The sequence below is a fragment of the Dermochelys coriacea genome, chromosome 5, assembly GCF_009764565.3.
Source record: "Dermochelys coriacea isolate rDerCor1 chromosome 5, rDerCor1.pri.v4, whole genome shotgun sequence".
NCBI lineage: Eukaryota > Metazoa > Chordata > Testudines > Dermochelyidae > Dermochelys > Dermochelys coriacea.
The window spans coordinates 76,804,066-77,092,423 of record NC_050072.1 but is presented as its reverse complement, the minus strand read 5'-3'; the positions used below and the strand labels follow the sequence as shown (position 1 = coordinate 77,092,423).

Genomic DNA, 288,358 nt, shown 5'->3' with positions numbered 1-288,358 from the left:
CATGGTGTTTTTCTAACTCCTGACTACAAGAGTGTGCAAGCACTTATGGCACAAATACTTAAATGTGAATTAAAATTTTATTTTCTTGCACATTCATTTGATAAAAATTAATTCTACACATGACGATAAAAAGCAAACAGGTCTAAGATCTGAGCAAGCCTGAGGTGAATTCATCTCCAGCTTCCCTGAGGCAACTGCTGAGTTTGATTCTCCTCCTCTATGTTTTACCTTCTCTTTGTTGCTGAAATATATGCAATATTTAAAATAAACTATCATAAAAATATATTAAAAACAAAATACTGGGAAATGCCATCTAGAAATTGCGATTCACTGAAATAGCCACTGGATAAAGCATCACTCATTCAAGAAGTGATTTCCACCTACAAACAGCATTCCACAACTGGCTACAGGTACTTGGGAAAGGGATATGTTCCTTCCTCTGAGGTATCAGAGGCAGGACAGTGAATCTGATGGATGAATAGTTTAATCTAGATTAAAGAAAATCATATCTTGCTGATTATTTATTTGGCCTTTCTGACATATAGGACTAGATTATCGTTTTAAGCCACAGTCCATGATGGGAAGAGAGTGCAGAAGCATGCCACCTCAGCAGCACCCTCTAGAGATACTGTACCTGAAGCACTCACCATGTTCCAGGAGCACTAGTGAAGAAACTGTTACAATCTTTCAAGTAAAAAGAAAAGGAGTACTAGTGGCACCTTAGAGACTAACAAATTTATTTGAGCATAAGCTTTCGTGAGCTACAGCTCACTTCATCGGATGTATGCAGTGGAAAATACAGTAGGGAGATTTATATACACAGAGAACATGAAACAATGGGTGTTACCATACACCCTGTAACAAGAGTGATCAGGTAAGGTGAGCTATTACCAGCAGGGGAGGGGGGGAAATAAACATGGGGAAATAGTTTTACTTTGTGTAATGACACATCCACTCCCAGTCTTTATTCAAGCCTAAGCTAATTGTATCCAGTTTGCAAATTAATTCCAATTCAGCAGTCTCTCATTGGAGTCTGTTTTTGAAGTTTTTTTGTTGAAGAATTGCCACTTTTAGGTCTGTAATCGAGTGCAAGTCATCCCAGCTCAGCATGGCATCTCCCCTTCCTGGCCACTTTGTGCATAGCCAGAGTACAAGGACCAATTTATGCTTGACTCCGGTGAAAGGGTGAAATTTGAGAGGAAAAAACTCTTTGCTCTTTCTACCCTCAGCTTTTACACCCACACAGAACTAAGTGGAGCACTCTGTTTAGAAATACATTCTTAATAGACGGTATATACTATATGGCACAATTGTTGTTTCATTTCTCTTTTCTTTCAGGATTTTACTTTTTCTTTTTTTAAATTAGGTATTGCATTTTCATAATTCATTGTGCTAAAGGCAATCATCAAGAAACTAATGCTATTTGTTCTGTCCATTATTGAGAGCTATGATGATTATCATCACTTAACTATTACATGTAGTAAATATGATAATGTAATGTGTTTCCGTAATATATTCTAGTAAAAGTAGGAAAAGGTGGGAGGCAAGAACAAGCTGATATTTGACCCTATACAAGAATCTCATTATGCTGAATATGATAGAACTAGTCAAGTGTACAAGGGAAATATATTTTTAAGAATAAAAGATGCTTTAAAAGGAAATATACAGAATTATGGATAACAAACAGAAAAAAATTTGAGTTCCAAATGTAATTCCCTCCTCCCCCCAAGAGTACACTTTTTTTAAAAAAATGTTTATTTGAATTTCCTGGGGTGGGAGGAGTCATTATCTTGTGAATGACATTCACATCTGATTGATTTTATCAGTTTGGGTCAGTAATGGACAACCCTCATGTTTGGAGGCACGTGAATTTCTACTGCACTGTTTTAATTTTGTGTCAGAGGCAGGACCTCCTTTGATTCTTACAAAAGGCAATATGGTGTCTGATCCACTATGTTGTCAATTTGCTCATGCAAAAGATATAAATATGTCTGCAATGATATTCCATTTAACCTTTGCACTGATTGCTTTGCAAACAAAACAGTCAGCCTTTATTTCTCAGTCAGTTGCTATAGCTGTCTGCAGACTCATTCACAGCACCAAAAGAATAGTAATTTTAGTATATTTGTTGCATTCAGTATGCAAACAATCCTGCTTCACTAAATAAAATAATTTAGTACAAGATTCTCCCATTTCAATGTCTGAATAAACCTTTACTTACAATATCAAACTTTAACAGCCCGAGTACCCAGAAATATACTGTAAACAATCTGAAAATCTTGCTTTTGAATAAATATAAACACTACTCTCTCAATAGCCTGAATGTCAAAACAATGATTATTATTCAAAATTTGTTTTGAAAGCTCCTCATTTTCTCAAGAGAGAAATACTCCAAAGAGTTTATATTCAGAAACATCTTTTGGAATATTATATGATATAAAGAATGAAAATTACACTAACCAATAATTATTACTGATTTGGCAATTAGCAACTTAAGTCAGTAATTGCATTGCAACACAGTTCTGGTATAGAAATATTAGGTGCAATACTGAATAGGCTGAAAGGGCCAAATCCCAATTTCTTTAATCAACATTTAGTCAGTTCATACTAGGCAAGCACCCATTGAACTCAATGGGCATTAGCCTAACCCCAAACTGAGTAAAAACAGAATAAGGACTGGAGGATTGGGCTAATAAAGCAGAAACAAATGCTACTCACAAGCCTTAACAGGTAGGGGAACTTGATGGGCCAGTGGCAAAGGGAGACAGCCCCAATAGCAGGGAGACACTTGCTGAAGGATACCAGTTAGCTCTCCCCTTCCCCTTGGAGTCTCTGGAATCTATTGGCCAGTTGGGGCAAGAGGGTGTTGATTGACCAGCATCCCCCAGTTCTAGGAATTTAATGTGGAAGAAGGGCCACGTGAAACCTCTTTCAGCTCCATTCCAGCAACCTCACCCTACCCACCCTGAACTAGGATGGGAATCCAGCCTAACAGATGCTGTGGATCTAGCTGATCGCCCGTTTGGGAGTCAGGAAGGAATATTTTTCACCCATAGGGACAATTGGCAGAGGGCCAGGGAGTTTTTTCCATCTTCGTCACAGCGGGATATATAGGAACGTGTTCAATGCCTAACTGAGGTACCTGGTTGAGTTGTTAATTCATGACAACTTGCAGCCGGTTTCCAGTGCAATTAAAAGGAAAAAAATAAACCATTTCCAGAGGTAAAAGACTTGGAATTTTGCTGATGGGCCCCATCCTTCTGCACCATGGTTCCTTTGGGGGATTGTTATGGTCAGAGTGAGCTGAATACTGGGGGATAATCTGAGGAAAGCCTATTCTGATTTATGGTTTATGTGGCAGGAGCCCTGAAACCCTGCCACACACTGGAACCAATTAAGTGCCTGGTACGGGTGATGGGCTCCCATGTGCTTCAGTTTAATAAAAGTTGCAGCCTCCCCCTTAAAACCATGCAGGCATTTGCATGCAGGTTTGATCTGATTAGTTCACCTTCATTCTGTCTAACGGCAATGACGAGTCTGATTCATTTTCCTTGTGGTTTAAAGCACAGAAAACTAGTTTTCCTCACTGCACAAAAATATGAATCACACAGAAATGGGCTCCTGTCTACATTTACCACTCTGCAGTAATTCAGGTGTTTCCAGACACAGAAGACAATCTGCTGTTGGCCTATGAATAAGGCTGCTATTTTCCTACTTGCACTGCTGAGATATGATTTATTTCAGTGTGACCTTTGGAGACAGGCTTGACTCATAGCATTAAAGTTTGATCAGCTCAAGGTCATTTAAAAACATTGTTTAAAAATATTGTAAAATACACAGAAGAAATACACTGATCTATTTAGATATGAATTCCTACTCAGTTGAGCAATTCATGGCTCATAGAGAATCACGTAGAACAGGGGTGGGCAAATTTTTTGGCCTGAGGGCTACATCAGGGTTCCGAAACTGTATGGAGGGTCGGGTAGGGAAGGCTGTGCCTCCCCAAACAGCCTGGCCCCCGCCCCCATCCGTCCCCTCCCACTTCCCACCCCCTGACTGCCCCCCTCAGAACCGCAAACACATCTAACCCCTCCACTCCTTGTCCCCTGACCACCCCCACCCAGGACCCTGCCCCTAACCGCCCCCCAGGACCCCACCCCCCCATCCAACTCCCCCTGCTTCCTGTTCCCTGACTGCCCCAACCCCTATCCAAACCCCACCCCTCGACAAGCCCCCCCAGGACTCCAACGTCTATCCAACTGCCCCCTGCTCCCTGGAACCTCCTGCCCCTTATCCAACCCCCCTACTCCCCACCCGCTTACCATGCCGCTCAGAGCACCAGGACTGGCAGCCATGCTGCCTGGCCGGAGCCAGCCATGCCACCGCGCAGTCTAGAGCACTGGGGCAGGCCGGCGGCTCTTGTAGCTGCACTGCCCGGCAGGAGCTCACAGACCCATCACTCAGAGCACTGGCAGGACAGTGAGCTGAGGCTGCCTGGAGGGGGACAGCAGGGGAGGGGCCAGGGGCTAGCCTCCCCGGCCAGGAGCTCAAGGGCTGGGCAGGACAGTCCTGCAGCCCACGGGCCATAGTTTGCCCACCTCTGATATAGAAGAAGAATAATCTTTCTGTAGAATTTTTTAGCCAACCTAGAGAATTCTATAGCAGAGATATAAGCCTCTACTAAACTCTATAGCCTGGCATAAAAATTATATGAAAAGGATAGTGGGAGTAGGTGCAGTTCAGGACCTAACCCATAATTTTTTTCTACTTAACACAGCAATTGTCTTTTTCACCTACTCTCACTTGCTTTTTACTCTTCATATATGCTTACTCATCCTTTCTTCCCGTTTATCATACTCACACTTTTGCTATTCCTCTTATGCACTCTTTTTGCACCTATTGCATGCTCTCTCTCTCTCTCTCTCTCTCTCTCACACACACACACACACGTCTACACTCCCTTGACAGTCCTGCTTCCATGCCCTTCTTCTTGTCCTCAAAAGGTGCTGGCTCCCCACTTTCTTCAAGTCCCTTGATTACAATTACTTTAACAGTTCTTGGATGCTACCGGGGGTGGGGGGAAAGGGAAGTAGGTATTAATACTTTCTCAGGCTTAGCAGGGCTTTGGGAAAGTACTACCAGAGTGAACATTATATAAAATGGTGCTGTTCACAAAAGCAGTAGCAGCTGATACCAACCTTTCAAGAATCTGTTTGTGTCTCTCTCTCTCTCACACTGCCCCCTGGCATGGACCCAGCTCAGAGAGATAGACAGAAAGACAGACTGGGGTATGGGCTAATGCTGGCTGGATCACGACAAGCAATTCCTTAAGCTAGGATTAAACTCTTCTTCTCACTTGGCACACATCAAGGCCATTAACAAATCTTGCTGCTGCTTCTTCCCTAACATTTCTAATATGTACCCTTTACTGTCCATAGGGCTAAAAGCTCACCAAACCCTTTTCATCTTCTGGCTGGATTACTTCAGGTTCTTCCTCTCTGGCCTCCCCTCCTACTCGAATACATAAAAGCCATAGTTGCTAAAGTCATCCTCCTTGCCCATCCTATCACCCTTTCCCCCTTTGGCATTACATCTAGTTCAAAATTATTGTCCTCACTTTAGAAGCCCTTGCCAACATATCTACTCTTAAAAGTGTACCCCATCAATTGCTGTTCCCTGGGTTTTGACAACAATCCCAGGTTCAAGAAATGATTCATCTCATCCTCCCCAAACCATTTGTGCTTTCTTCCATCCTGGCTATTACTCATGGAGTACCCTCTACAAACTGATTTTCTCAGCCACTACTCTTCTCCCTTCAAACCCTTCCTTCAGGCACACTTCTGCCTACAGCAAATCTACTAGTTTGAGAGGCAGTTTAGTTATATGGTGATATACTTTTAGTTGATTTGGAAACCCTTGTGTTGTGTATGTACCTGGCTTCTGCCTGTTTGCTCTTATTACTGTTACCGCCATTCTTTCCCATTGTTTCTTAAATTCATCTGTTGCACCTTATCTTGAACTGAATTGTAAATACCGGGCGTGGGGGGGAGCAATTGTGTCTATGTTTGTACAGCACCTTGTTCCAGAGGTCTAATCTTTAGTAAGTCTTTCAGGCACAAACACATTACAAATAATGAAGAAGAAGAAACATGACACCAGATTCTGGTTTTGTATTTCCATGAGAACGATTGTTAAACTGAACTCAAAATTCTGCATGACTATTCCATCTTTACAGCAATGTTATGATTCATCTGCCTGTTCTCTTTTGGTCCTTCTTAAATGACCTACAGTGGCCACTAGTGCATTCATGAACAGTATATCACCTCCCTGTGGTGAATCACCATTCAGGATTTGGTCTTTAGAATGACTCAGACTTAATTTTATAAGATGCTAAAACAACATACATTGTACACTTTAACTATATTATACTTCAAACTCTTCAGCTGGTACATGGAATATTTTATATATTTGTTCCTGCACAAAGGAAACAATTGGGCAAACCTGACACATCAGAGAGTTGCCCTAACTTTATCATACACATTACCATATGGCAATAGCCTAATTCATGTTTAAAATAATAATATGAATGTTGCCCATGCAGATATTTCAAGCATATCTAGCTATTTGTAGGAATAAAATACAGTTGCTTTTTAGGCAGAACTCCAAGAACAGAAGCAAGTATTAATGATAAGAAAATATAGTTATGAAGCAAACCACATCCTAATGTTTATTCAGTTAAGAATTATCAGTCACAATATAACATCAGAGTAAGTTTCACTTCAGGACTCCATAATTCATTGATTACATCCAGTATTGTGAGCACATGCTTAACCGAGATAAAAGGTTCAATGTTTCTAAAGTATGTTTGCTTTGTTAAAGTCTGAAAATGTTAAATTAAGTGTCAAGTTCATACCATTGAGGTATCAAAGAAGATTTTAGAGGAAAGTGAAAAGAAGTTGTGCTACCAATGCACTACTAATGAACATTTTTAAAAAATTGCATCTTATAATGCACCTATTTTATTTCCACTATATACTGTATAATATTATGGTCATCTTAACTGGGTGTAATATCATTATAAAAGAGATATTCAACTTTATCTCTTATTTACAATGCAAAAAAAATCAGAAAAAAATCATTTTAAATTGGAGTGAATATTTTGCTAACTATTCGGTAACAACAATAGTAGACTTGTAGACTTTTCAAAAATAGGAGCCTAACATGAGGCTACTAAATCATTAGTTAGGCACTTACCAGTTTAACTGTCATAATGATTAGGGTTGGCTGATAAGAGATGACCCAGAAAGGTTGCTTATAAGGTAAAAGGAAAAGACACATTTATTATCAAAGAAAAATATAACAATAAGACAACAAAGAATTTTACATTTCTCCCAAACAGGCTTTTACAGCTCACCGAGGGCTTGAGGACACCCACAGCTTTTATATGCTCCTGCAATTGTGACACAACCTCTCCCTGAGCTCCTGATAGCCATTTTTAATCTCCTGCTCAGCTTTTATAAGCAATAGGTCACATGACCTCAGCTTGCTGGGAGCTGTTCCTTCTCCAATTGAGCCCATTTCAATTAGATTCTGCTGCACATAATCACTGCTGTTGCCTCCCCTCAGGAACTCTAGCTGTTTTGGTAGGGAGGAGGAGTGTAAAGGTGGATAAAAAAAATATAACAACAAAGAAAAAATACATTAAAAAACTTTTTTTTCTGCTCTGGGGACAAAAATCAAGATGTGGCAGCAATTTAGAGAAGGAAAGAAAAGAAGTGACCAACTAGACATTCACACACATTTATACCAGAAGAGATTCCCAGAGTAGACGGAACTACCATTAAAAGGAAAAATACCAACTCAGGGGTCTTAAAATTGGAGAGCTCTTACCCTCAGACTACAGAGTTCTGCATTCTGGGCTCCCAAAAGAGAGAGACTGATAAGAATCCCCATTCCTGCTATGAAATACACTGAGAGCTCTTTCTCCCTACACCTCATATAAATCCAAAATAACTTAACCTATTTGTCTAACTTGTTGCCTCTGCTACCACCCAATAGTCTTTGACTCCTAAGGCATTCCACCTGAAACCTAGCCATTCTGACGTACTGGGCCAATGCCTTCAACTTTTGCTGTTGTAGTTACATTCATTGCAGATGGAGTGTTACATAATGAATACAACTATAACAGATTGAATAAATACTGCTCTATGAAAATAGCACTATTATAACCAAGGCCTCAACTATAATAGATATCTGAGCACTACCCATGTATATCTGGGTACCAGACAAAAACCACTGGTTACACATTTTTATATAAAGCAGACAAAGGATGGCATGATTTTAAAAGTCTGGGTGCTTAGCATTTTCTGAAAATCAGGCCCATTTAAGGTATCTCAAGTTGCTTACCAAAAATGGAGGCACCCATAACCACTAGTTGCTTTTGAGACCCGTGGCAACAGTTTTACCCTGCTGACTTGGGGGGGGGGGATTAGCAGTAATCAAATGGTGTAGAAAGTTGAGCATGTTTCTCTCTGAGTTTCTTGCATCACAGAATCATAAAAACGTAGGGCTGAAAGGACTTCAAGAGGCAGGACCATGACAACAGGTATTTGTCTAACCGGTTCTTTAAAAACCCCAATGATGGGGACTCCACACTCTCTCTTGGTAGCCTGTTTCAGTACTGAACTATCCTTATAGTTAAAACATTTTTCCTAATATCTAATCTAAATCTCCCTTACTGCAGATTAAGTCCATTATTTCTTGTCTGACCTTTAGTGGACATGGAGACCTATTGATTGCCATCTTCTTAATAACAGCCCTTCAGGTATTTGAAGATTTACCAGTTCCCCTCTCTGTCTTCTTTTTTCAAGACTAAACAGGCCCAGCTTTTTTTTAACCTTTCCTCATAGGTCCGATTTTCTAGCCTTTTGTCATTTCTGTTGCTCTTCTCTGGACTCTATTCAATTTGTCCATGTCTTTTTTAAAGTATAGCTCCAAAACTGGACACAGTACTCCAGCTGACATACATACCCTCACTTTTCTTTCTCTGAGCATATCACTGGCACAAGAGACAATCTACCTATATCTTCAGTAATTTGTGTTAAGACTGGGCAATCAATTATAGCATACTGGATTTTGTGAATTAGAGAACAAAAAGAAAACAAGGGCATCATATAATGCACTTTTTCAAGGATAGCTAAATTTTAATTTAGTTTTTTATGATAACACTTCATACTAGATAAGCAAATGATCTGCAGGATATTTCAAGCAACATATAATGACCTGAAACTACAGCTTTTTTTCTTTTAAATCTTTACTGCCATGTAAAGAAAGGCCATTGGCTTCTATGTGCAAATTATGGAGTGTGTGGTTTAGCAAATGCAAGTTAGCAAGGCTTTAATACATTTAATAGCTTTGAGATCAAGAGGTTAAGAATCTATCTTTGATTTTCATTATCTGATTACCACTAACAATTACATATCCTCATGTTAAGGCATTGACACTACAATGTTAATACATGTTAATGCCTTGTACTTCATCTATGCATTCAACCTACTTGCTTTAATGAAATGCAGATGAAGCACCATGCCTCTATGGTGATGTATAATTAAAAATAATAAAAATGGATAATAGAGTACTGACATGTGCTTGATGAATACAGCAGTGCAAGTCACATGCAAATATACTGTACAATTCATTTAGGCCTTCAAAAGTATCTGGAAAGAATTGTAAGTAAGTGTTCTATATACAGCTGATGTACATCAATGTCTCTGCACAGCAAGCTAGAGTATTAACAAGTAACTAGTATTCAAATCCAAATCAGTAAACAGTTTAAAAAATTTGATAGACCATCATACTCAACCATGAGTATGCATAATTTATTGTCAACCCACAATGTAATGTTTTATAACACCATGATATTTCAACATAAGACAGGCGTATACAATCATCTTGAGATTGCTAGAGGCCATGTTCCAACACAGTAAGTCATTCAGTATGGAGTTATGTATCACGCCTTTCTTTTCAAGAAGATGGAATGAAATATAGAAAATTAAAACACACCTTGAACATTATTGCTACAACATACATTTTCAAATGTATTTATGTCCATAGTCACAATGCTATCTAGATAGATGTGACACAGAAAAATATTACTCATTCCTTATTGTTAGAATGTAGATTTTCACCTTTATACACTGGCAATGTAATAACACTACAAAATTGGAGTCTCATTTAAAATGGCAATTTTAGGCAACCTCTTTTGAAAATACTTCTGTGTACCTACATATATATTTACAGAGACAGAAGGACACACACACACACTCAGGGACCCAGAAACTGTAATCATGGGTGCAGTATATGAAGCTATGTATCTTAATTACTTACATGACCTCCACTTCTGTAGTATCTGAACACTCCACAATCTTTAATGCATTTATCCGCACAATACCCCATGATGTAGGGAAGTACTATTATCTCCATTTTACAGATGAGGAACTTAGATACAGAGGCCTAGATCATCCAGGGTATTTAGGCACCTAACAGCCATTGAAATGTGAGTTAGGCACCTAAATATCTTTGAGGATCTGGGTCTAAGTCAGAGGTGGGCAAACTATGGCCCACAGGCCACATCTGGCCCGCGGGACCCTCCTGCCCAGCCCCTGAGCTCCTGGCCTGGGAGGCTAGTCCCCAGCCCCTCCCCTGCTGTTCCCCCTCTCACGGAGCCTCAGCTCACTGCACTGCTGGCACAATGCTCTGGGTGGCAGCACAGCTGCAGAGGCACAGCCTGACCCAGTGCTCTGTGCTGCGCAGTGGCGTGGCTGGCTCCCCTGTGCTCTGGGCGATGCAGCTGTAGCGCCACCAGCCACCAGTGCTCCAGGCAGCGTGGTAAGGGGGCAGGGAGCGGGGGGGTTGGATAGAGGACAGAGGAATTCGGGTGGTGGTGGTCAGGGGGCTGGAGTGTGGATAGGGGTTGGGGAGGTGGGGAACAGGGGAGTTCTATGGAGCAGCGGGGGGCAGTCAGGGGCAAGGGTTCTGGGGGCAGTCAGGGAGGAGGGGTGGTTGGATGGGGCAGGGGTCTCAGGGAGCAGTCAGGAATGAGAGGAGGGTTGGATGGGGCAGCTGGGGGCAGTCAGGGGCAGGGAGTCGGGGGCAGTCAGGGGACAGGGAGGGGTGAATGGGGCAGGGATCCTGGGGGGGACCCATCAGGGGATAAGGTGGGTTGGATGGAGGTGGGGGACTGGCGACGCCTCGCTGTTTGGGGAGGCACAGGCTCCCCTAACTGGCCCTCCATAAAATTTCAGAAACCCAATGTGGCCCTCAGGCCAAAAATTTTGCTCGCCCCTGGTCTAAGCAATTTGCCCAATGTCATATAAATAATCTATGATGAAGCATGGGAGACTTGAGTTCAGTCCAAAGTCATGGGCTAGCACCCTAAGCACTGGACCATCTGACTTCAACCTGAATAGAACAGAAGACAAATTGACAAATTTATCTCAGCCTGAATTGCACAGAAGACAAATTGACAAATGTATGTCAACGCAAGTTACGTCGTTGCGTAAATTAAGTCTCTGCAGTTAGTACATCACCCAGAGACATTATAAATTATTTTATATATATAATATCCCCTTTGGGAGCATATAATGTGATATAAAGTAAAACATGCCATCAATTCTATGATTAATAAGGTATAATCAATGACCCACTTCCTGTGGGAATTATGGGGTTTTTTTAAACTTTCTTCTGACTGTAGCATGATTCTAGAAGCTATGTCCTGGTTAAACAATTAATTGTTTTCTTCTCTAAAGACAGATTAACTAATTAGATCTAAGGTAACGGTCATTCTTAAGTGCTCCCTTCATTGTCCTGTGAGAAGATAATGATTAAGGGTATGCCACACAGTTGACATTGGCTCTTACCTGGACTTTAGTCCAAATCCCCCTACCATCCACACAGAAAAATCTTTGACTGGGTTTGAAGGTGTTTTAAGTCCAAGCTAGACTATCCGGCTGGGAGCGTAGTTAGAATCCAGGCTCCACATTCACTCAGGCTGGAACCCACCCATTTTGCAGTGAAGACACTGGCAAAAATTATTGAAGAGCTGATAAACCCTTCCCATAGTTCTCCCTGAAGGATAGACTTCTGCAATTGACACTGTAGACTGAAAAAGAATCATAGAGCCTGAAGAACCATGGGATGTGCCCGACAACACACATAGGCAAGTGCAGACAGCGGTGACAGAGTGACACAGTAAGACTTTGCAGTGTGGCCATTCACACCTCTTGCCTAGGCTAATCCAGGTGCTCAGATATGGTGCTGATCATCTAGGTTAACTGTGCAGTGAAGATATACCCTTAACTCTTTTTGAGCTAAATTAGATTAAGTGAGCCCAGGAACCAACTCTCCAGAAATAGAAGTGACTGGATTTATCCTTGACTTTCTGTTTAAAAAGTTTCCTGGGCAAGAAAACAATGGGAATATGAGCATCTGAGTTTTACTCATATAGCACTTCACATTTACCTCTGTAGTCATACAGCCATACAGTAAACCACCCATGCTTTACTGTTCAAATATAGGAAATAAGAGAATCAGAGCTTCCACAAAATATTTCCAATAAACTAAACATCTCCCATATCCTGGGCAGATGAAATGACAGTAAAAAATGCTATTAACCCATTCATGCTGAGGTACTAGGAACTATTGAATAGGAAGTATGATTCTTTCTAAAAGAATTTGCCCCTAGATTTGAACCTACCCAAGATGGATTTTAATATACTATTATGTCAAAAATAATACACACAAGACAGATCTTTTTACATTTTCAAATTAAAGGAAATTGTCCCCTTATGAAAATACTTATGCAACATATACTTCCAATTGTTATATTTTAACTTACTTTTTCTTCTTCATAACTGCAGGTTATTGTAAGCATTAAGCTACTGTGGTTGTTTCAATATAAAAATGGAGATTCTAACAAAACAGCGAACCAAACATGATATATGCTATAGAATAGGAATGTATAAAAAAACTGGGATGATTTGGGCACTCTCACATATTATGGAGGGTTATTTGCTGAATACTTGTGCAGACAGTTATTCAATCCTGCCAAACTGATGAAGGAAGGGGTGAAAAAAGAAATAATATGTAATCAAGACAGTCTGAAGAAAGTCCTGCATTTTTGTTCAATTTACTGTATGATCAAGAGCTATTTAAAACAATACATTAATTCATGGACATGACTACCTCTTTAAAAGGCTTGTTGAACGTGACATGTGCATTGAATTATAAATCTTGGTTTCTCATTCAAATATCATAATGACATGACTGTTACTTTCAGGGGGGAAAATTACCATTCTTCTTCTGGTCCTGGAAGAACAGCAAGGAGAATATTTAATCATGGATCAAAAGTGAAGTAAAATATATCAGCTAGTTACATGGTTTAAAATAATGAGATATGTATATAAGGCAGAAAGCAATATCTAGAGTATGTCCCTTGATTAAAATGCTTGGTTTATCTCCTGGATAACAGCCATCAGGATGGGATTTGCTTCTCCAGCTCTCATTACAGATTTTTCTTTCTGGTGAGAAATACTTCATTATTAATCACTCTAAAGATGTTTCCTGGAATGGTCCCATAATCATAATCTTGGTCCCATCCAGATGAGCTAAATTGCTACCGTGAGAATCAACGCTCTTTCCCATCACTCAGATCATGTTGCTCATAGTTGCATTCAGTCTAACACCTTCGACCCCCTGCCTAAAACTACTCCTGCTTACATCTCTGCTCCCATTTCTTCCTATTTCCCCTTTCCTCTTCATGAAAGCCTTCCCCTTGTTTCCCTCTCCCAATCCCATCTTTTTGCATTTCCCCTCTACTCCCACAATTGTACTTATTCTTGGGACCTTGTTACTGTTGGCATACACCAAGGATGTGATCCAAAATCTCTGTAGTCAATGAAAAGACTCCAATTGACTTCAACAGGCTTTGGACCAGGCTTCAAACATCTGCTTTCTCTTCACCAAAAATCTGTTGAAAACATTCTTCTTTCAGGAAACCTTTCATCAAGAGATATCTCAGAAATAAAAGGATACATGAAAGTGTATCTTGTAAAGTGTCAGGGACATAATCTATGATCAATAAGTAAAAATTATAATATAATAATATGCAAGATGTGGCCCTAGGAAAGATTAACTGTACATGATTTTTCAAGAATTATTTTAATTTTAGGTTAGATTTTTTTTCCTCACAGACTTTACCTCACAATGGAGTATGGGATTCCGGTCCTTAGGATAAAAAAATAACTGTGGTAATGGTGTGATATCTCTTAGCAAATTTTGACTTTTTCATTACTTTTCTGTTTATTGTATGATATACAGTAATGCAGCCATAAACTTAAATTCTAACAGTAAGCCGGAGCCCTGGAGTAGTGCTGAGCCATGCCATTCTACTGGGACATGTCTCCTGGAACTCCCAAGACAGCACACCAACCTTGAGGAGAATGCAGCTGACATTCTACTGTAGCTGGCCAGTCAGAGAAGTTGAGGCCATTATTATTTTGATCATTTATACTATGGTAGCACTCAAAGGCTCCAATCAGAACTAGAGTCTTATTGTGCTATGCACTGTAAAAAGTGCTGAAGTGATGGTACTGGCCCTACTCCTTCCTGCCCCTTTCAGGATAACTAACAATCTAGACAGAAGCAGTCCTTGTTCTCATAGGAGTGCAACAGTTGCTTTGACTTGTGTGTGTTCTGAGAGTTCAACTCATAATAAAGATTGGCTAAAGATATAATTGTTTAAATAATCATAAATGTAAATCCTTTGTTTCTATTCTAGATGAAGTAGAAGTTTACTACTTTCTGTATTTATTGCATAGGAGAAAATGAGTCATAGCTTATTCTTTAAAATACTGTTACTTGAAGTGCTGCATCCTAATTGCAGTACTTAAAACAATCTCAAGCAATTTGTGGCCTATAATTTTATTACTGCCTTGCTAGCTCTTCTAAATTGAGAAGTATCAATTTGCAAAACTGCTGGTGTTTTCCATATGACTCTGGTTGTTAAATGTTTAACATTGTGTAGTCCATTACAAATAATGTTAATGATATGGGCAAATATATAATAAATTATTGGGATGCATGCTGTATTCCCTTTCAAAGTTTAACTGCTCAATAGGGCTAAGCAATTATTTTTAAAAAGGATTCACAAACAGCCATTCAAGCAAAAAAAAATGAATTTCATTGCTTGTGAAAGGTGTTGGATCAGCGGCCCGGGAATCTGAGACCTTTTAGCCATGTGACAACTATGGCACAGCCAATGGCTAACATACTTGCCCATCAGAATGCATGAGCCCTTTTATCAAAGGATCAACTCTCCAAATTGGGATTGGGAAGCAGTATTTGGCTTCTCTTGAGTTTGCCAACAAAGGCCCCAGTCAGTACAAGTTGTTTGGTGATTTTTAAGACATGGGCACTTGCCCACAAGAAGCTAGATTGACACCAACAGCTCATTTCACATAAGCTATTCGACAACTGTCAGATGGTGATAACATTGGCAACCTCAGATTTATTTCAACTGGTGACCTAAAGATGAAAAGTTCTGTGTCAGTCCACTGAGAAATCCAGTTCTTCAAATTGATTTTTTTAATGTGTGAAATATTTTGGATCATATTGTTGCCCCTTTTCAACCCAAGTAGCTAGTGAAAGTTCAAGGCCCTGGGGATGTTCCAGCTCAAAGCAGAAATTGATGGAGTCCTGTATTTTCTTTGATGCAGTCTTGTTTATTTACAAGGAATGTACATTTTCCTTTTCTGAATGTACAAGGAACCAAGAACTAAAGAAGCCTCTTTAGCCAACAGACCCAAAAGCACACTCTCTAACTTTTCCCATGGTCACACTGTGTTCACAAGCTACTGCTTCGCTTTCTTTTTATTTTGCCTGCTTCAGGGATGTCCCACAATCCTGGGATCTCTGGGGCATCTCTTTAACTGTCTTAAAAGAAAGTCAGGTGCCAGCAAAAGAGTTTGTTTCTGTTCTTTGGCTGCCTTATGAAGATTGGAGAAGCCGTTTGGGAGCACTAGCAGTTCAAAAGGGTCTATGTCCTGCTGGGGAAGTGGCCATGTGTCAACCTACAAAGACACTCAGGAGGGAGAAGTGTACTAATCAGCACCCTAAAGATATGAAAATGTGAGGGAATTCCAAGGGAAAGAGGCTATGAGAAGAGCAATAAGTTAGGTTCAAGAATATTTCCTGAAATGTGCCAAGCCCCTGGATATAACAGAACTTCAAGTCACTTTGGTTTCAGGGTTCTATAAGAAGCTACAACAGTTGTGGGTTTTTGTTAAGAAATGTATATTTTTCTTAAAATTCAATTATAAGCAGATAAAATTTAAAATACAAATACCAAAATACCAAAGAAACCACTGTATCCTATTATAAGAATTCATTATTCTGCCTCCTAAAGTTTTCCTCTTCACAAAGAGAGATGAGATCTTGCCAGACAAATTTAACTGTTTTTAATAGAATAACAAAATTAGTGTTTGAAAGGAATGCAGTAAATGTAATATATTTAGATCTTAGTAAAGTAATTAACACCATGTATCACAATATCTTATTTGAGAAATAATTCAGTTTGGCTTGGAATACTAGTGTGATGAAGTATCTGTATCAATTACATAATTTTGATAGGTATCCAAAATGTGATTTATGTGCTTGACTTCTAAATATGTGTTAGATTCACAAAGGGGGCTGTGGAGGCCCTAGAGCAGCAGTGTCCAATATGTTCGCCACTAGCCACATGTGGCTAATAGGCTATTGAATTGTGGCTAATGCATGTGGCTTTTTGATAATGTGGCTAATAAGAACAATTCAGAACCACAAATGTGGCTAGCAGTGTGGCTAGCATCGAATTTCTATTGGACACCACTGCCCTAGAGGCTCAATCAGTGTCAATACTCTCGCCCACTGTGAGGAAACAAAACGTTGGGTCAGTGATTAAAATCTATTAAGACAGAATTGATCTAACACCCAAACAGTAGAGCAGCCATCATGGGAGTTTCCTCTTTGACAGCTTGTATTAGAGTATAGGATAGGGTGACCAGATGTTCTGATAACATCAGGACTGTTCCAATATTTAGTTGTTTGTCCCGTGTCCTGAGCAATACAGTCGGGATGCCATTTGTCCCAATATTTTGGCATGGGGATGGAATGGACTGGTCAGCTCTTGCTTGGGGTCCTGCCAGTGTGTACCTGGGGGAGCTCCTGGGAAGTGGTCTTCAGGTCCCTCTGGCTCCTAGGGTTGATGCAGCCAGGGTGGTCTCCGCACTGCACCCACCACAAGCACCTGCTCCATCACAGCCAACGGGAGCTGCGGGGGCAGGTCTTGTGGGCACAGGCAGCATGCAGACTCCCCTGGCTGACCCGACCCTAGGAGTCAGAAGGACTTGCTGGCCACTTCCCAGGAGCTGCCCCAGGTAAGCGCTGCCGGGACCCCAGCCCCGCCCCGGCAGGTCCCTCTGGTTTCTAGGGTAAGGGGCAGCCAGGGGAGTGGTTCCCAGTCAATGGGAGCTGCAGAGCTGGTGCTAGTGGCGGGCACAGCACATGGAGACTCCCTTGGCCGCCCAGACCCTAGAAGCCAGAAGGACCTGTCAGGCACTTCCCAGGAACCTCCCCAGGTAAGCACCGCTGGGAACCCGTACCTCCTCCCTCTGCCCCAGCCCTTAGGTGTGGAGGTGAGCAGCAGGCAGACCAACCAGAGGCACACAGGTCTGCCTGGCCCTATGCTGCCAGCATGTCCCTTCCTGTTGGAGGCAGACCCATGCTGTGCCACACAGCTCCCCCACCCAGTGCCCCCTGGACCCGCTATGCCCAGCGTCCACCCACACAACCTTTCCACCACAAATGCAGAGTGCCCTGGACACCACCACCCCTGCCCAGTGCCCCGCCCACAACCCCATGACAACTGCCCAGTACCCCATACAGAACCCCCCATTCCCTAGTTCCCCAGCACACACAGATCTCCCCCTCCCCCACTATCCAGTGCCCTTCCCTACAGCCCCACCGCCAATCATGCAAGTAGAAATTATTTCTTGCCAGTACTTCACTCATGGGAAGGAAACAAGGGTTGACCTCCTTCCCCACCCCCAGCCCAGGGCCTCTATGCTCTCCCCGTCCCCTCCAAAACCCCCATTTGTAAATACAAACATCAACATGCTTAACTACTCACTTTCCCTCCAAATATATAGTATCCAGTCTGTTTACATGGAATATGGGAGTTGGGTGAGGATCCATTTCAGCATATGTAGGATTTATTAAAAGACAAATTTTAAGTAGAACTGTACCCTAAACTGCTTTATGGTATTGTACCCAAACGTTGCACTTCAATGGGGGATTCAACTTCCTTTATAGGAAAAGACTCCTGAAACTCTTACCAGTCCACAAAAGTGGTCCATAGTCATGCAAATAGTCCCATTGTCTTCAATGGGATTGATCAAATTATTAAGGGTTTACAGGATTAGGTTGCAAGTTTGTAAATTGTTCTGGATGAAACAGACAATGCCTGAGCTGTCAGATCAGAAGGAGCTTCATTCAAATAAAGGCGGGCAGATGTGTGATAAGTCTTAGTTCCATTGCTAAGCTGAGGAACATAAGAACATAAAAACAGCCATACTGGGTCAGACCAAAGGTCCATCAAGACCAGTATCCTGTCCTCTGACAGTGGCCAATGGCAGGTGCCCCAAAGGGAATGAACAGACAGGTTATCATCAAGTGATCCATGCCCTGTCACCCAATCTCAGCTTCTGGCAAAGAGAGGCTAGGGACATCATTCCTGCCCATCCTGGCTAATAGCCATTGACAGGCCTATCTTCCATGAATCTATCTGGCTCCCTTTTGAACTCCTTTATAGTATTGGCCTTCACAACACCCTCTGGCAAGGAGTTCCAGAGGTTGACAGTGCGTTGCGTGAAAAAATACTTTCTTGTGTTTATTTTAAACCTGCTACCTATTAAGTTCATTTGGTGGCCCCTTGTTCTTGTATTATGGAAGGCGTAAATAACACTTCCTTATTTACTTTCTCTATATCACTCATGATTTTATAGACCTCTATCATATCTCCCCTTAGTCGCCTCTTTTCCAAGCTGAAAAGTCCCAGTTTTATTAATCTCTCCTCATATGGAAACCGTTCTATACCCCTAATCATTTTTGTTGCCCTTTTCTCAACCATTTCCAATTCCAGTACATCTTTTTTGAGACCACATCTGCATGGGTGTACCATGGATTTATATAGAGGCAATATGATATTTTCTGTCTTATAATCTATCCCTTTCTTGATGATTCCCAACATTCTGTTCACTTTTTTGACTGCTGCTAAACATTGAGTGGATGATTTCAGAGAACTATCCACAATGACTCCAAGATCTCTTTCTTAAGTGGTAACAGCTAATTGAGACCCCATCATTGTATATGTATAGTTATATTTTCCAATGTGAATTACTTTGCATTTATCAACATTGAATTAAATCTGCCATTTTGTTGCCCAGTCACCCAGTTTTGTGAGATCCTTTTGTAGCTCTTTGCAGTCTGTCTGGAACTTAACTATCTTGAGTAGTTTTGTATCATCTGCAAATGTTGCCATCTCACTGTTTATCCGTTTTTCCAGATCATTTATGAATATGTTAAATAGGACTGGGCCCAGTACAGATTCCTGGGGGACACCACTATTTACCTCTCTCCATTCTGAAAACTGACCACTTATTCCTACCCTTTGTTTCCTATCTTTTAACCAGTTACCAATCCATGAGAGAACCTTTCCTCTTATCCCATGACTGCTTATTTTGCTTAAGAGGCTTTCGTGAGGGACCTTGTCAAAGGCTTTCTGAAAATCTAAATACACTATATCCACAGGTTCTCCTTTGTCCGCATGCTTGTTGACCTCCTCAAAGAATTCTAGTAGATTGGTGAGGCATGATTTCTCTTTACAAAAACCATGTTGAGTATTTCTTAACAAATTATGTTTATCTCCATGTCTGACAATTTTGTTCTTTACGATAGTTTCAACCAATTTGTCCAGTACTGAAGTGAGGCCTGTACTTACTGGCCTGTAGTTGCCAGTGTCACCTCTGGAGCCCTTTTTAAAAATTGGTGTCACATTAGCTATCCTCCAGTCATTTGGTACAGAAGTTGATTTAAATGATAGGTTACAGATGATAGTTAGCAGTCCTGCAGTTTCACATTTGAATTCCTTCAGAACTCTTGGGTGAATACCATCAGGTCCTGGAGACTTATTACTGCTTAGTTTATCAATTTTTTCCAAACCTCCTCTAATGACATCTCAATTTGGGACAGTTCCTCAGATCTGTCACCCAAAAAGAATAGCTCAGGTTTGGGAATCTCCCTCACATCCTCAACCATGAAGACTGATGCAAAGAATTAATTTCTCTGCAATGGCCTTATCGTCTTTAAGTACTCCTTTAGCATCTCGATCGTCCAGTGGCCCCAATGATTGTTTAGCAGGCTTTCTGATGTATTTAAAAAAAATTTTGCTTTTACTTTTGGAGTCTTTGGCTGGATGTTCTTCAAATTCTTTTTTGGTCTTTCTAATTATATTTTTACACTTCATCTGCCAGAGTTTATACTCTTTTCTATTTTCCTCATTAGGATTTATCTTCCACTTTTTAAAGGATGCCTTTTTGCCTCTAACTGCTTCTTTTACTTTGTTGTTTAAACACGGTGGCTCTTTTTTGGTTCTCTTACTATGAGGAATATATTTTCAGTAAAGTTCTTGGCAGATTCCGGACGCAGCTGGTTTAAGGCCATCAGTGTCCAACATTATAATCTTCACTTATAGTTCTCTCACCCACAAAGCTGGAAAATGAGGCATTTGTTTTCTTTGTTTTGCTGCTCCAGTTCCAGTTAACAAAATGCATGTTAGACTAGTTTGGCTGCAAAGAAGAATTCGATGTACACTGGAGACAACACCTGATTCTTGTCACGCTGCAGAACTGGGCTGACATCAGAATCCAAACATCCTCTGGTCAGTGCAAGCAGAGGAATTTCTCTAATGATTTGGACTTGATATGATGCAGTATGAATGGCACGGATAACTCAGACCAACGAGGAGAAACAGAATCAAAAACACTGTTTAAACACCTTCCATCCCTACCCCCATCCCTCCCCTCTTGAGGATGCCTGACCAATCTAACAGCACAATACATATGCTAACAAACTTAAACAAAGCCTTTGTTTACATTTATTAGCTTATGTATTGTACTGTTAAAGCCATATAAAGAATGAATGCCCTCCCTAGCCATATTCTGCTCCTTTAAGGAGCAGAGCGCAGCTCCACCCTACCCTTCCGGTACCCCATACTCGCTAAAAATTTCTTGCTGGTACTACTACTGGAGGGTACCACCCTACTTACACACCTGCCCACCACCACAACTACACAGTGCTCCACACAGACCCCCATTGCCCATCACGCTGACACACCCAGATCTCCCCAACTGCCCAGCATCCTACCAGAGACCTCCCAGAAGCACTGTCCCTCAGACCTTGCCCCCTCCCTTGACCGCACTCAATGGTCCTGCTGGGAGGTGAGGCGAGTGTCAGCTGGGCTCAGCCCACAGCATGGCTGGGGCCAGTCGCGGGACGGGAATCACTCTGGCCCCTTGGGAGCAGCGCGATCAGCCAGGCCAGGGCCTGCTCCCACCCCAGCCAGACTCCCTCAAGACCCACTTGCCTGGAGGGGCCCAGCCAAGCCTCCCCACACTGACCTCCCCCCCATGCACTGGCCGAGACTAGCACCACTTCTGCACCAGTCCCAGACAACTCGGCTCTGGGGAGGCAGGCGGGCCCCCAGGTTGCAAGCATCAGACACTGTCCAGAACTGGAACTACACTGGGGTCCAGCCAGGGCATGGGGTGGAGAGGAGCCAAACAAAACCACCACTGATTGCATGCCATGCAGGAGGCAGGCTGTTCTGTATGGATCCGGATTCACCACCTCTCTGAGGACACACTCAGCGACCACCACGCCTGATTGCCTCACACATATACCCACGCCCTGATGTGCTGGGATGGATGGACAGTTCCGGGAAGGAGCCCCAGCCTACTCCGCTGACTTCATAGTGACACCAGCCTATGTCCAAGGGAAGAAATAGGTCAGGGAGGAATAAAGTCAGGGGGGCGGAGTGGGGAGGGAAGAGAGCTCCAAGAGGAGACAGTGTGAAAAGCACAGAGCCCCTGAACAGAAGCGGGGATTCCCAGGGGTTCAGAAAGCAGGAAATGGAGCCCAGGAAGGGGAGCCCTGAGGGGCCGCTGGAGCCCATGAATGTAGGGGGCTGGAGCCCACAAAAATGGGACTCCACATGGAGCACTGAACAGGGGAGATGGAGCCCATTGGTGTGAGGGCCACTGGAGCCCATGAAGCAGGGGATGGAGCCCATGGGTGGCAGGGTCCGTGTGGTGCTGGCTGTGTGAGGCAGCTGAGGGAGAGGGGCAGCACTCCCCACACATAGACTGCTGCTGGGTCCGAAGCTCCCAGGTTCATGACGCTGCTGCCTTTTGCCAGCAGAGTCTCATTTGCTCCAGGAGGGGGGAGGCTGACTGCTGGGTGCACATTTGAACCTCGACCCCTCCTCAGCGTGCACCCCCACACTGCCGCCAAGGGCCTTGCGCAGGCACCTGGGAGTGCACACGCACCGGGAGTGTAGCAGAGAGTGCTCAGGCTGCTGCAGGGGCAGGAGTGGGCTCTGCACTGAGTGTCCCAGCCTGCTGTGAATCAAGTGGATGGGGGGGCAGAGAGGAGCTGGCAGGTGGGGCCGGGGCAGAGAAGAGCCAGTGGGCTTGGTGGGGTCTGGGGGCACAGCACAAGTGGAGTGGGCCATGCCAGGGCCCCTTCTGAGTGTGGCCCCGGCGCCACTAGTCGCCATTGTAAACCTGGAAAGAGCTGCCCTTTCCTTGAGGCTGGGAACAAGAGTCATGCTTCAATTCAGCTGTCACCTGCCAGTTCTTTGTGACCAGCATTGTGCTGGATCCAAACCTGCTCTCGGTGAGCGAGCTTTGGGATCCAACTGGTCTAAAGTGAACTGAAGTCGCCCATTTATTTTAAGGGGTAGGGGCAGCACCCCCAGAAAGCTCTGCTGTCCAGAAGACTCAATCTGCAGCGACAACAGAGAGGAAAACCCAACCCAGGCAATTAAGCCCAGGCAGCTGCTGAACCCCAGCCCAGCTGGAATGTTCCAATGGCTCTCAGCATCCAGGGCCATCTTGATCAGCTCTGATGATGATGTAATGGGGCAGCGGCCCCATTCCAATGCCAGATTGGGCTACAGCAGGCTAGAGTGGCTGCGCAAGGCAGCAGCCAATCAGGAGGGCCTGTTAGAGAGCCAATCAGGGCTGAGCAGAAGGCAGCCAATCAGGGCCAGGCTAGGCCCTATATAAAGGCTGCCCAAGCGAGAGGCAGTGAGTTTCTCCCAGACCTTCAAAGGGGAAGGTCTGTCCCCTGAGTGAGGACACCGACACCGACACCGACACCGACACCGACACCGACACCGACACCGACACCAGCACCAGCACCAGCACCAGCACCAGCACAGTACTGGGCAGGTGCGGGGAGCAGAAGGAACTCCAGCCCCGGTACCTGCCAGGCTGCAGGCCCTGAGGAAAGGGCCTAGCTGGTGCAAAGGGGCCAAAGGGGAAATGGCCCAGGGAGAGAGAGGGAGAAAGGGAAAGAAGGAGGGCAGGCAGGAAGGCTGCTGCCGAAAGGTCCCTGGGTCAGGACCCAGAGTAGAGGATGGGCCTGGGTCCCCCCACTTTGCCCTTGTAATACACCTGATCCCTGAGAGATGGTAGTACTGAATTCCTGAATGTGACAAAGCTGGTGTCATACGTGCTCAGTATACCCAGTAAGCAATGCATACACAGAGCATATATTTTCAATCATGAAAGGTGCATGGACTGATGTCTGGAATCAAAGCAGCATAAACTTGGTACGGTATGAAACCCTTGTCAAAATGAATTTCCAGATGAGTTGCAAGGACTTCTACAGCTTTGTGATTGCCCAGAAGCAAGTCATGACTATGGCAAAGTTATCCAAGGAGCACTAGACTTCTGGCACATCTGAGAGGTATGCAAACTGTGAAGTTGATTTATTGGCTGAATAAAAAAACCCGCCCTTTACTCCTGTTTGTCTTGTGTACAAATAAATCTGTAGGTTTAAATATGGATTACAACTAAATCTACAATTTTGTCAGGGAGGGCACAGCAGTCACTGATTCTGGACCTCCCTAATGTAGTTTGCTTCAGCTGTCAGCAGCCAAAGCTGAAAGCATGACTGTAGGCCTCCCCTCCGTGACTGCAGCTGGGGCTGGAGCCAGGGCTAGAACAAGGACCTTTCGCTCCCCTGCCCTGAAACTGGAACTGCAACCAGGATCCTGTGCCCTGTCCCATGGCAGCAGCTGGATCTGGGATTATGCACCCCTACCCCGAGGCTTCAGCCGAGGGCTGGAGGCGGGGCCCTGTGCCTCTGACCCGTAGCTTCTGCTGGGGGCTGGTGCTGAGGCTGTGAGCCCTTGCCCCGTGATTTGTGGCAGGGGCCATACACCACCCTCGCAGCTTCCTAGGGCTGTGCTCACCTCTACCCCATGTCGGGGCTGTGCACCTGTGGCTGCCACACCCATCCCATGTGTCTTGATATTTTACTCTTGCAAACTGGTCGTCCTAGTATTGGATGCTGCAGCCAAATGGGAGGAATGAGTCTTGGCCTCAGGGATTAGAGCCACAAAAAGATTTAGGTGCTTAACTGCCACTTTAAGCATCTAAATCCAAACTTTAGATCCCTGAAACCCCATCTTATCTGCCATGTAACCCTGTAGACACCTAAAGTCCTGAAGCACCTAATTTTCCACTAATAAAGTCTCCTTAGCACTTACATTTCTGCTGGTCAGCATGCTCAAAGTCTCCTCCGTCCTGACTCCCAGATCCTAGCTCATGCCTAAGCCTAGAAGAAACCTCAAATTAGGCACTGGGCTAGACAAAGTGAGAATGACTCTACAGAGCAGCGCTTAGGGCAAGCTCCAGTACAATGATTAAGTAGTTTATACAAAGGGAAATAGGTTTAATAGAAGAAACAGACACCAGCCACAGAATACACTCAGTCATTAGGATACTCAGCTGGGACATAAGGACCTGAGTTCAAATCCCTACTTCACATCAGGCTGAGTGGGGACCTGACCCTAACCTGACCTTGGCCTCCCACATCCTGGGTGAGATCTCTAGTCACTGGGCAATGTCATGAGGGCAGCAGCACCACCACTGCCATTCTTTTTTGCAAGAAAGGACAGGCTGATCTCGCCTAGGCACCCTACCTCCATCAAAAGATTCACACCTCTGAATCCCAAGCAGAGGGAAGCACCTCCTGTTAGGCACCTAGTTCTCTTTGTGGGGTAGAGCTTCTACCATGCCCTTCTCCTTGGTATTTCCTGTTGGCTCACTTAAGCAACTCCCCATTCAGCTTGCTGGCTTTTGTGAATCCCATTCTTAGGACAAGTCTACACTACAAAATTCAGTCGACATACAGCCACTGCAGTAACTGAATTAGTTTTAAACATCCACACTATACTTCTTGTGTCACCAGGAGCACTTACACCGATTTAACTGCCAGTGTGGGGCATTGTGGGACAGTTTCTGAAAGGCAGCAACAGTCAATGTAAATAACGTAGTGTCTACATTGACATTGCATTGACCTAACTACATTGACTTAAGCACTATGCCTCTGTGAGGTGGAGTTATTAAGTCAGTGTAGTGGGCAAGTAACATCAGTGAAAGCTATGTTTTAGTGTAGACACGTACAGAGTTAGGTTGACTTAATTCTGTAGTATAGACCAGAGTCTGGGTACTTAACTATGGGCTCTGGATTCCACTGGGTGACAGGGCACCTAAAAGTTAGGTATTGTAACACTGAATCTAAGTTCCCTTTGTGGATCCACTCCCAGAAGATTTCTAACCTGGGCCCTGAATCAAAGAAAATAATTGAGCAACATGATAATGAATTCCTTCTAGAGTGGGAGACCTCTCTTCAGCTTAACACACATGGGGGAGAAGAAGAGCAGCAATACATGCTGTCTGTTATGCCAGAGACGGACACAGAAGAATCTTGCTTTCTAGGAAAATGTGAGTTGGTTCATTTCTGTTCCTGTAATTTAAGAAAAAAATCCTATCTAATTTAGTTTGTAATGAAGCATAAGATTAAATGAGGCTAAATATGTACATTGGCAATGTGTTGCTTTAAAATCCCTTTTTCTTTAACGCTTTATTCCAACTGCTAAATAAAAACACTTGGGTTTAAAAAGGCTGTTGGTCACTCACGCCAGCCAGAGGTTTCCAGAGGGAGGATCAGACAAACACTCAAACAAAATTAAGCCTGCACAGTAATAAGTAGTTGGTACAGATGGGGTAGTACAACTGGGTACTGGTCTAAGAATGGGAGAATTGCGAAATTCTACCCTGATGGAGGGAAGGTCTAGGCCCAAGATCTCAGGTGAATGCACTCAGAGATCAGAAAAGGGACAGAGGTGCAGCCAGCCCTATAATCATTGTCCTGTAGATTCAAAGAAAGCTGAAGGAGCGTAGAAAAAAACTAATGGTAAATACCAACGTATTGAATTGTGAGGAGCTGTTTAAATGAGATATCAGCAGATCCAGTTTTAGGTCTAGTTTCAATTAATATCTTCATTGACAGATTGACTAGGGAGTGAACAGCTCATGAATGAAACATGCAGATTTCACTGAAGCTTGAGGAGCTGCAAATACAAGCAAAGATGAGAAATAATACAAAAGATCTAAAAAGCTTGGTGATATGAGCAATGTAGTGTCACCAACAATCATTTCAATAAATATATATGCACATTCATAGTTAGAGGTAGCTAGGACATAGTTAAATTGTTTGAAAGCTTTCTTTAATAATTTGTTTAAATGAGGGAGGTGTGTAGTGCAGTCAACAATCCATTGCTTAGTCCATGACAGAATACAAGCAGCCACTATATGCTGACATTGTGCATCACAGGCTGTGTTCACCCACATGTGAGGATAAGAAGCCAAGGAGCTGAAATGTCTCTCTGTCTCCAGCATCCTAACTAAAGAATAAAGAGTTTATTGCAACTGAGTCCTGCTTCTTTTCTACTATGAGTAGAGCTAGTAGAAAATTTTCTGATGGAACAGTTTTCTATGGAAACGGCTGTGTCTAAGAAATTGAACCATAACAGCAGGAATGCATCAACTTCATGTAAATTTTTGCAGCAAATCACTGAAACATTTTATATTTCAACCTTTATGTTATAATTATAAATTAAGGCTATGTTAATATTATAATATCATTATAAAAGTCAAAATGATAATGTCAAAGTGAAAGTTTTTGACATGATCAAAATCAAATGTTTTGATAAGGTCAAAACAAAACATTTCTCAAAAAATTCTTAGATTTTGACTTTTCATCCCAGTTTGTGAGGAAACCGAATTTTGAAATCTTGGTATTTTCTGAGAGACGGAAATTCCATTTTCCAAACATGTCTACCCTTTTAAACACTAAAGGAAGAAAACAGTGAAACAAGATTCTTCCTGGATGGCAAATTACAGAAAAATGGCCAGTGTAATTTAAGCTGCACCCACATAGGCATCTTGTCATGGAGCAGGGATGTAATAGCCACTTTTCCACACAACTGTGGTATAGCTTCTATTTGAGCCCAGACATCCTTATGGATGTTCATGTGAAAGTGGCTGCCTTTCCACTCATTGCATACAGGAAACCAGAAGGTTTCTGAGCAACATTTAGTACTGCCTGAGGTTGTACTGATTTTGTGTGAAGCTCCAGTGTAAAGTGCAATATTCTCCTCTGACTCCTTTTATTTGGGAGCAGCTGAGTGCAAGGGAAGTAATGGCTCCCATGGACTGACAGAAAGTCAGAGGTGTCTGACATCAGTGTATAGGCAAGGGCCTCTGCCCAGATGGCCTGGTCTCCACTGACTCCTGTGAGATCTGCAGCTTCTGGGCACTGAACCCCCTGCCCATTTCTCACGGGGAAAAAACAGTCTCATAGAATAATTTACTGGAAACTCTGAAAGAAGGATCAAGCTGAGTTTCTGGTCCCCTGTACGGGTTTTTACAAAGGGGAACTATTGGGCAGGGAACAGTAAGGGGAAATTTTAATGTCACATGAAGATGTGGGCATGAAATGTTATGCCTGAGAGAGAGAGAATGTGGCCATTCTTGGATAATCCAGTCATTATCAACTCGTGTCAACAAGACTACTTCATATTAGTGTTGTATATAATTTAAATGAAAAGACATGGCTGTTGGATACAATGACATTTTAATAGGGTTAATATGTGAAGGAACCATGATGAAATCATAGCTATCAGTTTATGTGAGAAATAAAACCCAAATATTAACAGGGCTGTAACCTTACTAAACCAATAGTGTTCTATGCATATGTATAAAATACATAACCATAACATGTAAAAACCTTTTAAATTTGCACTTAGACTGAAATATGGTATAAAAACTCTTAAGAAAGTAAGTCTTTTCAAGCGAATATAAGTTATATTCCTGTCTGTTTTCTGCAAATCATGTCATAAAGATGTGAATTCAGTCTGTTTTTCAAGTCTGTCTATACTAAAACTGCTTCTGTAATATCAAAATTTGTTTACAAAACAAATTATTAAACAGTTATTTGTAACTGAAACCAAAAAAAGAAAATCTGTAGCCACTATATAATAGATCCAAGTGCAAATCCTCAGTCATATTAAATGCAGAATAAACCTAGAGACTATTGTCTCATTTGGAAAATAAAATAAATTCGTTTGGGTTTTAACCTCAAAATGTAGTATTCACAAGTTTATTAAACCTTTCCATATTGATCTCCTAAATACCAGTCATCAGTAAATGCACCTAACTTTGAATCAGTAAAGTGATGTTTGTCAAAATTGCTCCAGTTTCATGGAAGCTTCTAAAATTCTAATTCTGGCAAACAACATATATACTGTTCCATTAAACATTACACCCAGTTCCAGCTGAAATGCTGTGTTCCATTCTAGACACTTCATGACCAAGAAGATGTAAACAACTGGAGAGAGATCAGAGAAGAGTAAAAATTAAGACGTTGGAGGGATTGACTTATAATTAACAAATAAGACAGATACACAATAATTATCTACACACATTTGAAGAGTATAAACACTGAGATTAAAAGAAACTATTTAAACAAGGTTAGGGAATAAAATAGGAGCAACAGGATGAAATTAAGGTTAAACATCAGCAAATATTTCCTTCATTTAGCTCTTATTAGTGAACCCAACAGAAGAGATGCAGGCCTTACCACTAGAGACTTTTAAAGCAAAGCTGGAGAAAGCAATGCGGAGAATATCTGGTAAGGAACATAACCTGCATTGGCAAGGAATGGATTTGATAATCTCACAGATAATCTGTAACTTTGATTTCACCTCTAATTACTGACTCTGTAAAATGCCAAAATAATTAAATGTTAATAACTGACATGATACTTTCCCATGGTTTGTTCTACTGGTTTATGTAGTATTTCATCATATGACAATACAGACCTCTGAGAATCTAAGTCACAGTCAGAGAGATAATGTGTAAATCATGAAAGATTTGGAATTCTCTCCTGCTGTCTTCAAGAGCAATCAAAGACAGGCAGGCCCAGAGTACACTCTCACAGATAAGATTTGTCAGTTCCCAGTTTTTTCCCCACAGAATTTGTTAAAATAAGTAATGGGATTCAGGAGTGAAAACTCACAAAGTATTAGTAAAGATAACAAAATGGCCAGGCTGCAATTTGGCAGTAAATCTATAGTCTCCCAGCATCTATGCTCTCATTTCAAAAACTTTAGCATATTTCTGATTACAGAGTTGTTCATTTGTTAAATCTCTGTATAAATCAGTCAAGACATTCAGTTATCACAAATGGGGTAGATATGTAATTTTATGATATTCAAATCATTTTGCTTGAACTATCTAAATTTATTATCTTCTTTGAGGGCTTCTATATATTCCCATTTGTGGAATATGGCACCTCTGGTGTGAAGCTGTGGAATTGCCTTCTAAAGTGGTGTCTGCTGGGGAGGGACGGGGGAGGTGCACAAACACACTCTCATTTTCATGTGAAGATGATGTTATTGCCACAATCCATATAAGGAAGTGCACCTGCACCCAACTGCCTCTGTTCCTTCATTACTGCCACAGAAAACAAATCAAATTCAGCCTCATCATGTCCTCAGATCCTTCTCTGGCTTTTATATAAAAGATATTGTAAATAACTGTATGTACTGTAGAACCTCAGAGTTAAGAACACTTCAGGAATGGAGGTTGTTCATAACTCTGAACAAAATGTTATGGCTCTTCTTTCAAAAGTTTACAACTGAGTATTGACTTAATACAGCTTTGAAACTTTACTATGCAGAAGAAAAATGCTGCTTTTAACCATCTTAATTTAAATGAAATGAGCATAGAAAGAGTTTCCTTACCTTGTCAAATCTTTTTTTTAAAACTTTCCCTTTTTTTAGTAGTTTACATTTAACACAGTACTGTATTGTATTTGCCTTTTTTTTTAATCTCCGCTGCTGCTTGACTGTATACTTCCAGTTCTAAATGAAGTATGTGGTTGACTGGTCGGTTTGTAACTCTGGTGTTCGTAACTCTGAGGTTCTAATATAGTGGTAAGTGTTGGGTATAGGTAATAGCCCAAGTTAGCTGCTTCCATACCCTGGAGCCCCCAGGTACCCTGACTGGAACTAAGTGGGGATCTGAGCCCTGTAAGGCATTCAAAAGATGCACCTCCTGTCCTTCAATCATACCAGGTACCCATATCCAGTGCCTCATACACTTAGTAGAATCCTATCCAGGCACCCAATGAGTGGTTTGCCATTCTTTCACACCCTCAGTTAGGAGAGAGGCATCTCAGACTACAGGTTTCATAAACTCAGGTTCATAACATGCTGCTTGCCTCCAGGCTGAGACCCTTACAAGCTATATCTATTATATCTACTTGTTCTCCATACAGCTACAGTTTACATTCCTTTGTACACTTTCCTTTTTGTAAAGATCAGTCCTTTGGTTTTAGCAATGGAGAACTTGAAACCCTATGCATTTTCCCAGTCTGAGGTCTCTCGTAACACTTTGTTGATTCTGTTTTCTGACACCTCAATATTCCTGCTCCTAACCCACAATATAAAGACATCTGAACAGAGTGACACCTACCCTGGCACTTATTTTTGGAAGATTATTTATCTTAATATGAAATAAGGTTGGGCGGATAAACACTTCCCCATGGTGTACCATTTTTAATATTATATATGTTTGACATAACTTTCCCAGCTCCGACTTGCATGGTCCTTTTACTGAAAAATTCTCTACTCTGCCCATATATTCTTCCCATTATCCCTAGAGCACCTACTTTGTCAATAAGCCTTCCCTCCATAGCCTATCATATGCCTTTTCAATATCTAGAAAGACGGCTATCATGAAACCTCATGCCTTGTACTTTTTTGTATTTCAGTTTCTAATTTAGCAGATCAATGGTGCATCTTCCTCTCCTAAAACCACTCTGTACCTTAGCTATAATGCCATTGTCTTTCAAATAGACAACCAATCTTTCATTTACCACTCTCTCCATAATTTTATCCAGACAGGACATGAGGGCAATTGGTCTACAGCAGCGTTTCTCAAACTGGGGTCCGCCGATTCCTGGGGGGTCCCTGCAGGTACACCAGGGTGTCCACGGGCCACACTGATGAAACTCCTCCTCCTTTCTCCTTCCCTCAACTCCTCTCCCTTCCTCTATCTTCCAGAAGCTACAGAAGCCAAACCGGGAGATTTTAGACTCTACAGGCCTCCACTCTTGTGGATAGTTTGCCTGGTTCGTACTAGAATTTCTACTGCATGTTTCCACCCTACTGGTTTCACTCCTTTTCCACATATAGTGATATATAATTCCAAGAGAACCCTCAAACTGCTTTCAGAGTGATATTTAAACTTTATGTTACAAATATTATTTTTACCTGGAGATGTATTCTTGCTGGTATCAATAGCTTTCTCAAGTTCTCACCTACAAAGCCATTCATTCAGTACAGTATATTTGTGTTTACCCTAACTACATAGTAGATCATGATTCTCTCTAATGAACTGTCTTCTAAGCTGATGGAAAACTTAATTTTGGTTTTCATCATTATTCAACCATCAACATTTCTAGTAAAGCTTCCACTTTCACATTATAAGAACTTCTAACAATGTTGTCATTCCCAATAAGACCTGGGATGCAGCTACTGTTAGTCTTAATTCCATTCATTCTTCTACTCTGTTGGTATATTTCTGATGTCTTCATATATCTTCGTTTACCTGCCCACAATATTTCCTCCAACTCTCTATTTGATTTTTTTATAATTCTTTGTGCTATTGCCTTTCTTCTTTTATACATCATTAGATCTTCACTATTCATTGTATGTTTTGCTTTTTTATATAGGCTTTGTTCCTTTCTTTAACTGCCATTTTGCACTCCTCGTTCCATCATGGAAGTGAGTTTTTATGTTTTGGGGTATTTCAATATCCTGGTATGGCTACAGAACCTGCTATTATGAATCCCTTTATTACACTATCATTAAAATTCTCTATGTCACCACTCACACGATTATTCACAAATTCAGTACATTTTAAATAGCTCCCAATTAGTAGAATCCTATCTAATCCTAATTAGCTTTCTTAAAATTCCAGATGGGTAATTTTCCATTACCTTCAACCTTACCTTGCCCTTTCGAAGTATTACATGTAGGGAAATGTTTCAGAGTAGCAACCGAGTTAGTCTGTATCCACAAAAACAAAAGGAGTATCGCTTCCCCTTCCTTCTTCCTTATATATTTCCCAGTTGCTTTTACTTGCAATATCTGCTGTTATTAATTCCCAGATATAAGCAGGAAAAACTACCATCTGCTGCATTAAATCTAGTTGGTGTGGCATCATTTTTTCATCAATGAACTTTTCAAAGCATGCACCATTTCTATCAGTTGTCATACTTCCCCAAAATTTGTTATGACTGTTTAGGTCACCGCATATAATATATGGTCTTTTAGCATTCTTCACTATTTCTTATAGCTCTGAACTTCCTAATTTCCCACATGGATTTTGGATATTTTAAATCCTGAAAGAAATATTTCTCTTCTGCATTGGGATCTCAACAGCATTATATTCTAGGCTTATTTCTTCATTCTCTACTGCTATGTAGTTTAATCTTTCCCTTATGAAAGTACAAATGCCTCCTCCTCTTCCTAGTTTTTGGTCTTGCCTAAAGGCAATATAACCTGGAATTTTTAAAGCGAGTTTTTCAACCAGCCATGTTTCCTGGATACATGTGGTTTAGCTTTAATTTCCAGGATATTTTCTTTCAGTTCTTGACCATGTGGTAACAGATTATGCGCATTCCAACAGAAGATTGAGATCCCTATACTAGTCATATTTCACCATTAACTTCATTCAGAATTGAATGATTATGATCCATTGACAAGTTGCTAATATATAAGTAGGAAGCTGCTCTTCCTATAATTTTCATTTTTTTCTGATTTTTCCCAGTTTGTGATGTACAATTTATCACTTTTATCATAAATGCAGGTTTCAGAGTAGCAGCCGTGTTAGTCTGTATTCACAAAAAGAAAAGGAGTACTTGTGGCACCTTAGAGACTAACAAATTTATTAGAGCATAAGCTTTCGTGAGCTACAGTTCACTTCATCGGATGCATTTGGTGGAAAATACAGAGGGGAGATTGATATACACACACAGAGAACTCATGTAAGAGAACATGAGTTCTCTGTGTGTGTATATCAATCTCCCCTCTGTATTTTCCACCAAATGCATCCGATGAAGTGAGCTGTAGCTCACGAAAGCTTATGCTCTAATAAATTTGTTAGTCTCTAAGGTGCCACAAGTACTCCTTTTCTTTTATCATAAATGCAATAACCCTTTCTTTTTCCATCAGCAGTATACAATCGTCTATTCCTTCTGCTGTGTTTATCATATTCTGTATAGAATGAGGCTGTCTGCAGTCCCCCTTTTCTTGTGCCGATTGTCTCTTCCTTCTCTACCTGATGCTTTAAAAGTCCCCTTACAGCAGGGGTGGGGAACCTATAGCCTATGGGCCGTATTTAGCCTGCTGCTTCATTTTATCCGGCCCATGGCAAATCTGCATGCCGTGGGCCAGAAGCCCTTCCCACATCATAACTCCCTCCCAGACCTCGCACCCCCACCTCAATCCCCTGCCCAAGCCCTGAGCCCCCTCCCACACCACAACTCCTCATCCCCACACCACAGCCCGCACTCCCAGCTGAAGCCTTAACCTCCTCCTGCACCCCAACCCTCTGCCCCACCCCACAGGGCTGTGTCTGGCCCACGACTGATTTTTTTCTGTGGGTTAGTGGCCCCTTATAGAAAAGAGGTTCCCCACCCCAGCTTTACAGTTTCCACAAAAGGTATGTTAACCGTTTTTGTCTTTTGTATCGCTTTAGATTGCCTTGCCTACAATACATGCTCTATATGCCTGAGTGTGATTGCTGTTACATTTGACCTCTGACCCTTCTATACAGTTTTCATAGGAATGCTCATCCCATTAACCACATCTTGTTTTCCTTTTACAAACAGCTCCTATATGCCCACACCATTGGCACTTATAACACATCAAGGGAGGGGGACTATATGGCTTGGTTCTGAATATGTGAAACTCTAATGTTACTTTCTCTGGTAGAATCCCTCCCTTAAATATAATCAGTAGAGCCAATGATGGTTTGCTTTCTCCTCCTCATTTTCTATTTAGTCACTTACTAACACTTTGTCTTCTCCTGTGATTTTGGTTATCTCATCATTGGTCAGCTTTAATGGAACTCCATATATTACCCCCTTTATTTCAGTCAAATACTTTGGTAGCTGGCAAATCATTTTAACTTTCCCTAGCATTTTATTTTTTTGGAGTTTATCAGCTTGCTCTTTGTTTTTACATTCAACTAAAAGCTCACCATCTCACAGCCTCCTAGCTCTTACAATATCCCTATACTTTTTAATCCAGTCAGATATTTTCACAGGGTTAATATCACCTAATCTTATTTCCTTGACTAGAGAATCTTACAATTATAACCTTTTGGTTTATTTCCTCTCTCAGTTCTTCTTTTCTGCTGATATTGTCATCTGCTTCTACACTTTTTTCCTACTTTGTATCCATTCTTTCTCTCTAATAGACACATCTGCAATTGCCAGAGTGACTTCATTTCAGGTCAGAGAATCTTCCATCTCCCTCCAAACCAGTTTCCCAGCACCAGCCCCTTCTGTTCTACGCTTGCTGGCTGTATAGAAGCACAGCCTATCACTACTCAGTTGAGCTTCGTTATCTTCCAGCCTTTCAATCCCTGGCTCTCCCTAATTGACCTAATTTAACCTGCTCTGCCTTGTGTGAGGAGGACACCCCATCACAGAGGGGAAACCTGATCAAAGTAACATGCTAGGACAACAATCTCTGCTGCATTATTCTGAATGGATATGAGTGGGGCAAGACAGTATTTGTCAAGACCAGAGAAAAGGATGTTGCACTAATGGAGACACAAGGAGATAAGAAACTGAATGAAAGTTTTCGCTGTACGGATGAATAGGGAAGGCAATATGTTAGAGAGAAAGAATCAGCAAAATTTAGACAAAGCCTGGATCTGAGGGCCTAGAGAGAGTTCCAAGTCAAAAATGATGCCCAGGTTACAGGTCTGAGTGACAGGCAAATTCACACTGTAGCTGTACACCTGGCAGAGGAGGAGAATGTGGAGGCTATCTTCTGCAGTTCCAGTGCTAAAGGAATCCCTCCCAGTAGATACAGGGCTTTTAGGGCCCTTTGGCACCACTCCAGCCCTGTTATATGGTGGAAAGGGCCCTGCGCAGGGATGAGGATCTCACACTTAAAATTTACCTCTGAAAGGGAAGGAGAATGAAAATGTGAAAAATGAGAGTGGAGAAAAATAAAACTGAAAATTCAAGAATGATTCTACAAACATAAATTACTGACTATAGATCCTTTAACAGGCTTACTAGGGCTACAAGCCTTCTACTATCAGGGCTCTCATATTATCAAACAAACTGATTGAAGTTATGCTACTCCCTCCCATTTTCTCTTTGCTAAATATTTATTGCTTCCTACAATGAAGAAATTCTCCCACGAAAAAATGACAGCATCTTACAGAGTAAAAAAAAAAAAAAAGTCACTTCTATGCTATTAAAAAAAATAGTACAAGATCAAAATCCCCTGTGTCACTGCAGTGTTTAGGTCCATTACTGTAGAACACTGTGGAGGGTTTTCTTTGCTATCAGAGTTGTAACTAATTATAACAACTGAGAAGTCTCCTTAAGAGAACTGCAATGCCCTCTTGGAAAAGGAACATTAGCTAGTGATGTTTTTGGCTGCTGGAGTTCTGACTTACTGTCAGAGTAAACAGATCTGTGTTAATTGTGCAGTGAAAGATAAAGGATGAGTACCCTAGGAATCTCCCAGTTATTATTAAAAATACATTAGGTCTTTCCCCTCAAATGTCTCTTAAGGCCTCATTCGAAGTTGCCACAAACCAGCAGCTCCATGTGCATCTTTAATGCTAGTGAAACTTATTTAATTGGAAATGAGCATGGCCAGCCAAGGAAAAGAAGATCATACCTCTATTTTACCCTTTTAAACCTTGCTTTGAACTTCTTTGAAAAATCTGGATGGGGAGGAAGATGTAATTATGAAGTCCCGGATGTGCACAGAAATTGCAGCATACATAACTTCTTTCAGTATTTCCTCATGTTCTTGACAACATAGAGGTCCAAATATAATAAAGAGCCATTTAGTATGCAAAGGTCATGTTGATATATTTTCACTTGTCTTGTTTTATTTGCATTTCAGTATGTGTTATTGAGATGACTGAATATTTTTCCTTTTAATATCTATTTCCTTTGTATCCATATTATATCCATAAATATTATTGCATTACATAATGAAGATTTCAATCAGCCAATTAAGACCTGAACCTTTTCCAACCTATTTTAGGCTCTGCAAGCAGCATATGAAAATTAAAAAATATATATGTAAAGGTTCTTAGTTCCAGTACCCAGTGGCACTCTGGCCCAAAGCACCACTGAAGGTAAAATCAAGCATTGCAATCGTAGCCCTGTGCTGGAGCATGCTCGGTTACTCTGTAGGAATGATGCATGTGCAATTTAGTCACACATATGAGCTGTGAAGGGATGGAGCATGCTCAGTTACTCTGTGGGGATGGAGCATGTGCAGTCCTCTTAGCATTAGCATGAATTTTGAATTCAGTACTTGATTATAATATTCAAAGTTCACATTAACTATTACATAAGTCAACCAGTCAGAGAAGAGGAAATACTATGCAAGTTATTTAGGTGAAACACCTAAAGATTACAAATTGTGAACATTGGCAGTTCAGCCATCAGCTAATAATTCTTGCTCTGCAGGTTGTTTACAAATAACTAAAAATCATATTGAATTACATTATTTGTGAAAGTTACCATCTGATCAGACAGAAAAAAGAAACAAATATGAATGGCAAATTATTTTTCAGCTGAGCTAAATAGTTTCAAAAGAAAAATCTGTTTGCAATTCCACTGCACAACTGATTAGAGATAGTTTATTTTAGTGCTGAGGGGTTATCCAAATGAGTACTGCCCCCTTAATGAGGGTAGCAGGTCATATCGTTGCTTTAGTGTTAGAAAAGAGAAAACTGGGTAATCCATATGATTTTTACTTTACTGACTAACTGGGAAATCCATCTGATTCCTTCGCTCAGCCATTTGTTACAAAATTATAGTTTTTTCCCAATTTCCAAGTCTGGGTTACCCCAGATGGGGGCTTTTGCATGATGGTGAAGATGAAATTTTTGAAATGCTTGTGTGAATAATTTCAGCCTATGGCTGACACTTGACCAGTTCACTGTGAATATTCCTTCAAGTCAATATCCAAGCTGTATGACAAGTCCCTCAAGTCAAATGGTATTAATTTTGTTCCAATTGTAGGACTTAACAAACTACTTCCACCTGAAACTAATTTTACTAAACTACAAAATTAATTTTGCTTCATGATGACTCAAATCTCAGCTATCAGCCTAAAATTCACAGTTTCCTATCTAACACTGTTATTACCTCAAGACTGGAATACTGTAATTCCCCCTACCTCTAGCTGAAGATTAAAGCTAACAAAAACTCCAGCTCTCATAACAGCTGGAAGCCTAAATTGAGTAAGAAAGACCACTGCTATCTTATAACACCAGATTCACAGATCCTAAGGTCAGAAGGGACCATGCTGATCATCTAGTCTGACCTCCTGCACAGCGCAGGCCACAGAATCTCACCCACCCTCTCCTATGAAAAACCTCACCTATGTCTGAGCTATTGAAGTCCTCAAATCATGGTTTAAATACTTCAAGGAGCAGAGAAGCATCCCTCAAGTCACCCATGCCCCATGCTACAGAGGAAGGCAAAAAACCTCCAGGGCCTCTCCAATCTGCCCTGGAGGAAAATTCCTTCCCGACCCTAAATATGGCGATCAGCTAAACCCTGAGCATATGGGCAAGATTCACCAGCCAGATACTACAGAAAATTCTTTCCTGGGTAACTCAGATCCCATCCATCTAATATCCCATCTCAGGGGATTAGTCCTATTTACCCTGAATATTTAAAGATCAATTACTTACCAAAATCACATTATCCCATCATACCATCTCTTCCATAAACTTATCGAGTAGAATCTTAAAACCAGATAGATCTTTTGCCCCCACTGCTTCCCTTGGAAGGCTATTCCAAAACTTCACTCCTCTGATGGTTAGAAACCTTTGTCTAATTTCAAGTCTAAACTTCCTGGTGGCCAGTTTATACCCATTTGTTCTTGTGTCCACGTTGGTGCTGAGCTTAAATAATTCCTCTCCCTCTCCTGTATTTATCCCTCTGATTATCCCTGTATTTATAGAGAGCAATCATATCTCCCCTCAACCTTCTTTTAGTTAGGCTAAACAAGCCAAGCTCCTTAAGTCTCCTTTCATAAGACAAGTTTTCCATTCCTCGGATCATCCTAGTAGCCCTTCTCTGTACCTGCTCCAGTTTGAATTCATCCTTTTTAAACATGGGAGACCGGAACTGCACAAAGTATTCTAGGTGAGGTCTCACCAGTGCCTTGTATAATGGTACTAAAACCTCCTTATCCCTACTGGAAATGCCTCTCCTGATGCATCCCAAAACCGCATTAGCTTTTTTCACAGCCGTATCACATTGGCAGCTCATAGTCATCCTATGATCAACCAATACTCCAAGGTCCTTCTCCTCTTCTGTTACTTCTAATTGATGCGTCCCCACTATAACTAAAATTCTTGTTATTAATCCCTAAATGCATAACCTTACACTTCTCACTATTAAATTTCATCCTATTACTATTACTCCAGTTTACAAGGTCATCCAAATCTTCCTGTATAATATCCCGATCCTTCTCTGAATTGGCAATACCTCCCAGCTTTGTATCATCTGCAAACTTGATTAGCACACTCCCACTTTTTGTGCCAAGGTCAGTAATAAAAAGATTAAATAAGATTGGTCCCCAAACCAATCCCTGAGGAACTCCACTGGTAACCTCCCTCCAGCCTGACAGTTCTCCTTTCAGTAGGACCCGTTGCAGTCTCCCCTTTAACCAATTCCTTATCCACCTTTTGATGTTCATATTGATCCCCATCTTCTCCAATTTAACTAATAATTCCCCATGTGGCACGGTATCAAATGCCGTACTGAAATCTAGGTAAATTAGATCTACTGCGTTTCCTTTATCTAAAAAATCTGTTACTTTCTCAAAGAAGGAGATTAGGTTGGTTTAGCACGATTTACCTTTTGTAAAACCATGTTGTATTTTGTCCCATTTACCATTGACTTCAATGTCCTTAATTAATTTCTCCTTCAAAATTTTTTCCAGGACCTTGCATACTACAGATGTCAAACTAACTGGCCTGTAGTTACCCGGATTACTTTTTTTCCCTTTCTTAAAAATAGGAACTATATTAGCAATTCTCCAATCATTCGGTACTACTCCTGAGTTTACAGATCCATTAAAAATTCTTGCTAATGGGCTTGCAATTTCAGGTGCCAATTCCTTTAATATTCTTGGATGAAGATTATCTGGGCCCCCTGATTTAGTCCCATTAAGCTGTTTCAGTTTTGCTTCTACCTCAGATATGGCAATATCTACCTCCATATCCTCATTCCTATTTGTCATGCTACCATTATCCCTAAGATCCTCTTTAGCCCTATTAAAGACTGAGGCAAAGTATTTGTTTAGATATTGGGCCATGCCTAGATTATCTTTAACCTCCACTCCATCCTCAGTGTTTAGCGGCCCCACTTCTTCTTTCTTAGTTTTCTTCTTATTTATATGGCAGTAGAACTTTTACTATTGGTTTTAATTCCCCTTGCAAGGTCCAACTCGACTCGACTTTTAGCCTGTCTCACTTTATCCCTACATGTTCTGACCTCAATTAGGTATCTTTCCTTGCTGATCCCTCCCATCTTCCACTCCCTGTATGCTTTCTGCTTCTTCTTAATCACCTCTCTAAGATGCTTGCTCATCCAGCTTGGTCTACAACTCCTTCCTATGAATTTTTTCCCCTTTCTTGGGATACAAGCTTCCGATAGCTTCTGCAGCTTTGATTTAAAGTAATCCCAGGCCTCCTCTACCTTTAGATCCATAAGTTCTTAAGTCCAATCCACTTCCCTAACTAATTTCCTTAATTTTTGAAAGTCAGCCCTTTTGAAATCAAAAACTCTAGTTGCAGATTTATTTTTGTTAATCCTTCCGTTCAGTTTGAACTGAATTAGCTCATGATCACTTGAGCCAAGATTGTTCCCTACAACCATTTCTTCTAGAGGTCCTCGCTACTCACCAAAATTAAATCTAAAATGGCATCCCATAGTCGGTTCAGAAACTACTTGATGAAGGTTTCAGAGTAGCAGCCGTGTTAGTCTGTATTTGCAAAAAGAAAAGGAGTACCGGTGGCACCTTAGAGACTAACAAATTTATTAGAGCATAAGCTTTCGTGAGCTACAGCTCACTTCATCGGATGCATTGGTAAAGGAATCCATCAGCTATCGCATCTAGGAAAATCTGAGCCCTATTATTATTATTACTAGTACTGGTCCTCCAGTCTATATCTGGGAAGTTAAAGTCTCCCATGATCACGCAGTTTCCATTAGTATTTACTTTATTAAAAACATTAAAAAGGGCTCTATCCATATCCATATTAGATCCCGGAGGTCTATAGCCCACCCTAAGCACTATCGTAGGAGAGGCTTTACTAGTTGTCTTCCCACCAGTGCTCTGTGCCCTCAACTCCCTGTCCATTTGCTTTAGTAATAAACAGTACTAATATCTAACTCTTGTGTAGTGCTTCTCATCAGCAACTCTCAAAGAACTTTAGGGTCAAATTCAAGGCACTGGTCTTAATAGTAAGGTAATGACTAATTAGCTATTAAAATATATTTAAACATTTAAATATATTCACACATTTAAACTGAGCTAATGGGTATTCTAGGGTAGGTGTCTGTCAATCTCTTCCATTGAAGCTGTTACACTTTGCATAAATAATTAAATATTCATTAGGCCAGAGAGAGAGAATGACTCTAGAGACCAGTGGTCAGCACAGTCACCTAGGATGTGGGACACTCAGGTGCAAGTCCCTTTTCTCCAATGAATATTCAAACAGCTTTAACAGGACAGACTAAGAGACACATGACCTGGAAAATGCAATAGTCTGGTGGTCAGGACACTCATCTGGGATGTGGGAGATCTAGTTTTAAATTCCTGCTCAAAATCAGGCAGAGATTTGAAAACAGATCTCCCACAACCCAATGAGTGATTTACCCATTGAGCTATCAGGTATACTGTGACAGACAGACAGACGGACACACACAGTATTCAATCAGGCTGTCTTTTGTGCAGGTTGGGCAAACGTTGAGCATGCCTAACAGATTGGACTTGCAGGCAAGTTACACAGGGAAAAGCCTAGTTTGAGAAGCCCACCAGGGCATAGGCATAAGTGGGGGCTCCAACCAGCTCGATAACAGGGAGGTGGCACCAAGACTTTGTGCATACCCATGAGTTAGGCACCTGTAGGGGTAGTGGCAGCTAAACTGTGAGTTTGTGAATTTCGGTAGCACCCGAATGTTGGACTTAGATGCCTAAAGAGGCCATTGGGAACCTATATACCTTTGAGAATCTATTCTTATGGACTGGAAAATATATCAGCCTCATGTAATACAAGTATGTTATCCTGCTTTTTTTTCAAATACTGAACAGGAATATTTATTGAACACTAATGCCTATTCTGCATTATTATTAACAATGTTACCATCTCCTTGTAATAATGGGTCTATAAAAGGAATCCTACACTGGGATTCTAGATGTATTGACTATGTGTTATGAGAGTTAATCATCACTGTTAAAAATCTGTAGTAGGTGCACTTATAAAGTCTATTCCCATTTTAGATATATTACTGATTCCCTATATTTAAAATAGGAAATATGAGTACAAGAAATACTATCTCTAAAATCAGAATGGATTTTTTTAGTTCGCCCACCATTCATATGGCAAGAGATAATGGCCTAAATTGTTCTAAAATAACATTGTGCATTTCCTTCCTGCATAAAGTTAATAATATCACAAGAATCTAACAACCCTTTTATTCCACTGGTTACTTAAAGCATATAACTGTATTGTTTTTTAATAAAAGAGCTCATTTTTATTTCTTCTAAAAATGCTAGGGGATATAAATTTGGCTTTGTATTATTTGTATGCTGAATACTCTGTCATGTTAATGAATCTGCTGAGTTTTCATTCTTATATAATAATGATATCTTGAAAGAATATAAATATTACAACATCAATAAACATTGTGTAATTGCTGTTATTAAAGAAATTGTATATGTATATTTTTAATTTTTTGGTGGGGAGTAGGCAGGGGTGAGGGCTGAGCATTAAAGCCTCTTATAGCTCTGCTAACATGAAATGACAATCTTTCATAATCCTGCCTAAATGTAAATTCTTCAGTCTGTTAAAGACTAAAAGCTTCATCTGTATAAAAATTACAAAAATACATCACACTTTAATTGGCAGAACAGCTATACTGTAAAGGAGATGTGGCTTATTCGGAGCTCTCTCCCTAGCTAGACTGAGATTGCCAACAAAGTTTCAATTATTTCTCTCTATTAATCCCACAATCACCCATTACTATCACTATATATCACATCAGAAAGTACTCCCTGCTGTAAATCATTCTGATTTTTAAAAAGGAAATACTACCACCTCGCTGTCCTCTCCCATCCTTTTCCCCTTCTCCTCCAAAAAACTGGCAATAGGTTCATTGTAACAATTACTACTCTGCATGACCATACATTCAATATTAAATCATTAATTGTTAAATTGTGAAATATGGAAAATTTATCCATTCATTAACCAATAAAAACAACAGGCCAGATTCTCAGTTGGTATAAATCTGTGTAGTTTCACTGACTGCAATAAAGCTATATTGATTTAAACGAGATGAGGTTCTGACCCATTACCTTTTCCATTGGAACTCCCCTGACTGGAGTGTAGACCTGAGAGCAAGAGAGACATCATTAAAAAAGAAAAATCAATATAAGAAACATGGAAATAATAAGACCAATGATAAAGCAAAGTATTTCAACTATAAAGTTTCTGATCGATGTCCATACCATTACCGTTCCATTGTTAGACTGTTGCCTAGCTACTATGCCTTTTAATGTGTAAAAACCTACACATGCTTAACTTGAAGCATTGAACACAAACGAGTTTAGAGTAGTCTCAGACTTAAAGTTAACCATGCCCTGCACAGGGTCAGAGATCAGAGATTCTTAGCAACTTAAAGAGGACTCATCTTCCCACATAAGGGCCTGGCATGCTTCTGGTGCCTTCTAAACAAATAATAATTATTATAGGCTCCTGTCAACCTATTCATCTGGATATATGTTTAACTAATTAGCAAAAAAAAAGTAAGTAAAACTATGTTTCTAATATGCACCAATTTTTGGTTATCTATTTGCATATTTCTGATAATTATCACAAATGGTATAATTTAAAGCACGCTATTGATTGGCGCATTCAAAATAGTAGTGGCTACCAGAGTTTTTCTATGGATGTTGTCACAGCATTTGATGGTTTTTTTTCATAATGTTAATAGAAAAAACATATTTTATTAATAATAATAATTTGTGTTACCAATTAAAATGGAACTGTGTGTTTGGAGGTATGAAGTTTGCCATTTGTTAAAATAAAAGAAATATTTGTAGAATCGTAGAAAAGTAGGGCTGGAGAGTATCTCATTTCTACATTTCCCTAGTTTGCTTTATGAGATTATGTTAAAAATTTTACTACTACCTCGTTAATTATTCCCCATTTTTTAGTTGTACATTTGATTTTTACTTCCTAAGTGAAGTACTCTGCACTTGTCTTTATTGAATTTCACCTTGTTGATTTCAGAACAACTCTCCAATTTGTCAAGGTCATTTTGAATTCTAATCATGTCCGCCAAAGGGCTTGCAACCCCTTTCAGGTTGGTGTCATCCGCAAATTTTCGAAGCATACTCTTCACTCCATTATCCAAGTCACTAATGAAAATATTAACTAGTACCTGACCCCCTGTGGGATACCACTAGAGATGTCCTCCCAGAATGACAGCAAACCATTGATAACTACTCTTTGAGCATGGTCTTTCAACCAATTGTGCTCCCACATTACAGTAATTTCATTTAGACCACATTTCCCTAGCTTGTTTATGAGCATGTCGTGTGGGACTGTGTCAAAAGCCTTACTAAAATCAAGATATATCACATCTACTGCTTTCCCACTATCCACTAGGCCAGTAACCCTGTCATAGAAGGAAATTAGGTTGGTTTGCCATGATTTGTTCTTAACAATTTGATGCTGGCTATGCCTTATAGCTCAATTATCCGCTAGGTGCTTTCATACTGATTGTTTAATAATTTGTTCCACTGTCGTTCCAAATACTGAAGTTAGGCTGACTAGTCCATAATTCCCTGGGTCCTCTTTGTTCCCCTTTTCATAGATATGTACTACATATCCTCTGGGACCTCACCCATCCTCCATGAGTTCTTGAAGTTAATTGCTGATGGTGCTGCTTCAGCTAGTTCCTTAAGTTCTATTGCTAAGTGTAACTCATTTTGTGCCTTAACATTTCTGATTATGTCCCTGCATGCTTGTGCTATTCTTTTGTACTTCTCCCTAGCAATTTGTCCATGCTTTCACTTTTTGTAAGATTCCTTTTTGATTTTATGAAGTAACAGGATTTTTTGAAATATTTACAGTAAAATACAAAATACCAGAAACCTCTCTAATTGCCATGTTCATAGAAATGCAATATTTTAATATGAAAGTTTTCACACATGAGAAGTTCACTGTGGGGATTTTTTCAACACCTGGAAGCCCCCTTTAATTTCAAGACATCTTTTCATGATGCATTTTTGAGTGTCAAGTGGGTTAGGATTGCTAGAGCACTTTCCTGATAGCTGTGCCAAGCCCACATGGCCAGAAAGATTAGCCTGTGAATAAATTGGAAAACCACTTATGTGCAGATGATGGCAGGACTTGTCCATAATTCATAGTTCATAACAAAAGAAAAAGAGCTTCTTAGGGATTTAGCAAGAGCCCTCACCAAAAATCAATACCAACCAGATAACCTGGTCTGTAAGGTGCAGTATCTAAGCTAGGTCATTAGAACTTTTAAAGGTGGATATTAAACATCATCAAAGAGTCTTTATATCCTTAATGACTAATCTCAGAGAATTCAAGAAGTCCACAAAACCCTATTGTACGTGTATGTAACTGGAGAAAACTGATTTGGAAAAAGGAGGTGGCTGGCCTAGATCAATGGAGGTGTGTCTAGACATGCAAGCTGACCAAGCTGCAGGGACTTGATAAAACAATCTGTAGATAGAGTAAATACTTGCATTCCAGGAAGCAAGTGATGTTGCCAGTCTAACCAAAGAGTGGTCAGAGAAGGAATTCCTTGCAAAACATACAAGATATTCACTTTTCACGGTTTTCCTCTGTGGTGGTTTACAGAATATTAGTAGCCATGGGCCAGCTTTGATGGTGGCTACAGCAGCATCTGTTCTCATGCTACACTATGCATGTGTTGCTTTGAAAAAAATCACACAACAACAAAAGTACTTGGGAGAAATCATACAAGAGTGGCCGACCAGCTCCTCTCTCCCTCTCAGGTTTGTCATCAGTCAGTCAAAATGTGAAGCCAATGGCAATTTTTGGCCACAGTGACAGATTCATACATGATCTCAACATAGTAGTGAGGGAGTTCCCCAGGTCACTAAAAACATTAAGAGTGTGTTTACCAGAGATGTGCAGGAACTGGATTTTCCATTCTATGAAAAATTTTGCATCTCTGAATTTTCTTTCGTTCCAAATCTGAATGAAGAACGTCAGAAATCTGACATTTCCTGAAATTCCATTTTGGAGGGACCCAAAAAGGGATTTTTTTCAAAAATTATGGTCAGGGAGCCAACCAAGTGGCTGGGCAGCTCAGAGAGCCCACCCACTCGTCAGAGGAGCTGCTAGGGAGCTGGAAAACCCAAGGAGCCAGCCAGACATACTAACAGGTCAGCTATCCCTTCTCCAGATTTCCATCAAATCAGCATTTTCCAATGGAAAGTTGTTCCGCTGGAAAATTTTCAGACAGCTCTAATGTTTACCATGGCCCATAAGAAGGATATTTCAGTCACTCCTATCTGGCAGCAGCATCGTCGAAAGGACAGCTAGTGCAGAGTCATTTTCCCTCCCCCAGATAATGCATGTTATAAAATATATTCTTTGCTGCACCAGCTGGAGTGGCTGTTTAAACACACAGAGCAAAGGAACCTAGCGCACTACACCCACATACAAATCTATGGCTGTTTGATGATTCCACAAAACTGTTTAAAATGGATGATGTTCTTATCATAATGATAATGCTCACTTTGCTGTTGGAGAATAGACATCTCTCTACTCCATCAGGATGAGCTGGAAGTTGATGATATAAATACTATCACTGATATGCAGCAGAGTAATCAACAAATCAAGGGCATGCTGTGATTTCCCCATATTTTTATCTAAAAACACCCTGCCCACTTTCTTGCCTGCAGGACAGAAGGATCCATAGTCAGTGCAAACATAGGTTGATTGACATAGTGCCTGACTCAAGCTCTTTGATACTATATTGATGTCGCTATAAAAGTACCATTTTAGAGATGATTAATTACTGATTTGGATTCCTACAACAGCAGTATCTATGCCTATGTTAGAGATCCACCCAATCATGCTGCTTGTGGCAGTGTTGTACATCTACATCTACATCTACATCTATCCAGATTTATTTTCTTCATTTGCCTTCTAATTTTAACAGAAAATATTAATATAAGGCATATTTTGGTTTCAAAAAACCCCAAATTACCCTCTGCTTGGAAGTTGTACATTTATGCTATCTCAAAAATAGATCTTTATTTTGATTACAGTCATTTTAAAGATGCTGTTTTCATTTTTAAATAAAAAGCTTGGGTGTATTAAATACTTATAAACATCCCAGATGTCAAAATAAGTTCATTCTAAGAAGATAAATATTTAAAAAGGGATGTCAGACCTTTCTGTTTTGCTGGATAACAAAGACAAATAGCCAAGTGTGTGTTACATTGACCATGAATACTGAAAAATAAGATAATTGACAGATGAAAGTATGTTTTTCAGAAGTGTGAGATATTAGTCCCATAGTAAACAAACAAACACAATTCAGCTGGATGACATAAAGAGGGCCCAGTCCTATAGTCCTTACTCAGACAAAACTTCCATTGTAGTCAATTGGTATTTTGCATAAGCAAGTACTGAACAAAGACTGAAGGACTGTCCAGATCAATAGGAATTTTGTTAAAACATTTTTAAATATTTACACTATATACCCATACATTTTATTTTGATTTTAAGCATTTAAAAGGTTACCTGAATAAACATGGTTGACATTAGGCCCAAGAAATTGAAAACTAAGATCAAAGTCCAACTCCAGACAATATTGGATGCTAGAAGAAAGTAAACAAGAAAGGATATGGCCAGATCCAAATCTTTCTGTAACACTAATGGATAATGAACAATGGAATTCTTGCAGATAAATATTTTTCATGCATTATGTACAAGTTAAATTAACTAAATTAAAAGTCTTTAAAAATCTATAGAGATTTGTTTGAAAAGATATGGAAAAGCCATAAGGTAAATTTCAATAAACAGAATTAAAACTCCGAGCCTCTGATATTCCACTATATGTTTTATTAAGAACTGTCCATGAAAGAATGGGGTCATTATGCACGTTATAAAATACAGTGAACTGCAGGCTAAAGTAGTCTTTTACCAAAGTGAAATCCCCTTAAGCCTTGTTAAGGAATGCATTTTGGTGACACTTGCAGTGCTACTGGGTCAAATCCTGAACTTGAGCTTTACCCCAGCTGCATAGTCCAGATAGGCTCTGCAAATATGGAGTCCTCCATGTAGTATTCTACATAGTCACCAAACCTCTCCCAGATCCCACGCTGTGGAGTTCAATATTCTCCTCACTGAATGGAATATGTGATAATCTGGGTACTTATTCCAGTGTTTCTAGAAGGTCACAGTGAGAAGGATTGTGTCCTTCTCAGGTGAATCACATTTAGAGAGAGGATTAATGTGTTAATGGTTTGAAGGCAGCTCCTAGTAGACAGCTCAAAAATTAAGCTCTTAGTTGAGGGAAGGAAGCAACCCATCTAGCAAAGATGCCCCAAATGTTCAAATCAGGGATGGACAAAACAGTCCCCACTTAGCCACCAAACCCCTACTTCTATGCATCACATATTTTATTTTTAAGTTACTCACTCTGGGACCCTGGATCCCATTCCTGCCTCACTTCTCATATAGCTTCACAAGATTACCACTGCTTTAAAGCTGCAATAATTTGTAAAATCTCTGTTCAAGGGAAAGAAGCATGGGGATTATTATCCACTACATAAATAAGCCTACCAAAATACACATGCAACTAGGTACATAATATGTTCTCAGACATGAATAAAGAATTTACATTCAATATCACATGTAAGCATTATATTTACGACCCCCCAGTCACATTCAATCTAGCATTTTTTTAAAAATGTATACCAAATCTATGTTTAAATGACATTAAAATTGCAAAGCAAACAAAATAATCCAGGATGTCTCTATATACCATTTAGAAGGTAAATCAAGTAGGTCATAAACCTCATCTCCTGAAAGACCTCCAAACACCTCCACCCTACTTTTTGTTTCTTACCATTGCCCATATCCACCTAAAATTCTAACAATATCTAACTTTTCCAAATACCTACTGCATTTGGGGGGTATTTTTCACTTTCGTATATCCTATTATGTTGCAGAATGATTTAGTATGAGAAGCAAAGAGAGAGATGAAAGATAGAAATAAAGTATTAAACAACAATCTCCTTGTTATCCTTGCTTAATCATGCTCATTTTAGCTCTACTTACTCCAGATAGAAAGGAAAACTGTAGGTTACTTAAATTGCCAATCTTCTGCTACCATGGCCACAGTTTAGTATTATTATTCTGAATAACAAAACCTATTAGGAGTAAAGATGGAACTGATAGATGTAGGAAAAAACCCTACTATTTAGTCATTCACACATCATAGTATTCAACTGCAGAAAAATCCTACATGCACAATTGCCTCAGTCTTTCTAGGCATTTTAAAGTTCAGACTCATTTCAAGGCCAAGTAAGTGGGCAGGCTGTGCTTCTTACACCAAATATGTCCATTGGGAAAAAAAAGATAGTGTGACCTCTGCACCTTGAGAAGCATGAAAAGGTCCAGGAAAAGCAATAACTCCCAGTTCACATTTTACCCAGTGTTTTCATATAACTTCTTCTAGTTAAAACTGGACTTCAACTTCAGTTAATCTGGGGGTGGATTTTTAAAAGATTCAGGCAACTGAAAATGCAAATAGACACCAAGAGAGATTTTCAAAAGCACCTGCACACTTAAGTTGAATTTAAATCAACAGGAGTTAAGTGTCCAGGCACTTTGGAAAAGCCCACTATATGCCTATCTGCATCTTTAAGAACATAAATACCTTCACAAATCTGGCCTCAATTTCCTTAGTAAGAACCCACAGTTCTTATTCAGAGAGGAAAATGAAAGCAGCAGCATATGGGAAAGAGAAAATAGACTAGAAGTTAGGCAGACCAGAAACCCATTAAGGTCAGTGTCTGACAACTATCAAAATATCTTTTATTGGACCAACTTCTGCTGGTGAGAGACAAACTCTCGAGCTACACAGAGTTTAAGCTATCTGTTTGAACAGATAGTTTAAGCTCTGTGTAACTCAAAAGCTTGTCTCTCACCAACAGAAGTTGGGCCAATAAAAGATATTACCTCACCCACCTTGTCTCTCTAAGAGCCTGGTATCAACACCGCTACAACACCACTGCATACAACTATCAAAATGTCATCTTTGGAACTTGCTCTCATAAAGCTTCACATTTCTGCTTCTGTGCATATCAACTGAGACACAGTGGCTGCTATTACTCACCGATTCCAAATAGTAGTCGCCGAGATATAGCAGTTAATTTTTTATTCCAAGTAATGATTGAACTACAATATCTCAGATGCCGTTTCGTTGATGGCAACCATTATACCTGGGCATATATGGCTGCTGTGTGTCAAACTACCAGTGGAATCTGAGTTGAAGGCACACCCAGTCCCTGGAGCCATATCCCAATACAATGATGATCTCGGGGCAGAGAGGAACGAACACAGTGGTTCCTGTGGACCCTGCTAGCAGTGCAGAGCACATGGTCAGAAGCCTTAAACTGTGTTGATCCCTGTCTATGGTTTTCAATCTATTGGGGCTGTTGGCTGCTTATGTAATTTACATTCTGCCTTCATGTTGGTCTAACTGATGCCAGCAGACAGGCCAAGCACACAGCATGTCCAAGATCAGAGTGTAAAAGTGAACTTTACACAGCCCTTACAACCTCCATACTTCACTTGTCTATTCTCTGCTTGAAGCTGAAAATCTGTCTCTTTATATATAGGTGGGTGGGGAGTTGAGATAAGATAACTATTGGGTGGTTGGATTGGATTGTGTTGTGTGAATGGGGATTACTGAGTGTGGGGAGGCTAAAAGGGGACAAGCGAGGGCATAAGGGAAAATTACTGGGGGCTAATTTAGTCTGCCAGGTATGAACAAAGAATAATTCAGTTGAAAAATCAATGGAGTTTTACTGTTATAAAGTCAGTGAGAAATCAGAATCAGTCCCTTATTTTTAAAATTCTTCTGAGTCAAAAAAGTAGGATTGCAAATAATGTTGAACAATTTGGTTTCGCAAATTTTTGAATAATAGGAAAAATTCAGATTCACTTTTAGAGACTGATTTTTCAGGCTAGTGTCATTCAACAGACATTTGGTACCCACTACATTGTTGGCACAAGTAATTGCAGGAGCAAATTTGTACCGGCAATTATACTTTTGTTCTAATTAATGTCACTGAAATAGCCAATCTCCTAAAATGCAGGAACAATCAGGTAGACAGACATGTCGGTGACATAAATTTGGCCTTCAGGGCATGCTGCAGAAAACATCAATTTCATAGGGCCTCTGGGGAATGCTGAAGGCATGGGACTCTGGATAGAGTTTAAGGGGTTTTGCTGCTGTGCTTACTAGCTGGTATGCTGTTTTAAAAAATTCTAATGGTCTGGCTGAATGAACTTTTTTTAAATTACAATCATAGGCCAAGATACTGCACCAAGTTAGACCCAGGTGTATAGACAGTCCTTCATGGAGTCCCATTGCTCCTGGATAATCCAAAGCATAATGCTTCACAGAATCCTGGCCATAGTATTTACAGATGATATTATATTCTATAACAACAGTGATTCAGCCACTGTCACACTACAAGCTAGCAACAGTGACCAAGTAAACATTGTGACTGGAGTTGCACACATAATGGAGGCAGCTGGCTGGCAGCTGCTACTGATATTTTAAGCACATACTGTCTGCCATTAGATGCCTGAAGCAAGCAAATAGGTCCCACAACCACCCAACCTGTTGATGAATTAACATGTAATTGGCCCTACCAAAAAATTAAGGAGCATTGTAGAATAACTAATAAATCCCTGTAGGCTACATATTGCAATCACTGCACATTAAATAACATGCTAGTCTGCTGTAAAAGAGATGGAAAACACTATATAAGATAGAGCAATTACAGCTGTAGATGTAGCTCTCTGCCTAATTCAGTGACTGCTGCATACTAAACGCTGACCGACACACAACTGAGTGCAAACTAACTACATTAATGTGGCAAGCATAAAAGACCAATAGAAGTCATTGCTGAGTGGCACAGAAACCTTCACTGACCATGAGACTCAGTTGCATTGCACTAACTTGATTTTTTTTAAGTTGAAATACATATTGTGAAATATCAGTGCAGTAATACTCTAAAAGAAATTGAGTGCTGACAACACAAAACATATTCCAACCACATTCAGCAGCAGTAATTGTAATGATAATAGTTCCATTATAATTTTAAAAAATAAATATTCCACACAACAACCTTAGACCCACTATCTCACAAGACAGAGTTCTTTGTCCCAGTATTCAGCACTGCATCCATTCCCTGTTCACTGAAATCCCAATCCCAGAGGCCGAGCCTGCACTATTAGGTGCCCTTTTAAATATGGATTACAGCGTCGTCATGTGAATCCATGTGTCTAGTTAATATGCATGGATGTAATGGGTAGTAGTAATGCTCACTCTGTTATATTGTAAAATGGTTGAATGTTAGGCTGTCCCATTTATAACAACAAGGCTGTTCTCATAAAAAAAAACCTGGCAAAATTGAAGCTGATAGGTTCCCAGGGTTCACTGAAATGCCCAACCACTCCCTATTTCTGTGTTTTCTAAAAATGTTGACTATATCATTTTTAACAAGTCTCTGAAGCACAATATCATTACATGGGCAACTGTGGAGTGTGATGAAGTATAGCCCTTGGCATTTTCTATTTACCAAGATTCTATTATAGCCAATGAATCTGACAGAAATCCATACACAAGTTATTTATGCAGGAATATAAATACTGCAATGCTAACGTTAGAGTACAGCCTGAATGGATTCACACAGTTCACATTTGCAGCACTGGATCACAAAATGAGACACGGGGAATATGACAAGTACTTGTAGTCTGTGTTGGATGGTTTTGGATATCAACACTGCCTATTTAACCATGATTTCATGCTTCTTTGAGCAGAGTACCTGACAGCATCTATGTCATATTATAAGTATGAAGATTGCTCGTGTCAAGCATGGGTAATTTGTTTACCTTTATAGGAGCACAGTTTAATTTTTCAATGACCATTCCTGCTACTTGTCCACATTACCATGTTATTTATATCTAAGGGCTTCTCTGGATAGGCCTAGTTGCCCCAGCTTTCTTGTTGACACGGGTATTCTAATATTAGTGGGAGTCACCAGATGGCACTACTATCCATAGGGTTATAATAGTTCTATTTACATCAAGGTATAAAAAGTTAACCAGTGAAGAAATGCTACTTTTTAAACTTCTTTTTACTTTATTTATTTAAGTTGAAAATATCACTAGTTTATCACTAAAATATCATTGCTCTGCCTTAGTGTCTCTCTCTACCTGACTGATTCCTTAGGTACAGAGCCACTGCCTACATGCTACAACTACATGAACATACAAAACATTAGAAGGTACTAAAACATTGCATGATCTCAGAAACCTTCTCATTGTAAAGGAGGAACTAAGAAAAAAATCATCAGAATTATGGGGTTTGCTGGAGTTCAGCTACCCAGAATAAATTGGGAAAGCATGATTTTTTTTATTTTTTTTTATGAACATTGGAAGAAATTCAAACAGCAGGGGCCTCATTTTAAGGGTCCACTAAAATAGAAAAAGGCAAAAGAAAAATGCTGTTATTTGCTAAGCTGGGTTGAGGAGAAAGTTAGAAACATTTATAGTATATAAATGGACATGTCAATAAGAGAAGAAATGGCACATTACAATAGGTCTGATCTACACTTAAAATGCACTGTTGTAGCACCTAATGTAGACACTATCTAGTCAAGGCAATGGATTCTCCCATTGGCTTAGGTAATCCACCTCTTCAAGAGATGACGGCTAGATTGACAGAATTCTTCTATCGACCTAGCAGGGATTTAGGTCGACTTAACTACACCGCACAAGGGTGTGGCTTTTTCAAACCCCTGACCAAAATAGTTAAACGATATAGTGTTTTTGTGTAAACCAGGCCTACGTCTGTTATTACAGTGTAAATTACACCTGACTCCAGAGGTTACTGTTACAACATTTTTTATATACACACACACACACACACACACACACACACCACTTTCAAGGCACTTTACAATTCTGTCCCTCCCTACTGATCATTTTTATCACACTGTAATATTGTAGGTATTTTTGTTGTGCTTACTGCCATCTAGCGGCCAATGTGAGCCCTGGTCTACACGGGAGGTGGGGGGGGGGGAATCGATCTAAGTTACACAACTTCAGCTACGTGAATAACATAACTGAAGTCGACACACTTAGATCCACTTACCATGGTGTCTTCACCACAGTGAGTCAACTGCTGCCACGCCCCCATCGACTCCATCTGAGCGTCTCACGGCAGTGGAGTACAGGAGTCAACAGGAAAGCGCTTGGGGGTGATTTATCACGTCTAGACTAGACACGATAAATTGATCCCCGCTGGATTGATCGCTGCCCGCTGATCCAGTGGGTAGTGTAGACATACCGTGAGAATACCTGTTTATTGTTAGAAGCCCTAAGACTGTACTGAGTATGCTCTAGCAGAGGGTGGGAAGGGTGTGGAAGTTTTTTCTAAGATGGGGGCTGATTAGTTATCTATGCAAACGTACCAAAATAAAAGATGTTTTTCAATATTAATCTGTTTTGAGTCTCCATATACTATATTGGTGATGAGGATACACTGAAAAACAACCACTAGCGAGTTCTGCACCATGTGTAAGTGACCATCTTTTTTATTGAAAAGAAAAATGGCTGCAAATGGAAAAATGAAAGCGTATGATGCAGAGCGGGAGGACTGGATTCAGTACTCCAAGGGAGACTCTCAGTTCTTCATTGCAAATTATATAGAGGATGATAACAAGAACTGTGCTATTTAATTGAGAATTTGTGAAGAAAAGAGCAATGATTTATTTCTAAGTTTGGTGGTGCTGGATAAGTCCAGTCCAAATCCTTTGATAAGCTGGTTAAAGTAGTTAAGCACCATCGTAACCCTGCACCATCTGAGACTGTGCAGCATTTTAAATTTAACAGTTCCTCCCACCAACCTGGAACGTCTGTGGCAGTTTATGTCGCAGAACTGTACCATCTGTCAGAGCATTGTCATTCTGGAGATGCAGTTTGGCATTTAACGTAAGATAGACTTGTCTATGGTACCAGTGATGAAAGAATTCAGAGACGTCTGTTGGCAGAGTCCTCCTTAGATTTAAAAAAAAAATAAAATAAAATAATGCTCTGGAAACAGCACAAGGCATGGACATAGCTGAACAGCATGTTTGGATGTACAGGGAAGCACTAAGCAGCATGTAGATAGCTAAACAGTTGCAAGCATGATGCACAAATTGTCCAGCATTCCACACAAAGCACATAAATCTTTAATTACCTCCTTAAGAACATATAAAATTGCTTTAGAAGTAGGGAGAAACCTGACCATAACTACTGACCATACAAGGATACAGGATGCTGGGTTTGCTGGAAGTGACGTCATCTCGCAAGAGTGTGCCTTAAAAACAGATACATGCAAGGGGAAATGTGGAACACAAGACAGAGGTTTATCATATTGCAGAGGAAGAGGAGCCAGAAGCAGAGGAATCGGTGTATAATATGTTTAATAGTAACAGCAAAAACCAAAAAGAGGAGCCACGGCAAGTGGATATTACAATTAATAAACAAAGAGACTGATATAGGAGCTTCTTTGTCTATAATCAGTGTGATTACTTATCACCAGTTCCGGCCAAAAGAGAATACACCACAGCTGGGAGCAGCAAATGTAGCGTTACTTACATATACAGGAGAACAAGTTCCAGTGAGAGGCATTGTCAGTGTGGACCAGGACCAGAAGCTATGCTTATCTTTAGTAGTACTGAAGGGGAAAGATAAGCTCATGAGATAAGTTTTGATACTTTAACCAATCTTAACTGGGCAGACATCAATCATTTCCATACACCAAGCACAGAAACACTTTTCTTCTTCTTCCTTCTCTCTTCTTTTTCTTCTTCTAGAAGACAGAGCTGTTCAGGGATGTTCTTGATACTCTGAAAGGGGTCAGTTCCAGAATTTGCATGGATCCAAATGCTAAATCATGTTTCTTTAAGCCAAATCCAGTACCCTATGCCATGTGACATAAGATAGACCAAGAACTGGACAGACTACAGGCAGCTGATATTATTGAGCCTATCAATATTTTCAGACTGGTCTGCTCCTATTGTCCCAGTGTTGAAAACAGGAGTGAGGATACATGGGGACTACAAGGTCAACCACATGGCCAAGTTAGATGCATGTCCACCCCCCACAAGAGAAGACATGTACTTTACCATATCAGCAGGGGGAACCTTCACAAAAATCAATCAGTTTAATTAAAGGATACCTTCAAATTGCTCTGGACAATAAATCTAAAATGTAATGATCAATAATCCCAAAGGGTTGTTTCATTATAACTGCCACCCATTCAGAGTGTCACCAGCTCCAGGTGTTGACAATTCCAAAGTATAAAAATTTGATTAAGATGTTTTAAAAAAAGTGAACGGTACAGAGTTTAAGCATTGAAGTTTGTGGTTATCAGGGAATAATGTACAGATTATCAAGGGGTGCAAAGTTCAATGTAAGATCGGATGGCGTAAGGAATACATAATCTGCAATATCCCCAATTGGAGGTAAAAGATTAATGGGTCAAAGTACAGACATTGAGATATGAGGGTATGTTGTTTATAATTGCTATGTTCAGGTGTGGAGTATAATGTCTGGATCCAATGATGAGGATGGATTGACTCTCATTTGGTGAGATTTAACTTCAGAGTTAAACGTTCAGAGTCTATGATTCCGTTCATATAGTCCAATGGACAAGGTCTCTTGGTCTCTTTCTCGTAGTCAATGCACGATGTTGCTCCGGCTCATGCATCCTGGTAGTGTCGGTAGCTGGTGATGTGTTCAGTGTAAGTGTCCCTGGACCATCATATGGTGTCTGAGACCATGAGGCACCGCATGAGCCGTGCATTGCATCAACCGATCCCGCAGGTCCTCAGCATATGCTTGTTGCAGGGGTCCCAGGCGCCCAGGACTCCGACGATCAGGGCGTCCATCTGCACTTCGTAGCCCTTCGCTCTCAGGGTGTCAGACAGGGGAGCATACTTTTCCAGCTTACGAGCTAAGGCTTCGTGAAAGGCCGGGGTTCTGTTCTCAAAGGAGACCATGATGTCAATGAGGATGATCTTTTTCTGGGCCTCGTCAGGGACGACGACGTCAGGTCGCAGCTGGCTGTCAGTACCGGGGCTGGCGCAGTTCATGGTGATCTCCCCCAGGCGTGGTGTGATGGCTTTCACCAGGCGGTTCTGGATGGCGTTGTGGCACAGCTTCCAGGCTCTGGAGTGGGGGCTTGCAGCTACATAGGACATGGGGCAGGGTCTCGTTGGAGTAGCCACACTTCCTGCAATGCTTGTCTCGGTTCCTGTGGCAGACGGCTCCGTTAAGTGGGACGCAGTTGAACCGGGCATGGTGGATGAACCGCCAGTCAGCGAAATGGGTGAAGCCACCCCTGGCGAGGAAGTGGTTGCTGGCATCCCACTTGCTGGTGAACTCGAAGGCTTTATCCTGTTCTGGTTTACGCTTCAGGGTTTCCATGTACGAGTGGACAGCAGCCTTCACAGTCCTCTCCAGCATGCCCCTGGCGCTCAGGGTGACAATGGTGTTGTCGGATCTGATCTGCGGCACCAGAACTCCCAGCTCATGGTGCTCCTTGCACCACTCCTGGCAGCAGCCAACACTCTTCCCCAGGCGACACGTGGCTTTGTGAGCGCGGGACCATAGTGAAGCGACATTGCCCCAGTCCCATCCAAATTTGCCATCCAGGGAGCTGCTCAAGAAGGTGGCGATGTTTTGGTTGGAGAGGTTTATCACGTCACACAGGGTGTTTGCTACAATGTTCCTTACCGTGGCATCGGGACAAGTCAGCAGGTGGAAGTGGGTTTTTTTACCCACAAATAAAATCTTATCCCCAAATAAATCTGTTAGTCTTTAAGGTGCCACCGGACTCCTCGTTGTTTTGTGGATACAGACTAACATGACTACTTTTCAGATAAAAAGAAAGACTCAGAGACCCCCCCCCATTGTTGTCTCAAGTGCAGAGAATGGTTACAAGCAGTTGGACAGAGAGGGTAAGCAGAGCTCTCCAAATGGAGTCTCAGTGTCCAAGACAAGTGATTATTATTAAGGTCCTGGATGATCATACTTCCAGTCAGTAGGCCAGTGGAGCTAAACTTTTTACATGAAGCACATTCTGGCATTGTACACATGAATGGGTTTGCAAGCAGTTATGTGTGGTAGTCAGGAATGAATCAGGAGATCAAAACTGATGTGCAACACTGTGTGGTTTGCCAATCCAGACACCACGCTCCACCAAAAGTTCCTTTGCACCCACTGGAGTGGCCTCAACAACCATGGCGAGGCTTCATGTAGATTAGGTTGGCTCATGTTTTTAATAATTGATGCTCATTCACAAAATGGATTGAGGCACACATAACGCCCTCCTCTTCAGCCCAGGCTACAACTGATAAACTTCAATGTACATTTTTCACTTTTGGATTGCCTGAGACAGTAGTGAGGGACAATGGTACTCAGTTCACTGGTGCTGTATTTCAAGAATCAATGAAATAAAATAGCATAAAACACATTAGAATGGTGCCCTTTGCTCCCTTCTTCAAATGGCCTAGCCGAGCAGGCAGTGCAAATCATAAGAAGTTGGAATATGGTAGCATGGAAGCCAAACTGGCCAGGCTTCTTTTCTAGTATAGCGTGATAACACAAGCCACAACAGGAAAGTCATCTGCAGAACTCTTAATGGGAAGGAAACTAAGAACTCATCTAGACTCCCTACACCACGATAAAACTGCTAAGATGAAGAAAAAGCAAGACAGCACAAATTTCATATTATGATGTTTGAATGTCACCAAGAACATTAGGTGTAAGTAATACAGTATAGGCTCTTAATTTTCACAATGGTCCTCACTGGTTATCAGGTCGCCTCATAGCACAGACAAGACCACTTTCTTGGATGATTGAGTTACCAGATGGGAGGCAAATTCACTGACATCACAATCTAGTTCGTTTGCATTGCTATGAGGGGTTACTGTAGAGAATTCTCATTTGGATAGAGATATCAGGTGTTATGGAGTCATTACACTACCCAGTTGCTACATCCCAAAATAGTGAGATGGCTGAGGACCCCATACCAACCACTATAGCAGCCTTGGAAGGTAAGCCTGAAGAGATGGTGGTATGATTAGAAAGCCCTTTTGCACCAGCTACTGATCAAGGACCACAGGTGTCTTCACTGTTAGTCCAAAAGATCTCCTAAACCTAGAGGCAGACTGGATTTGTGGTAGTAGGACAATTGCGCTAGAGAGGGCAGAAAAATCCCTTGTAATTGCTTGAGGATTAGAATGTTTTGTTTTGTTTTTTATTATGAGTTTGGTTTTAAGTTTGTTACAACTAATAATGTAAAGGGGAGGACTGTAATGTTGTAGGTATTTATGTTATGTTTATTGTCATCTGGTAGCCAATATGAGAATACCTATTAACTGTTAGAAGCCCTATCACTGTACTGAGCATGCTCCAGCAGGATCAAAGGGGTTGTAGTGGCAGAGGGTTGCAAGGAAGTTTGTCCAAGAAGAAGGTTGATTAGTTGTCCATATGAATGTGTACCAGAATAAAAGATCTCCTTTCTCAGTTCTAATCTGTTTTGGGCCTACTACACTATACTACACTCACTATTTAGTGTCAGAAAATAGATTTTCCTTCTGAAAAGATGAGTGTGTTCTGCTACAGTACATCCAGGAAAAGACCAGCAAGCTTCCTGACTTTGGGATACTTGGAGTTTTCCACACATAATGCACCAAAACTTTCACTGGTGTGAACTTGTGCTGCTCCATTGAACCACATCAATTTATACCAGCTGACATTCTCACCTTCAGTATTGCAGGCAATCAGTGCTGGCAACCTGAGGTCCCTTGATACGATCACTGAAAGCAGCTATTGGTGGTGAACCATCATTACAGTCATTCCTCAGAGTTGCTGAAGACAAACATTCCTGAACCATCCATGCATGTGCAGTCAGCACACACACACAAACAAAATAGCGCACCAGAGAAGTAAAGGCTCTTTGTGGTAAGTAGCATTTTAGTAGTACATTATTAATTCCATCAGTAAGTGAAAGTTATTTTAGCCTCATGCTGTTTCATTTTGTGTCTAAGATCTCTGAGGTGTCGTGAATGCAACACACAAACAGTATATCAGATGCCTAGCCTGCATATCTACTTTCAAGGTAGTAGCCTAGTGTATTAATTCCATCTGCAAAATTGTGGGATCATACACAGACCAAAGGCAATGAAGAGCTTAATTTACCTACCTACCTTATGTATGGAGAATGAGACAGAGAGACACTGGATTCAAAGTTTTTCAAACTTTAGTACCTGCAAACCCATGAGAATGGGTTCTTAAAAAACCACCATATAAACACCCCTTTAAAGCCACTTCCAGCCAAAATTGGAAGGATTTGCACAGCTTTACCCTTGGGCACTCAAGGAAGTTCCAAGCATGATTATATTACCCCATTTCCAGTTGCACTGGAAAGAGGAAACAATTAACTCATAAATAATTTCATGTCACAGATGTGATCTGAATATGTTTTAAACTATGCTAAACTACATGAAAGAAAACAGGCCCCTCAGTGCAAACAATTTAACCGTAACAGGCTAGCCAGAAGGTGTGCACACTTAGTGAGATGTCAGTGACAAAGTATATCATTTATGTGTTAAAGTAGTACACATTCTCCCACTTGCTTTCAAGGCTGCTGCTACCAGATGGGCAAAACCAGTTGCATATCTTCCACACTAACGTCTACCCAGTATTTTTATTTATTTAGTGTGATAATCTAAGTTCTGTTCTGCTCATGCTTCAGACATAAAAGAAATATTGCCGAAGACAGTGAAGCATCAGTTTACCGATTAAATGCTACTTCAAAATAAATGGATATTTAACTATTTTATTTGGTAGCTGGAATTAAGTGGAGTTTATAGCCCTGATCCTCAGAGAGAGTTTGTCTTTCTCCCGGCAGAATTGTTCTTAAACCACTTGTCCATAGGTTCTCCATATTATGCTAGTAAAATATTTTACTTTGAATTGTCTTATCTCAGAACTATCAAAAGCTCCTAAAATTTTCTATTCAAGATGAAACTCAAAAGCAATATCTACACTGCAACTGGGGGTGTGATTTGCAGCTCATATAGATGTACCCACACTAGCTTTAATGTAGCTAGCTCACTAAAACTTGCAGGAAGGATAGTGCTGCACGGGCTGCACAAGTGAGTACATACCAGGGATGGGGAGTCAGGCAGGCTTGTGCAGCCAGCACTGAAGCCCACATTGCTACATCCTCGCTACTCTTTTCAGCAAGCTAACTATATTAAAGTCAGTGTACATGGGTGGCAGGTATCATAGGCAGGAGTAGGCTGTGCCTTCCCAAACAGCCTAGTGAGGCCCTGCCCACACTCCGCCCTCAGGCCAGACCCCCACCTGTGGTTCCCAGAGTGCTCTGCCTTGGCTGGCCCAGGCTGGCTGGCCTGCCTCCCGCAAAAAGTCGGATGGCTGATGCTGCGTCCAAGTCACCTGGAGCCACAGGGCCGGGAGCACTGTCGCCTGGCGCACCAGGGCTGGGGCCGGGGGCCGCAATGGAGGTGCTCTGGGCTCATGCAGGGGAGGGGGGAAAAGAAGTGGGGGCAGATGGGGAGGGACGGGGTCTTGGGCACAAGAGGAGGGGCGGAGGCTAGCCTCCCCCAATGGCCAGGTCGCCCATGCTAGTGTAGATATATCACAAATACATACAAATCACACCTCTGGCTATGGTGCAAACATGCCTTAAGATCCGGCATAGGAGCTGCCAGCTTTGTATTTCAAACATCTCTTGTGTTGCCCAAGCTATAAAGTTTTTTATTTCAGTTTTTGTACTAATCAACGACGTACTGTATGAAGATGTTGTCATTGTACTGAAGAGTTCTGCTAACATAATAAAATAAAAGGCAACCATTTATTCCTGAAAACTTCTCTGCAGTTCCATCCACTCATGCTGTCAATTAAAACTTAATTTTACTGTCAATCCAACACCAAATTCATAGCAGAAGAGTCTTCCGACTTCAGATTCATGGCATAACAAAATTTCTGAGTGACACCTTAACAAAGGAAACATTCTGGTACACATCTTTTGTCTTTTTAAAGATGACACTGCATGGATATTTGTGCAAGGATATTTAAAATTTTGCTTTTTAATATGGTGCCCAAAAATGCAGTTAACTATTGACTTTGGACTAGATCTCTGTAGCTGAGCCGCTGTTCAGTGTACAGTCTGGGTATAGAGAGAAAGGTAACTCTATGCCATGATTCAGCGCCCTGATACTTACTACAACTGGGGTGAAACCAGCCCTTAGTGTACCTTAGACCAGTCTTCCCCTAAATTACACCATCTAGTGCAGCCTCCCTGGGAACCGCTCTAAGTAAATCATACTCTGGCTCTGTCCGCAGCTCTCCCAGGAACTTTCCCATATGCCTGGGGTTCCCACTTAGGGAATTCTGCCTACAATCCCCAGCTGCCCTGTTTGGGAACAAAGATCTATCCTTTGTGCTGCCAGTATGGGGCAAGCCAGAGATCAGGTTTTGGCCCTTTTTATCAGAGTCTTACCTGGTTTTTGCAAATATACAACAGAAAATAGATTATCCAAGTTATTTTATAGATCAGTCAAGTAGAATCCGATAACAAACCATAAAATACAGCTTCAGTTTGGAAATACCATGAGACACTTAAAACTGAATTTCTTCTTCCATATTTATTGCACTTAATTCCCTGCCCTTGCAGAGGCCTTGGGCTGTGATGCCACTCTGTCCCTCTTATTCTCTACCTGTGGCACCTAATAGTTTAGTCTCCTGTGGGCTTATTTTGGTCACTGTGTATTGAGTATGAGTGGTGGGTGTTGACAGTGGCCTGTGCTATACAGGAGGTCAAACTATTTAATCTGGTGGTCCCTTCTGGCCTTAAACTCTATGACTATTACTTTGTAAAATATATAAAATAAAATTACTATTTTATGTATTTATTAATCAAACATGTTAAACACATTTTAATTTTCTTGAAAGTAGTCTAAGAATTTATATAGCCAAAGAGCCAACTCAACCTCAATTAGTTGCAAAGAGAAAGTATCAGTAACAATATTTGTGTATTTTTTAAACTGATATTGTCAACTGCGGTAATTGTAGATAAACTTTGTTCACTAAGGACACAATCCTGCACCACAGAAATCAATGGTGAAACTACTACTGACTTTAGTGGTGTAGGATCAGACCTCAATACTGTATTAGACTGTCAAAGTTAATACTTAATATCGTAAAAGCATAGTTCATTAACGGTATCATTTTTAAAGTGCTTAAGTGACTTAAGAGTAAGGTTGCTAGGTGTCCAGTTTTTGACCGGAACGTCCAGTTGAAAAGTGATCCTGGCAGCTTCAGTCAGCATTGCTAAGTAATTTTTAACTTGTTCTTTCTCTATTTTAGTCTCAGAGCCGCTCTCATTTTCACTGGTATTCACTATGTCAGATGTCCAATTGCTACTAACCTTTTTGGTGAAAACAAACAAAAAAATCAATTAGCACTTCCGCCTTTTCCATATTTTCTGTTTTTCTCTCTCCCCCTTCAATGAGTAACAGGCCTAACCTGTCCTTGGTCTTCCTCTTGCTTCTAATGTAGTTGTAGAATGTTTTCTTGTTATCCTTCATATGTCTAGCTAGTTTAATCTCATTTTGTGCTTTGGCCTTTCTAATTTTCTCCCTACATACTTGTTTGTATTCATCCTTTGTAATTTGACCTGTTTCCACTTTTTGTAGGACTCTTTTTTGAGTTTCAGATCATTGAAGATCTCCATATTAAGCTGGGCTGTCTCTTGCCATACTTCCTATCTTTCTTATGCAGTGGGATAGTTTGCTCTTGTACCCTTAATAATGTCTGTTTGAAAAACTTCCAATTCTGTCAAACTGTTTTTCCCCTTAGTCTTGCTTCCCATGAGATCTTACCTACCAGCTCCCTGAATTTGTTAAAGTCTGACTTCTTGAAATCCATTTTCTTTATTCTGCTGTTTGCCCTGTGACCATTCCTTAGACTCATGAATTCTACCATTTCATGGTGTCAAGTATCAGGGGTAGCTGTGTTCCATTTCATGATCACTTTCACCCAAGCTGCCTTCCACTTTCAAATTCTCAATTAGTTCCTCCCTATTTGTCAAAATCAAATCTAGAACAGCCTCTTCCCTGGTAGCTATCTCCACCTTTTGAAATAAAAAATTGTCTCCAATGCATTTCAAAAACTTGTTGGATAATCTGTGCCCTGCTGTATTATTTTCCCAATAGATTTCTGTGTAGTTGAAAAAAGAAAAGGAGTACTTGTGGCACCTTAGAGACTAACAAATTTATTAGAGCATAAGCTTTCGTGAGCTAAGCTCACTTCATCGGATGCATTTGGTGGAAAAAACAGAGGAGAGATTTATATACACACACACAGAGAACATGAAACAATGGGTTTATCATACACACTGTAAAGAGAGTGATCACTTAAGATAAGCCATCACCAACAGCAGGGGGGGGAAAGAAGGAAAACCTTCATGGTGACAAGCAGGTAGGCTAATTCCAGCAGTTAACAAGAATATCAGAAGAACAGTGGGGGGTGGGGTGGGAGGGAGAAATACCATGGGGAAATAGTTTTACTTTGTGTAATGACTCATCCATTCCCAGTCTCTATTCAGCCTAAGTTAATTGTATCCAGTTTGCAAATTAATTCCAATTCAGCAGTCTCTCGTTGGAGTCTGTTTTTGAAGCTTTTCTGTTGAAGTATAGCCACTCTTAGGTCTGTGATCGAGTGACCAGAGAGATTGAAGTGTTCTCCAACTGGTTTTTGAATGTTATCATTCTTGACGTCTGATTTGTGTCCATTCATTCTTTTACGTAGAGACTGTCCAGTTTGGCCAATGTACATGGCAGAGGGGCATTGCTGGCACATGATGGCATATATCACATTGGTAGATGCGCAGGTGAACGAGCCTCTGATAGTGTGGCTGATGTGATTAGGCCCTATGATGGTATCACCTGAATAGATATGTGGACAGAGTTGGCAACGGGCTTTGTTGCAAGGATAGGTTCCTGGGTTAGTGGTTCTGTTGTGTGGTGTGTGGTTGCTGGTGAGTATTAGCTTCAGATTGGGGGGCTGTCTGTAAGCAAGGACTGGTCTGTCTCCCAAGATCTGAGAGAGCGATGGCTCGTCCTTCAGGATAGGTTGTAGATCCTTGATGATGCGTTGAAGAGGTTTTAGTTGGGGTCTGAAGGTGATGGCTAGTGGCGTTCTGTTGTTTTCTTTGTTGGGCATGTCCTGTAGTAGGTGACTTCTGGGTACTCTTCTGGCTCTGTCAATCTGTTTCTTCACTTCAGCAGGTGGGTAGTGTAGTTGTAGGAATGCATGATAGAGATCTTGTAGGTGTGTGTCTCTGTCTGAGGGGTTGGAGCAAATGCGGTTATATCGTAGCGCTTGGCTATAGACAATGGATCGAGTGGTATGATCTGGATGAAAGCTAGAGGCATGTAGGTAGGAATAGCGGTCAGTAGGTTTCCGATATAGGGTGGTGTTTATGTGACCATCGCTTATTAGCACCGTAGTGTCCAGGAAGTGGATCTCTTGTGTGGACTGGTCCAGGCTGAGGTTGATGGTGGGATGGAAATTGTTGAAATCATGGTGGAATTCCTCAAGAGCTTCTTTTCCATGGGTCCAGATTATGAAGATGTCATCAATGTAGCGCAAGTAGAGTAGGGGCATTAGGGGACGAGAGCTGAGGAAGCGTTGTTCTAAGTCAGCCATAAAAATGTTGGCATACTGTGGGGCCATGCGGGTACCCATCGCGGTGCCGCTGATTTGAAGGTATACATTGTCACCAAATGTGTAGTTGAAGTCCCTCGTCACCACCAAGTCCTATGCTTTGCATGATTTTGTTAGTAGTTTAAAAAAAAAAAGCCTCATCCATTTTTGTGAATAAATGGGTATTTGTATCAAGCTAAAACATGCACACAAAATCATCTGATGAAGAAACTGATTTCTTGAACCAATCCAATGGGCAGAGGGAAATTCATTCAGAGATGACAGAGGTTGTTGAGAAAGGATGTTTTGGAGTTGGGAGGAGGCTGTTGGCTCTGCATTGCTTTGGTGAACACTCCTGTTGATCGGCAGAGAAAAACATTCCACAAGAAGTGCCTGTATTTTGATCTAAAGAGTACAGATTAGCATTTACCACTCATTAACCTTCCCAGTCTAAGGGATTTTCTCCACAGGATAAATAAATGTGACAATGAGACAGCAGAAACATTCTTTGTCAAAATAGCTAGGGACTCTATACCCTGAAGTGGTAATGAAATTTGTTTGATTCAATAAGTTACTAAAAATAGTTGCACAAGATGGTTTCCAAATGTTTACTCAAAAGCAGAGTGAATGACATAGAAATAAACATGTATGAACAAAAAAAGCCTTTACGTCTTGGAAAAACAACTAAAATTAGAGGTAAAATATGAACAAATCCACTGAGCTCAAGCTCAACCTCAGAAAAAATTATTTTAGATTGAGTTTTGGGAACATAAACCATTGGTGTTTTCTGATGAGAAATGTAAATGACTGTAAAAAAATGCCTTTAAAAGGCATTATCATCTGGAACCCTGCTCATTGCAAACAGAATGTTACATAAAATCTGAAATCAAAGAGTCTTTCTCTGGCTCATATGTCTTTAGTAGAGAGAAATCATTTCCCCTGACACAAGTACACTGATGTAATTGACAAATTACCCACTTGGTATATGTTATTATGTGTGTAATTTTGGGTCTCATGTAATTTCATCTGTAACAAAACAATGAAAACTACATTATAAGTATTATTGTAACTGGGTGGCAGGTTCTGGGACATTGTAGGATAATGCCGAGCTCCTTCGCTGACTATCTAAGTTCGGGTGCTAGAAACCCTACAGAATGATGCAAAGAAATTTTGTCTCACTGGCACATCTCATCAGCTCCAACTGAGAGCTAAGAGGGTGTCTATCTGAGGCACTGGAAGCTATGGGATGGGACAGAACAGGCTCCTCAGTGAAAACGCTTGGAATTCTAGAGCTCAGGTGAGTATGCTTTGGCTGGCATTTATGCTTTATTGTTACTTGAGTTACCAAGAAAACCAAATGGCAAGAAGTATCAGAGGGTAGCCGTGTTAATGTATATCCACAAAAACAACAAGGAATCTGGTGGCACCTTAAAGACACAGATTTATTGGGCATAAGCTTTCGTGGGTAAAACACCACTTCTTAATATGCATGGAATGAAAATTACAGATTCAGGCATTATATAATGACACATGAAGGGAAGGGAATTACCTCACAAGTGGAGAACCAGTGTTGACAGGGCCAATTTCGATCAGGGTGGATGTAGTCTACACCCAATAATAGATGAGGAGGTGTCAATTCCAGGAGAGGCAAAACTGCTTTTGTAGTGAGCCAGCCACTCCCAGTCCCTATTCAAGCCCAAATTAATGGTGTTAAATTTGCAAATGAACTTTAGTTCTGCTGTTTCTCTTTGAAGTCTGTTTCTGAAGTTTTTCTGTTCAAGTATAGATACTTTCAAATCTGTTATAGAATCTCCAGGAAGACTGAAGTGTTCTCCTACTGGCTTTTGTATGTTACCATTCCTGATGTCTGATTTGTGTCCATTTATTCTTTTACGTAGGGACTGTCCGGTCCGCAAGAAGACAGCTAATTTGGACTATATGGGTGTGCGTATATTCTGTTCATATCAATGCCACCTGATCATATCAAATTCCATAAAATTTTCCTTAATGAAGGTAGATCATGGCACCTTCAAAAGCTCCTGACTGCCTCCTCTGAGCCTTGGATCTTCCTGGATGCCATTTTTCACAAGTTAGAATCCTTTCTCCAGCTGCTGGGTTTGATTTAGCCACCCCCCAAATTTTAGCATTTGTCACCATTTTACTTCATACATGGCCCATTAGATTTTTCAATGTTGTAATGGTGCCCATTAATAAAAGTAGTAATAAAAAATTAAAAATAGGAACAGGTTCTCTGCAGATCATTCTGAATATATAAGCCATACATAAGTTATGTACTAAATATAAAAGATATAAGCCTACTAATGATGAGTAACTAAATCAGGGACAAAAAAGACAACAGACACAACCCAATATTCCTAAACTGGAAATTTTGACTTGTGCACATAGCTGGCCTATGTAACTGTAAAATCTCACTCATCCCCTCATCCTCTCTCTCACCTCCTACCATTTGTCACACTTACTTTTCATGTCTTGTCTTAAATTAGACTGTAAGCAACTCTCAATAGGGACTGCATCTCAAAGTGCTGAGTATCAAGTACAATGGGTCCCCACATTGGAACAATACATTTCATAGTCAGAACTCTTATCCAGGCCTCTGGCCTCTCTTGGCTTTAATGCCTAAACCTTGTCCTTTTCAGGACCAATTAAAAAGCTAGTGCACAACATTTTAATTTCTACACTGGCTCCCCTCCCTCTTCATCACACTACACAGGAGCTTCCGCCTCGGAGTTTCAAGGCCCATCCAATCTATATCCTCTATTATGTTATCTCATTGTCTACTGCTTTTGCTCCATCATTTCCAGTCTTTATTGACAATTAGTCTGTTTATCTCACAAGTACCTCTGTGCTTTTTCACGTCACACATTATACGTAGGATGCCTGTCGTGATAAATATTTGAAAGCCACTACACCAGTGGTTCTCAAACTTTTGTACTGGTGACCCCTTTCACATAGCAGGCCTCTGAATTTGACCCCCCTATAAATTAAAAACGCTTTTTTATATATTTAATACCATTATAAATGCTGGAGGCAAAGCGGGATTTGGGGTGGAGGCTGACAGCTCATGACCCCCCATGCAATATCCTCATGATCCCTGAGAGGTCCAGACCCCCAATTTGAGAACCCCTGCACTAAACTATTCTTTCAAACCCTCCTGAACACTCACTTCTATCATGATGCCTGTGAAATACTGCCAGATCATAATTGGTGAGCAGGTGATGAGCTAAAACAATAGTTAGCATTCAAAACATTTTTTTAAAAAACAGCAAAAAACCCCCACCCCGTTACAACAATTTATGCATATCATTGCTGTATATAAAACTATGTTTGTATTATTACTACCTCATTCTCCATGTCCTTACTCCAGTTGTTCCATCCAGCTGTTGCATCTTGTATTAAACTAAGTTTGTAAACAGTCTTGGGGCAGAGATTGGTTTTAGAAATAACCACATATGACAGAAGCACAGCATGTCATTTACTGAACCTCTGGAAGGTACTTATATACCACTGATGGGTGCAGTACAGTACCCTGAATAGAGAAGAATACAATAGAATTTTACTACAGTCAAACACCCCCTAAAGACCATTTCTAATATACCCTATCTTAAGTAGTCACTTTAAAATATCTTTTGTATATTTTATTTGAATTTTAATTAAAGACCTCATCTAGTAAGCAAGTTTTTTTGTTGATCCCTTGGGTGTTCCTGTAACACAAATTTCTCTGCATCATTCAAAAATATATTCCATTTTTATGTTCTCAAAAGTCCATGTTAACAGCAATGTAGTCATGGAAACACATTGTAATCCTTATTTTAAAAAGAGACAAACCTACCACAATTCTTAATTGAGAGCCTAAATATCTGTTGTAGAGGGGATTTATACAACCTCCCAATGGCAACTGCAAATAACTCATACCTACCAAAACATGTCAACAAGACAGCCAACTAGAGATGAGTCAACTGTCTCCTGATCATATTTGCATTTTGTGACATTCCTGAATGACAACACACCAGCTGTCAAAAATGTAATGTACTTTACACCTCCCATATTTTCACATACAAAAAACTTTGAAGCACTCAGTAGCTCAGCAACTGAAACAATGCTGCAGATTAGGTCAAATGTGATAAATGTCTAGGAGTTTTACGTGACTAGTAAATGAGGCTAAACTGCATTGGTATCTAAATTGCTAACTGGTTGATTGCACAGTAATGAGTATAAGAAAGATACACTCTTCTGTGCATGAACATACAATGAACCAACAAACAGAGGAAACTTCTGAAGACAAAGTTAAACGTGGCATAGTTCCATTTGAAGTCAATGGAGTTGTATCTGTTTACACCAGCGCTTAATTTGGACCAGTATCTTTATATTAAACTAATAGAGTATTAGAGAAATAGGAATTCTAAGACAGTAATTATATAAAATAAATGGCAATTTTTAAGGCTTGGATAAACAGATTCAGATGGCATAAAAAAAAAAACAATTCAAACTTGTACCTAAATCTTAAATAAAGCCTGAATTGGACCGTATTTTCCATTTTACAGTTGGATTGTATGCTTCCATTTTGCAATTAAAAACGCTAGATGAGCAGAGGAGACTATTCACGCAAGAGAATTGTATGTATTTATCAGACCAGTGTACTAACACTATTACTTTATGGATTGGAAGTAGCTGCATTAAATGAAATAAAATAAAAGGCTGGAGGCAGGAGAGGTGAGAGTGTTTCAAAAGATGGATGCTATAAAGTGAACGATTTTTAAATCAAATGAAGAAGAAAGAATGAGAGCAGGATGTGAAATCAGGGTACAGGACTGACTCCAAGAAAAGATTATGATGGTGGGGACACTGCAAAAGACAAACAGATGATAGGACGCCAAAGAAAATAATGCAAATGACACCTAGTCTGTGGTTGGCCTGACTTTGGTTGTGATTCATTGTACATAGAAACATGACCAAGCTGAGCTTAATGAAGGAACAAGCTATGGACAGGAATGAATAGTAATACTTTACTTGCTCCTTATTTCTGCAGAGATACTTTGGGAAGAAAGAGAGAAATTTTGGGCCAAATACTGCAAGCATTCCATTAATGGAAGTCCCACAGTAGGGACTGTGAGTTCATGAGCAGAGAGATTGCAGAATCCAGTCTATTATTCTTCACACCCTACATATTCTAATACAATGCTTGAACCAGGCTATAGTATAAATATCCTCATCTCCAAACAAAAAGGTTAACAAGGCATAAATTTTTAAGAATTAACCACTGGAACAATTTACCAACAGTCATGGTAAATTCCTGATCACCAGCAATTTTTAAAACAAGATTGGATGTTTGTCTAAAAGATACGCTCTAGGAGGTCACAGGGGTCCCTTCTGGCTTTGGAATTTAGGATAATGTTTTGTTTTTACACAAAATAAGATGTTTTGATTTTATACCCAAGAATACAAAATACATAATTTTCAATTTTTTAGGATTATTTTTACTGCATTGAATTTATTTTTCACAGACACTTCATTCACTCAATGCAAAGTGCATTCTGATACTCTGACTCAAGGAAGTGTTTTATGAAGTTTCTATTCATATATTATTATTTTCTAATACATTTCACACTGACCACACAAACAATTCTAACTAGAGATGTGCTAATTATCCGAGGATACATTTTCAACTTTTTTATTTAGAGAAGAGGCGGGGGAGAGAATCTGTTTGTCACTGTATGATGTAAAAAGAAAAGGAGTATTTGTGGCACCTTAGAGACTAACAAATTTATTTGAGCATAACATTTTGTGAGCTACAGCTACAGCTCACTTCATCGGATGCATCTGATGAAGTGAGCTGTAGCTCACAAAAGGTTATGCTCAAATAAATTTGTTAGTCTCTAAGGTGCCACAAGTATTCCTTTTCTTTTTGCGAAAACAGACTAACACGGCTGCTACTCTGAAAACTGTATGATGTATAAGCAAGGCCTAACTAGGTTTTTTTCCCTTGAAGATATCAGTAATATCTGCCTGTGGGGAAGGGTTAATGCAAAAATGAATATTCTGCCTCGGCTCCTCTATATTCTAAGCAGCCTACCTGTAGGTAAATCCACCTTAATTTAGAAAATTTAATAACATTATTAGAGTCTTTAATAACACCCACAACTATTACTTCAAAAATTCCTGCTCCTTATAGCCTGGGGCAAGTTTCAACCCCCAGACCTACAAAATTACTATTATGCTTTTATAATGTCAAAGACAAAACATTGGTTCCAGCATGCTAACATCCATATACCCACATGGTTGGAAAATGAATGCCTATTAATGCATCTAATTCCACCTGCAGGTCTGGTTGGTTCCTTGTTTGTCCAATGGAGAAAAATAAGATTCCTACAATGGTGGCTGCACAAAGTGTTTGGGCTATCTCATCTAAGAGGCACCAATTTCCTCCTCACCACCATGCCAAAGCACCTATCTGGGGTAGCCCAGACTTATAAATTGGAAAAACAACAACAACTATAATTTAGAAGAACTGGCTAAGCAAGCACATCATATGGTTCTCCCATTTAATTAAGGAAGAAGGTTTTTCTCTTTTCTAACACTAAAGCTACAAATATGACCTGCCCGCTCTTAGCAGAATGGCAGTACTTACAACTAAAACACTTGTTAATGTACGAATTAGTTTAGCTGATCACATATTTGGGGTCGGGAAGGAATTTTGCCTTCCTCTGTAGCATGGGGCATGGGTCACTTGCTGGAGGATTCTCTGCTCCTTGAAGTCTTTAAACCACGATTTGAGGACTTCAATAGCTCAGACATGGATGAGAGGTTTTTTCTGCAGGAGTGGGTGGGTGAGATTCTGTGGCCTGCGTTGTGCAGGAGGTTGGACTAGATGATCATAATGGTCCCTTCTGATCTTAGTATCTATGAATCTAGGAATTCGTCTGGATACCCTAGAATTGCCAGAGACCCCAGAGCTTCTGGAAACCTTGGAAATGATCCATAAACTCCCCAGGCCCACATCCACTCTGTATGCTTTACTGATGAAGAGAAATTCCATTGGTCTGGAGTTCTTTGTGAAGGCATGGGAAGGGAATGTTATCAGAGAGCTTTAAAAAGTACCAATGGCAGAGTGTATTACAGAATGTTCAAAATGCTTCTGTGGATCTCAGGCTAAACTTGTGCAGCAAAAGATTCTATTCAAAATGTATCGGATGCCACAGAGGTTGTACAAGACGAGATCCTTTTCCTCTGATATTTGTTGGCGCTGCAATAAAGAAATCTGAATCCTGATGTATATGCTATGGGATTGCCCTACAGTCAGGCAGTTGTGGAAAGAGGTGGACACTAGAATGAAAACACTGCTTGGCTTCAGCAACCAAATCTCAGCTGAAAATTAATTCTTAGGTTATGTATCTACTACATTGGGTTTAATGTCACCACAAAGACTTTGGTTCTTGAGGGCCACAATGATTACCAAGCACATGATTTTACAAAAATGGAGGAGTAGGCTTATGCCCAGAATACAGCAGTGGTATTCAAACCTTTCTGAGTTAACAGCAAAGGTAAAAATAGCTTAACACAGAGACAGTTGGATGCCATTTCTTCATACATTTGGCTAAAGAATGCTAAAATAGCTCAAATCATGCTAGACTTCCATTCCACCTGACCTCTCTTCTCTTCCCCTCCCTCTTTCTGCACCCTGCCTGCTCCCCTCTCCCCATCTCTTTCACTTTTTTTGCCTATTTATGGTTTTGTTCTGGGTCATTTATGTAATTGCATAATTTTATTGGATATGCTCTGAAATGTCTGGTGTTTGGTAACATATGCAAGCTATAAATCATTCATCTTTTGTATTTGTTATTGATTGTTTCTTTATCAGAATAAACAAATGATCAATTTCACAGGCTATGAATCTCAAAATGAGTTGCTATGCATTGCTGGTGAAATGGTAAGGAAGTTCATAGCTGAGGAAGTGCACAATGTTGGGTTTTACTGTTTGATTATTGATAGACTGTCTTTAAACCAAGAGCAACTTTTTATTTATCTTAGTTATAATGAAAGTTTGAATGTAAATGAGTGGTTAGATGTAAGGACTGCTCTGAGTTCTAATATATCAATGAAATTTAGAAATGCATTATGGCAAGAGTAGAATTTGGAATTGCTGATGTGCAAATAGTTGTTCAAGCTTATGATTGTGCCACATCCTACAAATGGGGTACAGTAACTCCTCACTTAAAGTCATCCCGGTTAACGTTGTTTCATTGTTACATTGCTGATCAATTTGGGAACATGCTCATTTAAAGTTGCGCAATGCTCACAGATACAGTAACCCTGCTGCCTTTATAACGTTGTTTGGCAGCTGCCTGCTTTGTCCACTGCTTGCAGCCCGTTGGAGCTAGCTGGTGGGGGCTTGGAACCAGGGTGGACCCGTACCCCGCTAAGTTCCCTCTGCAGCAGCTGCACAGCAGGCTATCAATTGCCGGCAGTTCAGCTGTCCCTCCCTGCACTGCTGTGTGCTGCTCCTGCCCTCTGCCTTGGAGTTGCTCCCAGGAGTCTCCTGCTTGCTGTGTGGGGAGGAAGAGGGGTGCTAATGTGAGGGTGTCCCCCTCCCCCCTGCTCCTGCTCCCTTCTCCTTTACCCCATCCAGCCGTCTCCACAGAGCAGCAGGGGACAGGACAGGGTTCAGGATGGAGGGAGCTTGCTGGCAGCATCTGTTGTCTCAACTTGCTGATCCACTTTAAAAGGCAATGTACCTAGAGTGGGGTCAGCGTACTTAAACTGGCAATGCAGTCTCTCTCTCTCTCTCACTCACAGACACACACTGTGTGTGTGTCTGTCTCTTTCTGCCATGCTGTTTCCCCGCCCTCCATTCGTGCTGCCTTGTAGAGTGTGAGGCTACATCAACAACAATGTGTTAACCCATGAGGGCTCAGCCGCGTGCTACTTCATCATTTAGCAGTAAGGCATTCCCTGGGAAATATCCCATCCTCTTCCACCCTCTGATTCCACCACCTCAACCAAGCTACACAATCAACATTGCTATGTACAGTATTACATTGTTTAAAACTTATACTCTGTATATGTGTGCATGTGTGTGTATATAAATATAAATTATAGTCTTTTGTCTGGTGAAAAAAATTTCCCTGGATTCTAACCCCCGCTATTTACATTAATTCTTATGGAGAAATTGGATTCGCTTAACATTGTTTCACTTAAAGTAGAATTTTTCAGGCACATTACTACAACGTTAAGTGAGGAGTTACTGTACAAGGAAGACAAGGAACAACCTTGCAGCCACTTACAACATTTTATGGCATATAAACTTGTCTGGTCTTTTGCATACTTCCAAAATACAACTGTCACATGATTTTTCAGAATCCACCATAACACTTTATTGTTATTTCTTTATGTCTTCAAAGCATGCACTTTGCCACAGTATTCTGACTTATCTTGAAGCAAAGCTGTCTCTCTCACTCTCTCCAATTCCCATTGGATAGCTTTCCTCCTCACCATGTTTGTACTGAAGACCTGAGCCTTACATCCATACTTCTTTCCTGCCACTTGCACCCTGCCCAATGCTTTTCCTTTAACCAGTTTGCACTCACTAGTCCCTTCTTATTTTCCCATTTAAGTTAATGTGTGGCAGATGATTCTTAATCAATGTCAAGTTTCTTAAGTGCCTAAATGACTTAAGAGCCTAAGCCCCATTAACAAAAGTGACTGTAGGCAGTAAGTATCCTAATATTCATACAAAGACAGTGGGAGTTAGAGTTCTAGGTCACTTTGACACTTTTTGAAAATTTATTCCTTGTGACATTTAAGCCAAGATTTTCCCAAACTGAGTGCCTATATTTAGGCTCCTAAATCCTTTCAACACCTAAAATTTTCAAAGACACTGAGCACCCAACAACTTCCACTGGCTTCTAACTTTGGGAATTTTTTTTTGAAAGTCTTAGAGCTTGTCTACCTTACCCGCTGGATTCACGGGCAGCAATTGATTCAGCGGGAGTTGATTTATCGTGTCTAGCCTAGAAGCAATAAATCAACCTCCGAACGCTCTCCCATCAACTCCGGTACTCCACATGGGCCAGAGGCACAGGCGGACTCGACGGGAGAGCGTCAGCCATTGACTTACCACAGTGAAGACACCACGGTAAGAAGATCTAAGTACATCGACTTCAGCTATGTTATTCACGTAGCTGAAGTTGCATAATTTAGATCGACCCCCCCTTCCACTCTCTGTAGTGCAGATCAGGCCTTAATCTTATTGTTGTATAGCCTGAGGTTTTATATCATAAACTGTCCTGCAGTTTCCAAACAGAATTTTAACAAGCTGAAAAAAGTTTGAAATCTAATGACATATATAATACTGAGACTCAGACATATTTTTATTATGCCAATTTTTCTTCTGCCAAAATGAAATTTTTACCAGCTGCTAGGTTTAGAAAGTACACAAGCCCTTCACCAAAGCACGACGTGAATTGCTGGCCGAAAATTCAGTGTTTCCAGGCTGTGGGCATTACCCACAATTTAACCCATCTGTCACCTCAGAAAATAATAGGTATTCCACAGTCAAAACAGAGCTGAATATAAAAAAACAGCCTGGCTCCAGCCCACATGTTCCCCATGTGATCAGTTTCACAAAGAGACCATAGCAATGGAAGCAGGCTGCATAATAGAAGTCACAGTAAACTTTTTCTTTGTTGAAGATGTCCATAAGACCCAATTACTGAAATCCAAACAACCAACATGGCTTTCGTCACTGCAGTATCACACTTTCCTTCCATGATCACATAGGTGCTGGACTAGAGATTCTGGGGGTGTGGCAGCACTCCTCAGCTTGAAGTGGTTTCCATTATAGATAGCAGGGGATGGCCAAACGTGGCTCATGAGCCACATGCCACTCTTTTACCGTTAAAGTGTGACTCACGGAGCCCCCCATTCTCCAACTACCAGACTGAGGTGGGAGCTCAGGACCTCTGCCTTGCAGCAGGGTGGTGAGGTAAGGGATTCTTCCAGCAGGGAGTGGTGTTCTCGGTGCTTCAGCCCTGTGGGTCACACCTGCCAGGGCTTGGGGCTTCAGCAGGAGTGGGGCTGAAGCCCTGGAGCCCCGTCAGGCATCTCTTGTGGGGCTGAAGCCCCGAATCCCAGCAGGCATGCCCCGGCTCCTCAAACTTATGAAGATTGTTGTATGTGGTTCAGAGGGCCAGTAAGTTTGGCCACCCCTGACCTACAGGGTTTACATTTTGGTTTAACGGCTTCCTCAGCACCCCCACCTATACAAATTGTTCCAGCACCATTGCATGATTAACCCGGAATTTGAGCAAGCTACTCTTCCAGTACGTCATGAGCACAGATGAATATCTGCAAACTCATCACGGATACAGTAAACCCTGCTGCCTCACCTATCTACAACAGGCAAAATTCAATGGAATTGGGAGTATCTTTTATACTATAGGCTATAAGCTACTATTATCTTTGGTCAATACCTCCTCTGGTTCCCACCTACCCCTACTTGTCATTGGTTACATTAAGTCTAGGGGATCTGCTCCTGGCAATTAGCCAAATTAGCATTTTATAAATCCAGGATACAGAAAGACAGCAGGCAAGGAGGTATTCTGAGTGTTGGGTTCAGTTCTGACTCAGAGCAGGAGTGCTTGAACCTATGTTTCCCATATCCCAGGTGGAGTGCTACCTACCCCACTGCACCATTAGCTATGCTAGAGTTGCTTTCTCTTCCCCCTCCCCCCTCCCACCATTTCCTTCCTGCACCTGAGAAACCTTCCTCATGAAAAAATGTTTAGTCAAAAAATTCCCAACCAGCAATAATCATAATATCCTAGAATTAATGAGAGACTTAATTGGTTAAGTGCTCTGAGATTACTGGATGAATCATAGAATATCAGGGTTGGAAGGGACCTCAGGAGGTCATCTAGTCCAACCCCCTGCTCAAAGCAGGACCAATCCCCATCTAAATCATCCCAGTCAGGGCTTTGTCAAGCCTGACTTGAAACTTCTAAGGAAGGAGATTCCACCACCTCCCTAGGCTAACCCATTCTAGGGCTTCACCAATCTCCTAGTGAAAAAGTTTTTCCCTAACATCCAACCCTAAACCTCCCCCACTGCAACTTGAGACCATTACTCCTTGTTCTGTCATTTGCTACCACTGAGAACAGTCTAGATTCCATTCCTCTTTGGAACCACCCCTTTCAGGTAATGAAAGCATCTATCAAATCCCACCTCATTCTTCTCTTCTGCAGAACTAACCAATCCCAGTTCCTCAGCCTCTCCTCATAAGTCATGTGCTCCAGCCCCGCTACATCATTTTTGTTGCCCTCATTGGATTCTTTCCAATTTTTTCCACATCATTCTTGTAGTGTGGGGCCCCAAAACTGGACACAGTACTCCAGATGAGGCTCACTAATGTTGAATAGAGGGGAATGATCACGTCCCTTGATCTGCTGGCAATGCCCCTACTTATAAAGTCCAAAACACCGTTAGCCTTTTTGGCAACACGGGCACACTGTTGACTCATATCCAGCTTCTCATCCACTGTAAACCCCCAAGTCCTTTTCTGTTAGTACTGCTGCCTCACCATTTGGTCCCTAGTCTGTAACAATGCATGGGATTTTTCCGTCCTAAGTGCAGGACTCTGCACTTGTCCTTGTTGAACCTCATCCGATTTCTTTTGGCCCAATCCTTCAATTTGTTCTAGGTCCCTCTGTATCCTATCCCTACCCTCTAGCGTATCTACCACTTCTCTCAGTTTAGGGGTCATCTGCCAAATTTGCTGAGGGTGCGTCCACACCATTCTCTCCATCATTAATGAAGATATTGAACAAAACCGGCCCCAGGACTGATCCTTGGGGCACTCTGCTTGATACCAGCTGCCAACTAGACATGGAGCCAATGATCACTACCCGTTGAGCCCGACAATCTAGTCAATTTTCTATCCACCTTATAGTCCGTTCATCCAGCCCATACTACTTTAACTTGCTGGCAAGAATACTGTGGGAGACCATATCAAAAGCTTTGCTAAAGTCAAGGAACAACATGTCCACTGCTTTCCCCTAATCCACAGAGCCAGTTATCTCATCATAGAAGGCAATTAGATTAGTCAGGCATGACTTGCCCTTGGTGACTCCCATGCTGACTGTCCCTGATCACTTTCCTCTCCTCTAAGTGCTTCAGAATTGATTCCTTGAGGACCTGCTCCATGATTTTTCCAGGGATCTGAGGTGAGGCATAACTGGCCTGTGGTTCCTCAGATTCTTCTTCTTCTCTTTTTTAAAGATGGGAACTACATTAGCCTTTTTCCAGTCTTCCTGGACCTCCCCTGATCGCCCATGAGTTCTTCAAAGATAATGGCAATGGCTCTGCCAATCCCCTCCACCACCTCCTTTAGCACCCTTGAATGCAGTGCATCACAGCCCCCATGGACTTGTGCTCATCCAGCTTTTCTAAATAGTCCCCAACCCACTTCTTTTCTCCAAAGAGGGCTGGTCCCACTTCCTCCCCATGCTGTGCTGCCCAGTGCAGCAGTCTGGGAGCGACCTTGCTTCATGAAGGCAGAGGCCAAAAAAAGCATGAGTACATTAGCTTTTTCCACATCCTCTGTCACTAGGTTGCCTCCTCATTCAGTAAGGGGACCACATTTTCCTTGGTTTCTTCTTGTTGCTACCATACCTGGAGAGACAAACTCTTTCTGTTACTCTTAACATCTCTTGCTAGCTGTAACTCCAAGTGTGATTTGGCCTTCCTGATTTCACTCCTGCATGCCCCTGACTTGAGCAATAATTTTATACTCTTCCCTGGTCATCTGTCCAATCTTTCACTCTTGTAAAGTTTCTTTTTGTTTAAGATCAGCAAGGATTTCACAGTTAAGCCAGCTGGTTGCCTGCCATATTTACTATTCTTTCTACACATCGGCGATGGTTTGTCTCCTGCAACATCAATAAGGATTCTATAAAATACAGCCAGCTCTCCTGGACTCCTTCCCTTCTCATGTTATTCTCCCAGGGGATCCTGCCCATCCCAGTTCCCTGAAGGAGTCAAAGTCTGCTTTTTTGAAGTCCAGGGTCATTTCTTCTTGTGTCAGGATCCTGAACTTGACCATCTCATGGTCACTGCCTGTCCCAGGTTCCCATCCACTTTTGCTTCCCCTCCTAATTCTTCTCGGTTTGTGAGCAGCAGATGAAGAAGACCTCTGCCTGCCCCTAGTGGTTCACTCCAGCACTTGCACAGGAAATTGTCCCCTACAATTCCAAAAATTTCCTGGATTCTCTGTGCACTGTTGTATTGCTCTCCCAGCAGGATACCAGGGTGATTGACATCTCCATGAGAACCAGGGGCCTGTGATCTGGAAACTTCTGTTAGTTTCGGAAGAAGCCTCATCCACCTGGTCGGGTGGCTAAAGCAGACTCCACCACGACATCACCCTTGTTGCTCACAGTTCTAAAACTTAATCCAGAGACTCTCAGTTTTTCTGAAGTTAATACCGAAGGCTCTGAGCAGTCATACTGCTCTCTTACACAATACAATGCAACCTCCCCTAGGCATCTTTCTGCCCTGCCTGTCCTTAGCTATAAAGGCAGGTTTACATCCCTCCTGACCATACTCTAGTCATGTGAGGTTTATCCCAGCCAAGTCTCTAGGTATTCTCCAATCACATCATAATTCCTTGGCAGCTGTGCATGGACTTCCCGAGTTCTCCCTGCCTTGTTTCCAGGCTTCCTTGCATTTGTGTATAGGGCACTTAAGATACCTCGCTGATCATCCCTGGCTTTCTCAGTATGAGGCAGGACGTCCTGCCCCTCTTGGCTCCTCCTGGTTGTGGCTTCCACTCTCAGTATCCCACTTCCCCACTTAGCCTCAGGGCTTTGGTCTCCTTCCCCTAGTGAACCTTAGTTTAAAGCCCTCCTCACTAGTTACCCAGCCTGCTTGCGAAGATGCTCTTACCCTCTCTTTTGTTAGGTGGAGCCCGTCTCTGGCCTAGCACTTCTCCTTCTTGAACACCATTCTACGGTCAAAGAATCCAAAGCCTTCTCTCCGACACCATCTGCATAGCCATTTGTTGACTTCCACAATCTGATAATCTCTACCCGGGTCTTTTCCTTCCACAGGGAGGACGGACGAGAACATACTTGCATCTCAAACTCCTTTATCCTTCTTCCCAGAGCCACGTAGTCTGCAGTGATCTGCTCAAGGTCATTCTTGGCAATATCATTGGTGCCCATGTGGAGAAGCAGGAAGGGGTAGCGATCCAAGGGCTTGATGAGTCTTGGCAGTCTCTCCGTCATATCCTGAATCCTAGCTCCTGGCAAGCAGCAGACTTCTTGGTTTTCCCAGTCAGGGCAGCCGATAGATGACTCAGTCCCCCTGAGAAGAGAGTCCCCGACCACCACCACCCACCTCCCTCTCTTGGGAGCAGTGGTTGTGGAACCTCCATCCCTAGGATAGTGCACCTCATGCCTTCCGATCGGTGGAATCTTCTTCTCTCCTTCCCTCAGATATATCTCTAGTCCCTCTCCACATTAGTACCCGTGGAGAGAACATGAAAACGGTTGCTCACCTGTATCTGCATTGCTGGTACATGGACGCTCCTTACTGAAGTTTTGGCATAAAGATAAATAGAAAGTGTGCTATGAAACTGAATGGAATATGTAGGACCATTAGGAATGTATGGCCAATAAAAGCTAATGCAAGTTGAGTGCCAGACCAAAGAACAATGTGTTTAACTGGTATAGAGCTGTTTATAGTTTAGTACTCACTCCCAATGAGATTTCTGATCTTTTAGAAAGCAGTTCTATATTCTTAAGTTACTAGTTGAAAGTGAAAACAATGCAAAGAGACAAATGTATATGAACCTGGAAATGTTGAAAGACCGTTTCACAGATTCAATACCAAAAGGGACCACTCCAATCATCTAGTTTGACCTCCTGTATCAAAAAGGTGAGTTGAGATGCAGAGTGTACTGCTGTGGCTGTTTAAAATAGTCACAGGCAACGTGTGGCACAGATTTTAGTGTATACCATCATAGATACATGTACAAAGAGCACTAAAAACTTCCAAAAAGTATTCCTACCCTACTTCTAACTTTAATTATCTATTCTTCCAAACGGTAAGAAAATGCACTGAATTAAAGGAATAAATTCATACTGATGGACTATGTCCCCAAAATATCATAGACAAATTAGGTCACCATGCACACCCACAGTGTTCCCATTTACAATACTGAGTAAAGCACACTGATTCTGACAGCTGTCTGTCTCTGAAAAAAGCACCTAAAAAGGCCTGCAGTATATTTTAATCCACAGCAGTAGGTGTACTATTTTGTGCTGATCAGGTAACTCTCTTAGTTTAGATAAGGAAATAGCTAATTAAGTTATGCAGGCCCGTCATATGAGTGGTTGAAGAAAGAAGTGATTAGATCTTCAGTAGCCCACTGGTATATTTAATTGTATATATCTGGAATATGACATTACTTAAGACTTCAGAAATAAAGGAGAGGAGAGTCTCTAATTATTCAGACATACTATTTACCCTGAAAGAGGGTAAAAATGTAAAAAAGTTGATTTCTTTTTACGTCTCCATTCATACCAAGTTGACTCTCCCAAATTCACTGTATTGATTTGGGTTGACTACCATTGCTAAAACTGTCAAAACTGCTGTGGGATGTTAGTTGTTCTCCACACACACACCCACACACACACACACACACACCCATTACAATAATTGAGGGAGACTGTAATTAGGCACTGCTTTAGCCCTAAAAGGCTATGAAAGTTTTTTCAGGAAAAACATGAATGAAAAATTTGAAAATTACTTGTCATTTAAAAGAACCTCCTTTTTACCCAGTATAATTAAATGTCTTCTTTAATACATCTGCTTCTAGAATGTTAAACAAGCTTCCAGAACTATGTCCAAAAATTTACATTCACCCCATTGGGTAAAATTTTTACCTACTTGCATAAATTGTGTACTGCAATTACCCAGTTTCTAAAAATACATGTGAGCTTTGTGCATGCAGATAAACATACAAGATGCACGGGTATAAATCTAAGGCACATTTTAAAATTTACCCTCTATAACTCTTGGGGTATGTCTTCACTCCAGAGTTAGCGCAGGTAATCAGCACCCAGGTCTGAGCACCCAGGTTAGCAGAGTACAGGTGTGAGCAGCCATACTGCAAAGCCCTATCCAAGTTACTCTGTCTTTGCTGGTGCAGCGTTCACCAGTGTTGTTGCTAGGACTCTTGGGGCATGTCCAATGGTGGTTCATGCTGTAGTCAGCTGAGCTGCTCTCGATTCTTTCCTTGTGAATTGTCGAGAACTTGGTTGTCCTTCTGGGAACACAAGAAGAGGGGAGGGATCGTGGGAAGGTATTAGAGAGCCATCAACACTTGGGTGATTTAGACTTGTCTTCACTACAAGTAGTAGAATAGTTACCAGCCTGAGGGAAGGTGGAGCCTGGGCTCTAACCCACACCCCCAAACCAAGCCAGCTATCCCAGTTTAAAAGCAACACTAATGTGGGTGATAAGTTTGGGTGTGTGTGGATGATGGAGATGTTTAAGGAGCAATACCCAGGTAAGAGTTTGGTGCTAATTGGGCAGGTGAAGACATACCCTGGGGGAAGAGACCTTAGCCACATTTGCAGTCCTTAATGGAGAAAAATTCCTTTTGAAGTCTGAAAAACTCAGTTAAGTACCATTGAAATTTGATCTTTTGTCTATATTTGTTTGTAAAACACAAACACACCTATGGCTTCAGCTCTGGGCTGTATTCCACAAGCTTAGGAAATATTTTCCTTTCTATGATATTTATTGCTAGTGCCCCGAGTGTGTCAAAAATCAATTATATGTCATTCTACACACACTTTTGGAGACAGTACTCCACGTGCACTGAAGTTAAATTCATCTCAACATTTTAGAAATGCATGCCTAGAGCCAAAACAATATTGAGAGATTATATGTTGAATGAGAATTACATCCAGTTTATGTAAAGTGTCAATGGTACACTGGGAGATAGTCGCTAGAAAACAGTTATAAGAAAATTCAGTTCACATTTGTGCAAAACATTTTAAAACCTTAATTCACCAAATAAAAATAGGATTTTCTCTGGACCACCAAATATACATCTGTGACCCAGGGACCCAAATTTTCAGGTTTCACCCCAAACCATGATATACTCAAACTCTTTAAAATAGATGACAATATTTTTTTCTTGATGCCAAAGTGTATTTTTTTCTCCAAAATAGAAAATGGCCAAATAGATTTTGCTCATAGGTCAGCTTTTCTAACCCTTTTATTGTTTAGTTGCTCTGTTCTGGACTCTCCAATTTATCCACATCTCTCAAAGCATGGCACCAAGAACTGGATACAGTATTCCAGCTGAGGTCTCACCAATGCCAAGCAGAGGGGGACAATTACCTCCCATGTCTTATACTTCTGGTAATACATGGCAGAATGATGTTAGCCTTTTTCATAACTATGTCATAGTTTTACTAATATTCAATTTGTGATTCATTATAACCCTCAAATCCTCTTCAGCAGTACTACTGCCTACCCAATATTCCCCATATTGTATTTGTGCATTTGATTTTTTCCTTTTTAAGTGAAGTACTTCACATTTGTCCTTTATTGAATTTCACTTTGTTGAATTTCAGATCTAGTCTACAATCTGTCAAGGTGGTTTTTGAATTTAATCAAGTCCTCCAAAGTGCCAGCAACATCTCCCAACATGGAGTCATCTGCAAATTTTGTAAGCACACTGGCCACTCCATTATCCAAATCATTAACGAAAGTACTGAATCGATATCAGGCCCAGAAAGACCTGTGTGGGACTGCACTTGATACATCCCCCCAGTTTGACAGTAAACCATTGACAACTACTTTGACTACAGTTTTTCAACCAGCTGTGTACCCACCTCATTGTAACTTCATTTAGACCACATTTCCCTAATTTGTCTAGAAGATTGTCAAGTGGGACTGTGTCAAAAACCTTACTAAAATCAAGATACATCACATCTGTAGCTTCTCCCACATCCAATACACAAGTAACCCTGTCAAAGAAAGAAATTAGGTTAGTTTGGCATGATTTCTTCTTGACAAATCCATGTTGGCTATTACTTATAACCCTTCTATCCTCTAGGTGCTTACAAACGATTGTTTAATAATTTCCCAGTATGTTTCCAAGTACAGAAGTTAGGCTGGCTGATCTCTAATTGTGTGGGTCCTCTTTGTTCCCCTTTTTCAAGATAGCTACTACATTTTCCCTTTTCCAGTCCTCTGGGACCTTACCTGTCCACCATGAATTCTCAAAAATAATTGCTAATGGTTCCAAGACTGCTTCAGCTAATTCCTTAAGTGCCCTAGAATGAATTACATCAGGCTCTGCCAACTTGAATGCATCCAATCTATCTACATATTCTTTAACCAGTTATTTCACTATTCATGCTTGTGTTCCTTCCCCTTTATTATTCATATTAATTGTGTTAAGTATCTGATCACAATTCACCTTTTTAGTAAAAAAAAGCAAAAAGCTGAAGCAAAATAGGCATTAAACACCTCAGCCTTCTTGATATCATCAGTTATTAGCTCTTCTTCTGTGCTAAACAGTGGACCTACATTGTCGTTTATCTTTCTGCTAAGGCATTGAAAGAACTTCTTCTTATTGCCTTTTGTGTGCTTTACCCTTTCTGATTTTGTCCCTACAAGATTGTGTTATCTTTTGTATTCATCCTTAGGAATTTGTCCAGTTTTTCACTTTTGTAGGATTCTTTTTTAATTTTCAAGTCATTAAAGAGCTTCTGCGGAGTCATAATGGCCTCTTAATTATTCTTCCTATCTTTCCTTATGATCAAGATAGAGACAATATTAAAGACATAACAGTAAACTGAGAAACTACCACACAAGAGATCCAATTCCTGGACACTACGGTGCTAATAAGCGATGGTCACAAACACCACCCTATACCGGAAACCTACTGACTGCTATTCCAACCTACATGTCTCCAGCTTTCATCCAGACCACACCACACGATCCATTGTCTACAGCAAAGCTCTACGATACAACCGCATTTGCTCCAACCCCCTAAGACAGAGACAAACACCTACAAGATCTCTATCAAGCATTCTTACAACTACAATACCCACCTGCTGAAGTGAAGAAACAGATTGACAGAGCCAGAAGAGTACCCAGAAGTCACCTACTACAGGACAGGCCCAACAAAGAAAATAACAGAACGCCACTAGCCATCACCTTCAGTCCCCAACTAAAACCTCTCTAACGCATCTACAATCTATCCTGAAGGACGACCCATCACTCTCTCAGATCTTGGGAGACAGGCCAGTCCTTGCTTACAGACAGCCCCCCAACCTGAAGCAAATACTCACCAGCAACCACACACCACACAACAAAACCACTAACCCAAGAACCTATCCTTGCAACAAAGCCCATTGCCAACTGTGTCCACATATCTATTCATGGGACACCATCATAGGGCCTAATCACATCAGCCACACTATCAGAGTCTCGTTCACCTGCACATCTACCAATGTGATATATGCCATCATGTTCCATGTACATTGGCCAAATTGGACAGTCTCTATGTAAAAGAATAAACGGAAACAAATCAGATGTCAAGAATTATAACATTCAAAAACCAGTCAGAGAACACTTCAATCTCTTTGGTCACTCGATTACAGACCTAAAAGTGGCTATTCTTCAACAAAAAAAACTTCAAAAATAGACTCCACCAAGAGACTGCTGAACTGGAATTAATTTGCAAACTGGATACAATTAACTTAGGCTTGAATAAAGACTGGGAGTGGATGTGTCTTTACACAAAGTAAAACTATTTCCCCATGTTTATTCCCCCACCCCACCTCGCTGTTCCTCACACGTTCTTGTCAACTGCTGGAAATGGCCCACCTTGATTATCACTACAAAAAGGTTCCCCCCCCACCCCAGCTCTCCTGTTGGTAATAGCTTACCTTACCTGATCACTTTTGTTAGTGTGTGTGTGGTAACACCCATTATTTCATGTTCTCTGTGTATATAAATCTCCACACTGTATTTTCCATTGCATGCATCCGATGAAGGGAGCTGTAGCTCACAAAAGCTTATGTTCAAATAAATTTGTTAGTTTCTAAGGTGCCACAAGTACTCCTTTTCTTTCTGTGGATACAGACTAACACGGCTATTACTCTGAAACCCGAGAAACTACCATCTCCCCTGAATTCCCTTTTCCCTTAGATTTTCTTCTCCTGGGACCTTACATACCAATTCTCTGAGTTTGTTAAGGTCTGCTTTTTGAAGTCCATTATCTTATTCTGCTGCTCTCGCTCCTTACTTTTCCTCACCCAAATTGTCTTCAACCTTCAGATTTGCAAACAATTCCTCCCTGTTAGTCAAAATCAAGTCTAAAATAGCTGTCCCGCTGCTTATTTTCTCCTCCTTCTGAAACAAGAAGTTGTCCCCAGTACAGTCTAAGAATATATTGGAGATTTTGTGATTTGCTGTATTACTTTTCCAACAGATGTCTGGGTACTTAAAGTTCCCCATTACAACCAAAACTTGTGTTTTGGATATTTCTGTTGTTATTTATCCTAGAAATGCCTCATCCACCTCCTTCTCCTGATTTTGCAGTCTGTAGTAGATCCTGGTCATGAAATCAACCCTGTTTTTTCCTCTTTCTTCTTCACTCAAAGACTCCAACTAGTTTGCCTCTTACCTCCTTCTGGACCTCAGAACAAGTTTATATATAATTGGTATATAATATACAACACTTCCTCCCTTTTTTCCTGCCTGGTCTTCCTAAACAAGCTATACCCTTCTATACCATTATGCTAGTCATGATATTTAGTCTCAGTGATGTCAATTAAATCATAATTTAGCCTGTAAAATTTAGGAAAGATGGAAATTTTAGGCTGTTCTCAGGACGAGTGCTTCTGGTGGAACCAGAATAAAGATTTTCTATATTATGCTTAAAAGTCAATATTCATTTACCTTATTACAGACATCCAGATAATGTTCAGTATGTGATGGTTGTCAAGCATAATGAGTTCTGGGTATATATAATAGAATCAGAGAATATCAGGGTTGGAAGGGACCTCAGGAGGTTTCTTAGTCCAAGCACCTGCTCAAAGCTGGACCAATCCCCAATTTTTGCCTCAGATCCCTAAAGGGCCCCCTCAGGGATTGAACTCACAACCCTGGGCTTAGCAGGCCAATGCTTAAACCACTGAGCTATCCCTCCCCTCAAATCCTAGGGTGATAGCCTAACCACTGGACCATCCTTCCTCTCTTTTTTTAAATACCATAATTAAATATTTCTGAAGACTAACATAACACAAGGAAAAAGACTGTGTAAGGCATCAAGTCTTTATCCTAGGGAAATCCAAGTCTGACTTATGTGACAATCATCTTAATTTCAATTGAATCTATTTGGTGGATAAATTGCCAAATATTGTAGCTGTAGAGAGCAAAAGGCCAAAGCCTTAAGTCTGAAGTGAGTCCTTTTTGGCTACAAATGCAAGTAATATGTCCTACATCGAGGGGGAGGATTATTTTCCCTGGCTCAGTGAAAAAATCCAATTAATTTCTGAGGCATTAATCATATATAGGTGCATCATAAATGAAATGCTGTAGGGTGTTCTTCTATTCTGAAAGCTGATGCTAAAAATTCAATTGACAGTTTTATTAGTTTTTTATTTCCATAGCAAATGTGCTCAAGTTCACAAATAAAAAGATGCATTTCTAACTTGCATCCCTAAAAACTCAACCTAGGCTGTGACAGCCAAGCTGACTTCTTTCCACCTCAGATATCACCATCCAGTAATGCAGCCTAAACTAGGCCATCAGCATTACTATGTGCTCACTATGCCTTCAATGACATATGAGCAGCCTCGTTGTCTTCAATGGGTTTGCACATGCAATGTTGTTGTAGCCAGATTGGTTCCAGGATATTAGAGACACAAGGTGGGTGAGGTAACATCTTTTATTGGACCAACTTCTGTTGGTGAGAGAGACAAGATTTTGAGCTTACCCAGAGCTCTTCTTCAGGTCTGGGTATTGTACATCACCTACCCTGTCCTTCTAAGGGGCTTGTTGTTGATGGGAAAGAGTCTTGTGGCACCTTATAGACTAACAGACGTATTGGAGCATAAGTTCTCGTGAGTGAATACCCACTTTGTCGGATGAATGCTCCAATACGTCTGTTAGTCTATAAGGTGCCACAGGACTCTTTGCCGCTTTTACAGATCCAGACTAACACAGCTACCCTTCTGATACTAAGTTGTTGATGATACCCAAGATAGACTAGAATTTAGCTCATTCTCCCTCAACTGTGTTGGCTCCTCTTTGCTAACCAGAATAAAAAGTGGTAAATCTTGTTTTTATAACTACAGTCACCAGATATGTTTCTGAATACACAAAAGAAATAGCTCTGTTGCATAAGATGTCTTTTTATATCTTCACTTTTCTGAGTAGAGCCACATTTTAAGATTACAGTACAATTTTAAGGGTTCTTATTAAATTAAGTGAAATGAAGCTGATTAACCTGATTACCAATTCCAAGTAGAGAAACAATTACTCAAATATTTAGATAGTTATTCAAACCAATCTTTTTAGTGTTTATAATAATAAATGGCCTCTTGCATCTTTGCTTATTACACAACAATGAAAATTACACAGACACAGTTGGATTCAGATGACTGTATTTACTAACTATATACAAGCATGCAAGGCTGTAACAGCACTACATAACTAATCTGGCCTCAGTTTCTCTTCCCTCAGGTTGGATCACCTGACCTTCCAACCTAATGTGATTGCTGCAGTGGCTTGCAGTCATTTGGCCCTCCAGCTAAGTCACGAGAGAAAAATGCAACCATTTTGCAAAATCTGTGTCCAAAAAACCACAGTGTCTTCACCCCAGTCTTAAGCTGAGCCCAGCCTCACTTTCCTGAGGGTCTGTCTTCTCTCCTCAGACCCTACGGGACTCCTTTGAGTCTCTCTCTCTGCTCTCTATTGAGTGGCAATTCCCAGAACTTCCTTTCTGGAGTCCACCTCCATGCTCCACAAGCTCTTGTCATATCTCCATCCCAAAATACTCATGGCTGTTCTGTGTTTTAGAAATGAACCAGAACATGGTGAGCACCATTAGAGAGATAACAAGCTAGTTAAAGGCAAAAACTACTGGGAATAATTAACATTACTCAGCTTTTGTCTGTCTTTTTCGGTAGAGTTCAAACATCTTAGACACAATGTAAACTCTGTCAGTGCACAGCAGACAATCTTGGTTTAAAAAGCCACTTTAGGACTCCCACTCTGGGAGGTGGAGGTGAAGCCATAAGGAGTAAGGCCTCCATAGCAGCTCCTATAACATCAGTCCTTCCATGTCCCTTTGTGTGGGACAAGGCTAGGCAAAAAGTTGTGTGTGTGGGAGTGGAGTAAACCTGTGTTTCAGTGATTCCCATCTGCTGGAACAGTCCTTGAGGACTACTGGAAACTGGCTGACTATTCCAGGAACCAGACAAATGGAGAGCAGACCCCAGGATTCAAGAGCTACAAACATGGCCAGCTTAATCCCACCTTGGTACTCCTTATCCTCAGCTGTGCTGAGCTTTGCAAATGGACAACTGAGGATCTACCTGGCATTCTCAGTTTAGCAGATTGGCAGAAATAAATACACAGCCTGGGAAAAGTTCATCATCTTTCACCAACATGACAGAGATAGAAGAAAAGCAGCTGTATGTATGATCTTTTTTTATACACGGGGGGGGAATCAAATGAGCATTTGGAACTGTCAAAATGACTGTAGCTGGGAGAGTGACAGTCATCTGATTCACTGACAAAGTCCATCCATTATTGTAAATTTAAAGGAGGTTTTATAATTAACTGCCTCTCAGACTCATGTGGAATCCTTGCAAAGTGCTTTCATATCTGACAGCTACCATTGCTAAGTGATAGGAACATGCTGATACTAGAGAATGGTGATAAGATGAAAAAAATCTTTAAAAATGACTTTAAATTATTACCAAACTTGGCATCCAGAAGTGTTGCGGTCATTAATGGTCCTTTAAATGCTTTCATTACCAGCGTCCCTTTGGAGGGTTTTGTGAAGCTGGTGAAGATTTTCATAGATGGCCACCTCCAGGAAGTCCAACCATGGGGTGGCAGTACAAAATAGGCACGCTTCCTTCTGCCACCATACTCACACATGGCCAGAAGTGGGTGTTACTGACCAGGAATAACTAAAGCAACTAGAGCAGGGGTGGGCAAACTTTTTGGCCTGAGGGCCACATTGGGGTTCCAAAACTGTATGGAGGGCCAAGTAGAGAAGGCTGTGCCCCCCCCAAACAGCCTGGCCCCTTCCCCCATCCGCCTCCTCCCACTTCCCACCCCGACTGCCCCCCTCAGAAACCTGAACCCATCCAACCCCCCCACTCCTTGTCCTCTGACCGCCCCCTCCCAGGTCCCCACCCTCTATCCAACCCCCTCTGCTCCCTGTCCCCTCACTGCCCCAACCCCTATCCACACCCCCGCCCCCGGACAGGCCTCATGGGACTCCCAGGCCTATCCAACGCCCCCTGTTCCCTGACTGCCTCCCAGAACTCCCTACCCAGGGCCGGCTCCAGGCACCAGCTTTCCAAGCAGGTGCTTGGGGCGGCATTCAGAATGGAGTGGCAGTCCGTGTCCTGCGGTGGCAATTCTGCAGCTTTTAGGCAGCACCTCCACCACTCTTCTGGAGTGGAGGCAATTTGGCGGTGACTGCTTGGGGCAGCAAAATTGGTAGAGTCGCCCCTGTCCCTACCTCTTATCCAACCCCCCTCACCCCCTGCTCCTCACCCCCTTACCATGCCGCTCAGAGCACCAGGACTGGCAGATGCGCCGCATGGTGGAGCCAGCCATGCCGGCGCTAAGTCTAGAGCACCAAAGAGCGCTGGTGGCATGGCAAGCTGAGGCTGCGGGGGGAGGGAAGAGATCAGGGGTGGGGCCAGGGGCTAGCCTCCCCAGCCAGGAGCTCAAGGGCCAGCAGGATGGTCTCACAGTTCAGATGTGGCCTGCAGGCTGTAGTTTGCCCAACTCTGAACTAGAGGATATACTGTTTTAGTGCATAGAGCCTGAAGCTCCCCGCAGAACTTAAAGATACCCCAACAAGTGGAATCATTTATTGCCCTTCCTTGGGGTAGGGGGCATGAATCCCCTGAGAAAAAGAGGGCTTGATTGCCACTTGAAAGTGCTATTTTCACCTCCGTTAAACAGCAGAAATTATTAGGCCCTAAATCTAGAACATACAGTTTTCCAGTGGGTTCTAAATTTGGCCAAACCACTTGTTCTCTAAGTAACAGCTAAGGTTTTTTAACTGACACCAAGGAATTTAGTTAAGAAAAATGCTTTTCATGGTACATGTTCACGACAGATGATACGTGTTGGGAACTTGGAAAAATTCTAGTATTGGTGCTTTGAAAATTATTATATATTATAAACAAACAAGAGTGTATCATAATCTCTGCAAATCTCTAAGAGACAAGACCTCCTCCAGAAACCACAAAATGCAAGTATGTCACTGCAGTCACACACCTTGAGGGTATTTCTCTGTTATAAAATAGCTATTTTAATGTTTTAGTAAATAAATTCCTTTTAGTCGTATGGTCTCAATTCATTTTACAGTTCGGACTCTTCATTAGACAAATAAACTGCTTCCTTAATCTAGGCCATTTTATAAACCCTGCTAGAATCAACACTATATCCCATCATATATCTTATATATGTATACATTAAATAGTCTGTCTATTCCAAATTAGATCTATAATGTGAATGTGAGGGAAAAGAGCTGAATTGTTCACAATTTATGGTCTATAAACTATAGTAATTTAACTGTCAGGCCTTTGTGTGAGAAAGGCCATTCTATTAAAAATGAAACATCCACCATTCTTTTTCTTATCTGTGAATGCCATCAAAGACTCTAAATAACCACTGATACTGCAATTCATTATCTATGCATGAAGGAAAGTAGGCTCAAACCATCTGAACTCATTCCACCTATAACCTTAATTTTTTTCCAACATTTTAGAGTAATCTTTATTATGCAAAAAGATTCAATTTGCAAACTAGGCTTTGCTGTTAAAACCTAATAAGAATATATTTTTCCTTTATATTTATATATTCCAGAAATTCCACTTCACAGATAAATAGAAATTGTGTGTTTGCTTGGCATTGATTTAGTCTAGCCTTTGCAAGAATTTTCATAAGCCCGGATGTTCCTTAATTTATTCCAATAAATGTCTCAACAAGCTTCAAAAATCACTCAATTATTTGCATGTTTTACCTCCACCTATTAGAATTCCTGCCAAATTCCAAATTAATTCAGTTCACCAGTTTTATGCTCCACAGTTGAACAATAGCAGAATATTGTCTAAATGCTAATTTGATGTTTGTTCAGGCACTTCATATAGCCTCCATCTCCCAAGAGTTTGACATTTTAATAAATCCTTTAAAAAATGCATCTTTGCCATGTTTTACCATTTGCCTATGAAAATAAATTAAGAAACTTTTTCTGCCTCTAGCTCTTTTTAAAAAAAAAAAATTAGCTAGGTGAAAAGCATTCTTTCTGGAGGAATAAATGGCTTCATTGTATGGAAAAAACTGTAAAGGTCAAGAATAAGAATATCCCATGACAATACAGGAAGATTCTTAAGAAACTATGGCAACATCTATTCAGTAGACGTTTATTTCCCTATTATTTGAGCAATTGCTCAGAGCAGCAAGGTAAAATTCCCACTACTATGTGTTTCAGTATTTTGCAATGAAACAAATTATGCATACTGCAAATCTGAGTCCCATTTGTTTAGTATCTGAACTTCAAATACAAACTGTTTAATCAAATTAAATCAAAATAAGTGCATCTTTTTTTTCCCCATTATTAAAACAGTGAAACCATTTTGGAAGTTCAGCCATAACATACAAATGAGAAAGTATTTCCAACTTCCTGTGGTTCTATACAAACATAAATGTCAATGCCCATCTAAACAAAATAATTCAGATAAAAGAAAACAAGCATCATTGCAAAATGTCAGTGCAAACCTTCTGGTTAAGCATGTTGGGGAAAACCATTTTTCAGACGAAGAAAAGAGAGAGTAAGGCACTTTGGGATGGAAAGAGATAAAAGTGGTAGAGAGGGTGACAGACTTAGGAAGTGAAACAAAGAAAGAAAATAATAAAACCTGTTTAGTGACATACAGCAGTGGTCTTGGCATTAGACTTTGAAAATATCAACTATGACTAAGCAACAACATAAATTTTTTTAATAGTGAACACTGTTAAGAATGATAGACCTCAGAGCTCCAATGGGAAATTTCCCACTGCAGAAATGACACATCACTGTATGTAATTATTAATTATAAGAACTGGTAGAAGTATTCAGTATTTTTCTTATGAAGGACACAGGTTATCTATTTTTCATAATACTCAGTGTTACACACTTGGGAAAAAATCAAGTACAAACAATTAAAGGAGGCACTACTGGCAGAAGGTTTGAAATACAGATGAGAATTTCCTTTCATGACCATCTTATCACAAAGGTCAAGCTCTTACCCTTAAAATTCTCCAAGAAAAGCAGAAAACCCAATTAAATCTGAATATGGATTCTGAAAATCTAGAGAAATGGTACAGCTATCACAAACCACAAAATACATTTTACTTGAGGACATCAAAGCGATTTATTAAGCCCCCAGTGGAAACATATGAAAGAGGCAGCAGACACAAGCATTGGGACCATATCCTGAGTAATCCGAAAAGGTACAGAGTCTTGAAGTTAGAGGCCTTAATCCTGAAATGACCTCTAAGTGGATGAACCAGTTGCACCTCTGTTCAGTTCCACTTGAAGTCAATAGGGTCCCCCAAGGACACAAGGGTTTTGCCAACACAGAGTTACAGGAGCAGATTTAGAACACTATCCAGAGACTCAGTACTGTTAAGGTATTACCTTCTGTCTATTGATTTGTGTACATTATCTCAATATATTAATAGTTAAAGGATGTCTAAGGATGCATGTTTATTGTTAATACCATGAAGTTACAAAATATAATACACACCATTTCTAAAAGCAATAATATAAAAACAGTTTTGTTTCAATTGTTCATTGCCTCATAACATGCCTTTATAATACTTTTTTTCAGTAGGGAAGGAATAGATAATAGCTTGTCAAATTATTGTAACTGATTAAATAGAAGGGAAAAGGTCTTGAAACCCGTTTGTGTGTGAGAGAGATTTGAGAGTGGTCAAGATGCAAATTGTAACTATGTCAGTGTGAGCACTGAAGAACCCAACATATTCATCCCTCTCTTCTCTTCATCTGTGTTCAAATGTTGTACATAGTGTGACAAAGCTCTGTCCTTGCTTCCGTGGGTCCCACGTTTCCTGGTGCATTTCGTTAGCCTCAGAGGCTCACTGTGACCCTCCACATAACCCTCCTTTCTCTAGACACAAAGGTCACAGTCTACTGAGCCATTTTCATCATAAGCCAGCGAGGGAGGAGTGGAGAAGTTATCCTTCCTTGCACGGTCTCTGTTGTTTCCCAGTCTCAGTGATTAATCAGGGGCAAAGGTGTGGGGGGGAGCCCGGGCCCACCCTCTACTCCGGGCTCCAGCCCAGGGACCCTAATAGTATCAGCTATGGTAGCTGACCTTTTAGAAACATGACATGTACAATTCCCTGGGCTACTTCCCCCACAGCAGCCCTCACTTCCTCAAGCTCCACTTCACCCTTAGGCAGGGCCTCCTTCCTTGTGCTTGGTATGGTGTGTAGTACTCAGACTCTCCAACAGTACAGCTTCTTCCCACAGCTCCTGACATGCACACTCACCTGACTAACTGGGAGGCTTTTAACTAGTTTCAGCCAGCCCCTGATTGGCTTCAGGTGTCCCAATCAACCTAGCCTTCTCCCTGCCTTCTGGAAAGTTCTTAATTGGCCCCAGGTGTCTTAATTGACCTGGAGCAGCTGCCATTTCCCTTAACCTGGTACCAGGGATTTGTTTAGCTTGGAGCGAATCTCTCTCTCCCTCCCACTGCTCTTGGACCATCGGGCCCGGGGTGCTTTGTTCGATCCTGCATCCGTCTCCTTCGGGAGATGGATCGCGGCTCCCGCTTCTTCTATGCCCTGGAGAAAAAGAGGGGGGCTAAAAAACATGTCATCTGCCTACTGGCAGAAGATGGCACCACCCTCACGGATCCGGTGGAGATGTGCGGAAAGGCGAGAGCCTTCTACGCAAGCCTTTTCTCCCCGGATCCGACCGATCCTAACGCTTGCAGAGGGCTCTGGACGGAGCTCCCGATGGTCAGCGTGGGCGACCAAGACTGGCTAGAGCTGCCTCTCACTCTGCTGAGTTCTCAGAAGCCCTTCATCACATGCCCACCAATAAATCTCCGGGCATGGACGGGCTGACCGTGGAGTTCTACCGCATGTTCTGGAACCTCCTGGGCCCAGACCTAGTCACCGTCTGGGCTGAGTCTTTGCAGAGCGGGGTCCTCCCTCTTTCGTGCAGGTGAGCCATGCTGGCCTTAATGCCGAAGAAGGGGGACCTCCGTGATTTACAAAATTGGCATCCCGTCTCGCTCCTCAGCACGGACTACAAAGTCATGGCAAAAGCCATCTCGCTGCGGCTAGAGTCCGTGCTGGCGGACGTGGTCCACCCAGACCAGACCTACACCGTCCCGGGCCGCAGCATCTTCGACAACATATCTGGTCCGGGACCTATTGGAACTTGGGTGTAGGGATGGTCTGTCGTTCGCCCTCCTGTCCTTAGATCAGGAGAAGGCATTCGACAGGGTGGATCACGGCTAAAATCTCCTGAGCATTTTTCTCCGGGTGTTGTACGCCTCCGCAGAGTGTTTAGTCAGGCTCAACTGGACCCTGACCGAACCGGTCAGCTTCGGGCAAGGAGTACGGCAGGGGTGCCCCCTCTCAGGCCAGCTGTACACTCTGGCGATCGAGCCCTTCCTCTGTCTCCTCTGAAGGAGGTTGACAGGGTTGGTGCTGTGGGAGCCGGAGCTGCGGCTGGTCCTGTCGGCGTACGCTGATGACGTGCTCCTCATGGTCCAGGACCCGGGCGACTTGGCGTGGGTGGAGGCTTGCCAGGCCATCTATTCGGCAGCCTCCTCTGCGCGGGTCAACTGGGTCAAGAGCTCTGGCTTGGTGGTACGGGACTGGCGGCAGGCGAGCTCCCTCCCACCCGCACTTCAGGCCATCTGGTGGAGCACGGGTCCGCTGCTCTATCTGGGCGTTTACCTTTCTGCCACGCATCCCTCTCGGCCAGAGAACTGGCAGAATTTAGAGGGCGGGGTGATAAAGCGGCTCCGGAAATGGACAGGACTACTCCGGTGCCTCTCCCTTCGAGGGAGAGCGCTAGTGCTTAATCAACTAGTCCTGTCCGTGCTCTGGTACCGGCTCAACACCCTGGTCCCAGCCCCGGGTTTCCTGGCCAACCTCTGGACATCGATTCTGGAGTTCTTTTGGTCAGGACTGCACTGGGTCCCTGCAGGGGTTCTCCATCAACCTCTGGAGGAGGGAGGGCAGGGCCTAAAATGTCTGCTCACTCACGTCCATGTCTTCCGCCTCCAGACCCTGCAGAGGCTCCTTTATGGTGCAGGTAGTCTGGCGTGGAGCATACTGGCACACGCCTTCCTGCGCCGCTTCCGAGGGCTCCGATATGACCGGCAGCTCCTTTATCTCCATCCGAGAGGTCTTCCGCGAGACCTCTCCGGGCTGCCAGTCTTCTACCAGCCTCCTCCGGACCTGGAAACTCTTGACAATGACCAGGTCTGTGGCGGCCACCGAGGGGGCAGATCTCCTCGCGGAGCCCCTGCTACACAGCCCCCAGCTCCGTGTGCAGGTGGCGGAGTCCCGCTCGGTGCGCCAGAGGTTGGTCCTGGCAGAAGTCACAAGAGTCGGAGACCTCCTGGACTATGACCGGGGAGACTGTCTGGATCCCCTAACCTTCGCTCAGCGCATGGGGCTTTCCAGACCTTGTACTCCCCGGTGCATACTTCAGGAGGTGAAGGCCGCTTTGCTGCCCGCTGCTCGGGTTTATCTCGACCAGGTCCTGCAAGAGGGCACGCCCCGCCCACCTGCTACCCCAGGCCCGCCGGACCTTTTAATTGGACCCCTGCCCCGTGGACCCAACCGACCCCTTCACCCCTTCACTAGAAGCCGGCTGCACAAGATGCAGCCGGTCTGCTTTCAAACCGCGCCAAGAAAACATCTCTACACGCTCGTGCTCCACACCCTTCACGCCTGCACCCTCGTGTCCCACCCCGATACAAAATGGCGGGACCTCCTGCCACCTTTGGAGGGTGAGGAGCCCCAGTGGGCCAGCCTATATTCCACCTTAGTCCCAAGCCCCGCCGGGGATGTCAGTTGGCGGCTCCTTCATGGAGCCATGAGCACGGACGTGTACTTGGCGCGGTTCACTTCAATCCCAGACACCTGCCCCTTTTGCGGTGTGAGGGATACCCTGGCACATGTATACCTGGAGTGTGCCAGGCTGCAGCCCCTATTCCGGCTCCTCACCAATATTTTATTACGTTTTTGGTTGCACTTCTCCCCTCACCTTCTCATTTATGCACTCCCTATCCGTGGCCCCACAAAGTCATGGAATCTCCTGGTCAACCTCCTCCTGGCCCTAGCTAAAATGGCCATCTACAAAACCAGAGTGAGGAGGTTGGCCGATGGAGCCTCCTGTGACTGTGAGGCCTATTTCCGATTCTCGGTCCGTTCACGTATCCGGGCAGAGTTCCTCTGGGCAGCGTCCTCTGACTCCCTTGTCGCCTTTGAGGAGCAGTGGGCACTGTCCGGGGTTCTCTGCTCAGTGTCCCCGTCCGGTTCCCTTCGTTTGACCCTTTGACCGCACTCCTATCCCTGTTATTTTATTAATTGTCCCCCGGAATTTTTTGGGCATCTAGGTCCTGTGGATCCCCCTTTTAGGCTGGGGGGGATCCTTTAGCGGTGGACTGGCTTTGCCCACCCACTTCCCGGATCCCAATAAGACTGCTCTTCCATAGCCTTCGAGCTTGGAGGGAGATGGGAAGCTGCTACTCCTGCTGCTAGGCCCTAAGCTCTCCCTGCTGCTCTAGCTGCTCCCCTGGCTGGGCCAGACACCCCCTCTCCCGTTCTCTGCTACCTGGTTGCTGAACCCCCCACTCTCGGGTGCTGCTGCTGCTCCAACTGCAGCCCCGAGGCGAGGGGGGGCTGCTAGCCCACTCCCCAGAGAGGAGTGAGGGACCCCAGCCACTCCTATTGTGGACACCATCACCACCACCATCTGAGAGGGGTCCTTTCTGCCCGCCTGGACCACCATCTGGAGTTCCTGGAGCTGCTGCTGCTGTGGAGTCTGTTGCCTGGAGCTGCTGAAGCCCTGAGGAGGAGAAGAGGGCCATCTACCAGTGGGGGAGCCCCTAGAGACTTTGCAGACCACCGTGGAGGGGGCCCTAAGACTGAGTAATTTTCAAACTGTGCTCTTGTGGTGGGGGTTTTGACTGTGTTTGTAGGGACACAGGGGGTGTGGCGTGGAGCTGCCCCCCGATCCATCTGTGTGTCCCCCCAACCCCCACCACTACTACCACCACCGCTGCCCCCTCCACCACCCCCACTGGCTGTATACCATCTGCCTCAGATCCTGTCTCTGGACTCAGCTGCTTGCTTGGCTTACCACGCCCTATTTCCACCCTTTGGGCCAGAAGCAGCAGCCAGCTTAAAAAAGACTTGTGCAAGCGCACGTGGGCACATGTGCCCCCCCGGACTGCCTACCCCCCAGCTTTGCCTTTTACTACCTGCCCCATTTGCCACTTGTAGCTTTGCCCCCCTTTTGCCCCAGCCCCCCTTACTAGCTTCAGTTTGTTTGCCTTCCCCGCCCATTTCCTCCTGTCCCTGTTATTTTATTAGTTGTCCCCTGGAATTGTTTGGGTATCTAGGTCCTATGGATCCCCCTTTTAGGCTGGGGGGGATCCTTTAGCAGTGGACGGGCTTCGCCCGCCCACTTCCCGGATCCCAATAAGATTACTTTTCTGTAGCCATCTGGCCTTGCCCCGTCACAATAGGTGTCTTCCCAGCACTGGCTGTCAGAGAAGCAGGTCCTTAAAGGGAACACATGCAAAGAAATTAAGATTGCTGAACAGGAGAGATCTACTGGGTCAGCTTCATTTTCTGAAGGGATCTCAATTTCTCTCTCTTTTGGTCCAATCCTAAGGGACTTCAAAGTCTCTAAGATTTTTGCCTAGGATAGTTTGGATCCATAGCTTGCTCCTGCAGCTTATCAGGGTTTAGGATCACCATTGCACACTTCTGATCCACTTTGATGATGGCTATCTTATAGTTATGCTCTCTGGGGCTGGGGCTCAAGAGTACACTACAGTTATCACAAATTACAAAGCAATTCATGTCAAGAAGTCTGGATAGATCGCAAAAGATTCCAGCTCTGAATATTTCTGCTGTCTTCCAAGAATGTACTATTTATCCTCCTATGATGTAATAAACTTTAAGTTTTATTCTTTGCAAATGTATCCTCTTTGGGATTTTTTTGAGTCTCATTCATTTTCTTGCATGTTCAAGGCTTCAATTTTAATATATGATGCAAAGTCTGCAGCCTCGTGCAATATTTCTCATCTCTAAGATTTGAAGATTATTGCTATTTATCCAAATCTCATTTATATTTTGGGATCTGGTAGCACTATACCAGTATCTACCCCAGAATAAAGAAACAATTTAGTTTCACATATCTGTTTATGAGACAGACTATTTTTTATTAAGTTTAGATCAGAACAACAAGCATGGGGTGGATCTATCTAGTATTAAACTCATTTTCCTAATTTTAATCACATGTGGGATTAATTTGGCTTCATCACATTTTATCTAAACCTCCAGGGGGAAATATTTTTTTATTATTATTATTTTTGCTTTGTTTCCATTTCAATATAGAATACAGTGTGCCAGAAGATGGGAAATGATTTGTTATTAAGCTAGGAAAAATTCACAAAAATAAATCACACAAAACATCACTGTCAGAAATTACATCTAACAAGAAACATGTGGATTTTATGATTCAAACATGATTCTAACATCTGACCTCTTTAGATCACTTTGTGTATTTTTGTAGGGATCTACATTCTTTATACAATGTGTTTTTCACTGGGGTTATCGATACTAGGCCATCTAAAAATTTCTCTTCATAGCCAAAGCCTCTCCTTGGACAAAAGAAAAATAAGTGGTCAGCTTCTTTCCTATTATAGATAGAGGGAAATTGCAAACAAACAGCAAAATAATTAGCTCTGCAAAGACACAACAAAGTCAAGAAGAGCCATATATCCATCCTTTATCATTAGCACAAAAGGGTAAATTTTCCTCAGTTCTTGGCTTGAAAGAAAGGTAATGAGCATGCCAATTATTTCCTTCGGTTATACAGACCAATATGAAGATGTATTGCTGTTTTCAGACATTAAGGTGAGCAGAACTGCCCAGAATTTTTATGCTCAAGCTGCCTTCTTAAGTCCAGTTTCTTTGCTGCCAGAAGAATCCAAATTGAGTGAAGAAATGCTGTATAATCACAGGTGAGAAATTTCAGTCCATATCCCAAAGAATATATATCAAGTTTTGATACCAGTTTAGAGATGGTATAGTAAACAACTTGCATATTAAGTAAATTTGCAATGATAAGAACCCTTTTAATTGCATGGTAGTCATATATTTGCATTTTGAAGGAGCACTTGAGGTTATTTCAGATTAAAGCAAATAGACTAAATTGCAAGACATTCATAAGAGATTACATAAATCTGAAAAATTAAAGCCATTTATAGATGAGTTGGCATAAACTAAACTAGCTCTCTATGTATGGACTATTCATATTGTTTTTCTAGGCCAGTTTTCATATTCAGATATACAGTACAGTAATTTTAAAATGTTTCCAATAAATGCTTATTTACATATTCAGAATGGTATTTAATTTGGAAACAGCTTTGTGGGGGATTTTTTTAATGTTAGTTAATGGATTCAACTTTTCTATGGATTTTAAAATTCGATTTAGCAAACAGTGACTCAGAGGTTCAAGGTTCCAATCTTATAGTGCTTCTGAAGTCAACAATTCAAACTTTTGGTTGCTTGTAATACTGTATTAGACCATTTCATGAATTCCAAACATTAAATTGAATGCCCAGTAGCAAATTTTAAATGGACTTTCACAATGTAGATTAGTTCATCCAATGTAAACACCAGACCGTAACAATACAAAGTTCTGAGATTTGGTGTCAAGAAACGTCAAAATAACCACTTTTTCAGAATTAATGTGAGTTGAAAATTGGGCACTGATAAACTGACTTGAAAAATACAAGCTGCTGCACTGATTTGAACATTATCTGTGTAGTGAGGCTTCTTCTACTCTAAGTAGACTTTCAAAAGACACACTGATGGGAGGATACTTAGGATGCTTAAGAACCAGTGAATGAGTAGAAGCCAGGTAGTTTGTTCCCAGTAAACCCAAGGATTATATTTGTGATTTATCTGGGGTTCAATAAACTATAAAATGACAATGGCTTCTGTTTTTCAGATGCTTTCTTATATCTTGGGGAGGGGGAGGGGGAGATAGAATGCGCGCAGATGAACCAGTGGCAGAAACAGCTGTAACAAGAAAGGTAAAACAGTTCTCTCTCCAATCCTTAGATCTTTTGGTGATTTTTTGGTAATATAAATTTCTCATGCCCACTCTGATGGAGATTTCTCCATTGCATCAATAGCAAGAATAAAAGGTCTTGACTCTTGAATTCTGCATCCAAAATAGTGGCCACAGGGTATTTGGCATCCTGATGGGATCCCAGATGGATTTACAGATAAGCCCATGAATCAGTGGATTTTATTACTCAAAATAAAATGAATTAACTCCTCTGTATAGCTACTTTAAAACATGCAGATAGCTGAAAAGATTGAGACTATGAGAAGAGTATTTGTCTTTTGCCAGTCATCCATACGAAATATAGAAGTAACAGGGTCACCTCAAATGCTTACCTGAAGTGTATCCAAAGATCACTGGGCTAGAACCTGGCCTGGAAATCTTGATAGGATATGCTTTTCGCTAAATTTCTGGTATGGGTATGCCTGTTTTTGGCCAGGCTGGAAACTTCAATTATTTTTTCTTCTTGATGTCAATTTTAGTCCATTTGTTGCTTTCTCTTATGTCATTCCCTTTCTGCATAGGTTTCTCTTTCTAGTAACTGCCTTGTCTCCTTTTACTTGTTTTCACCTTCTCTCTTCCTCCCTCTTCCCTTTCTGATTACGTGACTCTTCTCCCATCGTCATTTTGCTTCAGTCTCTAGCTGTTCTGCTCTTGCTCACTGTTCCTTCTGTTCTCTTTTTCATTGGCAGGCAGCTTAGAGGACAGCACTGGAAATATCACAAGCAGGTATTTCCCCCCATTATGTTCCATCCAGAATGTCAGCATAAAAAAGTTTTCTATTATTTTTCACAAGTAGGAGAAGACCACCACCAAATACTGATATACTGCAATCAGTCTATTTTTAACAGACTGCAGACTTAGTGGGCTGGGAGACATTTTAATCAACATTGTTCATTCCCTCTAGTCCTGGCTGTACTGACAATGAACAAAGTATTACAACAGGCTCAACAACAGACTTTCTGCTCAGCATATTAATATCCTTGGATTAGGAACCATTCTTGTGTTTCAGTGTTTTCGAGATATCCTTGGATCACAGTTTTATCTATGTAGTTTGGATGCCAAAAATAGAGCTGGTTGAATTAGTCAATATAAATATTTTATCCAGTGAATGTTGCCTTCTGTTCATTCTCAACAAGCCCATAAACAGCTCATAGTTGTATGACTTTGATCATTATTCACAATTGTTCAACCAGTAGACCGTGTGAACAAATTTAGTCTATGGTTTGTTGGTGAACCTGTCACACCATGAGTATTCTTTATTCATTGTTAGCTATTCACATCAGTCACTTAAGTTAAATCATATTATTATTTCTGTTCCTTGGTAGAATGACTTAAGTTGATAAACAGGCAGAATCCCCTTTTCTGTTCACATATGATCCAAAAACATGTGTAATTGTTCAGCAAATCTATTGAGCAAATAATAAAGTGGAGGTTTTCAACATGGCCATGAAAGTACTTCCTGAGTAAACAGGCTCATGAACATTTATTTACAAAGCTTATGTTTACAGGAACATTCTTTCCAGTAAACAACTTACATACTTGAACAAGAATGTAAAAAGGCTTCTAAATCAATTAAAATCATCTTGTTTTAGTCACATGAATACTTTTTTCCTGTCTTCACCCTATTCCACAAAAACATGACAATTTTTTTCTGATAATACCATGTTTCCCGTTGTGGGGATACCCACAGACTGCTGGCATTAGGCAGCATCTCATGAAGATCATGCTGGTCATCTCATGCAGATCACTTTGCACACAGAAAAAAATAAAGATATGGCTACAAGCACAATTATAAATGAACTCAACTTTTATATCCAAAATGGCACTAGGACTCCTGGTTTATTTTTATATATAAATCTACTATTGTACACACCAATCATCTAGTCTAACTTGTTTATGTTTTTCCTCTCTCTAGTTGTTAATAAAATAAAAATAGTTGTCAAGAAGTGTTGGGTAATAAGATTGACTCAGCTTTGTAGCTTTGTGCCATCTCCTACATTAACAGTACACTTGGAATGCCCTCCCCAAATTGCTCCTACTTGCTCTTGCTTCAGACTTCTCAAGAGCTACTTCTTCCTTGACATGTACAAATAGGATAGCTGGAGGAGCAGCCAGATATAATGGAGGTGTTTTTATTCATTATTTTAAAGGCAGTGTATGTAAAATGTGTAGAGACAAATCTGCAGCTGATGTAAATCACCACAGCTCCATGGAGTGAAGAGAGCTGTGCCAATTGACACCAGCTGAAGATCTGATCCTTATATTAAATATTTTATAATTGACTTTACAATTCTCCCACATTTTCAAAAGGAATGTTTGATCTTTTAATTTAAAAATAGATAGGATAAAAATATAACTGTGTATGTACTTAGTGTCTGTGTAAATGTACATTCATTTTTCATCTGCTACATTCTTTCATTCATTGATATTTTGTGGTAATGAATTCCAAAGGGAATTACACAATACGTTAAATGTATTTCCATTTATCAGTTTTGCCTTTCAGTTTCATTGAAAGTGCTTTACATGCCAGTATCGGAGATAAATACATCAGATTATGGAATGTATTTATGGACAGGTAGAAGAGTTTTGCTTCTCTTAAAGGAAAATCTAGGATTCAAGCAGCAAGAACATCCCATACAATTTCAGTTAAAAAGTGCAAAAATCATGGTACCATAAATGAGTCAAATATCATCGGCAATGCAATATTCTGAACATGTAATTGGTTTCAGTCAGCTAAATCTGATTTTGTGGTTACCTTTTTTTCTGACTAAGAATAAAACTCTGGAATAGCACACCACACACACACCTCATTTGAAATGATGAAATGAAGAAATGCTTCATACATTATTATCACTGCCACCTGTAAATGTCCACTCACACAATCGATTGTTTAGTAAACAGCATGAAACAAACTATAATCCTTTAGCTGTCCTATGCAATATACTGTAAAACATCTGCAGTCATCTAGGACTTCAGAGTTTTCACTGAAATGCAACCATGGCTATTTCGAACCTCATGGTAATAGTGAGGATTGAATTTAGAGCCTCCTATTACAAAACACAGACTCCGACCACTTGTGAGATTGGCTTGAGACCTTCCTAACTAAGAAACTGCCTCTCTCCCCAGTCATACTATCCTGGTTGTAATCAGCAGCTATAGTCTCCCAGCTAAATTCTCCTCTATCTAACAGAGGAGGGTGGATGGTAGAGCATTCTTTGCAAGGGGGCTCTAGAACAAGCTCTCCCATTGGCCACATAGGTCAGTTATCCTTCTGGGAACACTGCAAGGCATATTTATTTGCATGGGCTTCTGTGGAGGGTTGACAGGGTTTCACGGTGGAGTAGACCTAGACCGAAAAGATGGTTTTTGTGTCTTTTGTTGGGGTGAGAGTCTATCTAAATTTCTTTATTCTGTGCAGTTAGCAGTATAATGATAATTTAAATTACCCCAACAAGAAAATAACTAACTTTAAAAATGAACATTTTAAAATCTTTTGGTAATCAAGATTTTAAATCACTAAGTAATAAAGAATCATAAAGATAAAAAACACCAAGTTATATTGACTAATTTCAGTTGTTAAATGAAGGATAGGATGACATTTTAGATTTTTATCAGTAATTTTGTTTGGGTTTAAAGAACAGTGAGATGACTGCCTTTTAGAATCCTTGTTAGGTTCAGATAAATTAATAAATGGTGACCGGATAACTAAAATATGCAATTTTTACAGTTATTTTTCAAGATTTGCAGGTTTCTCCTTGACTCATCAGCCCAAATGATGGGTATACATTGATTTTGCCACCTTGCAGCTATAATAATAAAAAATAATAAAACAACAATAACGTAAGGCCATTAACAGAGTGGATAATACACACTGCATCCACTGTATCTTAAAAAGGACCTAATTAATGTTAGTGATTTTCACTCATAATACCATTAAGGTTACCATAGCAGCACTTTTTTGTAAATTAGAATACATTTTGGCTAATGGCTACTACATGTTAACCCTAATTTAGTACAGAACAGTTTATAATTGGGTGCATTTTGTACAGACATCACAAAATAACCCACAATTACCCAATTTTTCAGAAAGCATTTACAGGACACATTTATAGAATATGGTCAGTTAAATACGCTCCTGTCAGGAGAAAAAACGGATTACTATTATACTTTCCATAAAGTCTTCCTGAGTGAGGTGAAAAAATATTTTTATGTGTATTTTTATGATAGCTCTTCAATTGCTCAATAAACACATTTAAAAATAGCTACATTATTGTATCTCCTCCTGAGAGCCTTGATTTCCCATAAACAGCATGTGCTACAGTTACTACTGGATTTGTGCAGAATTATCATATGACAAAAGTAATAGTTCAACAAAATTTTGGGAACAGTTTTGGCCAAACGGGCTGAAGTTCACCTAGTAGGACATTACTGTGGCTTCTGCCTATGCCAAGCATACTTTTGACCTTTGATTCCTCCTTCTATAAAGCTTTTATACACGCTCTGCCTCTCCACCTACCCAAAACATCCATCCTAATCCAGCACATTTCACTGTTGGGCTAGCAACTAGTCTTCTGGCCTTCCTGATGAACTGAATTCTTTGCTGCTTGGCTGTTTGCTCTGGGATTGGGAAAAAGAGAGGAGAGCCACAGAGCCACCTTCCCCAAGAATTTTGCCCTTTTAAAGTTTTACATTTCCCTAATCCATAATTTCTGTATAAATGCCAATTCCTACTTTACTCTGTAGTCCTGAAATTTACTGACTATGGTGAGCAATCGTCTCATCTTCAACAAAGAATTTCTGTAGCATCAGATAAAAGCTTCTTTTCACCATCTCTTGTTAAGGCTATTCTCTGGAACAGAGTGAAGGTCAAGCCACATAAAACAACACCAGCTGAGCACTTACCCTGATTCCTTAGTGTCCAGACATAATGGTGTGAAGAATAACAGAAATGAGTGCAAAAGCAGAAAGGGAGCACCTCCAGAGAATAGAATGCAAGGCTGCACAGACTGGCCTGAGTTAACACAGCAGCTATCATTGGATGCAAGCTTTCACAAATTCACACACACATATATATATAGAAATCCAAAGTATGAAATTATCACATTGAATAAAACATTACTAACAAATTACATTACTAACATTGCAAACAAAGCTAAGTGCAGTTCAAACAAATGCAATACTTTGTATGTCAAAATGAATGACAAATAGTACCTGATAGTACATAATAAAAATATTATACTAAGGAACACAATCTAAGAGAGCTCAAAACCAGTTGGCCTCTGAATTTCTGAGTAAAAATCTAAATGAAACCATAAAAAGGTTCTTAGAATATTTTACAGTAACTCCTCACTTAAAGTCATCCCGGTTAACACTGTTTTGTTGGTGATCAATTAGGGAACATGCTCGTTTAAAGTTGCACAATGCTCCCTTATAACATTGTTTGGCAGCCACCTGCTTTGTCCACTGCTTGCAGAAAGAGCAGCCCATTGCAGCTAGCTGGTGGGGGCTTGGAACCAGGGTGGACCCACAGCCCCCGTATCAGCTCCCCGCTCCCCTAAGTTCCTTGTGTGGCAGCCACCCAGCAGGCTATCAATTGCTGGCAGTTCAGCTGTCCCTCCCCCCCTGCCATGTGCTGCTCCTGCCCTCTGCCTTGGAGTTGCTCCCAGGAGCCTCCTGCTTACTGCGGGGGGTGGGGGAGAAAGAGTGGTGCTAGTGTCAGGCTGTTCCTCTCCCCTCCACTACTCCATGCTCCATGCTCCTTTACCCCATCCGGCCACCTCCACAGAGCAGCAGGGTACAGGACAGGGCTCAGGACAGAGGGAGCTTGCTGGCAGCATCTGCTGTCTCAACTTGCTAATCAATTTAAAACGGCAATGTTTCAGAGTAGCAGCTGTGTTAGTCTGTATCCGCAAAAAGAACAAGCGTACTTGTGGCACCTTAGAGATTAACAAATTTATTTGAGCATAAGCTTTCATGGGCTACAGCCCACTTCATCAGATGCATAAAATGGAACATATAGTAAGAAGATATATTATATATGTATATATGTACATACATACATAACAGAGAACATGAAAAGTAAGTAAGAGGCTAATTAATTAAGATGAGCTATTATCAACAGGAGAAAAAAAACTTCTGTAGTGATAATCAAGATGGCCCATTTAGACAGTTGACGGGAAGGTGTGAGGATACTTAACATGGGGAAATAGATTCAATATGTGTAATGACCCAGCCACTCCCAGTCTCTATTCAAACCCAAGTTAATGGTATCTAGTTTGCATATTAATTCAAGCTCAGCAGTTTCTCATTGGAGTCTGTTTTTGAAGCTTTTCTATTGCAAAATTGCCACTTAAGTCTGTTACTGAGTGACCAGAGAGGTTGAAGTGTTCTCCTACCGGTTTTTGATTCCTGATGTCAGATTTGTGTCCATTTATTCTTTTGCATAAAGACTGTCTGGTTTGGCCAATGTACATGGCAGAGGGGCACTGCTGGCACATGATGGCATATATTACATTGGTAGATGTGCAGGTGCACGAACCTCTGATGGCGTGGCTAATGTGATTAGGTCCTATGATGGTGTCACTTGAACAAATATATGGACAGAGTTGGCATCAGGCTTTGTTGCAAGGATAGGTTCTTGGGTCAGTGTTTTTGTTGTGTGATGTGTGGTTGCTGGAGAGTATTTGCTTCAGGTTGGGAGGTGCATGAGTAAGATTACTTGCTTATGTATAATGTTTGCAAGACTAGACAGAAAATCAGCAGTGAAATAGAAAAGACCATTCAAGTTGGTCAAGAAATAATTTTTTAGAGACAAAGCAAAAGGTAGCAAAGAGATTACACAGAGATGAGCTTGATACCAATTTAACAAACAGTCATGGCTGACGGACACTTCAACCTCATTGCAGCTAATCTTAGCAAGAAAGTCCACTTGCAGTAAATCTTGATGTTCCTATTGTGAGCCAATAAATGCAAATAAGAATACTTGGCTGCAGACCAAGTTTTATTCATAACAGATTCAGGGCAAGACAAAACAAAAAGATGCTATAAACTGCTTTTAGGATCAGAGAGCTAATTGTTTCTGAAGATATACCAGTCTGCCATTGATCAAAACCTAAAAACAGACTCTCTAATAAGCTTGAGTAGTAAAGAAACATTTGATTACAGTTGGATATTTTCCTCCACTTTCATCTATAAAAAAACCCAGATGAGGAAAATCAAAATCTCCTGAGTTGAGACATAGATGACATTTATATTGTACATACACTGTGGTATTTGTTAAGGTTTTACAGTTATGAAACTTAAAGTCTGAAAAGGTAGGTTTTTACTGAATGTCTGATTAACAAGATGATAGAGAACCACATTCTGAAATCCTTTGAACACGCTTAAAATATCACGGATCCCAAATTATGCAAAGGAAAACTGAATCCTGTTAGGTTCAAGTTCAGAGCTGTTCCGTTTTGTTCATCATAGCAATCTGAAAGTTCAGATGAGAAGAAGCTCTACTCACCATGTGACTAGACTGTGAAATATGGATATTGGAAGGGAGCCAGTACATGGGCAAACTGGTGAGTAGAAAAACACTGCAGGGTTCCTCTTCAACTTTTAGACATTTTATTGTTCTTTAATTTGGCTTTGGGTAGCTTTCTTGATGGGGGAGAAGCAGCAGAAAGGTCAGGCTTTTTTCTACAACACTGGCATTCTAACAAGCATACACACTGTAGTCAGACACATAACTTGTTTTTTCTTTGTGGCCATAGAGCTATTTCATGTATTATCACATAGATGAGCATTTTCAAACTGTTTAAAGAAAACTTTCAGTTGATATACTATTGTTAAATTGAGCTAAATGAGATTAAATTTGTTATCTGGTATTGTGAATGTACAACAATCTGTGTAAAACAGGTAGGAAGGCAAAGCTACCTTACATTGTATAGGAAGATATGAACTATTGCACCTCATTTCTGCTTTGTTTCAATTCATGCTCCATTACATGCAATACTGAAGGGAACATATTACAATGTGATTATTGTAATGGGCAGTGATGGAACACTGCATGAAATGTCAGATATGAGAGAGAAACTATATACACTGCAGTGGAAAATTTCAAGGCCATACACTAGGAGAAAGGCTAAAGGAATAATCTCATTGGCTAGATAAATGCCACCACATTCTCCCTTCATGTTCCCCAGCAATCTCCTATCCCACACGTACTCAGTTTCCCTCTTTTGCCCCTCGGTGTTTCTTCCCATTTATCTTGTCTTTTTTAGCCCCATTTCACTGCTTCTGTAGTCTCGGTCTGCCTTTTCCGATACAGATGCCTGCACACCTCTCAATCTTCCTTCCTCTTTGTTTATTTTGACCACTGTAGTTTGGTTTTATTTCAGCAAAGTATTTCAAAGCACAATAGCAAGTGTGCTATAAATTTTATAAAAGATAGTTGTAACGTGAAACCCTATTACAGCTTTCTGTTATTAAATCTTCAATGGGAGTGGGGAGAGATTGTGATTTTCAAGGTTCCTTGGTGATTTTATAATCATTGTGTATGCATTATACCAACTAAACTACACCTACTGATGCTTTATAGCTCAAAACTGATCACCAAAAGATGACAACAAAAGACATTTTTCAATCTTACAAAATTCACACAAGTTCTAAGAGTTCAGTCATTCCGCTCTTTATACAAATGTGGCTTGAACGTTTGAAACACAGCACTGTTACTTATGGGAAATGCTAGAACAGAGATGTCTTGTGGTTGTAATTAGCATAAGCCATTTTGGGGCCTGATTTAGACTTATCTTACTCCAATTTTATAGTGTTAGTTATAACATTGATTTACACCAGCCTCAATTAAATCATAATGAGGCCCCAATTTTTTGCAAGAATCAATACCTCTCTCAAATACTCTATAGTAAGAGATGATGAAAGAGAAGCTCAGATGGTTTGAGATGTCACCAGATATTTTTATATTCTTTCAGTTTCCATATCTGATCACGTAAGAAAGAAATCTTTAAAAAAAAAAATAAAACAGAAAGTGGAGGGATATTGTGCAGTACAGGAGTGTTGGGGCCGTGGTATTCTTAACTGTTTCCGTTGTTTTCACTTAAATCATTAAATCAATGTCCTCTTACTGAAATTCATTGTTCATGGAGAAGAATATACCACAAGATGCCTGAAATTAAATCTAAAACTTCTGTTTCTATTTTAATTAAACTGAAATCTATACTGAAATCTAATTCTTCTACACATATTTTAAGAGCAGTTACTTCTGCATAGTCCTAATTTTTAGCGCCATTGTCCACTCACCCAGGTGAATGTGCCCTCTTCTGAACCCAAAACACCCTAAAGAAATACCCCCTCTTTCTGAGAGGTTCAACAGAGATTTATCATGTTAAAACTGATAGTTCAGATTTCATTAACCACACTGGATACAGAAGTAGACAAAACTGGCAAGACGGAATAAGCTAAAAGTGAAAGTCACCTTTATGGACAAACAGCTATGGGGTTTTGGGGAAGTCAGATGAATACATTTAATTCAAAGATAGATCACTGTTTTAACCAAAAGAGAATTATCTTAAATCTACAAGACTGCTTTAGTGTGCTTTCAAAAGAGAACTGGAAAATAGAACATTGTGATCTTTAGGAGGCAGACGTTAATAGATAAATAAATTAATTTGTTAAACATTTATGAGCATCATTATCACTTATGTAAGACATTCCATCTGAAGATTTCAAAATGTTTGAAACAAACAGCCAAATTGTGAACCCCTTACTCAGACTGGGTAGATGGAAGTGTGTGTATAATTGCTCACCAAAGTGAGAGGTTTGCAATCTGACCCTGTTTAAACTTCCCACCACTCCTGTGAAACTGAGATGGTTAGTATTATTCCTACTTTAGGGCAGGGGAAACTGAGGCATAGAGACATTATATGCTTTGCCTAAGGTCACACAGTCTCAATGTCAGAGGCATGACTAGCACCAATGTGTCCTCACTCTCTGTGTGAACAGCTGCTGATATTGCATTACACAAGTCAACTTTTTTTTTACCACCTTTAGTTATGGGGATCAAAAGTAAAATCAGATCCATACTAAACACTATTATAATTTACCCAATAATAGAAAGGATGATCTCCAAAACATACTAGAAAAAGAATCTGTGAACACTGCATGAAAGAGGTCTTGACTGTGCTTTATAAAATGTGAGAAAGATGTGTGAAGCCATGTATGAAAAAACTATCATTATCTGAAAGAGTGACCTGATCGTAACAAAGTGCAGCGGCTCATGCCATTGACACATATGTTATTGGACTGTGGTACTAAAGGACTATATTTCAGAGTAGCAGCTGTGTTAGTCTGTATCCATAAAAAGAAAAGGAGTCTCTAAGGTGCCACGAGTACTAACAAATTTATTAGAGCATAAGCTTTCGTGAGCTACAGCTCATTTCATCAGATGCAACTGGATGCATCTGATGAAGTGAGCTGTAGCTCACGAAAGCTTATTCTCTAATAAATTTGTTAGTCTCTAAGGTGCCACAAGTACTCCTTTTCTTTTTAAGGACTATACTGTATCCTGGAGGTTACTAAGTTTGCAGCAACAGCGGTGGATAAGAATTACCGTTTGCTGACTTGGAGGATACCAAAGGTTATTTTGTAGCCCTGTAAGCAGTTGGAGATCTATGAAAAAGGCCAGGCACAAATTAGGAAGTATGCACCTTCACTGCCAGGATTTGTAAAATTATTTCCTTTCTTGTGAAGTCCACAAATTCCAGTTTTCCACGGCAGGGGAAGACTGTGAAGCAGGGGAAATACATGGTGCCTAAGCTAATCCTTTTTTGCCTCCATGAAATTTCACCACAGTCATTTTGAAAAAGAAAACAATAGATTAGATCAGCTTTAGCCAGGACACACTCTGGTTTTTCATATCCATGATGAAGTTTGATAGTGGTTTGACTACACAAGAAGAAACGAAGTCAGAACACACACACTGATTTTTTTTAAAATAAATCTTATGAAGTAGTCTTTAAAAGGGCTTTAGAGAAGATAATACTTTATGAAGACAAGACAATCATCTTGTTACCACTACTTCAAGACCTAAAATATGATGACGAGGTAGAATCAAAATGATAAAAAAAACTGCGAGCACTAGCATCTAAGACATAATTGGTAAGGAAATAGAAAACAAAATTAAACACTGTACTTGGAACACGAACAGTTTGTGGAATTATTTTCCTCCTTCCCTATGACAATTATTTTCAGACAAAACAGAGGCTCCACATTAATCATAAAGCAAAGAGAACAGTAGTCAAGAAAACTAATTATGCAATGGGATGGGTGCAGAATGGCTTAATCTACAAATTAGAGGAGTCAAAAGCAGCTGAAGAGCACCAACTTGGACTACAAATAATATGGACAACTGTGAAGGCTAGGAGAGTCCAAAGGTTATGCCAGGGAGCGCTGACTTTCCAGTGCAAACATGACAGAAGATAAAGAGTTATTACTGGCATCAGTCCAATTAAAAGCAGCATTTGAACTAAATGGAGTAAGTGTAATGGCCGTACTGTTAGGAGCAAAAACTATACATGTCTTCATGCAAACTCCAGAAGCTTAAACCTTAAAATAACATACTATATTTGGGTTGTCAAGGAATCCACTTATAGTAACTGGTAACTCAGACACATTTAGACTATATACATCAATGAGATTGGGTGGTCTCTGGCTTCATAATATGCAGGAAAGCTAGATCAGGTTGCCAGAAAGAAGGGTTGCAGTCTCTAAAAAAGAAATCATACTCAAATGGATTTTCCTCAGGGAAGATAATCTAGGAGTGGAAACTATTTGGTTACAATTCCAAATGAACAAAATCATTTGTATGCATGTAGAAGCACAATGCAGGGACCTAATACTAACTAGTAGAATAGTATTTTGAAGCATTCCCCAGGTCAGGAATCATGTAGAATGCTTCCATAATAGCTGACCATTACCCACATGTAATATCTATCTGCTACTCAGGCCAAAACAACTGACATTCACAGTAATGTTCACATCATGTTTTAGCAAAAAGAAAAGGAGTACTTGTGGCACCTTAGAGACTAACAAATTTATTAGAGCATAAGCTTTCGTGAGCTACAGCTCACTTCATCGGATGCATTTGGTGGAAAAAATTTGGTTTTTTTTCCACCAAATGCATCCGATGAAGTGAGCTGTAGCTCACGAAAGCTTATGCTCTAATAAATTTGTTAGTCTCTAAGGTGCCACAAGTACTCCTTTTCTTTTTGCGAATACAGACTAACACGGCTGCTACTCTGAAACCTGTGATCATGTTTTAGCTATCTCAGCCCATTTAACTCTTTCAAGGTGGAAGGGAGGTCCACACTCACTGTGCTGCAGTACTACAAGAACTGGACTACACGGGATTCAGATGGAAGCCAGCTCAAACTTAGGCTGCTGTTGCAGCAAGATGCACTGAATTCACAGTTTACTGTACTACAGACAGAAAAGTCCCTCTTTTTCACACCTTGGGAGCAACTAAAAAGATCAGCAGGAAAAGCAAAACAGGGGTATCTATGAGCCCTCATGAGAGCCCTGTAGCCCTATAAAAAGGAACATAGGTTTGTACAGTCTTGAAAACCCCTGGTCTGACCTATACTAAAGAAATACTGCTCTAACATTTAATGATGGTTAAAATAGACTTAATATTGGGAACATTCCCTGATTTGTAGGCACATTCACCATTCTTCCTCCTCACTTTCCTTAACCATAACTGATAAAACATTTATACAGGCTGTTTGGTGAATACCTTTTAACTTTAAAAAGGATATGTTTGCAAAATACAGGCAGAGAAGCTGATCAATGCACCAATAGGAAAAGCATGGTGGCTCACTCTCCTCACCAGTAACTACACTTGGACAGAATGGTAGCTCGTGTGAGCTTCTACTAATGAAAATGTGAATGTTGGGTCTCTAGTGATAAGGGCTAGGAAAAGCAGAGAGAGAAAAACATGGTTAAAAGGCAGCTACCAAGAGAGAAAAAAAGCAGCATGAAATTTAATGACTGGCTATATGGGTGGAGGAAAGCAGTGAAGAATTACTCCTAATGAAAAATACTTCCACTCAATTGTATACATTGCTCATAGCAACAGTTTAGTTTATTGATTAAAGCAACGTTAACTAACATTAAATGAAGGGGGTTAGGTTGATGAATTTCTCTAATAGTTTTAATAGAAAGGAAATCTTTTATATATTTGTTCTTTAAATAATAAAACATATACATTTGTTGTCTTCAATGTATATTTTATTGCCCTTGTTATCTTTGTAAAGCTCCATACTTCTCCACTCAGTGCCATGTTGACCAATATACTGAAAGTAATTAAACTGTTTTCAACCAAAACATGATTTTTCTAATGCAGCTTCAATTTTATTGCAACTTCTAAATAACTGGGGTTTTTTGATTGCGTACCCAAAAACTGAGTAGGGACTTGGATCTACAATTTTCCACTTTTTCAAAAACGTAAATACTCAGATAGCCATAACCCACAATTTATAAGATGCAAATAAACAATATACCTGAACAACTGGAATTTTATATCTTGTTTTATGTAACCTTTTTTGAAAAACACAACAAACAATTACCCTTTGAAAAGAACCAGTGTAACTTACCCCAGTACAAACTCATAGAAGCTCATCCAGCCCCAATCTGCTTTCATTACAGAGCCTCCTCTGACTCTTCTCTATAATAAATGTTATGGTGGTCTGGGAGCAAATCAGTTATCACAGGGAGCTGTTGCCATGCAAACCAGAGCAGTAGTGTTTCTCTCATGTACACAACTAAATTGAAAGGGAAGAAGTAATGAGTGGCTGATTATTCCTGATGTCACAATGTTAATAGTCAGGCAACAGCAGGGGCAGCCACCGGAGGGGGGGGGGGGGGGAAGAGAGAGAAATCAGTGTCCTGGTTTTCCAAAATTTCCTAAATAACCAAAAACATACAAACACAAAATACATGTTGGAGATGATTACACACACATACTAATTAGTGGCTGAAATTTGATTCAAATTCCCTTACAGCAAGTTAACAAAGAAGGGTTCGGGGGGGGGGCGTGAGACTCAGATACAGACCCTGTAAAACAGAACATTCTGGTGCAATGTTAACTCTGGGCTCACTACTGCAAGACCATAATAATATCAACTTTATTATTCACCTTTCTTAGACAACTATTAATTCTGACTACAGCAGACACAAATACAGAAGTATTTTATTGGTGAAGTGTTTGAGAGTGGAATAACCTGTCCCCAGGCACCCAATCCTGCCACACTTTCTCATATGAGTAGTCTTATTGAAGTCAGTGGGAAGATTTAGGGGAGTAATGACTTCGTGAATGAAGTTATAGTACTGTGTCATGTTTGGTGAACCTGTAGGTACATGAGGTACATAGTTATGTTACTATTTTGTATTATTATTTTAAACATGAGGTCTTAGCTGTTCTGTTTGATGAAATAAATTTACTCGGTCATAATTCAGTACAAAAATACATAAATAATGTTCTTGGTTTTAATGAGTTAATTATGGCCTCATTTTCTGTGCGAGTATGGTAGATTCTGCTTATTAGCAACTCCTCTGTTGCCAGAAAAAAGTTTCCATTATCCAGCAGTTACTAATAAGCAGAAGGCAGGTTTGCAGGGCTACAGCCAGATGCTGGAGCTTTCTACAGGGAGCTGGAGCACTGGGGACCAAGGGAACTGCACAGGACCTTTCCCTGAGAGGTGGAAGGGTCCCAGAGCTCAGGCTGCAGCCCAAGTCCAAACATTTACACAGTAATTAAACAGCCCTGCACCCCAATCCTGAATCAACTGGCACAGGCCAGCCATGAATGTCTAATTGCACTGTAGACATACCATGACAGGCTAGCTGCACTGCCCTGGAACTGCCTAGTTAATTCCTGCACCTGATTGGTTGCAGGACCAGCAGCCTGATTTATAAGCCCAGCAGAAACAACAGAGTAGGGCTGGACTTGGTGTGGCTAAGGCTGGCAGCTAAGGGCTGGGCAAGGCGAGGAACAATTTTCTGATTCCCAAATGGAGTCATTCTGGAAACTGAAGGGTCTATTAGAGAGGGAGAATGGAAACAAACGGCACAGGGGGACTAGAAGCAGAATCAGATGACTATGATCAGTGATGAGATGCCAAAATCTTAACAACGGGTTCCCTCCTCACCCCACGAGGGGGTCGTTGCCCACCCCCGTCCCCGGGACTCCTGCCCCATCCAACCCCCCCGCATTTCTTGATGCCCCCCCAGAACCCCTATCCCACTCACCCCCCTTCCCTGTCCCCTGACTGCCCCCAGAACTGGGCAGGAGGGTCTTGTGGGCCACCGTAGTGGGTGTCCACCCCACCCCTAAGAGCCAGGGAAACCTGCCGGGGGGTGAGGCCGGGAGTCCCAGAGGTGCTTACCTGGGGCAGCTCCCAGGAAGCATCCGGCAGGTCCCTCTGGCTCCTAGGGGTGGGGTAGCATAGCTGGGCGGGGAGCAGGGGGAGTGGCTGCTCCACCCGCTGATCACATCAAAAGTGGCGCCTTAGGCGCTGACTCCATGGGTGCTCCAGCCCTGGAGCACCCAAGGGGAAAATTTGGTGGGTGCAGAGCACCCACCGGCAGCTCCCCACCCCACACCCAGCCCCAGCTCACCTCACCTCCGCTCCGCCTCCCACCCTGAATGCGCCTCCCCACTCTGCTTCTCCGCCCACCCCCCCCCCAGCTTCCCGTAAATCAGCTGTTCGGCAGGAAGCAGCTTCCTGCTCAGGCCAAGGGAGGCAGAGGTGAGCTGGGGCAGGGAGCGGTTCCCCTGCACTCCCCCCTGTTACCTGCTGCGGCATGGGCGGACCTCCTCGTCCCCCGCCCGCCCCAGCTCACCTCCGCCTCCCTGGGCCTGAGTGCGAAGCCGCGGCCTACTTCTCAGCCCGCACCAGCTTCCGACGCGAACAGCTGATTCACGGAAAGCCGGGGGGGGGCGGAGAAGCAGGATGGGGCGGTGAGTTCAGGGGAGGAGGCGGAGGCGGAGCGGAGGTGAGCTGGGGCCGGGGATGGGGCGGGGAGCTGCCGGTGGGTGCTCTGCACCCACCAAATTTTCCCCTTGGGTGCTCCAGGGCTGGAGCACCCATGGAGTCGGCACCTAAGGCACCACTTTTGGCTGGTTAAATTTAGAAGTCCTTTTAGAACTGGTTGTCCCTCACAGAACAACCAGTTCTAAAAGGGCTTCTAAATTTAACAACCGGCTCCAGCTCACCACTGATGATGACGATATCAGCAAAAAAAGCAAAACTGAGGAAGGAAATAAACCAAAAGGTTATAATTGTAAGATCCCTAGTCAAAGAAATAAGGTCAGGTGATATTAACCCTGTGAAAGTAGTTGACTGGACTGATAAATGTATAGGGGACACTCTAAGAGTTAGATGGCTGCAAGGCAGTGGTCTTTTAGTTGAACATGAAAACAAAGAGCAAGCTGATAAACTGCTAAAACCTAAAATACTAGGGAAAGTTAAAATAATTTTCTGCTTCCAAAGTACTTGACCGAAATAAAGGCGGCAATATATGAAGTGCCATTAGAGCTGACCAATGATGAGACAACCAAAAGCATATGAGAAGATGGAAGTACCAAAGAATATGAGGATTGTTGGGAATTTGATAGGCAAACTGTAGTGCATGATGTTAGACCTCCATGCGCTGTTCATGTTAAAATGTGGGTGCTGGAGTGAAACACAAGGAAAAGATGAAGTCAAAACTTTTAGTCATGGGAAAATTAGTTATGGATGAAAAATCGCATGTTCAAATGTAGCTTTAGATTTATTTTATAAACTTAAGGGTAAAAAAAGAGACAGTGGGTATGAAAAATGAAGTGTACCGGCATATAGATGAAAAAATAAAGTTGGTTTTGTTAAATATATACTAATGGGTCCAAATAAGAAAAAAAAAAGAGTGGGGACAGTATCCTGTGTACCAAATTTCAGAATTAGTACATCTAAAATAATATTGGATTATATAGCTGTCATGATGGCCGAACTAGAAGCAATAACACAAGCAATAAATTGGATCTGGGATGTGTGCCCAGCAGCAACAGTCATTTTTTTCAGATTCAATCTCAGGCCTTATGGTGATAAAAAAGAGCGTCTCAGAACGCAGAAGTCATTTAATCAATGAAATTATATGTGTAATAACTGCTAGCACAGATCCATTAGCTTGGATTCCAGTGCATATTGGGATAACAGGGAATGGAATGGTGGACAAAGCAGATAAAAACACGGTAAGGAATACAAGGGTTAAGAAAGAAATACCCTTGAACAAACAGGAATTCAAAAGTCTAGTACAGAAAAATTTTCAAAGTGAATGGCAAAAATCGGGATTAATGAAAAAAGGGGAGGAAGATTTTTTGAACTGTGTGCGGAGCTGAGGAGAATGATGTACATTGAGGTCTGAAAAGGACTAATGTTGTGCTTTTCTTTAGCGTACACTAACTGGCCATTGTGGCTTAAACAATAATCTTTTTCAACTAAATAGATACAAAGATGGACTCTGTATTCTCTGTAAGGTGGAAGAAACAGCTGATCACCTTTTATGAGTAGGTGAGGGCTTTGAAAAAAAGGAAACTTTTTGAGGTTTTTTTAAAAAGGTACATTGTTATTTAGTAAAAATACTGGGGAAATGGATTATTATTAAAAAGGCATTGTTACGTTACCTGAAAGACACAGAGCAGAGCTAAGTACTAAGGAATTATATAGTTGGTAATGGCTGTAGTTTATTCAGTCAAGTCTGCTTTGCCATAAAAAGAGATAAAATAAGAGAGAAAAAACTAAGAGCATACTTTGCTCCCTGCACATGCCTGTGGAGTCTCTGTCTGTCTGTGTTCCCTTCACTCCTAGCCCTGTTGCAGCCTAAACCCTGCCTTGCACCCAGCCATATTCCTGCCTTGCTTGACTCCAGGTAACCCAGTTCTGACCGTCGGCTCTGATCTCTGGCTTTGGCTTGACCCTTAGCTCTGGCATTTGGACTCCTGCTGCGACCAGTAGGCCAGCCTCCTGCTCTGACTAGCGAGCCTGCCTACGGCCCAGTCCCCTGACGGCTTCAGGCTATTAACTGGAAGTTGTCAATATCCAGTTGCTATTAAGCAGAATCTACTGTAATTCAGTTTTGACTTCAGTTCAGATCTTGGCTCCTGGTAAGACCTAATGGCATTTCAGGTAAGCACAAATATAAACAAAGAATACGTTAACCATATAATCATTTTTTGTACAAGTCACTGGTTTCCTTTCAAAGTACTGTAGTTTCAGAACTATTCTGTATCCGTTGTATCAGGATAATGCCACTCAACAGTAGGACCCAGTCATTAAATTTCCACAGCATGGTTTATGTATAAAACAGCCAATTAAAGGAAAGCAGCATCTGAACTACAAATATGCATGCAAAGATGATTCAGAATATCCCCAGTTAAAATTCAAAAAATATAGGACTTATTAATTAATGAAAGTTATACCATATGTTATGAAAATGTTCAATAGGCAAGAAATTCTAGAGAAGGAGAGGATGATTGCATGTTTCATTTCTCCTCCATAAGATATGAATTCATGGTGAATGCTATCATTTAAGAGAGCAATTATTTCCAGCTATAGAACTTTTTGAATGAGTCTAGTGAGATGCCAGCATAAATGAGAATTTAATGGGTTTCCACCTGCAGCAGCTGTGCAGTTGAAGAGCCTCGGACAGCTGTGAATATAACAGTTGATCCAGTCAGTGTCCATTTGCAGAATGGCTTCCATCATGCTGATTAAAGCCATAAGGGCCTTCATAGGAAAGTGTTTAGTTTTGTGCAAGAAACTGGTATTAATTATATAAATGTATTGAGAATGTTTGCCCTCCTAATTGTTGTAAATGATGGAAAAGTAAAGCAACTACTCATAATCATGTCTGATAGCCAATGCTGTACGCGCATCCACTGGGAGTGACAGCTTTCTGAAATGACACAGCAATTCTCTAACTGCTAGCTGGAGATGTTGAATAAGAGGTGGCATGGAACCAAACTAATTTAATCACCACCACTATGCTCAGAATAAAGTGAACCCACTGGTTGTCCTGGATATATTTTGATTTTTCTCTGCTAATAGCTTCCAGTATGTGTACTCTTTTATGCCATGAGAAATTGATTCTGGTACTTTGTACATACACAATTGACTGAGGAATTATTCTAAAATCACAAAATAAGAATATATGGCTGGGGGGGGGCGCCCCTGAAAAGTATCCTGTGGTGTGAGAGACTGAATGTTAAAGAATCCCAAAAGAGTACCAAAAAAAATCAAGAGCTGTGGTTTTGGGTTTTTTTTTTAATTACCTGAGTTAGCTTTGAGCAGCTTGCTTAATTCAGTACGGTTCTAGTTTAGATGCATCATAAATACCACACTAAATTCCACTGCACATGTTTTTAAATCCTTTCAGTTTCTAATAACACCTGTCCTTCTGTTTTTTTGAACAATTGCCATTGCCTCTTCACTGCTTCCCAAGATTTTAACATTCCTAAATGTTTTTTGTTTTTTTTTGTTTTTTACAGAGTTGCAGATTGTGTGAGATAAGTGGCCATTCTCATCCTGTGCAATGTCTTCATTCTTTGACATGCACTTTGTAATCATAAGAATGTATTTTATTATATCATCATTAGGGCTGTCATATGATTAAAAAAATTAGTCACAATTAATCGCACTGTTAAACAATAATAGAATACCATTTATTTAAATATTTTGGGTGTTTTCTAAATTTTCAAATATATTGATTTCAATTACAACAATACAAAGTGTACAGTGTTCACTTTATATTTATTTTTGATTACAAGTATTTGCACTGTAAGAAAACAAAAGAAATAATATTTTTAAATTCACCTAATACAAGTATTGTAATGCAATCTCTTTATCATGGAAGTTGAACTTACAGATGTAGAATTATGTAGAATTACATGTAGAATTAATTATGTAGAATTACAAAAATACTGCAATCAAAAATAAAAAAACGTAAAATTTTTGAGCCTTCAAGTCCACTCAGTCTTACTTTTTGTTCAAACAAAGAAGTTTGCTTACATTTGCAGGAGATAATGCTGCCCACTTCTTGTTTACAATGTCACCTGAAAGTGAGAACAGGCATTCTCATGGCACTGTTGTAGCCGGCATCGCAAGATATTTACGTGCCAGATCCGCTAAAGATTCATATGTCCTTTCATGCTTCAACCACCATTCCAGGGGACATACGTCCAGGCTGATGATGGGGTCTGCTCAATAACAATCCAAAGCAGTGAGGACCAATACATATTCATTTTCATCATCTGAGTCAGATGCCACCAGCAGAAGGTTGATTTTCTTTTTTGGTGGTTTGGGTTCTGTAATTTCTGCATCAGAGTGTTGCTCTTTTAAGACTTCTGAAACCATTCTCCACCCCTCGTCCCTCTCAGATTTTGGAATGCACTTCAGATTCTTAAACTTTGGGTTGAGTGCTGTAGCTCTCTTTAAAAATATCACATTGGTACCTTCTTTGTGTTTTGTCAAATCTGCAGTGAAAATGTTCTTAAAATGAACAACATGTTCTGGGCATCATCATCCGAGACTGCTATAACATGAAATATATGGCAGAATGCAGGTAAAACAGAGCAAGGGACATACAATTCTCTCCCAAGGACTTCAGTCACAAATTTAATTAACGCATTATTTTTTTTTAATAAGCATCATCAGCATGGAAGCATGTCTTTGGAATGGTGGCCGAAGCATGAAGGGGCATACAAATGTTTAGCATATCTGGCATGTAAATATCTTGCAATGCCGGCTACAAAAGTGCCATGCAAATGCCTGTTCTCACTTTCTGGTGACATTGTAAACAAGAAGTGGGTAGCATTATCTCCTGTAAGTGTAAACAAACTTGTTGGTCTTAGCAATTGGCTGAACAAGAAGTAGGACTAAGTAGACTTTTATGCTCTGAAGTTTTACATTGTTTTGTTTTTGAGTGCAGTTATGTAACAAAAAAACTACATTTGTAAGTTGCATGACCAGGATTGCACTATAGTACTTTTATGAGGTTAACTGAAAAATACTATCTCTTGTATCATTTTTACAGTGCAAATATTTGTAATAAAAATAATATATACTTTGATGTCAATTATAACACAGAATACAATATATATGAACATGAAGAAAAACATCCAAAATATTTAATAATTTCAATTGGTATTCAATTGTTTAACAGTGCGATTAAAACTGCGATTAATCGTGATTAATTTTCTTGAGTTAATCGCGTGAGTTAACTGCGATTAGTCGACAGCCCTAATTATCATTTAACATTTATGTGGTGGGAGAGCCTAAATTGTTCCAGCATCCCTTGACTTCTCCATAGTTAGGCATGTACTTATGGATCACCAGGAACGTTTCATTGAAATTAACATTGGCTGGTCAGAAGTATGTGATGGTCACTTCTAAGGAATATTGGACTTGTCCAAAAGAGACAATAGAACACTTTTCCTAGACTGGCACATTCACATTGATGGCATTAAAATGCCAGTAAAGATTCTGGGGGGTCTCAGCCTTTCCTTTGTTTTCCTGGTTCATGAAACCGTATAGTAGACACCAGCAAGGAAAGATTTAACTACAGCCTGAGTAGGCGCAGAATGACTATTGTATGCATTTGGTAATTGAAAGGATACTGGCAATGCTTCAGCACTAGGATAGATCTCAGCAAGGTAAATATTCCCGTTGCTACTTGTTTTCATAATATTTGTGAAGCAAAAGGGAAAATGTTCCTGGCAGAGTGAAGGGGTGAAGTGGTCAGACTGTCTGCTACTTTCGAACAGCCAGACACAAAGGCAATCTCAGGAGCTCATCAAGGAGCGAAGAAAGGCTTAAAAGGACTATTTTAACACTGTGCCATAATAGTGCAGTATCTTGCTTTTGTGTACTTCTTTGGGAACTTGACTTGAATATGGATTTTAGCTCCTTTTATGAATTTGGTGGGAGGAGTGATGATTTGGGCTGCTACATTTCTCTTTTGTTAGACCCAGTAAATAGATCTTGATTTTTTTGAAAACAAAATTGTATTGAGTGGTAATGAAAAACAAACTAATTACCCACAAGCTGAGACTTATCAGCATTTATTAAACCGTCCCTATACTTATTTAAAAAAAAACAAAGAGCAATGTACTTGCTGATTGATCTTGCATAAATCACAAGTCAGTGAATATTTAGTCATAACCGTTCTCCTTGTTTTTCACTGGCGTGGGATGGTAAGGATAAGACAGAAGTCTATTCTTACACCTTGCTGGGGAAAAGGGGTGCTGTACATTCCTGTGAACACTGAATGGTCGATGGAGCGCAATGGCTGCTGGGAAGAGGTTTGGGGCACTTTGCTCCATAATACTGTGCAAAATCTGTTTGTATTGCTTGAGGAGCTACATAATGTCATCATGCACATCTCAGTGCACTTCTAAGTCCTTCTGCCATTCCTCAAGCATGTGGTCCTTCCAATCCTGGTCACTCAGCCTTCTCTCCAGCATGAGGTCCCTCCAAGCCCTATTCTCCAGGTCAGCAGTCTCTGAGAACTGGAGAAGTTCTGAAAACATGTCTTTCTTCTCCTGATCAAGGTCAGTCTTTCAGCAGGTGTTGAGGGGGCAGCTCTCTAGGATCCCCCAGTTAAGGACACTGATAAACAAAAACACAGAGGTATTGGAAAGGAAAAGGAAAATATAAGTCTCAAAACTCGCTAAATTTTTTCCCATAAAGATCTTTCTAAAAATATGCATAGAGTCAGACTTGCTTTGGGACAGCCTGCTTTGGGACCACTCTACAGCTCCAGATATGGTGAATAGCATGGGACTGCTGCTGAAATCCTTTAGCCATGGGGTTAGGGTTGCCAACTTTCTACTCTCACAAAACTGAACACGCTTGCCCCACCCTCTGCCTCACCCCTCCTCCAAGGCCCTGCCCCTTCTCTTCTGTTGGGCATGCAGGCTCCAGAAATAAGGAGTTCAGGGTGCAGGAAGGGGCTCCAGGCTGGGGCAGGGAGTTGGGGTGCAGAGGGATGAGGACTCTGATGTGGGGCCAGGGATGAGGGATTTCGAGTGCAGGAGGGGGCTCCAGGATGGGGCAGCAGTTGGGGTGCAGGGGGGAGTGATGGCTCTGTCTGGGGGTGCAGACTCTGGGGTGGGGCTGGGAATGAGGGTTTTGAGGTGCAAAAGGATGCTCTAGGTGGGACTGAGAGGGGTTGGGGTGCTGCGGGGAGCTAGGGCTCTGGATGGGGTGCAGGAGGGTGCTCTGGGCTGGGTTTGGGATGCAGGAGGGTGCTCTGGGATGGGATCGAGGGGTTCAGAGGACAGGAGGGTGATCAGGGCTGGGGCAGAAGGTTCCTTCCCTTTCCTCAGTGGGAGTCTTGCCAGCCCTCCAGGATTGGCCTGGACTCTCCAGGAATTAAAGATTAATTTTGTGATGAAATCTCCAGGAATACATCGAACCAAAATTGGCAACCCTACTCAATGGGCTTGTCTCTATGCTCATCTGGGTGTTGGTTAGGTATATCCAGTATTGAAGAGCTCCTCGCTCCCCATGGTCTGTATCTCCCTCCTTAACAAGCTCATTGTTGCTGAAGCATGGGAGTTTCTTTCCATCCATTCTGTGGTTCTTGATGGGGACACCACTACCACCTCAAATGTGACAGTGGGTACATCACAAGTATGGTATGGAACTCACCATAGAAACAGCAGGTCTGTGGGATGGTCAGATTTTCTGTCAGAGTCCCTCACCTACTGTAATGACTACTGCAGCTCCTCCCCCTTTACCTAGCATTGCTTCTAGTCCCTGTCATAACCTACCCTCCTCTGTAATGTCTATACAGACACCTTTGTTCCTGTGGTTGTCTCACAGGAGAGCTTGTACTGCCCTTTTCCCCCACAGGCCAAGAAAATCCAGGACTTTTTTTCCTGGTCCAGGCAAGCGCACAAAGTTTAATTGCAGCTTTACATTTGTACTGAGCCATGCCTCTCAGCTCACAGAGGTAGGTTAATAGGTGTACTCGCAAAGTCAGGCTCCCAGGAAAAAGGGCATTTTCAAAACACTGGGGATTTTATGGGGGGGGGGGCAAGCTTCCAGTCATGGTTATCCCTGTAGTGGAGTTTAAAATTGTGACCTGAGTGGATGCTGTCATCGGCACAGGGTATTGTGGGATTGTTGCTGGAGGAGTGTTTTTAACAGCACAGATAATGCAGCACCTACACTTGCATTTTGCTATCAGAAATATGTTGGCAGAGGACTTATATCACTCAAGGAGGTGGTTTTATTTTGGTGACAGAAATTCTGGATTTTACCTGCTGGAATTAAATTTGAATGTGGACACATGCAAATCTGTGCCCCCAACAGGCAAATTTTGCTGGCAAAACCTGATTACATAGACCTGGCCTAAGACATTTCTCAAGACCTACAGCAAAGCAGCAAGGTCTGAAGAAATAAGCACAGGCTTGGACGGAAGGAAGTCCTGAGTTCTACTTCAAGCCCTGCAACTGCCTCTGGGTGACCTTAAGCAAAGTCACTTTACTACTTTGCCTCAGTTTACTCTTCTGCTACCTCACAAGGATTGTATGGTTTAATTAGCTAATATTTGTATATAACTTAAACTGTAAAATGCTTAGTATTATTGCTGCTGCTACATGAAACACTAGAATTATTTCCAACTCATGAGAAGATAATTACTTGTTTTAGTACAAAGCAAATTGGCACATACACACAATGCACTCATATTCTGGGACGATCCTATTATGTAGCTCCAATCTACAATTAGACTGACTTTGTGTACATAGAATTTGTACTGCCAACACTTCAACCGAGATAAGAGACCACAAGTTTGCCACAATATTTTTAGTGACCTGGACTAATCTGAATAATAGTCAATAGGCATAATTTATATGCTGGACTAGGTGTTATGCTTTACCTGCATGCTCTAAATGATTTAAATGATAGTTACATGTTCCAGAGTATTATGGCAGAGCTAATTGTTTTTTCCCCATCACTGCTTAATCATATTTCACTGTTATAGTTCCATGAGACTCAGATCAGTGACAGTGATGGTGGAGTGCTTTTCTACCACTGATTTTTAACAACGACTATTTTCATCTCTATTTCATCACTATTTAAATCTATTAATAGATTTTTTTTAAGACCAGAAAGGACCATTGTGATCATCTAAGTTGACCTCTTGTGTAACAAAGTATTACAAAATGTAATGCGTCATTCCAGCCAGTGAATGAGTCAGCAGAAAACAAGTCCATCAGCAAAGGTTTCTTCCTCAACTGTTCATATTTCATAGGAAAATAAAGGACGCTATTGTGAAAGGGGTCCAATCCAAGCCCCCAGCCTTTGTGAGTGGATTCTAATTCCCCTAAGTTATTTTCACCCTTCTACCTCCCAAATAGCCACCTGTGCACTGGGAGCAAACCCTTTGTTTACAAGGGACCAGATCGTAGCCCTTTACTATGTCACAGGCAGGTTTACTTGGTGATGGCCTCTTGAGGTCCCTTTCAGCCCTACTTTTCTATGATTCAGTTATTTTTCATACAAATAAATGACATAACTATGGTATGTTAATACTGAAGGGGTGAAGTTGTGGTTTCTGTGCTAAAACAGGAGCAGAGAAATATTGGCTACTTCACGTACAGAGGTGGGTCTATACACCTCTGAAGGATCAAACTCTACAAATAAAGCTTGCAAATCTAGTCATCTCTGTATTGGTATGCACAGAAGAATGTTTATATGGTTTACAGAGTCATTTTGTAAGTTTGGTTAGACAATACCTGTAGACTAAGATTCATAGCATTCAGTACAGAAAAAAAATCTATAAATATAAAATTACAGGATATTAACACAGAATTTAGAAGCTCTAAGGCAATTAACACAAAGCTTACGAAGGCCCAGCAAATATCAAGTGGTTATAAAATTCATAGGGAACTTACTAAGAATTATTGCAAAAAAAAAAAAAAAAGATTAAATGAGGCAGATGCACCAGCTTTCATTTGGGATCAGTGTGTGAAGGATTTAGCCCAAGTCATATTTGAGATAGGTGTGAGCAAAAACCTTTGCAACTATGGAGCTGCTCCATAACAGCATGGTAACATTAAGAGAGAGATATTAAGAAGTAGAGACAGGGAAGAAAAGATGCATCTTCAGATTAGATTTAAACGCATCGTTGATGTAGTGGAGGAATATAGGAAGGCTGTTCTGTTAGGCACTACAGAGGAAAAGAGGGTGGTTACAAAAATGTTGAGACTTGGAGACGGGACAGAGAAGAGGACAATGCTAGACATCTCTGTGGTGGAGGATCATAGAGAGACAAAGTCAATAAGATAGACTGGGCCAAGTTTTAAAACAAAGGTCAGTTTTGCCGTGGATCCTGGCATAAATGAAAGCACAAAGCAAATATCAGATATAGAATGCTCTAACAGGCCTCACCAAATGCCATTGGAAATCAGCCTTCATTACGATGCCGTCTCCATCAGATGAGGCCATCATGGTTCAGGGCTTGCTCTCACTTTGCAGAGAGAATTACACATTAAAAGGTGAAGTGAATGGATGTGTGTAAAATGCTGTGTTTTTTCTTATCTGAATTTAATTACACTATCCATAGACCCATGGGCCCGGAGAATTTAATAAAACTGAAGGAAGAAGGAAAACTTGCTGAGCAGAGAAGCTTACATTGCCCTATTTGGCACACCGATGGCCAGGAACTTCATTTTGCCTCACTTCTGATTTCCACTGGGATTTAAAACACTAATCTGGTTTTAAAATATTATCCTGTAAGTAAGAAGATGAATGCACTTTTTCTGTTTTTGATTTTCTCCTTTATATAAAGGAATGGAAATACATTAATAAAGTGCTAACAGAGTAGTTGACAATCCAAACCTATATGCAAATCAGATTCATAACCAAGATTAACATGACAAAGAAAGATGCAGCCCTAGTGGCTTCTAAAATATTCAGTTGAAAGGAGGTCGGGACATGGAAAATAACTGCAGTGCATTCTGAAATGAGTCAGCTTCTTTCAGGATTTGAATGCAGTACTTTATGAGAGAAAAAAAAATGTCTCGGCTGAGTATGAAAAGGCTGCCACACAAAAGTTTCAAAATTATAGGCTGAAATAAAAAGAATATATCAAACGGTAAAAAATATGTGCCTATCTGGTAAATTTATTGTTATTATTGTGCATGAAAATGCTTTGTACCTACCTTCAAAAGACAGATGGCAAAACTTAACTGTTGGTTTGGTTTTTCCCCAATTCTGCTATATAGTTAGCTATGGAAATTGTAGTCTTCTTAGTAACAGTGATTATAGCAAAAGAGAAGTAGATAACTGTACAATATTTTAAACTTCTTTTGACTGTTTCGATTTGCTCAGTTTCCTCCATTAATTAAATGTGTGTAACAGTAGCTGCAGTAAGCAGTCACTATTAACTCTTGTCACATGATAGGTAAGGATTATAAAACACAGATACCCTCTGTGTCATACGACTGTGCCAGAAAATAAAGATTATTCTCGCCACCGTTCATGTGCATCATACCCTTATTAAAGTATATATTTAAGTATATGATCCCTATGCTTTTTTCATCTTTTTCATTTAAATGTAAATTTTGGCTACCAAAAGCAGATGTAACACATGTGAGATTAAAGATGCTTGTTCTAGACCTCTGGAGGCAATGCACTTTCAATGACTTTAAAAGCAGTTTTGTATTTCTTGGATTTTTCTCCTTATCATGATTAGAGGGGGGAAAAGCATAGGTTATTATTTAAAAGGTTGCATCCAGCTTCACAGCTGATCCAAGACTAACACAGACTTTGAGCTGAAAATACTCCAGCACATCAAAGTGGTACATCATCAGCTCCTGCTGGCCAAAGAAAGAAATGTTTTTAAAGGGCAATGTTAAATGCTCACATCACTCCTTCAGAGGTTACTGGCCTAGCGCCTCTGAAACAAGTAAAGAATGAGAATGCAATATTTGCAGTGTTCAATTTAGGAGTGGTGTAATAAGTGCTTATGCCAATCACCCTTTTTTCACTGCTCCTGCTTGAAAAATTAAAAAAAAAGGGAGATAAAGCTCAAACGTACTCTGGAGATTAGAGGTTGATGGGAGATAGTCTGACATACCTATAATTAGATATTTTTTATACCTTAATATCAAGGAGTTTTCAAAACAAAGACAGAGGATCAAATATTTGGGCAAAACTCTCCCAACACAACCTTTTCATTCTGTTAAGGAACATGGTTTATTCATGCCTTAGAACAGCTTTTTCCTCACTTCCACTCATAGTGCAACAACTTACTGCTATCTCTACAGGATGGTTATTTTCCAAAAGACTTTCCCTTTTGGAGAGAAAAAAAACCTGTGCTGAATGATATTAACTAGATGAGAAAGGAGGTCTTGAATGGAGGGAATGAAAACTCTGCAGCCTCTAAGATAAGTTTTACCTACAAATTCTCCCTTTACTTATACATTTAAAAGAAAATGGTGAGGGAGCCTGCACATTGACACCGAAGTATCCAGGCTACAAAAAAGGAGAAACAATAGCACTTCAATATTTTTTTTCAACCTTATATTTAGGAATTTCTTATCAAAAGGGCTCACCTATAGATCAGTTGAATTCAATGGGAGCTGTGGGGGCCAACCATTTTAATATGTAAGAGATTGTATGAGACTTTACTTCTAAGTGAAGCAAATGAATGCTGAGAATTGTCTAGCGCAGTTAGTATAAGGTATCCTGTAATGCATTTTTGCAACTGGGTCTACCATGTAATTTACTATTTTTTTGCTAATTGTTTACACTGATATGATCAAACCTATTATGATGTTAAATGATAGTGAAATTAATATTGATCTCTTTAAAGCCACCAACAAAATAGAAATTATCTTTGTATTTCCTAAATAAATGCTAGATTATAAGTAGGCAATTTAGTACCTAATATTTACACAAAATTAATAGGTAAGTAGTAATGTGAAAAAAAAGGTCAGTGAGATTTCACTAGGGTTGCCAGGTGTCTGTTTTTTTACTGCAATGCCCAGTCGAAAAGGGACCCCAGCAGCTCTGGTTGGCACTGCCAACCAAGCCATTAAAAGTACAAGCAGCAGCGCAGCAGGGGCCCGGGGCTAAGGCAGGCTGCCTGCCTGCCTGCCCTGACTCCTTGTGACTCCTGGAAGTGACTGCCAGGTCCCTGTGGCCCCTAGGTGCATGGGTGATGGCCAGAGAGGCTCCACACGCAGCCCCGCCCTGAAAGCCAGCTCTGCAGCTCCCATTGGCCGGGAACCATGACCAATGGGAGCTGCAGGGGCAGCACCTGTGGGCACAATGGCAGCACACAGAGCCTCCCTTACAGCTCATGTGCCTACGAGCTTCAGGGACCTGGCAGCTGCTTCCTGGGAGCTGTGGTAAGCGCTGCTGAAACCCTGCACCTGCTCCCGCATCCCACCCCCTGCACCAGCCTGGAGTCCGGCCCCCCCTGCACCCAAACTCCCTCCTGGAAGCCACACCCCCACACTGCCTCCAAACCCCTGGTCCTGCACTGAGCCCCCTCCTGCACCCCAAGCCCCTCATCCCTGTCCCCACTCAGAGGCCACATCCCCAGCCCAGAGCCTATACGCCCCCTGCACCTTAACACCCTGCCCCAGCCCGGAGCCCTCTCCCACACCCCAAACCCCTCATCCATGGCCCCACCCCAGAGCCCACACCCCCAGCCAGAGCCCCAATCCGCTGCCCCAGCCCAGTGAAAATGAGTGAGTGGTGGAGAGTGAGCAATGGAGGGAGGGGGGATGGATCAAGTGGGGGTGGGGCTTTGGAGAAGGGGCAGGACCTCAGGGAAAGGGGGGGAGTGTTCAGTTTTGTGCCATTAGAAAGTTGGCAACCCTAGATTTCCCATGGCTATTTCTGAATGCTCTTTGCCACTTTTCTGATACATAAGGCTGTTTTTTGAAAGATGTGTATATACAGAAGGGCTGTTCTCAGCATGGTGGAAAAACAGTTACAAAATCGGAGAGAGCTTCATTATAGAATAAACAACTAAGCCCAGATGACTGAAGGAACCTTGCCTTGAAACACAATTTTCCCTTTTTTCTTAAAAGTAGCTTCCAGAATCAGTGACAGGCCCCCCAAAAATATTCTTCATCTTTGGAGCTGTTCAAAAACAGGAACCCAGAGTTGGATCCAAATTTGCAAGTTGCACCCATCTTTATAATGGAATAGGCCAGCTCAAATCCCCAGAGCTACCCACCATCAAACTTTTAAAAGGTAGGAATCCATACTGAGTTCTGATTTTTGCATGGTCAGTTTCTTACTCTCCAAAAGGAGAAGGATGTCCAATGGTTAGGGCACTAGTCTAGGACTTGGGAGACCTAGTCCAATTGCCTTCTCCACCAGATTTCACATGTGACCTTGGACAAGTCACATAGTCTCTCTGTGCCTCAGTTTCCCATCTGTAAAATGGGGATAATAATCCTTCTCTATCTCACAGAGATGGTGTGAGGATAAATATGTTAAAGATTGCAAAATATTCAGATATTATGATAATGGGAACCACATAAAAATTATCTTTCTATCTATGTTAAGACTTATTCAAAGAATGAAGCAGCTGTAAAGTAGCAGCATTTTCAAATTACAAAGAAGAAATGCCAACAATCAGTGAGTACAATTGTGAGAAATTATCACCACCTGTTGGCAAAATCATAGAACTAAAAATGACTTGCTAATTTAAACAGTACCAAACAAGAGCAGGATGGAAGTGACTAAAAAATATTCTGTTTTTCATCATTCCAAGCTTAGGTGTGTCTACTTGTGAATTTTTGGTTAAATTTTCTGATTTGCTGAGTTTTTAAATAAAAAAAACATAGTATGTAAAATACTGGAAAAAGCTAGGTGTTTTCATACACAGACCAGATTATGCTCCAGCAGACAGTGATTCTGCTATGGTATTAATCTTAACCTTCTGAAGTGATTATGGTCAATCACTCTATGGTTTTGCTTGCTTATTTCACTATTTGATTCTGTCTGAATTTTTAATTCAGTAAAAACTTTGAAGAAGCTCATTATCAGGGCTCCATAAAATGACTGGTGAGGATTACTTCAGTTATTTTGTAACAGTACTGGAGATCAGGGAAAGTAATTGCATTCATAACAGAATACCCAGACAGAGAAAAACAAGATTTGATGAACAGAGGTCACACCTTTAAAAATGTTTAGTTTCCCTGGTAGCTAAATAATATTGCTAAAGCATTCTATCTGAGTGATTTGTACTGCTGCCTAAAGTATCTGAGCATCTTCCATAATAATTAGATTGGCAGTCTAGTAGGTCTCTAGGAGCTTCAGAAGTCTGTGGGTCCTCTCTCATTTTGGATTATAAAATGCTGTTTGTGCTAAGTTTTTCTGGGGAAATAAGGGGAATAGTGCGATGCAAGTCTGGCTATGGTGGAAAGTCTTTATTAACAGCGTGATGAACTGGGGCTCTGTCTGTACATCTTTTGAACTGTGGTAGACATTGTGAAATTGTATATAAAAAACTGCTGTATCATGAGTGCCTAAGTGTATTTGGCTCCAACATTGCTGACAGGTCCTGTAGTAAGGACACACCAAAGAGGGATAATGGGGAATATTTAAGGTTAACAATGATACTTTAACCACACTAAAGTTATGCTAAAAAGCATTTGCACCCTTGGAAAACCAATATTATCTTACCCTTCTGGAAAAAGGGTAAAAGGTAGGAGCAGTGGAAAGTCACCCAAAGGAGAGAATAAAAGAAGCCAGGGAGATTTAAACAGTGAGCCACACAGGAAGAGAGGGAGATAGAAAGAGAAAGCATGGGGCAGAGAGAGCAAGGTCACACAAGCTGGGAAAAGAGCTCTATGAGGGAGAAACCACACAGATATAACAACCCATAGAAGGCAGGTGACACCGTGCCTGCCTGCCATCCATGACACAGATGGTCCCTAGGGACTGTCATGGGAAGGTGAGCTAGAGTGGGGAAGAGTATGTAGTATTTATTGTTTTATATGATCCGTATTCTCCTATACTTTACATGATTAAGTAAAAGAGCAAATTGTTTTAGACTCTGGGCAAAGTCTCTTTATATATGTATTAATTGCTTCCCAACTACTGCATGAGAAAGTTAAACCATTAAACCAGAAGCTTCACACCTTTGGTACAGAGGTCCAGGACAAGGTCTGTTTAACTAACCAGGGTATCTTGGGGGGTCAGAGCTGGTTGTGGGTATCTAAAGAAATTAGTTGAAGTTACATTTATGAAAAAGGGGAGCAGACAGATTCAGTGCCCAGAAAATGTGCCAAATACACCCAGGGAAGAAAACAGTGCTACAGTTTGGTCAGGCTCCAGATACATCCCCTCACAGCAGTCTGGGAAGTGGCTAGAAAGGAATAGCCTGGCCAAATCTGAGAGACAAAGCAAGTTGGCATTCCCTACAAACTCCTTACATTAAATACAGGGTAGCATAGGGCCATGGTTCCCAAATTTTTTAGTACTGCAGCTCCCTTAAAGATATTTTAAAACTGTGTGGCTCCCCACAACCAAATATTTACTGACTCAGAACACTAGTTTCAAGAGTTCAGGCCCTAGTGTTTGCATGATATCGCAACTTTATTCAATTATATACTTTTTAAAAATTATATAATCTGATCTAATCTGGGTTTTTAAAACTATAATTTGAAAATATGGATTTTTTTCTGGTGTGTTCAGCCACAATCTAAGATTTGGGTGAGAAGAATAAGCCTGTTTTGAACTGCATAGTTACACAATGTTGGTTGAATCTGTGATAGGGCCAGATATAAGTTATTTTCCATGATTAAATCATTTCTATGTCTTTTTTTTACAGAAATCATTGCTGAAAACTGCCCTCTCAGTGGAAGAAAATGGAAGCAGTACTTTCATAGCTTCATCAATGAATGCTTTATACTCTCCTTTAACAAAAATTCAAAATTCCTAGTTTATTAGAAACCTGGTTTTCAGCATGTGATCACTTGACAATTTTAAGAGATTTTTCTGAGGCGAGATACTTACAGTTGGAATGAAGTCAGCTGTTACCAAGAATAGGCTTTAAATCCAATCAGTTGGAGTCATTAATGTTCAACTCCAGGAAAATACTAAGAAAAATGGAAATACAATCCAGGCATATTTGCTTTTTAATAGTATTTTGATTGCTTTAACTCTGTTCTTTTAAAAAGTCTGGTAACACTTGAAACATCTCAGTAACTCCCTTTTCAATGTAGTATCTCCAAAGACAAAGTTTCTTCCTGAATTCCCCCCTTTTCTCTTTTATATCTAATGTATTTGTATTCCTACTTTAAAGTGTTAGGTTCAGTGCATTGAATTTGCCAAATATGTCTACCAAGTAGCTAATGTCGTCAAGATTAAATTTCAGAAAGTGATTATATACAGTACTGTATTAAGATATATTTTCATATTAAATATTGTAAAGATTATACTTAAGGATTCTGATTTTTTTGTTTTAAACAATAAGTACTTGGAAAACTCTGGATACAAAAAAATAAAATCAATATTGATCCAATAAACACCAGAAATAGTTGTATCTATGGTTATGTTTACACAGGGATTAAAAAAACCCACAGTTAGCCCAGGTCAACTGACTCAGGCTCCAGGGTTGAAAAATTGCTATGTAGACATTCAGGCATGGGCTGGAGCCTCACCCCCTGGGACCCTCCAAGGGCACGGCAGGAGCCTAAGCCAGAACATCTACTGAGCAATTTTTAACCTTACAGCCCGAGCCCCACAAGTCCAAGCCAGTTGGCCCAAGGCCAGCTGCGGCTATGCTTCAGGGCTTTTATCCCCATGTAGATGTACTCTGAGTTGATCTACACAGAGCACACTACAGAAGTGGGATTTCTAAAACTCACTAACGTTGCAAATGAATTGGTCCACGTAGACTCTGAGGGTGCGCACTAAAGGTTCCCTAGTGCACTCTAACGCAGTGCTATTTGAAACAGTACTACATTAAAGCACACTAGGGAACATTACAAAGAGAGTGCTCATTAAATCCTGATTTTTGGGCATCTAAATAGAACTCAAAAATTGCTAAGAATAACCACACCCCCAATGAAATTAATAAGCCTGAAAAACGGAATCCCTAGTTATACTTCAGAGTTTACTGGATACCACTTTTCATTTATAGATTCCAAAACTTTAAATTTTTCTTTTTAAATACGTAATGATATAGTCACTCCCATTCTACACACGTGGGAATCTGAGGAAGCAAGAGGTAACATAAGTTATCCAGAGTCTCACAAGTCAGTGACTGAGCCAGGAGTAGAACCCAGGGTTCCTGGCACTCATGCCAGTGCCCTACCCACTGGGCTAGCTTCCCTACCACATCCAAATATTTATCAGGGATTAGCTCCCACACAGCTAAATAGAAGAACTGGGGTTATTTAATTTGACTGTCTCACCATCATACCAGACTCTCAGATTATCACGTCTCTTTGTGTAAATGTGTATCTGATTTCATTTCTGCATTAATCATCGAAAGAGGAATCTACAGTCTCATGTCATACAGTATGCACAAAGTTAATTTAGTGTTTAATTAATTCCTCTTTACATAACAATGCTTGTTAATCTAATTAGAATTTCAAACTACGTATATATTTGCATACTTATTCATGATCAAAAAGAAAATAGGAGGTTTTTAGGTGCCTCGTTTCTTCGACTCAATTAAAAAGTGAAGATACAATTGTTGTGATGCTGAACATACTGAACCTTATTTATCACACTGAATATATTAATTACTCATAATTTTCATGTCCCATCTTTATGTGAGTAGAATTTAACTACAAACTAGTTACCTTGTAGCATAAACTCTTAACATCTTCACACTTCCTATTTTAGCAGTTCTCAAACAGTGGTCTGTAGAGCACTGATGGGTTCATACAGTCTCACGACATTGCCTCTCCTTCTGGCCTCCAACTGGTAAATCATCTTAAAAGAAGCTAAAAACACATTAACTTTACTAATTTTATTTTTCCATATAAGCAAGTATTGTGGTTGCCCCAGGGAATCATTAATCTGCTCGGAGATTCCACATGCTACAGAAGCCAGAAAATATTGGAGGTGAACCCAGGCCTGTGTGGCTGGTGTGAAGCTGAAGGTTTTGGTTTTGTAGAACATTGAGCCATATTCCAGTAGGAGAAGGGGCTGTACAAATGGGATGACCTGCATCTCATACGGAGGCAGACTAATCTTCTTGGTTGGAGACTATCTAGAATCATAGAACCATAGGGGTTAGAAGGGACCACAAGGGTCATCTAGCCTAACCCCCTGCCAAGATGCAGGATTTGTTGTGTCCAAACCATCCAAGATAAATGACTATCCAGCCTCCTTTTGAAAACCTCCGGTGAAGAAGCTTCCATGACCACCTGAGGCAGTCTGTTCAATTGGCCTGTTCTTATAGTTAGGAAGTTTTTCCTGAGATTTAATCTGAATCTGCTATGCTGTAGTTTGAACCCATTGCTTTTTGTCCTGCCCTCTATGGCAAAAGAGAATAACTTTTCTCCATCTTTTTTGGGGGGCAGCCTTTCAAGTATCTGAAGACCCACCTTAATCTCCTCCTTTCCAAACTAAATGTACCCTGTTCCTTCAGCCTTTGCTCGTATGGCTTGCATTCCATCCCTTTGATCATCTTTGTCGCTTGCCTCTGGATCCTTTCCAGTTTCTCTACATACTTTCTATACACTGGTGACCAGAATTGGACACGGTACTCCAGCTGAGGCCTAAGCAGCACCAAAGTACAGCGGTATTATCAACTCCCGTGACTTGCATGCTATGCCTCTGTAATGCAACCTAAAATTGCATTTGCTTTTTTTGCAACAGCATCACATAGCTGATTCACGTTGCAGCTGTGATCCACCACCACTCCCAAATCCTTCTCAGCAGTGTTGCTGCCACACCAGTTTTCCCCCATTCTGTGTGCATTTGGTTTTTCTTTCCTAAGTGTAGCACCTTACATTTGCCTTTGTTGAATTTAATTTCATTGTCTATAGCCTAGTTCTCCAATGTTTCAAGATCCCTCTGAATTTTAGCTCTATCCTCCAAAGTACTGGCAACTCCCCCTAGCTTTGTGTCATCTGCAGACTTGATCAGTATGATCTCTATACCTACAACCAGGTCATTAATAAAAGGTATTAAACAAAACGGGACCCAGAACAGATCCCCACTTCTGACCTCTCTCCAATCATTGCATTAAATAAATACTCTTTGTTTGCTGTTGTTTAACCAATTATGTATCCACTTAATGATAGTTCTGTCGAGCCCGGATTTCTCCAGCTTACTTATCAGAATATCATGTGGGATTGTGTTTTTGTTTTTAATAAATCCCAAGGTTGGATAATTTCATGCCAACATGAATAGATTATTTAATCTTAGTCTAACACCAAAGACTTCAAAACAGTCTCAAAAGCTTCTTAAAGACCTTGATTCATCATGGAGTAGCTCACTTACCTCAGCATACTTTTTATAACTGGTGGCACAGCACACTATTCTTTCAAAGCTTCACAAACAGAGAGAAGCTCTTTAAATCTAGCTATACATTTTATTAGAACATTCTGATTCTAAAGCAATCTGATGGCACACTGCTTTATGATGGCTATTAAGTGTAAGATGAGTTGTACCTTCTTGTATTTAAAAGCATGAAATATTGAACTAAATTTTGTTGAGTCTTTCCAACCTTCACTATAAAGTGTTCCTTTGAATATTTTGAGCCCTGCACTTTTAAGAATCTTGCAGCCTAACTTGATAAAAATGTTTGTACTGACACTGACTAGGAATTCCCATAAATTGCATTGAAAATTCTTGTAATAATCTCAGCCATGGTTGGGAAACATCAAAACACCAGAATCTGATCACTGTGTTCATCATCAATTAGTTACTTACCAAAGGACACCAGAACTTTCAAGTGCAGGTTAAATAATCAGCCACTTTAACTGCTTTTGGAAACCAGTGTAGAAAATTAAATAAAAACATTTGGAGTTTTAAATTGGCAAGAGCTAGGATTAAAATAATAAGCAATGTCGCACTGAAAAATGGGACTGGAAGTGAAGAATACTGATACAGCTGGTGAATCTAAGCAAGCTAACCTATCTACGTAAGCCAGAGGTTGATAAAGATACTGAGAGTATGTTGACACTGCAATGTAAGCTCAGACTCTGACTCCAGCTCAAGCCCAAACTCCCCTTCCATCTTCACACAAATCTGTTTGACTCAGGACAGTAAATCCTCAGGACCCAAGCCCTAGAACCCAGCATAGGGAACTGGGTCTGAGCCCAACTCCCATGGGGACTCGGGTCAAAACTGTATCATTTTGAAGCATGGACACAACTTGGACCTAGATCCCAAGACTCATGTCCTGAGAGTCGGCCCAAACTATCCCACAATCCCATGGGCCAGAGTTACTTGGCCTTTCTACCCCAGCACTAGCCAATCGACTTCCAGGAAACAGAAGCAACCTGCCAGGTTCAAGTACAGCTGCTCAGCATTTAACCCTCCCATTTTATTCTGACTGCTGAACTGCAAACAGAATGAGCCATCTCCTGCATATACTACGGCCAGTGACAAGAAGTTATCCTTTGCCAAACATGCTGTTATCTAGTCTTGGAACCCCAGTTAGGTTTTGGTAAATCTCTGGTGCAAGGCAAGCAAGAGATTTATGACCATGCATACCATGCTGGCAGTATTGGGGTTCACCAAAATGGTGACCAGAGCAGGAAACAGAGTGAGTGGATCAAAAGTGACTACAGGAAAGCTGAGAATGAGAACTGCACCTCTGACAACTCCCTGTCATCCTGCCCCTTTTATGAGACCTTTGACCAAGTGCTGGATTCTGCACTGAGCCCCCAGCAGTTCACAATAGACTGATCAGCTGGGATAGATCTTCTGATCCCTCATTCTAGCATAGCACTAGAAGGGAGCCAGCAGCTGCCAGATCAGGCTAGTGAAGTGAATCTTGTGCTCACACTGGCTTTGCTGACAGAGCAGCCACACCATGTCTTGAGTCCATACTTAATAGAGCTGCTTGATGATGCCCCACAGGGGCAGCCCACTGTGGAACCAGCAGCAGAAACAGAAGGGGAAGAAGTAACTTCAGAGCCTGGTAAATGATTGGCTCCATGTCTGTTGTTCTTAAACAAATAGGAGGAATTTTTGGTTTATGACCCAATGCAAATTTTATTACAAGCCATGGGTAGCAGCATGTGTCTGCTAATGGAGGAATGCATGCCATATCTTGTTGTCACCCCCCAACATACACACATGCTACCACATGGAATTCAAAATGGAGACCAGGAACTGCAAACAACAGGTAAACAAGTATTTACAATTACATTTTTACCATAAATTCACACCTTCTTACAAACAATGTGCTGGAGCGTTAGAAGTAAGAATCTTATATTGCCTTCCCTTTTAGTACATAGCATCACACAAATCGACCACCCCACAGTGTAGCAAACAGTAAACTGCACAGGAGGGAGAGGAAAACAAAGCACAAGGATGACTAGTTCATTGTCTGAAATAGGGCAGGGAGGCGTATATGCAGTCTAGAAGTGCGCCGGGGAAGAGAGGGTGAGATGTGCAGTTTTTTGAGAGTCTTATCTCGAGTGTTTGCATGTAGTTAGGGCCCTTCATTTTCACTATTTATTTTATTTAATTTTTCTCGGGAATGTATCAGTGTTTATTACCACAACAAAAACAGGTCAAAATTAGTGCAAAAAAAACTATTAATAATTTTTCAGGGTAAATATCAGGGTTTGTTTTGGTGGATGGAAAGACGGGGGGAAATGTATTCAATAGATTAATGCTTCGAATTCTGTTAATCAATGTGGTTTGCTGCAAACTAAAACAGAACTCAAAACACCATGCCACCTCTGAATTTAAGAAAACAATACATCTCTAAACCCCTAATTAAACTTTTCATTTGAATAGTTTACTGTTATAGACTTAGAATGATTAGCCTGTAAATATTTACATTTAATAATTGGGCCACACCATTTGTAGTGCATACACTCAACTTTATCCTTTTCTCCTCTTTTTATTTTTTAAAACTTTCAAATACTTCCTTTCAGAGTAGCAGCCGTGTTAGTCTGTATTCGCAAAAAGAAAAGGAGTACTTGTGGCACCTTAGAGACTAAAATTTATTAGAGCATAAGCTTTCATCCGATGAAGTGAGCTGTAGCTCATGAAAGCTTATGCTCTAATAAATTTGTTAGTCTCTAAGGTGCCACAAGTACTCCTTTTCTTTTTGCAAATACTTCCTTGTGTTCTGAATCATATTCTGATACAGATTTTCATTTTCTTCCCATTTTAGTGTGACGAATCTTTAAACTGTTACTTGCTAACAGCTTGAAATGTGTATGTGATTGGTTTGAGATTCATCAGTACATTCAGATGCGCACACACTTCAGAGCTAGCTTGCATGCATGCCTGTTTGTTCATTGTGTGTATCTTCTAGACTAATACATAGCCTTACTTCAACAGGCAGCTTTGCATATACACACAGACTAATGTATTATTGTAATACATATAACTCATGCAATATATTATATTTTCCTAATAAAACAAGTTATTTTTTATATATTTGAATGATACAAAAGTAGGGTGAAAATCAGAAAAAAAATGAATAATACTTTTTGTAAAACCCTCGAATTTTTCGGTAAAAATCAGTTTAAACTGAAAATGAAGGGGCTTACATATAGTCCATAGACAGATGTAGTCAGAACAGAACAGGCTGTATCGTAAGCATAGAGAGGCAGTAATACACATGGATGCTAGCACAGAATCCTGTTGATGCCCCTGAATTTTGACCTCATCACAAGTGCTGATAGCTGCAAACTTTTCCCATAGTAGGAACTCCAGCCAGATAGTCAGTCACACTTGGGAAAGGACATATTTCCCAGGGCTTCTCTATATGACACCAGGCACCACTATCACTGCACCACATCATATAATGTGTATTTTGAAGAATAAAAAGACAACCATGACAAGACACAACTGGGAAGTTGTATCCAAACACTGCCTCAATACACCTTTCCAAACTCATCCGAAATGAAAAATCCATACTTCATGTCAACCACCATTCTCTCCCCATTGTATAAGCAGTCCTCTCTCCCATAACTAAAAACTCATGACAATCACATCTTCCCATTTGTAGCATACAGTGACAGTACTGCATTTACTGTTAACGTTGCTGTACAAATACATTCATAAACACAATATTTTCCCTCTTCCATTGATCCATGCAAGTCCATAACTTGCACATAGGCATGCCTGATTTCTGTTGCCTGTGTTCACCTTGCTCCAGCAGTGACAGGCGCACTTTCTGGCAATCCATTACTGTCATGGGTGCACTCAGGGCAAATGCCTCACCTTTAGGTTCATAAAGATTGTGAAGAGCACAGCAAGCCACAGTATTGTGGACAGCATTGATGACACTGCATCCAAACTGTTCTATAAACAGCACCAGTGGGATTTCAGTCGGCCAAATGCACATTCAATCACCATGCTACACCCGAGAGTGTATTTAAACCTTCTTTTGACAGGGCTTCTGAGATCAGGATACAGTTTCATAAGCCAAGGCAAAAGTGGGTACCATGGTGTCCCTTACAGTTACACTGGGTACAGTTACACCATTTATGACAATATCATTTGGTGGGAACAGGTATCCCAGCCTGTCCATGAGCGTAGATTCCTTATTGGCAGAAACCCTGGCATCATGAACTTTTCCATGCAGCCCAGGCTGGCATCTATAAATCAGCCTCTGTGGTCTACAAGAGCCTACATAACAATGGACTTGTATCCTTTGCAGTTTACGTACTCCTGCTCCTTGGGGAGAGCAAATTCTGTGTCCCATCAATCAGGGCCGGCTCCAGCTCTTTTGCTGCTCCAAGTGGCGAAGGAAAAAAAAAACAAGCCTGGTTGAGCTGCTGCCAAAGTGCCGCCAAAGAGGAAGAGAGGGACTGCAGGGCCCCTCGCCGAATTGCCACCGAAGGCCCGGACGTGCTGCCCCAATGACGGATAGAGTGCCACCCCTTTCTATTGGCTGACCCAGGCACCTGCTTCCTTCGCTGGTGCCTGGAGCCAGCGCTGCCATCAATGGTCCCATCTGGGAAACCCCATTCTCTCAGAACCAGCAATTACTTCAGCGATATTGTTTATACCCAGCACTTTTAGGTAAATCACATGACTGACAGTTGCAGGAACCTTCACCACCACAACCCCATAGTGGACTTGCCAGCATCAAACTGGTCAGCAATGGACCTGTTGCAGTCTGGGGTAGCTAGCTTCCAGAAGGTTGCAGCAATCCTCTTCTGTACTGGCATGGCCTCCCTCATGCATGTATCCTGACATTCGAGGGTCAGGGCAAGCTGCTCACAAAGCTCTAGAAATGTCACTTTCTTCATGCAAGTGTTTTGAAGCCACTGCTGGTCATCCCAGGTCCTTATGAGGATGTGATCTCACCAGTCTATGCTTGTGGCCCTGCTCCAGAAGTGCCAGTCTATACCAAGAGTTGTGAACCGCAGCCTCCAGAATGACTCTGCCATATCTGTATCATCATCATTCTCTGACAGGTGTCTTTGGTAAATCAGAAAATGCAGCCAGAATGTCCACCAGTGTCTCATGGATGCTCTGCCTGTTTCCCGACAAGGAGTGAAAGCGCAAGCAAAGCCAAGTTCTTTATATGGTGACTCTTCCATGTTGCTGGCTCCAGTTGGTGGGACCATGCAGATTCAAAAAACGGCTCAGCTGGTTGTGAGTGCCATGGGACCGACACTCAAGTTTTCCCAAAGTGTACCACAAATAAAGAGCTAGAGTACCTAAAGCTGGGGAGGCTGTTTGGAAGCCTGAAATAGATTAGTTTGACTTGGGTCTGCATAGTGCAGTGCGAATGCCTGAGTAGAAGTGTGATACCTGGGTCCATAATTCTAAATCTAGGGTTAATATTCAGTGTGGATGCTCAAGCGTGGGCATCCAAACATTAAGCCTGTGGGAATCAAGTCCCACAGACCCAGGCTTACACTGCAGTGAAGACATACCCTGAGACCAATACTCTTATTTTGGAAATAATGTAAGCTTTAATAGCCACAGGTGGACAGGGGCTTGATTTTACATCTCAGCATTCCTCAGCAGTGTTTCTATCAAATTGGGGTTTGGTCCAGTGCTGACTGAGAGGGAAGACTACCACCCTCTAAATTACTAACACAATTTCTGACAGCACCTAGGTACTCTTTGAAGGCTTCCTTCCAAATAATGATGCAGGCTGGCCCTGCTTAGTTTGAATGATCTGATAGGGTCACATAACAAGGCAAAGCTACACCAGGCAAAGCTTTCTTCTTGTTCAGAAATGTATTTTTGTTTGAGACAAATGGGAAATAATTCACACAATGGTCATCTGATTCTTTTCTTCTCTTCTCTTTTCAAGTTTCATAAATCTTTCTCCTCTGCCCCAGGTACATGAAAAATGACACTCAGAGCTGAAGTAGTAATAAATTCATCACTATGTTCACCTGATTCACGTTGGGAGGTTTATATTCTCTCTGACACAGCACCCAGGTGGCTTAATAAGAGTCCCGATTGACAGATGACATTTTTGTTTCTTCTACAGGAAGCATGGTATGATGGATTGGCACATTAAGAAATCTGAGAAAAGGAGAGCAGGGTAGATTTTAAAGGGGGTGGCAGGACAAGAAGGGTTTAAATTCCCCTTTTATTCTGAGGTTGCTATTTTTCAAATTGGTGGGCTTTACGTCTCTCGTTCTTTTTTACCTCATTAATTTTAAAGCAATTCTGACTATGAATGAACTTGTCAACATCTAAAGAGCAAAAAGAAAAAGAGTTCTTGTGGCACCTTAGAGACTAACAAATTTATTTGAGCATAAGTTTTTGTGAGCTACAGCTCACTTCATCGGATGCATCCCTAAAGAGCAGTTATCACTAAATCCTGATGATAGCTGGTAGGTGTAGTGAAATACTCTGGAATAACCTAATTAAGAACAATTCCAGTGACTTCTAGTGAAGGCATAATAATCAGCACAGAGCCAAGCTGAGGCTAGTACAACACAAAATCTTGCATGGTCTTATTCTCATTTCACATCCATTTCCCTTGTTTTATTTAAGGGTCATTTAAAAGGTGACAAGAGGATACAAATCTTCAGGATTTCTATTTGTTTTCTGGAAAGTGAGATGAATTACAAACCAGAAATAAGACCATGATGCAAGAAGCAGGAAAAGGCAAAATAAAATGTAAACAGCTCAGTCTAGAGAGCATGCAGATTTTAATCTGACATGTTTAACACTAATCCAAGTACTCCTTATGGACAAACAACTGGATTGCCATCTACAGACCATGTTAGATCACTATTTATATGGTGATTACTTACTTCTGTGTTCCTGCCTTCTCTCCATCTCAGTCATGGGTCTAAAAAACCAAGTATATTAGCAGCTATACATACATTGAGCAGTATGCAATAATTTGCACTTTTGACTATACATCACCTTCCTATTTACATATTTGAAGCATTCTAAAAGTACCATACAATAAATAACCTAGACAGGAAATCTCACACTCACTCGAGCAAACTGATCACATTCACTGGTGGTTGGCATGCCACCATGAAAAAGTTTCCAACAAGCATGATTTTTAAACCTGTTTCACTCATATCATGGAAATTCCAGCTGTACTAGTCAAAAAAAAATTGAAATGCTTCATTGCTAGTGGACAAGATGGCTGTGCACTTCAGGACAATGCCACATAGGGCTAGCAAAGAATAAAGTGATCATCGGAGAAACTGCCTTGGAGGGAAAAGCTGCTGAAGGAGACTAGCTGTAATATACCTCCTCCTTCCCTAGATGGATGCTACAAAACTCTGGTAGATGTTAGCGCTGAATGCCCAGAAGGGATGTAAAAAGCCAGCCTAGATAAGTGAACAAAGATGTGGAACATGACATCTCACCACAGAGTAATATTTTTTCTGAAAGGAAGAATATAAGAATCATTTCCCCACCAGCACTGGAGCCTACACAAACAAAAACAAAATAATCCTACGTCCAAGGATTAGCCTGAATGTCTTTTCCTTATGATATTTTATTGTATTTAACAAAGTTAAAGACTGATAATTGATAACAGCTAACAAAACTACCTTCATCACCACATAGGAGAAAATACATCACTATAGCTTTATATTTGATGTGTCAAAATATTACTTTCAGAAATAACAGGGCATATAATACAAGTAATAAAATGAGAATGAAGGAAAATTGATGGTGGTACAGTCAAAAACATTTAAACCAGCTTAACCTTCTTGGACTGCAAAAAGATACAAAAGTTAAATAGCCAAATTCTGCCCACAGAAATGCAGTCATGTACAGCTCCCATCGATATCACAACAGTAGTTTTCCTTCATATAACCTGCCTGTAACACTATGGCAGACTCTAGAAATCTATATAGGGATGCAGGGCTTTTCTATTGGGGCATTTGGTTACTAAGTGCTTCTACCTAGCATGAAAGTACAGTAGATTTACCGCTTGAGTTCACTATCAGGTGGATTCAGTTAGCCTCAATCAGGATATAAACGGAGGAACAATGGGAACTAGTGAATGGGACAAAATTTTGCCTGCAGAACCTAGGAACAAACGAAACAGGAGGAGAAAGCTAAAAATGAGACTTATGTCAGGATTTTGTTTCAGACATCAATAAAGCTGAACTCCAGGACAGGAGTTGACTATAAACAGTGTGTGTGAGCAGTGTGGGAAATCCAACTACTTATGCTGTTTGAATTTTGAAGTTAATTTGAGGAGAATTTAGCCCAAAATAAGTAAACAGCACGTGATGCCAGCCTCCATTGCCCACTTGTTAAATTTTCAAATAAGCACTTTCATATTTCTCCCAGGCCACCCCTCATACTTAACTAACTCATTATCCTCCAAATCCCTCCTTAAAACTCTCTTCTAAAGTAATGCCTAAAAAATAAAAATAAAAACAAAAAAAACCTACCCTTGACAACGGTTAGGTGGCTGGTCTGCAGAGACCACTGCCTATCATGCTTATCAATATTGTCTCGCTGTTTCCTTGTACTACCTCATTTGTCTATATCTCTCTGATCTCTTTTCGTATCCTAAGATTGAGTCAGGAACCGTTTTTGTTCCATGTTTGTGCAGCATGTAGCACAACAAGGTTGCGGTCTATGACTGGACTCCTAGGAGCTGATAATACAAACAACAAACATTTAGAGGTTTATACAATGATGTAAACAGTAAGTTCTACATAAAATACATAGCCTACTGAATGCCCATTTACTTTGACTATACCAGCTATTCTTTATCTATATGTCTATCTTCTTGAGTGCCTTAAAAATATCCATGGGAAGTATTTTAATGAATTTGGGGAAGTGAATTTTAATATAGATAGTACATTTGGCCATTGGCAAACACCTACTTTTCAATATACCTGAGTATGTGCTTGCATGTAGGCATTGCATAATTGACCTTGTCATGCACAGGAGAAATCTTATTGTTTTTCCAAAACTGATAAGGCGAGTTTGTTAATGCAAGAGAGACCTTGCTTATTTGCCACGAAGACCACTTGTAAAAAGAAGCTGTGCAGTATTTTTAGAGCTTCAGCCCTAATTATATCTGGCAATTATGTAACTTGAGAAAAGGTCATATAAAGAGTGCTTTAAGGGCACCCTTTTCACTCATCAGCATTAGATGGTCTCCTTAGTGAGTCTGATAGTATGCTTGTTCTGCTATTTTCTATCTATTCACTGCATAATGTATAAAAAGGACACACTGGTTGGCATATTTCAGCTTTCTCAATGGCTAGTAGAAATCAGCACTTGGATATAGCGAAACCCAGCTAAGACTGGAGTATTGCTGCTCAGGAGGAGTGCTATGGTCTGCTTAAATATCCACAGCAGCAAAATATCCCCATTTCTATCTGTGGCTGGCCAGAACTTTGCAACTCATCCTGTACAGCACAGCAAATCTCACATACACATTCATGATTATGATGGTTCAAATCTAGGAATCAAGCCTCATATGCTGAAAAAGCTAAAGAGGTACAAAACATAGCAGCCCATCTGCTTAGCAATGTAGGTCACTGTGAAGAGATTACCACGGAGTTTCTCTCTGCATTGGTCCCTCACACACACACTGAAAAGAGACCCCAGTTCAAGGTTTCTTTCCCTATACTGAAAGCTGTCTAGTGTACTGGCCTTAGTTGCCTAGATTGCCTCTCTATGCACATCCTCTCACAACAGCGGCACTGGAACAACTACATTGTAGACCATTAGACAGGGCTCATGAGTACAGGAGACAGAACTTTCAAAGGCGCTTGACTTACACTATTGAACTCACCTCACAAAGAGACAAAATTGACCATGGACCTTACTCATAGGCAACGGCTCTGTGGGTGCTCCAGGGCCCATGCACCCACCGAAAAAAATAGGGAGTGCTCAGGACCCACAAGCCACAGTTATAGGTAGCACATGACTCTTGCGTTTGGGGAGGCTGGCACAAGTGCTTGAAACTCCCTAGAAGTGTGGGGGGGCACTGATGCCTGGACTGCAGCCCCATCCCACACTCAGCCCTGTGGCCCCACCCCTGCTTGGTCTCCTCCCCACTAAGCCCTGCCTACACTCCACCCAGAGGCCCCAACCCCTCTCCACCTCTTCCCCTGAGCGGAGCCGTCCCTTGGGTATGGCGAATTGGAGGGACTGGCCCAGGCCCCACAGGTGGGGAAGTGAAGCAGGAGGGGTGAGTAGGCAAAAGGGGAGGTGAGTGGCAGGTGGGCGGGGGGGAACCTCCCACTCTCTCCCAGCGCCTTCTGCCTGCTGCAGATCAGATGTTTCGCAGCATCAGGATGCACTGGGAGGGAAGGGGGAGGAGGTAGGGTGCAGCACACTCAGGGGCGGAACTGGGTGAGGAAGAGGTGGGGTGGGGACAGGGGCAGAAGAAGCAGGGTGGGGCAGATAGGCACTGAGTTTCTAATGTCCCGGGCCCCACATCCCCCTCGGGACAGCCCTGACCCTGAGGCCCCCTCCCTCAAGGCGCCCCCGCCCACTGCTCTTCACCCACTAAAATACCAATAATAGACACATATTCAATTACTAGAATATGAAAAGTGTTTAAATTTGCTAAAAACAGCCTCCCCTCAAACACACACACACCTCTTCAAAAGCACCCACTGGCAAAAACAAAAGTCAGTGCCTGTGATCTCACTCCTAAGAAGCTAAATACAAAATTAATTTCTTCAACTTCATTCCCCTCAGTAGACACATAAGTACAACACAAAGGATATATCCAATAGCTATAATAAGAACCAAAGGCTGGAAATTGAAGCTAGATAAATTCAGTCTGGAAAAAAGTGTAAATTAACTATTGGAATAGTTTACCTAGGTTTGTAATAGACGCTCTATTGCTGGCGATTTTTAAATCAAGGCTGGCTGTTTTTCTAAAAGACATGCTCTAGTTCAAACAGGAATTAATTCAGGGAAGTTCTATAGCCTCTATTTTTCAGGTCAGACTAGATAATCATAGTGGTACCTTCTAGCCATAAAAACTAAACTAAAGAAAAATCAATGTGTCGTGTGCATCTAACCGTTTTTAAATACACAGCAGCTGAGCATTCTACACCAAAGATTTATCACATAGCGGACAAAGAAGCATCCTTTGCAATCAATATCAATATTTAGGTACATTATTAAATTTATCATTTTCTTGTGTACACTTTCCTCCCTTTGTGACATGTTTGCCTCACTATTTGTGCAATAATTACTAGCATGCAATACTTTGAATTGTTCTCTGGTTATTTTATCTGCATCTCTGTAGTAGTTTGAGACCTTTTTATGAAAGATGCTGGAGAACAATGATTGTTCTAAATGTCTCACTGAGTGTGACTTGTACTATGCAACAAAAAGAAAAGGAGTACTTGTGGCACCTTAGAGACTAACAAATTTATTAGAGCATAAGCTTTCGTGAGCTACAGCTCACTTCATCGGATGCATTTGGTGGAAAAAACAGAGGAGAGATTTATATACACACACACAGAGAACATGAAACAATGGGTTTATCATACACACTGTAAGGAGAGTGATCACTTAAGATAAGCCATCACCCACAGCGGGGGGGGGGGGAAGGAGGAAAACCTTCCATGGTGACAAGCAGGTAGGCTAATTCCAGCAGTTAACAAGAATATCAGAGGAACAGTGAGGGTTGGGGTGGGGGGGAGAAATACCATGGGGAAATAGTTTTACTTTGTGTAATGACTCATCCATTCCCAGTCTCTATTCAAGCCTAAGTTAATTGTATCCAGTTTGCAAATTAATTCCAATTCAGCAGTCTCTCGTTGGAGTCTGTTTTTGAAGCTTTTTTGTTGAAGGATAGCCACTCTTAGGTCTGTGATCGAGTGACCAGAGAGATTGAAGTGTTCTCCAACTGGTTTTTGAATGTTATAATTCTTGACGTCTGATTTGTGTCCATTCATTCTTTTACGTAGAGACTGTCCAGTTTGGCCAATGTACATGGCAGAGGGGCATTGCTGGCACATGATGGCATATATCACATTGGTAGATGCGCAGGTGAACGAGCCTCTGATAGTGTGGCTGATGCAACAAAAAACACTGATAGTAAGCCATTTATACACAGAAAGTGCCATGTACAGGAAACAAATATAAGCAGTTGATGGATTTTATCTCATTTAATACAGTTTTCATTGTTTCATCTGTTGATGACTTATACTGGCTTCTCCTGTTATTTCCTAGTTTTAAACCTTTCGGATGTGTGATGCCCTTTTTCAAGTCATGAAGGGATCTGTCCTCTTTACATAAGAAAGCTAGCTGAAAATTCTGTATTATAAGCTTAAATTGGCATTGGGATATTTGATATTTTGTGTATTAACATTCTTTGAAATGAGTTTGAACAGGTTTTTTTTTAATATTATAATCTGTATGTTTGCGCTTTTTAATACAGATCAGATGCCAAGGACAAGGTACAAATACACATTGCAAAGAGTTTAATGTAGCTTGTGAGCACAAAAGTTTTATGCTCCTTCAAAAATAAGCATTTAAAATAAGGGCATCATTTTTAAACTCAAATGGAAATGGACTTGACATTCAAAGTTGGAGGGGGGAGGGGACCACCATTAGCATCAACTGGTTAAGAGCTGTGCAGACTTCCACATCTCAATGCACTGTTAATGACCTGCATGCACCATCTCTGCTCTTCATTCCTGAGCGGCTGTGGAGCAGAGGCTGCTCTCATTATGTCTAGCTCAAGCCAACCTCACTTAAAAATCCAAATCTGAACAGCCTCATGGACACTACATAGCTGCCCTTAGGACAGGTATTAAAGAATATTAGCATGTATAATTAACTGCTTTACACACACCATTTTACCCCAGCAGCCACTCTCTAATATGAGGGGTTTCAGTTTCTGACACTGAGAAAATCATATCATTAATTCAGCCCAAGTTGCTTAACTAATGCTAAATAGAAGACAACCTCGTAAAACAAAATGTCAGTCTCAGACATCTTCAACAATTTTACTATGGTCCATGCACTTGTCTTCTTCTGCTCCCATCCTTTGCTGAAATAGTAACTATGGATTAAGGAAGGGAAAAAAAATACTTCCCACACAGAGATTCAAGAGAGTCTTACTGTATATATGGTAGCAAAAAATACTTCCTGGGAATCAGTTTTTTCACCTGTTTATTGCAATGAAAAAGGTCAATCAATGTATAATTAAAGCTGTAGCCTAATCAGAAAGAATCCTCTCTTTTTTCATCCAACGATGCCACTGTAACACAAAAGAAGAGCCTACAAACGTAGCAGGTAGGTTGGCCAACTCTCACAATATTTTTGTGCGTTTGGTGTTCCTAAACTAGACTACTGGATTGAATCTGACATATTAGCTGAGACCATCTCTTTCAAGTTAGAAATATGGATCAGGAATACTTTTTAGATTTCTTATTCGTGGGTATGTTTGTCTATAAAATTGACAAACACAGATTCGCCTTCATCCCCATCCTAAGTTATTTATGTTATGGAATATGCCGAGTCTTTATTTCTTTCCCCACCCTTGCTGCTCTCTTTCTGCTACTAGAAAAGGAGTACTTGTGGCACCTTAGAGACTAACAAATTTATTAGAGCATAAGCTTTCGTGAGCTACAGCTCACTTCATCGGATGCATTTGGTGGAAAAAACAGAGGAGAGATTTATATACACACACACAGAGAACATGAAACAATGGGTTTATCATACACACTGTAAGGAGAGTGATCACTTAAGATAAGCCATCACCAACAGCAGGGGGGGGGGAAGGAGGAAAACCTTTCATGGTGACAAGCAGGTAGGCTAATTCCAGCAGTTAACAAGAACACCATACAAAGCAAAGCTGCAGCGATTAGCAAAAGATCTTCTAAAGCAGTTCCAAGTAAAGAATAGCCACTGCTACTGGTTCTCTTTCCTCTACAATGCTTTCCTATCATGGTATTTTTCTGTACTTCATTCACAGAACAGAGGATAACTACTTTCCTATTAATCTCACTGTTTGATTGATTGGAAATGATAGTCTAAGTATTGTATCTGGCACCTCCAGAGCAACTCCAGATTGTTCTTCTGGATTCATCTCTATCCATTTTGTAATATACCTAGCTTTCAGCAGAAAGCACAAATTTCCTCACTTAGCAACTATTTCTTGTTTTGCCATTATGCTGGCCCTCAAAAGAATGATTTCACAAAGGGGAGGATGACTACTGTGAAGTCTTTGGTGTTGTGAGATAGACATTGTCAGCACTCCACTGCTTTTCAGCTAAAAAGCTCTCATGCAGCATTAATTATAACCACGTAGCTTCATCTGACCCAATCAGCAGATTCCTGTAACTGCTGAGCAAAAGTCATTGCAGAGTCGGAGAGTGAACACAAAAAACTAAACATTTAACTTTGGTTTGTATAGTGACTCAAAGCAAATGATATATAAAGAAATTCCAAATCAATGTGAAATACAGAGCTTTCATTTCCTCTACCTAATGGCAAGCTCTTGTAGCAGCAGGTGTTAGTGGTACTGATAACAGTACAGAAGCATGTATACATACTATTTAAATATGAGACATAGGTCCCTGTGGTACAAGGTAACTCACTTAACCCCTTGGTTTCTACCTCTTATTCTAAGGGCAGCTGCTGAGAGGAAGGCATTATCCTCCTTAAGTCTGTTATGATTACTATATAGTTGCAAGTCTTGACTTGTCTTGCTTTGCAAGTAAATAAAAGTAACAATCTTTCAAGTACACAAAGGAAATTATTAAACAGTAGATCAACTTTCTTTCTTGCAATTCTCCTTCTGATTCAGGACTTGAACCAGGCCTTTTTCCAACACTGTATATTTTAATATTCCATTATCTTTAACACAGCTATAAACCTTTCAAACCTGCAGCATGAACAACACCTACTTAGTATAATAAATGGCCTGTACTGAAAGACACTGAGCATTTGCATTTAATTGGCACAATGGTAATTAACAGTAAATTTCTCTAAATGGCAGATATCCTGAATGTGGTGATGTGCTGAAAAGTTCAAAGAGTTTCTTGTCTACCGAAAGATATGCAGACTATATGTTAAAAATGAAACTGACCTCAAGTTAACAGCTTCTTTAAGATGTTTACAGGAAGCCATAATAAACCACCAAATACACCAATTGCAAAAACAAAACTTCCAGATTCTTCGGCATTTTAATCATCAGACTTAAGCAGTATGAAAGGATTAAAGACAATGGAAAACAGTGATGCAGGAAGGAGGTATCAACGCATTTTAATGATTTAATTTTCTTTATTATTGATATAGAAATATGTATTTTGTAAGAACTACATAAGTTTTATTTAAATGAAGTTACAATATGAGAAAATTATGATTCAAACTTTTATTGAGGAACAGAGAAATAGACAGTGTTAAACAGATTTATATCAGGTTTTTGTATCTCCAACAATCAAGGAAACATATTAGCAGTAACGTGAATCAGAACATAGACAATAAGAAATTTGCATAAAGATTCAAACTCTGTTTCTGAAATGACAGCCAATCCTGTTCTTCTTAGGGGCCATTGAAGCAGGCCATCTAGCAGTTCAGAGTTTGGCATAGTCTTTAAGAATCATCTCCAGCTTCTGGCTCAGCATGATGTTACCTTTCACTTTTAGTTTACCAGAAAAAAATGCCTATAGAAAGCAGAGGGGGGAAAAATAATTTTCTTCAATTGTTTGCCCACTTCTCAAAGGTCTTATTTAAAAAAAAAAATGAACTACAGTAGTAAAGTGAGGTTTACTTTAGACAAGTCTTAGAGCACAAACCTCACCAGGAAATGTCCATTAGCAGAAGACAGAAGACATTTTAAGCCTCATTGTATATAACACCAAGAATCACAAACACCAAGCTTCTTGAGGAGTACAGGGATGGAGAAGGGTAGTGGTGAATGGAGAAGAGGAGGTGGTTGAGCCATTTCCCCATGCTTACCCGAGGGCTCAGCAGCATGGGGAGCGTGCTGGTAAAAGCTGAGCTTCTCCAGTCTCCAATGCCAGACATTAACAACTATGCAGAGGCAAGGCCCCAATCCCGTTTCACCATAGTTGAGTTCAGTGGGTGTTAACATCACCTCACTGTTACAGGTGAGGAGGCTAGGAAAAGGATGACTGAACCCTACTCAAACTCATACATGGCCAGCCAGGATCTCCATTTTTAAATGGGTAAAAAAAAATCTGTCAGTTGACTTTTTTCTTAACACATTTACAATGTGCAGTATTCAGGGGAGCACTCACTCATGCAACCAGAATAATCAGTCTTTGAGCATTTTCACTGAAATTCCAATATTGCATATTTTTAGTTCTGCTCCTGATTTGATATCCAATTTATATGGGGATCATAATTTTTAAGACATTTTAAAAAATGTGTTTATTTAATCAATATTGCTGTACTTTGGTTTTGCAATTTGAAGGTTATATGAAAGCAAACAAAATTCTGGAATAGCACACATCTCCGTATTCCCATTTACATAAAGATAAATTCAAATAAGAAATTGATGGAGCCAGTAGTTCAAAATATAAATTGGTATCATGAGCGTCTTCAGCTGGAAAGCCCCTCCTCTCCACAGAAACTCAGGTGATACTGATGTCTAAATATTGTGCATGAAATGCAATCACTTTAATCCTTAGAATACTGAAATGCACAGATTGTCATAATCTTGTTTGTTTAGACCTTGTGCCTGCTATATATCAAGGTCACAAAATATTTTTACTATATATATTCCCACTGCTCATGCAGTATATAGGAATTATATACTGATCACACTGTTAGCTCCAAATTTTAAATTCAAAGTTCCTGTTAATTTCAGTCCTGTTGACTGGGATCAAAGAAGAGCTCTCAATATATTATGATGAGCTAATTAAGAATATCCATTTATCTAGGCTATAAACTGAATTATGTTAAATTTGAAACACTTAACTTGTATAACGTGTTTTTAATAACAAATGAGTAGTTTTAAGCACTTAAGGAGCACATTTGCAGATGCTCAAAGGCAGACTCCATATTATGTCCCTTTCTTTAATCTCCTCCCCAAGTGATTTGCCTTATTTAGGAGGATTTATGCCTAACTTTATTAGATTTATGTCTCATTATAATGCAACAGAAATCCACAGGCCCATGACAACAGCAATGGGCCTTTCTTCTTTATTACATTCTTAATGCACAAAAAGTGGGTAATAATCTTGCAAGTCAGAATATTATTACATGCACAAGGTTGATATGAGTTGCTCAGCTAAGATTTGCGAAGTGGTATGTGAGATCTCACTTACAATAAGAAAGTGTGGTATCTCATACACCAGTGTGTGCCATTTTAGGAATGAGCACTGTACTATATATAGCAGCACCTTTCACAGAGACTCAGTATTTCAGTCAGATTACTGGCCTACAAGACAGTCTTTTCTTCTAAATAAGCTGCATACTAGAAATTGTGCTATTTTAAGAATGTCTCCGAGTTAAACAAGTAATATTTCACCGTGTGACTGACCATCTCTAGTTCACAGTGCCTTTACCTTTTGTGGATTAATCTTGCCTAGGACCACCTCCATGAAGTCTTGATCTGAAAGGGTGAAAGTGGTGTCAGCAGAACCCTGTGCTGGCCCTTGATACACCTCACCAGAACCATTCTTTAAGTCAATAGCTGAGGAAAGGAAGTAAAGTTAGTTTTGTTTTTAAAAGAAGATAAAAACACATTTCAGTGGAAAGAGCCACGCACTGTAATTGATTCAGCTTCCAAGACCAAAATAAACCACTGTAATCACCTAGTCTGACCTCCTTTAGAACATGGGCCATAGAACTTCCCCAAAATGAACTAGAGTATATCTTTTCAGAAAAAAAATCCAATCTTGATTTTAATATAGCCACCTTATTTCCAGTCTCAATTTGTCTAGCTTCATCATCCAGCCATTGGATCATGTTATACCTTTCTCTGCTAGACTGAAGAGCCCATTTTCAAATATTAGTTCCCCATGTATGTACTTTTAGACTGTGATCAAGTTATCCCTTGATGTTCTCTTTTTAAGCTAAATAGATTGCACAATTTGAGTCTGTCACTATAAGGCATGTTTTCTAATCCTTTAAGCATTCTCCTAGCTCTTCTTTGAACCCTCTCCAGTTTATCAATATCCTTCTTAAATTATGGGTACCAGAACTGGATACGAAAAGAAAGGAGTACTTGTGGCACCTTAGAAACTAACAAATTTATTTGAGCATAAGCTTTTGTGAGCTACAGCTCACTTCATCAGATCATCGGATGCATTTGATGAATGAGCATGCATTCCGAATGCAAGTGAGCTGTAGCTCACGAAAGCTTATGCTCAAATAAATTTGTTAGTTTCTAAGGTGCCACAAGTACTCCTTTTCTTTTTGCGAATACAGACTAACACAGCTGTTACTCTGAGAACTGGATACAGTATTCCAGGTTATACTCAGTTTACCAGGTGATCCAGATTGCTCTGAATCAGTGACCTTTTCTATTGTTTGGCAATCCTTTAATTTTTTTGTCATCTGCAAACTTTATCAGTGATGATTTTATGTTTACTTGCAGGTGATTGATAAAAATGTTAAATAGCGTAGGACCAAACACCAACCCTTGAGAGACCCCACTGGAAACACACACACACACACACACACACACACACACACACACTGAATGATGAGCTCCTGTTTCCATTTTGAGACGTATCAGTTAGCCAGATTTTAATCCATTTAATTTTTAATAAAAATGATTAATTACTATTACACGCCTATGTCTGTGTCTAACTTTTGTGTTACCAGTCTTTTTGGAAAAAAACAGTTACCTTTTCCGTAACTGGTGTTCTTCAAGATGTGTTGCTCATGTCTATTCCACAATAGGTGTGCGTGCTCGCCATGTGCACCGGTGCCGGAAGCTTTCCCCCTAGTAGTACCTGTAGGGGAGCGTCCCTAGCGACCCCTGGAGTGGCGCCATGCGCTCCCCCCACCCTCAGTTCCTTCTTGCCAGACAACTCGAATGGAGGGGAAGGAGGGTGGGATGTGGAATAGACATGAGCAACACATCTCGAAGAACACCAGCTACGGAAAAGGTAACTGTCTTTTCTTCTTCAAGTGATTGATCATACGTACTCCAAAGTAAGTGATTCCAAGCGATATCTGTTGGAGGTGGGTAAGAGTTCACAGACTCTCGGGACGGAGGATGGCTCTGTTGAACCCGGGGTCCTCCCTGGTTTGGGAAACAATTGCATAATGTGAGGTGAATGTGTGAACTGAAAATCATGTGGCAGCCCTACAAATGTCCTGAATGGGGACATGGGTCAAAAAGGTAGTTGACGAGGTCTGTGCCCTAGTCGAGTGTGCCCTCACAATTGGTGGCAGAGGGATTCCCGCCAGGTCATAACAGGTACAGATGCACAAGGTGATCCAGTTGGAGAGCCGCTGAGTGGAGATCGGCCGACCTTTCATGTGTTCAGCTGAGGCGATGAAGAGCTACAAGGACTTCTTGAATGGCTTAGTCCGTTCTAGGTAAAAAGCAAGAGCTTGTCTCACATCCAGCGTGTGGAGGAGGTGCTCCTCACTGGACGCACGGGGCTTGGGGCAGAGGACCAATACAAAAATGTCCTGACCCATGTGATAGGCGGAGACCATCTTCGGGAGGAACGAGGGGTCTGGGTGGAGCTGGACTTTATCTTAATGAAACACCGTGTATGGGGGCTTGGAGGTCAGGGCCCTGAGTTCTGAGATCCGCCTAGCTGATGTGATCGCCACCAGGAAGGCTACCTTCCACAAGAGGCACGACCAGGAGCACATAGTTAGCGGCTCAAACGGGGGGGGGGCCCATAAGGCGGGCCAGCACCAGGTTCAGGTCCCACTGGGGAACGAATGTATCAGAAGAGACGATCCAACCACTTAAGCAATCGGCCAGTCATAGCATGGGAGAATACCATGTGGCACTGCACTGGCGGATGTAAGGCCGAGATGGCTGCCAGGTGCACCTTAACTGATGAGGGCGCCAGGCCCTGGGTTGTAAGGTGAAGGAGGTAGTCCAGAATAAGCTGGATCGGGTTGGCCACTTTGCCAAGTAGGCTCGGCATGTGGAGGGCTGCCTGCTTTCCAGGAGGATGTGCTGAACTCCTTCCGAGCATGTCCTTTCCTCCCTACCTAACCATTGAGCAGCCACACCATGACGTGGAGTGCCACTAGGTTGGGGTGAAGGAGGCAGCCCTGGTCCCGGGATAGCAGGTCCGGGTGGGCTGGCAACGGCCACGGCAGGGCGACCGCCAGGACCATGAGGGTCCTGTACCAATGCTGCCTGGGCCATGCCGGGGCAATCAGGAGGACCGGGCCTTGTCCATTTTTGTCTTTATCTTTTCCAGTACCCTGCTGATCAGTGGGAACAGGGGGAAGGCATAGAGAAACTGGCCTGACCAGGAGAGGAGAAAGGCATTGGAGATAGTGCCCTGTCCCAGCCCACCCCAGAGCAGAACCGAGGACTGCGATGGTTCTGCTGAGTCGCAAACAGGTCCACCTGGGGAATCATAGAATCTCAGGGTTGGAAGGGACCTTAGGAGGTCACCTAGTCCAACCCCCTGCTCAAAGCAGGACCAATCCCCAACTAAATCATCCCAATCAGGACTTTGTCAAGCCTGACCTTAAAAACTTCTAAGGAAGGCGATTCAACCACCTCCCTAGGTAACACATTCCAGAGTTTCACCACCCTCCTAGTGAAAAGGTTTTTCATAACATCAACCTAAACCTCCCCCACTGCAACTTGAGACCATTACTCCTCATTCTGTCATCTGCTACCATTGAGAAGAGTCTAGATCCATCCTCTTTGAAACCCCCTTTCAGGAAGTTGAAAGCAGCTATCAATTCCCCCCTCATTCTTCTCTTCCGCAGACTAAACAATCCCAGTTCCCTCAGCCTTTCCTCATAAATCATGTGTTCCAGTCCCCTAATAGTTTTTGTTGCCCTCTGCGGGATGTGTTCCAATTTTTCCACATCCTCCTTGTAGTTTGGGGCCCAAAACTGGACACGGTACTCCAGATGAGGCCTCACCAATGTCGAAGAGAGGGGAACGACCACGTCCCTCGATCTGCTGGCATCCCAAAATGCATTTTAACGATAATGTCCCTCGATCCTTACTTATACATCCCAAAATGCCATTGGCCTTCTTGGCAACAACGGCACACTGCTGACTTATATCCAGCTTCTCGTCCACTGTAACCCCCTAGGTCTTTTTCTGCAGAACTGCTGCCTAGCCATTCAGTCCCTAGTCTGTAGCGGTGCATGGGATTCTTCCGTCCTAATTGCAGGACTCTGCACTTGTCCTTGTTGAACCTCATCAGATTTCTTTTGGTCCAATCCTCTAATTTGTCTAGGTCCCTCTGTATCCTATCCCTACCCTCCAGCGTATCTACCTCTCCTCCCAGTTTAGTGTCATCTGCAAACTTGCTGAGGGTGCAATCCACACCATCCTCCAGATCATTAATGAAGATATTGAACAAAACTGGCCCAAGGACCGACCCTTGGGGCACTCCGCTTGATACCAGCTGCCAACTAGACATGGAGCCATTGAGCACTACCCGTTGAGCCCGACAATCTAGCCAGCTTTCTATCCACCTTATAGTCCATTCATCCAGCCCATACTACTTTAACTTGCTGGCAAGAATACTGTGGGAAAAGTACGTGCACCACCTGTGGGTGGAGAGACCACTCGTGCTGAAAGGACAACTCCTTGCTCAAGAGATCCGCCTGTGCGTTCCAGGCATCTGACAGATGGAAGACCTGTAGGCAGATGTCATGGGCTATACAAAAGTCCCACAGCCTGAGGGCTTCGCGGCAGAGGCAGAGGATCTGGCCCCGCCCTGCCTGTTGATGTAGAACATCGAGGCCTTGTTGTCCGTGAGGACCCTGACCACCCGCCCTCCAGGTGAGAGCGGAAGGCCATGCATGCCAACCATACCACCTTGAGCTCCTTGACATTTATGTGTAGGGTCAAATCCTGAGCTGACCACAGACCTTGGGTCTGAACAATCCCCACATGGGCCTTCATCCCAGGTCTGATGCGTCGGACACCAGTTTCAGCAATGGGGCCCTGCCCCTCAACGGGACCTCCTGAAGCATATTTCTCAGGGAGGACCACCACCTTAGGGAGCCAAGCACTGGCTCAGGCACGGTGAGGACTTTGTCCATCCTGTTCCCGGCCTGGGAGAAGTCTGAGGTCAACCAGAACTGGAGGGGCCTCATTCTGAGTCTGGCGTGACAGACCACATACGTGCACGCCAACATGTGACCCAAGAGCTGGAGGCATGCTCTTCTTGTTGTCACCGGAAACCTTGTGACTGTGTTGATGAGCCCTTTCAGGATCTCAGACTTGTCCGGTGGGAGGGAGGCTCTGGCTGACGAGGTGTCCAGGACCATCCCAATCAACTCTATGCGTTGTACCAGAACTAATGCAGACTTGCTGCTTGTTGGTGTTGTTTACCAACGGGCCCAGAGTGGTGCATGTGGACAGAAGGAGTGCCATGTGATCCCGCACTTGTGACCGGGAGCTGCCCTTGACCAACCAGTTGTCCAGACAGGGGAAGATCTGGACCCCCTGGCGTCTGAGGTAGGCCACCACCACCGACATACATTTTGTGAATACCCTGGGGGCAATGGACAGGCCAAATGGGAGGACCATAAATTGGTAGTGTTCCTGCCGCCCCGTGAAACAGAGGAAGCATCTGTGCCCCTCGAATATATGAATATGGAAGTACACGTCCTGCAGATCGAGGGCGGAGTACCAGTCCCAATCCAGGAAGGGGATGATTGAGGCTAGGGAGACCATACGGAACTTGAGCTTCACCATGTACTGGTTCAGGCCTCACAGGTACAAGATGGGCCTGAGCTCCCCTTTGGCCTTTGGGATAAGGAAACAGCAGAAGCAGTACCCCTTGCCTTTGAACTCTCTCAGTCTCCACCACCCCATGGCCCAGGAGCTGCCCCACCTCCTGCTTGAGCAGAGCCTCGTGCAAGGGGTCCCCCAGGAGGGATAGGGGCGGGGAGGAAGGAAACTGGAGGGCGTAGCCCCGGGAGATGGTATTGAGGACCCATCAGTCCAAGGTCAGCCATGACCACTCTGGGAGGAAAGCACACAACCGATTGGAGGGGAAGCTTTATTGAGGGTGGATCCCTGATGAGAACTGGCAGGGTGCCCCCAGGCGTCCCATCAAAACCGCCTCTTCCCTGCCTGCTTACCCTCGGAGGACCCAGGCTGAGGGGCAGGCCGAGACTTATAGTCTTATAGTCCCTTGACTTCTTATAAGAAGACTCGTATTTCAAATGGGTGGCCGGAGCGGGATTCTGCTGTGGCTTGAACTTGGGTTTAGCCAGAGCCGGAACATAGAGGCCCAGAGTCTGGAGGGTTGTGCGGGAGTCTTTCAGGCCATGCAGCATTGTATCCGTTTGTTCCGCAAATAGAGCTTTGCCATCAAATGGAAGGTCCTGCAGGGAGGTCTCCGCCTCACTGGACAGCCCAGAGAGCAGGAGCCACGACGCCTGTCTCATGGATACCGTGGAGGCCATGGCCCATGCAGCTGTATCTGCTGCATCTGAAGCTGCCTGCAGGGTTGCCCTGGCAGCTTCTGTGCCCTCCTCCACCAGCGCTTTGAACTCCTTCCTGTCGCGCTCCTGTCAAACTTGGGCAGGGAGCCCCACAGATTGAACTCATACCGGCCCAGGAAAGCCTGGTGGTTCACCACCCATAACTGGAAGCTCAAGGACAAATACATTTTCCTTCCAAATGAATCCAGCCTCCTTGAATCTTTATTTTTCAGGGTAGGGGCTGGCTGGCCCTGCCATTTCCTGTGGTTGACCAACTCGACCACCAGGAAGTTAGGAGCAGGATGGGTGTAAAAGTATTCATGCCCCTTGGCGGGTACAAAATACTTACGTTCCACTCTCTTAGAGATGGGGGCCAATTAGGCCGGGGCTTGCCACAGAGCATTTGAAATTTTTGCCACTCCTTCGTGGAGAGGCAAGGCCACCCTGCCTGGCGCCGAGGAGGACAGCACATTAAACAGAGAGTCCGAGGGCTCCTCCATCTCCTCCGCTGGGAGGTGGAGGCTCGATGACACCTTTTTTAAGAGTTCTTGGTGGGCCCTAAAGTCCTCCTGTGGGATGGAGGGGCCGTAATCGCCTCATCCAGGGATGGGAGGAGGCCGGCGTGGTACTTTGTGTGTCCACCTACATCCGAGGGTCCACCACCTGGTCAGTCTTCGGGCATGGTGCCAAGGATATACATCCCATCGACTCCTTCCTCGGGAGTCTGGAGAGGGAGGCCACCGGGGGCTGCGTCAGGGACCACAGTGCCCACTGTTACCATTAGGCTAGCCATGGGGCCTGGTGCTACTGCACATGCTGTGGCACCGGGGCAGATGTCTGCTTGGTCTGGCTGGCCTGGCCCATTGATGGATGACTACAAAAGAAGGCCAGGCTGACATATAACCCACTGCTGTCCCTGGACTGGGAGGAGCGGTGGCTCCGGGAGTGGTGCTGACCACAGGACCGCAATCCTGACATGGAGAACCGGTACCGTCGGTAATAGCTGCTCTGCAATCAGCTCTGACAGGCAGACCCGCGACGTTGAGATGCTGGCGATTGAGGCCTGGGGCTGCGGAGGCGGTGCTGAGGCAAGGTCCTGGAGTGGGATGATGAACAGGAACGACATTGACACCCATGCCGTGACAGGCTGTGATAGCCCCTCCTAAAACACTATTGCCATTAGAATACAAGTGTAAGAAACATTAACATTGTTTTGTGGGGCTGTAGAAGCTTCCCTCGCATCTCTTTGGATCTTGGCTACAAACACTGCAAAGTCCTTTTTGATCCACAACCTCTGCTGAAAAATTATAAGCACCATAAGGAAGCCAACTACTGACCCCATAGGCTGTGTAGGTGGAATATACAAAATTCCAGTGAGCCAGGAAATGTGGATTTCACAGGAGTTACAAGCTCCTCAGGTTATGCTGACAAAGCTTACTTTCATGCATTCTTAAATATGGTTCTGCTCATGCTCCAGAGAAGTGAAGGAAATTATGAATGCTGCCAAAATAGCAAAACTAATGGAGTTTGTAAGACACAGAGCTTTTTTCTCGTCGCAAACTTGGGAAAACTAAATAGATTAAAAAAAAGATATGACAACTAAAAATTCTTAACTTTCTAATGTTTTCTTTACCTTCTCAATTAATTATGAAGGGTCAGTTTATTTGTCAATAGATTTTTTCTGAACAGATCGAATGTCTTCTGCTGAGACTGGGTGTTACTTAACTGATTAGGTACATCAACTTCTCTCTTTTTTGTCAATTCTATGTTGAATAACTCACGATTGTGTGTGTGTTTTAGTATAATCTTATTTTTAAAGGAAAGAAATAAACTGAACTTCCATGGCCTGAATTTAAGATCATCTATTTCACACAGCTTTGGAATTTACAGTCTACATACTGAATTAAAATGAATGAAATAGTAAAGGTTATTTTGCTGGTTAAATAGACTGGTGCTACTAACATTGGAGTTGTCATTGAGAATTCTTGCTGCAATGAGAAATACTAGAGTCCACATGTCCCATCCACTTAATGAGTGATGCCCAAACAGAAATCTTGTCCTGATGTGTAGTGATAAAACGCACAAGCCATTTAAATACAGCATTACAAAAAAAATTGGTGCTTGAAAGTTAAGAAGAATAAAATTATTGGTTGTGTCAGAAAAGAATTTCAGATGGTTCCTCCCAAAGCCACTGATTTCTTTCATTTTTCCCGACACTAGGCTCAAGGACATTAGCTGAAGATGCTGGAGCCACAGTCATCACCCAAGACAGCAATAAGCTGCAGGGCCCAGATTGTTTCTTGCACTGTCAACTGCTGCAGATTGCACAACAGCACAAAGCTATGCAAAAGTGACAAGTCAAAAGATTAAAAGACAAGGCAGCACAGCTGAGTAACAAATTTAATAATGGAAGGAAGTCCAGCAGCTAGGCCAGGAGAACAGTAAACACGGTCAGTAAAGGCCCGGGAGACTAAATTTGATTGTGGGCTTTGGCAACAGAAGCCTGAAGAAAAACTAAAGAAACAATCAGGATTCCAACATCATTGGTGTAAACTAAAGGCTTGTGACAAAGATGAGAATATTTCTGTTGTCTCCGTGAAAATATGTCAACAATTTTAAATGTAATTGAGACAAAGTATTCAATATTATTTCATAACAACCAACTTCTAAATCAAGTTATTTCCGTGACAATTTCCTATTTCCTCATTCCATAGCCAAGTTACTGTAGCCACCTTTTTAAAAGGCAATTTTAGGATGATACTAAAGGGGAGACAAGGGGGATTCTTACCAAGTTATATTAAATTAGCACATTATAATGGCAAAAGCTTAACATTAGTTAAATACAGTACGTCATCATTAAATATTTATTGTGAAAAATACTGGGTCAAATTCAGACCTAAGGTAGTGTGCAAATGCATTGACTTCAATGGTCTGAATTAGCTCAACAGTATTGATACACAACAATTAAATCAAGTTACGCCAGGGACATTGGGATAAAAGTTGAACATTATGCTCTTTATTACATACAAAAAACCTCTGTTACAGGAACATTAGGTTGCAGGAAATGGTAAAATTAAGATTACCTATGCAACTATAATTTGGCCTCTTTGTTCATATGTATTATAACAGTCTTGCCTGTCATCATATAAGGAATGCCACAAACAGGAATAGAACCAAGCTTTCCTGGTTCCCAGTCCAGTTCTTAATCACGAGAACATTCTCTCTCCTTCTTTAAAAAAAGGAAATAATACAACAAACTCTCTGCCTGCTTCACTGTCCACTTTGTGAAATGAATTAGGCAAGGATTCTGTAGAACAACTGGCATATGATGATGTATTTCAAGACTATGTCATAATGAATATGACCAAGCAGGCAGAAGGTGGCATGGGCTATCTAACTTTTGAGCGCTTGACTTTGCTACCTTGAGCCTCTTAATTTTTTAAGAAATGTAGTATACCATAAAAAAAAAAACTCAACAAAGAAATCTCATCAGGCATACCCATACTGCCTGGGTCATCAATTTTAAATATTATATTATGAACAAAAAGGATCCTGACAATGGTGTTGATCCATTACTAGATGGAAATGGTAAAATGATTAATAATAATGCAAAAAAGGCAGAAGCATTAGATAAATATTTCTGTTCTGTATTTTGGGGAAAAACAGATGATATGCTGTAGTCTCCTCATATGGTGACAACACACTTTCCATTCCACTAGTATCTCTGGAGGGTGTTAAACAGAAGCTACTAAAACTAGACATTTTTAAGTCAGCAGGATGCATGCAAGATGCCACACAACATTTTGGTTAAACTAGAACAGTATAAAATCAACATGGCACACATTAAATTGATTAAAAACTGCCTAGCTGATAGATCTTGTTCAGCCTTCTTAGTTACTCCCTCCTCCAGAAAATAGGGGTAAAATAAAATCTATGAAGTACACAGAATTATTAATACCAGTAATGGAGGATGTGGGATTAGAATTCATGCTCTCCTGGTTCCCAGGCCAACATTTCTTTTCCTAGGCCAAAAGGATAGTAGCGGCTGCTGCTCCTGCAGTGCCTGTTGCTCTCTGGAGTTCACAACCTGTGATCTTGGAAGCAAGCTCAGCACAGATTAAAATTTCAGAGATTTTAGAAACACACCCCTAACAAGCTCTACTAAGAATGTGTAAAGAGCAATTTTTAGAGATGTATTACTCAGTCAAAATTGAATGGATTTTGATGGAGATAGCAAAAGGCACATCTTGACTTCAGAATTAGCTCCTTGCCAAATGTTAAGTTCCTGCTGCAACCTATGGAAGCACTAGTGCTCTTCAAAGAAGTGGTTAGAAAATGTTAACATTAGCAAAATGACTGATTTTCTTTATCCTTCTCAGAAACAGCTGAACTGTTTGCACTGAAACTATTAAAAAAGTCAATGTGAGGCAGAGACCATGCATGGAAAATTTCAGCTCAAATGGTTGAGGGGATTTATAATGGAAAATTGTCAGCAAACTTTATTTTATGTGTTTACCCTAGTTCTGCCTACAATGAGTCCTGGTATTTGTGGGGTAAAAAATACTGAAAAAATGGGAGTCTCTCACACAGAGTCCAGGGTGTTTTGATATCACTGCTTCTATGGCCTGATCCAAACCCCACTGAAGTTAGAGAGTGACTTTCCATTGACTTTGGTGGGCTCTGAATTAAGCCCCTAATCCTGATCAGCATCAGGAAGTGAAAATTAAAAACAGAAGCAAAACCTGCTAAAACATTTTCAAACCCCAAAGAAATGGCCCGATTCTCTCTAGTAGCTGGGATCACCTGGTGCAGAAGAGGTGGAGGTGATCATTAAAGGACCAGTTATGTTCCCTTGTTAGTAAGGGGTATCTCCAACAGAGGATACAAGAACAAATTACATCCTCTTTCCACTGGCCAGGGATGGAGGAGAGAGAACATGGCCAGCCCGAAGTTCTTCTTGAAATGAGGGAAAAGGTTCAGATTGGTTCTTAATTTATACAAAGCAGTGCTCCTCTTTCTGGATAGCCTATTCATGATATTGTACATTGGCATTTCACATACATCAACCAGGGTGAGTTCCTCCAACACAACAGGTTCGTATGGGAGGTAAAGCCCTTGGGTAAAATGAGGTCTTCAGCTGTTTCTAGTCCCTGCCTGCCTGCCTGCCTTCAATGTATGTTTGTGAGAGAGCAGGTTTCAGAGTGGCAGCCGTGTTAGTCTGTATTCGCAAAAAGAAAAGGAGCATCTTAGAGACTAACAAATTTATTTGAGCATAAGTTTTCGTGAGCTAGTGAGCTGTAGCTCACGAAAGCTTATGCTCAAATAAATTTGTTAGTTTCTAAGGTGCCACAAGTACTCCTTTTCTTTTTGTGAGAGAGCAGGGTTGGAAAGACCACTTGCCACAAGAACACAAAGCATGGTGGTTCAGAAATTAAGAAGGGATTATAATAAATCGGTGACTTTTTGAATAAACTTTTAAATCATCTTCTGAGTAAGAAGGCAAAGGCCACTTAATTTTTCAGATAGGGTAATAAGAGTGAAAAATCACTAACTGTGATTGTTAATATTCTATCACTCAGCCTTATTAATTTAGCCTCAGTTTCTTATGCTCCTGTGTCCTCTGTAGTAAGACCATACTTTATGGATGCCACATACTCAATGCAGCCAAGACCCCTATTCTTCTTAGCATATGTGCAATGTGCCTCAGGTGGCATGTGACCAGGATTCATCACTGAAAGTCTGCTGGTTGGATCATTAGCTTCCCCACCCCAGGCCAGGGACTGACAGGGAGTATGAGGTGAATGCTGCCCAAGAGCCCTAACACGCAGCATGATACAGAGGCTTCCACATGAAGTGTTTTGCTGTTTGACAATGGTATTTTTAATAGCTATCCTTAAAGGATACAAGTGTTAATACAGTAAAGCAGTGCTTTTAAATCTTATGTTGCTATTTGGAATATAGCCATAATTTGATAAATTGAATTCATATAAGAGTGAAAAAGTAGGAAATTGTTGTAGATTGGAGGAGTGATCAAGAATCATTAAAACGTAGCACTGGAAGGGACCTCAATAGGTCATCTACTCTGGTCCCCTGCACTGAGAACTAAGTATTATCTAGACAATCCCGAGAGGTGTTTGTCTAACCTGTTCTTAAACACCTCCAGTGACGGAGATTCCACATCTTCCCTAGGCAATTTGTTCCAGTACTTAACTATCCTTACAGTTAAGACATTTTTCCTAATGTCTAACCTAAATCTCCCTTACTGAATTTAAGACCACTACTTCTTGTCCTATCCTCAGTGGATAAGGAGAACAATTTATCACCTTCCTTTTTATAGAAACCTTTTACATACTTGAAGACTTATTTCCCCCTCAGTCTTCTCTTCTCCAGACTAAACATACACAGTTTTTCCAATCTTTAATCATAGGTCATTTCATCATTTTTGTTGCTCTCCTCTGGACTTCCTCCAATTTGTCCACTTCTTCCCTGAAGTGTGGTGTCCAGAACTTTTACCTAAGGCCTTATCAGTGCTGAGTAGGTTGATTCATATTTAGTTTGTGATTCAGTATAACTCCAAAATCCTTTTCTGAAATTCTCCTTCCTAGGCAGTCACTTCCCATTTTGTATTTGTGCATTTGATTATTCCTTTCTAAGTGTAATACGTGGTATTTGTCCTTATTGAATTTCATCCTATTTATTTCAGATCATTTCTCCAATTTGATTCTTTGTAGGCAGGAGGTCCTCAAGGTTGAATCTTGTAAAATCTGCCTTCCTCCTATTTTGATTTAAAGAAAGATTTTTGGCTTCTGGAGAACTTAATGTAATCTATTTAGGTACAGTAGAACCCCATTTATCCGAGCCTCCATTTATCTGGCTCTCCGTATTAACCAAATCAAGATTGACAGCCTAAGCCCCACTGACAGGGCTGAAGCTCTTTGCCCATTCTCCGGATTATCTGAATGTTTGATTATCTGATCTTGGCCTGGTCCCAGTTAGATTGGATAAATGGTGTTCCACTGCATTTTTAATGCATTTATCACCATTGTTATCTCAGTGCAGCTTATTCATCTTCTCCAAGGACAGCTAGCTATGCCAGAAAGGTAAAAAACAGTTGTCAAGCCACACTGGTTCAATATTTAGCATGATGTCCTGCCTATTAGCAGAAGCCTTATTAATCAGAATCTCAATTGCAAAGAACTGGGAAGAGGGGAAGGGAAATTACAAAAGTAACTACACCTTTCTCCCTGTAAATCAGAGAGAAGGAATAGTTTCTTAAATAATTTAGAGAAAGAGCTGATTTATGGAGGACTCTTAAAGCCTCCCAGAATTACTGTTGGATAAAAATGATGATATGTGATCAAAATGAAGCCCAATGACCAAATATAACCCATAAAACTCCACCAGCCTCCCTCAACTTGAGGTGGTATAGCACACACAGACTACAGAATGTAAAGAAATAAGAAGCGATGGAATGGATAAGACAGAGTCCATCTGGGCAAAAATCACATTGGGGAAGAAAACTACTAGAGCCCCCCCGTGATAGTGCTTGGGGTGTGCTATAGACGGCCAGGATCTAATTTGGATATGGACAGAGCCCTCTTTAATGTTTTTAATGAAGTAAATACGAATGGAAACTGTGTGATCATGGGAGACTTTAACTTCCCAGATATAGACTGGAGGACCAGTGCTAGTAATAATAACAGGCTCAGATTTTCCTAGATGCAATAGCTGATGGATTCCTTCATCAAGTAGTTGCTGAACCGACTAGAGGGGATGCCATTTTAGATTTGGTTTTGGTGAGTAGTGAGGACCTCATAGAAGAAATGGTTGTAGGGGACAACCTTGGTTCGAGCTGTCATGAGCTAGTTCAGTTCAAACTGAATGGAAGGATAAACAAAAATAAATCTGCGACAAGGGTTTTTGATTTCAAAAGGCCTGACTTTCAAAAATTAAGGAAATTAGTTAGGGAAGTGGATTGGGCTGAAGAATGTATGGCTCTAAAGGCGGAGGAGGCCTGGGATTATTTCAAATCAAAGCTGCAGAAGCTATCGGAAGCCTGCATCCCAAGAAAGGGGAAAAGATTCATAGTCAAGAGATGTAGACCAAGCTGAATGAGCAAGCATCTCAGAGAGGTGATTAAGAAAAAGCAGAAAGCATATAGGGAGTGGAAGATGGGAGGGATCAGCAAGGAAAGCTACCTTATTGAGGTCAGAACATGTAAGGATAAAGTGAGAAAGGCTAAAAGTCAAGTAGAGTTGGACCTTGCAAGGGGAATTAAAACCAATAGTAAAAGTTCTACTGCCATATAAATAAGAAGAAAACAAAGAAAGAAGAAGTGGGACTGCTAAGCACTGAGGATGGAGTGGAAGTTAAGGATAACCTAGGCATGGCTCAATATCTAAACAAACACTTTGCCTCAGTCTTTAATAAGAATAATGAGGATCTTAAGGGATAATGGAAGCATGACAAATGGGATTGAGGATATGGAGGTAGATATTACCATATCTGAGGTAGAAGCGAAACTCAAACAGCTTAATGGGACTAAATTGGGGGGGCCCAGATAATCTTCATCCAAGAATATTAAAGGAATTGGCACCTGAAATTGCAAGCCCATTAGCAGGAATTTTTATTGAATTTGTAAATCAGGGGCTGTACAGTATGGCTGGACAAAGGGAAAAAAAGTGATCTGGGTAACTACAGGTCTATTAGTTTGACATCTGTAGTATGCAAGGTCTTGGAAAAAATTTTGAAGGAGAAAGCAGTTAAGGACATTGAGATCAATGGTAAATGGGACAAAATACAATATGGTTTTACAAAAGGTAGATCGTGCCAAACCAACCTGATCTCCTTCTTTGAGAAAGTAACAGATTTTTTAGATAAAGGAAACGCAGTAGATCTAATTTACCTAGATTTCAGTAAGGCGTTTGATACTGTGCCACATGGGGAATTATTAGTTAAACTGGAAAAGATGGGGATCAATATGAAAATTGAAAGGTGGATAAGGAATTGGTTAAAGGGGAGACTACAGCAGGTCATACTGAAAAGTGAACTGTCAGGCTGGAGGGAGGTTACCAGTGGAGTTCCTAAGGGATCGGTTTTGGAACCAATCTTATTTAATCTTTTTTTTACTGACCTCGGCACAAAAAGTGGGAGTATGCTAATAAAGTTTGTGGATGATACAAAGCTGGGAGGTATTGCCAATTTAGAGAAGGACCGGGATATCATACAGAAGGATCTGGATGACCTTGTAAACTGAAGTAATAGTAATAGGATGAAATTGAATAGTGAGAAGTGTAAGGTCATGCATTTAGGGATTAACAACAAGAATTTTAGTTATAAGATGGAGACACATCAATTAGAAGTAACGGAGGAGGAGAAGGACCTTGGAGTATTGGTTGACCACAGGATGACTATGAGCCGCCAACGTGATATGGCTGTGAAAAAAGCTAATGTGGTCTTGGGATGCGTCAGGCAAGGTATTTCCGGTAGAGATAAGGAGGCGTTAGTACCATTATACAAGGCACTGGTGAGACCTCACCTAGAATACTGTGTGCAGTTCTGGTCTCCCATGTTTAAGAAGGATGAATTCAAACTGGAACAGGTAGAGAGAAGGGCTACTAGGATGATCCGAGGAATGGAAAACCTGTCTTATGAAAGGAGACTCAAGGAGCTTGGCTTGTTTAGCCTAACTAAAAAAGGCTACGGGGAGATATGATTGCTCTCTATAAATATATCAGATGGATAAATAGCAGAGAGGGAGAGGAATTAATTAAGCTCAGTACCAATGTGGACACAAGAACAAATGGTTATAAAGTGGCCATCAGGAAGTTTAGACTGGAAATTAGACGAAGGTTTCTAACCATCAGAGGAGTGAAGTTCTGGAACAGCCTTCCAAGGGAAGCAGTGGGGACAAAAGACCTATCTGACTTCAAGATTAAATTCAATAAATTTATGAAGGAGAAGGTATAGTAGGATAACATGATTTTGGCAATTAATTGATCTTTAACTATTCATGGTAAATAGGCCCAATGGTCTGTAATGGGATGTTAGATGGGGTGGGATCTGAGTTACTACAGAGCATTCTTTCCTGGGTATCTGGCTGGGGAATCTTGCCCACATGCTCAGGGGTCAGCTGATCGCCATATTTGGGGTTGGGAAGGAATTTTCCTCCAGAGCAGATTGGAAGAGGCCCTGGGCATTTTTCGCCTTCCTCTGCCGCATGGGGTACAGGTCACTTGCTGGAGGATTCTCTGCACCTTGAAGTCTTTAAATCATGATTTGAAGACTTCAATAGCTCAGACATAGGTGAGAGGTTTATTGCAGGAGTGGGTGGGTGAGATTCGGTGACCTGCATTGTGCAGGAGGTTAGACTAGATGATCATAATGGTCCCTTCTGACCTTAGTATCTATGAATTTATGAATACAGTTCCCACTGTGCAAGTTTTCATTTTGCTCTAAGTGCCCAGGCCAATTAAGATGAAGCATTACAACCTGAGGATTGTAGGCTCTGCGAGTTACACATCCACATAAAAAAGTGAGGGAGATTAAGCTACTTAATTAAATCTACTTAATTTTATGCAAATTATATGTGACTGTGGGGCTTCTGGTAAACTGCCAGTGTGGCCTTGGGACCAAATTTTGTAACCCTCTAACAGACCATTCTAGACAAGGAGGCAAAATAAACAGTAAATCCACAGATTCCTGACATTCATTCATCTGAGTAAGAAAAAGATTTTATGTTTTACAGAAATATGTATCCTTGAAAACAGAACATCAGAGAGAGAGAGAGAGAGACCTCAAAAAAAAAACCAACCAAAGAAAAGAGAAATTTATTTAAAAACCCCGTAGAAACATACATTTTCCTTATCTAACTATCGGTTTCAGAATAGCAGCAGTGTTAGTCTGTATCCGCAAAAAGAACAGGAGTACTTGTGGCAACTTAGAGACTAACACATTTATTAAAGCAAATTTGTTAGTCTCTACGGTGCCAAAAGTACTCCTGTTCTTTTTATCCAAATTAAAGATCTTAAAGCACGAAGTTGTTGCAATTAAATGCTTTGGCTTCCATACAGCAATCTAGACATTTTCTTGAGAAGAGATAATAATGCATAAGACTTTAGCAAACTTTAATCCCACAGACTCTGAATTGGAAAGACTTGGTTAAAACAGTACATTGTTCCAAAGAAATACATGAGTGGAAACATCTTAAGAACAAATGTTTAGAGGACAACTTGTCTCTGCATACACCCAAATAGGCAAGGTATATAGCTAAGTTTTTAGAAAGGTTATTTACTATTATGGAACATTATCCCACCCATTTGCAAAAACTGTCACTTGTGCAATACACATTCAAATTTTCAAGCCCAAATGAGTGCTCCCATCTATTACTTCTGCTTACCTTTAAAATAGCAGGTTTTAATTGACGGGAATATAACTCACCTCACTTCGTTAAAAAAATGCATCCGGGCATTATATAAACAAGCCTAGAACTTACTCCACTGTGCTGCTGTCTCTCCATCTTTAGTGATGTCCCACTGGAATATGGCATTTACTTTCTTTACCAGCTGATTTCCAACCTCTTTGATGCGGCGACCAATTTCTTCAAACACAAGATCACTCTGCAGCCCTGACGCCTATAAAATAAAGTAAATACAGTTTTAAATGGAAAGCTACATTAAAAGGTAATAAAAGTATAACTACCTTTCAAAAACAGCATCCAGAGAAGTCTATTCTGCAAAGTGATTAAAATACAGTAACTCCTCACTTGATGTCCTCCCGGTTAACGTCGTTTTGCTATTAGGTCGCTGACCTATTAGAAAACATACCCCTTTAAAGTCCTGCAATGTTCCCTTATAACCAGAACCCTGCGCTGACACACAAATGTATATCGGCATCCCATGTGCTATCTGCAAAAATTATCTGCAGATTTGCAGGGCTCTACACTGGGGGCCGGGCTGAGGCTCCGAGGCACCTCCCAGGTGGAGACCGGCCGGAGAGAGCCACATGGGCAGCCACATGCAGTCGTGGACCCTCCATCTGCCCTCGGCCAGGCAGGGAGCCTGGGGGGCGGGGACAAAATCAGGGGCTGTTCTCAGCCACCCCGCCACATCCCGTGGGCAAGCTCTTAGATTCATAGATACTAAGGTCAGAAGAGACCATTCTGATCATCTAGTCCGACCTCCTGCACAGCGCAGGCCACAGAATCTCAAGCACCCACTCCTACCAAAAACCTCATCTATGTCTGAGCTATTGAAGTCCTCAAATCATGGTTTAAAGACTTCAAGGAGCAGAGAAGCCTCCCTCAAGTCACCCATGCTCCATGCTACAGAGGAAGGCGAAAAACCTCCAGGGCCTCTCCAATCTGCCCTGGAGGAAAATTCCTTCCCGACCCCAAATATGGCGATCAGCTAAACCCTGAGCATGTGGGCAAGATTCACCAGCCAGATACTACAGAAAATTCTTTCCTGGGTAACTCAGATCCCATCCATCCAATATCCCATCTCAGGGGATTAGTCCTATTTACCCTGAATATTTAAAGATCAATTACTTACCAAAATCACATTATTCCATCATACCATCTCCTCCATAAACTTATCGAGTAGAATCTTAAAACCAGACAGATCTTTTGCCCCCACTGCTTCCCTTGGAAGGCTATTCCAAAACTTCACTCCTCTGATGGTTAGAAACCTTCGTCTAATTTCAAGTCTAAACTTCCTGGTGGCCAGTTTATACCCATTTGTTCTTGTGTCCACGTTGGTGCTGAGCTTAAATAATTCCTCTCCCTCTCCTGTATTTATCCCTCTGATATATTTATAGAGAGCAATCATATCTCCCCTCAACCTTCTTTTAGTTAGGCTAAACAAGCCAAGCTCCTTGAGTCTCCTTTCATAAGACAAGTTTTCCATTCCTCGGATCATCCTAGTAGCCCTTCTCTGTACCTGCTCCAGTTTGAATTCATCCTTTTTAAACATGGGAGACCCGAACTGCACACAGTATTCTAGGTGAGGTCTCACCAGTGCCTTGTATAATGGTACTAAAACCTCCTTATCCCTACTGGAAATGCCTCTCCTGATGCATCCCAAAACCACATTAGCATTTTTCACAGCCATGGCCGGGCTGCGGCTCTGAACCACCCACCTCCCCGGCCACAGCCAGGTTGGGGAGAGCCACGTTGGCAGCTGTAGGAAGCCAGCAAACCCTCCACCTGCCCTGGGCTGGGGGCATGAGCCGCCCCTATCCCTTCCCCCCCACCCAAGGCAGGTGGAGAGACCCAGGCTCCCCGCAGCTACCAGCGCAGCACTCCCAGATCCAGCTCCGGTGGGGAAGGAGGGGTGGCAGGGCAGCTTAGAGCTGCAGCCTGGCTACCATAAGAGCCGAGCAGACAGCTGTGGGGAGCTGCGCAGAAACTCCACCTGCCCTGGGCGTGGGGCCCAGGAAACCCCTTGCCCAGTGTCCCTGCCCCCCTGGCCTCACGCTGCGGTTCCTCACAGCTGCCTACCCAAGTCTTACCATCAGAGCCCTGCATGGATACAAAATTTGTAACTGCATCTGCGCTGCTATCCACAGAAGTGGTTCACAGATATCCGCGGACATAAAGTGGATACCCGTGGATTAATTTATAATTTTGTTTGGTGCAGGGGCTTGCCTGCACCCCAGTTTGAATTTCAGGTGGGTAGAGCAAGACAAGTCCCTGCGCCCCGACCCCGTTCCTCAGCATGAGCCAGGGAGGAACAGGGCAAACCCCCACACCTCCACCTCATTCCCCAGCAGGAGTGCCAGTTGGGCGGAACAGGGCAAGCCCCTGCGCCCCCACCCTGCTCCCTGGCCGGAATGCCCGGTGGGCGTAGCGGAGCAAGCCCCCATACTCCCACCCAGCAGGAGGAGTGGGGCAAGCCCCCATGCCCTGACCCCGCTACGCCCCTGCCTCAACCAAGCTTCACAATCATCATTGGTATTAAAGTAATTGTTTAAAATTATGTAAAACTTTTACTGTACACGTATATAATGTCTTTTGTCTGGCGAAAAAAACTTCCCTGGAACCTAACCCCCTAATTTACATTAATTCTTATGGGGAAATTGGATTCGCTTAACATCATTTCGTTTCAAGTTCCATTTTTCAAGAACATAACTAGGATGTTAAATGAGGAGTTACTGTATAATAGAGATGTCTCCTTCCACAAACAATAATCACATCCAGCACGTCTACATTAGACAATAAATTCTACCTGAAAAAAAAAAAAAAATTTTTTGTGGAATTGTTCCCGAGAATGATTTCACATATTACCTTTATAGTTCTTGTGATTTATTTTTGTAATTTAAATAATCCTGAAGTGAAAGCATATCTTTAAGCCTTATAAACTACCTTTTAATTTACCTGAAGTGTAATCATGGCTTCCGCCCCACAATGCATTATGTACACTAGTTATAGAATAAGGCATCATCTAAAAAATGGGTCGCCTTTATTTTCAACATATTAACTTTCAAAAAATAGATTGATTTATAAGGTTTCAGTGTATTCATTTCACCGTGGACAGTCAAAGATATAGCATATATTCAGTATTTTTGGTGTCAAACTGTTTGACTAATGGTAAATTTAAGCTATTATGTAATTGCTGCAAATCCTACCTTGACGCCTCAACGTGGTGCAGCGGTGACCCTGGCTGTTCGACAACGATGGTAGCAGAGTGCATTCTCCGGCAGGTGTAACCATGCTATCAAGGTGTCAGACTTGTTTCCTCTTTCTGAGGGGGTTGTTTCCTCTTTCTGAGGCTGTAATCCCTCTTTCTGAGGCTGTAAACTAGCTAAATTGAGGAGGTAAACACCCCACTGACAGCCCAGCCAGCGGGTGGCTGAAAGCAATGGCTAGAACAACATGGAAAACCAAGTCTCAGTTCTCTGCATGTTCCTCAATCCCCACTTCAGAGGCAGTGTGGCATTTGAATGACGAGAGACCGAAAAAAATCTCAGGTGCGAGGTCGCCAAAAGGAAACTGGACAACTCTCTCAGTGTGCACTTACAACTGCAGAACACTGATGAGGGAGGAATCGATAAATCATCTCCTGGAGGAAAAGACAAAAACAGCCTGCGATGTGCTGGGTCTTTGCAAAACACGACAAAAGAAGGAGATGGAGGTCAGTTGGAGGGATGGAAGCACGGTCATTCTAGGAAAAGGAGAAAGCACGAGGACAGTTAGAGAAGTCGGATTCATCATAAACAAGGAATGGTCTTCGAAAATTGTCTCATGCAATTTGAAGTCATTGCGTATTGGGGTGCTTTAACTCCGACTGAACCGAAATAGTACCCTCAAAATCATCCAGATCTATGCTCCCAGAAGTGCATGCGAAGATGATGATGTAGAAGAATTTTATCAGGAACTGGAGGAACCCTCGCTCAGAGTTCCATATATACGATTGCGATAGGAGATTTCAACGCCAAGGTTGGAAGATGGAGAGAAGGTGAAAAGTTCATAGAAAGGTACGGTATCAGAGAATGACTAGCTATATTGGCAGAGACGAGGAAAATGTTCATTGGTAACACCTGGTTCTGAAAGAAGGCCATCAGAAGATGGACCTGGATCACACCAAACACGAAGACAAAAAATGAAATTGATTACTTTCTGATCAATAGACGACACGTTGTGCAGGATATTTCAGTAGTGCCATCATTCAATATCGGTAGCGGCCATCACCTACTGAGAGCCAGACTCACATTCACTGTGTGAAGGTGGAGAAAAAGGCTCGGTGTTTGGCGAACAGAAGGCGATGAACTGGTAGCTTTCAACGAGGCAATCCTGAAGGAAAACATTTCTAGGGAAGACTGGGCCTCCTGGAAGACTGCGACGACGATTATGAGAACTTTAGTAAGAGATTGAAATGGTGTGTGAAATCAGCTGAGCGTGAAAGATCAAGAAGAGCTAGCGGAAGAATCTCAGAGAGTACAAAGACTTTATGGAGTAGAGGAGGAAAATGAAAAGAAATGGCAGCGACAGGTTTGAGTACTCCCTTCTCTGCACGCTCATACGAATAAAGTTGAAGGAAGTCTTTAAGAAATTTCTAACCGAAAAGCTCCTAAAGGCTGCTGAAGATCCTAAAAGTCTCAAAAAATGCAAATGGGAACTGGCATTGTACAGGTCATCATTATCGGCTTTGAACAACAGGGACGGAGAATCGGTAAATGATCAAACAGAGATGGAGGTGATCTGCAGGGATTTCTATACCCAGCTGTTTCCATCCCGTATAGACATCCCAAAGCCATCACTTCAACAAACTGATGAACACATACTCCCGGTTCTCATCAGCGAAGTCCATCACACAGTCCATCAAATGAAAGAGGGGAAGGCTCCCGGCAAGGACGGTCTGATAGCAGAAGTGCTTAAGGCAGGAGGTCAGGAACTTTGGAAAGCTCTTACCCTAAAGGTTCAGCTGCTACCTGGAAATCCAAAAGATCCCATCCAGTTGGACAGAGTCCAATACCATCTTGCTGCATAAGAAAGACGATCGAGAAAATCTGAAGAACTATCACCCGATCTGCCTGCTTTCACATATCTATAAGTTGTTCACTAAAATAATAACAAATCAAATAACAACAAAGCGAAACCTGGATGAACAGCAACCTAGAGAGCAGGTTGGCTTTTGAAGGAATTACAGCATGATAGACCACATCTTCACTCTAAACTAACTACTAGAGCATTCAAAGGAATACAAGTTCCCTTTCTGCATTGCCTTTGTGGACTACAAGAAGGTGTTCGACAGTGTAGAGACTAACGCCATTCTTGAAGTTCTTTCAGAACAGGGCATCAGCACGAAATATACCGCATTACTAAAGGAAGCGAACTCTGGCTGCAGCACTGTTCAATACTCCCCTCTGAATCCCCATCGAAAAAGACGTGAAACAAGGAGATACAGTTTCACCAAAATTATTCACAGCCTGTCTTGAACTGGTTTTTCGATAAGCAGACTTGAAAGGCAGGATTAATATCAATGGCGAGCAGCTAAACCATCTCAGGTTCGCAGATTATATAGTACTGATAGCCGAAAATACAGCCCAGCTTGAGAGAATGCTTAAAGAACTGAATGGGGAAAGTAGTCAAGTTGGATTAAAAATGAACTGGTCGAAAACGAAATACATGAGATCAGATGTTCTGCCAAGAACCCCAATAACTCTTGGAAGAGAGGAGATCCAAGAGGTTGATAAATATGTTTATTTGGGCCAGGAAGTCAAAATGTGCCACAATCAGAAAGACCAACTGTCGCACAGAAAAAAAGCTGGATGGTGCGCATTCAGTGACATCAAGGACATCCTCCAACAAAAGATCAGCAAAACAACTCGTGCAAATCTTTTTAACTTGACCGTGCTTCCAGCGATGTTATATGGCAGCGAAACATGGTCGCTGACAAAGACTGAAGAACATCAACTGTCTGTCACACAGAGGGCGATGGAATGAACATTTTTGGGCATTTCGTTCCGCGATCACATCCCCAATGAAATAATTTGGCAGCTGTCTGGAGTGAGAGACGTTGTTGAAAGCAGGCTCAGCAAAGTACGGTGGGTAGGACATGTGGCCTGACTCAGCGAAAACATTTCTATCTGAGTGGTATCCGTGAGAACAAAAATGGCCATGCAATCAGCCTCCAAAGAGGTGGGATGATTTCCTCACAAGGAGATATGGACAAGCATGGTGAAGGATTGGAAGAGATGTTGTGATCAGCTCAGTCTCAGCTGATGAAAGACCGACAGTCTACGCAGTCTACACATGTAACTAAATTTAAATATTTACATTTTGCATCCAGTTATTCATTTGTAAGCCTTTGTCGCTTTTTAAAAGATTCATGGTTTAATGGATAAGTTTTTACATTTTAGGAAGCTGCTCCAACAGTAACATTTTTATCTATTTCATTTCATCCTACAGTCCAGTTATCAGACTAAGGCAGAGTTAAAGGTGCCAAGATATCTTTTATTCACCTTACTGTACCTAGGTGTACATAGCACACAGGATATTGTAAGCGTTGCAATGAGCATTGCCTAAAATTCAGATTGCCTGACACATTTCATTATAACACATCATTTTCAATTGCTTATAACTTTTTCAAACTTCAATCATTTAGGCTGAAGTTTTCCATGACGGCTGTCTAGCTCAGTTTGAAATATTCTGGAAAATTTGAGCAAAAATGCTTCAGCCATTTCTCAGAACAAGGTCAGAGAAATGTAAGCTGTTTTGCCTATGTTAAAAAATTATTACAACCACTTCACTGAGAAGCTCTAGCACCTCCACACTCTGGAGCAGTGACTAGAAATTTGGCACAGGTATCCCTCTGGTCTAAGAGCTGTGCCTTTTGTCATCCCCTTGAAAATCTGTCCAAATTTAGCCAAGTTACAAGCCTCTGAAACCTAGTTTGCAGACATTGTTTAGAGATGTGTTAAAGTTTGACAGCTAAATTCTCTGAATAGTCCATCTGTACTGAGCCTGATCTAGCCCTGGACTGCAGGGGATAAGCAGGATTTTCCCTGAAATTGCTCCCCATAACAATGGGGGTGCTATGTAGCATTGGGCACCAGAACTAAGAGCAGGGAGGTGGCACAGGCAAGCTTAATTCTGGCATTTCCTAATTTTTGAGTGCTTGATTTTGTAGCTATACTATTCTATTTATGTCATTCTTGTATGTAATATAGGATATATGCTATAATGGAACTTTAGCAATATTTTGGCATGAAATACAAAGTAGAATGTCATTGCTATGAACTTCAAATTCTAAGCCCACCATATTTTATTGTACTTTTTTATACATTTTGGGGATAGATTGGCGTTATTGTCAGATAAAAGAAAAATCTGATAAGGAGTAGAAATACCGTACTTTTAAGGGACAACTATACAAAAAAACAACCCTTGCCAACCTTAAAGACAAACTAAGACAGTCTATAATGGGTTACATCCCAGAAGGATTTTTGCTGACAGTATACAATTGCCAAAGGTATGCGCATTGCAAATGTGGACTGGAATGGGGATGATGTTGGGTGATTAGATGCAAATGTGAGGCAGACAAATGGAAACAAACTATTTAGCCACAGAAAGAAAAGGAGTACTTGTGGTACCTTAGAGACTAATTGAATACAATCTGGATGAATCTGGAAACAGACACCAAGGAACACCACTATGGGGAACAAGATTGTCTATGCCTGGCTTATTATCATGCCATCAAAGAATTCTAAAACAGGAAGGATGAGACTCTCCAATATGCCACATGACTGAAAGGCTGAGAAGGTGTAAGGAGAAAGAGTTTTCTAGGAACTTGTGTTAAGTATTATATAATTTCATTTCCATAGTATCTGAGCACCTCACAATCTTTAATGCATTTGTCCTCAGAACCCCCATGAGGTAGTGAAGTACTATCACCACTCTACAGATGGGGAACAGAGGCACAGAAAATAAATCACTTGTCCAAGGTCACACAGGAATATGATCGTGAAGCACAAAATTGAACCCAGGTCTTCAGAGGCCTAGACTAGCACCCCAACTCTCCCATCCACAATCTGGTCTGTGCCCCACCCTGACAATCATAACATTTAGGTCAGAGGTGAGCAAACTTTTTGGTCTGAGGCTGTGCCTCCCCAAACAGCCAGCCGTGGCCCAGCCCCTGATCCCCCCAACCCCCGCTTCTCGCCTCCTGATGTCCCCCTGCCAGACTCCTTCCCCATCCAATACCCCCCCATTCCCTGATGGCCCCCCCAGGACCCCTGCCCCATCCACCCCCCCGACTGCCCCCTGCCAACCCATCCAACCCCTCCTCTCCTTCCTGACTGCCCCCCCCCAGGTCCCCTGCCACATCCAACCCCCGCTTCTCCCTGTCCCCGACTGCCTCCAGAACCCCTGCCGCCCCATCCAACCCCCCCCCTTCCTGACTGCCCCCCCGGGATCCCTACCCCCATTCAACCCCCCTGTTCCCCATCCTCTGACCACTCTGACCCCTGTCCATGCCCCCTCTGCCCTCTATCCAATCCCGCCACTTCCTGCCCCCTTACCACGCTGCCTGAAGCACCGGTGGCTGGAACCAGCCATGCCACCGTGCAGCACAGAGCACCGAGTCAGGCCAGGCTCAGCAGCTGTGCTGACCCAGAAGCTCCCTGTCCCAAGCATTGTGCTGGCGGCGTGGTGAGGTGAGGCGTGGGGGAGGGGAGACAATGGGGGAGGGGCTAGGGACTAGCCTCCCGGGGCAGGAGTTCAGGGGCGGGGCAGGAGGGTCCCGCAGGCTGGATGTGGCCTGCAGGCCGTAGTTTGCCCACCTCTGATCTAGATACATCAAAGCAAATGCCTATACACACATACCAGGAGCTAGATTGTGAACCTCTTACTCACCTTGGTGAGAGTTATTCACTTGAGTAGCCTCCAACCCTTTTCTACAAAATAAACATTTCTCAGTACTTTTTATTTGTCTTCTTTTTAATTTGCCCCTTCCATCTTTCTCTTCCTCTATTGTATATCTTGACTTTAACTCTTCCTCTGTCTTTCTGTCCATTTTCCCCTCAAACTATAAAAGGTCACTCATTTCTAAATCTACAGAGTATTTTTTCTCCAAAGTCTTGTCTACACCAGAAAAACAGGTCCCCATATTATAGACACTGCCATTAATAGTGCAACTGAGTTTGAGCTCAGCTACCAGGTGCTCATATCTGTGGATCTTACACAACCATACAGTTCACTTTCTAGTGTGACGTGGTGATTCACAACTGAGTAGCTAAGATTGCTGGCAAGCACTTCAAAACGAACACCCACACAGGACATTTTCTCAAACAGATCAATGAACCTAGGAGTTTAAATAACTCTTACCTGTGTATTACTGTATTAGTTTACTCATCTCATATCACTTGTGAGACTGCTACAAAATTCTAATATTTTGTACATTCTTTCAAAAGTAAAACAGAAGTATGCTTCTCCAGAAGTTGATCCATCTAAGTGTCTTTTTCCCTTACCTTAATGGGGTTTTTAACTGAAGGTTTATCAAGGGTTGATGTCAGATCTACATATGCTCCTGCAATGGCAACTTCTCCAGTTTCTTTGACCTGTTAAAAGAAAATTCATATTCTGAGTGACTCATGCCAAGTAAAGAAAGAAGAGTTATAATGACCAAAACAGCTACAGTTTAAAGTGACCAAGCAATCTTCCTCATGTCTTGCATCACAGATTAGAAAACAAAACTTAAAAAGCTCCAGCAAAGAGAAAAACAAAGGAAAATCATATTTGAAGTAAATTAGAAAGTATTGCTTTTACAAACAGTCCTAAAAAAGAACAATTATGTTTGTTTTGATACATAAAGAAAGCCCACATATTATTATGATGATGTTTTTCTATTAAAACTACCACCACAGATTGTCTGGATAAGGCCATAATAGCAGGACACAAATAAAATAGCTCTTATATAGCGCTTTTCTTCAGTAGATCTCAGAGTGTTTTAAAAAGGATAGTATTATCTCTATTTTACAAACTGGGGCACAGAGGTGATGTGATTTCCCTAGGTTCACTGCCAGTGGCAGAGCTGGGAATGGACCCAGATAGTTCTTTTGAGTGCCGGTCCACTGCTCTATCCACTAGAGAGCACCACATCTTCAATTGTCAGTTCAAATTATTTCAAGTACGTAGCCTCAATGCTAGGACATTCTACCTACAAATAGACTATTTGTTCAAATGAGCACTACGAGCATGCTACTACAGTATCTAACAAGCATGGCTAGTGTGATTTAATTATATTTCTCTTCTAAGGAATTTTTAAGCTTTACTTTTTTGGATATGGAAAGATATTTCTCCTTGGCCTAAAAAGACACCATCAACTTAAAAATCATGCTTCTATTTGGAAATGTACTTCTGTTGTTCAAAGGACAGCTAAGGTTACTTGTTTACATAAATAATTAGTTCACAGCAAGCTGGGACATGAATCTACCTTGCACTAGCCTACTATGGACTAACTGTCTCTATGGACACCACTGATGCACATTAACACTTCATTGATGCACTTGGATTTACTCCCGTTTCAAAGAAGACTAGATCAAAGCACATTAACAAATTGTAATACACATCAGCAGGGTCCACAAGGCTAGATTCACATCCCAGCTTACCGTGAAACAAATGTTTGTGTAAACAAGCCCAGAAACGGTTCAAAGAGAAATGATCTTGCTCTATTTTTCCATTTATTTACTTTATGCATATATGCTTTTGACAGCATTTTGTGTGTAGTCAGTTTCACTGTTCCCCTCCTTTTGTGGGTCTTTAAGGCAGCAACAGGGAAGAATTAAAATATTTTGAGGGATAGGAAAATAGATTCTTTGTTGTGAAGCGATAAAAAAATGAAAGAACTTTTTTCTAAGGACTGGATTTCAACTTGACATTGCCTCTTTAAAGAGAAGCTACAGATTCATTTAAATAGTATTTGTTCAGATATGTTGTGCACAAGCCTGTTGTTGCTGAACAACTGCAGAATCTGACTGACAAGACTCCATCCTTCCGTCTTCTTTTATTGTTTCCTTCAAGGCATTCTATGTGAAAGCATAAGCTCTTTGGGACAGGGACTATGTGTAATTTATACTGTCAGGTACCTAAGCTACCTCTTGCTACAAAATAAAATAGATAGGGGAAACTAAGCCGAGATCACAAATATCCAGACAGAGGCCTCATGTATTCCAATTGGCCTAGTAATCACAAATCCTGACCTGGAACCTTTTCACACAGCTGACTTAATAAATCCAATATTAAGTAACTGACCATTAAGGTTAAGATTTTGTCACAGTTATTTTTAGTAAAAATCACAGGCAGGGCACAGAAATTCACGGGAGCTCATGACCTATCTGTGACTTTACTAAAAATAACCGGGGGGGGGGGGGCGGGAGATGGGCAGGACTGGGTGGGAGGTGGAGGAATGACAGTTGGAGTCACCCCACCACCGTGGGGGTGGGGGGACCCAGCCCCAGCTCCAGCTGCCGCAGCCACGAGGGGGGCTGGGGAGAGTGAGTGTTGGGGTACACAGCACTAGCTCCAGAGCTGGCCGCAACTGCTGGGCAGGGACACACAGTCCCAGCTCCAATCCCAGCCACAGTCAAGGGTGCAGAGCCCAAGCTATAGTCACAGGGGGGTGTTCACTGCTACAGCTGAAACTGCAGGACTGGGTGCACGGTCCTGGCTGTGGTCCTGGGAAGCTGTGGGGCAGAGGTGTAAGGCCCTGGCTATGGCTCCAGCCAAGGGTGCACTGAGGCAGCCATGGTGGAAGCCGTGGGGGGAGGGGGGCCCCACACAGTCCTGGCTCCAGTCCCAGGTGTGGGGCAGGGGAGCATAGCCTCAGCTCCAGCCACACTAGGAGAAGTGGGGGGGGGGGCGGCAGAGGGACACGGTCCCAGGTGAAGCAGAAGACGACACGGAAGTATGGTAAAGTCACAGAATCAGTGACTTCTGTGACCTCCGTGACTAAACTGTATCCTTACTGATGGTTCGTAAAACCTATAACAGGATGGCCTATATACAATGTTTCAGAATACATTAATATTTGCATTGGTGCTTTGCTGAAGTTTAGGACTAATGTATAAGTATTCTTTGTTGAAACTTTTGAAAATAATTAAAGGTGAGGTAATGCAAGTCTGGGATGCCAACTGCTGCTTGTTCCTGAAAGCCAATGAACTTTAATCCAGCAATCTACATGTGTGTGAACAAAATATATGCATGGATCCTTTTCTCTTCCCCAGGAGTTTTGAATCTTTTTGAGATAAGCCCATCTGCTGGTCAGAACATAAGATCCTTGAAAGAGTTGGTAGGGTCTTTTTCCCTAATATGTGCACAGTGGTGAGCACACTCTGGTCATCATGAACATTATAGTATTTTATTAAGGCATCCAAAGACTCCCAGCCTAAGCACCAAAAAACCTAAGTGTACTGTACAAACTGGATACAATTAACTTAGGCTTGAATAGAGACTGGGAGTGGATGAGTCATTACACAAAGTAAAACTATTTCCCCATGTTATTTCTCCCCCCCATACCACCCCACACTGTTCCTCAGATGTTCTTGTTAACTGCTGGAAATGGCCCACCTTGCTTGTCACCATGAAAGGTTTTCCTCCTCCCCCCATCCTGCTGGTGATGGCTCATCTTAAGTGATCACTCTCCTTACAGTGTGTATGATAAAACCCATTGTTTCATGTTCTCTGTGTGTGTATATCAATCTCCCCTCTGTATTTTCCACCAAATGCATCCGATGAAGTGAGCTGTAGCTCACGAAAGCTTATGCTCAAATAAATTTGTTAGTCTCTAATGTGCCACAAGTACTCCTTTTCTTTTTGCGAACACAGACTAACACGGCTGCTACTCTGAAACCTATACTTAACAGCTTAGCCTTTTTAAAATAATACATTAAATTACAGAGAAACTACAAGAAACCCTCAACAGACATGCATAACAAACACATATTTGATTTGATAAAGTAGCTTAATATTACAGCACTGCTTCCCCTTGCAAGATGTTCAAGGGGTAGAGAAAAAAAAGCAAATCTACACTGCCTGATAAGATAAAATGGAGAGGAGGGAGAAGGGAACTGACTCAGACACAACAGGTTCGGGAGGAGAGATTAAAAAGCTTGAAGATGTAAGTGGCAAGAAAACCCAAGAAATAGACAGTTTCATTTATTGTGCTGATTAAATCAGCCAAGGAAAAACTATAAACCCAAAATTATTCAAATCATGTCTAGGGGCTTGTCTATGCACATAGAGGTACCAAAAAAGAAACGGAGACTTGTGGCACCTTAGAGACTAACCAATTTATTTGAGCATATTCGGATGCATCTGATGAAGTGAGCTGTAGCTCACGAAAGCTTATGCTCAAATAAATTTGTTAGTCTCTAAGGTGCCACAAGTACTCCTTTTCTTTTTTGCGAATATAGACTAACACGGCTGCTACTCTGAAATCTATAGAGGTACCAGTTTAACTTATGGCATGATTTTAAACTGATTTAGTTAAACCAGTACACAAGATTGTGGGGATACTCTTATTTTGGTTTAAACCAGGTTTATTAAGGCTTAGTTTAAATTAGTTTAAGTTAAATTGGTGCAGCTTTTCTGTATAGAAAAGACCTTCGGTACAGGTTTAAGCTAAACCATAACAAGATAGCGTCTACCCATAGGTTTGCACCAGTTCAGCTAAACAGGTACAAATTTGACAAGGCCTAAGATAGAGACATTGAAGATAACCACTTGCAGTTTTCACATTTTTCCATCATTAAATATATATATAAACCTCAAAAGCTATATTTACAAAAACAGTACAATGCACTTAATTTGGAATCTTAATGCTATAAAAATCAAGGGAGTTCTTATAGACAATGTTATTTCTAGCAACTGCGTATGCAATCTCAATGACAGCAGAAAACTATTATTATGAGATGGAGAAATGAGGTGAAGTGATAAAGACTTCTTTTCTTCAGAGCTATGATTGAAGAACCATTTTGTTCCCCACACAGGGAAAAAAAAAAAATACTTTTAACATCCTTTGCTAAAACCCACAGCCTGAATCTCGCTGTTCTGACCTTGGTTTGAATGTGAATTCTGTTTCCCTCCTTCCACATATCTGTTTGCAGAGTTTGTCCTGGAAAGACTGGTTTTACAAAACGGACCTGCAAAAAGGGTTCAGATTGCCTTATTTATTTCTAAATAAAAACATTCAGCAGTAGTACTGATTTGCATGTAACCAAATATGCAATCTAGAGCATAAAATCAATTGAAATAGAAAAAACTGTTCAGAAAACATTGTCAAAGCAGATTATCTAACAATTAGGGTTGTCAAACGATTTAAAAAATTAATCGTGATTAATTGCGCTGTTAAACAATAACAGAATACCATTTATATAAATATTTTTGGATATTTTACACATTTTCAAATATATTGATTTCAATTACAACACAGAACACAAAGTGTACAGTGCTCACTTTATATTTACTTGTATTATAAATATTTGCACTATAAAAATAAAAGATAGTATTTTTCAATTCACTTAAGTACTGTAGTGCAATCTCTTTATCATGAAAGTTAAACTAAGAAATGTAAAACTATGTACAAAAAAGTATTACATTAAAAAATAAAACAATGTAAAACTTTAGAGCATACAAGTCCACTCAGTCCTACTTCTTGTTCAGACACTCGCTCAAACAACTTTGTTTACATTTACAGGAGATAATGCTGCCCACTTCTTGTTTACAATGTCACCTGAAAGTGAGAACAGGCATTCACATGGCACTGTTGTAGCCAGCACTGCAAGATATTTATGTGCCAGATGCGCTAAAGATTCATATGTCCCTTCATGCTTCAACCATCATTCCAGAGGACATGCATCATGCTGATGATGGGTTCTGTTTGATAATGATCCAAAGCAGTGCAGACCAACACATGTTCATTTTCATCGTCCGAGTCAGATGCCACCAGCAGAAGGTTGATTTTTTTTTTTGGTGGTTCTAGTTCTGTAGTTTCCACATTGGAGTGTTGCTTTTTTAAGACTTTGGAAAGCATGCTTTACACCCAGTCTCTCTCAGATTTTAGAAGGCACTTCAGATTCTGAAACCTTGGGTTGAGTGCTGTAGCTATCTTTAGAAACCTCAAATTGGTACCTTCTTTGAGTTTTGTCAAATCTTCAGTGAAAGTGTTCTTAAAACGAACAACATGCTGGGTCATCATCCAAGACTACAATAATACGAAATATATGGCAGAAAACGGGTAAAAAACAGAGCAGGAGACATACAATTCTCCCCCAAGGAGTTCAGTCACAAGTTTAATTAACGCATTATTTTTTTAACAAGCGTCTTCAGCATGGAAGCACGTACTCTGGAATGGTGGCCAAAGCATGAAGGGACATACTAATACTTAGCATATCTGGAACGTAAATACCTTGCAATGCTGGCTACAAAAGTGCCATGTTCTCTTCTTTCTGTTCTCACTTTCAGGTGACATTGTAAATACGAAGTGGGCAGCATTATCTCGCGTAAATGTAAACAAACTAGTTTCTCTTAGCGATTGGCTGAACAAGACGTAGGACTGAGTAGACTTGTAGGTTCTAAAGTTTTACATTGTTTTGTTTTTTTAAGTGCAGTGATGTAACAAAACAAATCTACATTTGTAAGTTGCACTTTCACAATAAAGAGATTGTACTATGGTACTTGTATGAGGTGAATTGAAAAATACTATTTCTTTTGTTTGTCATTTTTACAGTGCAAATATTTGTAATAAAAATAATATAAAGTGAGCACTTGTATTCTGTGTTGTAATTGAAATCAATATATTTGAAAAGATAGAAAAACATCCAAAATATTTAATAAATTTCAATTGGTATTCTATTGTTTAACAGTGCGATTAAACTGCGATTAATTTGTTTAATCACAATTAATTTTTTGAGTTAATTGCGTGAGTTAACTGCGATTAATCGACAGTCCTACTAGCAATATTTATAGAAACATACTAGCTACAACCATGAAAATATATAGAGTATTAAGTAAAAGCAAAATGAGTACTCTGTCATTGTGAAAGACTGATTTAATATAAGTTTGCACGGACAAATCTAAAGTCTGTTTCCACCTTAGGAAATGTAATGAACAGGAACTACTCCTTAATAGCTGAATAATCAAGGAAGAGAAATTAACTGCCAAGAACAGACCTTAATTGCCTTGAATCTGGTCACATCATTATTTGCAAAGTGCTTCAAAACATGCCTGGCAGCAAAACCAAATGAACACAGTCCATGCAGTATGGGTTTCTGAAATCCTGTTAAAAAAAAAAAGAACAATTTTTTGTTTTAATGTACGTTTTACTCTCCTTTTTTAAGGGTCTATATTTTTATATGCATCTTTATACTCAAATTATAGAAATGTAGGGCTGGAAGGGGCTTCCAAGTGTCATCAAGTCCAGTCCTCTATGGTGAGGGAGGCCCAAGTAAACCTAGACCAGCCCTGACAAGTGTCTGTCCAACCTGTTTTTAAAAAACTCCAATGATGAGGATTCCACAACCTCACTTGGAAGCCTTTTCCCTTATAGCTAGAAAGGTTTTCCTAATATCTAACCTAAATCTCCCTGGCTGCATATTAAAACCAATAATTCTTGTCATACTTCAGTGGACATGGAGAACAATTGATCACAGTCCTCTTTATCACAGCCCTTAACATATTGGAAGACTGGTTATCAGTCTTCTTTTCTCAAGAAAAAACATACCCAGTTTTTAAAACCTTTCCTCATAGGTCAGGTTTTCTAAACCTGTCACCATTTTTGTTGCTCTCCTCTGGACTCTCTCTAATTTGTTCACATCTTTCCTAAAGTGTGGCATCCAGAACTGGACAGAGTACTCCAGCTGAGGCTTCAACAGTGCCATGAAGAGCACGACAATTACTTCCCTGGTCTTACATTCAATGCTCCTGTTAATGCACCCCAGAACGGTATTAGCCTTTTTCGCAACTGCATCACATTTTTGACTCGTATTCAATCTGTAATCCACTATAACCCTCAGATGCTTTTCAGCAGTACTACTACCTAGCCACTTATTCCCCATTTTGCAGTAGCGCATTTGATTGGTCCTTCCTAAAGGAAATACTTTGCATTTGTCTTACTCAATTTCAACATGTTAATTTCAGATTCTTCAATTTGTCAAGGCTGTTTTGAATTCTAATCCTGTCGTCCAAAGTGCTTGTGATTCCTCCCAGCTTCAGGTCATCCACAGGTTTTATAAGCAAACTGTGCACTCCATTATCCAAGTCATTAACAAAAATATTGAATAGTACCGGACCCAGGACTGAGTCCTGTGGAACACCGATTGATATACCCTCCGAGTTCAATGTGAACCATTGATAACTATTCTTTGAGTAAGATCTCTCTAGCATTTGTGCACCCACCTTATAGTAATTTCATCTAGACTACATTTCCCTAGTTTGCTTATGAGAATATCCTGTAGTACTGTGTCAAAAGCCTTACTAAAAATCAAGATTTATCACATCTACTGCTTCCCCATTCTCCACTAGGCAAGAAACTCTGTCAAAGTAGTAAATTAAGTTGGTTTGCCATGATTTGTTCTTGACAAATCCATGCTGGCTTTTCCTTATAATCATGTTATCCCTAGGTGCTTACCAATTTATAGTTTAATAATTTGTTCCAGTATTTTTCCAGGTATTGAAGTTAGGCTGACTGCTCTATAATTTCCTGGCTCCTCTTTGTTCCCTTTTCATAGATATATATTAGATTTGCCCTTTTCCAGTCCTCTGGGACCTTACTCATCCTCCATGAGTTCTTGAATTGCTAACAATTCCAAGATTGCATCAGCTAATTCCCTATGTACCCCAGGATGAATGTCATGGGGCCCTGGCAATTTGAATACAACTTTAACTCAACAGATTAAATAAAATTTATATATATTTCCCTATTTTGGCTTTCATTCCTTCCACTTGTTGTTAATATTTATTAATATTAGTTCACATTAAATGAGACATAGAAATAGAGAGTTGGAGAGCATCCCATTGAAATAGCCTTTGTTATAATTTATTATTTATATTACAGTAACACAAGTTCCAATCAGAACTGCGGCCTATTATGGTAGATGCTACGCAAGACACAGAAGTAGACACGATTCCTGTCCTGAAGAGCTACAATCTATGAAAGCAAGGAGACATTCAAATATAGAATATTTTTCGTAATGAATATACAGCTTCTATGATTATATACATATATTTAAATATGAATGGAGATTATAGGTGGGGCTAGTTACGCTCCCTATTGAGGTTGCCTAGCACTTCCCATTATAAGAGGCTGTTTTCAGGTGCTTACAACTTTACCAACTTTAATAGTTTGGGCTGAAATTCTCTATGCTGGACGTCTGCCTCAAAATGAATTTTTTAGGGAAATTTCTGCCAAAACAGTTCAGCCATTTTAAGAACAAGATTAGGGAAAAATATGATCTTTTATCTACATTTAAAAAACACTGATAACCTTTTTTGGAACAGAAACTAGCGGCCCTACATGCTAGGGTTGTCAACTTTCTAATCACACAAAACCGAACACCCTCGCCTCATCCCTGAGGCCACGCCTCCCCACTCACTACATTCCCCCTCCCTCGGTGGCTTGCTCTACCCCACCCTCACTCACTTTCACTGGGCTGAAGCAGGGGTTTGGGATGCGGAAAGGGGTATGGGCTCTGGGATGGGGGATGAGGGGTTTGAAATGTAGGAGGGGGCTCCAGGCTGGGGGAGTGGGGCTGATGGATTCATCATGTGGGAGAGGGCTGCAGGTTAAGACAGGGAGTTGGGGTGTGGGAAGGGGTGAGGGCTCTGGACTGGGGGTTCAGTCTCTGTGGTGGGGCCGGGGATGCAGGGTTTGCGGTGCAGGCAGAGGCTCCAGGCTGGAGCCAAGGGATTCAGAGTGCATGGGGGACTGCAGGAGGAGGTGAGGGCTCTGGGGTGGGGCTGTAAGGCGAGATTTTAGCAAACCAGTAAAGTGCCTAAAACCACTATTGTTTATTGCTAATAGTAGTCAAGTTAGCAGGCCACTCTGTCTTATTGCTAAAAGTAGCTAAGTCAGCAGGTTGTAAATTGGTCATGCAGCAGCCTCAGCATAACCAAGGCAGGAGAGGAGGGGGTTTTGGGTGCCACAGACAGGGCAACGTGACCTCGAGTCCTTTCTGCTAAGAAAGGAAATTGCTGATCTATTATTTTAGAAAAACAGGAAGGCTGTCTATATGTGCCACCAGGAATGTTTGTCAGGGCTCCAGGACATGGACACACAGGAAAAAAACGTAATTGGTAAATTGATGACCATAAGAAAATCTCTTGCTTGATCTTTAAAAACTGCTTGCTTAGCAAGTTTTCTTTAAGGGATATGTCATTGTTATTCGTGTATAAATAAGGGGGAAAAGTTTCAGGTAACCGGACTTCTCAGAAGGGGCTCTTCAGGGACACTCCCTCTGGATGCATATTGCGGTCTCCAACGGAAACTTGGTCAGTGGAAGCCTGTCACGGTGCCACTCGAAGGCCACATTCAGCTTCGGTAATTATCGAGCGTTGGAGGTGTTTTACTAACCTGTTGTGGAGGTGTATAAGTGCTTGAGACTAAAGTAAAGTTTAGCTTTAAGTGAAAGCACTCTTGTGTTGTCCTGTTTGTGCCAGCTGTCTATTGGTTGGATGGCCGTGTCTCCCTTGATTTATTTCCTGATGCCACCTCGCACAAAGTAAAAGTTACCAAGAGCTTTGGGCTGAAAAAAACCCAGGAAACAGGGCCGGGAATGTGGTTTTCAGGGTTTGGGAGAGGGCTTTGGGCTGGGGCTCAGGGTTGGGTGCGGGGTGTGTGAGAAGGCTCTGGGCTGGGCTCAGCGATGAGGGTTTTGGGGTGCAGAAGGGGCTCCAGGTTTGGGGGGGCTGAGGGCTAGGGCTCAAGCTTGGTGCACGGGATTACCTCACGCAGCTCCCAGGCAGCAGCGCAGCGGGGGGGCAGCTAAGCCTGCCTGTCCTGACACGGCGTTGCACATGTGCCAGAAGCGGGCAGCAGGTCCAATGCAAGTAGGTGGGGCTGGGGGCAGGAGACTCTGTGCACACTGTTCTTGCCCATAGGCACCGCTCCCCCCAACTCCCATTGGCCTAGGAGCCGGACCTGCTGGCCACTTCCAGGGCGCAGCGCGGTGCCCCAAGACAGGTAGGGACTAGCCTGCCGTAGCGCCGCAGCACTGCTGTCCAGACCTTTAACGGTCCGGTAAGCAGTGCTGACCGGAGCCACTAGGGTCCCTTTTTGACCGGGTATCAGAACTTGGTCACTCTACTAGGCGCTGGAATAAGGATCTGAAAATTGGCAGAGGATTGTAGTCTGTCAGCAATGTGAATTTTGCCATTCCTCTGAAAATCCACCCAAATGTGGCCAAGTAATAAGTCTGAAAAAATGGCAGTTCATGCATACTTGGTACTGACTAGCTAGAGTTTAACAGCTAAAATCTCTGAAGAATATATCCCCACCGAGCACGCTCGAGACACTCACAGCAACAGGACTGTGCATGCATGCATGAAGACCACAACTGAGCATGCTCCTTTCTAGGTCAGGAACTCAGGGGCAAAGCTGCACTTCCCCTGTAATGGCTGCTCCAGGTTGTGGGGGAGAGGCATGCACCAGGTACAGGACTTAAGAGCAGGGACTTTGTCTCTTCTGCACTCTCAGTGTATTCCTGGCATCCAGGGAGTGTAGAGGAGGAAGCCATCTGATTCATATGAAGAGGGGACAAAAGCTGGACATGGGAAGAAAGAAAAAAGTGAATTGGAACACGGAGTCTGGTAAGACTAGACTGGAGGTTTTATGGGAGAAGAGAGAGAAAAACTGATTGGGAATGGCTAGGCAAGGAGCCTGGGACTGGCTAGGCAAGGAAGACTGGTAGCTAGGAGATGGGACTGCTTGGGCAAGGACACTGGGACAGGGAACCAGTGAGAAATGGCAGGGGAGGGAGGAGGAACACTGACATCAGACAAGGAGCTAGAGAGAGGGGGCAGACTGGGACTGGTTGGACAAGGACCCAGGACTAGGAACTGCGGGGCAGAGAAATGGAGACATATTTGACAAGGAGCTGGGGTTCAACTGAGGAAATGGGACTGGCTGGGCAAAGACACTGAGACAGAGAGACAAGGAAAGAGCGGGGGGAAACTGAGATTGGACGAGAAGCCTGGGAAAGAAGACTAGGACTGTAAGCCAGTGGCCTGGAGGGAGGAGGGAGGAGAGAAAGATCAGATGAGGAGTCTGGGATGGAGACTAGGACTGGCAGGGCAAGAAGACTGGGAATGAGATGAGAAGCCTGAAGAATGGACACTGGGAATAGGCAAGGAGAATGGAATTGGGACAAGAAGCCCAGGTAACCTTTATTCTGGCATTTCCTAACTTGACTTTATTGCTTGACTTTGCAACCTTAATAATGTTCTTTTAATGTAATTTTGTGTGTGTGTCTGTCTGTCTGTAATATACACCATACACATACCCACCCCTCAGCTTAGTTACTGTACATTGGCACATATGTTGGCATCACAGCAGAAATGGGTACAATACCAGTACGAAGAGAACAATCAAGTCTGTGTATGTGCGTCCTTTACACCAAACATAAATAGCATTATCTTCTAGCTCTCTTACTGCCTACCAAAAATTGGCCTGAATGAAATGCAACTGGTTAAAGCTGAATCCAAGAAAGACAAAGGTGATACTGGTAGGATGAGAGACGCACTTCAAAGAACCTGCCTCCTTCAAAACATTGAGGGCATCAGCCCCCAGACTGTTGTCAGTTTGAAGCCTTGGGGTCTCTTTTGGATTTCTCAGTGCTAATAGCTACACAAATAGCCATGTAACAAAGAGACACCAGTTTCATCTACATGGTCAGAAGAAGCAGCCTATCCTATCCCAGAAGCAGCCTATCCCATCCTGGCCACTATGGATGTAAAAGCCCTCTAAACCAACATTCCACACAAAGATGGATGACAAGCTAACAGGAACAGTATCCTCGATACTGTCACAGCAAACCTGGTGGCTGACCTTTGTGATTTTGTCTTCACCCACAACTATTTCACATTTTGGGACAATATATACCTTCAAATCAGCGGCACTTCTATGGATACCCACATGGCCCCACAGTATGACAACATTTTTAGGCTGACTTAGAACAATGCTTCCTAAGCTCTCGTCCCCTAACGCCCCTACTCCACTTGTGCTACATTGATGACATCATCATCTGGAACCATGGAAAAGAAGCCCTTGAGGAATTCCACCATGATTTCAACAATTTCCATCCCACCATCAATCTCAGCCTTGACTAATCCACATAAGCAGTCCATTTCCTGGACACTACTGTGCTAATAAGCAATGGTCACATAAACACCACCCTATATTGAAAACCTACTAACCACTATACTTACCTACATGCCTCCAGCTTCCATCCAGGACACACCACATGATCCATTGTCTACAGGTGGAAGACAATGTAGACAAAGCCAAGCTCTAGGATACAACTGAATTTTCTCCAATTCCTCAGACAGAGATAAACACCTACAAGACCTCTATCAAGCATTCTTAAAACTACAATGCCCACATGCTGAAGTGTAAAAACAGACTGACAGAGCCAGAAGAGTACCCAGAAGTCACCTATTGCAGGACAGGCCCGACAAAGAAAATAACAGAACACCATTAGCTACCACCTTCAGCCCCCAACTAAAACCTCTCCAGCGCATCATCAAAAATTTACAACCTATCCTGAAAAATGGTCCCTCACTCTCACAGATCTTGGGAGACAGACCAGTCCTCATTTACAGACAGCCCCCCAACCTGAAGCAAATACTCTCCAGCAACCACACACCACACAACAAAAACACTAACCCAGGAACCTATCCTTGCAACAAAGCCTGATGCCAACTCTATCCACGTATTTATTCAAGTGACACCATCATAGGACCTAATCACATTAGCCACACCATCAGGGGTTCGTTCACCTGCACATCTACCAATGTGATATGTGCCATCATGTGGCAGCAGTGCCCCTCTGCCATGTACATTGGCCAAACTGGACAGTCTCTACACAAAAGAATACATGGACACAAATCTAACATCAGTAATCATAACATTCAAAAACCAGAAGGAGAACACTTCAACCTCTCTGATCATTCAGTAACAGACTTAAAGGTGGCAATTTTGCAACAGAAAAGCTTCAAAAACAGACTCCAATGAGAAACTGCTGAGCTTGAATTAATATGCAAACTAGATACCATTAACTTGGGTTTGAATAGAGACTGGGAGTGGCTGGGTCATTACACATATCTATTGAATCTATTTCCCCATGTTAAGTATCCTCACACCTTCTTGTCAACTGTCTAAATGGGCCATCTTGATTATCACTACAAAAGTTTGTCTCCTGCTGATAATAGCTTATCTTAATTAATTAGCCTCTTACAGTTGGTATGGCTACTTCCACTTTTTCATGTTGTGTGTGTACACACACACACTCACTCTTCCACCTTTTCATGTTCTGTGTGTGTGTGTGTGTATATATAATCTTCTTACTATATGTTCCATTTTATGCATCCGATGAAGTGGGCTGTAGCCCACGAAAGCTTATGCTCAAATAAATTTGTTAGTCTCTAAGGTGCCACAAGTACTCCTGTTCTTTTTGCAGATACAGACTAACATGGCGGCTACTCTGAAACCTATCCTATTAGACACTGATTTTGACCTTTAGGCTTGATCATCACAACTCATACTTGCAAGGAGACTGGGAGTGGGAGCCAGTGTGGCAAACAGAGGGAGGAATGAAGTTCCATATCCTGAAAACACTCCAGCTGGTACAAAAGGCAGAAGCCTGTTTGCTTAGTGATACAGGTTAGTGTGAACCTTGATGCTTCTCTCTCTAAACTGACTCCCCACTCAAGTGTCCAATTTGAGGTCTTGGCCCTGCAATACATAATCATAACCTCCCATGCCAGCAATGTTGTACTGGAACAGTGAATCAGTCATTCAATATGAGGCAGCTCATAGGTGCAGGATACAGAACTTTCACAAGAGCTGAACTTAAACTGTGGAACTCATTTATACAAGAGAAACCACTTTCATTTCTTCAGTTTTGCTTCCCTTCATTGCTTTCTTCACAAACACACCAATCCTAACAAGCACTCAATAACCTACAAACCAATCAAGCTATTTCTCCTACAGACTAGAATATAAGTGAGGAAGCATGAGAGATCAGTATTATTTCAATTTTTGAATACTTGGGAGTTGCCCAGATGGTACCGTTACGGGCACCACACAAGTGCATACATATTATATAAAAATACCTCTTATTGTGACAAATATTGTGACAATATTTGTGAGTTTCAAATTCATTATCCTCAAATGCCTAAGCACATAAGCTTAACATTTGCCTTCTGTATGCATTTGTGAAAGAAAAACTTGATCATTTAAAGTGCTCATGGAAAGCTAAAACAAAAAGGATGTGAGCTTGTCCAAAGCAAATTCACTGTAAAATTTAAGAGAATGCTTGTTGAAATTCTGTTCAGGTATTTGTTCCATACATTTCTATTTAATTTACACACATGTGTAAGGAACTGACCTAGTCCTTGTCTCAAATGCAATGTGGCTGTTCTTTAGGTTCTGTCAAATGAACAGATTTTCTCAGCTTCCATGTTAATTTGGCTTTTCAAAAGACTACTTGCACTATGTGCAACTCTGAGTTTGTGGCAGCAAAGGAGTGGAATAGCAAGAGATGTCAAGAGTAACAAGAAGGGTTTCTTCAGGTATGTTGGCAACAAGAAGAAAGCCAAGGAAAGTGTGGGCCCCTTACTGAATGAGGGAGGCAAGCTAGTGACAGAGGATGTGGAAAAAGCTAATGTACTCAATGCTTTTTTTGCCTCTGTTTTCACTAACAAGGTCAGCTCCCAGACTGCTGTGTTGGGCAACACAAAATGGGGAAGAGATGGCCAGCCCTCTGTAGAGATAGAGGTGGTTAGGGACTATTTAGAAAAGCTGGACGTGCACAAGTCCATGGGGCCGGACGAATTGCATCCGAGAGTGCTGAAGGAATTGGCGGCTGTGATTGCAGAGCCCTTGGCCATTATCTTTGAAAACTCGTGGCGAACGGGGGAAGTCCCGGATGACTGGAAAAAGGCTAATGTAGTGCCCATCTTTAAAAAAGGGAAGAAGGAGGATCCTGGGAACTACAGGCCGGTCAGCCTCACCTCAGTCCCTGGAAAAATCATGGAGCAGGTCCTCAAAGAATCAATCCTGAAGCACTTAGAGGAGAGGAAAGTGATCAGGAACAGTCAGCATGGATTCACCAAGGGAAGGTCATGCCTGACTAATCTAATCGCCTTTTATGATGAGATTACTGGTTCTGTGGATGAAGGGAAAGCAGTGGATGTATTGTTTCTTGACTTTAGCAAAGCTTTTGACACGGTCTCCCACAGCATTCTTGTCAGCAAGTTAAGGAAGTATGGGCCGGATGAATGCACTATAAGGTGGGTAGAAAGCTGGCTAGATTGTCGGGCTCAACGGGTAGTGATCAATGGCTCCATGTCTAGTTGGCAGCCGGTGTCAAGTGGAGTGCCCCAGGGGTCGGTCCTGGGGCCCGTTTTGTTCAATATCTTCATAAATGATCTGGAGGATGGTGTGGATTGCACTCTCAGCAAATTTGCGGATGATACTAAACTGGGAGGAGTGGTAGATACGCTGGAGGGGAGGGATAGGATACAGAAGGACCTAGACAAATTGGAGGATTGGGCCAAAAGAAATCTAATGAGGTTCAATAAGGATAAGTGCAGGGTCCTGCACTTAGGATGGAAGAATCCAATGCACCGCTACAGACTAGGGACCGAATGGCTCGGCAGCAGTTCTGCGGAAAAGGACCTAGGGGTGACAGTGGACGAGAAGCTGGATATGAGTCAGCAGTGTGCCCTTGTTGCCAAGAAGGCCAATGGCATTTTGGGATGTATAAGTAGGGGCATAGCGAGCAGATCGAGGGACGTGATCGTTCCCCTCTATTCGACACTGGTGAGGCCTCATCTGGAGTACTGTGTCCAGTTTTGGGCCCCACACTACAGGAAGGATGTGGATAAATTGGAAAGAGTACAACGAAGGGCAACAAAATGATTAGGGGTCTAGAGCACATGACTTATGAGGAGAGGCTGAGGGAGCTGGGATTGTTTAGTCTGCAGAAGAGAAGAATGAGGGGGGATTTGATAGCTGCTTTCAACTACCTGAAAGGGGGTTTCAAAGAGGATGGCTCTAGACTGTTCTCAATGGTAGCAGATGACAGAACGAGGAGTAATGGTCTCAAGTTGCAATGGGGGAGGTTTAGATTGGATATTAGGAAAAACTTTTTCACTAAGAGGGTGGTGAAACACTGGAATGCGTTACCTAGGGAGGTGGTAGAATCTCCTTCCTTAGAGGTTTTTAAGGTCAGGCTCGACAAAGCCCTGGCTGGGATGATTTAACTGGGACTTGGTCCTGCTTTGAGCAGGGGGTTGGACTAGATGACCTTCTGGGGTCCCTTCCAACCCTGATATTCTATGATTCTATGATTCTTTTGTAAGAATGTTTTCTTAATATTGGGCCCTCAACATGTTAACATAGGCTATTACTCACAGAGAAAACAGTCTCTCCCCAAGGCCACTCTGAGTGGAACTGTAGGATTCTATTTAAATATCCAACCTGCATTATCATCAGCTGCTGAGCAACACAAACCCCACAATTAAGTGGATCAGTACAATCTTTTCATGGACTGTAGTGAAATTTAATAAACAAATAATAAAGTAATAAAGGTAAACTACCAACAATCAGTGCAGTGCTGTACAAAACACAATAATAAAAGTCCTTGCCCCCTGAGACACTTATTGTCTAAAAGTGAGACATGGCTATAGCAAGATGCACAGGGAGACTCAGAGTTAACTTAAGTGTCTCCTTTTTTCGTTGTTGAGGTGGAGAGAATACTAACATGCACTAGTGTTTTTGAAAGCAGCAAGTCTTTAGGAGGGATCTGAATTGAGGAGAATGAGGAGAGGCTGGGAATGTGGTGTATTAACACTGGGAGGGATTACAGGACTCTTGTGCTAATATGTCTCAATATCCATGCAAATATTATTTTAGAGAGAGACAGGAAGGGAGGGGGCCTTGTACACACTACCACTTAGGTCAGTATAATTTATGTCGCTCAGGGGTGTGAATAAGCCACCCCCTGACTCAAACTCTTATCTCTTTGAGCAAAGGCACTGCTGTGCTACCAGTAAGGTGTTTGTAAAAACTCACTTCTTAGGTAATTAGATTACATTGCATCCCAGGCAATATCATCAACAAATAACTCCTGGTATTACTTAGTTTGGCATGCCAAATTCTCAAGCTGACCAGCTCTATGGGATAATGGCAGTTCTCTGAACAGTTTTGTAGACGTGACTTCAAAAGGGTATCACATCAACTTTTTGAACTAGGACGGTAAACTGCAGATTACAGACTTTAAATTAAGAGGAAACTTGGGAGAGTGGCAGAATGGGATGCAAGGGAATTCCAGCAGAAAGATGGAAGACCAGCTTTCCTTCAGGGGGAAAAAAAAAAAAAAGATTTTACATAAACTGTAACCAAAAGCAGCAATGCTTAAAAAAAAAAAAATGAGGTGCTACACATTAAATGTTCCCTTTGTTAGTCAAAATAATGTTAAGCTTTAAGAGGAGACATTAAAAAGGTTTCAGAGTAGCAGCCATGTTAGTCTGTATTCGCAAAAAGAAAAGGAGTACTTGTGGCACCTTAGAGACTAACAAATTTATTAGAGCATAAGCTTTCGCTCTAATAAATTTGTTAGTCTCTAAGGTGCCACAAGTACTCCTTTTCTTTTTATTAAAAAGGTTGTGGGTGTGTTTTGTTTTGTTTTTTTTAACAAAATCCCTCAAATGTGTTGACTAAATGACAAACTTAAAAATATTATTTTCACCTAATACTAAATCATTCCCAACCCTAGCACTATTTAAAAAAAAAAAAAAAAGAAAAAAAGAATAGTGTTCCTCAAAGCTCACCTCCCAGAGCAGCAAAACCAGGATCAACGTGTAAAGGATTCCAATCCCCACTGAGCCTATACAAGGCAGCCTGTGGAAACAGAAAACCAAAATTGGAAAATTAGTCTGGGTTGGTAAAAAATGTAGCCACAAGCCACATGCAACCTGTGATTGTGGGAGGAATTCATCACAATCTGTTTAGCTGGTGTTCTGATACTGAAATCTATAACAAGGAAAAATATAAATTACATGTTTTATGCTATTTTCAATACCTGCCACTGTACAGAAAAAACTGCCGAAGATGCAGGGAAGAGTGCCAAGAACTGCATCTGGACTTGGTACGTCACTGAATAGTATCGGCTAAGAAAGTAAATAACTCTTCCTTGAGATTAAATATATGGGGAAGCATTCTGCCTCGAGATAGCCATTTCACCTCTGTATTCATGAGGAAGGAATGGTGCTCTGTATCCACTTCCTTACAAAGTGCAGCAAAACACCTGGAGTTTGTTGCTCTGGATCTAATAAAATGAATGAGTGTTACCGCTGTGTTCAGAACACTGTGAAGACCTGGTTCAATATATTTTACAGCAAGCGGCTCTCAGTGTAAAAACAAACAGTGTGCCCAAATAGCATAAACACCAGAATGCTTTCCAGTCATTGCTGAAGCTCCATCAGTGCAGACCTTGATGCAATTAGTCCAGCTAATCTGCTAACTTGCAAAACAAAAAGCCTTCCTTTATTTCCTTATTCCACATTCCACACATACCAAACATAGGCAAGTAAATGGGACATTTATGAAATGCCTGTGGACTCCGCTAATTGAATAGCAAATTCATTGACACTCAGCTGATCAATACATTGTGAAACTATGTCTTCTGACATAGTGATCCATCATTTGACAGTCATTTGGTATTTTTGTCAGTACCTTGGCCGCCTTCTACCCAAACACTTCATTATTTCAATAACACATGGCATTATCGAAGTCCCAGCAATCGTATGTGATTTTTTTGTTTGAACAATTTTATGCGCCACTATGTAGGATGACCTTAAAAGCTTTTATTCCACAGTAGTTGTGAATTTCATTACTCCTTTAGAATCAAGCAGTTCCTTGGCCTTTCGCTCAAAAAATGAACGATGCTTATCCTTATGCATGTCATGCTTTGTAATTAAGTGTCTCTATAATTGGGAGGGTTTCAAACATTCATTGGTCACTACTTGTGCACAAATTACACACTGTGGTTGAGGTACATCTCCACTTCCAGAACAAATAAAACTGAAGTTCAAATAGTTGTCTTCATATTTCCTAAATTTTGCAAGGTTAATATGTTTAATGTTTCTTTATGTTTCTTACTCTCATCACCTCCTTGGTCTTCTTCACCCCTTACGGTGGTTTAACTTGTTGAAGGAAATTTGGTATCATTGCTCCATGGGTTTTGTTATTTTCACAGAATATCAGGATTGGAAGGGACCTCAGGAGGTCATCTAGTCCAACCCCCTGCTCAATCCCCAACGAAATCAAGCTGATGGTCGAATTCAATTTGAAGCTGATAGTCGAATTCAAAATGTATCCATATCTGATATATAGTGTTTATGATTACAAACAGTTTTCCCTGTGCCGTGTAACTTGTCCAACTCCCGCTGAAACAGCGCCTTTACATCCTGTGATAAATAAAGGGGGGAGGATAGCCCCCTTTTATGGAAACCCAGCCAGCCAGTTAGCTATAAAATCCCTCTTAGTAACCGTTCTCTACTTCCTTTACCTGTAAGGGGTTAAAAGTCTCACTGCTATGCATAGGTAAAAGGAAGTGAGTGGGCACCTGACCAAAAAAGCCAATGGGAAGGCTAGAACTTTTTAAAATTGGGAAAAAACTTCCCCTGTGTTTGTCTGTGGTTGTTCTCCCGGGGAGAAGGGGACAGGGCAGCAGTTATGTTGTAAGAAGCTTGGGCCAGGTATGAAAACCCATCAGTATCATACCTAGAAACTACTCATTTGAAACCCCAGATATGTAAGTAGATCAGGAAATGTCTAGGAAGATGCGATTAGGTTTATCTCTTATTTCTTTATGGCTTGTGGATTCCTGTGTGCTAACCCTAGGTGTTTTTTGTTTTCCTTGTAACCTTTAAGCTGGACCTCAAGAAAGCTGTTCTTGATGCTTAATTCTTGTAGATATTTTTTTAAAATCTAGCAAATGCCCAAGTTCCCAGATGTATTTTCTTTCTCTCTTTTTTTTAATTAAAAAAAATTACCTTTTTTATGAACAGAATTGGATTTTTGTGTCTTAAGAGGTTTGTGCACATGTTGTTTAATTAGCTGGTGGCAAAAACTGATTTCTCCCCCCCCCTTAGCTCTTCCCTGGAGCGGGGGTGAAAGGGCTTCAGGGTACCCCACAGGAAGGAATTCCCAAGTTTGCTGTCCTGGGTTCTCAAAGGGGTTCTGCACTTGGGTGGTAGCAGCATCTACCATCCAAGGTCAGAGAGAAGCTGTAACCTTGGGAGTTTAATACAAGCCTGGAGCGGCCAGTATTAATTTTTAGAATCCTTGCGGGCCACCACCTTCTGCACTCAAAGTGCCAGAGTGTGGAATCAGCCTTGACACACCCAGCAAATGGAGCTACATAACCTGCAAGGGTGGCATCAGACTCAGAAACCAAGGAGAGAGCCCTCATATGCAAGGTCTCTGGTGGCAGAGCCAACGCTGGGCCAGAAGGCATTTAGGCTGACCTACAGGTTGAGTGGCCCCCACCCCAGGTGCTGACTCAGAAGCCTGAGCCCCACCTCTTGGGGATGAAGCTGGGGTATGGGCTTGGGCTACAGCCCCGCTGGGGAGCAGGGCTTCAGACCACGTGGGGCACCTGGACTGAGGGCTTCAGCCCCTGGCTCCTGCATGGCGGCTCTCTGCTTTAGTCTTGTAGGGGAACCAGGGCTTGGGGCTCCAGGATTCAGCCCTGCAGCTCCCAGCTTTAGCCCCATGGGGGCAACCGGGTTCATGGGTCCAGGCTTCAGCCCCACTGTGGCTTTGTGCCTCCGTGCTCCCATCTGAGACCCACACCCGGAGTCCAGTCAGCTGCCATGCTCCCGGCAGGAAGCCAGGACCCCAAGAGGCAGTAGGGTCCCCAGTGGGGATGGGGAGCCCAGGTGGCAGCCCAAGCTGGGAGTCTGGGTGGCAGCCCGGCTTGGATGAAGACCCGGCAGCAATGATAGCCAACAGCCGATGTAAGGAACGCAGTGTCTACATAGACACCATGTGGCCCTAACTACATCAACATAAGCCTTATGCCTCTCGTCAAAGTGGATTTATTATGTCGGCATAGCAGGGGAGTTACATCGATGGGAGGAGCATTTCAGTGTGAACACCTCCACTATTTTGTCTACAAAACTGTGTAGTATAGACAAAGCCTAATAGTCAAAGGTACAAACAAACAACTGTCAAGTCTTAACTACTACACTAAGCTCTACAAATGAGAAGGCAGGACTAACTTGCTGCGGGGACAGGAGAGGAGAATTTGGACCACACTGTCCTTAAGAGGCTGGTATATCTGGTTCTGTGAGATGAGCAAAGTCAAGCTGTGTTGATGGCACCCCTTACTGCCAGGAAGTAGAGAGGAGCAATGGGAGAAGCAGATTAGCTGAAACAGTGGGTGTCTTTATTACGAGTAATCTGTGGCCTCGATGCCACTGTGATCAAAGGCAGATGGTAGTCATTTTGAAAGAGAGCAGCATGTGGCCTCAGTCACATTAACAACAGTAGGCGATTACAGCCGTTTTGAAAAAGAGCAGTGCTTCATGGAATTCTCTGAATTAGAAATTATTCTCCATTACAAAAGAGGCTGAAGAATAGCAGCAAAAAAATACCCTTAATCCTAAAATGTTCACATGTGGCCTGTGTAAAAGAATTCAATGAGTTATAACTAAATGGGAAGTTTCAGTATCTTTGCTATTCTGCTACTTTTCTGCTAAATTTCTTAAAGGACCTATTTTAAATTATTTTTAAATCAAACTAATTAACAGATTTACTTGTAAATTGTTGGAAAAATCATTATATACTCAAAAAATAATTTGGGGGAGCCTATTTTTTTTCATACATAACAAGAACATTAAATGCCTTCTTTAAGTGCAAAACTTGACTCAAATTTAGCTATGTAGCTGCAACCAGTATCTCCATATGAAGTGGTGCTTGAGTTGAGGAGAAAGTGGGAGAGAATTTTTATAATCCACACTTTAAAAAAAAATACAACTAAAGTCAAACATGACGACATGTTTACTTCTTATAAAAATTACCAAGTAATGTTTAGAAATAACTAGGTTCAGAACATTAAATGCAATCAATACATTTGATCAAAAATCAAAAGCATTGAAGTGTTTTACCTTTTCTTCAACATTCATCTTAATGGAAATGTTCTCAATAACAAAAAACATAAGACGTAACTGGATAAAACACAATTGAGGTTTAATGCAGCCAAGTTAGACCTGTCAACAATTTCTTTTCACTGAAAGCAGTCTTTTGTATTACATCATTATATGAATAGTATTCCAAAACAAAAGCAGATTTAAAAAAACCCTATTATCTTCGCTTTCTATGTCCAGACAATGATGAGAGCATTTCCTGAAATCTCCAGTGATAACATAAAAAAAGTGATCCATCCTTGGAGTTTGACAAGAGTCAGTTGATTTGGGGTATTAGATTGAAGTCAGTCATAACATGGTTAGATTGTTCTCCAATGAATAATAAACTGTCAAGTCTCATTTCCTAACAATTTAGGAGTTCTGCCAGATCACAAAAGGAAAGGCGATATTTGACCTGTCCGTGCCAATTTTTCAGTCTTGCCTGCAGACTACAATAAAGGTCACTGGTAAAGCTAACAGAAAAGGAAGCCAACTATACATTCTCCCTTCTGTCTGGAAAGAAGAGTTTTGTCTGAGAGGGTGTAACTTTTTCTTTGCCTAAAAAATACACATGCCCAAAATCAGTTTTGTTAATGAACAGCAGCAGTCAAACATCCTCATGCAGGAAAAAAGCCGATTGCTAGAACAAGGCTCTGGATCTATGTATTTCCAGGTGTTGTGTTCTGCCACAAGGGTACTACAGAGCTCTCTCTCACCCATGCCACCAAAATGTTTCTAGTTCAACTAATAGCACCGATATAGGCTCTGATCTAGAGAAGTCCTTAAGTATGTACTTAAGTGCCTAGATGAATAGGGATGGGCTTAAGCATATGCTTAAATTTAAGCATATCCATTTAAGTACTTTGCTGAACCAGGGCCTTAAGCATTCAAAGTTATATTAATCACCTATTTTTGCAATGTAGGTAATGGGTTGATGATATAAACCAGTACAAATATAAGGTTTTTTTAATAAGGTATATATAAGGTATATAATAAGGTATTTTATTAATTTTAAATATTAATTTGATAATATTTAATAATAATATTTAATAATAATTAATTTAATAAATAATATTTAATAATAATATTAAATAAGGTATTTTTAATAAGGTATATACGGTACTTTGCAGATAATAAATCTTTCTATTATTCACCTTAGAGGAGGAGACATATGTGAAACAAGTATTTTATATATCCATATAAGCAGCTTATAACTAGTTTCCAAGAGCCTGAATATTTTTGTGAAAATCCAGTGAACAAAATTATTCAGTTCTTTGAGGAGATCTCACTATAGGAAATCTCAATCTATACTTAGCCAGATAACATTTACTTTTCAACACTGGTCCCCATGCACGGAATGCTATTCCAAGTCTGCTCCAACAAGACACTAAAGTCTTCATTCAAATTTCTCCTTGACTTATTTTTTTCATGCCCTTAACAATTATTGTTGAAATTTTTTTTGGTACCACCAAGACAAAATGAACTAACTATATGATTTACTACAGTACCCTGGCCCTACCTCACCTCACTTCATCCCTTCTTTCCCATTTATCCCACGATACGTCTGTTAGATCTAAAATTAGATTGTAAAACCTTTGGGACCGGGACCCAAGTCTGTGAGCTGAGTGGTTTTAGATAATTTTTTGTCACTTAAAAACACGAACGCCGCCACCACCACAAGCAACATACAAAAAATCTTCTCTACTAGAACCACAGTTAAACAGAAAAGTTAACTCAGGTTTGTGAACCTTTACTAAAAGTGGAATAAATATTTGTACATACTTTGATAATACACATTGAATACATGAAGGGGAGGATTGGTGGAGATGAAAGAGGTCTGTATGTAAATAAAATGGCCAGTAGCACAATATATTCTTCCCCCATTCACCATCTTATACTACAGAAAAAATCCTAGTGTACTCCAAATTCACAATCATCTTTATGCCTCCGAACTCAGAAAATTATATTTCTAGTTACCCAGCAAGGATGAATCCAGGAAATGTAAAAATCTCACATCTTTAAAGTGGTATAATCAAATTTAATAAATTTTCTAAGTAATTTGCTATTAGGTACTCACTTACTTCACAATTTCAGGGAATTAAGAGTGCAACATTCTCTGACTACTAAAGCCTCCAGACAAATTAAGAAAACATCACATCCTTGCAGTGGTCTCACTCCTCTCTGCTCTGCCTGTACTGTCTTTTGTTTTTAAGCAAATCTTCTTGGCATGCTCTCAGAATTTGTGAGCCAACAGTAGCATTTCATTCTCTCCGTCATGAAACAAATTATTCATGCTACAAACAACAAGAGTCACCTGCGGCTTCCAGGAGTGCTTTCTTGTGCTGTCCTCTGAAGTTAGTGTAAATGTACATGTTTTCAGGGAATGCTGCACAGTGCCCTTCACAGAGTAAGGCAGAGAATCAACATTCGTCTTTTAACCATTCCCCCGCTCCAAGCACTCCGCTCTTTTCAAAAACTTCTCTTTTATATGGCTGTATCTTCACATCCTCCCAAATGGCGCTACCAACTGTTACATGCCAGCCTCTGAAAAATTCCTTCCACTTTTGTACGCCTTATTGATTTGTTTTATTTAAAATAAAGAAAGGGCTATCAAAGGAATGAAGCGCCATGTAGAAATAATTACTACATATTCTAATTAAAGAAAATACCTTTATTTTTGCTTTTTCTTTGGGGATCTAATCACTATTTCATACTAACCGGGCTTGAAAAAATTAACCAGTCACCTACTAGCAAGAGGTACAGCAGTACCAATGACGAAGGAATACGAGGGGGAACGGAGCCTACAGTGAGGTCCAAGGGCAATGCCCTGGTGATAACTCTTCTCAGCATCACAGGAGCCTAAAGAGTTCCAAATATAAAATACTGAAACTGTTACACCATTTAAGGCTGCTGGTCCATCTAGAACAGTATCTGTTGGTATCAGAGAAAGCCTCAATAAATCCCATTTCAGACAATTCTAGAATAACCCACTCAGAGGGCAAAATTCTTTATAACCTATTTCAGTATTTGGTTGTGACTCCCCTACTTCTCAACGAGGGGTACGTGTACCCATGGGGATATGCAGAGCCCTTCCAGTGGGTACATCAACTCATCTAGATATTTGCCTAGTTTTACCACAGGCTACATAAAAAGCACTAGTGAAATCACTATAAACTAAAATTTCATACAGACGACTTGTTTATACATTTCAGTGTATAGTATATAGAGCAGAAAGTACAATATTTATAATTATATGGTAAATATGAGACAATAATCAATTTTTCAGTAATAGTGTGCTGTGACACTGTATTTTATGTCTGATTTTGTAAGCAAGTAGTTTTTCAATGAGGTGTAACTTGGGGGTAATGCAAGACAGATCAGACTCCTGAAAGGGGTACAATAGTCTGAAAAGCTTGAGAGCCATCCTTGAGTGGGATTAGTCCAGCATAGGATGGACAGGCTTTGAAGACCACAAGTTTCAAGTCTACCATGATAAGGAGCCCTGTGCAGAGAGGTTTATACAGATGAGTCAAAACAGTAGAGTTTGGTCCAGATGAATTGGATAATTCACAGCTGTTGAATACAGCAGATTGCTCCGAGCTGGTTCTAGAGACTTTGGGGGTCTTGAAGAAGATAGACAGAGCTAAGAACTAACAGGTTCTGTCTCACCATCATGAGTGGTAAGAGGGAGGTTGTGACCACCTAGCCCTTTATGCCCTTGTTCAGGAGTATGAGGCAGCACGGGGCACATGCACGGCCCTGACAGATACTGATATTAAAAAAAACCTTCCAGTTCTCACAAACTGAGGACCTAGAGTGGGGTCCATACTGACACATGCTAAAAAAAGAATCTGCTATCTTCCGCATGAGCCTGCCACTAGAGCAGAGGCTCTCAAACTTCAGTGCACCTTGACTCCCTTCTGACAACAAAAATTACTACATGACCCCAGGAGTGGGGACTGAAGCCTGAACCCACCCAAATCCCACTGCCCTAGGGCGGGAGGCAAAGCTGAAAGCTGAGCCCCACCACCTCAGGCAAGGGGGCCAAAGCCCAAGGGCTTCATCCCCGGGTAGGGAGCCTGTAACATGAGCCCACAGCCCAGGGCTGAAGCCAAAGCCTGAGCCCCAGCCAGTGGCACTCAGGCTTTGGGCCTGGGCCCCAGACAGTCTAATGCCAGCTCAGGCGATTCCATTAAAACGTGGTCACAACCCACTTTGGGGCCTGAACCACAGTTTGAGAACCGCTGCACGAGACGGTAATATGACATATCCTGTGCCAGTGGGTTTCAGAGTTACTAGCTAGACAGCAAACAAATGCTGAGTCTCAGGAATAACAATTTCAAATCTAAATGCTGGATTTCAAAACTGTTTTGCTCTACTCCCCTAGTATGTCCTCTCACCCCAGCAGTCCCCTTGCTGCTATACCCGTTTCCCACCCATTTCTGTCCCCCTAGCCTGTCACAACTCAAAATGCTCTTGTTGCTGTGCCCCTCGGGCTCCCTACCTAATCTTGACCTCTACCTCCATCCTGCCCCAGCCCCTCTCTGCTATCAATTTAGGCTGCTTGCTCCTCCTTCTCCAGACTGCCTGGATATGAGAAGGGGGACAGTCTCCATGTCCACAGTCACGGTGGACCCCAGCAACAGAAATTTCATGCAAAGTCCTGCTCAGCCTCAGGATGGAGTCTCTGGAGAATTTAGCTGCAAATTAACAAGTCTTGACTGAGCATGCACAAACTGATTTTCAGAGAGTTATAGCTCTGCCAGATTTGGGTCGAATTTCATAAGCAGAGCAACAGACACGTACCTCACCCCAGGGCAATCCCCTGTCAAATTACAAGTTCCTGTTTAAAAGTATAGAGATGCTAAAGCTTCTCAAGAAAACAGCTGTATGATTTTTTTAATATAGTCCAAACAAATGTGTTTGTCCCAAATCTCATTCTGAGAAACAGCTTAACCATTTTTGCTGAAGCTTTCCAAAAATTAATTCAGTCCGAAGCAGACGCTCATCCTGAAAAATTTCAGCACGAGTAACTAAAGTTTGGCATAATCGTAAGAAACTGAAAACAGGGTCTTATAATGGGAAGCGTCAGGCAACTTTTAGGCATGCTGAAGCATAAAAATTAGCATGAAAATCTCAATACCCCTGTGACATAAGTATTATCATTTTACAGATAGATAAACTGAGGCACAGAAGAGGTTAAGGGCTTGTCCCCACTAGGTGCAGGGTAGATTCTAATGCCCAACAGCATGTTATGTGCCAGCTGGCCCATGTGGACCCTGCTGGAGAGCACTAAAATTTCCATAATGCACATTAATGTAGTACTATTTGAAACAGGACTATAGTAACGTGCCTTAGGGAACTTTTTGCATGCACCAACAAGGTCCACATGACCCAATGAGTGCACAATACACTGGTGTGCACTAGCATTTACATCCCAGACAGCAAGGACTAAACTCTGTAAACAAGCCCTTAGTGATTTGCCCAAGTTCTCAGAGTGAGTTGGTGGTAGGGCTGAGACTAGAATCAAGGTCTCACTCAGTACTGTGCTTTAAACCATAAGACTTTTCCATTGAACATAAGAACACAAAAATGGCCATACTGGGTCAGACAAAAGGTCCATCCAGCCCAGTACCCTGTCTACCGACAGTGGCCAATGCCAGGTGCCCCAGAGAAAGTGAAACTAACAGGTAATTATCTAGTGATCTCTCTCCTGCCATCCATCTCCACCCTCTGACAAAAAGAGGCTAGGAATACCTTCCTTACCCATCCTGGCTAATAGCCATTAATGGACTTAACCTCCATGAATTTATCTAGTTCTCTTTTAAAACCCTGTTATAGTCCTAGCCTTCACAACCTCCTCAGGCAAGGAGTTCCACGGGTTGACTGTGCACTGAGTGAAGAAGAACTTCCTTTTATTTGTTTTAAACCTGCTGCCCATTCATTTCATTTGGTGGCCCCTAGTTCTTATATTATGGGAACAAGTAAATAACTTTTCCTTATTCACTTTCTCCATACCGCTCATGATTTTATATATCTCTATCATATCCCCCCCCCCCCCGTTAGTCTCCTCTTTTCTAAGATGAAAAGTACTAGCCTTTTTAATCTCTCCTCATATGGGACCCGTTCCAAACCCCTAATCATTTTAGCTGCCCTTCTCTGAACCTTTTCTAATGCCAGTATATCTTTATTGAGATGAGGGGACCACATCTGTACACAGTATTCAAGATGTGGACGTACCATGGATTTATATAAGGGCAAGAAGATATTGTCCGTCTTATTCTCTATCCCTTTTTTAACGATTCCTAACATCCTGTTTGCTTTTTTGACTGCCGCTGCACACTGCGTGGACGTCTTCAGAGAACTATCCACAATGACTCCAAGATCTTTCTCCTGATTAGTTGTAGCAAAATTAGCCCCCATCATATTATATGTATAGTTGGGGTTATTTTTTCCAATGTACATTACTTTACATTTATCCACATTAAATTTCATTTGCCATTTTGTTGCCCAATCACTTAGTTTGGTGAGATCTTTTTGAAGTTCTTCACAGTCTGCTTTGGTCTTAACTATCTTGAGCAGTTTAGTATCATCTGTAAACTTTGCGACCTCACTGTTTACCCCTTTCTCCAGATCATTTATGAACAAGTTGAATAGGATTGGTCGTAGGACTAACCCTAGGGAAATACCACTAGTTACCCCTCTCCATTCCGAAATTTACCATTTATTCATACCCTTTGTTCCCTGTCTTTTAACCAGTCCTCAATCCATGAAAGGATCTTCCCTCTTATCCCATGACAACTTAATTTACATAAGAGCCTTTGTTGAGGGACCTTGTCAAAGGCTTTCTGGAAATCTAAGTACATTATGTCCACTGGATCCCCTTCTCCACATGTTTGTTGATCCCTCAAAGAACTCTAATAGGTTAGTAAGACACGATCTCCCTTTACAGAAGCCATGTTGACTTTTGCTCAACAATTTATGTTCTTCTATGTGTCTGACAATTTTATTCTTTACTATTGTCTCAACTAATTTGCCCGGTACTGATGTTAGACTTACCAGTCTGTAATGCCAGGATCACCTCTAGAGGCCTTCTTAAATATTGGCGTTACATTAGCTATCTTGCAGTCATTGGGTACAGTAGCTGATTTAAAGGACAGGTTACAAACTGTGGTTAATAGTTCCGCAACTTCACATTTGAGTTCTTTCAGAACTCTTGAATGGTGAATGCCATCTGGTCCCAGTGACTTGTTACTGTTAAGTTTCTCAATTAATTACAAAACCTCCTCTCCTGACACTTCAATCTGTGACGATTCCTCAGATTTGTCACCTACGAAAGACAGCTCAGGTTTGGGAATCTCCCTAACTTCCTCAGCCGTGAAGACTGAAGCAAAGAATTAATTTAGTTTCTCCGCAATGACTTTATCGTCTTTAAGTGCTCCTTTTGTATCTCAGTCATCCAGGGGCCCCGCTGGTTGTTTAGCAGGCTTTCTGCTTCTGATGTACTTAAAAACCATTTTGTTATTACCTTTTGAGTTTTTGGCTAGCTGTTCTTCAAAGTCCTTTTTGGCTTTTCTTATTATATTTTTACATTTAATATGGCAGTGTTTATGCTCCTATCTATTTACCTCACTAGGATTTGACTTCCACTTTTTAAAAGATGCCTTTTTTATCTCTCACTACTTCTTTTACATAGTTGTTAAGCCACGGTGACTCTTTTTTAGTTCTTTTACTGTATTTTTAATTTGGGGTATACATATAAGTTGGACCTCTATTATGGTGTCTTTGAAAAGTGTCCATGCAGCTTGCAGGGATTTCACTCTAGTCACTGTACCTTTTAATTTCTGTTTAACTAACCTCATTTTTGCATAGTTTCCCTTTCTGAAATTAAATGCCACAGTGTTAGGCTGCTGTGGTGTTCTGCCCACCACAGGAATGTTAAATATTGTTATATTATGGTCACTATTTCCAAGCGGTCTTGTTATAGTTACAAGCCAGATCTTGAGCCAGATCCTGCGCTTCACTCAGGACTAGATTGAGAGTTGCCTCTCCCCTTGTGGGTTCCTATACCAGCTGGTCCAAGAAGCAGTCATGTAAAGTATCGAGAAATTTTGTCTCTGCATTTTGTCCTGAGCTGACGTATCCGGTCAATATGAGGATAATTAAAATTCCCCACTATTATTGAGTTTTTTATTTTGATAGCCTCTCTAATCTCCTTTAGCATTTCATTGTCACTATCACTGTCCTGGTCAGGTGGTCGATAAGAGATCCCTTCTGTTATATTCTTATTAGAGCATGGAATTACTATCCATAGATATTCTATGGAACATGTGGATTCATTTAAGATTTGTATTTCATTTGATTCTACATTGGGACATTTGATTGTCCCATTGTCGGTCCTCACTCCACCAGGTTTCTGTCATGCCTATTATATCAATATTCTCCTCTAACACAAGGCACTCTAGTTCACCCATCTTATTATCTAGACTTCTAGCATTTGTGTAAAAGCACTTTAAAAACTTGTCACTGTTTATTTGTCTGCCCTTTTCTGATGTGTCAGATTCTTTATGTGAATTGCATAGTTAATGGTGTGTTATATGATCTTGTTAGGCTGCAAAGTTAGTGATACATTTTACATACTCTAATTTAACTAAAATAGCTCATCCTACTCTTACATTGCCACCACCAAAATCCAGGAGAATTCCACGGACAGAGAAAGCACCCACAGAATATTCATAGTCAAAACCCATCATGGGGAACTATAGAGCTCATGCCCAATGTATCTAATACTACTATTACAAATAGAAAAGAATTCTGCAGCTGATTGATATTATATCAGATAGATATTTTATTGAAGATATACAAGTGATTATTTGACACCACACAGTACTTCAACCTCTGCTTGTAGTTCGATAGGTGTCTCATTTAAATGTGCACCATTAGTGACAGTGGAGGAAAAGAAAACAAGTAGCATATAAAGGAGAGAGAAAATTACAACCGTTGAAGATGTGTTCTTGAAAAATCTTTCCCATTTTTATTATTGACCAGCCTCACCTCCAGCATTGTAAATTCGGAACATTATATCCACTACCAAAGTTAATTAAAAGCTCATGTCGCTCCAACTTTGTTTCCCCAGGAAAAAAAGAATCATAGATCATATCTGAAGCAGACACACGACACACATAGGGGTGGTTACAAACACCTTCTTATTGCGTTACTTAGAAAGCTATGAAGAGAATCATCTGACCAAGTCCATTTTTCTGCATAATTTTCTACTCATTGCTATTCATTTTGTGTAATTACCTCACCAATGAAAGATGTTTCTAAGAAGCTAGCATAATCACAGGTTTCAGAGTAGCAGCCGTGTTAGTCTGTATTTGCAAAAAGAAAAGGAGTACTGGTGGCACCTTAGAGACTAACAAATTTATTAGAGCATAAGCTTTCGTGAGCTACAGCTCACTTCATCAGATGCATTTGGTGGAAAAAACAGAGGAGAGATTTATATACACACACAGAGAACATGAAACAATGGGTTTATCATACACACTGTAAAGAGAGTGATCACTTAAGATAAGCCATCACCAGCAGCGGGGGGGGGGAAAGGAGGAAAACCTTTCATGGTGACAAGCAAGGTAGGCTAATTCCAGCAGTTAACAAGAATATCAGAGGAACAGTGGGGGGGGGGGGGTGGGGTGGGGGGGGGGAGAAATACCATGGGGAAATAGTTTTACTTTGTGTAATGACTCATCCATTCCCAGTCTCTATTCAAGCCTAAGTTAATTGTATCCAGTTTGCAAATTAATTCCAATTCAGCAGTCTCTCATTGGAGTCTGTTTTTGAAGCTTTTTTGTTGAAGGATAGCCACTCTTAGGTCTGTAATTGAGTGACCAGAGAGATTGAAGTGTTCTCCAACTGGTTTTTGAATGTTATAATTCTTGACGTCTGATTTGTGTCCATTCATTCTTTTATGTAGAGACTGTCCAGTTTGGCCAATGTACATGGCAGAGGGGCATTGCTGGCACATGATGGCATATATCACATTGGTAGATGCGCAGGTGAACGAGCCTCTGATAGCGTGGCTGATGTGATTAGGCCCTATGATGGTATCCCCTGAATAGATATGTGGACAGAGTTGGCAACGGTCTTTGTTGCAAGGATAGGTTCCTGGGTTAGTGGTTCTGTTGTGTGGTGTGTGGTTGCTGGTGAGTATTTGCTTCAGATTGGGGGGCTGTCTGTAAGCAAGGACTGGCCTGTCTCCCAAGATGTGTGAGAGCGATGGGTCGTCCTTCAGGATAGGTTGTAGATCCCTGATGATGCGTTGGAGAGATTTTAGTTGGGGGCTGAAGGTGATGGCTAGTGGCGTTCTGTTATTTTCTTTGTTGGGCCTGTCCTGCAGTAGGTGACTTCTGGGTACTCTTCTGGGTCTGTCAATCTGTTTCTTCACTTCAGCAGGTGGGTATTGTAGTTGTAGGAATGCATGATAGAGATCTTGTAGGTGTTTGTCTCTGTCTGAGGGGTTGGAGCAAATGCGGTTATATCTTAGAGCTTGGCTGTAGACAATGGATCGAGTGGTATGATCTGGATGAAAGCTAGAGGCATGTAGGTAGGAATAGCGGTCAGTAGGTTTCCGACATAGGGTGGTGTTTATGTGACCATCGCTTATTAGCACCGTAGTGTCCAGGAAGTGGATCTCTTGTGTGGACTGGTCCAGGCTGAGGTTGATGGTGGGATGGAAATTGTTGAAATCATGGTGGAATTCCTCAAGAGCTTCTTTTCCATGGATCCAGATGATGAAGATGTCATCAATGTAGCGCAAGTAGAGTAGGGGCATTAGGGGACAAGAGCTGAGGAAGCGTTGTTCTAAGTCAGCCATAAAAATGTTGGCATACTGTGGGGCCATGCGGGTACCCATCGCAGTGCCGCTGATTTGAAGGTATACATTGTCACCAAATGTGAAATAGTTATGGTTGAGGACAAAGTCACAAAGTTCAGCCACCAGGTTAGCCGTGACAGTATCGGGGATACTGTTCCTGACGGCTTGTAGTCCATCTTTGTGTGGAATGTTGGTGTAGAGGGCTTCTACATCCATAGTGGCTAGGATGGTGTTTTTAGGAAGATCACCAATGGACTGTAGTTTCCTCAGGAAGTCAGTGGTGTCTCGAAGATAGCTCGGAGTGCTGGTAACGAAGGGCCTGAGGAGGGAGTCTACATAGCCAGACAATCCTGCTGTCAGGGTGCCAATGCCTGAGATGATGGGGCGTCCAGGATTTCCAGGTTTATGGATCTTGGGTAGCAGATAGAATACCGCAGGTCGGGGTTCTAGGGGTGTGTCTGTGCGGATTTGTTCTTGTGCTTTTTCAGGGAGTTTCTTGAGCAAATGCTGTAGTTTCTTTTGGTAACTCTCAGTGGGATCAGAGGGTAATGGCTTGTAGAAAGTGGTGTTGGAGAGCTGCCTAGTAACTCTTGTTCATACTCCGACCTATTCATGATGACGACAGCACCTCCTTTGTCAGCCTTTTTGATTATGATGTCAGTGTTGTTTCTGAGGCTGTGGATGGCACTGTGTTCTGCATGGCTGAGGTTATGGGGTAAGCGATGCAGCTTTTCCACAATTTCAGCTCGTGCACGTCGGCGGAAGCACTCTATGTAGAAATCCAGGCTGCTGTTTCGACCTTCGGGAGGAGTCCACCCAGAATCCTTCTTTTTGTAGTGTTGGCAGGAAGGTCTCTGTGGGTTAATATGTTGGTCAGAGGTGTGTTGGAAGTATTCCTTGAGTCTGAGACATCGAAAATAGGATTCTAGGTCACCACAGAACTGTATCATGTTTGTGGGGGTGGAGGGGCAAAAGGAGAGGCCCCGAGATAGCCCAGCAGAAGAATCTGTCCTAAGAGTATAGTTGGATAGATTAACAATATTGCTGGGTGGGTTACGAGAACCATTGTTGTGGCCCCTTGTGGCATATAGTAGTTTAGATAGCTTAGTGTCCTTTTTCTTTTGTAGAGAAGCAAAGTGTGTGTTGTAAATGGCTTGTCTAGTTTTTGTAAAGTCCAGCCACGAGGAAGTTTGTGTGGAAGGTTGGTTCTTTATGAGAGTATCCAGTTTTGAGAGCTCATTCTTAATCTTCCCTGTTTGCTGTAGAGGATGTTGATCAGGTGGTTCTGCAGTTTCTTTGAGAGTGTGTGGCACAAGCTGTCAGCATAGTCTGCATGGTATGTAGATTCTAATGGATTTTTTACCTTCAGTCCTTTCGGTATGATGTCCATCTGTTTATTCTGTTTATTCAGATATTCTTGTTAACTGCTGGAAATAGCCTACCTTTCTTGTCACCATGAAAGGTTTTCCTCCCCACCCCCCCCCCCGCTGCTGGTGATGGCTTATCTTAAGTGATCACTCTCCTTACAGTGTGTATGATAAACCCATTGTTTCATGTTCTCTGTGTGTGTATATCAATCTCCCCTCTGTTTTTTCCACCAAATGCATCCGATGAAGTGAGCTGTAGCTCACGAAAGCTTATGCTCTAATATATTTGTTAGTTTCTAAGGTGCCACAAGTACTCCTTTTCTTTTTAGATGATACTGCAGGCTCTATAACTACATTAAGTGTCCCCTATGGGGCTGAAATTGAATGATTCATCTCTTGTTAAACTACTAATAGTCAAACACTTTTTGGACTTTTTTGATCTTCTGTCAAAAATTCCGTTTTATTCAAAGATTTACATCAGTGAATGCAGTAAACTATTGCTCAGATTACAGATTGAGGAGCCCAGAAAACTGCTATTGCACGTGCATGTTTGTACATATTAATATAATAGGACAGACAGAAAAATACTGATACAAAAGCAATGAGCTCTTTGTGGTATGGTTCCTTTGTATAGGGTGTTGTAGGGTTCCATTCTGTCATCCATTCTGTTCAATATGCACACAAAGAGAAAGAGTAAGATGATGGCTGGAGTGGCATTAGCTCTCTAACCGCACTCAGTTTCAAGGTTCTCTTTCCCTGATCTGGACAGCCAAGTAGCATTTTATCTGCATATAGGTAAAAGTTGCAACCTCTCTCCATCTTGTGTAGGGACAGGATTTTATAACTGTACTATAAGAATTGATGTAAACTTTGAATTAATTCTACCAGCCACCCTTTTTGAATAACAGAAAGGAATAACCATCTGAGACTGGGATCTTGTTTCCTATATGCATTATAAACTTCCCTCTAGTCATTTTTTTGGTTTAAGGTTTAGTGAGTAAAAGACAGGATCTCGTATTGTGTCTATGTTAATTAGATTAAAAGAATGTTAAAGGCCTGAGCCACAATGTAAACAGTTTTGACCACAAGATTTAGTGAAGTTTAATTTACAATGTATTCTACTGAATATAAAATACTGCTGTCTTCTCTGTGAGAGATTGTTTGTGTGAATGAGGAATGTGTCCATCACGAAAAGATAAGGTGTGAAAGCCATCACAAATATCCAGATGGTCAAGAAAAAGTGAGAGACTTGGAAACACCAGGAGACAATCAGAAAACATCCATTGTATCCAATGCTAAACATGTTAACAGCATTGACGGCTTCAGAGGTGAATCAACCACGCCCGAAGGCAAGACAACAAATACACAATAACCATCAAATGATAAAATTTGGAAAACTCCAAGATTACCACCACTTAAGGACTAATGATTACAGGATGACATTGCAAAATGCATGGACTCAAATGGGAATTTACAAGTATAAAGCTGGGGTGTTTTGCCATGAAACTCTGGGTTTAGTCCTGCCAAAACCTCAGAGCATTGGATCGCGACCGACAGAGCCCAGCTCCTCACTCGTGTTCAATCTAACTGGCCATTAGATTGACTCGAGCTACAACAGACTGGTAACTATAAAAACATCAACTGGCAGAACTGTGATAATGATGTGCGTGTGTGCGCGACTGAAAAGCATATGCTAACTGTTGTATTTTCAATAAATATGGCGTATTTGCCTTCTCTCTTATAAAAGATCCTGTGTGCTTTGTATGGCATAACACTTGGACACAGATTTTGCCAAAGTTATTTGTCTCTTTGTTGTCTAGAGAACAACCCTTGAAGTCTTCTCAATGTTCAATACTGAGTAGTTACCAATTTAGGACCTAATGCAACTCCCACTGAAGATATTCAGAGTCTATTGACTTCAATAAAAGTTCAAATGGGTCCTTGTGAGAGATGTGCATCTGTTCTGTAATAATTTATTAAAACTGTATATTAACTCAGTCATTACTATGTTTACTGTATGACTATACTAGGCTAAATCAGCAAGCTTATTGGGAAACAAACGGGAAAGCCAAACAATGACAACAAACACCTGAGGGCTATTACAGGACAATGGAGAGCCACTAGCCCTGAAGAGACTGATTCAACTTAATACTGGGCCCACCAAGCTGGTTGTTGATTGGCAGAACAAAAACATCTGGGAACTGAGAAGAAAAAGGAACTCTGCTGGATAAAAAGCAACACACAATCTAGGGGAAAGGATGTTATCTGGGAGCTGGACCGACTGTCATACTGGCTGGGGATTTCTGAAGAAGCTAGGCCTGCCTGGATCACCATCACAAGATGGTGGGGATATATGTCAGACAGACATGTATGAACTATTATTGTTCTCAAATCCTTTTTTCTCTTATGTCATGTTTTGTTCCTACTATTTCAGCGAAACCATGCTTTGATTTATGAAGGCTGTTGGATCACTCTATTCACCACTAGTCATAGACTCCTGACAGGGAATACCATAGGTGCCAAACTAAATCAGACAGTTTGGGTAAGCATGGCTGAGACACAGGGCACTATAGCTCAGGGCCCAGTCTAGGAGTGGGAGAATAAAGCTATTCCACCCCAGAAGAGGTAAGGACATGAGGTCTGATACCTGAGGGGTGAATTCAGAAACCAGAAAGGGGATACAGAAGCAGCTAGCCCTACAATTGTGACAGTTCTCACTTAACAGGACCCATTACCAGAGTGCTGAATGCCACATCAATTCTCGGAAGATGGAGCTGGCTTGCAGTTGCCTTCTGAGCGTACTTCAAGGTGTTTATATTAAGCCATACATAGTTCGAATCCTAACTTGCGGAAAATGCCTCCCTTGGCTCCAGCATGATGCTGAGTAGCAAGATCAGCTGGGGTCTTTTTGCTAACAGTCCCTAACTTTAAACATTTAGAAAAAAACAGGTAAAATTTTCAAAAGCATTGAAGCCACTTAAGAGCTTGCTCCCATTTTCAAAAACTAGTATAAGCACTTAAGAGCCAACATTCTATTGATAGTCAATGGAACTTCAGCTCCAAAAAGGGACTAAAAGTACTTAGACACTTTTGATAATTTCACCCAAAGCTCTCTTGATGGACTGCTGGTAGATTCTGAATTTGTTTTATTAACTGTTGACCTTAAAAAAATGATGAAAGACTCATCTATTTATTCAGGCTTTTGCTGAGGGGGAAGTGATTGCACTTGAAGTATTGAAAGTGTGGATCTTGGCAGAGGGAAGTGGAACTGGACTGACATTTGTCAGCATGTAAGGTTCACTGCTTTTGTTTTTAATGTCTACATATGCAACCAGAGATTAAAATGAGTGTATGTTTTATAAAACATTAACAACATTTTGACTGCGTCACTCAGCACCACTGTGTTCTGAACCACCACTGTTACTTTGTTCCATATCTTGTCATGCACAGGCACTGGTACAAGTTTTCAAAAGTTCCTATTCTAATGAAAATTATTTTTCACAAATGCAACATGACATGCTAATCATTTTAGCCTCCTTCCCATTATATAGCATTTTTACGTTAGAAAAACCTAGTAAGTTTATAAGCCTTACTAAAGCAAAGAACATCATACATAAAAGTTTAAATACAACAGTTATGATATTCAAAATCAGAACACTTAATAAACTTTATTTTAGTGAAAATAGAGAAGTTATTAAAAATAAGGAGGACGGAGCTAGGAGATTTCCCCAAGTAAATCTGATAAAGAAACTTTCCTTCCTTAAAAAAGTAAAACTTTACCTGATCAACTGTAGTGACATCAGAAAGTACAGCATCAGGTGTTCTATTAGGTGGGTTCACTGTTACCTGAATGGAAAAATGGAAGAATATTTAAATGTAAAAGCCTAAAACCATAATCAGACATGTTTAAAGAGAACTAAAAGCAATGATTTCCCAGGGGTGGGGGCTAAAACATATTTAAGGATAAGGAGAAAAAATTTCCAACAAGCTCAAAAAAGTTTGCATCAAGATTCTCTTTAAACATACAACATCAATACATTTTTGCCACAAATTTGTCACGGCAGAACACCACTGCTCTTTTAATTGTACATTCCAGGGTCTTGCATCATTTTACGAAAGCCAATAAGAATAACTGATGATCACTCCATTAGGTTTACAAACATCTGCTCTAACAACAATTTTAAGGCAACACACATCAAGTTATAAAGTGATTATTGATCCTGAACCATTAAATCTGGTTTACACTCATACAGCAGACCATTTTAAAGTTATTTCTTCCAAACTAAATTAAAAAAAAAATAAAGCTCAAGAAAGAAGGTTATTAGTTTCTCTACAAACTAACAGTTTTCCGGTTTGTTCCAACTTTGAAACCTATCAAAACCAAGGTTAATATTTTGGACCATAAATTGAAGCAAAACAACAGCAACCAAAAAAAAAAGTATTTAAATACTGTCTTATAACAAAAGCTTAACCAACTTTTGAAAAGTTCGCTATATGAATGACTCTGGACCTTATTTTAGTCTTTCAAAGCCTCTGGCTTTTTATTCTTTATCCTCCCAATTACACGCTGCATTTTGAACCCTATCACTTGAAACAAAGTTCTCTATAGCTTTGGTTTTTTGATTATATAAATTGTAAACTCAACATGACAGTCTGTCAGACTCCATCTTAAACGGCTGATCTGTATGGAGTGAAAATATCGCAACCAGTTGAAAACTATTCAAGCAGCTGAAATTTATTCTTGAAAACCCACAAAAAGAAAGTATTTACAATGGTAGATATAATTTCTGATTTTTACCAATAGCAAGTCAGTTCTCAATATATCATTGCACTAAAGAGAATGAATGCTAGTTTAACCCATTAGATGGTATGAAGTTACCTGTCACTTTCCACAGCAGATATCCTAATTAGTGCTAGCTTGTGTATATTATCCCAGGAAGGAATGGGAGATACACCGAATTAAAGTGCTGACACAGTAGCACATTATGGAATGTTTTGCCTTGCTTCGATTCAGAAGCCTAGATAAGAAAGTGAGACTCCCACCGCTAGGCTAATGGGGAATTCATTGGCAAAGACATGAAACATTTGATGTGGGAAAGAGCAAGACATATTTATTTACCATTGTAAGAAGCACTATGGTTGGATGGATTCTGGCCTTGATCCTAAGTCTGCTCATCCCCCAAAAGAAGCAGAATTAAAAGAAAATACTTCAATAAAAATTGCAAAATACTGAAAATTGCATTTGAAGTTTGATCTGACGTTCAAATGCTAGTAATAATAGCTAGTGTACTGAGCCTGTACAGGAAGCAATTAAGACAGAGGATTCTTTACCACCAAAACATCTACAAAATCTCAAACAGCAAAGAGTCTGTGCTATGGACAGCCTGCTTTATCTGTGCTCTCTTCTCCCATGAACTGATTCAAGCACCCCTTCACCCCGGGGAAGAAACAGTGTGATTATGGAGGGGGAAATTCCTCAAATTCACATAGAGCTTTCCATTCCCATGGAAGAGCAAGATCTTGGGACGTAACTTCTGTGCTCCCTTCTGTTTGAGTTTAGGCTGGCACTAATCCCTAACGATCTGGGTATGATAGAAGAACTTCTTCTGGCTAAAGACTAGGTAGCCTAACAATATTAGAACTATTAGTTTCTAACTGAATAAATAGTAATGCCACCACCTAGCACTTACATGGTCCTTTTCATCTGTAGATCTCAAAGTGCTTTACAGGAGCTCAGCATCTTTTCCCAATTTAACATATGGGGAAACTGAAGCACAGAGATTAAAATGACTTGTTTAAAATCACCAGCAGGCTAGTGGCAGAACCGGGAATATAACACAGGTCTCCTAACTCCCAGCCAATTGTGCTGTCCACTAGGCTACGTAGAATAAGTGGTATTTACTTGCTTTCAGACCTGAGAGGAAAGAGATAAGGCAGAGGATAGTTTTGGGTAATTGCCTTTCTGTCCCAAGAGCTGGCTTCTCTTTCTGTTAATGTGTACATATGGTCAATGCAGGGTTTGTGAGGTGCATGGGATTAAGTGTTTTCAGTATGCTGGTAACACATATATTGCATGAGCCATAGCAAGAGGCCGAGGGTCTCAGTGTAGGGTACTGATTGGGGCATGGATGAGAGCTAGCTGTTTGAGACTGTTAATAGGTCAGTCGGGGTATTTGGAGGAAATAGCAAAGATCATCTCAGCCCCATTTGACAGAGGAAACATCTTAGCTGTGTGTCAGAAGAGTTCAAAATTCAGGGGTTTTATATTCCCAGCTGCTGCTAAACAATCATATAGCAATGAACGGGGTGACTTTCCTCAGTCTGTGTCAGCTCAAAAGTTTGTGATCCCATCTCTCGGGCACAGGTCTTACTAGAATCATCCATGCCTTTGCCACTTCAGAACACTACAATAGAGCTACTTCTTAAATTAACTCAGAAACTGAAGAAGGCACAGGAAGTGGTGGCCAGCTTGATAAACACAGTGAATTTTGCCATGAATACATGATAGCACTGCTCCAGAATTTGCATGGCCTGTCTGTGGATTTCCATCTGGAGGTAAAGATACTAGTTCTGTCTTATTAAGCCCTAACTGGCTTGAGATCCGTGAAAGACCGCACCACTCCGACCATTCAACACTGTTTTAGATGAAAGGAGGTGCTCAAGCTCCAGCTCCTTTAATACATGACAGAGGGAGCTGCTCACAATGTGTTCTGTATGAAGACCCCTAACTTAGAAATTCACTACCATCTCTGGTCTGAAACTGCCTGAAATTTGTGGGCAACCTAAGGGATACACCGCCAAGCCCTTCTATTTGGACAGGGCTAATGTTAGGGAGATTAAGTTGTAGATTTTAATTTGGGAGGGATTCATATTTTTTAGGAACTGAAGTGGAGAAGTATATGATTTGGGACTAGATTCTTGTGTGTGGAGAAAGGCTGTTTGATTTACTATTCCTGTTTGTGTCTCAACATAAAAATACAATAGAATTAACTATCACTAGAGTACCTAGAATCTGGAATAGGCATTCTTTTCATGTTTTATATATGTTAAAAATTAAATAAAATCACTTATCACACTCTAGGTCTGAGCACATACATTACAATCAAAAACTCTGTGCTAGATATTATAATACTGATTTTAGAGTACTGAGGTACAGCGATTGAAAGACTTGACAAAAATTACAGTAAATCCAGAGGCATAGTTTAGAACAGAACTCATGAGTCAGTCTCTCAGTACTCTGCTATAATCCTGCACATCCTACCTTTATATCTAAATCATCAATAGCTGAGACTAAGTTTAACGTTATTGCATTACCAGACATTTTCCTACAATTTTTATATTTGGCAACTTCCCGATATCTTGTAGGACATGGTGTTTGTAGCAAATACATAGCCCTATAAGGAATTAGATAAAAAATTAAAAACCATCTAGGCAATCCAAGTTGTATTCTATCCTCATCTGGATTTCCCTGTATGTTAAAAAGCCTCAAGGAGAAAGGATTTATCTTCATTTAGTGAAAATAAGGACAACAATTTATTAATTTGTTGTGATGTAGGAGGATCACATACAGACAAGACTACATCAGTGTGACATTAACAAAAACATTTTCTCAATGTTAACATAAGAAAACTAAATACCACCACTACTTCCTAAACAACAATCAGTACTATGATTTTAGTCTATAATTTTTGGCCCAGAAGGTTTTCAATTTATTATCTCGTTTCTAGTGGGCCTGTGTTTTTGTTATAAGCCCCATGTTAGACAAAAAAGTCCATGAATATTGAGCTGGGCCACTAATACCACCACTGACTTTAGTAACAGCTCTTTTGGGCTGCTGTGTTTATACAAATAGTCTCATTGAAATCAGCTTTATGATGATAAAGTGTTCTGTTAAATTTGTCAAGGAGACGTTGAAGAGTTGTGTCCCTGTGTAAAACAAAGAGTGATTCTGTTTATATTCTGTTTTTATATTCTGTCAATTTTCTGTTTATAAGCATATGATATATTTAGAGAAAGCCTCACTCCAGATCTTCTGTGGTTGGGTGTACCGCAAGATTTGAGATTAAGTAATCTGAACACAGTGGATAGAGATTTAAGTGCACATCTAAAAACAAAAAGCTTTTTTTAGCTGGTCAATCTACTGTCTTTGAAGTTGAACTAATATCTCAGAAAGCAGTGTACATGGGACTATGGATGTACAAGCATAGGCTCTCCATTACAAACTGAAAATAAATCATCTTATATGGTGCTGTGCCTACAACATGGCAAAGCCCATATGATTACTATGTATTATTACTTGTCTTACAGTACTGCCTAAAGGCCCCGATCTGGAGAAGAGTCCTATTGTGCTAACTGTCCTCCTTACCATTTCCTATTTACATGCCATGTTTTTCCTCTCATTTAGGTGAATAGCTGCTTTATGCATTTGAACTTGCATTTAGGGCACATACACAATAAACCTCACTATGCCATTGTATGTCACTTGCAACTACCACCCAAGATGCTAGAGTTTCACTCTAGATAATAATCCAGGGAGCAAGCCAATATTATTTCTTTCTTTTTCTGCTTCTGCTTCTGAAATCACACACACATAACTGCATCAGTTTAGAAACAGAGCTACATCTAGAGGTTTTTTCCATGAACAGCATGTTCCGCAGCCATTTTAAACAAAACAGGAGGAACACCACTTGTTTGAAAGCTCCTCCGCTGGGATTTCATTTTTAACTAAACATGCACACATTAAAAACATTCAGAATATAATTACATAAGAAATCATGTACTATGGGGAAAAGATCATATGAAATCAAGATTACATTAATCAAAATCATCATTTATTGTTTTGTATTCTCCCACCCACAACTGATTCTGTGTGCATGCACTTAGGTGCAAAATTACACTGAGGGCCATTAAAGTCTAGATTTCTGTCATTACAATTATAAGAAGAAAGATTCAAAATACTTCCTTTAACTGAAAGAATTTGTGAGGTATATGTACCCGAGTATACACTAAAGGGATAAATCTGTAAAGTCTTAAGCACATGAGTAACAAGGGGACTACTCCTATGAAGGTAGTTACTTGTGTGGTATTACCATCTGCATTCAAAAAATGGCTCAATTTTTTTCCTGTAGAAAAGAAAAAAGCATTTGAAAGTGGAACACAGGTATATATTCAAGTGATAGGATGATAAAATGACAAAGCATAAATTTTGCACAGGACATAAAACAATCAGGACCCCCCTGATTCAAGGAGATTCAGTATAAACCAACAATAAAGGAAAGAAGAGTGAAAAAGCCCCTGGAGGCATCTAAATCTCTGTGCTACGTGTAAAAAGAGAAAAAATTAGTAGCCAGAAATCCTGCTCTTCAAATTGGTCTACAAGAGAGGTTGAACTCTCAGAATCTAATACAAAGAGACTCAAAAAAAAAAAAAAAAAGTTATTTACACTGGATTGACTTTTGATGTTCTGCAAGGCTTTTGCTGCCCTAGATATTAATACAGAGACTTAAGAGATTTCCAAAGAGTTGACAGATCAAAAGGAAAGTAAGTAAACAAATTTTCCTTCAGCTTCTAGCAAAGAACTATGCACCCCTCCTTCTAGTTATGGAGAATGTAATCAAGTCACATGGGGCCAACCAAACAAAAGATGTGAGGCAATCACAGAAGTGCTACACAATGCCTAAATTAAGATTGGCTGACAGGAGGGGTTCTGAAACTGGGGGGTCGTGGAATGTAATCTGGGGGTGGGTGTGAGAAGCTTTAGGGAAAAAAATCCACTGCGCACATTTTCCCCACAGCAATGAATAACTAGCAAAACTGATTCCTTCAGACAGATCAGCAGGGGCTTCTACTTAAATTATGGACAAATCACACATTTTTCGTGGGTTGGTCAGGGCATAAAGAGCAAACTTTGCAGATGTGTTCATACAGTTGCATATTCCATGCCACCCTTACTTCTGCATTGCTGCTGGCAACAGTGCTGCCTTCAGAGCTAGGCGCGCGGCCAGCAGCCACCACTGTCCAGCCACTCAACTCTGAAAGTAGCGCAGAGATAAGGGTGGCAATACTGTGACCCCCTATAATAGGCTTGTGACCCCCCCTTTTTGGGTGGGACCCCGAGTTGAGAAACATTGTGCACTTTCATATAATTTTACCCTATATACTTAAATGTCTCTTTTCAATCAATGCCTTACTGTTTTTAATATTTAGAGAGAGTTGCATGTTGATTTATGATTATTGGTGTATGAACTTGTGTGGTGGAGGGGCAGGGGAGCATAAACTACTTCAGACACAAAGAAGGGGGGCACAATCAAATAAGTTTGAGACCCACTGACCTACATCATACTCCGAGGTCAAGAGAGGAATTGGTGGCCAGTATCCTATGCAATATGAGGTCAACATAACTGTTGCCCTCTTGGCTAGTGAACAGATGATTCCCTCAGAAGATGACCTGCAGCCTAAGTTCATAGACCTCAAAGTCAAGACCAGCTTAGATTGCAACTATGAAACAGCTTCTCCCACTCTAATCAGCCACCTCAGCCTGTTCTGCTTAGGCAATTCCATCCTGGAAGACGGTTCAGAATCTGCTTGTGTCTGTCTTCTGCTGTGCCATTCCCAAGCTAACTGATCATCCCTAATCAATATATTAATTATTTTTCTTGTATTATAATTCAGTGAAAGACAATAGTTATTTCATCTGAAATACATTTAAAATTTACCTTCGCCTTTTCTGATGTTCGTTTTCCACCAAATCCTCCAGCTCCAACAACAAACAGAGAGAATTGATTATAGCACAACAGATCCTTTCCACAGTAGGTATGAACTGGAAGACAATATAAAATGAGAGGTTATATTCTCTTTTTTGAATACTCCTAACACTGATCCCTCTCAGAGCCAGTGGATACTGAATAGCTTTGTTTTCTATATGCTAGTGTTCATCTTCACAAGTTAGGGGACAATGTCCTCACTTTCGAATGGCACTATCATAAATCATTTCCTAACAAGTGAAGATTAATGTCCTGTTTAAAACTATGCTATTATAGATGCTCTTTACACAAAAGTATTAAAATGAAGACATGAGCTATCAAAATGCTGATGCCATACCAAGTGCTAAAAAAAAATGGTTGACAACACACAAAGTGCTGAAATTAATGTTTATTTCAACATATCACACATCATTAGCCATTTATTTAAATACTATAGAATTATGCCATAAAAAGTGATTTGTTAGAAGCCATTAACAATCCCTGGTGTAAAAACACATTCACAACCTCATACAATATTAGTGCTGCTTTGTTGTGTATGTGGAAAAAGCAGCCCCAAAGGAAGATTTAATTTAAGGTCACTTGGTTTTCTTTTTGTTAAAGTCACTTTTGATTTTGTTGAACTTGAAGTATTTACAGTTACTGAGGTGAAAGAGAAATCTCTCTATTTCCAATTTATTCTCACTTATTATTCCATTAGGACACAGACAGGCATTCATACTTAAACTTATTGCCAGTAGTGTACCACAACCACTTATACTGAGCGCCTAGTTTCTCCCATAAGCAGCTAACTTTTAATGACCTACACCAGAACCTTTCGGTCTGTTACAGAAATAGACAGACTGGTTTGGATAAACTTCTAATTGGCCCAAACCTTGGCTTTTCAATTGTTCCTATGTGGAAGTAAAGAATAGCTAGAAAGATTAGGTTGGAGAGCAGTTAGCTTTTCGCCAGACTAAGCCATTAACTAGTAAGAAACAGGAAGGGCAGAGGTCAGGAGTTAGTATTATTTGGAGGTTTTGAGGAAACAGTAGAGAAAAAATTTTAAAGGGTTCATGTAGAAATCTAAACAGCACACTACCTGAAAAAATTTGGTGATTCATTCCCTATTAGTCTCATTCTAAAACTTGAACAGTCATGTTATACCATAACCACGCCACCAGAAATCAAGACCCATATATTTTGTTATGGACTTCTTGGGCCCATTAAATTAATGCAAAAACAGAAAAAAAAATTAACAAAAGAGAATAAAAACATTTAAGGACATATAACTTAAAGGATGTCCTTTCATAAAATTCAAGTTGACAGTCAATTTAATTAGATGTTGGGCAGGAACACTACTGAATCTTCTGTCAACGTTCTCTCAAAAAGGAGTATTCTTAATTTCAGTACGCTGTCTATTCCAAAGAACAGGGCAACATGCACATGATTGCAAATTAGTTCATTTCTCAGCAGTCACTGGACCACGTGGCACAGACCCTAAGAATTTAAACTGATTTTAGGCTGAGTTATTGTTATCATAGGTTAAATTTTGAGACTGTCCGCTTTGATTGTGTCTCTTTAATAAATTACAATATGGTTACCATCTAAGAGAATAAGTGCTCCTGAGCCTTTGTCAAGGATATCAGCAATAGTTGATTCTGAAGTTAACGGTCCTGAAAGAGAGAGAATAGGAAAACATATATCTTGTAATACGAAGGTCTTAAATTACAATACAACATGAATTTTGCAGGAGTATTTTAGCAAAGCTAATGACAAATATTCCCAGGTTTGTTATCTACACAAGCCAGGTTTTAGAATATATACATTATAAGTAATTTATTTGTAATACATTAATACAACACAGGCGAGGTTTTTCTTTAAAATGTCCACTCACAGTTAACAGTAAACAGATATATGTTTAGATCCCAATCCTGTATCCACTCAGAGCCCCACTGAGTCTGAGAGGCATCTGCCTGGGTGGAGATAGTTGCCAGATTGAGGCTTTAAGGCTTACCTAAATGGCGAGTTAGCTTGTGGAAAACTAGGATGTGAACCTACAATGTACTAATTTGCCATATAAAAACTCTGCTACCATGCACTAAAAGTTCCACATACTCCTATTTCAAGCAGCAATACATCAAAGTGCACTAAGAAACTTTTAATGCGCAGTAACAGAGTCCACATGGCAAAGCTAGCACACTGTACATTCACATCCTGGCTTGCTGTGCACCAACTCATCATGTAGACAAGCCATAAATGTCTACCAAAAGTCAAGGTGCACTCATGTCTGGAATATTTATGAACCTCTCAAGGTTGAGACTGGCTCATTAATTTCACAACAATAACTATGTGACTGTTGAAGCTAATTCATATGTCTTTTCCCAGTAGAACCCTTAAGACACATCCTGCTAAAAACAAGAGATCTGATAGGTGTGCCAAGCAAGAGAAACAAGCATATACTGCAAAGGACTACTGTGAGGCTTACTATGCCCCACTGAAAACCATGCTTTGGTCTAAAAATATTTGACCTTTATTTGAACAATAACGGTTAAAATTATAATTGATAGAGAGAAACAATTTAACTGCTTTTTTCTATTTTTCTTCTTGATGCATTTTGTGTAAAGTTAATTAAATTGTTTCCCCATATTACGAATACTTTTCTTTCCTCTGAGTTTCACACATAAACAGAATGGGAAGGAAAGCAAATTATGTTTTGTGAAAGATAAGAAAATTTAATTATAAAACCACAGTCACTGAGGAGCAAAAATAGCACCTGAAACCACTGCCAACACCTGTCTCGAAATGAAATAGGTTGCAAGTTGATTGGCTGACCTTTAAGGCAAAGCATGCTGATGAAGCACATATAGATTGTAGGTGCCATATAAGTGCAAAATATAGTGGATCAAAAGTAGACACTTCTGAGTACACACAAAATATACTGTTTCTCTCAGCCCTTACAGCAAGTCCACTTCCCAAAAGCAACTATTTACAAAACTTGAAAAATAAATAGCTCTCTATAGTCTTAAAGTTTTGTACTTCATATTAAACCCCCACTACTTCTCTTTTATTTGCAAAGAGTCTTCTCCTAGAGAATGTAGACAAGTTGTATCACATATTCTAATTATTTGGTGCAGAAAACGCAGAGTATTTATTTAGCCATTTCTTATGTCCTCTTTCTTTATCCAGAATGCTAACACTACACGTGGACGAATATTACCTATCATATTCCATGACAACTAGTAATGCTGAATGTCAAATAGCAGGAAAGTGTTCCGTTTGCTGTCTTCTCATGTCACTGAATATAATTATAAAATATAATTAAAAATATAATTAAAGGAGCTTCTGAATCAGCAACACCACCCTAACTATCAAGTATTACAAAGAGTTCTAGTTAAAACGTTTAGCCTTTATCAGGCTAGGGGCTCCCCCCCCCCCCAATAAACGCTTTTAACAAAGTCCATTTTCAATTATTAAACCCAAAATGTTCAAAGAATCGGGCTCTTAACCATCACAAGCTTTCTTATCACTCAAAGTTATAAAATATAAGATTTTAAGCACAACTTTGAATACTGAAGCCAAGCTTCTCTCAAACAAGTGTCTCTGGTGTTCTTATCCTGAATATTTTACACTTTTAGACCTCTAGGGAGGCAAATGAAAATTCTTGCTTTTTAACAATAAAAAATTATATATATATATCTATTTTTACATACAGGTCTATGTCATAATATGCATTATTAAAGGTCAGGAATGAGGTATGAGGAATTGCCTTCTGAAAGTTCTTAAGACATCTTCAAACCAACAGCAACTCATGGAGAAAATCCAAGAAAGGAATTGGTGGCCAGTATCCTATGCAATATGAGAGTCTATTTTTGAGATGTTATTGTTTTAAATCGGTTGACAGATCTGCAAAGAACTTAAATATCAGCCTGAACAATACGATCTTATTCACAGAGTCTTGTCAATTAATGGAAAGCATGCCATCTTTTTTGCAAGCAATAAAGAGCTCAGGTGCTTCCTTTCACTCTCAGAAGAAAAGAACTAGTTTCCGTGGTTTATTTGGTTTCTTCCCTACTTGCTCTCATCTCTTTCTCTGAAGAATTTCTCAAAACCACTTTACAAATAAATACACATATATTCTGGCAACCAGTACTGGAACTGAAAAAGGTACAGTGAAGGGCAACAAAAATTATTAGGGGTATGGAACAACTTCCATATGGAGAGAGATTAAAAAGACTGGGAATATGATAGAGGGCTATAAAACCACAAATAGCATGGAGAAAGTGAATAAGGAAGTGTTATTTACTCCTTCACATAACACAAGAACTACGGGTCACCCAAATAAATTAATAGGCAGCAGGTTTAAAACAAACAAAAGGAAGTACTTCTTCACACAACACACAGTCAACCTGTGGAACTCTTTGCCAGAGATGCTGTAAAGGCCAAAATTATAACAGGGTTCAAAAAACGAACTAGATAAGTTCATGGAGGATAGGTATATCAATGACTATTAAGCAGGATGGGCAGGGATGCAAAACCATGTTCTGAGTGTCCCTAGCCTCTGTTTGCCAGAAGCTGAGAGTGGATGATCCTCAGTGACCTGGATCACTTGATAACTGCCTGTGCTGTTCATTCCCTCTGAAGCACCTGGCCTTGGCCACTGTTGGAAAACAGGATACTGGGCTAAATGGACCAATGGTCTAACCCAATATGGTTGTTCTTATCTTTGCAATTAGTGAAGTTTTATAAAACATGAATATATAATCTCTTTGGACATAGACCCTAATTAACCAATATATTTTTCAATGAAAATTTTGAAGGCAAGGTGTCTTTGTTCACATCTCTATAAAGTGTGTCTTTGTTCACATCTCTATAAAGTCAAAAACTTCTCACCAACAGAATTTGGCCCAATAAAATATATTCCCTTACTCAGCTCGTCTTTCTAAAATTAAAACACACTGAATTGATTTCCTTCTTAAGTCTCACAGACACAAGGACGTAAAAATGTAACAAAGTACAGTTTCTGGAAAAAATATTTTGACAATTTATTATATCAACTCCCAGTGGTAATCAACAATACCTCTAGTTAATGAGTTGATCATGAGCTATATATACCACAATGAAAAGGCACACTAATTTATGTTTAGTAAGCAAGTGAATATTCTTTTTCAGGCAGCTCAGCAGAAAGCCAATTGGTACCTTGTTTTTACTAAGTATATCACAACAAATATAAACTATAGTAGTTAGACCAAAAAAAAAAAAGCACCATCTGATCAGATTTTTTTAACATACATCTGATTGGAAAGTTCTAACACCAGTATGATAAAGCCACACACACAAAATACAGAGTACAATTTGCAACAGAAACCAGTTCAAAACAATGTATCCATATTTCCATATGTAATGCTGATACAAAAGAAAAATGAAGTGCTGTCATGGTGAATATGAAACCGTCAGAGTAAAGTACTGACCTGAGGTTGGCAGTGGTTTATACAACTCCAGATATTGCTCACCATGCAGTAGCTGTGTAAAGATAAGCAACACTATAATGATAATCAGTATCATTTGCCACTACTTCCCCCGTCCCTGTCATAAGCAAATATGTAGCTACAGATATTTTGGAAATGTGTTCAGAATGAAAACATACTGCTACAAAATAAAGAGAAGTGAGAAATTATATCCAGTTCTTTCCACACCTGGATATTTTTCGCTGCAACAAGGTTATAAAATACCAGTATAAATTGACATGAGTGCATTATTTCAGAATGTTTTTTTATGTCACTTAGAGTGTATAAATAATTCCTACACTCAACGTTGGAAGTTGTTGGTAACAGCCTGAAATCAATCAGCCTTTCACAATCAGTTCTGACTTACAATCATACAGTATTTTCATGGAATATACTAAGCATGGTTGGATATTAAGGAAAACTTGCTAACTACAAGGATAGTTCAGTATTGTAACAGGTTACATAAGGAAGGTGGTGAATCCCTATCCTTGGAGGTTTTTAAGACTAGGTTAGCAAACACCAGTCAGGGATTGTTTATGTATACTTAATCCTGCTTCAGCAAAGGCAGATGAACTTGATCTTTTCAAATCCCTTACAGTCCTACATTTCTATTTGTCTAAGATTCTAATTAGGAAGAAGTCATCAAAAAGATAAATATGGGCAATTTTATTGCCAGTAAATTTCTGTCGTCTACCTCATCATGCATCGACAACAGAATAAATCAGTTAGCACGAGCCTACACACACATCAATTTATAAGTGTTCTAAGAATTTCCCATTACTAAAAAATTTGAACACTCCAAGCTGCAGAACTTCTTTTCTAACCTCAGATATCATCTTAAAAGAAAGTGCATTCAAAAGAGAATGTCAATGAGATGGACAACAGGGAAAATTTCAGATTTTCTAAATTTTAAGTAAATGTTAAAATATTTCCAGCATATTTATGCTATCCTTTTAATCACTGACAAAACTTCTGAAGTGGAGTCCATTTTTCATAACGTCCACCACCAAACAGTTATGATTAACTGTTCATTCACTCCTCGAGCATCTATTACAGATTCTCAATTAGCGTAAACACCATTTAAAATGCCTTCTGTACTGCAGCAGATTTCATGCTAAACAATGTGATTTCACTGAATAACACCAAGTTCCTAGGTTTAAAATTACTTTAAAAAATAGTTCAGGTGTAAAAGTAGACCTTTTAAAAAATGCTTTAACAAATATCCCAGTTATAATTCAATGCTTTGAACGGATAACCACCACTCAGATTTGTAATGCAGGGAATTTGAAGACAAACACCACTGCGGGGGAGAGCCTTTTGACTGTAATTTACTTTAATGTATGGGACCAAGGAGAGAGGGAGAGTAACATTTCGCTCTATACCACCATTCCCAGGAATGTGGATGATGATATGTTGCTCTTCTTCCTATGTGTGGAACATGGTAAGAATAATAGACACTACAACCTTTTGAAGAGGCATCCCTCTGTCTTGTGGAGCACTATCTTTTTTCCTTAGCTTCTCACAAACACAACAGGACATCTCATGTGCAGTCAACAAAAGTCAGCAGCAGTGATTCTGGTTCAATACATACATAATACTAGGGGTTTGGCCATCTGGTGTTTGGATTTTGTTTGTTTGGCTTTTTAAAGGAAACGTCAGAGTTTGACGTCAAGACAGCTATGAAAAAACTCATGGGTGGGCAGGATTGTGACTAAAACAACATAGCCATTTATGCAGCTTTTAGTTTTTATGCAGCCCGCAGTCTCAGTATGGAAAATGCTATAAATCTTACATTTTTAAGCTTTTTAAAAATCATATTTCAGACATGAAATACTAAATTTCTTATGACATCATATTCTTGAAGAAGGCAGCTTTACATAATTTATACTTGTTCAATAGATATATAGCTAAATGTCTACACAGATATATGTAGATACACAGTTTGAAGAGTGTTTGCAGAGGTGTACATTGTCAACTAAATAAAAAAAAGGAAAGATTACACCTACTGTACTTGTTTTCTAGATTATCTATGGTAGAGTTTCATCCCTGGAAAGAGCAAAAGAAATTGCTCAAAAATAAAATCCTTCCATTACCAAAAAAAAAAAAAAAAAGTCAGGACTAGATAAAGGTTTTTGATCTTTAATAAAGAGGATGCTGCTCTTTAAGCAAGATTCCCACTTAAAGAAAGAAAGAAAGAAAGAAAGAAAGAAAGAAAGAAAGAAAGAAAGAAAGAAAGAAAGAAAGAAAGAAAGAAAGAAAGAGATACACACACGTGATTCATAAGCATCTTAGGGAAAAAAAACACACAAAATCTATACAAGAGAGGTAGGTAACTAATTTCAATACAAGTTTTTCCCTGGATTGCAAGAAATCAGAGCCTGTTACTTTTTCTCTTTCTAGAACAGCAGCAATCTCTGAAGTTTTGGTGTATATACTGAGCCATTTCAATTACAGTCAATTTATATAGCACGTAACATAAAATAAATTGCAATGTCTAAATCATACATACTTTTGTGAAGTCAATGTTGAGTCCTGGAACACTAGCAAGTCCACCATCCCACAAAGATGCCTGAGCTGGGATGACTCCAAAGGTAGGTAAACAACAGAATGCTTCACTGCCTTCAAAAACAAATTTTAGATGATCTGGATCCTTGGTTGTCATTCCCACACCAAGAGCGTACAAAATCGGTTGCAAGTGAGTATAATTATACACCACTGTGGGCAACTTTTGGCCAACATATTTGCTCTGTGGATTAAAAATATATAGTATAATTCAAAGTTAAATGCTATGTAATATTTGATTTCAATTTACTTTCTGCAGGCAAAATCATCGTATAACTGCAACTAATATATTAACAGTCTTGCTATGATTACTTACATGTAGGGCTGTCAAGTGATCAAAAACATCAATCACATTATCCAAAAAATTACCTTATATACTCATTCATAAGCCAAATATTTCTGGTAAAAAAGCGACTCATCAAAGAATGGGGGTTGGCTTATAAACGGGTCTACACCAAAATTTGATTATTTTAAACTCTATGAAATCATTGAATTTAATATCTAATACATTGTCGTTTTGTTTACCTGGAGTGTCTGCAGGCATGGATCCCCTCAGTTCCCGCAGCTCCCATTAGCTGGGAACAGCAAACCGCGGCCACAGGGAGCTGAGGCCAGCCAACAGCGTACCCTGACGGGCCGGGAGTCAAAGTTTGCCAACCCCTGAAATATAGGGTCGGCTTATGAAACGGTCATACAGTTTTTACTCTTTTTACCGTTCCATCTTGGGGGGTCGGCTTATAAACGAATGGACTAATGAATGAGTATATATGGTAATTGCACGATTGGCTGAACCAGAAGTAGGACTGAGTGCACTGAGGCTCTAAAGTTTTACATTGTTTTGTTCTTGAATGCAGTTATGTTACAGAAAAAACCCTACATTTGTAAGTTGCACTTTCATGACAAAAAGATTGCACTACAGTACTTGTATGAGGTGAATTGAAAAATACTATTTATTTTATCATTTTATACTGTGAATATTTGTAATCAAAAATAATATAAACTTTGATTTCAATTACAACACAGAATACAATATATGAAAATGTAGAAAAACATCCAAAATATTTAATAAGTTTTAATTTGTATTCTCTTGTTTAACAGTGTGATTAGAACTGCGATTAATCACAATTAATCTTTTTTAATTGCAATTAATTTTTTTTAGTTAATCACATGAGTTAACTGTGATTAATCGACAGTCCTACTTAAATGCCATGTCACAGGGAAGATATTTCTGGAACTGAACTGGTATTTGTTTGTTTTCCTTTAAATATAGTCCATAACAATAAATACCGTAAGGAAGCCCTGTCTATATCACCGTAGACTATATAGCAATAAAGAACCGCATCCTGCAAATTACACTACGCAGTATTTCAAAGAAAAACAACGTTTCAGTGGACAGGTCAACAAACAATCATGATTAAAGACCAACACTAATGAAACAGTTTACACCGTAATAGCCAGCTCATCCCACCTAGAACTTGTGGGAAATCAGCCAAGTGAAAGATAAGAAAAAACACTTCACAAAGAGCCTTGTTCTATCAGGTAAAAACCAGAGATGTGCTGTCTTTACCTCATTCTGAACAATATCCTATTTAGGGTGTCTGAATGCTCTAAAGTGCAAGAGGTGATAAGTCTTATAAGTTTAATTTATATATCTAGTTTCAAAAGTTCTACCACCAATTAGAGAAAATGAGAGGAGAATAGGGCGCAAGTTTATTATTTCTGCTCTAGTTCTAGCATCTAAAAAGTGACCTTTACAGAAAGCAAGCCAAAGCTTCTGATCACATGCTGTGAGCAAGCTTGTCCTTGCTTTGGGTCTTTTGATAGCTACAAGCGGAGTACCTTGCAGAAACATTTTTACTTACTGGGTCAAAGCCTGAAGAAGCAGATCTAGTATAGCTTGTGGGATTCATGGAAACTTCTTCAGACTCTATTTGACTTAGCACATCATTCAGTATGCTTACCGACTCTGGAACAAACAAAAGGGAACAAATTATTTTAAAATAGCCAAAAAAACCCTGCCAAAATCTGCAAAACTAGATCCTTCTTTCAATGACGTATAGGAAAAAATAAAAAATGGGGGCAAGGGTGATTCAATATATACAGATTTCTTTAAACAGATTTTAGTTCTGTACCTTACTGATGCCTACAAACCACGTGTGGCAATTATATTCTACAGGTGTTCTACTGGCTCTGCACTCAGGAATGAGTTGTGATTCATATGATGAAGGAAAAAATATTTATTTCAAGCACTTGTGTCTGGAACAAATAACCAGTGCTATACAACAACATTATCCTGGTCACACAACCAATTCCATAACTGTATGTTAAATTTAACTTCCCCAGCACTAACATGTTAAGAGAAGTCATCTTGCATATGGTTTACTAATTTTGTCAAAAGACAGAATTTGATAATTAGTACACATTTTCTCCTCTTTATACTTATTTCTTTTGGGTATTCTAAAATCATGTTTTCTATCAATCATCCTCCTCTTCAAGCTGGGGTAAACAGAAAGAGCAAGTTGAAGGTAGAGCAATGTCATGATTGCAAGAGAGGCAGATTACTCTGCACAACAAAGTGGGTTAGTACAAAGTATATGCTGTGTTGCTTTCAGTATGCTGAAAGCATGATTATCTCTGCCTCTATCACCTGACCCAGCAAGGGCTGCTCAATGCCAGGCCCAGTGCCTGGGTGAGATTCAGGCATTGATGAGAGCTTGCTGGCAGAAACTCAATCTGGATAAAATCAGTAATCCTAATATCAAACATTCAAAAACCAGTCTCCAAAAGATCATGAGATTGGCTTAAAAATAAAGAGATTTTTAAAAATCACTATTTTTCTCCTTCCTGCCGATTTTTTCACTCTTAGGGGAAGCTCTTTGTGCATGATCCCTGCAGTTACAAAATTTAACCTTAGATGTACACACAAATGCAGGCCTCCAGGCTTACTGCTCAGAAGAGTCTTGAGCTCTCCTCTCCCCAAAATGTTCACTCTTTTGCTCTTTATCTCCCTTTAACTAGGTAGGATAGGGACCTCGCCTGCTGAAATTCCTGCTCTGTTTTTGCCACCCAGTCTCCTGTTCTTCCCCTGCTTCTTAAACTCATTTGTCCCCAATAATTCCTTCCCTCTCAGTCTTCTACCCACCACATTCTCTTGCAGCCCCTCACTCTGCCCTGTGCCCCCATATTCTTCTGCATCCACCCTATCAGTTTCCTGTCCTGCTTCCCAACTCACCCCTTAACAGCTCCCCCCACGCCCCCCACACACACTCACACACACACACACTCCCTTTACATTCTCCTGTCCTCTGCCTGGTCCTCAAGTAGTGTCTAAGGAGCCACCATCTTTCTAGAGAGTAGCTTAGCCTCAACCCCCTTGGAAACAACGCAAGGTGGTGGCCATATTTGCTGGAGGCAGACTGTAGCTTCAGATCCAGGAAATGGTGGCTGTTTTGAGTAAAGGCAACCCTAAAGTTATCAAAAGGATTATTTGTGACTCTCTAAGGGAGGGTGTCTCTCTCAAATGTTACTAGAATTTGCAAATCTGGGGGTGGTTTTGTTTCTCCAGCAGCTGCTAGCTAACCACAAAATACTCCTCCCATTTGCCTCTGACTAGAAGACCAAATCTGTTTTTTCAGATGAGAACCTTGCTACCATGATTCATGCTGATGTTATCTTAAAATGAGATTCCTGATATGCATTTTATGTGGAACTATGCATTAAGCATCTGGAGACTTATGCTGGTACAGACTGCTGAAGCCCAACTTTTCACTGGTGTATCTTGGCTGGAGCACATGACACCTGTGGTTTGGGAATCATTGCTTATTGGTGTCTGGATGAAATTTAAGGTTAGCGACTTGGGGTCCCCCCGCCCCACCATTTAGCCCTAATTCAGCAGTGTAACACTAATCGCAAAAAAGTGAACATTATTCTGGAATGTATCAGCAGGAGTGCTGTAAGCAAGACACAAGTAGTAATTCTTCCACTCTGCACTGATAAGGCCTCAACTGATTATTGCGTCCAGTTCCGGATGCCACATTTCAGGAAAGATGTGGACAAATTGGAGAAAATCCAGAGGAAGCAGCAAACATGATTAAAGGTCTAGAAAACATGAGGAAGGATTGAAAAAAAATTGGGTTTGTTTCGTCTAGAGAACACTGAGGGGGGTCCATGATAACAGTTTTCAAGTATGTAAAAGGTTGTTACAAGAAGGGTGAAAAATTGTTCTCCTTAACCTCCGAGGATAGGACAAAAAGCAATGAGTTTAAATAGCAGCAAGGCAGGTTTAGGTCAGACATTAGGAAAAACCTCTCAACTGTCAGAGTAGTTTAAACACTGGAACAAATTGCCTAGGGAAGTTGTGGCGGTTTTTACGAACAGGTTAGAGAAACACTTGTCAGGAATGGTCTAGTTATTACTTAGTCCTGCCTTGAGTGCAGGGATCTGGATTAGATGACCTATTGAGGTACCTTCCAGTCCTACACTTCTACAATTCTAAATGGCCTGGGACCAGCCTATTTGAGATACTTGTGTCTCTCCATACATTACTGCCACAGTTATGGTCAGCAGCAGCATTTGACCTGGATCCACTTCGAAAGGGCAATTGGTAGAGCATTCTCAATGAGGGGCCCTCAGCTTTGGAACTACATCCTCTCTTGGGTACTTTCACATCAGATTTGTTCATCTTCAGAGCACAGTGCAAGGCAAATCTATTTATTCAAGCTTTTGGGGGTGAGTGCGGGAGACAGAGGGCTTGATGGAGGTTGGCTTTTGGGGAGGACTTTTATAGTGGGCTGCTGGGTTTGTAATTTGATCAATTGTTCTTTAAATTCACAGCAAAGACAGCTAGAGTGTGAGATACGCCTGTTAGTCTGATACTGAACTTCTTGAGATATTTATTTCACAGTAGCAAGTGTAAGTTAATATATATTTTTCAGTACGTTTTTCATGACTGTTTAAAAACAAGTTCGTTTTTAAAAGATGCTCTTCAGATTTTTGTAAGGCTTTAAGTAAGCCATTAAAATATTATCGCTGCAATCAGATTTGAGAATGGAGGGTGCTTTTCTTTTGTTTTTAAAATAATACTATATTAAACAAAAGGATCAATTTCAATGTTGTGAGCAGTTTGCTCACTAAACTTTTTCCATCAAAAACCCCACAACTGACCAATATTCCTCCCATTTTCCAAAAGGACTGCTACAGTAGTGTGCAACTGCTGTGTCTCAACACATTAATTCACTTTAATCTCCACTGACCTTCTGCTGCCTGGCATTGGAAACAGCAGTCCCACCTACAGCATTAGATTTACAATGATATTTTAGCAATTGACCAGACATGACTCATTCCTGTTATGCAAGGTTACATTTTCAATGTATCCAACCAAGACTCCAAGGAAATTAGATTACATTAAATGTCTGATATTTTATATTTAAGTGTTTTGTGAATGTTATCATCATGTGAATTAACAGATTGTCAAATTGAAAAAAGACATTACTACATCAAAAACATTGAAATTAACATACATTTCAAAGTAAACTACCTTTGTATTATGCAGTAATTAATTCTTACTTCAGAAAAATAACTTTTTTTCTAGCTGTATTCTTAGCATATGGCTGGCACTCCATAAATAATTTTATATATATAAAAATAAAGGTGAAAAGCATATTATTTAGGTTGTGAAGTCAAGCTCTTGAATGTTAAGTGATGCCAGATTAATAGCTGCTCATGCAACCTCATGTCTGCCACACATCTGTGCACTGAATGAGGTAGGGGGTCCTATGGACAAAATAGTACATGATCATGTAATTACATTTATCTTAATGCGTATACATAATGGTGCAGAATTAATGTTGAACGGGAAACCATATATCTGACATTTCCTGATTTTCAAGTGCTTGACTTTGCAACCTGAATAATGTCCTTTTAACATAGAAAAATTACATTTAAAACCCTATTTCTTTTTAAATGAAAAAGATAGAAACAAATGCTATTATGTACACCGAACAACCTCTCCCCACCATGCATTAGCAGTGAGGTATGAACCCAGAGCTTCACAACCGCAGCACAGACTTCTATCACTTGAGCTACAGGACTAACTATGTTAGCTTGCAGTAGCAGCTGAAGGCTGCTATTCTAGCCATCAGGGAGATGGGCTGCTGGGTCCAGAGGGAAGGGTTATGAGTTGAGCTCTGCCCCACCCAACTCTCTCTCTACCCCCATCCAGAAACTTGGGAGCTCCTGCACCATCTGGTGTCCCCAGAGAATGGGGAAAGGCCACTAGGATCATGTGCTAGGCCAGAGGATAACCAGCCCAGTTCTATGACATATGCACAAGAAGCTGAGAGTTAATCAAGATGCTTAATAAAAAACAAAAAATGTTATATTTGTATTTAGTAAAAGGTGGTCTTTAAAAGTGTTTAGCTGTGCTGCAGACACACCTTTGCTGAGTAACTGTAATCTTATTGCTAGGACCACTGCCTTTCCTTTCACAATCTCATCCCAGAGTGTGATTACCCCCTTTGTTGTGTCACATATGGAAACAAACAAACTCTTTGAGGCTCAGACATATGCCAGTTAGCTATTTGGTGAGGTCACTAGCTCACTTTTGGGTGCTGTAAAAAACTTAAGTTTAAAAAAAAACCCACCATGATTGACATGTAATAACCTTTAGCAGAAAAATATTTCTGCCCGTGCAGTAGCTCAAAGACGTAAATTAATCCAGAATTTGAGTGTGTTGCCTGAATGGCAACAAAATTTTTCATGCTGAAATTATGTCATCATCATGTTGAAAGTATATCATCCTTTTGTTCCTCATAAATTGAGTGTAGGAGGAGATTTTAATGCAACAGAATAGAACACTCAACTTCATCGAGGTTATGTGGGGTCGAAGTTAATGCATACGATCTGGTTTCAAACTTGGTGCTTTTTTTCTTTTCTTTTTTTTTTAAAGGGAAATACTGTTTAGTGTATAAATAACCAGTAAACAGGATATCTGATATCTAAACTGGTAGGAGGAGAAATCATGGTACTTGCCCCATACACCAAAGACGACCAGGCAGCTCCAAACCCAGAAACATGCAGGGGAGACCCCCAATCCTCTCCAGAGGCACAATGGCCCCTGCAGCATCTGCGTACCCCCTAGCCATGTAGGATTGGGGAAAGAAATCTTCAGGGTAGAGCCAGAGAAACACAAGCTGATAGGATCAAACAAACAGAAGCAGCCATTTGTAGCAGAAGCCGTTGGACATCAGACATTACTAATGTCAGATGCTTTCTGCTGTTTTTATTGATCACTTACTTTCTTGTCTGCTCGTCAGCTGCCAGCTCCAGTTACAACCCACCCTCTCCCTATCTTGGTCTCATTCAACTGCCCTCCACAGAGCAGTCTAATTGTTTCTGGATGTGGTTATCTAGGGTTTTGCTGTTTGTTTTTAATTGTTGGTGATGTTTTTAAACAGCCAGACCATTACCAAGGAATGGCTAATCACTTTTGTCTATCTTACTAATTCTTTTCCCCTCACATTCTTAAAAAAAGGAGTACTTGTGGCACCTTAGAGACTAACAAATTTATTTGAGCGTAAGCTTTCGTGGTTTTCCACTGCATGCATCGGATGAAGTGAGCTGTAGCTCATGAAAGCTTATGCTCAAATAAATTTGTTAGTCTCTAAGGTGCCACAAGTACTCCTTTTCTTTTTGTGGATACAGACCAACACGGCTGCTACTCTGAAACCTGTCACATTCTTTTTGTTGTTTATTTATATTGCACTACTGCCTAGAGGACGAAAGGGCTTATTTTATTTCAATTAGATGTTCATAAGACCATTATGAAGCACCCAACACTGCCCCAGGTGCTTTAACAAAATTCACACTGTCAGAACAACATTCAATACTAAGAGAAGAAGAAAACAAAGCAACAGCCATACATTTCACACTTAGGAAACTTAGAAGTTATGGAAAGAAGGAACATGATTGTTGGATAGGCAGATGGGGGGGGGTTAAAGGAAGTTTTATTTTGGAAAAGATATACAATATAGCGTCTGTAGGATGAAAGAAAGCACCATCCAAGAGAGAGAGAGTAAGACAGAGAGAAGGATGAGAGTATGGGGGAGGAGAAAAGTCAGAAGATGGAAGGGGAGGTGGAGCAGAATGAGGGATTGATTAGAGGTAGGCAGCAGGAAAAATACCAGTCACACTGGAGGCAATGGGTGGAATGAAGGTTAGGCAGAGGGACGAGAGCTCTTGCTGCATAGTGCCAATTTTGTCCCTGAAGAAATAAGTAAGCTCTTGGGCAGAAAGGGAGGAGGAAAGGACAGGGAGCAAAATTGGAAAAGGATAAGGTGGCCATCATAGAGAAGAGCTTTGTAAAGACCAAGGCTAAGATAGTGACTAAGATGGTACATAGGGTCTGAAAATGCAGGTCAAATCAGGAAGCAAGAGGCAGTGGAGTCAGGTGGATCAAAGGGGGGCTGAAGTTGTGACAGATATGGTAATCTGCTGCAATGTCTTTAGAAGATGTTACTGTATCATTGTGGGCTAGGGAGTGTAATACCATGGTGGAAGATGACCACAGTTCTTCCAGTAACTAAGCACAATAGGGAGTGATTAGGCATATTCACTCAGGTTGCAACACCTCCACACAAGAACCACCACCTGTAAAGGCTTGCATATTCTAGTTCAAACGGGATTCTCCAGAGATCATCAGACAAAGAAAGGACTGAGTTTAAATTGATTTAGGCCCTTCTTTCTGATCCAGCAAATGGACAGGACCATCTGTCCAATGGGGGCCCAATCCTTGAGATTTTGGAAGGACTTTGGCCTACAGAAGCCCCAGAAAGACTGATGGGTAACCTCTAGTAAGCTGTTAGCACATGTATAGAAACTTTTATTGTTTTTTAATATGTTTTCTCTGTAATATTTTCATCTTAAGAATAAACGTGCTTGCTTATAAAGGGCTGCTTGGTAGGTTATAACTGCCGGCAATGACGTTCATAGCCTCTGAAGAGAAAGCAAAGTGCAGATGCTGGCCTCTTAGTCTGGCTTTCTGGAAATACACTGCAGGTAGGGAACTGTGCAGCCTAGAAAACCCCATCAGGAGGGAAGAGAGATGCAAGTCTCTGCCCAAGAAAGGAGGTGGGAGCCTAGAGTGGATGCCCTTGGTGAACCATGAAGGGGAAATACAGGTGCAGTTGCAGAATTGTGACAGAAGTCATCTAGGATAAGGAGGCTGGGGAGATCGGAGCCCCAGTGTCATGCCAGAGGATCCCTAACCCAAAAGTTTTTCCTTACTTAAACTTCCAACAGTAACCCAAGATTCCAGTAGAGAACGGAATACATTCCTTATTAACGCGTTGCTCCTACATGCATTGGTGTACAACCAAATATACAATTACCTTCAATCTGACTGTAAAACACAGAACTCATAGCAAAATTAAGCACCTTAGCTAGGAAACCCCTGAGGAAGACGACATTCTGCCTCGAATGTTGCAATCAAAGGCACAGCAATAGCGTTAAGAAGGCCTGACTCTACTAGATGTGTATGATGATTTAGAGGACACAGCTGAAGGGGAAGTTCAACTGATTAAGCAGACATTTTTTTTCCTTCTAAAAAGTATAAAATAAAAACCTGATGTTTCTATAAAACTCTCTCTCTCTTTTGTTTCCCCAGACTATTGTATTATACTGAAGACCTCCTTTACCTTGGATAGTCCGCGGCTTGCTGGCATTATCAAAGTCACAGATCTTCTCCCATTTATCTTGCACAGCCTCTGGTGTCATAGGATGATTCTTCTCCCTAACAATGGAACCCAGGGATCGCTCCCAGCGCACTAATTAAACAGTGAAAATGGAAAACATTGATCACAGAGTTCAAGGTAGTGGTCAATAAGACAAACTGCAGAACCCTTCAATTTCTTAGTGTGCTTTTTGAGAGGTAATTAAAAATCATTCCAACCCTCCCAAAGGAGAGAAAAAACTAGGTCAGAACCTCTCTGATCTAACTACAAGTGCCGGGTAGTTGAATTTAAAATGCTCTTTGCCATTAGTTAACACTTAAAAAATCACACTATGACATTTTAAATTCCAATAAAACATGACAGAAATGTTTGTAAATGTGATTTCAGTTTTTGAACATTCCTTTTCACTAGGCAAGGAACACTTGTACCATAAACCAATTTAAGGAGTCTATTCAAGTTCTGCTTTCATGGGATTTTGACCACTGCTGCTCTCCGAGGTTGTGGAAAGGCTTGGGAAGCTTTAGGTGAATCACGAGGGGACAACACTTTTGATGGAGAATGTCAGTGACAGAGAGGGCCAGAGATCAGTCTCAAAGCAAGAGATTTTTAGCACCCTGACTCAAGGAGATACTTTCTGGCACAGACAATCTTACCAATAATCATCACGTTTCCAATCTTCCTTTTTAGAGAAAATTATGGAAAAGGTTAAAATGAAGCCAGCTCTGGCATGCTACACATTTCCTTGACCACGATGAATCCATCTCTCAGCTTGGAAATGGCAAGGAAGTTGATCTCATTAATTAATTATCTTTTCTTGGTGATGGACAACGATCAGGTTTCCAGGTTGATATTCTGAGATCTAGCAGCACCCACTGCTACCATTTACCATGATTTGTTACTGAAAAGTTTACAGATCCTACAGTAACAGATGGAGCAACTACTGCAAGACTCCATTCTTTTCTCTTTGACAGGAACCAAAGAGTACTTCTGGGTGAATGGGCAACTGCCTCAAGAACTCTCTTGTGGAGGGCACTTCAAGGTTCTACACTGTCCCCTATCCTGTTCAATGAGTATAACAGGCTGCTAATGAAGAGGAAATGGCTTCGGATCCATCCCATTAGAACACTGGTCAGAGCTATTCAAAAAATTTCAAAATTCAAAATATTTCAGCTAAAAATAGGGACAAATTTTTCAGGAAAGTTTTCGAAAGAGAATCTCATCTTTCGACCAGCTCTAATGTGGCTGATATTCAGCCACGTTGGAGAATCTTTGTACATTTTTTAAAAATAATCGTGCATTTTTGTAAGTTATAAGATGACTAGAGGAAAAGAAAGTTAAGACATCTTTATACACTGGAATAAGTTGCTCTCTTGCTCATGAGCCACTGAATCTTGAATAGAGGCCCCCAGGTGTTGTCCTTATCTTTATTATACATACCTTTATGTGTATTCACTTAGCAGTGAATACCATAAAAACAAATTAATAGCATGTGCCTCCAACGTATATGAAGACTACCCCTTGTGTTCATACACACTCTTTAGCTCTTGTAGCTAACATTACTAAGCCTCTTCAGCTAGTGTATGTCAATGCAGGTCCATTCAAATCAATTTATACCAGATGAGGATTGACACACATGGATCATGGCACCCATTTCCTGTACTAAAACCTGTCTCATCCATTCAAAATATGCAGCCCACTAGAGACCAACAAAATTATCCCTCTAGAAAAAGCTATTTTTATCAACAATCACTGTAGAAGAGAGAATTTGCAATTAGATTAGATTTTTTCATTAAACAAACGAAAAAAAAACAACCCAACCTTCTACAACACAAACTACTTACATTTACCAATCCATCCGGCTCCCACCTGCCAAGTGAAAAAAAAAATCATCATCTGATTTTATTACAGGAATCAGTCAGAGTTTTAATGTTGGAAACAAGCAAAACTATTCTCTAGAGGGCATTTGTATAAGTGACAACACAGCCGACCTGGCATATAATTAATTATAATTAGTGGTATTTTTCCAAAGAACTTTCTACTAAGCCTGGGTGCGCTAGCAGTATGAGTAAGATGTCAATAGTTGTTTGGGAAACAGACAGCCCTATATTGGTAAAAAGAAAAGGAGTACTTGTGGCACCTTAGAGACTAACAAATTTATTAGAGCATAAGCTTTCGTGAGCTACAGCTCACTTCATCGGATGCATTTGAGCTGTAGCTCACGAAAGGAGCTAGCTCCCTCTACCTAGGGAGGTGGTAGAATCTCCTTCCTTAGAGGTTTTTAAGGTCAGGCTTGACAAAGCCCTAGCTGGGATGATTTAACTGGGACTTGGTCCTGCTTTGAGCAGGGGGTTGGACTAGATGACCTTCTGGGGTCCCTTCCAACCCTGATATTCTATGATTCTATGATTCTATGAAAGCTTATGCTCTAATAAATTTGTTAGTCTCTAAGGTGCCACAAGTACTCCTTTTCTTTTTGCGAATACAGACTAACACGGCTGCTACTCTGAACCCTATATTGGTGAATCCCATCAATGACCTGCCTACCTAGGACTAGAACTCATTTTACTGTAGAATCACTGTTGGACACTATGGAACTGCTGCTTGCATAGAATGCTCTTTTGTAGCATCATTTTGCTGGCTGGCAGAGTCAATGGGGAACTAACCAACATGGCAAACACCTTCCACAGGAAAGTATTACAGCACAGGAGCAGACTGGAATCCTAGTCATTTTCTCTCATTAGAGACACTGAAAATGAAGTGAGAAAAGAAAGGAAAAGAAAAGGACTGGCTGGGTAAAGATATTTAAAAGATGGCACTTTGAGGGGAACAGAAGAAGAGAAGAAAGAGAAGAAGAACATTAGCACACTCTAAACTATCTAAGCCACCATATTCTAAAACTAATACTTCACACACATTGTGTTGGAGAGATTCAGAGCTAAGTCACACTAACTTGAGGCCCGCATGTGGCACAGAGACTGCCCTGACCAATGATCTAGCCAACTCTCCTTCATACATCATACATCGCAAGACAAGGCACAAGCCCATTTATAAGAAATATTTGCAAGATCTTAATTCAGAAAATGTGGTCAGCCTACGTGCTGTCAGATGGGGATTCTAAAATGTGTCTAAGTGACTTAAGAGAATAAATCTCTGTCAATGGAATTTGTGCTTTTAAGTCACTTACACGTTTCTGAAAATGCCATCATTTAAAGAAAAACAAACATAAGCTACTGATGCCACCAAACAATCTTTATTTTAATAAAAAAAAGAGGCTTGAAGAACATGCCTCAAAGCACCCCAGAATCATAAATCTTTGATCACTTCTAGAAGTTGGTCTGTGTGCACCTGTTTCATATATGAATTATGAAAACTCCCCCTTTCTAAAAAAAGCACTGACGCAACTACATCAGACATGACAATAAAACTAGTTCTTTTCTAGGATTTTGATTTTTGGGAGAGATGCAAACCCACACGTACATGCACCTATCCTACACAAACAAAATAATTACAGATAGAAGTCAGTCACAAAAACATAGAAGAGACATACAGCTGTGCTGGAAAATAACTGTGCTCTTGTTTTCAAAGGGATAGTATCAACTTGAACTATACTCCTTTTTACAAATGGAGTTAGAACTAGCTTCAGGTTCTAGAGCTGATGCTGAATTCCTAAAATAAAGCCAGTTAACTGTGTCTGCATATTGAGAGGACATAAAAAGGATCCTGTGTATAGTCTGTGAATAACTTTTACTCCCAGCATTTATTTTTGGGCAGAGAAATCAAATGTTCTCTGCATTTCACCAGTCTGTTATCAGAATAAGAGAAAGTAGAGGGTAGGAATATGGTCTGGTGCACCATAAGGGAAAGGGGGATGGAGGGAATGGCCAGTGCTATAAACAGACAGATCTATTCTGCAGGCTACCAACACTGGGAATTTACAAACCTTTTCTCCCCATGAGATGGAGCAATGTAAAGATTCCCCTCACAATACAGCTACACTAACAAAAATTAATGCAACAAAAGAATATTTTACTACTAACATTAATGTTTAACTACTTTACTACTGACCAGCATATCTGGCACATGTAACAAAATAAATTTTTGGTGCTACCCTTTCTCCTGGGTACATAGTATGACACTGTTTCATTGTTATCACAACAGAATGCCACCACTTCAAAGAACACTGCAGCTCCAGAAAAGTGGCTAGAACTGCACTGGTTACAAAAGAACATAAACCTATTGCATGTTACAATAAATAAACAAATAAATAATAAAAAAGCAGCAGCAGCATCACCTCAAAGAGACCGCCATTCTCCTGACACCTCTCATGGCAAAGCCAAAGAACTAAGGGAGCCACATACTCTGGTTTGAAAGCATCCACCAGATCTGAAATAAACAGAAAAAACTAAACACATCAGTATGAATACATAATCATTCAAATACTTCATTCACCAAACCCTTCTCTATCATTGATTTCTACCCACTTTCTGGAAGGAATGATCAAATTCACTGTAATTTGAATGAGTTGTGCTGCATATCCTTTCCATTTTTGTCTTCGTAAATGTTACTTTGTTTCAGTAGCACTAAAAGAGATCTCTAGCTGTTCTATAGATAAAAGTTAGCTGATAATTTCAATACAAACTCCCAGGAGAAGGGATTGGAAGGTTTAACAGTACAAGTGTTTCCAAATAACCTCAGTGTCATAAATATAAAGGGAAGGGTAACCACCTTTCTGTATACAGTGCTATAAAATCCCTCCTGGCCAGAGGCAAAACCCTTTCACCTGTAAAGGTTAAGAAGCTAAGGTAACCTCGCTGGCACATGACCCAAAATGACCAATGAGGGGACAAGATTCTTTCAAATGTGGAGGGGGGCCGGGAGGAGACAAAGGGTTCTGTCTGTGTGATGCTTTTGCCGGGAACAGATCAGGAATGCAAGCCTTACAACTCCTGTAAAGTTAGTAAGTAATCTAGCTAGAAAATGTGTTAGATTTTCTTTTATTTAATGACTTGTAAAATAAACTGTGCTGGAGGGAATGTGTATTCCTGTTTTTGTGTCTTTTTGTAACTTAAGGTTTTGCCTAGATGGATTCTCTGTGTTTTGAATCTGAATACCCTGTAAGGTATTTACCATCCTGATTTTACAGAGATGATTCTTTTACCTTTTCTTTAATTAAAATTCTTCTTTTAAGAACCTGATTGATTTTTCATTGTTCTTAAAATCCAAGGGTTTGGCTCTGTGTTCACCTGTACCAATTGATGAGGATTATTACCAAGCCTTCCTCAGGAAAAGGGGTGTAGGGCTTGCGGGGGGGCGGGATATTTTGGGGGAAGACATTTCCAAGCAGTTTCTTTCCCTGTTCTTTGTTTAAAACGCTTGGTGGTGGCAGCACACTGTTCAAGGACAAGGCAAAGTTTGGGGAAGTTTTTAACTTAAGAATAAGTCAGAATAAGCTTAGGGGGGTTTTCATGCAGGTCCCCACATTTGTACCCTAGAGTTCAGAATGGGGAAGGAACCTTGACACTCAGTGACACACAAAAAAAGGTATATTTTTAAAAATAATGCCCTTTTTAGAATTGTTTCACTAAGGCGAAGGCAGACAGAACTCCATCAATATCTGACCAATAGGACAGAAAAGAAACATTCTCTGCTTCAGGGCAAATCAGCATTACCAAACTTCTTAAAAAAAAAAGGCATTAACAGGCTGAATTAAAGCAGCTGTAGCAGGCTGTTCACTTCCTTTTATTTTTCTCTGGTATTTACTCAGTTGTGTTGCAAGCCACTGTCACCTTCTATATTTTTTCCCAATAAATACTCGCAATATACACAGCTCTTGTATATGGGGATTGTCTACCCTGCACATCATCACAAAATGTGTTCTTGATTACAAACTAAATAAATATAGACTATTTAAAGCAGTGGTCTCCAATCTTTTTATGCCAAGATCACTTTTTGAATTTAAGCACAACCCAGGATCTACCCTGCCCCTTCCCCGAGACCCTGTACCTTCCCCAAAGCCTTGCCCCGCCCATGCCATCCCCCCTCCCCGCCCCATCAATTGTTCTCCCCCACCCTCACTCACTTTCACCGGGCTGGGGTAGGGCGTTGGGTTTCGGGAGGGGATGTGGGCTCTGGGCTGGGGCCGAGGGGTTTGCAGTGTGGGAGGGGACTCTGTGCTGAGCCTGGGACAGGGGGTGGGAGGTGGTGAGGAGGGCAAGCTCTAGGAGGGAGTTTGGATGCAGGATGGGGTACAGGCTCTAGGAGGGGGGTCAGGGCTGGGGGTGCAGGAGGAGGGTGCAGGAGGGAGTGTGTGTTGCTGGCTCTGGGAGGGGCCTCAGGGCTGGGGGTACGGCCTTCTGCCGGGCAGTACTTACCTCCAGCAGCTCCCGGTTGGTGGTGCAGTGTGGCTGCCACTAAGGCAGGCTCCCTGCCTACCCCGGCCCCACACCACTCCGGGAAGGGGCCAACATGCCCCTGCAGGGGGCACATGGCTCTGCGCACTGCCCCTCTCTGCAAGCACCGCCCCTGCAGCTCCCATTGGCCATAGCTCCTCAGTCCTGGCCAATGGGAGCTGCGGGGGTGGTGCTTGCAGGCAGGAGCAGTGCCCAGAGGGATACCCCCGCCCCTCCACCCCCAGAGCTGCACTGGCCACTTTCAGAAGAAGCGTGGGGCCGGGGCAGGCAGGGAGCCTGCCTTAGCGGCATCCCCACTACACCACCAGAGATCGCAATCAACTGGGAGATCCTCTAGGATCAACCGGTCGATCACGATTGACTGGATGGTGACCACTGATTTAAAGAATTACTAAAATAACACACAACCGAAAAATTGTGCAGTTGACAATCAATCATCTCCCTCTCCATTCAGTGCGATATATATGGATAAGAAAAATCAAAAATAGGTTTCACACATTTTTACAGAACACACATCCTTCTGCCTAGTATTCATAGGCCATCCTATTAAAAATGCAATACTCTTATTAACTTTCTACACACAATGAATGGGCAAATGAATTAAACAAAACCGGCCTTGCAATACTTTGGAGACAGCAAATAATTCAGGCAGTCCACTATAAAATGAACAACAGAATAAATCTTAGATACATCAACAGTAGTCTACGATACAAACTACAATTAAGGCTGTGAGTTTGTCATGGAGGTCATGGATTCTGTGACCTCCATGACTTCTGCAGCAATCAGTGTGGCTGGCGTAGGGGCCGCCTGAGCAGCAAAGGCAGCCCCCTGGGCCAGCTGCACTGGCCGCTACTGGGTCAGTCTTGGCCACCGCGCCCCCCTCCCCCAAAAGCAGTCGGAGTTTGGGTGTGGGACAGGGCTCAAGGCAAGGGGCTGGGGCACGGAAGGGGATGAGGGCTCTGGGCGGCGCTTGGCTCCGGGGGCTCCCCAGAAGCAGCAACATCCCCCTCCCTCAGCTCCTAGCAGACAGCTCCACATGCTGCCTCAGCCTGCAGGCACCGCCTCCGCAGCTCCCATTGGCCATGGGCAGAGCCGGCACTTGGGGTGGAGGCAGCGTGTGGAGCCAGGTAGGGAGCCTGTCAGGGTGCCCCTTCCCACCCCCGCCAGAACCAGCGGGTGTTCGGGGGTGCGTAGTGCCCCCCCCCAGCACCAGCGGGGATCCCAGGCTGCGTGCTGCCGCCGGTCGCCCCTCCTCCAGCACCAGCGGGGGTCCTGGGCTGCGTGCTGCTGCCAGTCGCCCCCCTCTGGCAACAGCAGGGGTCCCAGGCTGCTCACCCCCAAGAGCAACAGCAGTGTCCCTAGGCCACACCCCCCACACAAGCACCCATGGACCCCGCAGGCCGCTCCCTCCCAGAACCCGTGGGCCCCACATCAAGATTTAGTCAGGGGTATATAGTACAAGTCATGGACTCGTCACAGGCCGAGAATTTTTGTTTACTGCCCGTGACTCGTCCATGAGTTTTACTGAAAATACCCGTGACTAAAATGAATAACTATAATAATGAGTAACTATAATCAGCACTGGTTCACTTCTCATTTGTTTGTTACTTACAACCTAACAATGCCCATGATGTGGTACTAGTGGGGGTCTGTTACAGACCACTGAATTAAACCAGAGAACAGGATGAATTATTCCTTAAGCACCTATCTGTAATGTGTGGAAAGAAAGGTTGTTACGGGAGATTTCAATCTGGAAGATATTACATTGTTACAGTTTCTAAAAATTAAAGATGATAAATTTCTAACACAAAAGTATTGCACCCCACATGAGGTAATGATTTTGGACGTCACTGTGGGAAATAAAGATGAATTAATCGCTGGACTGGAAGTTGGTGATTGCCTAAGGACCAGTGATCCTGATCCAATTATGTTCATTATGGGCAAACAAAGGAGAGTTCTTATCGGTAATAAATTATATATAAAAAGTATAAGCCCATACACTGCTTCAAAAGGGCAAATTTCCCAAGGCTAAGGAAAATTATAACTAAAATTGACTGGAGAAAACTTGGACAGAAAAATGTGAATTAAAATTGGGAGTTCTTTTAGAATAGTGTGTTAGATGGCCTAAAATCCTTAGTCCCACCATCTGAAAAAGGGCAACTCTGGCTAAAAGACCAAACTCAGGCAATGGATAAATAAATGCACCAATTAGAAATAAAAAAAGAAATATGTAACAATGAGAAAAAGGAGAAATAGGTAACTTTATACATTGGAAGCTATCAAGTGCACAAAATGGATAAGAGAAACTAATGACATCAAGGAAAACGTCATAGGTGGCAGAGCAAAGATTGGTAAGAAGGAGTTTTTAAGTACATCAGGAACAAATGAAATCCCAGAAATATCATAGGCCAATTACTAGATGAAGATGGTAAAATTGTTAATAATGATGCAAAAAAAGGCAGAACTGTTCAATACATATTTCTGTTCAGTATTTGGAAAGAACAAGGATGATGTATTTGTATCACATCTGGATGATAAAAAACTTTCCAGTAATCGAGGACATTAAACAACATCTACTAGTGATAAACCCATTTTAAATCAGGAAGCCTAGATAACCTGCACCCAAGGGTCCTAAAAGACTTGGCTAATGAGATCTCTGCTCACTGATGTTCATTTTTAAGAAGACTTAGAATACCCAGAAATTCCAGAAGACTAGAAGAGGATTAATGTTGATCCAATATTCCAAGAGATATAAGTATAAACTGGTTAGCCTGACATTAATCCCATGCAAATAATGGAAAAGCTGGTCTAGGATTCAATCAATAAAGAACAGGAATATAACTAATGCCAGTCAACACAGTCTTATAGAAAATATGCCTTGTCAAACTAACCTGATTTCATTCTTTGATAAAGTCTGGTTGATACAGATAAGTACGCAGATGTAATATATTTAAACTTTGGTAAAGCATTTGACTGAGTACTGCACAACATTCTGATTAAAAAATTAGCACTATGCAATATCAATAAAAGCACACATTACATGGATTAAGAACTGGTTAACTAAGAGCAAATGAATACAAGCCATGTTTACAGAATGCAGGACTGTGTCCTGAAAAGAAATGACTCTGAAAAGTATTTAGAGTTCATAGTGGACAAACAACTTAACTTGAGCTCCAAATCAGTGAGCAGTAGAACGGACATGATTTTTACTTCTCTATAAGACACTGGTAAGATAGACAATAGACTACTGCGCATAGTTCTGGTGTCCAAATTTTAAAAAGAATGTTGAAAAACTGAAGAGTGTAAAAAAGAGACACAAAAATTATTTGAGGGTTGAAGAAATTGTCTTACAGTGAGCTCTTTAGGTCTTTCAATCTGTTAAACATATCAAAAAGAAGACTGAGGAGTGATGATTGCAGTGTGCAAGTATCTTCGCAGGGAGGAAAAAACAGATATTAAATGGCTCTTTAATTAAGTGGAGAAAGGTATAACAAGAACCAATGGTGAAGCTGAAGCCAGACAAATTCAAATTTGAAATAAGGCACATGTTCTTAACAGTGAAGGTGATTAACCATTGGAAGAAGCCTACCTAGGGAAGCAGTGGGCTCTCTTTCTCTCTCAATGTCTTTAAATCAAGACTAGAAGCTTTCCTGGAAGGTATGCTTTAGCCAAACACAAGTTATAGGGCTCAATACAGGGTAAAGTGGGTGAAATTTCATAGTCTATAATATACAGGAAGTCAGACTAGATGATGTAATGGTCCCTTCTAGTCTTAAACTCTGTGAATATCATCATAGGAGGGCACAGCAGATAAGTTCAGTTCTGCAAAAGAATGATGAGAGACAATAAAGGCAATTCAACTTTTGAGAGACTAATTCTGTCAGAAGAAATACCACCAGATCTTCTAGAAGGATTCAGAGTCTATGTATGCCAAATTTTAAAAGCCGTGCATTGGTTTCATACAGTTCCATACTCAAACACTATGTTCTGGTGGGCCTGGCCACTGTTAGTTCCTAAAGAGAATGGGATGATGATTCCTTCCGAATGCTTTGAGGGAAAAAGCTAGATATTATTGGGGGCAGAGGGGGAGACATACTTCCAAATGAATAAAGAAAACGCTGCACTTAAAAAAATAAATAAAACAAAACATTAGTACTTGGGCATTGTGATGGGGCAGCTATCCCTCACTGGCAGAAAAGGGGTAAAAAGCAGAACTAGGGAGGCAGCCAATTAGAAAGGGGCTAAAAGGAACAGCCAATCATGGGCCAGCAGGCTAATATAAGAAGAATTAGAGGGCAGAGCAGAGATCAGTAGCTCACTGGAGCTTGACGGGAGAAGACCAGGCTTCCAGAAGGAGGAAGGAGCACCAGCACCTGGGACAGAGCAGTACTGCAAGCAGGGACTGGGGGAGCTAGAGAGAGCTCCTGGCTGGCTGCTAGGGCCTGCAGGCTGAGGCCCTGAGGTAAGGACAGAAAAGGGTGCCGGAGCCACATGGGAAGTGGTCCTGGGACAATGGACTGCAGTTGTCACTGAGAGAGTGGCTGGACTATTCCCCCATTAGGTGGGGAACACAAAGTGTGGCACAGCCAGAAGGCAGCGTCACTAAAGAGGACGCGTGGGTCCTGGAACAAAAGTGACAGCGGCGAGGCATCACCAGAGAAGGGCGCCACAGAGAGCAGAGCTAATTCGTATGACAGCCATCAAGAGGCGCCACAGTGGTCAGTCGTACCCCGTCACAGCCATCTAAAAGCTGATATAAGTAGGCAATTTCTGGCATGTTTAAAAATTGGGCTCGCAGTTCCTTACATTACTACAAAGTAGTACATCTTCTGGGACAGTTCCATGGCCTGTGTTTTGCAGACAACATCATCATAATGGTCCCTTCTGGCCTTATAAATCTATAACTCTTAGTTCTCCAAGTTTTGCCTACTTTCCTCTTATGTGGAGACTAACAAGAGTAGTCTAAGTAACTAAACTGCATCAGAAAAACTTCAAGCAACCCAAAGCTCTGACCTCATCTTTTTATTTATTTATTCACCATCTTCTTCAAACCCCTTCTCAAAACATTTTCCTGTGTAGTCTTTCAGACAATCTATAATATTGTATTAGTATAATCCAGTACAACTTTAAATAAGTATATGGTATGTAAAGGGTGCATCCCGCTGTGTGTTACATCAGACTTATCGCTTTCCCCCATCTCCTGTTTTAATTTACTCAGGTCAGCTTTGTCTACTCCATATTTTGTGAAACATGTACCACACTGCAAACAAACAGTAATATTACAATAAATGCAAACACCACAAATACAGCCCTGATCCAATACCTACTGAACAAAATGGAGATCTTTCAACTGATTTCAGTGCATGCTGAATGAAGCCACAGCCACAAAGTTTCAGTGCATAAAATAATTCTAGTGAATCATAAAGGCTAGAGCTCTCTTCTGATGTCTTACTTCCTTACAGCACATGAAACTGGAAAGATCATTTATTATAAATAGACAAGAAAAAAATTTCAGAAGTGTAAAGGAATGGAATGTTTCAACTGGTGAGAAAACTGGTTGTGCTCCAACTCTAAGACTCAGTTCTCACAGAGCTCAAGTTACTTACCTTGTGGCATGATAGCCTGAGTCAGCCTTGACCCAGCAGTAGGTGCAATTGTGTTACTGTGAATGTTGTATTTTCTGCCTTCAATTGCAAGTGTATTTGAAAGACCCAAAAGGCCAAGTTTGGCAGCACTGTAGTTTGCCTGACCAAAGTTGCCATATATTCCAGCAGCTGAAGAAGTCATAATTATTCTTAACGAGAAGGAAAAACAGAAAATTAATAGTTTCTAGAGGTTGCCAGGTTAAGTGTTGCAGCCATTTTTGGCTTCTGACAATTACACATCCTGAAACCGTAAGAATGGTATTCTGTAACATCTCAACATGTCAAAATGAACATTTGGGTAATTAAGAAGCAATTTTTTTTGATGTGTAGGGGTGATACCCAAAATGGCACAAATACTGAACAGTAATGCAAAGGGAGTTACAGGTGCTCAGCACCTCTCAGGATTTGGTCCCATATTAGAACAGAAATAACAGCTTGCAACCACTGGCATAATGGCACAACTATTCTGTAAGAACCGGGGAGGGCACTAATGGAATGTATGTTTGCATTTAACCACATATTTCATATGGAGATATTTTTACATTTTAAAAATAGCTTTGACAAACAGAAAATTTTGCTAAGTTAAAAACTGTTTTCTCCCACCCCCTATCTAATCAACAGCACTACTCACATGCTTAAAGTTAGACACAAGTTTAAGTACTTGGCTGAATCAGCGCCTAATGCATGCCACATCCATGTTGCCTTTTTGAGCAGTAAAAAATGAGTCTCACCATAACCAGTCCTGATTCTGATCTGAATTACATGGAGTGTGCATCTACAGTAGCTGCACTGACCTAACGAGAGTCACTCCAAGTTAACACAAGCGTAACTGAGATAAGAATCTGTCTCAACATCATTCCAAATCACTATATCAACATGGTATCTTCTACCATCTTCAGTCCAAATAAAGGTGCTTTGGTTATGTTGAGAGTCAATGTGAGAAAAAGCTAAAAAGTGTACAGAAGCAGACATTCTGCAAGTAACATGTTTCTACACATTATGTGAAGATACATTTGGTAAATAACACTAACATCATTTGGCAATAAACAAAGTGATTTACAAAACAGAGCAAAAGAAGAATTATGTCATATACAGGGATGCAATTCCCAAGATTATGCTCAATAAGTGATCAAATGGGCAAAATATTTTGCTACCAGTCTCTCCTTCTCACTTCATATTCAGCCACTGAATGCCATTTTGGTCACAGAATGAAGCACAAACTAATTTAATCTTCAACTTCTAGGTGGATAGGACTAAACAGCCAGATTGACAAAACATCAGGACAATCATTACAAAGAATACATATAAAGGTTAAAAATATACATCTATCTGGATGTAATGTGAACTGATGGCACCACTTCAGCTATAGGAACATACCAGGCAAAGCACACACACATCTTCACAATAAATCTGGAGATGTTTATTGAAAGACAAAAATAAAAAAAAAAAAAAAAAAAAAAAAAATTTGTTCGGATGTTATCCACACAGTGCGTGTAGAAGAAAGCAGGAAACAAAGAGATGTCAACCTCACACATTTGGGCACAAAGTGATTATTTCTTTCCCATTGACTAAAGGGGAACAAAAATGATCAAATAATCCACTGCAGCGTCAAAAAGCTCGTGTCAATCTCCTGTTTGCTGATGAAAGAATTAACCTTATACAGTTTTACCTTCCAAACTTTTGATTTTTCATACGATTCCATGCAGCTCTGGTGACCAGGAATGATCCCTTCAAATGAACTCTATGAATTATATCTACAATCAAATTAATTGGACATTTGATTATTTTCCTTTTTGTGGCAAAATAAAATATGCAGTTTCTACTTCCTCCGAGAGAAAAAAAAAAAAGGCCCATTGAGCTTCATCTCATTTCATTTACACTCAGCTAATTTAACCACAGTCTGGACATCTGCACTGTATTTTTTTAACTCATTTTGAAATGCTGTGGTATGGGCATTTGAACTGACTAGGCTGGTCTTCTCCCTGCTCCCCTTTTGTCCTGTGAGCCCCTCTAGCACATGGAGCTCATAGTATCACAGACCCCTTGTGCTTAAGCATAGCCAGGGGCCGTCTTTTTCTGCAGTTCCTGCCTCTTACTGGCAGTCTTTTGGGGACTTAATTGGGTGCTCATTTCCCATCACTTCGCTGAGGGGTATTTGCTTGATGTCCTGTTCTGACTGCCACTGGGCACGGCAGCTTCACACCACCCTTCCCTTGTTATAGGTTTTGGGTGTTGCCTGTCTTTCTGGGCTGCTGAGGGTTTCAGGGGTTTCTTGGGGTTACAAATGCATTTTTCCCATGTGCGTTTTTCCTGACACCCTCTGAACGAGGTGGTCTAGGTTTTAGGAGTGCTTTTTATTTTATTTTTTTCCCCTAAGATGGGGGCGACATTTGCATGAGTCCAGTGTGGACTGCAACACTGACCTAGTGTGAAAGCTGATAACGAATTAAGCATCTTGGGGCTGAGATTTGCAGGCCAAGTGTGAATCTCTAAGGTCAGGTACACACAGACTCACCCCCAACCCCACAATCTGTGCCCCGCACACTCTCATTTACTTAACTAGTGAAGAAAAGGAGTACTTCTGGCACCTTAGAGACTAACAAATTTAGGTTTCTAGACACTAAGTCAACTTCAAAGTTAACTGACTTACCCCAGTCTTCATCACTTATCCTAGCAAATGAACGGTCCCTCAGAATCCTAAAATACATGGTCAGGAAAACAAAAAAGGAAGGTGAACATGTATTTAAACAAAAGGATTAGAATATGGTACAACAATGGGGAAAAGCTACCTTCATATTTACTTACCCAGCATTGTTTATAACAATATCTGTAAAGAACACAAAAACAAAACATTTTAAGTATGAGTCTGCACCTTCTTTAACTCTGCTCCTGCTTTCAAAATCTATGTTATAAGCGCTCACATGCAGTTTGTTATAATTGTTAAATAGTCACTCACTCATACTGACTAGGGCTGTTTCAGAATTGGGAAGTGCATGGCTTTCCTTATGTTTCAAAGTATTTTGGGACATGTAGTCCCAGTCTGCAACAAGCTGCAGTGAAGCCTCATAAGTAGACCCAGGTGTTGAGGTGACAGCACTAATCACAGATGGGAAGGTGCCATAAACCAGCCCCCTACCTCAGTGACATCATGCTCAAGTTTGTACTGATGAGACCGCTCAGATCAATGATGCTACTTGCTACAAATTCTCAAATTGCATGATTTATGGTAACAAAAAAGCAGGAATACTCCAGAACTCAAAGTGGGTGGCACCATGGAGAAACAGTCAGAAAGCCTGTAATGTAACTCAGACCACACAACCAACAATAAGGCAAGAGAGCTTCAGAACCATCCAGTTTTTCATCATTCACTGCCCAGGTTTCTGTCCTGCACATACTACTCTGAACATAAAGAAATGTGGACATCAGGGCAGGAGAGAGAAATATACAGAAGGGGAAAACTGTATAGTTTAGAGGGAAATGGAACAGATAGAGGGAGAACATGGAAAATAATAAAAGGATTGAAGAAAACAGGAGGAAGAAGGAAATGGCTGGAAATAAAAGGAGAGAATGAAAACAGAAGACAGAAGTGGGAAGACGGGGCAAGAGATAAGTGAAGAAATGGAAGAAAAATTAACACACAGCTTAATGATTTGTAGTTTTATTTGCTTTTGTTCTTATCCATTGCTCAGCTCCATTTCCAGGTACTCAGCCAAAGTAAAAAGCTAGATAATGATGAATACTGATAAGCATTTGCAAAACACAAACTTTATTAATTAAGGAAATGTTTGGGATCTTTTACTCTCTGTAGCACCACAACAGTCTATTCTTCTTCAAATGTTACTGAGCATCTTTAACTCTTCATGAATCTCTTCAACGTTCTTTCAATTCTGTTCATCAGGGATTAGATGACTAGCAACATAATGTCATGCCAATAAGAAAACAAACAACATGATAAAAGAAAAACAGATCAAAGTTTGCTCTCTGTTTATGTGAACCAATAATTCTGTCTTTTAGATTTGCCAGAGCAAGTCAGAACTATGCTTCCTTGAACTATTTTCAGAAAAAGGGCAAGACGGACATTGTGGAGTAAACTAAGTTATTAAAAGCAAACATAAAACAGAACCAAGAAAAAAGTGAAACGATACCCACTTCCTTTAAGACTACATATACTGTTTTAAAGAAGAACACTGAACAATCAAGATTTAAGGAACAAGTCACCATGCTTTAGAAGTATATTTTTTCTGTCTTGGAATGCAAGTTCTCTTTTATCCTGGAATAATGATAAACTGAAATGACAGTGCAGCCTAGAATATGGGTTATCAGAGATTCAGTACTGCTAAGATATCTGGGTTGCTGTGTTAGTTTTCCAAGGTGTAGATCTAATATTTTGGGTAGTGTTCTACAATGACAGTTGGCAAGTGTCTGGCGTAATCTTTGAGAGGACAACTTGGTGATAAAGTAGAGGGGACTGATCTTCACAGAAATGGAGATCTACTAGGGAACCATAAATAATTGCAAACCATTATTTGCCAACTAACTTTAGAGAAGACCTGTAAGGAAGGTCAAAAATTGAGTAATAACTTGAAGGAGCATATTACCTGATATATGCTTATTTTTAAGTGGAGCAGCAAACTGGAGAGAGTTGAATTCTCATTTGTTGGCTTCTGTGTTTTATTTGTTTTGGAAGGGGAAGTTGAAGAGTGATGTGTATAAATAAATTCACCTTCTGTTATGTTACCACATTCAGTGTTTATATTAACAGAACAACAATCACCTTCAAAGCCAGTCAGGTTCAAAAAACTAAATCATGTAAGTTCCAGGTTGTAAAACTTCTCCCAAGTTTCCCTGACAAATGTTGTGATTCTTAAAATTACTTTAAAAAAAAAATATACGTATTTCACCCTCCTGTTTCTCTGTGAAAGAACCATATTAGCAAGGGAAACTGTGAAATTGATTATACTGTCAAATGCACAAATCTTTAAGTTATAATTAGGTGTTGCTAGAAATAATAGTAAGTGAAAAATTTTCACAAGGAAATATTATCTCTAAACCATTGGTCTCCCTTTAATAAATGGTGTGAGAGCAGTAACATGCTACCTAGGATGACCAGATGTCCCGATTTTATAGGGACAGTCCCGATATTTGCGGCTTTTTCTTATATAGGCACCTATTTCTCCCCATCCCGATTTTTCACACTTGATATCTGGTCACCCTAATGTTACCTTAAAACAGAGACATAAGGGGAATCAGAGTTTCGTTCTACCCTATGTAAAAAGAGAGGTGATGACAATGTTATAATAAACTTTTATATATTCCTGACAAATTCAGCCCCTACAGAAGTCATCCATAATGACCACAGTGCACATTATGGAGTGGGTACTGTTGTCTGTCTTGTAGGAAAAGATGTGTGGCCCCTTTAATGGCTAGAGAGCAAGAATGACTGGCTGAGGCAGCTTCAGACCAGGTATGTGTGGGGATGCTGACCAACCCCCCCAGGTGAATGAAAGAGACAGGGGACTCTTTAGGTCCACGACAGTGCAGGAAAAGCCCTCTTTTACCTGGACCAGGCGGAACAGCATCCACCCTCCCATCCTTGGAAGTAGCTAAATAGCAGGTTTTGTCATGATCCACTATGGGCATTAAACTATTCGCTCCTTTCTCTGGGGGCTGGGAAGGACTTTTTCCCTCACTGCCAGATTAGCCAAGGCCAAGTGTGGGGTTTTTTTGCCTTCCCCACAGGGGGTTGGGAGCTTAGCTAGGATGAACATGAAACGGGGATTGGGCTATGATGTCATAACTCATTACGTAATCTTGGATCCAATATTTGGTGCGGATACTCCATAGAGAAAGGTGACGGTGAGCAGATAAAATGAATTGGTAAAGGATTTCAAGGGGTTATTCTTTAAAGGAACAGAAATAGGGGAAGATTCAGAGCTCCTCTGACTGGTACGGCAGAGAATCACATCCCTTCCCTCCTTTATAGCCCCCCCCTTTAACCTTCATTCAGGGTAGCAGGGTCCCAGCAGTGGATTGGCTGGGAGCAAGATGGGTAAAGAGGGAGAGCTGACAGCAGCCTGTCCCGGTATGTGTAAATGATTATGGAATTAGCTGCACTATACACTTGTATCTGCTGGGCACTCCCAGACATTTAGGAATAAAGTTGCGGCTTAATTATACCACATCCAGCGTGTCCTGTCGTTCTTCCAGCATAGCCGGACAACACTTATTTACAGAAAAAGATGTACTGTCATTTATACATATTCAAGAAATAGTGTTCCTTCCATAAATACTCTAAACGCTCAAAATAATTACTTAGATAAAGCTTGAAATTTTCTTTTATACTAGCAACTGTTAACTTCTAGTTACTGGGAAATGGCTTTTTTATTTGTTTGGGACTACAGAGAGTAGAACACCACAATCTTGAATTTAATTACATTGAATTTCCTATATATGCTATCACTAATTCTCGATTGTTAGCTGCACAGCTTAAGATGATTTTGCATTCACAAACAAACAAGTCATCAGTTAATAATTGTACCTATCCTCCCAAAAGTTTCAAGGGCTGACAGCACAAGCTTCTCACCAGCCTCCACTGAATCTGTAAACAAAACAGTCAGTAGTGTGATCTCCAAATAAAATCATTTATTTGTTACACAGCAACATATTACTGTATACAATGTACTTCTAGGAGGTAGATAACCACATAGCGTGTGATACATTTAAAAAGAAAAAGTGAACTGCTCATGTGAAATCCCCATAAGGTAAAATGAAATTTTAGCCACTGCAGGCAATTAGACCACTGCAATTCCTGCATAAGCCAAACAGTGCAGCATTTTATCATTACATGAAAACCAAGAAGCTAAACTCACTAAAAACAGGCAGTCTAGTTTCTATGTTGGCTAAATGATAAGCTTGCTAAGTCATAGAAAAGACTACCTTTTTGGGGGGTGGAGGTCACTCCCCCTTCCAGCATACCAGTGCCAAGAGTTCAAGTGAATAAAGCGATCAGAGATTTCATTTTAAGATGCTTTATATCTCCATCTCCCCTACCCTCCAAACAATGTTTTACCTCATTGAATGAATTAAATTACTAATCATATTGGAGTAGTCTTTTGTCACAAACTGTTACTTTTAATTTAGTAACAGTTGAATGTACTACTGTATTTCCATAAATGAAGTGTCCCTATTAAATCTATTATGGAAAATAACATACCATAGTTAGCTACTGCTTTTCCTCCTTTCGCTCTTATTTCTTCAACAACTTTGTCAGCAGCTGAGGAGCTTTTGCCATGTCCTTTGGAGTCACCTCCCAGATCATTCACTGCGTAACACAAAAAAGAAATTCTTGATCAATCGATACTCATATGTTTCACGGTCTCTTCTCATCCTGCAGCCACTAAGGTTTCTGGTGTATGTTATTAACGAGATACACTGCAGCTGATTTCTACTGGCAATCTAAGTTATTTAGATGAGAGTAAACAGTCTAACACTACCGCAGGGGTGGGCAAACTTTTTCGCCTGAGGGCCACATCAGGGAATAGAAATTGTATGGCGGGCCATGAATGCTCACAAAATTGGGGGTGGAGTGCGGGAGGAGGTGAAGGCTCTGGTTGGAGGTGCGGGCTCTGGGGTGGGGCTGAGAATGAAGAGTTTGGGGTGGAGAGGGTGCTCTGGGCTGGGACTGAGGGGTTCAGAGGGGGATCAGGGCTGGAGCAAAGGTGTGGGAAGGAGTGCAGGTTCCAGCTGGCAGTGTGGGCTCTGGGGTGGGGCTGGGGATGATAAGTTTGGGGTGCAGGAGAGTGGTCCGTGCTGGGATCAAGGGGTTTGGAGAGCAGAAGGGGGATCAGGGCTGGGACTGGGGCATGGGGAGAGGCTCAGGGGTGCAGGCTCTGAGCGGCGCCTACCTCAAGTGGCTCCCGAAGGCAGTGGCATGTCCTTTCTCCAGCTCCTATGCATGGTGCGGCCCCCGACCTGCGTGCCATCTGGAGAGCTGGAGCACGGCCGAGTCGCGTGGTGCGGCCCCTGACCCAGCACCCCAGCAGAAGCTCGCGGACAAGCTTAAAAAAGGTGCACAGGCCGGATCTGGCCCACGAGACGTAGTTTGCCCATCCCTGCTCTACTGGATTAGGTAGAGTCATTTCATAACATTCCATACCAGTTCCTGAGGGCACATCTACACAAACATTTATTGATGTATCCGCTGACAGTGGGGATCCAGAGTGAGGGCAGCAGCTTCATCAGATGTTACTGAGCATGCTCAGTACAAGCCATGCAGCATATCTGGGGGCAGGGGCATATAACCCCTGCCAGCCCGTGTGTCATCTCTGCTAAAGTGTAAATCTACAGTGCTAGAGCATGCTGCACACTGTCCATGTGGACTCCGCTGTGGTACACAAAAAGTACCCTAATGCGTTTTGATGTATTACTCTTTCAAACTGCAGCACATCAACACGCACTAAAGAACTTTTTGAGTGCAGCAGCAGGTAGTGCTGTAGATTTGCACCGAAGTGCTGTAGATTTAGATTTCATTAAACTTTCTCAGGTATTTGATGTAGTTTGCATACATCAGCATACATAAATTGATAGTTTCTCCTTATTCAGGACTAACTATGCAGAGCTGGGTAGTACCTCAATGGAAAGCCTTTAATGCAAAACTTCCCAAAATGTGAAACCCCAGTGGCCCAAGAGTATTTGCTGGTGCTCTTTGAAAAGCTGCATGGTCACATGCAACAGCTATTACAGACACATGGTTTATATTTTAGGTCCCAGGGGGAGTTACAGGAGTTTTCTGTAGGAACTAAAGCCACAGGGTGGCTGTGACAATCAGGGTCCAGACACCCCAAGGGGAGAAGAGAAGTTTAAACCCACAAAATAAGCAGTTAAAATCAACAGATTGTATACAGTGTTATTGTATCCACAAAATAGTTCAATTAACGTCTTTTACGAAAGCTCGTTTTTTGAAAGCTTGTTCTTGTAATGTTCTAAATATAATAATCATGAGATATGTATACAAGCTATAGTTATAACGTTACCTATCTGCGTACACAGAGAACTGTGCTCTTAAACTTCTACTCCACCACACATCAGCTAGGTGAGCAATTGGACAGAAAAAGTACCTCCCAAGCCTGCTATTTACACAAAAGCGGACTCAAGTAACAATCCACTGTACAACCCAGGAAAAGACAAATGATCAGCCCTTAGAGTTAATGGAAAGACACTAAGGCACCTGGGAATTTTCCTATTTTGAATATCTACAGTGATTAAAGAAAAAACAAAAAACAAAGACACCCTGCAAACCCTTTTTTAAAAGGTTGGAAGTGAAATCCATCCAGAAACGGAGGGACAAGACACTAGGTGTGAAACAGTCTGTGAAACAGTGGATGATCCCTGTAGCTAGGTGGTATGGTGGGAAACTGTTCAAAGGAAATAGGTAAATTGTATTAGAACAGGGATTTTATCTAATACAGAACTGGAAAGACTGATCTTTGTGTTTATTTACTGTGCAACTTTTATGTTTGCCTTCCTTTATTATCCTTAGATAATACTTAGGCCCTGTCTACAATGGCAAGTTTCAGCGCAGTGTACACACTGCCAAGCAGGGTGGATTTGATTTATTTCAATCAATTTGACTTCATGATTTAAATCACTAGTCAGGAAGATTTGATTTAATCATGGTTTTCTACATAAAAGTGCATTCTTGTTGGTTGTTATACTCAATACATATCTTCACAACTCAGAGATAGACGTAGGTTTCATTTTTAGAAGGTACACACTATACATTTTTAAACAATGACTTATTTTGAAAATTTTTCAGATTAGTTTTACAGCTATATCAGAAAATGAATGATTGTTGGGTTATTTCTTTTACCAAAGGTAATTAAAGCAGATATTTTTGAAGTCACTGGGAAGTGAATTATCTCCAATTCAACAGGTTAATCATTAATATTTGGAAGATTTTCTTGCTATGCTGTATTCGGAGGACACCACCACCACCAGACAGACGTTTAAATAGTTTGTTACCTAAATTAACAACATTATGTAGTTTGGATTTTTTTCTTCAACAGCAAACGTATAATATTTTAACAAAACAAGCATATGTCCCTCGCTTCTCACATTTATCACCAGACTTCTTCTCTTTGTCCAAATCTATTCCACCCCCAACAATCTTTTATTCATTGAACTTTTTGAAACTCTGCACTTTTAGAGAGAGGTAAGTGATTGACTGTATGAAATAGAGTTGAGGTCTGTTATTTTTCACCTCTATATATTAATTATTTATTTAAAAACATTTTTGCTGTGAACAAGCATGTTATCTCTGGAGACACAAATCTACAGCTTGAGAACAGCAAAACTAAGCATTTCTGATGGCATCTTCTATCCTGAGTTCTGAGTCCTACCTAAATAATCTATACAGAAGCCCCTGGAAACCCACAAGATTTGGGTCCCAAATCCATGAATTATTGGAACTCATTTACAAAACTTTTCTTAAACATTACATGAATATATTCTCTCATACTATAGAATTAGAATTTATAATCCCTATTCCATGATGAGATATCTTTGAGCTACAATGCATCTTAATTAAAACTATCTTTAGATCGGTTTTTCCTCAAAAAAGCATTTGATCAAAAAAACCCGATTTAAATAAAAAAATCCGATTTTTTGATTTTTTTTTAAAAAATCATTGATTTTTATCCACCCTGCTGCCAACCCACTTAGTGTGCAGAAACTACAGTTGTAGTGCTTTAAAAAAAAAAAAAAAGTGCCCCATTGAGAGGCGTACAGCTTTCAGCACTGGAGCACGGCCGAGTCGTGAAAAAACCTATTCTCCAATGACAGGGCAGCTCTCATTCTCATGTCCTTGCACCACAGGGCTGGGGAGAGCTCATCACACAGTCCCAGGAATGTGGCTTTCCTCATGCGAAAGTTCTGCAGCCACTGCTCGTCATCCCAGACTTGCATCATGATGTGATTCCACCACACAGTGCTTGTTTCCCGAGCCTAAAAGCAGTATTCCACTGTGGTCAGCACCTCCATGAATGCCACAGGCAATGTCGTGTTGTAGCTACTACACGTGGTGAGATCAGTGTCACACTCCTTTTGATTTTGTAGTTTAAGGAATAACTCCACTGCCACTCGTGACATCTTAGTCAGAGCAAACAGCATACTGATCAACAGTTTGGAATCCATTCCTGCAGCCCGAAAAGGAAGGGTGTGCAGTACACAAACCGTTGAAAGAGGGCTCCAAATGCAGATGGAAACACTGGGATTTCTGGGATGTGACGCAATGCATCATGAGTTATTGGGACAGGACCCAGGATGCCCCATGATCCCCTCTGCCTTCCTACAAGTCTTAGCTGCAGAAGAGAAAGAAGTGCTCTGTGGGATAGCTGCCCAGAGTGCACTGCTCCAAATAGCGTTGCAAGTGCCACAAGTGTGAACACGCTATTGTGCAGGCAGTTGACAATGTGAACACACGACAGCCGTTTCCCTTTAGCACTCTCTAAATGGCGCTATAACTTTGCCAGTATAGATGTGCCCTTAGTCCTGCTATGAGTGCCTCTCAAGGTTCCTTCCAGTCCTATGAGTCTATCATCTTATTAAATGAACTTTTTGTTTATTTTTATCCCAAGCAGGTCTCTGTTGCACAAACTCTGTCCAGTGTGTTTGCCAAAGTGAATGGATTAACCACAGGGGAATGGTATAAGCGTCTGGTAGTTAAGAACTTGGGGAGGATGGATTTGGGGAGCCTTAGTTCTGGAAGAGCTATTTGTGTCATCGTGCAATGTGGCTGGTGGCAGATCTTGTGCTTGGGGGCATGCTATTAGTGTCAGGCATCTGAGCAATAGCCGCACAGCATTAAGGCACTGCAAGGTTACAGGGCAGGCAGCGACAGAACCCCTTACGGTTCTGGGTGATTTCCAAAATGTCATCTGGGCAGGTAAACAGGTCCATGAGGGAAATTATATATACAGGTTTGAACTGGTTAGCAATAGGTAACAATCAAAGAACTGAGAACTGTATAAAGAGACCAACCTGACATGGGTCCTACCCCTTTTGAAGTATTTTGTTCCTATCAGGATTTCCATGTGGAAAATGAACAACAGCCTGGTAAACTGGAAAATTAATAGCAGCCTGGTAAACTAGATCAGCATGTAAGCTACTTATTGTTTTTAAAATGTTTTCTTTGTAAGTTGTTCTGAATAAACAATAATTTAATTTATGAAGGCTGGCTAGTCAATGGATAATCCTGTCATTGCCCCTGGGAGAACAGGACAACTGGTGAACTAAAAAGTTAGACCTGCTGGGGATCACAGGGAATTGCAGGAACAAATGTCACCTAAATTCTCCATCAAAAGGGAGAGTGTTGCATGACTTTGCCCCAAGAAAACTGACAGCTAAAGGTCTGAGGCCTAAGTATGGTGCTCTAAAGTAGGTCACAAAAGGGTCATAGGTGCGACTACCCTGGAAACTTTGACAACATGATGCTGGCTTTCCTTTTGGTTCTTAGATGCTATATTGCACTAAGCACTTCCTAACAAGAAAAGGAGTACTTGTGGCACCTTAGAGACTAACAAATTTATTAGAGCATAAGCTTTCGTGAGCTACAGCTCACTTCATCGGATGCATCCGATGAAGTGAGCTGTAGCTCACGAAAGCTTATGCTCTAATAAATTTGTTAGTCTCTAAGGTGCCACAAGTACTCCTTTTCTTTTTGCGAATACAGACTAACACGGCTGCTACTCTGAAACACTTCCTAACAGTTATCCATTTAAACAATTCCTGTAGTTGCTCAATGGATGTTATATGACCATAAATGGGAGGGAGATGTGTGTGACCACAAATGGAAGAGAAAATGTGCACGAGATTACTGAGATGTGATCCACATCATCACTATGAAAAAAATTGAAAACCCTTGTTCCATGGAAGTCTTGCTTTCTAGATCAAGTTCTGCTGCAAATACAGTAGGAAGCACTCTTCCCAAGTCTGTACTGAATTAATATTCCAACATAATGGCAGACTGTATTGTGCTGCTGGAGGTGGCATCTTTCAGTTGAAATGTGAAGGTATGTCTTCACTGCAGAATTAACTTGATCTATCTATGTTTAGAGTTACTCCTCTCGAGTCAGCCTAACTCAATGGAGAGCAGCCACACTGAGAAACAACACTCAAGTTGTGGTATTCACACTGGTGCCCCCCTCACTCGTGCATGCCAATAAGAGTCCTGGAGGCAAATCCCATGGGTCTAAGCACTGTAGTTAGATGAGTCACACAATGAACTATATCTCAGTGTATTGAAGGAGAACCTGTCTGTACTTTTTAGGTGTCAGTGAACTATGATAAGGCACTGGAGAACTAGCAACATTCAACCGATGCTAGTCTGCATCCAGGGTGGATAAAAATCAGTGATTTTTTTTTTAAATAAAAAAAACAAAAAACAGATTTTCTTTAATGAAATTGGATTTTTCTGATCAAATGCTTTTTGAGGAAAAAACCTATCTAAAAGATAGTTTTAATTAAGATATATCTTTGAGCTATAATGTATCATCATGGAATAGGGATTATAAATTCTAATTCTATAGTATGAGACAAAATATTCGTGTAATGTTTAAGAAAAGTTTTGTAAATGAGTTCCAATAGTTCATGGATTAGGGACCCAATCTTATGGGGTTCCAAGGGCTTCTGTATAGATTATTTAGGTTAATCTTTCTATCTACCCAATGGGACTCAGAACTCAGTCTAGAAGATACCATCAGAGATGCTTAGTTTTGCAGTTCTCAAACTGTGGATTTGTGTCTCCAGAGGTAACATGTTTGTTCATAGCAAAAATGTTTTAAATAAATAAATAAATAATAGAGAGAGGTGAGAAATAACAGACCTCAACTCTATTATCCCTCTGCAAATTTGTGTACATAGAGTCAATCCCTTACCTCTCTCTAAAAGTGCAAAGTTTCAAAAAGTTCAATGAATAGAAGATTGTTGGGGGCGGAACAGATCTGGAAAAGGAGAAGAAGTCTGGAGATAAATGTAAGATGGGAGGGACAGGCAGTAGAAACAAAAGTGAAACTGTTTAAGCAGCATATTCCAGAAGTCTTGACGTCTTTCTGAGTGTAGCCTTCATGGATTGAGATCTACCATACCATTCTCTCACTAGAAGGGAAAACCTATAACGGCAGCAGGCTGTAAAAGAGACCCAGTTTGGGAATATTTTAATAACGTTCCTCTGCCTGTGGGTAAGATAGGCATGCGTGCAAAATACAAACAGTGCAAAAAAGAAATGCAAGGTCTGGTTGCCTAACTGAAACAACATCACGAAAAGTGTTCCTTCTCAGGAGGAAGAGGTATTGAAGATGATGAAAGGAACATATCTGAACATGCAAGATCTTCAGGTTGGTAAACTTTTTTATTTCATACTTCTTTCTTATGGATTGCCTGTCTTCCTTCTGAACTATTCTTGAATTCTCATGTTTGAGCAAAAAATATAGTTGTTACTCTATGGTACTATCATTTTAGATGTAGTTGTGATAAAAAATAAATAGCTGAAATAGGCAGATCTTTTTTTACTATTTCACCTTTAAAGTAGTACTGCGTGTCAGTGAATACAATGAGTAATACTCAATGAGCAGTATGGTAATAATAATTAAATAACTGCATTGACTTATTTTGTTTAGGAGAATCCCTCCTCAACATACAGGATTCTGAAGACTATTCACCTTCAAGATCACCATCATTTTTTATAGTTTCAGAGTTGTCTGCCAATTATAGTGTTTCAGTCACATCATGTATGTCACATAGCCTTAGTATATCACCTATAACCAAAAGGAATAAAAAAATCTTCATCATCCAGAAACCACCATAGGTAAGTTTGTGATAAGAACCAGCAGATTACAAAAAGAGGTAATTGATGAAAAAATTGCCCCATTCGTTTATGCAACAAACTCTCCTTTTTGTATGACTGAGAACCCACACTTCATTAACTTGGTTCAGTCATTAAGACCAGGATACAGTCCACCCAACAGAGCAGATGTCGCAGGCAAATTGCTGGATAAAGTGTATGAAAGAGAAATTGAGCAGTGTGCAAAAGGTCTAGAGGATAAAATTGTTAACCTGAGTCTTGATGGGTGAAGCAATGTCCACAATGATCCTGTTGTATGTGCTGTGTCTTCCTTACAGAAACAATTGATACATGCAATTAAAAATGCAAACTGCAGAATACTTACAAGTAGTAGCAGTAAAAGCTATAACAATCTGTTAAAAAAAGCAAATGTCTAGTATGCAGCTTGGTCACAGACAATGCTGCAAATGTATCCAAGAGAGTCCCAAGCTAATAACATACGGTTGCAGGGCTCATTTGATGCACCTCCTAGCCAAAGACTTCAGTGTTCCAGAAATAAAGGCTTATATTGTGGAAATTGCAAAATACTTCCGTAACAACCACTTTGCAGCAGCTGCTCTGAAAAAATTGAGAGGAACCACACTAACTTTCCCACAAGATGTGTGATGGAACTCAGTAGTGGACTGTTTTGAGACTATATCGAGAACTGGCCTAATCTGATGACAGTTTGTGAACAAAATTGTGAATAAATAGATGTCACGGTCAGAGCTAAAGTACTCAACCTTGGGCTTAAGAGAAATGTTGAACACATGCTGAGTACCCTGAAGCCTGTTTCTGTAGCCTTGAACAAAATCCAGGGAAATAGCTGTTTTATTGCTGACACTGATGAAATTTGGAAGGAATTGAGTGAGACCTTAAAGAGAGAACTATGCAATGATAGAGGTAAATTACAAGCATTAAAAAAACAAATGGGACAAGCATTATCTCCAGCTCATTTTCTTGCAAATATTCTCAATACTTGGTACCAGGGTCAAACCTTAACTTCTGAAGAAGAGGAGTTGGCTATGACATGGACATCCAGCAATCATCCCTCCATGATGACAACAATAATAAAGTTCAGAGCTAAGGGTGAACCATTCAAGAAATATATGTTTGTTGATGATGTTTTAAAGAAAGTCATACCAGTGAACTGGTAGAAGTCACTTAGCACTTGGATTCAGAGACTATTGAAGTGATAATCTCACTTTTAACAGCAGTAGCTTTTACTGCTGGTGTAGAAAGAATATTTTCTTCCTTTGGACTAATTCATTCCAAACTGAGAAATCATTTGGGACCTGAAAGAGCAAGAAAGTTTGTTTTTCTTTTCCAGATTATGAACAAACACAAAAATGAAGGTGAAGATGAAGATGACCAATTTAGCTGCAGAAGCCAATATTTTAAATTTCTCATGTTGACCTGACTGACAGTCTATTTAATTTTTGGGTTTTTTTTTTTTAAATATTTCATTTAACTCTTTTAGTTAAAAACAATTTTAACAAAAAAAACTGATTTTAAAAAAACTTGAATGTTTAACTAAATTCAAAAATTCATACGCTTGTTTTGTTACAATATTATGTTTGCTGTTGAAGAAAAAAATCCAGAATACATAACACTGTTGTTTTAGTTAACAAAAACAATTTAAATGTGTGTCTGGTGATGCTGTCCTAATAATACAGCATGGCAAGAAAATCCTCCAAATATTAATGATTAACCTGTTGAATTGGAGAGAGTTCACCTCCCAATGACTTAAGGCTATAACAACCAACAAGTATGCACTTTTACGTAGAAATCCATGATTAAATCGAGTCTTCCTGACTAGTGTCTTAAATAATGATTTAAATCAAATCCACCCTGGAATCCACACTGCCCACTTGGATTAACAGCTGAGGAGTTGTGCCAAGGAGAGCTTTAGTCCAGGTCCCCCTTCTGATCCAGCCATTCAAGTACAATATCCCCACCACACTTGAGTTAAGGGTTTTTGTGAGTGCTTGGAAGTCAAGTTAGGGTTAAGTTATATCTCTAAATAGCCTTTCAGTGAAGAGAAGCCCTCAGCCAAAGATTGTTACTTGTTTCAAAACCAGAAGCTCAGAAATAAAGTTTGAATTTCGGGAGTTAAGAGGATAACTTATTAAAGAACAAAGGTTATTGGCAAAGAAGTCATGAAGTTTGAATCCCAGTAGAGTTTTTGTTTTTGTTTTTTTAAAAAGAGAGAGACAAAGGTTACTGGCAAGGGATCAAAATAATTAAGAAACAACTTACCAACTACTGAAGCTCCTCTTTCAGCAAAAGCCAGAGCATATGCTCTACCCAATCCTAGTTTTAAAAAACAAAAACAAAGAAGTTTTCAGTGAGTCAGTATTTTTTCTACCAATACAATTTAAACTAGTTAAAGTCATGGGGAGAAATTGTCACTTGAGCTGAAATCAGACATAAAAAAATAAAAACTTGCATATTTAATTAAAAAATAATTCCATCTAAAAGTTACCACAAAAGCATAGTCGTGTGTTCTGAAAACTGAAACATAAAAGAAAGCAAATTAGCTCAGAAACTGAAGGCCAAATCCACAATGTAAAACACTAAGTCAGAGGTTCTCAAATTTTTTTTTACTGGTGTCCCCTTTCATATAGCAAGCCTCTGAGTGCAACACCCCCCTTATAAATTAAAAACACTTTTTTTATATATTTAACACCATTATAAATGCTGGAGGCAAACCAGGGTTTGGGGTAAAGGCTGACACCTTGCGACCCCCCATGTAATAGCCCTGTGACCCCCTGAGGGGTCCCGACCCCCAGTTTGAGAACCCCTGCACTAAGTATTCCCCATGCTCACTTAGTGGTACAGCACCCAGAAGAGTCATCATGGAAACTGCTTGTTGCTAAAGCTCCAGGAGAGTTTTGTGCTTGTGAAGGAGGCATTTGTGACACTTGATGGGACAGGCTACAAAACACAGGAATGTATTCTGGTTTTGCAGAGGGAGAAGATGCTTCAAGTTAATGAAGTACATTCTAAGTTAATAAGACAGCCCCTAGTTTAATTTAGTTTTGTCTACTGAAAAGGAAATATTGTCGTATCATGCAAACACAAGTTCAACTCCAATCATAATTATTTAAACTATTATAATGCCTTTTACCCATATTGATAAAATCAGTGCCAATTACACCTCTACCCCAATATAACACGACCCGACATAACACGAATTCAGATATAACGTGGTAAAACAGCGCTCTGGGGGGCGGGGCTGCGCGCTCCGGCAGATCAGCGCATCGGCGTGTCTGGCTCCAACACATGGCTCTGAGCAGCGTGTTAAGGGTGCCGGGCCAGAGCCGAGGGGTTGGATAAGGGGCAGAGAGTCTCAGGGGGTGGTCAGCGGACAGGCGGGGTTGGATGGTTCGGAGGTTCTGGGGCGGAGCGGTCAGGGGATGGGGGTGTTGATAGGGGTCAGAGCAGTCGGGGACAGGGAGCGGGGGGTTGGGTAGGGGATGCGGTCAGTCAGGGGACAAGGAGCAGGGGGGCTTAGATGGGGGCGGGGTCTTGGGAGGGGGACAAGGAGAGTGGGGGGGTTGGATGGGTTGGGGGTTGTGAAGGGTCAATCAGGGGGCGGGAAGTGAGTATTAATAACGAAAATGCTAGATGCCAAAGCAAATTCAATATAACGCAGTTTCACCTATAACGCGGTAAGATTTTTTGGCTCCCGAGAACCGCATTATATCGGGGTAGAGGTATACTTGTACCTAAACAAGAAGCAAGTCATTTATTGGCATAAGCAAGGAGCACAAAGCAGCTCACCTAATATAAAGTATAATGCAACATTTAATGTTTCATATCTTCTATTAGTCTTTCACCTTTGTCTTTATTTAGACTTAAGGCCTGTTGAATACAACAGTTGTTTTTATGGACAATGATATTATCCAGTCATACCAGTGAAAATGTTAAAAGTAATGGATCAAGGGCAGAAATTGCGATTCTTTTCCACACAAGTAATTTTCTTACGAACAAATTAAACAAATGACTGAATAAAGTGTAAGGGGGAGGAGGATTTTTCAAAGTGCACTCAAAGTGTCTTTGTTCCCCATGAGATCACTTAAAACTGGCTCACAAAGGCTGTTTGGAAACATATTGATTGTGCTATATCTAGTAAACAAACCAAGGATTTAGAAATTGAAGTTGAGATTATAGGTCACATTATGTGATGCTTTCATTTGGTAATCTCTTTGGCGCCATGCCTATATGTTAGAAAATAATATGGCTCCAATATTTGGCTACTGGCAAGGTGTAATGTAGCCCCTTGAGCTGTGCAAAGTTAAGGTGCCCCTTTCTCCATGATGTTAGAACTATCCAAAAGCACAGGCCAGTGAGAATGGCGTCACCCAATGGATCAGACAGGATGCTTATGATATGGAGATTCCCGTTTATAAACCATTACACACAAAGCAATTGATGTGGTGTCCACAAAAATATCCAACACTAATAATAAAAGATTTGTTCCCAGACCCTCTCTTTCCAAAGAAATCTTCTATAATCTCAGTTTCTAGAGATTACATCTACCACTTAATTGACTAAGCAGAAATCTTGGATTTATTTTACATCTGAGCCCAGAATTGGACTCCTAATAATGTTCAAGATGTCTTTGCTTGAAAAAATAACTGAAGGACAATAAATGAGGAAATTTACTTCATAAAAAAAACAACTTAACAATAGGTGGGAGGCAAAGTAACACTGGTTTAAGAAAACAGGATAATTGAGAAGAATGTAATATTTTTCTTACATCTGCATTTTGTTTATAAGATGTAGCCTTTTTTATATCCCAAATAGTTGAAGGGACGATTTTAAAAACTTAAAATACAATCTTTGAAAACAATGTAACAATATATGTAATGACTGGAAAAATCAAATTTTTCATTTAAATGACCCTGCTTTCACTTCCTTGAGAGCTGCTGAGGCCCCTGATCAGGAACCCCTACAGGAATGGGAAAGAATACTCGTCCATCTGCAAAAGGTTTCTAAGTGAAGGATATAGGGAACCATAACTTAAACAAAGATCAAGATGTGTTAGACTCCCTCACTAGTTCTGACCTTTATAAAAGGATCAACTTGTAAGTCACTGTGTAAAAGCAATGGTACTACAATCAAAACAAGGTAAGCACCTATTGAGAATTAAACAAAGCAATTTGATAATCTGTAGTTAAACAAACATATTAAGTACTGATTTTTATTTAAAAAGCTGTAGTGAAACCATACTTATCTTGAAACAACCACTTTCAAGAATCCTAAGGCTTCTAAAAAGAAGTACTTGTGGCACCTTAGAGACTAACACATTTATTTGAGCATAAGCTTTCGTGAGCTACAGCTCACTTTATCAGATGCATTCAGTGGAAAATGCAGTGGGGAGATTTTATATACATAGAGAACATGAAACAATGGGTGTAACCATACACACTGTAACCAGAGTGATCACTGAAGGTGAGCTATTACCAGCAGGAAAGTGGGGGGGGGGGGAGGAACCTTTTGTAGTGATAATCAAGGTGGGTCAATTCCAGCAGTTGACAAGAACGTCTGAGGAACAGAGGGGGGTCGGGGTTAAACATGGGGAAATAATTTTGCTTTGTGTAATGACCCATCCACTCCCAGTCTCTATTCAAGCCTAAATTAATTGTATCCAGTTTGCCAATTAATTGCAATTCAGCAGTCTCTTGTTGGAGTCTGTTTTTGAAGTTTTTTTGTTGAAGTATTGCCACTTTTAGGGCTGTAATAGAGTAAGAAAACCAGTCCACACAAGAGATCCACTTCCTGGACACTATGGTGCTAATAAGCAATGGGCATATAAACACCACCCTATACCAGAAACCTACTGACTGCTATTCCTACCTACATGCCTACAGCTTTCAACCAGACCACACCACACGATCCATTGTCTACAGCCAAGCTCTATGATACAACCGCATTTGCTCCAACCCCTCAGACAGAGACAAATACCTACAATACCCACCTGCTGAAGTGAAGAAACAGATTGACAGAGCCAGAAGAATACCCAGAAGTCACCTACTACAGGACAGGCCCAACAAAGAAAATAACACAACGCCACTAGCCATCACCTTCAGCCCCCAACTAAAACCTCTTCAACACATCATCAAGGATCTACAACCTATCCTGAAGGATGACCCACCACTCTCACAGATCTTGGGAGACAGGCCAGTCCTTGTTTAGACAGCCCCCCAACCTGAAGCAAATACTCACCAGCAACCACACACCACACAACAGAACCACTAATCCAGGAACCTATCCTTGCAACAAAGCCCGTTGCCAACTCTGTCCACATATCAATTCAGGGGACACCATCATAGGGCCTAATCACATCAGCCACACTATCAGAGGCTCGTTCACCTGCACATCTACCAATGTGATATATGCCATCATGTGCCAGCAATGCCCCTCTGCCATGTCCATTGGTCAAACTGGACAGTCTCTACGTAAAAGAATAAATGGACACAAATCAGAGGTCAAGAATTATAACATTCAAAAACCAGTTGGAGAACACCTCAATCTCTTTGTTCACTCAATTACAGGCCTAAAAGTGGCAATTCTTCAACAAAAAAACTTCAAAAAGAGACTCCAATGAGAGACTGCTGAACTGGAATTAATTTGCAAACTGGATACAATTAACTTAGGCTTGAATACAGACTGGGAGTGGATGAGTCATTACACAAAGTAAAACTATTTCCCCATGTTTATTCTCTCCCCCCCCCCCCCGCCCGCACTGTTCCTCAGACGTTCTTGTCAACTGCTGGAAATGGCCCACCTTGATCATCACTACAAAAGGTACTCCCCGTCCCCACGTTCTCCTGCTGGTAATAGCTCATCTTAAGTGATCACTCTGGTTACAGTGTGTATGGTAACACCCATTGTTTCATGTTCTCTATGTATATAAATCTCACCACGGTATTTTCCACTGAATGCATCTGAGGAAGTGAGCTGTAGCTCACGAAAGCTTATGCTCAAATAAATTTGTTAGTCTCTAAGGTGCCACAAGTCCTCCTTTTCTTTTTGTGAATACAGACCTACACGGCTGCTACTCTGAAACCTAAGGCTTCTAGTACAAGTTGTACATGCTAAAGATCCACTGATACCAAGAAACTTTTTATTTTTTTATCTTGTGTTACTTCCTATTGTCTTAGGTGGTCACTTTTGACAGATTTCACTGCAAAATTTAAAGAACAGCACAGCAAACTAACATGAAGCAAAGGAAAATGTGGGCAAGAGCTGAAAGGCATTCAGAGTAACTTTAAAGCTCTTACTCTGCGTCATATTGTCAACTTTAAAAAACATTTATTTGACATTTTTTTTTGCCAACTATTCTTGCAAGTATCAGTAAAGTAGCTTAAATTAATCTGCTCTTCCTACATAGCTAAAGCACTGGAATAAATAATGTGTTGCACTTTGCTTGACTATTGGGTAAATGGCCCAAAATTCCCACTCCAGCAAAGGGGTCTTCATAGTGTTGGTGAGAGGGGAAACAGTTCCTACACCTGTACCAAGCTCATTGCAGGATCAAGGCTTCAGTAGGTATCACCTAAGATTATTATAAATTATGAAAGAGAAAACAAAATCTTCACAGCTTGCTTTGTGCCTCTGTCAGCACCTGAACACTCTAATTAGATTTCAAGCAGCCCGCGTGCTTTAACTCCATATAGCTGCGTTTTGAAAAGTAGTTTTTCAAAATACAATTATCTTGCAAATTGAAGCAAAAACACGCAGGACGCCTGTTGTAAACGTGAGAGTGACGGATCTCTTTCCTTCAAAGGGGTGGGGAGCGACTTCGACCTTGACACCGCGAAATCAAACTCCTTGCTCCCCCTCCTCAAGGAGCTCCAGGGAAACCTCTGCCCCAGTTGTGCACAGCTGAGGCACATCCCACGCCCAGAAGACTGGAGTACACAGAATAAATGGCTGCCCGCCGCCACCGCCCGCACGCCCCCACACTTGCGCCTTTGCTATTGGCGGGCAGAGTTTTCTTTCCCAAAAGGCAGAGGGGCCCTTTCAGCTGCAGCCAGAGCCGCAGGATTCCCCCGTTAGCTCCCAATTCCTGCAGCCAACTCTTTCTCCAAACCCGCGGCCCGCCTCAGCCAGCACCTACGGGAGCAGCCCAGGCGACCCCGGGCCGAGGCAGCCCCGCGCGGAGCCCAGCGGGCCAGTACCACGCCGTGCGGTGCAAGGCCAGAGGGCCCGCGCGAGCCGCTTACCTCCCCCGGCGCCCGTCACCAGCACCACCCGCCCGTCGAACCTCAGCCCAGCCGACATGCTACCCCGGCGCGCGCCCGGGGCCAAGCGCAAAAGGCAAGCGCCGGGGACTGAACCGTGGCAGCGGCCAGGCGCGGGGCGAGAGCAGCGCGCATGCGTCGGGCCGCCCCGCGGGTCTCTGGGAAATGTAGTGAATTGACTCGAGCGGCTCAGCGGCGCGCCGGGGGCCATGAGGGCCGACTTTCGGTTTTCCTGGTGGGTGGTTTAGAAGAGGGGTGTGAGTGTTTGGGGAGGAGGGGCTCTGCCCGTTTTGGGGGTGTCAGGGTTCCCGCCTCACTCTGAACTCTAGGGTACTTGTTTCTTCCAGCTTAGGTTAAAAACTTCCCCAAGGCACAAATGACAGGTTTCGGAGCAGCAGCCCTGTTAGTCTGTAGCCGCAAACAGAATACTGGGGGGGGGGGCACAAAATAAAAAAAGCAGGGGCGGCCAAAAATTTTTTTGTTTGTGGCAGCAAAAATCCTAGAGCCGGCCCTGCAAGCGAGCTAGACAAAGGTCCAGGAAAAGGACCACTTGGAGTTCCTGTTTCCCCAAAATATTCCCCCCAAGCCTCTTCACCCCCTTTCCTGGGGAGGCTTGAAAATAATATATCAACCAAATCGGTAAACCAGGTGAGCACAGACCAGACGCTTGGGTTTTTAGGACACTAAAAACCAATCAGGTTCTTAAAAACAGAATTTTATTATAAAGAAAAAAGTAAAAGAAGCACCTCTGTAATATCAGGCTGGAAGGTAATTTTATAGGGTAATAAGATTTAAAACACAAAGGATTCCCCTCTAGGCAAAACTTTAAAGTTATAAAAAACAGGAATAAACCTCCCTCTTAGCATAGGGAAAATTCACAAGCTAAAACAAAAGATAATAGTAAGGAAATGCATTATATTACTTATAATTTGTAATGCTTATTTCAGGTAGGGTTTTAGGAGATGTGTTTTTCCTGCCCTGGTCTCTCTATGTCCTGGAGAGAACAACAAAGAGAGCACAAAACAAAACCTCCCCCCACAGATTTGAAAGGATCTTCTTCCCTTATTGGTCCTTTTGGTCAGGTGCCAATCAGGTTATTTGAGCTTCTTCACCCCTTACAGGTAAAGGAGAGATTTTATGCTGCCCTTAGCTGTATGTTTATGACAGGGGGGAATGGGGAAGCAACACTTCTCTCCTGTTCTAGTTACTGAATAGGTTGCACTGGGCACTGGAGGAGGCAGAGAGGAGGAGGTGGGGCTCCTCAGGGGAAGAGATGGAGCATGGGCGAGAAGAGGTGGAGTGGGAGCAGGGGTGGGGCTTTAGGGGGAGGAGGCTGAGCGGGAGGCAGGGACGTGGGGCAAAATGCAGGCGGATGGAGCCACAGTCTGGGTGCTGATGCCCCCTTTCCAGGGAGCTTCCAGCACTCCTGCTGACCACCTCCCTAAACACAAGAGTCACACGCCATCTATGACTGTGACTTGTGGGTGCTGAGCACCCCTATCTTTTTCAGTGGATGCTTGACAGAGTGGATTTGATTGAAATCAAATTGATTTAATTCACTAGTCAGGAAGACTCAATTTAATCAGATTTCTACATAAAAGTCCATTCTTGTTGGTTGGTATAACCTTAAATACATATTTTTCACAATTCAGAGATCGCTGAAGGTTTCATTTTTAGAAGGTACACACTACACATTTTTAAACAATGACTTATTTTGAAAACTTTTCAGATTAGTTTTACAGCTATCTCAGAAAATGGGTGATTGTTTTGTTATTTCATTTACCAAAGGTAATTGAAGCAGATATTTATGAAGTCATTGGGAGGTGAACTCTCTCCAATTCAACAGGTTAATCATTAATATTTGGAGGATTTTCTTGCCAGGCTGTATTAGGAGGAGAACATCACTAAACACACACTTACACTGTTTTATTTAACTAAAACAAAGTTATGTCATCTGGATTTTTTTCTTCAACAGCAAACAAACATAATATTTTAACAAAACAAGCATATGAATTTTTGAATTTAGTTATTTTTTTTAAACAGTTTTTTTGTTAGTTGTTTTTAACTAAGAGTTAAATGAAATATATATATTTTTAAAACAAAAATTAAATCAACTATGTCAGCCAGGTCAACATGAGAAACTCAAAATATTGGCTTCTGCAGCTAAATCAATAGTCTTCACTTTCATTTTCGTGTTTGCTCATAATTTGGAAAAGAAAAACACGCTTTCCTGCTTTTTCCGGTCCCAAAGATTTCTCAGTTTGGAATGAATTAGTCCAAAGGAAGAAACTATTCTTTCTACACCGGCAGAAAAAGCTACTGCTGTTAAAAGTAAGATTATCACTTCAACAGTCTCTGACTCCAAATGCTAAGTGACTTCCACCAGTTCAATGCTGTGACATTCTTTAAACCATCATCAGCAAACATATATTTCTTGAATGGTTCTTATTACCAAACTGGGTGTCTTTTATGGCTTGCTGCCATTATAGATTTTCTAGTGAGAGAGTGGTATGGTAGATCTCAAATCAATGAAGGCTACACTCGGAAAGACCTCAAGACTCTGGAATATGCTGCTCAAACAGTTTCACTTTTGTTTCTACTGCCTGTCCCTCCCTTCTCACATTTATCTACAGACTTCTTCTCCTTGTCCAGATCTATTCTGCCCCCAACAATCTTCTATTCATTGAACTTTTTGAAACTTTGCACTTTTAGAGAGAGATAAGGGATTGACTCTGTGTACACAAATTTTCAGAGGGACCGTAGAGTTGAGGTCTGTTATTTCTCCCCTCTATATATTTATTTATTTAAAACATTTTTGCTGTGAACAAGCATGTTACCTCTGGAGACACAAATCCACAGTTTGAGAACTGCAAAACTAAGCATCTCTGATGGTATCTTCTAGACTAACTACTGAATCCTAGTGGGTAGATAGAAAGATTAACCTAAATAATCTATACAGAAGCCCCTGGAACCCCATAAGATTGGGTCCCTAATCCATGAACTACTGGAACTCATTTACAAAACTTTTCTTAAACATTACATGAATATATAGTCTCGTACTATAGAATTAGAATTTATAATCCCTATTACATTATAGCTCTAAGATATCTCATCATGGATCTTGATTAAAAATATCTTTAGATAGGTTTTTTTTCCCTCAAAAAGCATTTTATCAAAAAAAGTCTGATTTATTTATTTATTTATTTTAATCATTGATTTTTATCCACCCTAGTGCTTGAGCTCCAGAGCACCCATGGAGTCAGTGCCTATGGCTGGTGCTAACTGCGGTCAAAGCGTTGGAGTGTGAGAGAGCCATTCCTGTGCTCTGGTCACTCTGGCCCTGCCTCCGATTCCCTGAGCTTCTACCTCTTCACCTCTCTCTACCTCAGAGAGTCCCTGGAAAGCACTCTGAGATCTACAGCTGGGAGGAGCTGTGTGAAGCAACCCAGCAAGCTTCTGACAGCAGAGCCGCTGAGTGGTAAGAACAGCGAGGGTCTGGCTGAAGGGCCCACGTGCTTGCAAAGTTCCTGGAGCTGAAAGACTAACAAGACCGCAGGAGGACACCACCACATCTTGAAATGATGTTATCCCCTTAACATGTAGCACCAGAAAGGGCCACTGGGTGCCAATGTAAAGTGGTCTCAGGAGAGGACAATCTCCATGTGAATCAGGATACTTATATGAGGGAGAAAGTATACACACGGCCCACAAGGGTCCTCATTCCTCTTCTGCTTTTATGAGACAAAATTCAAATACGTGAAATGTGTTTTGTGTATGGGTCTTTAGCCCTCTCCTAAGCCGTACACACTCACATACACTTTTTTTGTCTGTAACTAAGAAAATGTACGGTTTCTGGCATGTTGGATTTGCTGTTTTGTTTTATGTTGCTATTGCTACTCATTATTTACACTGTATAGAACCAGGATTTGAGCACCCTTATACTAGAGACTGTACACACATCATTTGCCCCAAAGCGATTACAAATGACGGTTTGTCATTGTTTTGATCCTTTCCCTTAACAGTCCTTGCTGGTTGCAGGCACTTGTCTAAGTTTAGAACTGTTTCTCTCAATCTTTCTGTAACTTGGAATCATGAGTTCCACAACCATCTGTCTCTAATTAGGAAATATTTGTCTATGAAGTTACATGTGGGCGCTAGAGTTCTAAACTCCATAACTTAAGTAGCTATTCCTTCTTCAGATTCCTGGTTATGGGTAAAAATCAGTCTCTCTGGTTACAGTATCATTGTGTCTGGGGTCACAGTACTCAGACACCTTTATCAGCTGTGGCAGAGTTTGGGGCATTATTCCTAACGCCAGTGTCTCACTCATTACTCATCCTTTTCTTCCTTGGTAAGATGGTAAAATAGCTTTATCTTCATTTTCTCATCTTTATCCCCTAGCTTAGTTGTATTTACAAACACAGTTCTTTTTTCCACTGCTTCCATCCTTGTGTAATGGGTCACGGACCGCCTCCTGGCCTGGAGTGGGTGTGGTAGGGCCCTGGCCCGCCCTCAGCCTGGAGCAGCAGCGGTGGGGCCCTGGCCCGCCCTCAGCCTGGAGCAGCAACAGTGGTGGCAGGGCCCCAGGCTGCTCCCACCCCCAGGAGCAGCAGCGGCGGCAGGGCCTCGGGCCGTCCCCCACCCCCAGGAGCAGCAGCATCCTCTGAAGCACACACCCTCAGCACCTAAGATTTAGTTAGGCGTGTTTTTTTTAGTAAAAGTCAAGGACAGATCACTGCCATGACTTTTTGTTCATTACCTGTGACCTATTCATGAATTTTACTAAAAATACCCATGACTAAATTGTAGCCTTACTCATAATATATCGGTCATTAATATCACTGTGAAATGTATGTATTAACACAATAAGGGGAATTAGGGATACTTACTGATATTATGCTTTAAGATCTGTAACCCGTTTTTCTTTTTGTTTGGTTTTCCTCCAGACAGGACAGGAGGTAGTTATCTCCGTGTCTCCTACTGTAAATTAAGCAGGGTTAGCCAAAGACAGTGGGGACTATCTTTGCGTAGCGAGGCAACAGGAAAAGCAAATTAACGAATACCAACATAGACAGCATTGTATCTGCACTCAGAAGAACACACAACAGGGGAGTGGAACTTTGTTAGATGTATGCTTGAAAGAGTACATTGCAAAGGTAT

General features: G+C 41.1%; 1 protein-coding gene and 1 long non-coding RNA gene across 4 annotated transcripts; both read right to left on the bottom strand.

Moving 5' to 3' along the window:
• Positions 1-124,476: 124,476 nt before the first annotated feature.
• LOC119856137 lies at positions 124,477-138,153 on the bottom strand. The gene is made up of 3 exons (XR_005293175.2): positions 138,017-138,153; positions 136,221-136,303; positions 124,477-125,831 (listed from the first exon to the last, which is right to left on the bottom strand). It is a non-coding gene; the product is annotated as an uncharacterized LOC119856137 (long non-coding RNA).
• Positions 138,154-155,109: 16,956 nt separating this feature from the next.
• Positions 155,110-283,576, bottom strand: HSD17B4 (hydroxysteroid 17-beta dehydrogenase 4). 3 transcript variants are annotated; one of them, XM_038401855.2, is made up of 24 exons: positions 283,181-283,576; positions 277,203-277,256; positions 267,282-267,389; positions 266,607-266,666; positions 262,874-262,895; positions 262,719-262,765; positions 261,738-261,822; positions 260,030-260,217; positions 252,305-252,396; positions 249,855-249,879; positions 247,978-248,106; positions 240,148-240,251; positions 238,233-238,469; positions 235,688-235,739; positions 231,821-231,892; positions 230,193-230,296; positions 223,258-223,323; positions 202,876-202,945; positions 190,998-191,104; positions 188,883-188,969; positions 184,299-184,388; positions 174,829-174,967; positions 157,286-157,413; positions 155,110-155,416 (listed from the first exon to the last, which is right to left on the bottom strand). In XM_038401855.2, exons 1-24 carry the CDS (start codon positions 283,407-283,409, stop codon positions 155,327-155,329), a joined length of 2,385 nt encoding a protein of 794 aa, XP_038257783.2. In that variant the 5' UTR covers positions 283,410-283,576; the 3' UTR covers positions 155,110-155,326. The 3 variants fall into 3 exon arrangements, with proteins under 3 accessions (XP_038257783.2, XP_043370871.1, XP_043370872.1); XM_043514936.1 differs by lacking the exon at positions 283,181-283,576 and adding an exon at positions 277,773-277,863; XM_043514937.1 differs by lacking the exons at positions 261,738-261,822; positions 267,282-267,389; positions 277,203-277,256; positions 283,181-283,576 and having other exon boundaries at positions 266,607-266,667.
• Between the last annotated feature and the right edge of the window lie 4,782 nt (positions 283,577-288,358).

Coding starts and splice junctions, on each gene's coding strand:
- HSD17B4 (XM_038401855.2), bottom strand. CDS start 283,409: ATGGCCCCCGGCGCGCCGCTGAGCCGCTCGAGTCAATTCACTACATTT. Junction 260,218..261,737: donor AAAAATCAAAAGTTTGGAAG/GTAAAACTGTAT, acceptor CTTCTCGTTAAG/AATAATTATGACTTCTTCAG. Junction 188,970..190,997: donor CCAGATTCAAGGCAATTAAG/GTCTGTTCTTGG, acceptor CCCTTTTTGCAG/GTCCGTTTTGTAAAACCAGT.